A 288,358-nucleotide genomic window follows, 5' to 3' on the forward strand; every position below is an offset into this window, starting at 1 on the left:
AGACAGAGAGAGAGAGAGAGAGGGAGAGAGAGTAGAGATAGAGGGAGAGCAGGAGAGACATAGAGAGAGGGAGACAGAGAGAGGGAGAGATAGAGAGAGGGACAGAGGCAGAGAGAGGGAGAGAGGAAGACTGAGAGATGAGAGCAGGAGAGAGAAGGAGAGAGATTGAGAGATAGAGAGAGGGACAGAGGCAGAGAAAGAGAGGAAGACAGAGAGACAGAGAGCAGAGGGGGAGATGCAGAGATAGAGAGAGGGACAGAGGCAGAGAGAGGAAGACAGAGAGCAGGAGAGAGGGGGAGAGAGGGAGAGAGACAAAGAGAGTGGAGAGATAGAGAGAGAGGGAGATATATATATATATATAGATAGAGGGAGAGAGTATAGCTAGAGAGAGAGAGAGAGAGAGCAGGGGAGACATAGAGAGAGGAAGAGATAGATAGAGGCAGAGAGAGATAGTAGAGAGATGGAGAGAGAGACAGAGAGATAGAGGGAGAGGGGGAGAGGGGGAGAGTGAGAGAAAGACAAAGAGAGAAAGGAAGACAGAGTGACAGAGAGCAGGAGAGAGAGAGGGAGAGAGACAAAGAGAGAGGGAGAGATAGAGTAAGTAGAGATAGAGAGATTAGAGATAGAGAGAGAGAAAGACAGAGAGAGCAGGAGAGACAGAGCGTGAGGGAGACAGAGAGAGAGAAAGGGACAGAGGCAGAGAGAGAGAGGAAGACAGAGAGACAGAGAGCGGGAGAGAGGGAGAAATAGAGAGAGAGGGAGAGAGAGAGATAAAGAGAGAGGGAGAGAGTAGAGCTAGAGAGAGAGAAAGTCAGAGAAACAGAGAGCAGGAGAGACAGAGGGAGAGGGAGAGATAGAGGGACAGAGGCAGAGAGAGAGAGAGAGAGAGCCGAAGACAGAGAGACAAGAGAGCGGGAGAGGGAGGGGAGAGAGAGAGAGAGACAAAGAGAGAGGGAGAGATAGAGAGAGCAGGAGAGAGAGAGGAGAAAAACAAAGAGAAACAAATATGATTTTTACACAGAAATTTAAAAAATCTATAAAAAATGTGCATACTTACCTCTGGACTGATCATTTACACAGCACTTTTACTCTGCCTTCCTGTGTCAGAGGGTGAATGTTGTATTCATTAGCCCAGTTTCTCATGGAGTGTCTGCAACCTATTTACACTGCAGCCACTCCATAAAAATATGTAGGGGTCCTGGTGGAAAAAATCACGGGATGGAATTTTGCAAATGAATTCCGTTGGGACATTTTTATGTTGTCAGCGGAGCAGATAATTTGCGCAGATTTTCGGCTTCTCGGTGGCTGTTTTAAAGGGGAATGTAAAATGTGGATCAGTGCAGCTGCAGAGAACAGATACTGAATGGGGCAATGTTATCAATGGCCAGCAGTTCAGGAAGTGTGTGTGGAGGTAGAATTGCAGTTAATAACTGGCTAGTTCTGTTACAAAAAAAAATAATTTGTTATTTCATCCCGAAGGTTACAATTGTGCAGACGCAAGTTACCTTGCAGGAGACCAGAGGTAGAACGTAAATATAGGCTCTATTCTAATGCTGGAAACACAACGGGCAAGATCCCACAAAAAAAAACAGATACCCTATTTCAATGATGCTGAGTGATCAGAATCCCCCGTCCCTCCCACCCTGACCTCGCCCTTCCCTATGTGACTGAGTATATAGAAATGTTTTTGGGAGATAAATTGGGAAAGGTTTGTTAGAAACACTTTAAAACAGATCTTATTTGAAATACTGGAGACATAGTGGCTTCTCACACCTTTTTGCATGAGCTTTGAAGACCACACTAATGAATTATTGTTTATCAGGGCAACAGATGTAAGAGCAGGCTGGAGCTGCTATTGCCTGCAGGAGAGCTTGCTGTTGTAAGAGGGTCATGTGACTTTGCAAGCAGAGAGAGTCAAACAGGCTTTCTCTCAGTCTGAGAGAGAGAGAGAGAGAGAGAGAGAGAGAGAGAGAGAGAGAGAGAGAGAGTGAGAGAAAAGCAGAGATCACTTGACAGTGTTACAGCTAGCAAGAGCAACTGGGACTGAAACAGGACAAGCTGGCAAGCCTTTGGAAGACAGCCTGGTCAAAGCTCTTGTGGTTCATGCAAGAGGAGGAGACTGGCTCTCTAATGTTTCACTTGGAATAAGAGGAACTCTGTGGTGACCTGAAAGAAAGATGTTATCATCTGGAGAGCCCTGATGGGGCAAGTTTTGTCAGCAAGACACTGAGGTGACTGATGGAAATAAATCAGTTGTGGATGTCCTGGAACCACACATCTCTGTCTCTGAAAACCGACAAGAACCTTCTTGAGCAGTAACCAAAGCCTGGTGAACTTTATAAATGTTAAATTCTGTACACAGTATAAGAATTGCCTGCAACCAGTGAACTTGGAAGAGTGAGAAGTAAGATTGGACTGTCAACCAAATAACTTTTCTGAACTTATTACATACACTTGTGCTTAGAATTAGAAAGGGGTTAGTGAAGTTAATAGTGATAAGCTAAAGTGTGATTCTATTTTAAAGATAATGAAAAGCAACTTTTGTTTAAGTAACCATTTGTCTTGGTGAATATCTATTGCTACTGGGTTTTGGGGTCCTCTGGGCTCATAACACCTGTCAGATTTTACTCAATGTAGTGGTCAGAGAACAGATTCCCTTCTTGATGCCTCCTCTAAAGGAAAGCTCCTGCAATTACCCAGCAGTAACTCGGCCCTGCTCTCAAGTACAAGCTACCTCAGCTGAAAAGTCACTTCATCTGATAGAAATCCTCGATCACTTCCTCTGCTAAACATTTCTCTTTGTTCTTTCCACCCTGCGCTCTCTGTAACTTAAAAACGCAATGCTGGAGAAAATCTGCACCATGCTTTGGACCTGCTGGGCTTCTCCGTGCATTGTTTTTTTTTACTTCAATCGCGGCCATCTGCAGACTTTCATGTTAAAAGCACACTCATTTCCAGATTTCAGATTTATTGTCAGAGCACATACAAGACATCACATACAACCCAGAGATTCTTTATCCTGCAGGCGCGGCAGATTTACCACTAATTGGTCGTGCAAAAAATAAACTGTGCACAATGTGCACATATAAACAAATAAAGAAACGTAAACAACTGAAAAGAACAAAGAAACATATCGTGCCAAAGTAAGAGTCTTTAAATGAGTCCCTTGTGGTTTTTAGACTGCAGGAATGTAACGGCACAATCAAGGAATTTTGTTGGTACAAGGGCTGTCTTAAAAGGAATGGGCAGGAATTTTGAGTCGATTCCTGCCCCACGATTTATCCTGCAAGATCCCTTCATCCTTTTGGAGGAAGCCTGCGGTGTAAATCGTACTGGAGAAAATTGACCGTCACCCACACTACTCCACGCCCAACCCTTGGGACTGTTGCACTCAGGTACTTGCAGCCTAACGACCACACGGGCAGTAATTACGTCAATACTTTTCCGCATTTTCCCGACATTGCCATCTAAAAACCATGCCTGATTGAGTTTGTCATGGAGGAGTCTGATGGGGGAGGGATAATTGCTGTTCCTGAACCTGGTGGTGCAAGTCTTGCGACACCGATACCTCTTTCCTGATGGCAGCCGCGCGCCTTTTCCAGAGCTGTTTCTCTCTGCCCCAGTTGTCTGGTTCCAGCATTCCCTGTTTGGTTTTAATTCCACCACCTGAAGAATATTATGCCCCAGTAACTTATCAACAGGATGAGATGAAGCACTAATACATCTGAATGTGTATGCGGTGGGGGTAGGGGGTGGTTAACTGGTTTATGTAGTATCTTTCTCCAGGACGTGGCCTGTTAAGCATTCTTGTGTAATATTCCAGCCACCAAATGTCGAAGAGTGACAACACTTAAGAACATTTATTGCATTCTTCTTGTTGTAGAATCCAGCTGACTAACAGGAAAAAGGGAATGGAAGGTGTCTTTTATTGTTATTCAGTAGCTTATTGCCATTCTAGTTGGAATAAGGTTGGGATAAACTAAAACCTACAGGTCCCAAGAAGTTTCTTTAAATCTGTAGTTTGCTGAGGCCTTATACTCAACTTTGACCTTCACAGAAGGTCGTAAAAACACACAGTAAATGCTGGAGGTACCCAGCAGGTCTCAAGGCATTCACAGGAGGGAGAGATATATTGTGTAATCATCGATATTGTGTAAAAGTCGACTCCTTTTGTAGGCACATAAAAAATCTCGTGTTTTCATATGACCTGTGTAAAAGTCGACTTCCCTTTTTCTTTTGCCCCTGATCGCCAGTCCATCTGAGCTCCCTACGCCCCACTTGCCCACTTATCCTAGCTCCCGACACCCCACCCTCCCACCTACCGGAGCTCCTGAGACCCCGACTGCGTATTCTCGCCCTGACCACAAGCCCAGTGAAGCTCCCAATGCCCCGACTGCCCACCTACCAGAGCTCCCGATGGCCTGACTACAGGTCCTTGCCCGCAGCTGCCCATCCACCAGAGCTCATGATGCCCCAGCCTCAATGGATCCTTGATGACATCAGAGCGCGTGTGGCACATTGACGGGAAGTTTGAGTGTGGAGAGCGAACAGCTTGGGGGGGGGGGGGGCTCTGCGATAATCACTACATGTTCCATAAAGTGAATATAGGTCAGTTTTAGCGACTTCCTGCACCGGTGACTTCGTCACGCACCCACCTCACCAAAGGAGCGGAATCGCCCTTAAGTTGGCCGGTCGACCATCCAATTTAGAGCCCAGTGTGTAAGGGGCTGAAGGGACCCACTCTACGGGCAGGAAACGTGGGCCCTGAGCAGCCCCAGTAGATGTTCCGAGATCTATTCAGATGGAAGGAAAAATCCTTGCTGCTTGTGAATGGCTCTTCGAAGATCATTATTTGTCTCACCGTGATTTTCAACCACTTGTTTACTGAGAATTTTCCCTAATTGTGGTGAGTTGAGACCCACTCATGTTCTCCTGTACGTGAGTGCATTGGAATGGGGGAGGAATGGTGATGAGAAAATAACTAGCCCACCTCGAACAGCTACACCTCATTATCGTTAAGGTACAATTAAGATTACTGCACCTATTTTGGAGATGATTTAATTACTAGTGAAAATCCCTCAGCACAATTTGATGCCACTCATTACTTGACAAGGAATACATTCCAAACATACTTTGCATTTGATTACTGACATAATTTAATTATGATGGTTTCCTACATTGAAGAGTTGCTGTAGCATCTTCTATATATCCAAAGAAAGTCTGTGGTTTACTTTTTTTGAGCACCTCAGCCTCTGCTGTCCCAGTGGCCACCCATTTCAGTTACCAGGCCTATCCCCTCGTCAATATGTCTGTCCGTGGGTCTCAAGCACTGGCGATCTGAGACCACCAGCAAATTGAAGGAACAGCACCTCATATTCCAACAACCAACCGAATGGCATTAACATCAACTCCTCTGGTTTCAGTTCCCATGTCTCTTTTCCTCTCTCTCTTTCTCTCCCCCCCCCACTTTTTCCCCATCTCCTTTCACAGAGCCAAAAACAACTCCATCTCCTCCTATCAATTATCACCTTCCCTCTCTCCTCTTTTATCATATCCAATTAGCACCTTTTGTCTGTGGTCTGGACCCCTCCCCCTCTCATTTGTCCCTTTCCCAAGGCTTTTAATATAGGCTTTTCACTCACACTCTAAGGAAAGGCTCAGGCCCGAAACGTCAGTTACACATCTTTACCTTCTATGGATGAGACCGGCTGAGTTCCTCCAGCATTTGCTGTGTTTTTATTGTAGATGGTTGAATGTCTGGCTTAAAGCATTCCAGAAGCAAAATGGGTTGATAAGAGTGAATCGGTTCGAAAGGCGAAACCGAACTGAGGGAATGAATGGCTTACAGGAATGGAAACCTCCCTGAAATGATGAAGTTCCAGCCACTACCCTCTCCCCACCCCGCCCCACCCTGACCACCCCCACCCCCCCCCCCCCCACCTTTCTCATTCCTGTTCCAAATGGCCCAGTCTGGATTTAAGAGTGTCTTTAATTGAAGGCCATTTCATGTCAGGTCTCCACCTTGAGGCCAGCTGCAAGAGCGGATGGAAAACTAAGAACTTACCTTTCAGAGAGAAGCCCTAAAAGGCTCCAGCATCCCATTCATATCCAGAGGTGCCTCGTGGAGTCCTCTGGAGCCAATGGAGGCAGGGTGACTGGTGCTGCAGCGTCACCCATCATAAATATACGGCATAGCAATGGTCATCTTCCCTACCCATAATCCCCCACACAGATGGAACCACTCAGTGTTTCCCAGAACAGTTCCAGCTGCATGGGGGATTATGGGTAGGGAAGACCGCCATTACTCTCCCGTGCTTTGAGCTGAAGAGAGCAACCCCGAAGACAGAAGTGCTCAGTGAGGTGCCCCCTGATGTCCCCTGCAGACCTCCCCTACTCTGGTGGCAGTCCCTGCCTCGCTGACCGCCCCAGCCCTGATGGCCACCCCTATCCAGGCGGCCCCCACCGACCACCCCCCTCCCCAGTGGAGTGGGAGCTGTCAGGTAGCAGGAAGTTGGGTTGTGGGCCTGCCCCTAAACAGCTGCTTAGCACGGCTATACATTCAGATCGATCGGTGGAGCACTGCGCTGATTATCCCTCTCCGAGAGGGGTTGGATTATGTGGCACGGTGGTGGCCACCGCACATTCAGAGATGTACATGGTTATGTGTTTTGGCAGAGATTCTCTGCCCTTACACTTGGACTTTTGCCCTATCTGAAAGGGCCTCGAGATTAACACTTTCTACTCTGGCCATTTTTAGCCTTACATAATATATACTGTGGACTGGGTCCATGGGTAAACTACAGTAACAACACCTGTATGAATTAGCTGATGTCTGAGTATTAAACTGGGACATTAGGGTTAGGGTTAGAGTGTACACACTTTTGGTAGATTCTGAAAAATGGGACATGGAGTGCAAAAGGTTAAAACATGCACCTCGGAGTTAAATCAGTCTGGGACATCAGTGTTCATTCCAGAGTGGGGTTCATATTGTTATAGCTTTGTTGTGGTGTTACTAACTAGAGGTCTGCAGAGAAATGGATCAGGGATCAATCCACAGGAGTGGCAGAGAGGTTCACTGGAGTTTCCCTTTCTCCCCTCCCCCCCAGCCTCACCCCTCCCATTGACGTGATCTACTAGGTTTGTTTGTCAGAAGAGGGTGTGCAAAATCATTGAGGACCCCTTCCACCCCGCACATAGCACCTTTCAACGGCTCCCGTCGGGGAAGAGATGCAGGAGGATCAGAGGCGGCCCCACCCATGGGCGGTGAGAATACTGAACGAACAAACAACTGCTCACACTAACCATCCGAAAACCCCATTTGTATATACTTGTCCTGGATTTGCATCGTTATGTCTGGTTGCGTGTCTGATTTTATTTTGCCTCGAGGACCGGAGAATGCTGTTTCATCAGGTGTACTTGTACAATAAACTTGACTTGACCTTACAGCAGGAGTTCTCCATTCTTTTCTGGCTGAGCTTATTCAGAATCTGGGCCAACATGCTAGCGTCAGACCAAAAGACTGTTGTACTGCTGCAGAGCGAGTCATTAAACTGAGACTCTACCGTTTCAGGCAGTCACAGAAGAGTCCAAGGTGGCCTTTTGCATCCAAAGTCAACATGGCTTTCACTCTCTGACCAATATTTACCTCAATGTTGCTTGAACAGACTATCCTGATATTATGACATTCTTATTTCTTGGAATCTTTATCTTTGCTACTACATTTAGACCATAAGACCATGGGACCAGAAATAGATCATTCAGCCCATTGCATTGATGCCCTGGCTAATCAAGAAACTATCAATCTCTGCCTTAAATGACCTGGTCCCAACAATCCGCTTGCGGCAACAATTTCCAAAGATTCACCACGCTCTGGCTGAAGAAATTCCTCCACATCTCTGTTTGAAATGGACGCCTTTCAATCCCTCTCATCTTACTCTCCCACCATGGGGAAGTAATCTTTCTGCTTCTACTCTGTCCGTGCCTTTTAACATTCAAAATGTTTCAATGGGATCCATCCCTCATTCTCCTAAATTCCAATGAGTACAGGCCAAGATCTGTCAAATGCTCTTCATATGATAACCCTTTTATCCTTGTGAACCTCCTCTGAACCGTCTCCAACATTTCCCACAGTACAAGTCACTTGCCAAATTTTTGGAAAAATGCGTCATATATGCAATTTTTAAAAATATATTTGACTGCAATCAGAAAATGCTGGAAGCCACAGCAAACCACACGGCATCTGTGGAGAGATAAACAGAGTTAATACTTCAGGGGTAAAATACAAAAGTGTGAGACACGATGATTGAAGTAAAAACACAAAGCTGGAGAAAATCAGCAGGTCAAACAGTGGACTTTATAGAACAATGAAAAAGATACATCACCAAGCTTTGGGTGTGAGCCCTTCATCAAGATATGAAAAATGTCAGCAGGTTCCTGAACAAAATGGTGGGGGTGGGGGAGGGGTAGGGGGAGGAAAACACTCCCACAGACAGGAGGTAACAGGTGGATAAGGGAGGGAGGGCACACCAGCAAACAGGGGGAGGGGCGGATGGCTCTGTGAATGGAGAGGGAATGAAATGGTGGAGAGCAGGAAAAAAGGAGATGGAGGGATGGGGGAGAACAGGGAGTGGGCTAGCAGAACCCAGAAAAGTCAATATTAGTATTAGGTTCCACAAACTCCATCTGGTTTCGTTCACAGCTTTTATTTTTTTTTCCTCTCTCTCTTAAAAGCTCCTCGTAAATTTGTCAGCGAGGTGACTCTGTCAGAATCAGAATAAGGTTTATTGTCATGAATATGTGCCATAAAATTTGTTGTTTTCCAGTAGCAGGGTGGCATATTGCAGGTGCCAAAAAAATGCTAGATATTGCAATTCCATAAATGCAAGATTTTAAGAAGGTAAGTGGTGCATAAAAGGGAGAAAGTGAGGTCGTGGCTGTGGTTCATTGTCCGTTCAGAAATCTGATGGCGGAGGGGATGAACCTGGTTTTGCATCATCGGGTGCTCATCTTCAGGCTCCTGTACCTTCTCCCCAGTAGTTGCAGTGAGAAGAGGGCATGGCCTGGGTGGTGGAGGTCCTGGAGGATAGAGGTTGATTTCTTGAGGTCCCGCCTCTTAAAGACATCCTTGCTGGAGTGAAGACTGATGCCCATGACGGCACTGAAGGACTTCACAGCTCTCTGTAGCCTGCACATTGGTACCTCCAAATGTCATGGGAACTCTGGTCTTACCCTCTCCAAGATATTCCTTCTCTTCTACTTATCCCTTCTCCATTCTCTGCAGGTTGAAATTTAACTTTTTTTTAAAAGCCAGTTCTGTTGGAGGGTACTCGTTTGAAACATTAACTGTTTTTCACTCTTGACAGATGTTCCCTGGCCTGACAGAGTTTTTCTGCAATTTCTAATTTCAGATTTCCAGTCCCTCTGTGTGTTTTTTTAAAATGTCCATGTAGGAAATTATTTTATTGTAAACAATGTCAACCTTGACAATCAACAATTCCTGAGCGTGGGCAGTGATGGTTGCTAAATATGCAACATTAGGCTGATGTACAAAGATTAAAGGGTTTACAATTGTTCCAAGGCTTGTAACTTAGAGTGATCGATAATTTGGCAGATTTTCCACTAAACCTTCAGAGGAGGGATGAGTTGGCTGCAACAGGTTGACCATAGAACACTGCAGCACTGAAAACGGCACTCAGCCCCTCTTCTGCTGACCACTATTTCACTAGTCCCATTGACCTGCTCCCATTCCATGACCAGACCTTTCCCATCTATCCAATTTATTCTTAAAACTTGAGTCCGCATTCACCATATCAGATGGCAGCTCATTCCACACTCCCACCACTCTCTGAGTGAAGAACTTTCCCCTTCAACACCTGAAGAACCAGCAACATCCTTGTAAATCTTCTCTGCACTCTTTAAATCTTATTAATATTCTTCCTGTCATTAGGTGCCCAGAACTGCACGCAATATTCCAAATTTGGCCTCATCAATGTTTTAAACAACTTCAACATAATATACCAACTCCCATACACAGAATTTTGATTTATCAAGGCTAAGCTGCCAAAAACTTTCTTTACAACCCTGTCCATCTGCGACACCACCTTCAGGGAATAATGTACCTGTATCCCCAGATCTCTCTGCTCCTCCGCATTCTTCAGTTCCCTACCATTTACTGTGTACGTCCTACCCTTGTTTGCCCTTCCAAAATACATCACCTCACACCTGTCTGCATTAAACTCCATCCGCCAATTTTTGGCCCATTCTCCCAATTGGTCCAGATCCCTCTGCCGCTTTGAAAATCTTCCTCACTTTCCACAACACCTCCAATCTTTGTGTTATCAGCAGACTTGCTGATCCAATTTCCCACATTATCATCCAGATCATTGATATAGACAACAAACAACAATGGTCCCCGCACCAATCCCCGAGGCACTCCACTAGTCACATGCCTCCAGTCTGAGAAGTAACCATCCACTACCACCCTCTGTTTTCTCCCACACAGCCAATTTTGAATCCAGTTTACAACTTCTCCATGGATACCTAGCTTCATAACCTTCTGAACTAACTTTCCATGTGGGACCTTGTCAAGACTTTACTAAAATTCATGTAGACAACATCCACAGCCTTGCCTTCATCTACCTTCTTGATAAACTCATTGAAAAATTCTTCAAGGTTTGTAAAACACGACCTATAATGCAAAAATCATTGGACCAAACAGATTATGAAAGTTGTGCATTCTGCTCTGAGCCTGCTGTCTTTGCTCAGTATCCCTGAGGTAAGGTATCAAGGAAATGTGGGGCTCTTAGTCCTGACATAGGTGTGGTCTGTAGAGGGGGAAGGGGGGGATTTTCAGTAAACAGTGAGGTGCAAGGATCAACTCAGTGGATCAGCCAGCAACCATGGTGAGAAATGGTCAATCAAAACTTTGGGTCAAGAGGCTTTCTGGAGCTGGTGTCCTGTCAGGTTTCACCATCGTGTGGGACAGAAATTGCAAAGCATCAAACCGAAAGTCAATACAAAGGATCGTCAAAATGGCCAAGAAGTTTTCTGGGGTTGGGGTTCATCCCTTGATGAAGGGCTCAAGCCCGAAACTTTGGTGATGTATCTTTACCTTTGTTGTATAAAGTACCCTGTTTGACCTGGTGAGTTTCTCCAGCACTGAGTTTTTACTTCAATCACGGTGTCTGCAGACTACTCTGTTTTACTTTTCAGATCACTGGGGTCACCTTTTCCTCTCTTGGCGACATTCTCTGGCTGTGTTGCTTAAATCAGGCTCAAAGAATTATTGAGGACCCTTTCCATCCATCACACAGTATCTTTGACCTACAACCATCAAAATCAGGATGGCCAGGCTGGGCAATAGCTTCTTCGGACAGGCTGTGAGATTGATTAACGGTATCCCGTAACCGAGTAAATCATCAAAAAATGTATATAGATAAGATTATTTTGTGTGTGTGTGTGTGTGTGTGTGTGTGTGTATGTGTATTTTGTGTATTTTTTGTGTGTGTGCATGCATGTGTGTATTTTGTGTGTGTGTATTTTGTGTGAATTTGTATGTGTATGTGTGTGTATTTTTTATGTGTGTGTGCATGTATATGTGTGTATTTTGTGTGTGTGCATGCATGTGTGTAGTCTGTGTGTGTGTGTGCATGCATGTATGTGTGTATGTGTGTGTGTGTGTGTGTGTGTGAGTGTGTGTATGTGTATGTGTATTTTGTGTATTTTTTGTGTGTGTATTTTGTGTGAATTTGTATGTGTATGTGTGTGTATTTTTTATGTGTGTGTGCATGTATATGTGTGTATTTTGTGTGTGTGCATGCATGTGTGTAGTCTGTGTGTGTGTGTGTGCATGCATGTATGTGTGTATGTGTGTGTGTGTGTGTGTGTGTGTGTGAGTGTGTGCATGCACTGTGGTCCAGAGAAATGGTGTTTTATCTGGTTCAAGAAAAGGCCAGGAGCTGTCAAATACTCCTCATATGATAACCCTTTCATTCCTAAAATCATCCTAATGAACTGTCTTCGAACCCTCTCCAATGTCAGCTCGTCCCTTCTTAAATGAGGAGCCCAAAACCCTTCGCAATCCTCGGTGAGGTCAAACCCAGTGCCTTACGAAGCTTTAACATCACAGTCGCGGAATCATTGTGTGAGATACACACATATCCAGTTTGGAGCAATGTCCAATATTTATCACTCACTAAACTTTACAAAATCAGGTTATCGGGTCATTATCACGTTGTAATTGGTGGGATTTAGCTGCGCAAATATTCGCGGCAATGTTCCCTGCAGTCACTTTTTAGCTCTGAAGCAAGTGCATGAGAATTCTCTGCCACACTAATGCAAGTCTTTCTTGCAAGGTGTTTAAACCAATGTGTGAGCAATGGGTCACCGGGCTAGTTAGAAGAACGTGCCACTAGGGTTGATTTTACTTTCAGAAAGTACAAAGCATTTTTAAATATAGGTGCCAAGGCTTGTCAGCCTCACTTCTGGGATCTGTGCTTTGCTCGAGTGAAATGCGCTCTCACAACAATGATGCGGTAACGTGGTAAATGATTATATCAGAGTGCCGCGGAAGAGTTATTATTGGCCCATTACTTCGGCTCCATCTATATTTGCAAGACCTCTTTGGCTTGAGTCACTGGTTACCAAGAAGCAAAAGTTAATATGCTGGTTTCACAAGGCTTGAATATTCACTGCATATATTTGCTTTAAGTGTGATGTATTCATCAGCATTTGTTTGTTGCTTTGACTCTGTCAGACGGCAGCAACTACTAAAAATATCTCTCCTGAAGAAATTATAATAAATGAAAAGATAATGGCTGACACCATCACCAGGCAATCAAAGCTCTCTCACAACCTGATGAGGTTGCTGCCTGTCACCGGGTGAGGAGGTTCGCTTGGAGAGATTTTGCCCTTCTGTTCCAAGGAGGTGGCTGCGCAGATGACCACCGCCTCTCAAGGGACCCTGGCACCTGAACAGTTAGGTCAATTAGAGGGGAAATGAGCTAAGCAGGAGAGATGTCCCTGGGGTGCCTCGACTTGAAGTGATGGGGAAGTTGCAATTTCTCACTTTGGCAATATAGATGTGTTCAAGGTGACTCAACTGGAGTCTTCTACACACCACGAGCTCTTTGCTAATGGTAGCAGTGAGCAGGCCCAGGGTGGTGTGAATCTTTCCCACCACATAGCTGTTCAAAAATAACCGAACTGTGGTCAAATCGGTGTTTTGTGCAACTGCGTAGATTGAGGGGAGAGGGGAAAGATTTTAAATGGCCACAAGGTTAGTCTAGCACTTACCACAACACTATTACAGTTGCCAGCGACCCAGGTGCTGTCTATCAGAAACTTGCACGACCCGATTGGGTTTCCTCCCGACGATCCGGTTTCCTCCCACCCTTCAAAAACGTTACAGGGTTGTAGTTTTATTGGACGCATGGGTGTATTTGGGCAGCAAGACCTTATGGACATGAAGGCAAATTGACGAGAGGTGGGGTTTTGGAGCGATGCGGTTGGGAAAGACATTATTCGGGGGATAGGACACGAGCAGAAAACTGCTGACCATTGGAAAAGGATCTGGATGGAATGTTACACATTGTGAGCTAGAATGTATTTTTTCGAAGGAAGGAGGTAGTGAGCTGTCATTCAGCACGAACCAGGCTCTATGGCCCAGCTCAATCAAGAATTCTTTATTGTCATGTAATAAAATTGTCTGCCATAGATTCACCATTAGCCTGGCCTGGTTCCCCTTCAAGTCAGAGAAAATAAAACAAAACAGAACTCCACCCCACCCCACCCCGAGTCACCAGGCATCCATGGATTCGCCTCCAGTTCTCCGCAATCACACAGACTCCGTTCCAAATGATCGGCAGCCTGAGCCTCAGATCCAAACCTCTGACATGATCAGGCAGCCCTTGGCGCCCTCTCGCATCCCGGTTTGGTTCTGATACCTACTACACCTTCAGCCAGTGTCAAACCAGTCCGCAACTTGGTGCAAGTCACCCAGTGGCAGATTAACCATTAGGCTGAATGGGGGTCCAGAAAGGAAGGAAGCCCGTCATAACTACTTGTCACTAGGGACTCATGCTAGTCCTGGGTCCGCCTGTCAATCAAGGCTTGAGGAAATACCACGTTCATCTGTCAATCAGTAGCTGTCCCATCTATAATTTTGGGCTCCGCAAGTCAATAGATGTTTGCATTTGTACGGGCGCGTGCGACTGAGGCCTGCCACCTGCAGCTCCGCTCACAGGAGGTTTAAAAGACTCTCCCTTCTCCTGTGTTATTTTGTATCAAAAAGTTTTATTTTAGAACTGATTTTATTTATCCTTTTGTAACAAACAGACATTGCAAATGATTCGGGGCTCACAGACGGCTTCTGTAAGCTAAAGTTTTGTTTGATTTTAATTAAGTTTTTCCTCCCCTCCTCCAATCAAACTCCAACTGGTGCCTTCGCAGCACATCCCCGGTGGATAAATTTAGAATATGTGAGGGCCTCACACCCAAAGGCTAATAAATAGAACAATTCTATTACATGAAGAGTGGGGGGCGTGGGGCAGCGGGGGAAAAGTCAGGGGGGCCTTAGTAAAGCTCAGCCTAAGGCCTGGGTGGTAGTTAATCTGACACTGCAGTCGCCAGCAACCTGTCATCTGTGTGTTCTCCAGTCTTCGAGCTCCTCGCTGGTCCACCGTTGTAGTCACCATCCCATGGGCCATCTTCTCTGCTTCTCTTTCTCAAACAGAGGGTAGCCTTCCAGTTTCCTGGTGCCCTGTGCCAGTCCTCTGAAACCCCACAGTTGCAGGATTTTAATGTCCTTTGGCCCCCTCTGCATCGGAGAGACTGGACATAGGCTGGGAGATGGCTTTGATGAACACCTTCTCTCTGTGCGCATCAGAGACATGTCTCTCACGCTGACATATCCGTCAATGGCCTTGTGTACCAAGGGCACCCATAAATTGGAGGAGCAACACCTGCTATTCTGTCTGGGCGCCCTCCAACCGAGACATCTGGTTTCTGCCAGCCCACTCTCTCTCTTCCCCAACACTCCTGTCTCCTTTCCTCTAGCTCTCCACCCCTTTCCCTCCCCATTCACAGAGCCAGCCCCCTCCCCCCACTGTTTGCTGCTGTCCCCTCCCTCCCTTATCCATCTATTACTTCCTGCTTGTGGGTCTGTGCTCCTCCCCCTGCCCCTCCCCCCTCTCCACCAACATTTTGTTCGGGTACCCTGCCAACATTTTGCTCAGAAAGGTGCCTTGATGAAGGGCTGAAGCCCAAAACATTAGTTATGCATGTTTCTTCTTTGGCTTGGCTTCGCGTCGAAGATTTATGGAGGGGGTAGAAAGTCCACGTCAGCTGCAGGCTCGTTTGTGGCTGACAAGTCCGATGCGGGACAGGCAGACATGGTTGCAGCGGTTGCAGGGGAAAATTGGTTGGTTGGGGTTGGGTGTTGGCTTTTTCCTCCTTTGCCTTTTGTCAGTGAGGTGGGCATGTTTATCTTTGCTCTATAAAGTGCATTCTGAAACTTGCAAGTTTCTCCAGCATCAGTGTTTTAATTGGCTCCTTTAATAGGCCGTTTAAAGTTTGTGTAGAGCTGAAATGAGTAAGTTTGGGTGGTTGGGTGGTTGGATCCTGCGGTGAAGCACTATGTCTCCACTTCCCGCTCTCCCTGGGTCCACAGTGCTGCCGTTACATCTGCTCTAAGGCTACCACATACTACCTATGACATGGCCGCTGTAACTGTTTGCAGTTCAAGATGATTTTTATTGTCAAGTCATAAAACAGAAAATGTGGTATTACACAGAATTTCCTTTAGTCTACCGCCAGGCAGCCAAAGGTTCACTATTGGCTAAAATTGTCCACCACACACCACCACCCCCCCACCTTAAAGAGAGAGAAAGAGAAGGAAAAGAGATCCCACCCAAGGTCACTAAATGTCCATCGCCTTGAGTGTTCCCACAGGCTCTGCAGCTACACGGCCTTCAGTCTGAACCACCCGAGCTCCAAGTTCACACCTCTGACACGATCAGTTCAGATCACGCTTCCATCCTGGTACCGATACCTGGTACCACTTAAGCCAGTCTTGAGCTGGACGCCAGCGGCCCCGCAGCCTGTGTGGGCTCCTCCCCTCGAGTCACTGACAGCCCGCTGCCTATGTGTTCTGCTGCCCCGGTTACCGTCCTGTGGGTCATCTTCTGCACTTTCCCTTCTCAAACGGAGGACATCCTCCCCATTTTATGGGGCCCCGTGCCAGTCCTCTGGTTCCCCTGAGTCTGCAACAACCCCTCGTGGATGCTGCCAAACACAGGAGCCACCATCTTGGAACCAGACCCCACGGACATGGGATTTTTCAATAAACCACCATCGGCTCCTTTAACAGGCCATTTAAAGCCTGTACTGAGCCAACAGCACAGTAATGGACCTTTCCGGCCCACGAGTCTGTGCTGCCGAAATACATCCATGTGACCAATTAAACTACAACCCCTGAACGTTTCGAACAGTGGGAGGAAATCCACGCAGACACGGGGAGAATCTTCAGACTCCTTACAAACAATGCTGGGTTTGAACCCAGGTCGATAGCGGTGTGTTAACTGCCATGCAGATCTTGTTACCACTTTTTGGCCCTCTCCGAAGCCCGCCCTCAACCAACCCCACTTTCCTGAACCTCTGTGCCTCTTCTCCACATTCGCTTCCTCACCCTTCCCCCCACCCCTCCATCCCACTCTTCCCACAGTCCTCTTGCAGGCCATTCCTTTGGACTAAGTCCTCTTGCAACTTGGGGTGGTGTGGTTGGCGCCACACCGTCGCAGCGCCAGCGACAGGGATCGGGGTTTTGAATCCCGTAAGGAGTTTGCACATCTTCCCTGTGGGTTCGGGCGGGGGGTCTCTGGTTTCTGCCCACTGTTCAAAAACATACCAAATGTTGTGGTCAACTGGGCTCGTGGACCGAAATGGCCTGTTACCAAGCTGTATGCCGAAAATTTAATTTAAAATTGAACTTAACAGCCAACGTTTGTGTAATAACTCCCTTGGAAAAAGTTCACTCCATCACAATTGCCGTGGAAATCCAATTTCTTGCAGAATCTGTGAATGTTTCACTGCACTAATTAATTGCGTCATTGTCAGTGTGAATTCTTTTTGTCTGATCTTTCTTTCAGATTTCTCCCAAAGTCCTCTAATTTTCCAGGTGATGTTTGCATATTTCCCATGTTCCTTCGCAGCCTTTATTTGATGGAGATTAAACCTACATTACTCTTTCACTCAATCACCTTTTTTTTTGCATTTACAAACCCATTAAGTTGCCACATATTGTGTTCGAAAGCAATGAATATTTCTTCAAGCCTATCTTCGCGTCTTATTTAATAACAGATCAGTGGAAATAGTTCGTCAAGCCAGGCTGACACTTTTCTTAATTATCTCTGTGCTGCGTGGAACATTTTATACTCTACAGTAATAAAGCATTCCTCCTTTTTTTTCTTCCTCTCTTCGCGAAGATCTATTGCATTTTCCACGCTTCAGTCCCGGCTCCCTTGAGACAAACAGTTTATGAAGTCTAAGAGGGGAAAGAGAAGATACAATTACTCGCACAGAGGCAGCTGAATGGAAGCAGTTGCAAGTGTATAAAGACAATGACACAGGAGTGCTTTCGAGACCCATTATTATTGCCTTCTGAGAGTTTAAATGTGTTTTTTTCTGTCCTCCACTTGCTGCTCTAAAAATATCTGTTTCTTGCCATCATTTCATCTGCACATTTTTTTCCTTGCCATTGATTGAAATCTTTATCAAGGGTCTGAGTGGGTACTTTTGGCTGCGCCCCAGAGAGCAGGAGCTGTGTACGTTCTAGTAGCTGTGTCTTGATTTTTATGAAGATCATCAACTAAGGAGATAGTTTAAACATGAAAAGACGTGGATTGTCAGCGCAGTGTATGACTACAGGCCTCGAGACCATCTCTAAGTCCTCTCCAGGGCATTATAATGATCCGAGGTGCTACTGAGTAGCCTCCCCACCCCCCATCCCACCCTGCCATACCATTGACAAAAAAGAGGTGTCACTCAACCCTGACGATGAACGGAACTGTGCTCTTCTTTGCAAAGAGATCAACGCACGCTCTGCAGGTACGTAACTGAAAGACTAGACAGCAAAGTCTTGTGAATTCGACCCCGGGCAGAGTTTGCAGTTCTGGAAGCATCAGCTCAGAGAGGTCATGGGGTTGGTTGTTACATTTTTTTCGTTGCTACATCCTGGGTCATCTTATAGCAGACTGCCCTACCTAGGGAGCCACGGTTAATGTAGCGTTTAGCGCAATGCTGTTACAGCGCCAGCAACTGGGGTTCAAATTCCGCGCTGTCTTAAAGAGTTTGAACATTCTCCCCATGTCTGCTCAGGTTTCCTCTGGTCACCATTCAAAACGTACTGGGGTTGGATTCAATTGGATGTAATTGGGCATCACAGGCTCATGGGCAGAAAGGGCTGTATGTCTAAATTTAAATTTAATGCAAGCTGTCAAATTCAGTAAAGGGTCTGTTGCCATGCTGAGCAGAAGTGCCATAATTAAGGACTTCATTGTTCCATCATTAATCATCCATAACTCTCGTGAACTGCAGCCCTGTTTCTCGCTGGGGGTACACAAACAGTGGGGGAAGAAGATGGCGCGAGCGTGAGGTACTACATTATGACCACCATGCTCCAGTGGGGCAAAAGTGCAGGCCTGAACGCAGACAGGCTCCCTGTGAAGGTTACCCAGAAGGACATCTTTAAGTCGCTGGACCTAAACACTCGCTAGTGATGCAGAAGCATCAAAGCGTATCCTTTCCCTCTTAAGGGGGACATGGTGGGTGTGGCAGCTAGCTCAATGCTGTTACAGCGCCAGTGATCGGGACAGGGATCCTGCGCTGTTCGAAAGGAATTTGTACGTTCTCCCCTCAACTGCGTAGTCTTTCTCCGGGGTGTGGAGGTCTCTGGTTTCCTCTCACCTTTCAAAAACATATGGGGGTGTAGGTTAATGGGGGGTAAAATGGGCGGCACGGACTCGTGGGCCGAAATGGCCTATTAGCGTGCTGTATGTCTGAATAAAATGAATAAATAAATGTCTGGCCAATGGCTTGTGCTCCACAGGGAATTCCAACTACCAAGTCTCGCCTTCTCTTGGCTCATATCTACACACCCTCCTGGGGCCCGTAATGATGTGGCTTCTCGCCAACTCAGTGACGGGTGGGACTGAGGCCAATTCTACCCCCATTATTGCTGGAAGCAGCTACTTACTTCAGTCAGAGAAGCCTGAACAACAGAGCTCAGGAAAAGGCCATTTGGCCCGTGATGCCTCATCAATCTGATGTTCGAACATGGCACGCATGCCTCTATTTTCTGTCTTGCTAGAAAGCTCAAATGCAGAGATCACACCTCATGCCACAGCTACCCCTGGCCAGCCATTCCAGGCACACACCACTTTCTGGGTAAAAAAGAACTCTCCCTCCACTCTCATTTTAAATGTATGCCCTCTAATTAGATGTCGAATTTTGTGGCTGCAGGTTGAATGTTCCTACACAAGGTCAACTGGAGGACACATACATGACTCGGAAGCCGTCATTTCCATCCTGCTGGTTATGATCTTGAAGTCTCAATGTGGACAAGATGAAGGAGCTGATCGATGGACCGGGAACGATGATGCATCAACCACTCTCTAGTGGAGAGCACCCAATTCCTTGGAGTTCACTTAACCAGTGACCTATCATTGACACCCATCTCCTCACTTGTCAGGAAGGTGCCACAGTGACTGTATTTCCTGAGAAGAATGAAGTGGGCTGTCACCCTTCTACAAGAGCTCCATTGAGAGCGTCCTGATCGAGTGGTACGGTTGCTACAGAGAAGTGGATCGGTGGTCAATCGACAGGACCAGAAGAGTAGCAGAGAGGGTCACTGGGGCCTCCCTCCCCACCATCAACGTGATCTACTAGGGTCGCTGTCTGAAGAGGGCACACAAAATCATTGAGAACCCCTTCCACCCCGCACCCAGCTGCTCCTGTCAGGGAAGAGATACGGGAGGATCAGAGCAGCACCACCAGGCTGAGGAACAGCTTCTTCCCAAAGCCAGCGAGAAACCTGAACGACCAAAGGAACTGCTCACACTCACCCTCTGAGACTTTCATATTCACAAAGCAATATTTAATTATTTATTTGTATATATGAATACAACATATGTATTGTTTGTCTGTATGTGCGCTACATCTGGTTGTGTATCTGCATGTTTTGCTCCGAGGACTGGAGAATGCTGTTTCCTTGGGTCGTACTTGTACAGTTAGATGACAATGAACTTCACTTGATATTGGGCACATCACAGAAGCGTTTCAGCTCAACGGGGGAAAGTTGATTGCTTCTTGACCTTTGAGAAGTGCAACACCAAGGGAACACTGCACTGTCGGAGAAATGGCACCACAGATTGAAGATCCTGTCCACTGGCCCAGCTAAAGGCAACTGACAACTGAATGCAGATTGCCAGCAGAGTGAATTGTATAAGAGACCTTGCCTTGAACAAATTGGCTGTTATGAATAGTCGTGGATGAAATGTATTCTGCCTGGAGGAAGAAGGATGGGTCAGTAAGTTTACAGATGATTCAAAGGTTGGAGTTGTGGATGGAGCTGAAGGTTGTCGGAGGTTACAAAAGGATATAGTCAGGATGCAGAGTTGGGCAGATAGAGTTCAATCCTGAGAAGTGTGAGGTGAAATCAGAAGGTTTAATACAGGGTTAATGGCTGGTTAATTGACAGTGTGGAGGAACAAAAAGACCTTGGGGTCCAAATCCATACATTTCCCAAGATTGCCACGGAGGTTGGTAAGATAGTTAAGAAGGCCTCTGGGATGTTGGGCTTCATTAATGAGGGGACTGAGTTCGAGAGCCAAGAGATCACGATCCAACTCTACAAATCTCCAGAGAGTATTGTGTTCAATTCTGGTCACATCATTATTGAAAGGATGTGGAAGCCATGGAGAAGATATAGAGAAGATTTACCAGTTGTTGCCTGGATTGGGAAATGTCTTATGAGGCAAGGTTAGCAGAGCTGGGACTTTTCTCTTTGGAGCGAACAAGGATGAGAGGAGACTTGATAGAGATCTACAAGATTCTGAGAGGCATAGATAAGGTGGACAGCCAGCACCATTTTTTTCTGGGGCTGAGGGGTGGAGGGGTCACAAACCCCAGAGGACATGTGTACAAAGTGAAGGAAGGGAAGTTTAGATATCAGGGTAAGGTTTTCACACAGAGAGATGTGGGTGCCTGGAATGCCTTGCCGGGGTGGTGGTGGAGGCTGGAACATTAGGGACATTTAAAAGGCTCTTAGACAGGCACCTGGACAGAAGAAAAATTGTCTTTCAAGGTAGGATGATTTTAGCTTTATTTTATTGCTGGAATATACAGGTCGCCTCAACATCAATGGCCATGGGACCTGTACTGTGCTGGAATGTTCTATGTTTTGTGTTCCTTCCATCCAGAAAGACTTGGTTGGCTGCATCATTCTCTGGGACAACTGGAGGTGCAAGCTCTTTCCTTCACTCACCCCGAGACTCATGGCGTGGACGGGAAGAGGACACAATAACTTCATAGCCTTTTCTGTGCATGCATGTGGGACCTGTGTGAATGGGGTGTGGGGGGGGGGTGGGGGTGGGGGAGAAGATCCAGCATTAACTGGCCACTCTCAGAACTGGCTACTACGTGGGTATCAGTCGAGGGACCGTACAAGATCCTACCAGAAACTGTAGGAGAAATGGGATGGAAAGGATTAAAAATAAAATTGGAGTGTGCACAGACCTTGTGTGTCAATGGGTATTGTTTTCCAAATCCTGTCAGGAACTTCCAGCCAAAATGATGGATGAGAAACAGCTCCCATCTGTGCCTGAAACCATGGCAACGGAGGAAGCAGCTGCTTTAAAGAAAATGTTTCATTTTCTTCTCCTTTTAACTCTGGAGATCCATAAGGGGGGAGGGGGAGGGGGTCAGTTTTGGTCCACATTGGTGGAGCATGAAAGGCAAACACTCACGTACCCCCAGCCAAAGTGGTCTTGGCATCCCATGAGACACCAAAGATGCTGACATAGAACCATGGTCACTGCCACACATAAGGCCATTCTTAAAGGTCATTTTCATGATCTGGGGGTGGCCGGAAAGACCTGCTTTTGCTGCTCAATCCATTCACCCTCGAGAGGGTGACCCATTGGAGGTCTGGGTCACTGAGTCCACACCAAATCATTATATGCCCATTTTCTATACAATGACCCCACATCCCCATCAAATCCCTCCACATTCCATCACTCACCTACTTAGGGGCAATTAACAGTGGCGAATTAACCGTCCAACCCACAACATGGATGGTATGGTTGAGTAGCTGTTAGTGCAGTGGTTCTCAACTGTTTTCTTTCCACTCACATACAGCTTTAAGTAATCCCTATGCCATCGGTGCTCTGTGATTAGTAAGGGATTGCTTAAGGTGGGATGTGAGTGGGAAGGAAAGTTTGAGAACCACTGTTCTAGCCCCAATTGTTACTGAAATATTTTGCTGGAGAAAAATTGTAATTGGCCCATTTCCTTTGGAGTTATGAAATGGTGCACAGAACGAGTCAATGAGGGACGATTAAAACAGTGGTTCTCAACCTTTTTCTTTCCACAGAGCACCGATTGCACTGGGATTACTTAAAGTGGGATGTGAGGGGAAAGAAAAAGGTTGAGAACCATTGGATTAGTGCAACGCCAATGATCGGGGCTGGGGCTCCAACCCTGCGCTGCCTGCAAGGTGTTTGTACATTCTCCCCGCGTCTGCATATGTTTCCGCCTGGGGGCTCTGGTTTCCTCCCACCTTTCAAAACATACTGGGGGTTTAGGTTAATGGGGAGTAAATTGAGCGTCAGGATTCAAATCTCCATAGTTTCCTTAAAAACTTTCTGACCTGTCAAAGGTTAAAGGTGAGATCATTGCCAATTGAATCGCGGGTAACACCTTAAATATATCAGTGCTATAAAAAGCGGTGAACTCTGTTTAAAGTCATCTCAGGGGGATTAATACTGCACTGGCTTAATTAAACATAATAGTCTTTTGGTCTAAGGATAATGAGCATTTTACTCAAACATAACTCTGCATGCAGTCTCCAGGGGGATCCAGCATTTTGGAAATTGATTAATGGTGTTATGCATTGATGGAAGAGAATATTTGATTAAATCTAATGTGTTCTGACACAATGTTATCAATGTGAAACCTTGACTCTGCTACTGTCCCCACAGGAGCTGTCTGACCAGTTGAATATTGACAACACTTTGGATCTGCGGGCGTGGCGCTCCCTCTCAATAACAGGGAAGAACCTGGTCACAAGGTACAAGGTGCTCGTGGGATTGCTACAGGTGGTGCAGGTGTAGCCAGCGCTGTTTTCCTTTTCATTTGGGGATCCAAGATGGAAAGTGCCCAAAGGGTCACCATGTACAGATCGCCAGGCAATGGGGACAAGGGCATACCCAACATAGTCTTTATCCTGCCGACCACGTTCCTGTGTGGCTGCATCAGGCTCTGCATGGAATCAAAGCATGAGGGCACCAATTGCTGAGGTTCTACCTGTTCCAAGTGTTGGGAAGGAGGTCTCAGTCAGCTGGAGTTTGCCACACCATCTCTCCTTTGTGGAAAAGTTTTTTCCAGGCAAACACCGTTGACCCCATGGCCACCTGGCATGTCCTGCTGACACTGAGGGATGAGGACTTGATGGCCACAGTGGGATGGATCCAGGTGGCGGACTGGTGCTTTCTTGTGGGCACTGGCTGGCAATGAGAGGAGCCTTTCAGGGTCAGATCCTTCCTGTATAACTGGAAGACCACCCACAACGTACGTTGTTCCCGAAAAGACTGCGGTGGAGTGGAGACAGCCACCCACCTCTTTGCAGAATGCAGATTGGCCCAGGGTGTATGGAGAAGGTTGCAAGGGTCCTTGTCAGAGTTCATCCCCGGCATCAGCTATTCCTGCTGTTCCTGGTGAAGCACAGAGAGTCGGACATCCAGAACAGCCAGAAGACCATTCACTCAGTGAAAGATGCCCTTGGGCCTGCCTGAAACCTGTTGGTCGGTGAGGTAATGATACTGACTGGCACATTTCAGAGTTCCAGGCAGACCCAAGGACATCTTTCACTGAGTGATTGGTCTTCCCGCAGTTCTGGCGGTCTGACTCTCTGTGCATCACCAGGAACAGCCGATAAATCAGGCTTGGTGCATCCCATGTGAGGGCACGGTGGGGGGGGGTGGGTGGGGGAAGACCACAGACTAGTGTTCTTCCATCACTGGGCATCGAGGGGCTGACACCAAGGGAAAGCTCCTCAAACAACAGAAGGGGGAATAATGACAAGGTCCTATAGTGTTATGGTGTAAATAGAAATGAATGGTATGATGTACAGTGATAGAAATAGAAACATAACTAAGGGTGGGAAGAGACTTCGAATGGCATTTCCTTTTTAAAGAAATGATTATGAATAAAGTTTACTTTTGGTAAAAATAATATTTCCACTAGTTTGGAAATACATCACCGTTCCTGCAACATTGTGGCATCTCAATCTTGGACTTTTGTCCTTAGAGGGCTGTGGGGAGGTAACAGCTTCAGCTGGACATGGGTATTCAAAAGATTGGCTTATCAGACTTTTGATCTGGAGGTCCAGGAATGTGACCATTGTGCTACCACGACCAAGGAGACCAAAGATGTGCCCAGTTTGATGTCCTTTCATAGAGGGTATTCTAATTAATTTAAATATATGTCCATTGGATAAACTGGAATCAGAGAAAATCAGAGAATTATTCAAGGAGTTGGCTTGAAACTATGAGGTCAGTGACATCAGCTCATGGTGTTAAATTTGGGAACATCTGGGAACTAGAGCATGCACCAATGTCCCCGACAAAAAATTGACCTACCCTGCATAACTTTGCATTCCGAATTGAAGATATCTGAATGCTAGCGTTCATGAAGAGTCACCCTCTGGACGTGGAGGGGTGGGCTCATTTCCGTTGGTTTTATGCAAGAGGGCTTATTCATGAAGGGGTTGCTCAGGTGGGTCAGTCCTGCTGAGGTATTTTAAAAGGGGTCATTTGAATGAGGGTCAACCACATAGATAACTTCTGCATTGCAGAAGAAACATCAGCAGATCTGTGATTTTGCATAATGCCATGATAACACAATGCCCTTCCTGATGTCCTGTTAATCTGTTGTGAAAAGCATTTTGTTCTAATAGATCTGCTTGCAATGTTGAGACAACAATGGATAAATTACTAAAATAATTGTCCACAGATTATTAAATATGGTGTTAATTGTCTTTCGACTTGTTCTGTTCCCAGGATATTTTACACACTCATTCCTAATGCAATGCCACTCCTTCGTTTCCGCCTCAGCTGTGAATGGGACAAGCTCTGTGTGTGGTTGCGGCTCAAGTTAAAAATGATAACTAACTTGTTCTGGCAAACATTTGACCAACAAATGTGGTGATGTAATGGCAGGGACATGAGCCTAAGTCTGCCAGACTACATTAATTGTACCATTTTGAATATTTGGAATTTGAATTCTGACAAGTATGAGATGTTGCAGTCTGGTAAGTCAAACCAGGGTAGAACTTGCATGGTGAATGACAGGACCTGTCAATTGTAGAGCAGAGAGGCCACAGGGAACAGGTGCATCACTCCTTGAAAGTGGCAACTCGGGTTAACAAGGTGGTGAAGAACATTAGCTCCCATGGGTGGAGTATTGAGTATAAAAGTTGGGACTTCATGATTCTGACTTGGAGTTTGAAAAGGCCTTCGACAAGGTGCCACACATAAGGCTGATAAACAAGACGAGAGCCCATGGAATTACAGGAGGAATACTAGCCTGGGTAGAGCATTGGGTGGTCGACAAGAAGAAGAGGGGAGGAACAAAGGGATCCTATGCTGGTTGGCGACCAGTTACCAGAGGTGGTCCGCAGGGGTCGGTGTTGGGGCTGCTTCTTTTTATGTTGTATATAAATGATTTGTGGTTAATTTACAAATGATAACAAAATAGGTGGTAGGGCAAGTGGCGCTGCAGAGAGACATGAATAGATTAGGACAGTTGTCCTCAACCATTTTCTTTCCACTCACATACCACTTTAAGTATTCCCTGTGGCTTGGGTGCACAGTGATTAATAAGGGATTGCTCAAGATGATATGTGGGTGGAAAGAAAAAGTTTGAAAAACACTGTTTTAATCATACTTCATTGACTCGTTATATGCATGGTTTCATAACTCCAAAGGAAATGGGCCAATGACTTTCTGAGGACTTTGAGGAGATTTGGTATGTCACCAAAGACTTGTGCAAATTTCTACAGGTGCACCATGGAGAGCATTCTGACTGGTTGAATAACTGTCTGGTCTGGAGGTGCCAATGTACAGGACAGGTAAAGGCTACAGAGAGTTGTGAACTCGGCCAGTGCCATCGTGGGCACCAGTCTCCACTCCATTGAGGACATCTACAAGAGTTAGTGAAGAAAACTAAGCTAATGGCACGTTGGCCTTCATAACAGGGGGAGTTGAGTATAGGATCAATGGTCCTTCTGCAGTTGTACAGGGCCCTGGTGGGAGGAACAGCCCCTTGTCTATGGTCTGGGCATTCTCCAGCCAAAGGGCATGGATGTTGATTTCCCTGCTTTCTGTTAAACACTTGTTTCCCCTCCCCTCCTCCAGATTTTCAGTTCTTCCCTCCCTTCCCCTTACCCACCCATCCATCCCTCCTCCCCCTCATTGTTGCTATTCCCCCCTTCCCATCCTCCTATCATGTCCTGCCTTTGCCACCCCCCTCCCCTTTAGTTCTGACGCCTGCCTGCATTCTCTCACACTTCGATGACAGGCTCAAGCCCGTAACGTCGCTCCTGCAATTCCACCTTTGCTACATAAAGGACCTGGTTTGACCAGCTGAGCTTCTCTAGATCTGTGTGTTTTTACTTTAACCACGGTGTCCGCAGATTTCCGTGACTTACTTTGAATATCCAGATGAATCTCCTCTGTACCATCTCCAGTCTTTCCAATAGGATGGTGACCAGAACATCAGGCAGTACAAGTGAGGTATGATCCCACCTGATGAAGACCAGCTTCCCACAGGCTTGGCTAATTTCTGTAGCAATCTGCATTGCTAACTTCAAAGATCCATGGGCATGTATTCATGGTTCATCTGTTCTGCAATGTGCCTTAAGACCCATGATGTATATCTGAGCCTCATTAATACTCTCAATGTAATGCTTGGTATTTGGATACAAATATATGAGCTGCTTTTATAGCCCATCTGCATCTATCCTGACTAAGCATACCCAGGCTAAGACAACATTTGCTTAGCACCTGCACTGAGTGCAGGCCCAGGAGTGCTTGGACTGACCAAAGCAGCTTGCTTTATCAGCAATATACGAGTAGACTTAAAACATGTCAGGAGATCACAAATATAGGTTATATCTAAAAGACGGTACTTGATAGGAACCTTTTAAGGTGATTTCCGTGATTGGCAGCTCAAACTCCATTACATGCTCCCAAAAGTGTTCAGGAAGCAAAATCTTCATTGTCCAGTGCGTTTACAGGACCCATATCTGAAATAGAAGAAATGGTTCAAGTTCATTCAGTGCATTTGGATTTAAAGTAGACCAGATATGGTCTCAGGCCAGAGTCTCAGCATCATTCGGGAAGGAAAGAGAATGTACCACAGATCCCATGCAAACAGAAGAAAGAGAACAGTACAGTTTTACAATAATCACCTTGCAATTCTCCTTAAACTTCCCCCTCTCACTTTAAAGGTATCAGAATCCTTCAGTATCAGAATCAGAATTTATTGTCATGAATGTGTCACAAAATTTGTTGGTTTTGCAGGAGTGTTACAGGTTTAAGGTATGACCTTGAGGACATGTCCCCACCAACATTTCAATGAGAGGGCTTCTTTGCTTCTTCCTTGAGGAAGGGTTCAGACCCAAAACGTCGTCAATATATCTTTGCCTCCCGCAGACGCTGCAAGACTGGGTGCGTTCCTCCAGCATTTTGGTGTGTTTTTACACCAATCGATCAGCCCTGATTTGACCTTTGCTTGCAGTGCGAAGCCTGATTTTCCACAAGGAATCTGCCTGGAGAGGATTTGCTTTCCTTCATGGGGGAGAAAAGCACATTCACAATTTGCACACTTTTGAAATAAGATCCTTATTTTGTTTGAGATTGAAATCTGTATTATTCTGACAAATTTTAGAAATATCTCGTTGCTCAAGTTTGAGTCTGTTTTATTATTGCATCTGTTCATGTGTAACCTTCTGCCAATATTAATCTGGTGAGGGATTCAGGGAAGATAGTCTCATTTGTAATTAATTGTCCGCTCACAAAGTAGGGAGCAAGCAATTTGCCTTGCAAACTCCAAGATGCTTCACTTTCCCTTGGTTCTTCTCATAACCGTGGCTTGACTTTTAATTATGATCCTTCCAGGGTAATCTGCTAAATGAAACCGACGGCCTCCTCCCGATACATTTTGAATGATGGGAGGAAACTGGAGCCCTCGGGGAAAACCCACACAGACACAGGGAGAGCGTACAGACGGTGCCAGGTTTGAACCCCAATCCTGATCGCTGGCGCTGACCACTACACAAACTGTGCTGCCCCATGCGAGCTGACTAACATGTTATCTCTAACATTCATACAGCTATGACAAATTACAGAGTAAGGATTGTAATAAGAAGATTAAAAACAGCACTAAACAAAGGCAGGGAGAATACACAGCCATTCATTCAGGGGATTGCAGGGAAGAAATTATCTTTAAGCTTGTTGCTGCATGCTTTCATGCTTTCTAGCCTTCTCTCCGATGGGAGGAAGGAGAGGAGAGCATATATTCAGTGTGACGGGTGCTTCAGTTTGCTGCCTTAACAATGGGAGGTGTAGGTGGAGTCCATGGATGGGAAGGGAGTTTGCGTTCAACAATAGTTTCGATGCAAAGTTAATTAGTAATTCTCAACATCCCACTTTAAGTAATCCCTATGTCATAGGGATTGCTTAAGGTGGTATGTGAGTGGAAAGAAAAAGTTTGAAAACCACTGTTTTATTTGTCCCCAAATGACTCATTATGTGCATGGGTTCATAACTCCAAAGGAAATGGGCCAATAATAATTTTTCTCTAGCAAAATATTTTTGTAACAATTGGGTCTAGAGCAGTGATTCTCAACCTTCCCTTCCCATCCACATGCCACCTTAAGCAATCCCTTATTAATCACAGAGCACCGATGGCATAGGGATTGCTTAAAGTGGTATGTGATTGGAAAGAAAAAGGTTGAGAACCACTGTTCTACATAATCCCGGCAAACATTCCTGGAAGTTATGTACAGAGTAAAGATATGTACAGGGTAAAGGTCCCTCACATGCAGATTGAAAAGAGGCACTTTAGCTCCCTGAGTTCATCGAATCATTGAGCATGTGCCAAATCTGAATCTACAGGCACAGAAGGAGGGATGTCATTGAGTCATACAGCACAGAATCAGACTCTTGATTTTACACCCACCATCCATTTAAACCAAGCCTATTGTATTCTTGCAAACTTTCCAAAGACTTCCGCCCTTGATTTTATCACATCATTCAAAGAACTCTCTATAAAGATGAACATACTCATTTATTTACATATTTGCAAATTAGGCATTTTTCTCAATCTCAGATTTCTGATTGATTTCAAACTCCTGATGTGAACTTTATGCATGAGTTTTTTTGGTTTACAGCCTTCTTGTGAAGTTTTAATATCTATTATTTATGATATGTTTAAGACACTCCCCGTTATTTAAAATTAAAAATGCTTGGGAATGGGATTTGAACCTTTCAATATCAGATTAAGTTTGGGATTTAATTTTTAAGTTGGTCATTTTTAAGTCATTGTTGTGTGCTCATCATTGCTTACTACAATTTAAAGTTGTACATAGGGCGCACATATCCAAAGTTAAATGATCTAGCTTTTATCCAGATATAAATTCTTGCTGTGATTGATGTTAAGAGAGAGGAGGCTTCTTTAATTCCGATGACCTAGTTTTAGGAATGCAAAGATGGCACGCTGAAATTAAATCCTGTATTCCTCGAGAAAAGATAATATATAATTTGAGAGATAAATATATATTTTTTAAATTATGGAGCCCGTATTTAAAAATTCTTGGTTTGAAGATTTTTCTCTCAACCTGCTCTGCTGGGTTTCCGCAGATAAGAAGTTGATTGTTGTTTTTAAGTGATGATCTCCTTTCTTTGTAGGTGGAAGGGGGAGGAGGGAGAATGTTAGTGGGGTGGATGTGGGAGGTTGAGGGGGGTTTACTTAATTATATAATATCTGTATGACTAACTTATAATAAATGTTATATGATTTAAAATTTATAAATAAAACATAAAAATAAATTCCTATGTTCTGGACTGGCCCTAGTCTGGAAAAATAATGGAGAGATGATTCTTTAATTCTTGACATAAATCTCGAGCTGAACCCTTTGGTTGCTCTTTTTGGGACAAGGGGAAAGGATGATGCTCTTTTGACTTCAAATTAATTCCGAACTCTATCCTTTCCTTTTCTTTTAGCCAGGTAAGCGATATTACTTAGATGGAAGGACTCTGCCCCGTCCACTCCTGCTCCATGGGCGAGAGACATTATGTCATATTCGAACTTAGAAAAGATTCGTTATTCAATTGATAATTTGGGTATAGGGTTTCAAATGTGGGGAGCCATTTTCTTAGTCTTTAATATAATACAGTACTTAATTTTTATTTGCTTTTTTTTCTCTGTTTCAGCGTGGTTAAAGTAAGGAGGGGGTTTGGATTTCTGCCTCATCGGGAAGAAAATTATTAATATGCTTGTGGAATTGTGGAAATGTCTTATGATTTCTCTATCTTATTTATTTTTAAATGATTTAATCTGTTATCTGCATTTAACACTCGACAATTCCTTTTTTTGGTTTAAAATCAAACTTGTAAAAATATTTGAACAAGAATGACTTTACCACAAGGTACTTTACTGTGGGTAATTAATTTCCTAACCCACTGCAGGGCTTCCTCCCCCTTCCCCCATCCCCACCTCCATGGATGCTGCCAGATCCAGTGAGTTCCTCCAGCAGTTTGTTTTGACCCACTTTATTCAAGATTCAATATTTCTTTATTGTCATGTACACAAAATTGACTTTAGTCGACTGGAAGGCAGGCAAACGGCCGCCATCAGCAGAAATTGCCGTGCTCTCCTTCCAGTCAGAGAAAGGGAGTTCTGCCCCTCCCCCACCAGGGAGTATAGAAGACTGGGGGTTGGAGGGGGGGGAATACTCACAGGGGCATTTTGAATGCTGAAAGGCATGGATAGAGTAGATGTAGCAAGGATGTTTACCCATGGGAGGGAATTCTAAGACAAAAGAGGGCATAACTTCAGGATAAAAGGGTGTCGATTTAAAATAGAGATTTGGAAAATTTTCTTTAGACCCTATTTTTAGGGTCATGAGTCTGTGGAACTTGTTGCCACTGGTGGCTGTGGAAGGGAGGTCATTGGGTGTATTTAAGGCAGAGATTGACAGGTATTTGATTAGTCAGGGCATCAAGGGTGGCATGGAGAAGGCCGGGGAGTGCGGTTGAGTAGGAGGATGGATCAGCTCATGGTTAGAATGCTGGAGTAGGCTTGATGGGCCTTCTATTGCATCTATATCTTGTGATTTTTGTGGGCCACTGAATGACCATGGCCGTGTCACCCAATTACACCCAATTAACCTACAATCCCCATTTGTTTTGAATGGCTGGAGGAAACCCACACAGACAGTGTGGGATTTGAACCTGGGTCGCTGGCATTGTAGTAGTGTTGCACTTTCTGCGCTAACCATGCCGCCCAGTAAAAGCAAACAGCAAATTTTACAGCTTTCTGGTTATTAATCAGTTGATCTCTCAACAGTAGTCGTTTCAAAAGTAATGAACGACTCGGAACTTTCCCAATCCTAACTTGGAACAAGAGTCCTTTGGGAATGGTTTATGAAATATTACATTGTGTTAAGCTGTCACCAGCCTCCAACTACCTGCACCAGGTCAAACTCATTGGAGGTTTAAGCTAAGAGATTGGCTTACACACCTTCGAATCCTTTGAAATCCAAGTTTATGACTAAAGAAACCAGCCATACATCACTCACTCTGAATCAAAGCAGACTCAATGTCAAACATTTTCTCCAGTGACAGATCCATCAATCAAATTAGTTCTTAACAGATAGCAAGGAGACAAGGAGCCCACCTTCATTGCAGAGTACAGGTTCATAGCTGATAGGCAAACCTTGATAGCAACATCAAATTCCATTTTCATAGAGCCCTCAGTGCTCCCAAAATACTTCACCAGAGTAATATCAAACACAGTTTGATACTGAATCACAAGAGGGGATCAAAGGTCAAGACGAGATGTATTGATCAAAAGGAGGGAGGGGCAAAGGGACAAAGATACAGAGAGACAGAGGGACTGAGGGAGAGAGAAATAACCAAAATAGGATGTATGCAGTGAAGGGGAGGGCACTGAGAAATGCAGAGGAACAGAGGGATCTTGGAATAATGGTTCAGCATTCCTTGAAGGTGGATTCCTATGTAGATAGGGTGGTGAAGAAGGCTTTGCTATGCTGATATATAAATCAAAGCATAGAATATAGGAGCTGGAAGGTGATGTTGAGACTGTTTAAGGCATTGATGAGGCCAAATTTGGAATATTGTGTGTAGTTTTGGTCTCCAAATTATAGGAAGGATATAAATAAGGTTGATAGAGTGCAGAGAAGGTTTACAAAAATGTTGACTGAATTGCAGTATCTTGAATACGGAGGAAGATTGAGTAGACAGGGTCTTTCTTCAAAGGGATTTGATAGAAGTATTTAAAATTATGAGGGGGATAGACAGAGTAGATCTGTATAGGCTCTTCCCCTTGAGGGTAGGTGAGATTGGAACGAGGGGTCATAAGTTAAGGCTTAGGGGGCAGAACTTTAGAAGTAATATAAGAGGAAGCTTCTTCACTCAGAGAGTGTTGGCTGAGTGGAATGACCTTCCGGAAGAGGTGGTTGCAGCAGGGTCAATTCTGTCATTTAAGAGGAGGTTGGATGAGTCCATGGATGTGAGGGGGTTGGAGGGCTATGGGCAAGGGAGCGGGTAGGTGGTACTAGTGGAGTTCACGTAAATTGGTGTGGACTAGAAAGGCTGAAATGGCCTCTTTCGGTACTGTAATTGTTATCTGGTTATAAAGGGACGGGTACAGAGAGACGGAGGGATGGAGAGAGGGATTCATGAAGGCTTCATATTTATATTTACAACACAGTAGAAGCCCATGCTATCCTATTACACCCAAATTGACCACCCAAACATCCGGACTTGTGGAAAACTCTTGGCTTTTGTGTTTGCGTGTGTATAAGCACCCCAGGATGCATAGCTGCAACAAGTGACCATGTGGAAGTCACGGAAATGTAAGAAAATTGTTTTATTCTTACTTTGTATTTATATGAAATAATGCTTTGTTAATAAATTCAAAACTTACCTGTTTATTCTCCTTAAATTTGAATTTTAAAAGTGCGGCCAGAGAATTTGGAAGATATGAAAATCTGGACCGACCCAATCCCCGAGGATTTTAGGACCTTTACTGTAGTCTTAGGGGAAAAGACTGGGTCTGATTGAATGGCGGAGCTGGCTGGATGGGCTGGATGGCTGACTCTTAATTCCTGCTTCTTGAGAGACCTGCATTGTTGGAATCTCTCACACGTGAGCTGTGACTTTGAGTTGCCTGGAACCTGTGTTGTGTATCAGCTGCCACAGATTTGGAGATGGAGAGTAAACGAGCTGCTGATATCTGTAAAACTGTGGTTGTAGAAAAAACACAAAACTACTGGAGGAACTCAGCCCATCTCGCAGCATCTGTAGGAGGCAAGGATCTAGTACCAAAGTTTCAGGCCTGAGCCCTGTTTCAAGGTCTAAGAAAAGGGCAGGAAGGCATCAGAGTAAAGACTGAAGACTGGCCAGGGGAGGATTCCAGGCCCACAAAAGGTGTTAATTGGAGATGATAAGAGGAGAGGTGAGAATTGATTTTGTCTCTGTGAAATGAGATAGAGGGAACACAGAGAGAGAGAGAGAGAGAGAGAGAGAGAGAGAGAGAGAGAGAGAGAGAGAGAGAGAGAGGAGAGAGAGAAAGAGAGAGAGAGATGGGGAAGGGGAGAAGGGGAAAGAAGAAAGGGCGGGGTAGGTGATGTTAAAGCCATCCGGTTGGAGGGAGCCCAGATGATGTGCTGTCCCTCCAATTTGTGGGTGGTCTCAGTCTGGCAGTGCATGACGCAGCCATGCCAGCAAGGGAATTGAAATGCATGGGTGGTCTCCAGACCCATGATAATCCCTGGGGTCTGGTCCCAGTCCACATCCATTGTAAAGTTTTCAAGTTCATTCATCTACTGCCTGATGGAAAGGGGGAGAAAAGAGTATGACCCACAGACCTCTGATGGAGTCCATGGTGATGCCATTTTACTCAGACCAAAGCAGCCCCCCAAGGCCACAGTTCTTGTTCCCGATCTGTTCGGCCTTCATTTGTTCTCCACCACTTCAGCAAACCTCTTGCATCCAGTGCCACACAACCGGTCCAGGCCCAGTGAGATCCTGACGCACAAGGCTCTGATGAAGAGTCATCAACCTAAAACATCACCTCTGTTCCTCTCTCCACAGATGCTGGCTGACCTGCTGAGTGTTTCTGGCAGTTTCCATTTTGACATCAGTGATCTTACCCGTCGGAGCCTGCAACTCTGATTCCTAATTAAGGAGGACAATTATCTCTCCCTTATCTCCTTCTCCTGGAAATGTTATGGCCAGGAATGTTTTGGTTAATTTTCACTGCAGAGATGAAGACAGTCATATCAAGGCTCAATATAATTTTTATCCCTTTTAATTCCTTTTAGTTAAATGATTTCATATTTGCATACATTTTCACTTCAACTCATTATGATTTGAAATTGGTTTCCAGTCTTCATTTATGCTTCATTGTCTGACCTACTCTTTCTTCCACTGGTTCTGGGCCACCGCTCTTCATGGATCCCTACATTTTTCATTGGATGCTACTTTCTTCCTACCAGTAGTGCCCCGACACCATCTATGGTCATCCAGCTTGCAGGCGCTCCCTACTGAAAGTATGTTGGTGGCTGGGATTTTGCTTTGAAGACCCCAACTTCAGAAAGACCGAAGAGACTCAACATCTGCCGAGAAACTGCACGGATCGACAGAACACTCCCAACCCCAGCTTGGGGTGCCTGTGTGGGGTGGAAAAAGTGCCCCGAGAGAAGAGAGAGAATTGTCTGGTGTTGTGTAGGAAGAGGAGCACAGGACGATCCCACATCAAGGTAACTACATTTTTTTTTTTAAAAATCATGCCATGCGACTTTGTAAATGTTAATTTTTTGCTTAAATCTCAGATGAAAGAGGGCACCATTATCAAGGTCACACTCCCTTGATGAAGGTCTGCAGTGCCAAGGTGGAAGGCAAGACATAGCCTAAGAGGTCAAAGTCAAAGTTCAGATTTACTGTCAGAGTTTAGAGAGTATATGACATTACAAATAACCCTGAAATACTTTTTTGTAAGGGCAAGCAGATAACCGTAAATTGTACTCAAAAAAAGAAAGGACTGCTTCTACAAATATAGATGTATAAATGTGCAGCTTTAAATAATGAGCATAGTACGAGCTCTTAAATAAGTCTCTGAATGAGCCTATTGCTCAGGTGTTTGACAGCTGTGGGGTAGCTGCTGTTCCTGAACATGGTGATGAGACTTGTGGCACCTGCACCTCTTTCCTGATGGCAGCAGTGAAAACAGAGCGCGTTCTGGATGGCATGGATCCTGGATGATTGCAGCTATCCTCCGACGTCAGCATTCCGTACAGATTTTCTCGATGGTGGGGAGAGTTTTGGGCGACCTTTGGCAGGGCTCTCTGTTCAGGGATACTGGCATCACTGTACCAGGCTCCGATGCAGCTGGTCAGCACACCTTCCATTGAACATCTGTAGATGTTTGCTAAGGTTTCGGATGAGAAGTGCTGATGTGCTTTCTTCATGATGGCATTAATATGATGGGTCCAAGAAAGATCTCCTGACGTAGTGACTCCCAGGAAGTTAAATTTATTCACCCTCTTCACTTCTCCATCTCCGATCCTCCTACGATCACTGGACCATACACCTCTGGTTTTCCCCTCCTAAAGTCTACACTCAGCTCCTTAGGTTTTGGTGACATTGAATGCGAGGTTGTTGTTAGTCCAACATTCGACCAAGTTTTCAATCTCCCTCCTGAAGGCTGATTCATTGCATCCTTTTATACACACCACTTCGATGATATCTTCAGTAAACTTGTACATGAATTATTGTTGTACCCAGCCACATAGTCATAGTTGTTAGGCAATGGCTTTCAAATTTTTTATTTCCACTTACATCCCACCTTAAGTAACCCCTTTGCCACAGACAGAGAGATCGTGTCGCTCAGCATCTCCTCTCTATCCTTCAACCTATGCCATTGGTGCTTTAAGGGATTGCTTAAGGTGGTGTGTGAGTGGGAAGGGAAGGTTGAGAAACATTGCTCTAGACCCAATTGTTGCTGAAATATTTTGCTTGAGAAAAATTGTATTTGGCCCATTTCCTTTGGTGATATGAAACAGTGCACATAACAAGTCAATTGGGTACAATTAAAACAGTGGTCTTCAAACTTTTTCTTTCCACCCACATACCACCTTACTAATCACAGAGCACCTATGGTATAGGGATTACTTACGTGGTATGGGAATGGAAAGAAAATGTTTGAAAGCCACCGGTGTAAAGCGAGTTGAGCAGGGGGCTACGAATGCAGCCCTGTGGTGCTCTGGAGCTGATGAAGATTTACATTGACTGGTCTGGAGGTAAGGAAATCCAAGATGCCATTGCACAGCGTGGTACTGAGGCTCAGGTCTTGGAGTTTCCTAATTAGTTTTGAGCAGGTGGAGAGTCCAACCAAGTTCGAACAGCTATCTTGTCTCCCTGGGAGTGGTTAATGGGGCAGAGTAGAGGGGGATTGACTCTCTTTCCTTTTTAATGTTGGCTTTCAGACATTGGTAATTGGACAGCACCCACTTGTTGCAAACAGCCCTCAATTGTACTGGTGCCCAAGAAGAGTGCTGAAACCTGCCTAAATGACTACTGACCAGAGGCACTCACGTCCACAGTGCTGGGGTTTTTGAGAGGCTGGTGTTGAAGCATATCAACTCCTGTCTGAGTAGCAACATGGATCTGTTCCAATTGCGGCAACAGGTCTATGGCAGATGCCCTCTTGCTAGCTTTAAACAATCCCTGGAATACCCAGACAGCAAAGATGCATAATATCAGGATAATATCAATGGCAGTTTGGCATTCTGCACCATCATCCCCTCAAAACTGATTGGCAAACTTCAAGACCTCAGACTCAATGTGCAGTTGGGACCTGGATTTCCTCACATCCAGACACCATTCAGTAAAAACACCTCCTCCACAATGTCCATCAATACCGGAGCAGCACAGGGCTGCGTTCTTAGCCCCCAGCTCTACTCATTTTACACCTATGACTGTGTGGCTCGGTATGACAATAACACCCTCGACAAATTTGCCGGCGATACCACAGTACTGGGTTGTATAAAGGAAGGGGATGAGTCTGCGTACAGGATGGAGATTGAAAACTTGGCTGAATGGTGCACGAACAACAACCTTGTATTCACCAAAATGATGGAGCTGATTGTAGACTTTAAGAGGGGAAAACCAGAGGTGAATGGTCCAGTGATCAATAGGGAGAGTGTGAGCAAATTAAAATTCTTGGCAGTCACTACCTTGGAGGACGTTGCCTGGACTCAACACATGAACATCGCCCTGAAGAAAGTAGATCAGCACCTCGACTTCCTCAAGAGTTTGCGGAGATTTGGAATGACTTTGAAATCCTTGGCAAACTTCTACATGTGTAGTGTAGTGGAAAGTGTGCTGACCATCTGCATCACAGCCTTGGGTGTGGGGGCACCTGGAAAAGGTAATGGACACGGCTCAGGAGATAAAGCACTCCCTGCCATCGAAAAAATCCAATGGAGCGACGCCGCTGGAGAGCAGCAACGATCATCAAGGATCCACTTCCCCCCCCCCACAGGAAAGAGGTACAGGTGCCCCAAGACTCGCACCACCAGGTTCAAGAACAGCTGCTCCCCCTCCACCATCAGACTCCTCAACGGCAAACTCAATCAGGGACTCATTTAAGGACTCTTACTTGTGCACTTTATTGATTATTGAATATTTATTTTATCTATTGAACAATTTGTTTGCATTGCTTTCTTTGTTTACATTTCTCTATTTTCTTGTACAGTTTTTTTTGCACTACCGATAAGTAGAAATTCTGCCTAGCCCGCAGGAAGAAGGATCTCAGGGTAGTATGTTCAAAATCTTTTATTTTATGGTAGAAGCCTATTCCAACAATTTAAACCTGATTAAACCCAAATTAACCAACAACCCCGCACATTTTGAAGGGTGGGAGAAAACCAGAGCATCCAGGGAAAACCCAGGTAGACATGGGGAGAACGTACAATCCCCTTCCAGACAGCGTGGGATTCGAATCTGGGTTGCAGGCACGGCAATAGAGTGGCATTATGTGATGTCATGTATGTCCATAAATTTGAGCTGTGTAGAGGGACTTTTCTCCTGTGCTATATCAGCAATGTCCTCCTCTTGGGACCACTTGAGATGTTAGTGCAGAAGCTATTTTTATGCACCCAAGCTAGGAAAATTCCTCAGTCCCAATATGAATACTTGTTTGGGCCTGTAGACTGGAGGAAGCGATTGGCCCTTTCATTGCAAAGAAAAAGCCCAACTGTAAAGGCGGGGGTTTTCCACCCTTATGTCGGGAGGCTTACCTTCTTGAATGCACCATAGCCGGCTACAAGGCAGTCCCTCTCGGGGAAGGATAATCGGCGGGGCGCTGCACTCCGCTGCCTCACATGAATGTTCAGCTGCTGCAAACAGTTGCTTGGGGGTTACTGATGATGCCGACAGCCCGCAACCCACTTCCCCAGTCACCCCTCTCCCTCCATGACCCCCTCAAGGCAGGGGCGGTCGGCAGGAGCAGTCAGGGCAGAGGGGGCTGGTGGGAGCCGTCAGACAGCTGGGGGCCTTCAGATCAAGAGCAGTCAGTGTGGGCCATCAGGGTGGGGCCGGTCGGCGGGGACCGTTGGGGCAGGGAGATTATGGGTAGGGAAGATGGCCATTCCTCTGCTGTGTATTTATGATGGTCGGCGCCGCTGCACCAGTCTCCTGGCCTCCATCGGCTCCGGAGGGCACTACGAGGCACCGCTCAACATGAATGCAATGCAGGAGAAGCCTTTCAGGACTGGTCCATGAAAGGTAAGTTTATATTTTCCCTCCACGCTCGTAGCCGGTCTCCAGACAGAGGCCTGGCATGAAAGGGTCTATTGACAACGTCAGCCTCATTCCAAAAAAAAATGTAAACACATTTGAAATTTGTGCCGAACAATTCTCCAACTACTTTCTAAAGGTATTTTATAAGCCTTGCAACAAATAGTAAATTATAAATCAAATGACTTCCCCTGGAGAATTGTGTTCTAACGGTTAAAGTTCTGATCGATGAAGTTCACACTGAACAAATTAACACCTGTGTTGAAATGGCAGAGACATCAGTGTGAGAGAGGCAAATTATCCATTCAGATGGGAAATTTGCTGATCAGAAATATTGCATTGTTTATTTTGAACGAGTTCAATAAAACATATCTGCACATGACAAATGAATGGCAGCCAGTTTTGTAATAATATATTGAACAACAGATCATTGCTGGCTTGTAACTCTCCCTTATTCTCTGCTTCTCTTGACTGGGTGAGTAATGGATGGATTGTTAGGGAATGTCACCAAATGTGGAACTGCTATGAACTAAGGGCACATATACAGATAGGTGCGCTATATCAACAAGGATTAATGCTGTTCTACCCAGTTGTGGATTATTCATTAGGATGAAGCCTAGGGGCCCGGAGATTAAGGGTGCCTGAGCAACCCGAGATATTTCAATATTACCACTAATGTAACCACTACTTGCACTGGTCCTGGGCCAATCAAGGCTCATAGAAGTACTGTGGTCACCTGTCAAGCAGCAGCGGGGTCACGGTCCCATCTATCAATTTGGGCTCCGTCGGTCCCAATGCTACCTATCAATCAATGCCCACGTTTGTATGGGCGAGTGAGACTGAGGTCCCCCTCCTGCAGCGTCGCCCATGGGAGGTTTATCTCCCTTTTCCTGTGTTATTTTGTAATCAGACTTTTTTTTTTAAGAACTGATTTTATTTATCCTTTTGTAACTATCATACCTGTGGTGATATGTTTCCTCCATTGTATATAGTTATTGTTGACTGCTGTATGTATGGAGCTGGCCCACCCACTGATCACTCATGCCCTATGACTCCTCCCCCGTAGTCTTGGGCCATAAAGGTCGAGCCACCTCTCCCTTCCCACCATTCCTTTACCTGGATCCGGGCCGGCAAGGTTCTTTTGTTTATTAAAGCCTATCGTTCCCTTAGCCTAGTCTTGGTGGTTACTGATAGTGCCCTACACAGATGTTGCAAATGATTCGGGGCTCACAGACAGCTTCTGTAAGGTCAAGTTTTGTTTGATTTTAATGAAGCGTTTCCTCCCCCCCTCCAATCAAACACTAACTGGTGTCTTCCCAGCACATCTTGGGTGGATAAATTTAGAATATGTGAGGGCCTCATGCCCAAAGGCTAATAAATGGAACAGGAGGGGCAGGAGGGGCAAGGTCAGGTGGTGGGGGCCTTACCAAAGCTCAGCCTAGGGCCTGAGGGTAATTAATCCACCATTGGTTCCTCCGCCAGTTGTGAGTCTATGGCGACAGAAGAGTTGAATGGTCTTGATGCTTCAACTAGGTCCTGGATGTCATGCAGCACATACACTTCCTTGGGAGGTTGAGGAGGTTAACGCAACTGACTACCATTCTTACAACTTTCCACAGGAGCACAGTAGGGAGTGAAACACGAAAAGTCAGGAGACTCTGTGTCTGAAGTAAAAGCACATACTGAAATGCTGGAGCAACTCAGCCGGTCTTTTCAGACTCCATAAAAAAACCAAAGATATGTTGCTGATGTTTTGGGCCTGAGGTCTTCTTCACTGAATAAGCCGAATGAGCTAGAAGCAGGAAATTCAGACAGTGCTGGCTGGGGGAAGAATCCAGGCCAACAACAGGTGTTGATAAGGGACCAGGTAACAATTTATCATGTCCGTGCGAAAGGAGCTGGGGGAAGGTGATAATGGAAAAACTCTTTGGGGGGGGGGGGTTTAACAAAAGCCAGAGTAGTCGATATTAATGTCATCTGATTGGAGGGTTCCCTGGCAGAAGATGAGGTGTTGTTCTTCCAATTTGCGGGTGGTCTCAGTCTGGCAGTTCATGAGACCACGGATGGATGGGTCAGTAAGGGAATGGGATGGGGAATTGAAACGGGTGGCCACTGGGAGATCCATATTATTATAGTAGCAGAGCCAAGGTGCTCAACAAAGCGATCTCCCAGTATGCATCCAGATGCTTCGATGTAGAGGAGACCACAGTGGGAGCACCGGATAAAGTACATGACCACTGCAGATTCACAAGTGAAATGTTGCTTCATTGGAAGGACTGTTTGGGGCCCCAAAAGGCAATGAGGGAGGAAGTGAGGGTGCAAGTGGGAACTTCTCAACATCCACCCTGCCACTCATAGTTCAAAATTCCAATGAACACAGAACTAAACTGACTTCAGTATGTATCTTGGTCAATATGGTTTATAGTGTGAAAAATAAAAAAAAAAGAATCAAGAACCAGACTTTACTGCCGTGAACATGCCATGAAATTCGTTGTTTTGCATCACAGCGCTATAAATTACATTTCTAAAATAAATCAATAGTGCAAAGTGATAAAGTGAGGTAACGTCACTTTATTGCCCACAGTCTGATGGCGGAGGGGAAGAAGCTGCCCTTGTGCCGCTGAGAGCTTGTCTTCAGGCTCCTGTACCTTTTCCCCGATGGTAGCAGAGTGAAAAGGGCATGGCCAGGGTGGTGGGGGATCCTTGAGGATAGAGGCTGCTTTCTTAAGATGTCCTAAATGGAGTGAAGACTGATGACCATGAGTAAGCAATTCTCTGGAGCCTTTGGCACTGGCACCTCCATACCAGAGAGTGATGCTCTCTATGGTACACCTGTAGACATTTTCAAGAATCTTTGGTGACATACCGAATCTCCTCAAACTCCGCATGAAACCTTGCTGCTGGTGATCCTCCGCCATTGGTCTACTCATGCCTCGACCTCATCTGGTACATGAAGAAATTTTCCATATCCTCAATGTCCCTCAACGACTTCCACTATTGCGAGCATCCTGACAGGGCGCATCAAGCCCAAGGCCAGAGGAGCTGTGAATGCCGCTTAGATCTTGGCACAAGCTTCCCTCACCACCTTCCCCCCACCCCCCACCCCAATCGTGTCCACCGACACCTCCCGACGACTCGGCAAAGTAGCCGACATTTTAAAGGACTCATCACGTTCTCCTCTCCCTCCACCCATCAGGACGATGATCCGGCAGTGGGGGGATTGCACACCACCAGATTCAAGGCTGTATTCTCCCACTTCTATCAGAACCTCTCATCCATGGGCCTGCTTGCTTTATGTTCATACCTTGACGAAGGGCTCAGGCCCGAAACATTGGTTATCAATACCCTTGCTTCCCCTGGATGCTGCGTGACCTGTTGAGTTTCCCCAGCATTTTTACACATTGAATTAGAATCGCAGTGTGCGCAGACTTGCTTGTTTAATTCCATTCAGCTGCTTCACCCTGTTCTCCTCCTCTCTGCGGCGGTTCTCTCTCACCACTCCCCCTCCGCACTCCCTACTGCTCTCAAGCTCTACGACCATGTACTCACAGAGACCTCCCCCGATCACTTCCTAGCATTTTTCTCTTCTGTCTCCCCCCGCCTCCCACCCCACCTCCCACTCATCCATATTTAGGGCAGTAGATTTAGGGACAGAGATGAGGAGGGACTGCTTTTCCCAGAGGGTGGTGGAATTCGCTGCCCATTGAAGCCTTGGAGGTGACCTCAGTAAATGTATTTAAGACAAGGTTGGATAGATTTTTGCCTCGTAGGGGAATTAAGGGATATGGGGAAGAGGCAGGTCGATGGAGATGAGCCCATCATCAGATCAGATCAGTGGGGCAGGCCTGATTGGCCAAATGGCCAACCTGCTCCTATCTTTTATTGTATTTATGTTGATATCCACCTATGACCTGTGGGTCTAGGCACCTCCCCCCTCCATTTAATTCAGGCACCTGCCTGCTACTTGCTCAGACCTTGATAAAGGACTCAGGCCCGTAATGCTAATTATATATGTTTGTGACATAGAGAACATTGCTGAGTTTGTTACCTTTACTCCGTCCCAACTAATCATTCATTGTAACCCCACTCCCTGTACTTTCCTCTGCTCTCTGGATAGATTTGCTGGCAAATCCTCAACACATGACAATTAATGCAAACTTGAAGCTTTATAACAATTAATGCAAACTTGAAGCTTTATAACAGTAACCCTCTTACCCAGATTTAGCGGGTTGAGTCTCCATCATGAGCATCAGTTTTCACTCCATTAAGAATATCTACACCAGATGGGATTAAGAAAGCAGCCTCTTTCCTCGAGAACCCCCACCACCCAGGCCATGTCCGCTTCACGCTGCTACCATCGTGAAGGAGGTACAGGAGTCTGAAGATGACACAAGGCCAGCTTCTTCCCCTCCGCCGTCAGATTTCTGCCTCGCTTTCAGCATGGTTCATGCAGCCGTTAGCGCAACGCTGTTATAGTGCCAGCGACTTGGGGTCAAATCCAGTGCCTGTCTGCAAGGCGTTTGTACGGCTTCCTCTGTGGGTTTCCTCTGGGTGCTCCGAGTTCCTCCCACCCTCCAAATGTACCAGGTCAATTGGGTGTAATTGGGCAGCACGGGCTCGTGGGCTGAGAGGGCCTGTTACTGTGGCTGTATGTCTAAATTTAAAAATTTCTTTGGCACAAATTTCTTTTTATTAAAAATGTAATTTAGAGCAATATTTGCATCTCTAACGCTGCTGCAAAACAATGAATTTCGTGACACGTTCTTGAATTCTGATTCTGAGGCAATGTCTGGTTGCACCCCTGTGCAACATCCTGTAACCATTGTGGTGGAAAGGTCCCAATGGATCTTACTGTCGATCTCACTACATGAGCAATGGAGCAACCTTGCCTCCGTCCTTTTCAATGCCCCCTCATCCTATATTGCCTGCAACTGAGCTGCGCTGGTCTCCACATCAACCACTGCCCTTGAGAGAGGAGGCAGAGATAATTCCAGGCATCAGAACTTAATTAAAAGGAAAGGAGATTGGGAGAGAGGTCATCAAAAGAAGCAGAGACTTTGAAGGATTCAAGGGTACAGAAATCACTGTCAGGATTAATTCAGTCAAATTGGTGGTGATGGTTAAAGATTTGAACCTCAAAAGACTTGAGAGCAAGTTAGAAAGAAAGGATTCGATTCTCGAAAGTACTGGAGTTATCTGTACAAAGTGAAGGGAGGAAACGTTAGCGGAGCATGCCTTGATGGGGTAGTGGTGGGGACTGAAACTCTTCAATAGGCACATGGGTGAGGGTAGAGGGAGGGTCTAGTTTTGAAATCAGCACAACACTGTGGACCAAAGGGCCTGTATTGTGATATCGTGTTCTATGTTCTATGAAACTCGGTGTTATTTATGTGGTAACCAACGTTTCTGGTCTGGACTTATCTCTGCAGCATAAAGAATGGTGCATGACCTGCTGAGTTCCTCTGCTCTCTTGTGTATTTAAGTTTAATCGGAGTGTCTACAGAATGAGGAAGAAGGAAAAACGTTTTTATCCGTAGTGTTCAGCCATAGGGAAGCATGGTCGGCATAGCGGTTTGCGCAACACCTTTCCAGCGCTAGCGATCAGAACCGGGGTTCAAATCCCACTCTGTCCATAAGCATGTTCTCCCCACGTTTCTCTGACGGCTCCGGTTTCCTCCCACCTTTTGAAACGTACCTGGGGTGTAGGTCAATGGGCTGCAAATTGGGTGGCGTGGGGTCGTGGCCAAAATGGCTTGTTACCGTGTTGTGCACCTACCTTTAAAATTTAAAATAAATTCTTTAAATATCAGCCTCATTATGAGAGTGCCCAAAAGATGAAGGTTACAGTGGGCAAATAGATATCAGCCAGGGAACAATCGGAAGCATTTACGGGCAGCACGTTTAGCGTAGCAGTTAACGCTACGCTATTACAGCGCCCATGAGCAGAGTTCCAATCCGGCGTGGTCTGTAAGGAGTTTGTGCGTTCTCCAGTCTCCTCCCACTGTTCAAACCATACAGTGTTGGAGGTCAATTGGGTGTATACGGGCTCATGGGCCGAAAGGGCTTGATAATGAGCTAAACTTAAATTGAATAATTAAATTTATGGAGTGAGAGGGAATTGATGGAGATGGTGGGAGAGGATGGGGGGGGGGGAAGGAGAGGTGAATTTTGCCAAAAATTATTAATTTTAATGCTTTTACAACCTGTTCCTGTTCTGATTAGAGCAAAGCCATTTTAGACTGGAGCTCAAGTGTTCATTGGAGAGGTAACCAATGATTGCCCTGAAATGCAGCCCAGGTTCAAGCCTGATCTCCGGTGCTGCCCATGTGGAGTTTGCATGTTTTCTCTCTGACACTCACAGTCTCCTGGGTATTCCTCATCCCAAAGACATGCAGATCGGTAGGTCAACTGGCCACTCTAGTTTGCCCTTTGTGGTATAGGTGAGGGGTAGAATCTGAGAAAGTTGATAGAAAGTGGAGACACTTTTAAATTGCCTTGTAAAATGGGGTTAACCAGGCAATTTACTAGGTTGAATACCCATGTACAGGCCTACTTGAAAGGGCTGAAGCCGGTCAAAATCTACCCAGGTCCCAGACCTACCTATAAAACTTACCTGCGTGTCCTGCTCTGCCCATTTGAAAGGGGAAATGGCTCACCCGGTTACTCTAATCAGAAAGGGAATGGAAAGAACACAGGGAACAGGGGATTCCCAGTGGCTGCGTGACGCATCACTCACCACAGCAATGCAGGCCCCCCCCCCCTTAAATTGCCAGGTTGGCAATTTAACAGGTAGGTTTGGCTGCTATTTGAAAGGTACTGGAGGCCCACACAACCCAGTAATCTCACCTGGGGTCTCAGGAGAGCTACCAGAGTGCTGCATTTTGAAAGCATCTAATTGAGTTATAACGAGAGGTTAAACTGGATAGAACTTTATTCCCTGGCATGTAGAATGAGGGGAGATTTGATAAAGCGATTTAAAATTATGAGGAGGATAGATAGAGTAAATGCTTTTTGCTCTGAGATTAGGTGAGATACAAATCAGAGGACATGGGTTAAGAGTGAAAGGAGGAACGTTTAAGGGAACATTAGGGGGAGCTTCTTCACACAGAGAGTTGGCGGGCATGAGGAATAAGTGGTGAATGCAGTCTCAATTTTGACAGTTAAAAAAGAGTTGGACAGATATGTGGATGGGAGGGGTATGGAGGGATTTGGAACGGGTGCAGGTCAGTGGAACTAGGCAGAATAAACATCTCTGATTTTTCCCTAATGGTTGGACTGGGCCTACTTTGGATAAATGATATTTTTGGGCAACTGGTCATTTTAAAAAAAAACAGCCCAGTAGCAACAGAAAATCACTTGCAAACGGTGTTTAAACAACAACAAACAACAAGGGAGGGCTTTTAAATAATGTTTAATTCTCACCAAAAAAAAACCCAACCTGAACAAAATAAGATGAATCCAACAACAAAAACTTGAAATTCTACCCAGAGATTTTTCCAAAATTCCAAACTAATTTCCAACCTGTGTCATCAGTTCGGCTCTGAAAAAAATTTCTGATAGCTGAAGATTTCAGCTATCCTAACTTATCTGAAATTTTTTGGAAGCGTTGTTTCGGCTTCGAAGTTTTGGCGGGGAAATGTGGATTTCTGGTTTTTCTGAAATCCTCAATTCTCCGAAACAAATTCTTGGAGCCGAATGGACGTTACTTCTCGGGTCCAAAAAGGACTTTCGGATAACAGAGGATTTCGGGTGATCCGAGTTGCTCGGCACACAAGCTCGAAGGGCTGAAGGGCTTGCTTTCTATGCTGTGATGTTCCATGGCTCTAAAATCCTGTGCGAGATAAGTTGACAGGAAATCTGGGGTGAATCCAATTTAATTAAATAAGAAATGAATAGTGAAACAAAATGCACGAAGAGGACATCTGCTGCTTAATCAAAAGATGAAGTTGGGCAGTAGTTGTTGCATTTTGAAGTAATGAAACATGGATATTTGAGCATGGATGATGCCAACATTATATAGAGATGAAGTTAATTAATTCAAAATTAATTTATAAATTCCCTTTATGATCTTAAATCAATTACTCAGTTCATTCGTCAATACAGAGTCTAATTCAATATGATATCAGATTAGTTTCAGAAATTGAAGTATTGGAATCGATGTGCTTCTCCTGACTGGGGATATATTGAAGTTAACCTTCAAGAGGTACTTTGGTATAGAGCTCAAGGGTAAAATGGAGCTGGCTCAGATAACTGATGAAATCAAGGTGTTTCAAGTCTGTCAGACAAAAGGAAAACTTCGAGCAGGGGAAAGGATCTGAACTCAAACTTTTTTCAATTAAATCTGGATATCCATATTAATGAAATGCATTAATTCATGGATTTATTCCCAGATTGAGAGATTTATGAGGAATTGGACTGAAGCTGGTTAATCTCAATAGACTTGGGGGGGTCAGGAGACGTTCCTCAGTTTTTAAATTCAATTTGAAATTGACTCTTACTTTGAGGCAGTGACCTCTTGCACCCCCTCCTTCTAGACGTCCCTTTCCACCCTTCCCCATGTACTGCGTTGATGAGTTTATTGTCGTATATGGGGCAGATGCACTGAAATTCTGATTGCGCTTTCACAGGTACATGGACGAGATCCATTCCTCGGTCTGTCTTTAAGTCAAATTTGTATGTAAGTCAGAACAGGTACATTTAGCCTCATTTAGTCAAATGTTTGTCTCAATATATATTTTTAAATTTAAGCCAAATGCAACATTACACACTCAACACAGATCAAACGGCAACGTGATAAAATTGCAGGGTGGCGTTCTCCTTCCTTGAGCCGACGGACCGCTGAAGTCGCGTGTAGTCCGTTCGTAAGTATGACTTGTTTGTACGTCGAACATTCGCAACCAGGGGACTGCCTGTGCATAAGGTTGTACAAAATAGGAGCAGGAGTCAGCCATCTGGCCCATCGAGCCTGCATCTCCATTGAACGAGATCAAGGCTCATCTCCACCGACCTGCTCTTTCCCCATATCCCTTAATTCCCTTACTATGTAAAAATCTATCCACCCCTATATTTATGGAGGTCACCTCCACTGGGCAGTGAATTCCATAGATTGACCTCCATTTGTGAAAAGCAGTTCCTCCTCATCTCCATCCTGAATCTTGAGGCTCTGTCCCCTAGTCTGGTCTCTCCCACCAATGCATACAACTTATTCTCTCTATCTTAACTATGGCTGCAATCAACCTGGTGACCCTCCTCTACACAGCCTCCAAGTAAGGAGACCAGAACTACACACAGTCCTCCAGATGTGGCCTCACCAGTTCTCAAAGTAAATACACCAAAGTATGAATTAATAGAAAAAAATATAAAATATAAAAATACAAAAAATATAAATACAAGGATAGTAATCTTTTTCAGTTATTGTGCAAAAGGTGATGCTAAAATAGGGCAGACAATACGTTAATGACCCCACAAAGAATTTTGCTCACTTCAATGAGGTTATCTCTCCTTCTTCTGAATTCCACCATCGAGGGCATCTACAGGGAACGCTGCCATCAGAGAGAAGCAACCCTCATCGCCACCTAGTGCGTGCTCTGTTCTCACTGTTTCTCACGAAAAAGGTGTTGATGTTGGCGCCATAGGACTCGCACCCACCAGGTTCAGGAACAGCTGCTCCCCCTCCACCATCAGACTCCTCAATGACAAACTCAATCAGGGTCTCATTGAAGGACTCTGACGTGTGCACTTTATTCTTTTTTTCCCCCCTCTCTGTATTGCACAGTCAGTTTGTTTATATTTCTTTATTTGTTTACATGTGGACATTTTGCACGACCAATAAGTGGTAATTCTGCCTGTCTAGCAGGGAAAGGAATCTTAGGGTTGTATGCGATGTCATGTATTTACTCCGACAATAAATCTGAAATCTGAATGCTCGAGAACAGAGACCTTGCTTACTTGAGCACTTCTCATGTGATCCATGATCACAGGAACTACCTGAGTAAAATCCACAAGTCTGCAGAGGCCCTGACTGAAGTAAAAACACAATGGCAGAGAAAATGGGCAGGTCAAATGGCGAACTTTATATAGCAAAATTACATTTCGGACTTAAGCCCTTCATCAAGATAATTTTGCCTGAGGTCTCCTTCAGATATTATCTCTCCAAAAGTCCTATAGAATTGTGATGAGACGTCGTAAACCTTTTGCTCAAATCCTCTTGCATTAAAATGGTCTATTGCACCTTTTAGTTTGTTCCATTGTCATGTTCCAATTCAGAGCAGCACCCAGATCCTTTTTTTACATTTAGTTAATGTTGTAAGATGGTTATATATGAACCTTTGCACTATGACGCTGCCACAAAACACTGAATTTCCATGACTAGTTCATGACAATAAATCCTGATTCTGAGGCCTTTGGATGGTGGGTGGTGGGGTGGTGCGGGGGGGAGAGAGAATTAACATTATCCAATCTCTCACCACTTTAAAAAAAATGCTTTATTTTCTTCTAAAGTTTTAAACGCCACATTGTATTTGTTTGTCGGGACCTCATTAAAGCTATTCTGCTTTCTCATCCACGTTCCCACTGAGATTTCTCTCATCACCAGGAAACTCTGAAGAATTCCAATTGATTAATGCACCATGTCAATGGCCGATACCTTGGCCCGAAAATTTGGTATTTTCCATATATTGCATGTAAATGTCGACCCCTTTTTTATTGGCCCTGACTGCCCACCCACTGGTACATCCTTACACCCCGACCGACATTGCTTGCCCAGGCCCCGAATGTCCACCCTCCGGTGCTCCCGATACCCTAAACACCATTTGTCATTCAGACCCTGACTGCCCGCCCTCCAGTGCTCCTGACACCATGATAATCATCTCTCTCCTAGGCCCCAGCTGCCTGTCCAGTGGAGCTCCTGACGTCCTGAACGATGCAGGTACTAACCTCAGTCAAAAGTAGTATCCATGTAATAGTCAACCGCATAAATTTTGCCCAAATTATTGGTCCACAAAATTTGAGTATTATATGCATCTATGTTGTGAATGGTTAGGTTCAGGGTACCAGCCATCGTTGGGGTCAGGGTGCCAGTCCTCAGTGGGGTAAGGTCACTGGTCCTTATTGATGTCAGGGCCCCAGTCCTCAGTGGTCAGGGCACCAGGACAAGGAGGTGACATCTGCTTGGTCAACCTAGATCAGAAGAAAGCTATAAACTGGATATCACACATGTTCATGATGGACGTGCTCTCTAAAATGGGCTTGGGGAGGGAATCAGGAATTGAATCAAACTGCTCTACATGGACAGCTGTAGCACAATCCAAATCAATAGGTTAGAAACAGATAGTGTCCGCATCAAGTGTGGAGTCAGGCAGGGTTGCCTGTTCCCTCCAGTCTGTCTGCTGCATAGAGCCCCTTGTTGCGGAAGACAAGGGCATAAAAGAAGTGGCATTCCCAGACAGTGGAGGCACCCAGGTCAAGGCCTCTCTTCACATGGACGTCATTGCTGTCTTCTGTTCAGACACACTATTGTTCCACGGACTGATCGACGTCTGAGGCCATTTTGATTCTGTATCAGGCGCCAGGGTAAACTGGCAGAAGAGCGAGGTAATGCTCTCTTCCAACTGGTCAACTGTCTCCCTTCACAGTCAGATTTGACTACCTGAAGTGGTTTGAGAACTAGTTTGGAGGGGCTGAGGTGTGCAGCATAAATTGGTTGGAGCAGATTGCAAAGGTCCACCAGAAATTGGGTCTGTGGCTGCAGTGCTCCCTCCTAGTATCAGGGGAGAACCTAGCCATCAGGTGAGCTGCTCCCGGTTCTGCAAGTGTGGCCTATTCCCCACGCCTCCTGCAGTTCTTGTCGGGATCAGTCTTTATGGTCACCCAGTGAATTCCTCACCTCTGCCCTCTCATGCGCCCCATCCATATACAATGAACACCTTTAGTCTGTACTCCTCCCCCTGCCCATTCTTCCCTTCTCCGCTTGAAGAAGGGCTCTACCTTCTGTGGATGCTGCAAGACCCGTTGAGGTCCTCCAGCATTTACTGTGCATTTTTACTTCTATAATACTGCACGGTTAGACTTTATTATCCCTTGTGATCAAAATCTGCCCCTTCTGATCACCTTTCCACGATTGGGCAAGCTAAACCTCTTCAAGTTTCCACGTGGCACTCGCACTGACCCATGCCAATTTTAGTGGATAATGACCAGCCCTCGTTGGGGTCAGGGTGTGATAGTACAGATTCTATCACCAATGAGTATATGTATATATTGTAGTGTAGGATGACTGTGATTGGCTGAGAGTGTAGCCACACCTACTGGCAGGTCTTAAAGGATTACTCCTAGCCAGACCAGGTCATTCTGCACTGGTCGACCTACTTGTGATATGCTCCAGTCTTTTAGTTAATAAAAGCCTTGGTTTGGATCAACAAGCCTTTGGTTCTTTCGACGCGCTCTACATAGGGTACCCTGGAGTTCGGAATGGTAAAGCAGTCTGGACAGCAGAAGGACCAGGTTTCTCTTTTTCTTCTCAATTTCTCTCTCACTCTCTCTCTCTCTCTCTCTCTCTCTCTCTCTCTCTCTCTCTCTCTCTCTCTCTCTCTCTCTCTCTCTCTCTCTCTCTCTCTCTCTCTCTCTCTCTTTCTCTCTCTATTTCTCACTCCAACAAAATCCTGAACCAATCACATCACCCTCCTCAATTAACCTCTTATTACCAGCTGGGCCAATGTACTTACAGTAATGACATGCAATGGAATGGTAATGGCCCACTTTGCAGTACCTGCCACATTATGCCTTAATTTCAACACAAGAATGTTTTGAACAAAAATGTTATTTTAACTGCACTACCTTCATTACATCAATTACATCTAAGATACTACTTGAATAAAGAATAGTAACTAAAGGATCAATTTTAACTACTAAACTTTGATTGAAAACTGCTTTCCTAAAATAAGAATCTGAAACACCTGATCCCCTCAAAACCAAATTTGAATTAACCTCTAAAATGGGATTTCTTAATATTTCTTGGGGTAAAAAAAAACCACAAAAGCTATTTGCTCCTAATGATTAAAAAAAAATTGGACACAGCACGAGTCTGTGATGCCCAGTTACACCTAAATTAAGGGTGGGAGGAAGCTGGACCCCCCATTGTTGGGGGGGGGGGGGGAAGCCCCGCAGACACGGGGAGAACACACAAATTCCTTGCAGGCAGTGTGGGATTCGAACCCCTGTCGCTGGCGCTGTAACGGTGCTGCACCGACCGTGCCTCCCTCGCAATGGTAAAGCATTAAAAATTCATGTGATCAACACAAAGCGCTTGACTGGGGTGGCCTTCACATCAGCTCCTCTGCACCTCACAGACCTCCGCACAAGGCACAACACTGAGGCTGCAAGCTGGAAACATTTGGGCCACACTCAGCTGTGGGTGCTGCCGAGGCTATGACCAGGGCACCCCTCCTCCCCCCAGCTCCGTGGTCTATGTTTGTGCAAAGAACCCCCCTCCCCCCCCATGAGTTCCTTCTCTTTCTCTGGTTGCGTTAACCCTCAGTACTTTCGACATGAACCAATGAGCTTGTTCTTTCCTTGATAAAAATATCTTTATTGAGGTTAATTTTAAAAAATCCAATATATGGGATGAAATATATGAAATAACAGATCATTTGTACTTCTCAAGTAATACCTTAATCATACATGGTATAATAGTGTGTCCCCTTCCTGTATCAAACTCATTTTCGAAACACTTCAGAATTAAAAACAGAGACCACCACCCCCCGCCCCCTCACTATTAATCAAACCACTCCCTCCAAGCAAGGTTAACTTGCATAATTTAAAAAAAAAATTGGATTTCATATATATATATATATATATATATATACACAACAGAAAGAAAAATTTCCTGTGCAGGTACAGAGTAATTTCAGTGTATTATAGAATAAAAATTAATATCGCAACTAAAGATAAACAAACAGACAGAATATTTTGAGGTCACAAGGTTATAGCTCTCGGTTATACCTCTCAGGCTGCAGCTCGAGTGTGCAGCAGAAGAAACACACACACACACACCCACACACACACACACACCCACACACACCCACACACACACACCCACACACACACACCCACACACACACACACACCCACACACACCCACACACACCCACACACACACACACCCACACACACACACCCACACACACACACCCACACACACACACACACCCACACACACCCACACACACACACACACCCACACACACACACACACACACACACACCCACACACACACACACACACACACACTCACACCCACACACACACACCCTCGTCTAGTGATCAATGAGATAAATGCTAAAAAGTCAGTTCTATTACCTCTTCTTGAGATGAACCAAATCGAGCAACTAAGGGACATGGTTCTCATTGACATGGTTCAATGGTTGATAAAGATTGAAAGCAATTTTTCCAAAAATCTTCTAGACCAGAACATGACGCCTCAAAAATTTTACATTTATCACATAATGGATCAAGATAGTTGAAGTTTTGAAATATGTGCTCTATGCCCCACTTTGAACTGCAACAAACAAGGTCACACTAAAGTGAGCTCGTTCACGGACCCACCCATGGATGTTGGTGAATGCAAGATGCATGAAGTGAAGTTCGTTTTGGTGGGGGGATGGTTGTCTGAGGTGCAAGGAATGCCTTATCACAGGGAGGGGTGAATCTCTCAGGGAATGCGAAGGGAAGATGACTGAAGAATTTTGTAAACGAGGTGGTAATAAAAAAGAAATGAAATTTTACATTTCCTCTAGTTTGCCATATAACAGGCAAATAAAATCGCCATTAGCACGAGCATTGCCTGGAACCCCTTACAGTCAGAGAAAGTAAAGGAAAAGAGAGACCCTTTAGAGTCACTGAGAGTCTGTGGATTTGTTTCCAGCGCTTCCGCAACTTCTGTGGCTGTGTAGACTTCAGTTCAGTTCAAACCATCGGCGACCCGAGCTCAGATCCAAACCTGTGACGTGAGGAAAACTGCAGCGGCCAGAGCCCTTCCTTGTCCTCAGCATCCTCTCATGAGTTGGTCTCCAGCAGCCCGCAGCCTCATGCGAGCCCTTTGACCTCATGTTGCCAGCAGCCCGCAGCCTGTGTGGGTTCCACGCCCTTAGGTCGCCAACAGCTCGCCGCCTGTGTGAGTCCTTCAGCCACACAGCTAGTCACTGGCCTTTGGGTCAACTCCTCTGCTTCTCATTCTCAACAGGGTGCGTTCTCCCCAGTTCTACTGCCCTGACCAGTCCCCTGGAGTGTACAACATCTCGAGGCCACTGCTGAACACTGGTGCTGTAATATTGGGCCCAGACCCTGTGGTCGCAGGATTTTGAATAAAACACCCTCAGCTCCATCAACTTAAAGTCTATACAAAGCCTGGTTAGTAGAACCCCATGTGGGAGCATTGTTTCCATGCTCCCTAGGTCCACACCATTGCCAGTGTTGTCTTTACAATCGTTCTGGATAAATCACCATTTTTGTTTGATGAGATCGGAGAATTGAGGGGAATGGGGAAATGGTGCAGATGAGAAGTTGAGTTTTTAATTTTACAATCATAAATTCCTGTCTATAGAACCTGCTTGTAAAAACCATCCACCATCTGCAATCCACGGTTTCATGTGACCCTGATTGGGAGGATAAACAGGTCCTACGCCTTGCCCAAGGGTGACCTGTAGGCTGTCAGACAGAAGTCCTGTATTTAATGATTTGTCTTGTGTCCTGTATTGACTTTGATAACAGGGTCTTGAACCTGATTAAATTTTTAATTTAATCCAGATGACCAGGTTATCGATATTTTTTAGAATGTTTTTCCCATGTAGTAATATTATTTTACCTCAATGTACATATGCGCAAGTACTCCCCGACATACATCCGTGTTCCGTTCTGGATGACTGGTTATATCTTGGAATGGACGGATGTTGGGGAATTGCCCCAACTTTAATATGGTCCAATTGGAATTTTAAATCTGAGGGGGGACTTTACCTCTGATGAAAGAAGTCAGTACTGCCCACCAGCGAGCCACCTTGCCAGCCCTGTCGCTTCCAACGAAGGCCATCTTAGAGAGCTGGAGTATTACCGGCACTCATGGCGTTAAGGCATTAAACTGGGTAAACTGATTGTGTAGCTCAGATAATTTGTTTCACTTGACATGGAGAAGATTCATCACTTTCGACATGAAGTGATGAGGTTTATTAATTGACTGTCCCCGAACTGTAGGTGTTTTCATAAGATGATTTTTCCAGAAGATGAGGAATCAATAATTCATTGGTTTCTCTCATGCAGTGTACTAAACATTACCCCTTTCATCTTAGTTTTGCAGCAGATAAAAGAACATTCATGAATTACTGTCCTCTCTTGGAGCCAGAGCTGGAGATTCTCTCGATGAGTTGTGTGGTGGTGCACCATCAGCCTACTGCAGGGGGCAACCTCTGTACCTGCAGGAGTGTAAGGGGACAGGACAACATCTGGCCGGCTATCAATCAGTCGGCCTGAATGGATCAAGCCCCACCCGGTCAGGTGTCAATCACCCTCTAGGCCATAAGCCAGCACCGGCCTCCCAAGGCCTCACACTGAGTTGCTGCAGCCACAGCCAGCCTGGCTGTTTGGAGGTTTTTGTGGATTAAGGCCTGTTGTTCAGTTTTTACCTTGTGTGTGTCTGATTCTGTCTAACAGTCCACCACAAGTTGGACATTGAGTGTATGTGTGTGAGAGAGAGAGAGAGAGAGAGAGAGAAGGGAGGGAAACAAACCAGAGGACATGGGTTAAGGGTGAAAGGGGAAAGTTTAAGGGGAACACAAGGGGGATCTTCACACACACTTAGAGCGGTGGGAGTGTGGAACGAGCTGCCATTTGAAGTGGTGCATGCGGTATCAATTTTAACAGTTAAGAAGAATTTGGACAGGTACATGGATGGGAAGGATATGGACTGGGTGCAGGTCAGTGGGACTAGGAAAAAAAATGGCTCAGCACAGACTAGAGAGGCCAGAGTGGCCTGTTTCTGTAATTGTTCGATGGTTCAATGGTTGAAGAGGAAGAGAGAGAGAAAGAGCAAGAGAGAGAGAGAGAGAAAGAAAGAGAAGGAACCATTTTTTTTTCTTGGTGGTGAGACTGTTTCTGGTTGGTGGCATGCCATGCTGGGACACCAGTTGTTTACAATCTACATTGCTGAGTTAGATGATGGAATCAAGTGTTGGTGATGATACAAGGTTATGGGTTGTGGGGAGACTTCTGAGGGGTTCAGTGATTGGGCAAGTTCATAGCAGCTGGAATATAAAGTGGACCATGTGTGTGAGCATTCAGGCTGCATCACCCCTGTTTACTGGTCATGCTCTGGTATGTAGTCACAGTTTTTGCTTGTCCACCCCACAGCAATAAGATCATAAATGTTAAATAATTCCCAGTGCCCCAGAAAGTCGTCCTTGACAGAAAAAGGCCAAGGTAGCAGATGTTGGAACTTGGGACAAAAATGTTGCTGGAGGAACCGACAGGGTCGGAGAGCATCCATTGGATCAAAAGAGTCAGTCAATGTCTTAGGCCTGGACCCTTTCTGAAATGTTGACTAAGCATTTCTTCCCATGGATGTCGTTTGGACCAGCAGAGTCCATGTGTATGCCGAAGTCATCCTCAATTCACCCCATTTGGTGCCTATAATGGTAATTCTGACTGCTTACTTGACATTACTCTGCAGCCCTGAGATGCACTTTATGCAATTAGATATTCTCACACAAAGTACATCCACCTCTCTCCTCCCTCTAAGGACGGAGTCTGTACGATTTTTAACAGTGGGTATAAATGACCCAGTTAGAATCCAATTCATTCCTGAACAAGACATTGTCATCTTGGAGCCTGTCACGTGTTAATTCATGCCACTTAAATATCCATCATCATTCAGGAATCTGATGGCAGTGGGGAGGAAGCTGTCCTCGTGCTGCTGAGAGTTCCATCATCTTCAAAAGAGGCTGTGCCCAGGTGGGATGACACCAAGGTCCAAGATTATTTTATTGGCAGTGTAAATAGAACAGAAAATGTGATACTGCATGAAATTTCCTTTAGTCCACAGTAAGGCAGACAAAGATTCATTCTCAGCAAAAATTCCCCAGTGCCCCCTTTGCAGTCAGAGAAAGAGAAGGAAAAGGGAGATAACCCCCACCACTGGGTCACCGAATGTCCGTGGTTTCGCTTCCAGAGCTTCCTTGGACTCTGTAGCCGTACAGTCTACAGTCAGAATGATCAGCTGCTGAGATCCAGATACGAACATCCCTATGCCATTGGTGCTCTGTGATTAGTAAGGGATTGCTTAAGGTGGGATGTAGGTGGGAAAGGAAGGTTGAGAATAACTGCTCTAGACCCAATTATTACTGAAATATTTTGCTTGAGAAAAATTGTCATTGGCCCATTTCCTTTGGAGCTATGAAACCGTGCACATAATGAGTCAAACTTTTTCTTTCCACCCACCTACCACCTGAAGCAATCCCTTAGTAATCACAGAGCACTTATAGCATAAGGAATACTTCAGGAGGTACGTTGAGTGGAAAGAAACAGCTTGCAAAACACGATCAGGAAGCCTCCAGCACCCCCTAGCACCCCAGTTACTCGGTACCCCTTCAACCAGTCTCCAGCAGCCGGCAGCCTGGTGTGAATTCTTTGACCGCTGTCACCAGCGGCCCACGTCCTATGCGGTTACCTTGCCTCAAGTCACCAACAGGCCGCCTACTATGTATTCTTCAGCCTCAGAACCCTCCCACTGGTCTGCCGCCGAGGCCATCGCCTCAGCTTCTTGGACAGGCTTGGGTTAAGATTTCGGGAGTCAAGGCAGGAGTCAGCGCTGATATCTCCATCAGGACCTCTGGCTCTAAGATAACGGGGAATAAAGCAACTTGCAGGCTGCATTGTTATATCAGACAATTGATTTGTCAGTGAGGTAGACATTTGTTTGGATTAATATTGATGATTCAGCATTCCTTTGCTCTTGATGGAACTTAATCGTACATTTTAATCATTATCAGATGGTTTGGTCTGACCCATTTTGAGAAGTGCTTCTTGTAGTTTTAATCTTTGAATCCTTTATAGAATGACGTAAAGTCAATGCTTTGGAATGTTCTTGTCAGGGACTGGCTGGGCAGTCAATCACAATTTTATTTTGAACTCCAACATGCAGTGATCAGTAACAAAACTCTTTCTAATGAGGTTCATTCACTTCATCGCAACTCATTCAGCTCACATTCATCACGAGAGTGACAGGAGGCCCTCTGCAGCGTTCCACACGCTGCCAGTCTGATCAATGCTCCCACTCAGCCTGACAAAAGGGGCCAATCAATAGCAGCACCTGACTGCCAGAGATCTTCATCTACATGGCAAAACAGGGAGGCAGCCGTGGTTGGGGCCAACACCACTGATGTTGGGGGTGCTGGCGAAGAGGGTAGGCAACAGCTGCTCAGAAGGGAGTCTTTTAATCTCTGCTGGCTTGGGAAAAGAACACTCCAGCTCAGCTTTTCAAAACGAGCAAGATTGCTTCTCCATTTAAAATCAGCATAGCAGGAGAATACTAATTATAACCCACGGTACTTACAGCAGTAGTTACCAAGACTGATTGAAATCATCTCAGCTCTGGCTATTTAAACCTCTCCGTTCTCCTCTGACTCAAACCATCAACAACACAGGGCCACCAAAGATCTGTCCGCGCATCTTTATTTTCTTACACTAACTACAACTCTGGATATTTATTTATCAATATTTTGCTATTTAGTATTTTTTTTAAACGATTGTAGTTGATTGTATCTTATGCTTGGCCGCAGGAAGTAGAACTTTCAGTGCATCTGTACAATGTACTCATGGCTATGACAAACTCCCATTGAAAATCTGTGGTATCAGACAGAACCATAGCAGGCTCTCCCGGCTCATGCTGCCCAAATACCCACTTTTTTTTGAAAAGTGGGTGGGAACTGGAGCTCCTGAAGAAATCCACACAGACATGGGGAGAACATATAAACTCCTTACAAACAGCAACAGATTTGATCCTACATCATTGATGCTGTAGGCATGGATCTGACTGTCACACTAACTGTGTTACCTCATACCAATTCACACACTTTCGTTATTACATGCTAAACACATTTGATTTTTGAATGGACAGGGTGCTATATACAAAATCATTCAACATGGTGGGAGTGTGGGTATTGGGATATTCAAGGGCAACCTTTTAATTTAGACATTCAGCATGGTAACAGGGGGTGTAGGTTAATTGGACACCACGGACTCGTGGCTGGTATTTCTTAATTAAAAATTAAAAGGTTGGCCACCCCTGCATCGACATCAGTGGTTCTCAACCATTTTCTTTCACTTTTTCTTTTTTAAGTAATCCCTAGGCCATCGGTGCTCTGTGATTAGTAAGGGTTTGCTTAAGGTGGGAAGGTTGAGAATCACTCCTCTAGACCTAAATGTTACTGAAATATTTTACTTGAGAAAGATTGTCATTGGCCCATTTCTTTTGGAGTTTTGAACCCGCGCACATAACGAGTCAATTAGGGATGATTAAAACAGTGGTTTCCACTCACATCCCACCTTGACGAATCACAGAGCACCAATGGCATAGTGGTATATGAGTGGAACGGAAAAGGTTGAGAACCACTGGGTAAACAGAAACTGGAGAAGATGAGGTTAATGCTGTTTGGCTGGAGGGGGCCCAGATGGAAAATGAAGTGTTGTTCCTAAAATTTGCAGGTATCCTCGGTTTGGAATTGCATGAGACCATTGGCAGACACGTTGGTGTGGGAATGTTGTGTGCAATTGAAATGGTTGTCCACAGGGAGATCCTCGCTATTGCAGCAGACAGAGTGAAGATGCTCATCGAAATGATCTACTCCTCAGTGCCCAGTCTCCCCGATGTAGAGGAGACCACAGCAGGAGCACCGGATGCAATCGATCTCCCCAAAAGGTTCACAAGTGAAATGTTGCTTCACTTGGAAGGCCTGCTTGGGGCCCCGAACAGTAGTGAGGGAGGAGGTGTGAATGCGAGTGTCAGAGGGGAAGGTGCCAAGAATTGGTGAGGAGGAATGAGTGGAAGAGGAAGTCATGGAGGGAGTGGACCCTGTGGAAGATGGAAAGGAAAGGGAAGAGGAAGATGTGTCTGCTAGTGGGATCACGTAGTAGGTAATGGTGGAGGCTGATGGGGCGGTAGGTGAGGACAAGGGAAGCCTGATCATTGTTGCATCTCTGAGCGGAGGGAGCAAGCGAAGGTTGAAGCCCAGAGTTCAAGGACAAAGTCACCAGGAAAATAATATGTGATGCTGAGGCTTTATAAGATCTCACCTGGAGTATAGTGAGCAGTTTTGGACTCCTTGTTAAAGAAAGGATGTGCTGACTTTGGAGAGGGTTCAAAGGAGGTTCATTAGGATGATTCCAGGAATGAAAGGATTGCCATACGAGGAGTGTTTGACAGCTCTTGGCCTGTATTCATCAGAATTTAGGAGAATTCAGAGAATAAACTCCGGAGCGTTATTAACTTGGCCTGCGATATCACAGGCATCAGACTCCACTCCTTCGAGAACGTCGACATGAGGGGGTGTCTTATGAAAACAGCCTCTATCCTCAAGGATCCCCCACCACCCAGGTCATGCCCTCTTCACTCTGTTACCATCGGGGAAAAGGTACAGGAGTCTAAAGTCGAACTCTCAGCAGCACGAGGACAGCTTCCTCCCCACTGCCATCAGATTCCTGAATGATCAATGAACCAAAGACACTCCCTGACTTTTCATGCTCTATTATATTTTTATATATTATTGCTGTAAGATGATTCATAATATGAATGTTTACACTAAGACGCTGCTGCAAACACCGAATTTCATGGCTTGTTCATGACAATAAATCCCAATTCTGATTCTGGATCTCACTGAAACATTTCGAGTGTCGAGAGGAGTGGACAGAGTAGATGTAAAAAGGTTGTTTCCCATGGTGGGAGAGTGGAGGGCACATCCTCAGGTTTCAAGGAATGCGGAGGAACTTCCTCAGCCAGAGGGGCGGTGTATCTATGGAATTTGTCGCCACAGGCGGTTGTTGAGCCCGAGTCACTGGGTGCATTTAAGGCAGAGATTCTTGATTAGCCAGGGCATCATAGGTTCTGGAGAGATAGCCGGGCAGTTGGGCTGAGTGGGGAAAATGGATCAGCTCATGGTTAAATTGCGGAAAAGACTCGATGGGCCAAATAGCCTATGTCTTCTCCAGAAACATGGAGTCAATATCCACTTTGCTGCCCCCCCCTTCCCCCTCACTCAGATCCCTCCCATCTTATGGCCTATAACTTGGACCCTGCTTTAACATTTTCATTGGTATTCAGTGACATCTTTCACCTTGCTAAAGCATGAAAGAAGCATTTTAAGAACAAACCGGTCTCATGAAGCAGGGAATGAGGAAATGCAGAGTGTTAGTGATGCAATACAGGTGATTACCATTCCCAGTCTTTGTATTTAATATTTTATTTAGAGTTTTGATGACATGTTAAAGTTCATCAATATAGATAGAATAATTCAGAGATTAACAACTGATTAGATTCTGAATGTGAGAAAACATAATTTTAATTTGGAGGTGATAAATATTTTATAACCTAAAACTGGATTCTCAGTACATTTTTAAAAGTTGAATTTAAGAGCTTAAGATAAAGGTCAGTGCAAATCATTGATATAACCCAGAAATATCTGGGAAAAGGTCACAGTGTGGCTCGTGTCTTTATCCTCTGGAGTCTTCCGGGTCTGAGACAGTGACAAAGTTGGAGATTATGAAAAGCTCCGATGTCCATTCCCAATAATCGATGGGGGTGGGGGGGGGTGGGGGGGGTCGGGTGGGGTGGGGAGTAGGAGTGAAAGAAAGCAGTGACTGCTCTGAAAGGAGCAAGTTGGAGCAGCAGCGGAGAATTGGAGTGTGTGTAATCAATGAGTGACCTTTACAGTGTGCAGCACCAGGGAATCAGTCGATAACCACTCCGGCCTTTGATGCCCCCTCGCACTCATTTCCCTCGCATCACCCCCCCCCCCCCCCGCTCTCTGTGGTTGGCCTCACAGTTGTCTTTCCTTCCCCATTATACTCCATATTTCCTACCCATCTTTTCATCACCATCCTCCCCTCATTAGATTGAGGGGTAGGGATCGGGCCCATAGCATCCTGTACTCAATAAGAACAAAAACAATCAGACATTCGTCTGATCCCCTTCAATTTGGTGGCCATAGAGCTCTGTCATCCATCTCATTCCGGAATAAATTAAGTGGCTCAACATCTTGGTTACACAACATCTCCTCACTTGTCAGGAAGGCGCCACAGGGACTGCACTTCCTGAGAGGACTTAGGCGGGCAAGGCGACCGGCCGCCATCATGCCAACCTTCTGCAGGGGCTCTATAGAAAACGTTCTGCATCACAGGCTGGTGTGGTGGCTGCAGTGAAATGGAGCAGAGGTCAATCCACAGGACCAAAAAGCGGCAGAGAAGATCACGGGAGTCTCCCTCCAACCCCCATCGACGTGATCCACAGGGATCGTTTTTGAAGGTGGTGCACAAAATCAATGAAGACCCCTTCCACCCCCGCACAGTAGCCTTCAGCTGCCCCCGTCAAGAAGGAGATCCAGGAGCAGCAGAACCAGAACCTCCAGGCTGAGAAACAGCTTTTTCCACCGGCAGTGAGACTGCGGAACAACTTAAAAGAAGTTCTCCCATTTCCATGTTGCAAATATTTATTATATTTTCATATATACGTCCTGCAAATGTATGATTTGCTTGGATGTGTGTTATGTCTGGATGTGTGCCAGCAAGTTTTGCACCGAGGACTGGAGAACGGTGTTTTGTCAGGTGGTACTGTACAATCGGATGATAAAGAACTTGAACTGGAAGCTGCACTTCCTCTAAATTTCAATTAGATACAGTGCGGTAACTGGCCATTTCGGCCCATGAGTGCATGCCGACTAATTTTCACCCTACAACCCCCCCACCCCCGTACATATCGAATGGTGGGAGAAAACTGGAGCACCCGGGGAAAGGCCCCGCAGACACGGGGAGAACGCACAAACAGACAGCACGGAATTCGAATCCCAGTACTGAATGCTGGCGCTGTAAAGGACATTACGCCAACCGCACCGCCCTACTCCAGTCCTCCTGCAGGAAGGAATTCTTCCAGACTCCAATCTGTCTTTATTCCATGATTTTCTCATCAGTGCAGCCGTTGTCCCGTTCCTGGCACCCATGGATGAAAAATATTGTCCCTCGAACGTTTATCTTTACTTCTCTCCATACCTTGTACTTTGATCTTTGCAGCACTCTCCCCTGAACTTTATTTTATTACTGCAATATCTGTGATCATTAAAATATTTTAAAGTAATTCTATTTTAATTTTAACGATACAGCATGGTGGAAGCTGATTCTAGCCCATGAAACCCGCGTTTCAATGTCAGATCATCAGAGATGTCCTCCTTCTTCAATCAATCTGGCTTTCCCTTTACCACCATCAACTCGGCCCTCACCCGCATATCCTCCATTACCCACACACCTGTCCTGGCCCCCCCTCCCTCACACGCAACAAGGGCAGGATTCTCCTTGTCCTCACCGACCACCCCACCAGCCTCCATAGTCCAACATATTCTCTACTGCCAAAACCATCAGCTCCATTCGTCATGGTTTCCACGTTGGTTGAATTGTGAAGTATCGTGTGCTTTTTGGAGTGCAACATCAAGTTCACATTAAACAAATTCATGTACAGGTGCCTTTGCTCTGTGGGTCAATGGAACGAAGGCCATTCTCCTTGACTTTGAAGGACAACCATGACTAAGATAAAAATTTGACTAAACTGACCCTAAATAAGGACTTGTTCTGACTTAAATACAAATTTGAGCCTGGAGGTTCTGGTTCTGCTGCTCCTGGATCTCCTTCTTGACGGGGGCAGCTGAAGGCTACTGTGCGGGGGTGGAAGGGGTCTTCATTGATTTTGTGCACCACCTTCAAAAACGATCCCGGTGGATCACGTTGATGGGGGTTGGAGGGAGACTCCCGTGATCTTCTCTGCCGCTTTTTTGGTCCTGTGGATTGACCTCTCCTCCATTTCGCTGCAGCCACCACACCAGCCTGTGATGCAGACCTAGGTGAAAGAACTCACTGTTAACCCAGGGACTGCCTTTATACCCAATTAACCTCCAAACCAGGTGAGAAGAAACTGGACCTCTTGGGGAAAACCCTTGCAGGTCACAGAGAGAACATATAAGCTCCTTACATAAAGCTCCCAATTCAAACCCACGTCACTTGCACTGTAATTAGTGTGGCGCTATCTGCTACACTAAATGTGTCGCCAATTATATAGGTTGACTTGCCGGGATAGCATAAAAAAGGCTATTCACTATATTGCAGTGAATACACGAAAAGACATTTCAGTTCTATCTTACAGGAGAGAGCCTGCATTTCACAGGTGGTGACTGCAGGAGGTCTCATGCATTCCAGATTAAGACCACCCACAAATTGGAGAAACAACACCTCATCTTCTGACAGGGCACCCTCCAACCGGATGGCATTAACATCGACTTCTCTGGGTTTTGTTAAACCCCCCCCTTTGCCACTTCTCCCCCCAGCTCTGCCTCTCCCTTCCCCATCTCCTTTCACATGGACATGATAAATTCTCCTCTCCTCTTCTCACGTCCAATTAACACCTTTTGTTGGTCTGGACTCCTCCCTCAGCCAGGACTGTCTGATTTCTGGGACTTTCTGAGATTTCCTGCTTCTAGTTCATTCTTGAAGAAGGACTCAGGCCCGAATTGTTGGCAATATATCTTTTTTACAGGCTGGTTGAGTTCCTCCAGCATTCTGCTGTATTTTGACCGCTAGAGGAGGTGACTGAGCTGGTAAAGACGCCCTGCCTCCAAGCCCTGTGGGTTGCAGTTCCACAAGTACACATCCAAGAACTGGTTAAATGTGGTGAAGATTGTCTGGCTCCCCCAGGCAGCCAATGGACTCACAGATCAACCACAAAATAAAAACAGGCCCTTCAGCCCATCAAACATTGAGCACCCACAGGATCGGTGTAAATGCTGCACCTCTCTACCCCAACACTCCCTGTCACTGTTCTCTGTCCTGACGCTGTCAGGGAGGAAATTTCCCTTGATAAGCGTTTCCTTTGCTTCCCCGGAGGCTTTGTGGAATGGGATAGGGTGATGTGGGAGAAGGGCAGAGAGTAAGAGATACAAGGAACAGCATTCACTTTCTCCTCACTATTTCACGTTAAAAGATTTTGTAATTCATCCTCCTTAGAAACAGATTTTCAGATTTCAGATTTATTGTCAGATCATACAATCCTGAGATTCTTTTTCCAGCAGGTGTGGCAGAATTACCACTTATTAGTAGAACTGACTCAATGTACCTGTAAAGAAATATAAGCAAACTGTGTAATGCAGAGAGAAAAAATATATAAATAAAAGTCTGAGTCCTTAAATGATTGAGGAGTCTAACGGTGGAGGGGTAGCAGCGGTGGTGTGCGTCCATATCTCTTTCCTGATGGTAGCAGTGAGAATAAAGGGTGTGCTGGGTGGTGTGGATCGTTGATGATTGTTGCCGCTCTCCAAACGGCAGCGTTCTCGGTGGTGGCAAAGGGTTTTTTGCCTGGGATGCCCTGGGCTGCGTCCACAGGGCTTTACACTCGGGGTTGGTGGGGGGGGGGTGTATGGGAATCCCCATACCAGATCGTGATGCAGTCAATCAGCACGCTTTCCATCACACCTCTGTGGAAATTTGCTAGGATTTCCAGTGCATTTCTAATGGCAAGGCAAAGATTATACACGAAAATGGACCCGCATTTTACTTCCAGTGGATGGTGCATGACCTGCTGAGTTTGTGCACTGCACTGGACAACAGCATCTGCAGATTTTCTGGTTTGAAAAGAAAATTGGAATTGGAGCTATGTATATTTTACACCAGGCATCCTAAGCTGGTAACCTCCTCTGACATAACACTTCAAGGGATTTGATCTTATCTTCTTGTGCACTGTGCCAACTAATGTATTGCTGACGGCAGCTCTAAAATTGAGACACTAGCTTTAATTTAATGTGAGATTTGATATTTACTCACAGGGTAGGGCTGTGTGGTACATGTCCTTTTGATGACTTTGGTTCAAGAGGGATCTCAGGCAGATTGAGACGTCAGTGCGGAGATATTGGACACTTTCCATGTCAGAGAACTACTGCTCGATCTGTAGTTTCACTGAGTTGGTGCTGCTTTCAGCAATCCCTTCCACAATGCCCACCTCAGCTGTTCCTGGTGGGTTAATCGCTGACTCGAAATTGCCCCCTGTGTGGGTAAAATCATCAAAAGGAAATTGGAGGGAGCATGAGAGAGAGAACAGGTGGCAGGGGAGGGAAAAACACTGTTGGAGCCTGTGGTGATATGTAATTACACCATTAGGTCACCAGGGGTCACCCCGGTGACCTTGTATATAAAGCAGTCCAGAGCTACAGTCTCGCCTTCCAGGTTCGTCTTGCAGAGAGACAAGACCTCTTAGTGCACATATTAGTTTATTAAAGCTGTCTTATACTCGCACTATTGGTGTGGTTATTGTCAGTACAGAGCCAGCATGGACTCAAAGGGTTGAATGGGCTTTTCTGTGCCTTCTGGTCACGCTACTGACCTATGACTACATTGCCAGATCCAGCTCTAACAGTGTCATCAAGTCAGCAACAATGATGAGCCGCGCTGTGGAGAAGGGGTGGAAAATCTCACGATATGGTGCGAGAATAACAACACTCTCAGCATGGACAGGATGAAGGAGATGATCGTGGACCTCAGGAGGGCCGGGAAAGACACTACACCTCAACAGCTCCGTAGTAGAGAGAGTGGAGAGCACCAAGTTCCTTGGAGTTCGCTTAACTAGTGACCTATTGTGGACACTCAACATCTCCTCACTTGTCAGGAAGGTGCAACAGCGACTGCACTTCCTGAGAAGACTGAAGTGGGCAAGGTGACCGGCCACCATCATGCCAACCTTCTACAGGAGCTCTATCGAGAACATCCTGTTCGGCTGCATCACAGTGTGGTGCTGCAGAGAAATGGATCAGAGGTCAATTCTCAGGATCATAGGAGTGGAAAAGAGGATCCCTGGAGTCTCTACCCCTCCCCCCGTCGATATGATCGACCTTTTGCAGGGCTTTATACTCAAGGGTACTGGTATCCCCATACCAGACCATGACGCAGCCAGTCAGAATACTTTCCACCACACATCTGTAGACATTTGTCAGGGATTCTGATGTCATATCAAACCTCCGCACACTCCTGACGTGCTTTCTTTATGATGCCATTGGTGTGTTGGGTCCAGGAAAGGTCCTCCGAGATAGTGACTCCAAAGAACTTAAATTTGCTCACCCTCTCCACCTCTTCTCCCCCAATGATCACTGGATTGTACACCTCTGGTTTACCCTTCATGAAATCAATAATCAGTTTTGGTGACATTGAGTGCGAGGTTGTTGCTGGTGCCAGGTTTTCAATCTCCTCCTGTTTGTAGAGTCTTCGCCCCTTTTCATGCAATGCACTACCATGATATCATCAACAAATTTGTAAATGGTGCTATTGCCATAGGTGTAAACCGAGTAGAGCAGGGGGCTAAGAATGTAGACCCATGGTGTTCCAGTTCTGATGGCACTGACTTACAGGGGAACCTGCATTGGTGCAGTTCACCTACACTAGTTTTCCCTTTTGGAGGTGACTTTCACAAATTTGGGAGGTGCTGCAGGCCGAACCTGCACAGGTTAACTTGGTGCATTTTACATCTGGTACACACCATAGACACTGCCAATGGCAGAAAGAGGGATCCCTTCTCAATGAGTGATGAACAATGATCGGTGACTTAATTAAGGTGCTAAGGTAATGTGGGATCTCGGTAGGGTGGAAAGCCAGCACCTTTATCAGAGGTGACAATAGCAAATTCCAGAGGGCAACTGTTTGAGGTGAGAGGAGGAACGTTCAGGGGAGAAGTAAGATTTTTACACAGAGACTGGTGGGTGTCTGGAATGCATTGCTGGGAGCTGCAACAGTAGGAACATTTAGAAGACTCTTTGGACAGGCATCTGGAGAGTTATGGGAAAAAATATATAGCTGTGGAGTAGATTTACATTGGTCAGCACAACATCGTGGGCTGAAGGGCCTGTACTGTGCTGTAATATTCGATGTTCTATGAGCAATGGCAAAGCACGACTGGAATAATTTTCACCATCTGTGTGATTTTTCACCACCTTCACTCAGAGCATTAAGTACACTAAAATCCCCACTATTCAAGCAATCAACAGCCTTAAGCAACCGGCAAAAAACGTTGTGGAAAATAAATCGGTTAAAAAATACTAAAGTTTAAAATTGGCACCCTAGTGCTTAGTTCACCAATCACTTTACACGCAGTATCAAGCAAATAGAAAATTTTGCTGGGTGTCCCCCATAGGTGCCAGAAACCGAGTTTTTTTTTACTGTATTAACGTAGTCAACCCATTGCATATACAAACGAAAGGGGCTCACAATTCTCCAGATCTGGTCTCATCAGAGTTTAATCCAGCTGTTGGGAAACACAAAACCTGCAGATGTTGGAATCTTGTGCAAACAGCGAGAAGCTGGAGGGAATCAGCAGGTAAGGCCACATCCATGGAGAGAAATGGTTTGTCAACATTTCAGGTCTGGTCTCTTGATCAAGACCAAAGTAGGAAGATATGTTGTCAAGTGTACAAGAGGGGAAACGAAGAAGGTAGCGATCATTGGGGAGGGACTAACAAGTGATAAGATATTAGAGAGAAATGTGATAGGTAGATTCTCCTCCCAGTGTTCTCTCCCTCTCCTGATCTCTGTGCGTGAAGGAGGCATGGCCTCTCTGCCTATTGCTGGTGGTCATGAGGCCTCCCTCTGCCTGAAACTCATTTGGAAGTCACATCAACTGACAGATTGTGGTGTAATTTTTGTTTCACTCTAAGTTACAAAGTTGTAGACAAAGTTATGATTTGGAGGTGGAATGTCAGTTACGATTGGGCTCCGACCACTGGTCAGTGCACACCTTTCCATTGGCTGGTTCAAATCACCTAGCGTCCTTACTGGCTAGAGCCCTGTATTTAGCACTAGCACAAAGGACATTCACTTTCTCTGCCTTGTGACTAGCCCCAGACACCATTCCAGGCCAGGTCGCTACTGCACACATTATTCAAAAATGTTGTGGGTAAGGTGTGAACGGCACTAAAGTTGAACCATGGTACTGCTTTAGTACAGATTGTTATAGATCTATACTGGCAGTAGAGCCGTCACTCTCAACTGTATACCTCTGTGGGTACAGTAGTACCAGATTCACTTCCTCTAATTCAGGGGTATGTCAGGGTATGTGTAGCCCCTGTTTATTGTGTGAGAATGTCTGCACCACTAGTGTGTATTAATAATTATGTATAGTTTAACATTCTCCCCTATTTGTTTCCTGTTACAATCTCTTCCCACGCTCATTTATAAATTGTGTGCGCATGCTCCCACACTCCCTTATTAATTAACCCTCTTATTAATTGTTATATTAATTAAGTTACCTTTGATTGCAAACCTTTGTCTCCAGACGTCTCTCTTAGAACCCACTGAACCTAATACTTTCTCAACAAAACACCAACTCTCGCACATTCTGCCCAATCCCCTCTCACCTTCCTCCCCTCGCTTTCCCCCTTTAATATCACCCCTTCCTACTCCGAGGTCCTGACCCGAGGTGTGGACTCACCATTTCTACTCAACCCTCTGACGTCCACCAGCATTTCTCTGCTTAATGGAGCTGGAGCAGGCATACCAGCCTCCATCTGTTCCTGTTTCCAAACAGTTTAATGATTCACACAAACTGTCCTGTCTCGCCACAAACACACGGAAGTAGGCAACATGTTTGCCTACACTAAAATCTTCCTGCCATACTGCTGTCCATCAGCTACATCTTGAATGATTCTACTGAAATTGTTTACAATGGGTCGATCTATATATCATTGGCAAACCTGTGGCATTCCCTTCCGTTATCTGATCAGCTAATAAATACAATGAATAGTGAGGACCCCAGTGTAAATCTGCTTATCCCCTCCAGCCCATTAGAGTGCTTACTTGTTAGAATCTGTCTTTGCCTATTTCCCAGCCTGGCCTATCATAAGCCTTCAGTTCTGGTGAGCTCTGAGATTGTCTACAGGCACTTATGAGGAACTTTATTGAACGCTTTCTGATTCCGAGGGCTTTTGTTGTTTGGAACAACCCTTCTCTCGTAACCCATTGGGTACATTTAAAGCGAAGTTCAATAGCTTCCTGATTAATAAGGGCCCCAAAGGTTATGGGAAGAAGGCGGCAGAATGAAGTTGAGAGGAAAAATACATTAGCCATGATTTGAATGACTTGATGGGCCTAATTCTTCTCCTATAGGACCATAGAACAGCACCGCAAGGAAAACAAGCCTTTTGGCCTTTCTAGTCTGCATCGAACTGTTCTTCTGGCTTGCCCCACCGATCTGCACTTAGTCCACAGCCCTCCCTCCCCCTTCCCATCCATTCATCACTTCAGCTCGCAGCTCGTTCCCCACTCTCTGTGTCGAATTTCCCCCAAATGTGCCCCCTAAACTTTCACGTCCTCCGGTTTGCCTCTCAGTGTAAAAAAAAGGCCTAGTCCCTCAGCGGATAAAACCTTCGTCTTATGAGTGGGCATGGAATTGCCGGAGTCAGTGAGGATTCTGGGTTTTATCAGAATGGATCTGAGCACATGCTTGAATCTTTTCCTAACTTGGAAATACTCAGCGCCTCGGGTAGAATCGGAGGGGGTAGGAACAAAGCAAATGCTTCAGGACCACTGTAATCTTCTGTTTTTTCAGCCGATACCCCTTTTCTTTTTTTCAAAAAATATTTTTATTGATTTTAGTAAGAAACTTAAACAATCAAAAAAGGTACAATTCAATAAGATGATATGGACAGTTACACAAACTAAATAAGACTTTCTGTATATCACGTACATACATGAATTGTAAAGCATATCCATAATTCATATTCCAAATAGTAAATACCTTTTTAAGAGAAATAAACCTCTAATAATGCATAAAAAAAAGTAATGAAATGAGAAATTAGTAGAGGAGGAAAACTCCAACACTGCACTGAACCATGTTTCCAGATGTGATACATGACTAGTCTTAAAAGAAAAATGAAGGTTGTAGCAGGAGCTACAATGACTGAAACACACCACAAGTCAGTACATATTTCAGTTGAACTGATTTATTTGAATATTCGTGCCCGCCCCGCGCTGACGGTGATGTCACCACGCTGCCTAGAGGCGCGCGCTGTGGCCTAAACCATGAGATGCTGTTGAACACCCGACAGCGCCACCTTCACGCAACTGCTCTGCTCGCGTGGCGTTACACGTGGAACCGGATCACCAGCGATCGATGTGTGCCGCCACAAGGCAAAAATAAAATTGGACAAGGGACGTTGGAAAAGATGCGTCAGACAATTTATTTACATTGGAGTAAAATTCTGAAGTAAGAGAGTGAGTCATAAATGACCTCCATAACTTCTGGAATCTTATTAATTGAATAATTAATCTTTTCCCTGTTCAAACAGGACCTGATGTCATGCAACCCCCGTGAGTAGGCAGGGTCTCATCCTTCCATCTAAGTAAATTTGCATGCCTCACCATGAGAGAGGCCGAAGAAACAGTACAACTCTGAACCCGAGATAAAGAAGAATCATTGATAATCCCTTCCAAGCCTGGAATGCCTTGCCGGGGATGGTGGTGGAGGCCGAAACACTGGGGGCATTTAAGAGACTGAATGAAAGGAAAATGAAGGGTTGTGGGGTAAGGAGGGGATTGTACTTTTGTTTTAGGAAGGGATATATGGGATGGCACCACATTGAGGGCCGAAGGGCCTTTACTGCACTGTATTGTTCTATGTTCAAATGAGAACTGGACGTGTGAGTAACATGGCCTGGAAATTGAGGTAATTAGGGTTGTTGGGGTGGGTGTTAGTTCCCTACAGCCAGTGGATCTGAAACATTTCTTGGCGATGTCTCTTCGGAGACCTTGGGGTAAGGTAGCTCAGATCTCAGCCGCATCCAGAAGGCCTGTTCTGTTATCAGATTGTCCAGGTAATGTCCGATTGGTTGTCATTTATTTGTGTCTGGGGCAGTAGAGACTCTGAGAGGTGGGATCAGTATCCATCCCATTTATCGCACAGGGCCTCCTGTTTGCCACTTTCACCCGACTGAATCCTTTTACATGAACATCCTTGATTCCCATAACCAATGAAGAGGACCACCACAAATGAAACGTGAATGGCTTGCACTAAAATGCTGGAGAAACCCATGCGACATTCCTTATGCAGATTCATAACCATTCATTCGGGCCTGAACCTTTTATCAAGGTACAAGCAGGCAAATACCTGAACAAAGTGGTGAGGTTGGGAGGGCCAGGGGGAGGAACCGTCCCACCAGCAAAAGGTCTTCAGAGGATATCGGATGGGGGGGTGGGGGGGAGATCACAAGAGCAAAGAAGTTAGACACCCAGCAGGATCTCAGGTAGTTTGGCCCCCAGCAGGATCTCAAGTTCTGACACTTTATTGGGTCCTTCTGTTCCCCCCAACCCCCCCCCCCCCCCCCAATGAATAAATCTGTCCAGAGCTGTGCTCAGAACCAGATCTCCTGCACTCAGGCTCTGACTCCGTCTCTCAGCCTTGTTCCGGCAGGTTGAGTCAGAGGCCTAAATTTGGCACCTGAGGTTGATCTCCTGGTGCCCGAGCTTCCAGGATTGTCCCCGTTTGATTTTGCTCCAGATGATTTTTGGACGGGATCAGAGACATCACCAGAAAAGAGATGTAGATGTGGGTTTCGATGACACGTGCAATTTGTAAGACTTGGATTGTGGTTTGGTTGTTGTTTCTGATTTTCAGTCTCATGCTTTGATTACAGATGAGTGTAAGCAATTTGGTCGTGCACCTGAGGTAATAAAACTGTCCTTCAAAATCAGACAAGCTGTTGTCAGTTAAACAGGCTGCACCATTTCAAAGCTACGCCTCATTTCTTCCCTGACATTACAAGAATTAGCATTTCTTCAATAGTTAAGCAGGTATCAAAGCACCTGAGGGGTGCAAATGAGTGTTGCTGTGAGTGAATTGCAATTGGTCTGTTTCCCTGCTGGTGAGATAGAACAAATCCATTTGTCGTGCTGGAATATAATGCAGGCAGTGGAAAAGGAAGAGATGGCTGGGGCGTTGGCAATGATCCTTGCATCCCCCATAGCCAAAGGGGAGGTACTGGAGGATTGGAGAATGGCAGATGTGGTCCACTTGTTTAAAAAAGGCAATAGGGAGAATCCTGGGGAATTATAGACCAATGAATCATGTGTTAGTGGTGTGCAAACTGTTGGAGGGGATTTTTATGAACATTTACAAAAGCATGGATTTCTTAGGGGCCGTCAGCTTTACAAGGGGTGGGTTGTTCCTCATGAACCTAACCTCAATTTTTTGAGGAAATGACAAAAGAGATTGATGAAGGCAGGGTGGTTGATGTGGTCTACTGTATACGGATTTTAGATGAACATTTGACAAGGTTGACTCATTCAGAAAGTCATGAGGAAAGGGATCCATGGAATCTTGGCTGTGTCGATTCAGAATTGGCTTGCCTGTAGAGACCAGAGGGTCACGGTAGATGGGATGTTTCATGCCTGAGAAACATCAGTGATATGTCTTCCCCCCCCCAACCCCCCCCATCACCCCTCCATGGATGCTATTGGACCTGCTGAGTTCCTCCAGCATTTCTGTGAGCACCATCAATGACTGCCCAGAGGCATGAAGCAAGCAGTCAAAAGCTTTATCAGAAAACCCAGGCATGCCTCTACACGCTGCTAGCTCACGGACGAGGGGGGAGACACGGGCTCTTGGCCTTTGTTAGGGAATCTTATGGGGAGGGTCTACAGGGACAAAAGGTGGGCCAGCTGGCCCAGGTCAGTGAGGACATGCCGGGACATGGCCGCAGGACCGTGTTCCACCACAATACAGTCAGATGATGCGAAGCTTGAACTTGGCTAAGAGAATTGAGAACTCAAAAAAGCAGGGCATTTGCTCCAGAAAAATACTGTGAGTGGGGGATGGCAACATAATAGTTATGTTTTGTTTGCACTCTCTGCCTGGCATTAGGAATGGCAGGAATCCATTTGAAATTTATGCAGTCAGTAAAGCCCATGGGATCATAGAGGCAGAAGGTGGGCTATTACGTTGCATCAGTGTGAAGCATCCCAGACCACAACTGTGGTTCCGCCCCAATTCTGCTCTGCCACCTTCGGAGAGGACAAGAAAGCTGCAGGGAGATTTGGGAGAGGCTTGCTGCAGTGATGAGGGAGGGTGGCGAAAGACTGACTCCTGGGATTGTAGGATTGACACGTAAAGAAAGATCGGTTAGACCAAGGTTACACTTTTGGGAATTTAGAAGAATTAGACAGGATATCATCGATCTAAAAATTAGCTGATGGTACCACGGTCGTCAGCTGAAACATAGATGGCAATGACGATGCATACAGGAAGGCTAGCTGAGTGGTGTCCCAACAGCAACCATGTGCTCAATGTTAGGAATGTGAAGGACCTGATTGTGGACTTCAGGAGGGAGAAATCAGGGGAACAGACCCCATTGCAGGTTCAGTAGTGGGATTGGGTTAAGCACTTAAAGTTCCTGGGTGTCAACATCTGTGAAGAACTGTCCTGGGGCCTTCATGTCAATGCAATTAAGGAAGAAGGCTCGCCAGCGACTATACTTCATGGGGGGTTTGAGGAGATTTGGTATGACACCAAAGACTCTTGCAAATTTCCATGGAGGACCTTCTGACTGGCTGCATCACTGCCTGGTCTGGAGGTGCTAATGCACAGGGCAGGAAAAAAACTAAAGAGAGTTGTGAACTCGGCCAGCGGCATCAGGGGCATCAGTCTCCACTCTATTAATGACATCTTCAATGATCCTCTGTCCTCAAGGACTCCCACCACCCAGGCCATCCCCTCTTCACACTGCTACCATCAGGAAGGAGGTGCAGGAGCCAGAAGATGAGCACCCAATGTGGCTAAATTATTTATTTAAAAAATCAATTTTTTAGTAATATTTGCACCTGAAATGTTACTGCAAAACAACGAATATTATGAAATGTTCTTTTTAAAAAAAATTTAATTAAAAAAAATTCAACACACTGGCCATTTCGGCCCACAAGTCTGTGCCGTCCAATTTACACCCCATTAACTGACAGGTCCGGTGCATTTTAAATGGTAGGAAGAAACTGAACCCCCCCCCCCCCCCTCCCCAGAGTAGACACGGGGAGAACAAATTCCTTACAGAAAGCATGGGATTTGAACTCTGGTCTGGTTCCAATCGCCGGCGCTGGAAGTTCACGACATCAAATTCTGATTCTGATGTTAAAATTCTGAGACATATACAATTCTGACAAGACCAGACAAGTTAGTTGCAGAGAAAATGTTCCCGATGTTGGGAGAAGTCCAGAGCAAGTAGTCATGGCCAGAGGAGAAGATGGAAGCTATTTAGAACCCTGATAAGCAAACCTTTCTTCTAAACATTAAGAGAAATGGCGGCTTGGCTTTACCTAATTTTCGATTTTACAACTGGGCAGCTAATATCAGGCGCGTTATTTTTTAGATTCATCATAAGCTTGTTTCAAGTGCTTCAGGTTGGATTAATTTAGGAATTAAATCTTCTAAAAACTTCTCCCTTATTTCAATACTTGAAGTTCCTTTACCTTTCTCTACTTCTAGTTTTATCAGGTAATTTTGTTGTCAGACAAACATTAAAATTTTGGCTTCAATTCAGGAAACGTTGGATACCATAGATTCTTATTAGTCAGTCCTATCTTAGTTTATTCCTCCCTTGTTTCAAGATATGGGTTTTTAACAACTTGGGCATCCAATCTCACTTGAACCTTTTTATCGACCTTAAATCTTGCCTCTTTTGAACAACGATCTGTTAAGTTTTATATACACAACACTTTCTTTCATTATTTACAGGTTAGGAATTTTTTGAACTTATTACCTTTGAGACTTCCTCAGGACTTAATGTTATATAATATTCAACCGGATCATAAACGCCTGTTGTCTGCCCTGTATGACCTACTTTTACTATCTAATCCCCTGGATGGAATTTAAAGACGATGGGAACAAGATTTCCAACAATTTTTTTTCTGCGAGGACATGGGATTCTATTCTGAGAAGTGTTCATTCATTTTCTCACTGAGTTACACTTGCAATTGTAATTTAGTCAAAAACCCGACTGGTTAAATTCTATCCAAACTTATCTTCTAAATGCGATAAATGTTCATTGTATCGTATGTTCTGGTCATCTCCATCTCTTCCCAATTATTGGGAAGGCATATTTTGCACTTAATATTAGTTCTTAATATTAATTTGGCCCCATCTCCTTCGACCACCGTGTTTAGAATATGTGGGTCCAATGATCCAATATTGAATTCTTCACCATCCCACGTAGAATAGCTTTTGCCTCCCTGATGAGATGGAAAGATGTCGCCCCTCCCACTCACTCTAAATGGCTGATACGATGGCTTTTTTGTCATTAGAAAAAAATGAGATGCTTCACTACTGTAATGAATGTAAATTTTACTTCTTTATGGGGTTCTTTCCCAAATTTGTAAGGTTAACTAATTTTTGATTCTTGTCCTCTATTATTTTCATTATCAGATAGTGGACGATGTATTTTGCCAACAGGGGCTCGAATTTCTGTCTTTTTTCTTTTGCATGTACTTTATGAAATGTTATGTAGGTTTTGCCATTACTGATATTATTAACTTCTAAATCTGATTATTGTTCTATTCATGGTTATTTGCCGATGTATCATTTGCTAAATGAAATTAATAAAAAGAGCTGTGATTAGAAGAAACTTTTTCACTCAAAGTTGTGAACGTGGATCTCCCATGTGGACAAAGAGCGAACAGACGGATCAAACCCAGATCGCGAGCGTTAAACACTACACCGCATTTTGAGCAGATTTAAAATCCATCTCTAAATTCTCTTTGCTGATCTAGAACAATGGTCCTCAACCTTTTTCTTTCCACTCATGTACCACGTTAAGTAATCCTTATGCCATCGGTGCTCTGTGATTAGAAGGGATTGCTTATGGTGGGGTGTGGGTCGGATGGGAAGGTTGAGAACTACTGCTCTAGACCCAATTGTACTGAAGTATTTTGTTGAGAAAAAATGTCATTGGCCCACTTCCTTTGGAGTTATGAAACTGTGAACATAACAAGTCAATGAGATACGATTAAAACAGTGGTTTTCAAACTTTTTCTTTTCACCCATGTCCCACCTTAAATAATCCCTGACTAATCACAGAGAGTAGGGATTACTTAAAGTGGGATGAAAGTAGAAAGAAAATGATTGAGAACTACTGATCTAGAACATAATCTGATGATATTACAAATATGTTCTATTCATTCAACACTTCCTGATGAAAGGCAACGATTCAACTCATTACTTCTTACTTGCCAGCAGAGGCTTGCAGAATTAAGCAATCCAGCCCATTATATTCCCCAGCAGACTGGTACTGCGATCTCTGTGATAATTACTGATCATAAAGAAAAGGTGAAACATGCTCACCGACCATAATTATCGCAAATTTCTGGTATAATTGGCCTTTTGGCTGATGTAGGTTTGGTGGAGTTTTCAATCCAACCCATTCATTCCTTTCCAGGGATAATAGCAGCCAAAACCTGGGAGTGAACTGGAAGAGAAAAGAAAGGGAATCCATGGGTTGCCACAAAAGGCTGGGCACCACTGGATCCCTGCGCATAGGGATTGGCTAAGTCAACAAACACCTAGAGCTGTTCAGTGGGTTGGGAAGCATCCATGGCTGAACGGGGTATGAACGACAACCTCACATTCAATGTCACCAAAGAGCTGACTGTGGGCTTCAGGAGTGGACCTGTGTAAAATCCAGTGATACCTGGGGGATCAGAGGTGGAGAGGATAAGCCTATTTAAATTCCTGGGATCCACTCACTTGGACGACCTCTCTTGGATCTGATGCATGCAGGACATCGTGAAGAAAGCACGTCAGTGCCTCTACTTTCTTGGGAGTTTGTGGAGGTTTGACATCGCTGCCTGTTTTAGGGGCACCCATACCTTTGAGAGAAAAGCCCTGCTAAAGGTAATGGATGCAGCCCAGGGCATCGCAGGGAAAACCATGAAATGCTGCCAGCAGAAATCAGTAGCATTCGTCGAGGATCCATGCCGCCAAGGGCACGCTCTGCTCTCGCTGTTCAGGAAAGGGGTATTGGTACCACAAGACTCGATCCGGAACAGCTGCTGCCCCTCCAACACTAGACTCCTCAAGGACACATTCAATCAGGGACTTTGACTTGTGCACTTCATTTATTATTGAATATTTATTTTCTGTTGTTGTCTCTCCAAGTTCATCCCACTGGCTTGTGTTGGGCCACATTCCTCTCAACCTTTTCTCTCCTGTCCAAATGTCTTTTAAGCATTACAATTTAACTCCACCGCTTCCTCTGCAGGTTCATTCTGTCTGAAGAAGATATCTCTCCCATCTTCAATTTATGCCCCCTTAATTTTAGATTCCCTCGACCAGGAAAATGACTGTGACTATTTACCTTCACAACATTATTACAGCGTCAGGTTCGAATTCTGTGCTTGTCAGCAAGGAAGTAAAAACAAAATGCTAGAGAGGCTCAGTAGGTCAAACCCTGTACCTTATCATCAAAGATAAATGTACATAAGTAATGATAAAGATATACTTTATATAGCTGTTGGTAAGGACATTCTTGCATTGTCTGCGTGGGTTTCCTCCATGTGCTCTGGTTTAACACCCACTCTTTAAAAATGCATGGGTGCTGTAGATTAATTGGTGTACTTAGGTGGCTTGGGTTGGTGGGCTGTAAGGGCCTGTTACCATCTAAATTTAAAAAAAAAAAATTAAATTCAAACCTTGATCAGCTCCTACGCTCCAGGGAGAAACGTCCCAGCCTATTCAGCCTCTCCTTAGAATTGAACCCTCCCTCATCTCGGTAATATCCTCAGGAATCTTTTCTAGCTTAATGACATCTTTCCCAGAGGCGGGTGACCACTGATGAGCCAGTTTTGTGGTTTAATCCAGGAATTCCCCAGCCACCCTATCTGTTTGCTACAACTCTCTGATCTTTGTGAATGAATCCAGTGGTCGGATGACTCCAGTTAAGCTGTGGGACATGCTGGAATGAATTAGCCCTGTCCCAACCATCAAATAGCCTCCCAGTAAAGGAGGCTAAGGGAGGAAGGTTTAGGGGAGACATCGGGGGTATTTTTTTTATGCAGAGAGTTGTGGAGGCTGGAACAATAGGGGGCATTTAGACAGACACATGGATGGAAGAAAAATAGAGGGTTACAGGGCAGGGAGGTTTTAGAACATTTTTTTAAAGAGGGAATATATAGGTCAGCACAACATTGAGGCTGAAGGTCTATGTTCTATGTTGAGAAATTGGGCTCCAGAGGGGGATGTGGTTAAGGTCTGACCAAGAAGACACACAGGATGGCACATTTAGTGTAGCAGTTAACATCAGGCTGTTGCAGCGCCAGCGACCCGAGTTCAAATCTGGCACTGTCTGTAGGATGTTTGTACCTTCTCCCATGTCTGCGTGGGTTTCCTCTGGATGACGAGGTTTCATCCCATCCTTCTGGGAGGGGTAATTGGGCACCATGAGCAAGTGGGCTGAAAGGGCCTGTTACCATGCTGGATGTCTAAATTTTAAAAAAAAGTAAAACAATTACTTGACTCTCTGTAGATATTTGAACGATTATAACATTAACTGCACCCTATCAAACAAACTCTCCCAGTCAGAGCAAAGTGGTCAACTTTCATTTGAGTTATGGGGTTGTACAATAAAGACTTGCCTCCCTTTCCTGTGGCTTGTTGGTCATGAGCAGGCTTGGTCTCTGGGCCCAGGGCGGCGGGCTAAGATGCTTCAGTTTGACTTTGGGATACTGAGGATGGAAGATATCACATGATGCCATCAAGCCTGAACTAGAATTGGGAGCAATCAATCATGTCACATCAAGCCAAGTTCCAGTTTATTGTCATCTGATTACCTGACAAAACAGTGTTCTCTGGTCCTCGATGCAAAACCTGCAGACATACAACCCGACATTACACACATACTGACATACAATACATAGGCAGGACAAATATTAATATATTCCAATAAATAAATAAATATTGCTTTGTGAATATGAGAGTCTCGGAGGGTGAGTGTGAGCAGTTCCTTCGGTCATTCATCATTCTCACTGCCCGTGGGAAGGAGCAGGTCCTCAGCCTGGTGGTGGCGGCTCTGATATCCCTGTATTTCTACCTGACGAGAGCAACTGAAAGATGCTGTGTGCAGGGTGGAAGGGGGTACTCGATGATTTTGCGCATCCTCTTCAGACAAAGATACTGGTAGATATTGTCGATTGGGAGGAGGGAGACTCCTTTGATCCTCTCTGGCACTTTTATGGTCCTGTGGATTGACCTCTGATCCATTTCTGTGCAGCAATCATATCACACTGTCATGCAGCCAGCTAGGACACTAATGCAATGTGTCGGCATCTTTATATGATTAAACATATGGTATGTTTCCGATAGCCCAAAACGTTTGGGACCAGACGTGTATTCAGATAACTGAGAAATGGCTTTAAGCAGCCCAGTAGCATCAGCTTAGGATTCAACATCGGGTTCACATAAGTCCGAAATTATTCCTTCGCAATGGCCAAGCGTAGTCTCCACCACCATCTCCGGTCCCCACTGCCATCGTCGGTCCCTGACACCTCCCCACTGCCACTGCCACCACCACCGTTGCTGGTCCCTGACCACCCAGAAATTTTACAATTGTATAGCCAGAGATCCCCAAGTGTGATTTTTATATTTACATATAATTTTTCTTAATTTTTTTTTCATTTGTACATATGGATGGCCGCAAGTCTCATAGTTTGAAAATCTGAGACGTAGGCAGATCCATTCAAGGCTCCAGATTTGCAACATTCCATTCCTTGTCATTTTTTCTACATACAGCATGATAACAGACCCGTCCTGTCCACCCAGTAACACCTAATTAACCTACAACCCTGGTATGTTTTGGAGGATGGGTGGAAACCGGAGCCCCCGGAGGAAATCCATGCAGACACGGGGAAAATGTACAAACACCTTACAGACAGCACTGATTCGAACCCCAGTAAGAACATTGCACTAGCCTCTATGAAAATGCACAAAAAAATTCCTTTGCTTCATAAAGGCAGAGAGATGTTATTGATGCATATCTATGAACAAGAGAACCAAAAGAGCGTCCCTTCACTCTCGAGACCCAGTTCCCTCCAGCCATCTCCAGCAGCTTTTGCGTGAGTCCAATGACCCTCGCTAGTCTGCTGCTGTGATCTCCGATTGCTGGCTTCTCCATCTTGGGGTTGGGATTGGGGAAGGAATGTTCTCTCACTCTGGAGCCCCGCGCCAGTCCGCTGCTCTCCCAGGGCTTGCACCTCATGCTCCGGGCTGGAGAGACTGGGCGCGGCCATCTTGGACACATCACCCCCTCCCATCCTGCCTCCCCTCACTTTATAATTTTATTCTTCACTCCCACGCATAAACATGGCGATGAGACCTTCTCTTTGACCTTTCACAGAATTGGAGCTTAAGGACTGATTCCCAAATGTAATATCTTGGTCTGTTCCTTGAGCCAGTTTATGGGCATCAGTGTTTTAACAGAGATAAGAGTAATGCTTGCAATTATACATAGTGAACCAACATCAAGTCAGGGCTTGTCAGCTGCCTGCTGAAAGCCAACACATTCAGAAAACCACGGATATTTCAGTCTAAATCCTCAGAGATTTTGTCTCCAAAATCTGCAGGAATCCTCAGCTCTGTGGAGAGACCTGGGAGGTGGTGGGGGTGGTGGGGGGAGGCGGTCAAGTGAAACACAGACAGGGTTTTACAGCAACCACTCTTGTATAATTATCACAGACCAGGGATAGCTGAATTATTCCAGGCCTGGGATGTGACAGATTATCCCAGGTATCAGCCCTGTCATAATTATTTTTCTTTTTGGTTCAGATATATTCCTTGCTGTGCATTTTTCTTATTTCCAAAAGTTTAGTTTAATGCATGAGGTTTGGACACAATTTCAAGTTCAAGGTTATTGTCTCGGGCATGTACTATGTGGTGATGGAGATTGTTTTGTGGCTGGACCAGTCCTCATCTTATGCACGGTACACGAAGTTAGGTGCAGTCCAAATGTGCACCGTTAAAGAGAGAGATCAGCTAGTTTAGAGTAGCTTTTGGATCTGGGGGTTCATTCAATAGCCTGATAATGCTGGCCAACAATTTTGCTTTGTGAAAAGAAATTGGGGATTATGACTGACAACTTCAAGCCGAACACAAAGATAGTTTCAGGTTTGCTGTGTCACGTAGTAAGTGGGAGAAACACTGAAATAGTTTATATTGAAATTAGTACAGTACGGATCCGATTATCCAAAAACTATTTAACCAAAATTCTCAGTTATTCAAAAACGTTTTAGGCGGCAACATGACGTCTCAAGTTGAAAAAGATTTCACCCAATGTGGGGAGCTCTGATGCATTGTTAGCGCCAGTTTGGTAGCATCAGTGAGTGACTGGAGGATGTCGGCAGATCAGGCAGTGCCTGGGGAGTTTGTCCTTGTTTTAGGTAACACCCTCCCCTCTCAGTTTCCATTTCTTCTTTCCTCTCCATTGCATTTGGTTCTCTGCTGTCCCCAAAGTCGGTATCAGAACAAATCTAATCGTGGGGCATTTGGGTAACCGCTGGGAGGCACTAATTTTTCCGCAGTTGAACCAGGTGAAGTGATGGCGGCAGTGTTGGGCTGGGGGGGAGGTGGTGATGGCAGAAATGTCAGACTGGGGGGATGGTGACAGCAGCATTGGACCGGGGGGGGGGGCAAGGGGGATTTGTGGTGATGGTGGGATAAGTCTGGGATTGAAGCAGCGACCTCAGGCTCCTGGGCAGGTTCGGCGACAGTGGGTGGGGAGGTGACTGGGATCAGAACGGGGACCTTGAGCTCTCAGACAGCTTCAGTGATGGCGATGGGAAGGTGTCCAGGACTGGAGAGTGGATGTCGGCCACCTGGGCTGGTTCAGTGATGGCGGTGGGGAGGTGCCGGGGACCGGCGACGGTGGTGGAGATTACACTTGGCCATTGGGAGTGAATAACCTCAGACAAATGTGAACCCGATCCTGAATGGGAATGACTACTTATTCCAATGCCTGCACTTAAAAATGGCTTTACATTAGAGAAATGGATGAACAACAAACAGACAAAGTAAATTTCTGACTTACGTCCATTTTGAAGTACGACCGGTTGGTCAGAACAGAAGACTGTTGTCAGTTGAGGACCACCGGTACAGGTGAAATGACAGAACACACATCCACCATCCCATCAACAGGACAGCAGCACAGAGAGACCGGAGGTGTACACGGATAAGACAGGAAGGACTCAAGGTCCTGAAGCACAGCTCCCCATAAGTGTTGGAACAAGCCATCTCATCATCTGGTCCCATGCCCAGGAACTTCCAGTGGTGTTTTATATTCATTCCTTCTTGGGCCATGCGGTGGTTAGTCTTTCGAGCCTCTTCGTCCAGGTTGATTCTTCAGCAAATGTACCGTAAGGAATGAAGGACCAACTTTGTTTCCTGGTACCTCCTTTATGTCACAACCTTGGCGGAGGTCCATCAACCCAGATGAGGATTGAGGAGCTCCTCAATCATGGGTTTGTATACCCCGCCGTGTTCCCTATGGGACAAGAATGACCCTATCGGCATTAAGCTACACACTGTTCAGATTTATTGTCAAAGTACATAGATGGCATCACAAACAATCCTGAGATTCCTTTTGCTGCAGGCCAGGCAGAATTACCACTACCTGGTAGTGCAAAAAAAAACTGTACACAGCGTACAAATGTAGACAGACAAAGAAATGTAATGCAGAGAGCAAATAAAAATCAACAAAATGCAAAAGTCCTTAAATGAGTTTGTCGTTGAGGTGAAGGGAGGGCTAGCAGCTGTCCCTGAACCTAGGGGTGCGAGTCTTGTGGCACTGATACCTTGTTTCCGGATGGGTAACGGTGAGAACAGAGCGTGTGCTGGGCGGCATGGATCCTTGATGATTGCTGCTGTTCTCTCCGACGGCAGTGCTCCTGGTAGATGTGATCCATTGGCATCACTAAAGTCGGGGCGGGTGGACGGGTGGGGGGGGGGGGTGCAGACCACACAGGGCGACACTATCGGGGGGGAAAACACCAAAATGACTGTCTATAAAAATTTTTGTGCAGTGTTTCAGCAGAAATTTATTATCCCTGTAGTTCGTTAGAACAACAAAAATATCAATAAATCTACAAGGCTAAAACTCGATGCTCCTTTGTGTTTTGAACCTTCTACTGTGCTCTGGTCAGAGCTGTCATTATTCCCCAATGACAATGACATTTTGAATCATCTGGTTTCGTCTGGCCGCGCTACAAGCAGGTGCTGTTGTTTTCGTTGCTGCTGGTGTTCGTATAGTCGCTGCTTTTGTCAAATTTTCTGGTGTTTTAGCTACAATATTGTGGTCATTAGAATTTGTAAATACATTTAAGCTGAGCGTATGATACTGTAATTTAAAGGTATAATTTTAATTTTGCTAGTTGTTTATCTCACTACCATCGCTGTTACATTCAGCGATCTTTGGGTATTATGATCTATGAGTGACATTAGTATAAATAACATCACTAATGATTCTGTAGGGTCTGGTACATGGGGATGGGGGTTGGTGACACCATGAGTTACCACACCAGGTGACACCACTGCGGTACTCCCGCAGTTATCCAGCCCTGCAGTGGAAACTGATGGGGCAGGGGTGGGGGGAATGCGAGGGGGGCTGGAGGGAGGATGATCATGGGGGGAACCGAGAGAGGAAGAGGGAACAAACCATCGACTCCTTGTCAGACTCCTGAGGCAGTAAAGTTGAAGCCACCTACCTCGGGACCCTAGGCCTGTCGGCAAACCCGCTGGTGTCTATTTCATCCTCAAATTACTTCCACTGAACTGAAATGTAACAAGGGACCTGCATCGACTTCAGACCTAAGCTCCTCCATGCCAGGTTAAGGCAAAAGTTCCTAGCAAAACAAACTCTTGCTGCTTGCAAGGTCTCATCACATGACCACAGGCTCACTCGATCGGGCAGCCCTTTCTTTAACCCTTTGCAAACCTCACATAAATCAAATAAAAAGCACTGTTATTTTAACTGCCTGAGTTACCCTCTCCCCAGTGTTTCTGTCCAGGAGAACTCTAGGGAGTCCATAAGACATAGGAGCAGAAATAGGCTATTCAGCCCATCGAGTTTGCCCCGCCATTTAATCATGAGCTGATCCATTTTCACACTCAGCCCAACCGCCCGGCCTTCTCTGTATAACCTTTGATGCCCTGGCCAATCAAGAACCTGTTAATCTCTGTCTTAAATACATCCAATGACCTGGCCTCTGGGGCAACAAATTCTACAAATTAACCACCATGCTGAGGTAAATTCTCTGCATCTCTGATCTAAGCGGACACTTCTATCCTGAGAGTTGGCAACTTTTCCTCTCAACCTCTCCCCTTCCTCCCCCCCCTGCCCCCCACCACATCATCTGTGCTGGCCGCTATGCCAAAACCTTGAAGAGTGAAACTACACAGCGGCAAAAGAGAGAGGGCAGAAGAGACTCACCAGGAAGTTGCCTGGAATGATAGATAAGGAGAGATAGTGTTACCTGGGAGGATGATGTGTGATCTTATAGTAGAGGTTCATAAAATGAATAAGAGCGTAGAAAGAATTGATAACCAGAATCTTTCTTCAACAGCAGAGGTGTAAAACTGAAGCTACTCAGTTTGTAAAAGAGAGGTGATATTTCAATGGAGATCTGAGAAGTTAGGCCTTCAATAGGTACATATATTTGGCCTTTGCCCCTCTTTGCCTTTTATAGAAACATAGAACATTACAGCATAGAAACAGGCCCTTCAGCCCTTCTAGTGTGTGCTGAACTATAATTCAGCCTCGTCCCACTGACATGCATTCGGACCATATCCCATCAACTACCATTTCCCACCAACTAACATATCCCTCCCGTACATGTATTTATTCAAATTTTTCTTGAATGTGCTTTCTAAATGGCACTCCAAAGCTTTTTTAAATGTTTCCGTATCTGCATCTACTGCCTCAGATTTAGATTCAGATTATAGTCAGAGTACATACATGACATCACCTACAACCCTGAGATTCTTTCTCCTGCTGGCCAGACAGAATGACCTCTGACACTCAATGAGCATGTGTAAGCAAATAAAGAAATGTAAACAAACTGACTGTACAAAGCAGAGAAAAAGAATCAAAAAAGTTCTCAAGTAAAAGTCCTTAAATGAGTTCTGATTGAGTTTATCGTTGAGGAGTCTGATGGTGGAGGGGTAGCAGCTGTTCCTGAACCTGGGGGTGCGAGTCTTGTGGCACCGATACCTCTTTCCTCTTTCCTAATGGCAGCAGCGAGAACAGAGCGTGGGCTGGGTTGGGTGGATCCTTGATGATTGCTGCTGCTCTCCGACGGCAGTGATGGTGGGGAGCACTTTGCCCATGATGTCCTGGGCTGGGCTTTCTGCTCATACCAGACCGTAAAGCAGCCCATCACCACACGTCTAGAGAAATTTGCCAGCATTTCCACTGTCATGTCAAACTTCCTGAGGAAGTAGAGATGCCAGGAAAGATCCTCCAAGATAGTGACTCCAAGGAACTTAAATCTGATCCCCCAGTGATCACTGGGTCGTACACCTCTGGTTTTCCCTTCCTGAAGCCAACAATTAGCTCCTTGGTTTTGCTCACATTGACTGTGAGGTTGTGGTTGGTGCATCAGTCAACCAAGTCCCTCCTGTATGCTGACTATACAACCCACTACCGTAGATACATTGTAGATGGTGTTGTTGTTGTACCGAGTCATACAGTCATAGGTGTAAAGTGAGTAGAGTGAGTAGGGGGCAAAGAACACAGCCCTGAGGTGTGCTGGTACTGACGGAGCTTCTTACAGATAACTCCCCACTCTTTGTTGAAGAAATTGCCCTGCACAGTAATTTTTCCATTCATACAAATGTAGGCTTGAGACACAGAAGTAGGCCACTCACCTCCTCAGTACTGCCCTACCATTCAATGATTTAATCCTCACCTGCTTCCCCACACTACCCACTATAGTGGTGAAGAATCTGCCTATCTTTGTCTTAAAAGTCTTCAAAGTCTCTGCTCTCTTCCACTGGTTGGAGAAGAACATTCCATTGAGGCCTAGCATTCTGTCTTGAGTGGTTGACCCTTTATTTTTAAACACTGATCCCCCTCCCCACCTCATTCTAGATTCTCCCACAAGAGAAAACATCCTCTCCACAGTCGCCCTGTCAAGACCCCTCAATATCTTGTCTGTCTCCACCAAATCACCTCTCACCTTCTAAACTCCAGCGGATACAAGCATAACCTGTCCAACCTCATCACAGAAGACAGCTTTTATCTGGCTGCTCACAAAAATAGAACATATATTCCCACATTATAGCACTTGAAAGAGGCTGCAGAGCATTTTGGAAGGTTTCAGGGTCATGGCCGGCGCTACAGAAATGCAAATCTTTCTTCCCATTGAATGACAGCTGATTCTGAGGCTGTGTCCAGGGTCAGGATTTGGCTGTCCTGCTCTGTGACAGACAACTGGTGTTTATGGGTCATTTTACGGAATTAATTTGACCGTGCAAAGCAGCTTTGATTGAACGGAGCTCACAGCTAGCAGCCAGAGAGCTGTTTTCTGAGATTACTGTACTACACAGAAGGGGAGGGATAAATTCTGCCTTTGGCATGCCCCAGGAAACTATTGAATCTTGGATGGGAAGGAGCAAAAGTAATAGCAGCCATTTAGCTTTCAGGTCTTCATCCTGATCTGCTTTTCAGACGCTCAGGTACCCTGAATTCTTACAGTGCTGAATGAAGCCATTCAGCCCATAGATTCCATGTTGGCTCATTGCATGAGCTGGTACCACTCCCCTGCCCTTCCCAGAATGGCAATGATTTTCCTTTCGGACATTTGCCAAGCTCCCTTTTAAACCACGATTGAACCTGCTTCAGTTCTTGTCCTGTAATCTGGATCCGCCCATTCTCATCCTGCAACCTTTGCCAATCACCTTCACCCTCGCTCCCGCCCCATGGGTTCTCTTTCACAATCTGCGTGGTTTACAAAATCGCACAGATCCTCTCACAGACCCCTCTGATCCAGGGACGGCAGTCTCTCCAGTCGACTGACATTTGCGAGACTCTTATCTTTGAGCAGGGTGGCAAGGCCAGTGTAGCGGTTAGCCCAACGCTGTTCCAACAGCAGCGACCGGGGTTCGAATCCAGCGCCGTCTGTAAAGAGTTAGTCTGCATGGGGTTTCCTCCTGGTGCTCTGATTTCACCCCACCCTTCAAAATATACGGGGATTGTAGGGTAATTGGATCTATTTGGGTGACACAGACTCATGGGCCTGTTACCATATTGCATGTCTAAATTTTTAAAAATGTAAATTGAAAAAATTTAAAACTTTCTATCTCTTTTTGAACATGTACATCATTTGTAACGTGCTGCACTGGACACAACACTCCAGCTGTGGTCAAACCAGCTTTTGGCTCAAACACCTTAGATCTTCATTACTCCCGAACCAATGCTTCCATTTAGAAAGTTCAAGATCCCATTCCTGTTACCCTGCCACGCCGCTTAATACCCCGAGTTCTCTCTGTTCCTTTTCCTCTGGTTCATACGACATCGAATCAAACGGAGGCTCCGATAGCTCAGTGGTCAGAGCACTGGCCTTGTAAACCAGGGGTCGGTAGTTCCAGCCCCATTTCTGTGAGGGGCATTTGCCTACTCGCTGTCTACCTTACAGTGGACAAAGTTTAAAAACTTTCATATATGTTACATTCTAAATAATGGAATAATAACGGAACCTTTACATCTTGGAAGCAGGTCATTCTGCTGAACATCAGTCCCCCATTGAGACAAATTCCATTTACCCTCACTCGATCCACACCTTCTCTGCCTGGGTGATTCGAATACTCACCTAGATACTTTATAAATATCACGAAAGCCTCTGCTCCCATCACCCCTCTCGCCAGCGCATTCCAGATTTCCGCCAAGTTGACTATCATCCAACTCTACATATACAACCAAACGGAACAATGTTTCTCCAGAACATGATGCACATACTTAATATGCAGCGCATAATAATCACCTATATACACACCGTTAAAATAAATATACGGAATGATTTACTCAGTTACAGGATATTGTTCATCAATCTCACCACCTGGGGGTGAGGAAACTATTTCCCAGCCTGATGGAAGTGGATCTTACTAAATTCTTTGAGGCCTGTTTGATAATGTTCTTGGTAAATGTGTCAGTAGAAGAAAGGGAAACCCCAGAGAACTTCTCAGCCATGTGGATTGACTTCATATCCGAAGCTACCATCTAGCACAATGATGCAGCCAGACAGGATGAGAAGGATGAGGGGAGATATGATTAAGGTATTTAGGATTATCAAAGGGCTTGACAGGGTGAAATCAGAGCACATGTTCCCAATGATGAGAGAGTCTAGGACGAGAGGGCATACTTTAAGAATACAGGGAAGGCCATTTAAAACAGAAATGAGAATTTTTTTCACCTTAAGAGTTGTGGGTCTGTGGAATCCATTGCCACAGAGCGTAGTGGGGGCGGATGCGCTGGATAGATTTGAGAGAGTTGGATAAGGCTCTTGTTGGCAGGGGAGTTAAGAGTTATGGAGATAAGGCTGGGATTAGTTATTGAAAGAGAAAGATAAGCTATGATCCGATAAATTGCGGTGCTGGCTCGACGGGCCAATTGGCCTACTCCAGCATCTATTGTCTATTGTCTATTTTCTATTGACATTTGGAATAAAAGTGACCACCCTTTGGATAAAAGAAATCTTACTCAAGTCCTTCCAAATCTGTAGTTTCTTTGATGCCCTAGCTAATGAGGAACCCATTAATCACTGCCTTAAAGGGTGGCACAGTTAACATGGCGGTTAGTGCAAGACTTTTACAGCGCCAGTGACTGGGGCTTGAATCCGGCGCGGATCGTAGGAGTGTCTGCATTCTACCTGGGTCTGTGTGAGTTTCTTCCGTTTCCGCCTTTCAAGAAAACATACCGTGTTTAGGTCGATTGGGTGTAATTGGGCGGCAAGGCCTTAAGGGCTGAAAGGGCCTGTTACTGTGCTGCCTGTCTAAATTTAAATATAAATTGACTTCTACAACAGCCCATGGCAACAAATTCCCCAGATTTGTCACCTGCTGGCTAAAGAGAATCCTCCAATCCTGAAGTTGGCCTCTCTTGATCTGGACTCTCCCACCAGGGGAAACTCTCTTTCTACATTGACTCTTCCTACGACTTTCAACATTTGAAATGTTTCAATGAGATTCCACCCACCATCCCCCCCCCCCCCCCCCACACCCACCCACATTCTCCTAAATTCCAATAAGTTAAGTGCAGGCCAAGAGCTGTCACACACTCCTTGTACGATAACCCTAACATTCTGGGAATGATCCTTGTGAACCTCCTCTAACCAAAAAGGAGAGAGAGGGTTTGGGTTAGAGGGAGAAGGAGAGCGAGAAAGGGAGGGAGATGGAGGTGGAGAAGAGAGGGAGGAGGAAGTAGGAGGAGGAGAAGTAGGAGGAGGAGAAGTAGGAGGAGGGAGGAGAGAGGAGGAGGAGGAGGGAGGAGAAGGAGGAGGAGAAGAGACAGAGGAGGAGGAGGGAGGAGAAGGAGGAGGAGGAGGAGGCAGAAAGGAAGGAAAAGGAATAGGAGGATGAGAAGGAGGAAGAAGAAAGAAAAGAAAGAAGAAAAAGTAGAAGTGATTGAAGAAGTGGGCATGGTTGGAATCCTGCCGTTCCCCCAGCCCTGATGGCCAGTTGGCCCGGGAAACCTCTCACCGTTTCTCCCTCCACTGTTGCTGCTCCTTGCTTCAATAATCCAGCAGGATTATTGGGGGTCTGGAAGAAGACTGATATCCCATTGATTCCTTTCTGTTTTTTGTCATCTTGAACTAGCATGTGCACTCAGGGTGATTACAAAGCATCAGGAGATCTTGCTCTTGGTTTCCATTGATCAGCCATTATTCCTGGTTCAAAAAATGCTTTTAGGGGTTGAGACAAAGTCCCCCAGCAATTACGAGGAGAGATAAGGCTTAGTGGCGACTGCAGACTTGCGTCAGATCATTATAGAGAGATGCATCTTGATCTTTTTAACAAATGTATCTTGAATTGAGAGAAATTGCTGTTCCTGGCCAGCTGCCCCTTGGAGAGATTTATGGCTGTCTCCAGGTCTTGGAAACCATTAAGACGCCACTAACTCTAGGATAAAGGGCTTTATTAAGTTAACACACAACTGTATGTACAAAGTAATGACTCACTTGGTTGAAACTATATGGAGACAGATTGTGGGGCAAGTAGAGTGTCCAGCCAATTTGTTGTGGGTAATTAGACGGGGGCTGGATGCATTTTATTATTATAGACATGACGGAGAGATAAGACTCTGTTGCCTCAGCTAACCTCTGGCCAATCAGTCACTTGACACTGCTCCCCAGAGGTCAAATCTTTGAACTAAGTCTCTGAAATACCTGTTTGCTTTCCCCGACCAAAGGCTCTGCAGTGGAGAGGATCAAGAACTTCAAATTCCTGGGTATCAACATCTCCGAGGATCTGACCTGGAGCCTCCACGTTGATGGCCGTTTGAGGAGGTTCAGTATGTCACTGAAGATACTTGCAAACTTCTACAGGTGGACCGTGGAGAGCATCCTGGCTGGTTGCATCACTGCCTGGTATGGAGGTGCCAACTCTCAGGACAAGAATAAACTCCAGAGGGTTGTTAACTCGTCCTGCGACATCTCAGGCACCAGACTTCACTCCATCGAGGATATTGACATGAGGCGGAACCTTAAAAAAGCAGCCTCTATCCTCAAAGACCCCACCACCCAAGCCCTGCCCTCTTCACTCTGCTTCCATCGGGGAAAAGGTACAGGAGCCAAAAGACGAGCTCTCAGTGGCAAAAGGATAGCTTCTTCCCCGCTGCCATCAGATTCTGGAATGACCAATGAACTACAGACGCGGCCCGACTTTTCGTGAGGTATTATTGTTATTTTTTTTTACACTAATGTTGTAAGATGGTTATAATATGAATGTTGAGACTACGACGTTGCCGCAAAAACTGAACTTCATGACAATAAATCCTGATTCTGATTCTGATTCTGACTCCCAATGCAAGCAAGAGGCATCAGAGGGATGGAGAGGTGGAGATTCAGTGGGCCCTGGCTGAGAATCACATCTTGTCTAAATATTTTCGTGTGCTATGTAAAGGACACTGCTGAGTTTCTCCAGCATCGTCAGAATCAGATTCTAAATTTATTGTCAGGAACAAGTCATGAAATTCGATGTTTTGTAGCAGCATCATAGGGCAAACGTTCATCTTCTCACCATCTTACTATAAATACTTCAACCACAGTGTCTACAGATTTTCCTTCATGCCTTGCAATCTCGACACAGTCTTGGATAACTCGCGCTCGGCATCGATAAGATGCAAACAAGCAGGCAGTGTGACTTTCTCTCACCTGTTTATATCCCTTGGGCAGCAGTGCAGAAAAGGAAGAAATTAAATAAGTTCTCTGCAATTGGTTGGGACTACTTAAACAATGAGAAATACGATATATTCTATTTTCAGCATTCATCTACAGAACTTTGTACATAGGCCACAACAGAGTCCCATCAAACACTCCCAGGTCAGGAACAGCACACATTAGATACAGACTTAAGCTCCTACTAGATGCTCGATGCAGGTGGTTCAAGGGCAAGTAGAAATTCTGGAAAACAACCCTGGAAAGCTACCTCTCTCTGTACCAGTCAAACTTTCCCACGGCATGGACAGCACCGGAGGTTGACAAGCTCAGGCTATCATTCTTGCAGTCTAGTGGCATCTGTGTTCTATTTGAGGTTGTAGCCCCTTGTTAAGTATCTGAAGGAGTTGCTCCTCAAGTTCTGGGAATACTTCAGCACCCCCTTCGGGGGTCATAATGATGACCCTCTGAACGTTCCTCTTGTCAGCTGTCAAGCAGCTGACGAACCACGTTGGCCAGCACATTCTCGATGGAGCAGCGATAGAAGGACACCAGAAATTACTCCTCCAGTTTGACCTCCTTAAGAATCCTCAAGGCACGGACTCGTCATTGTGCCCTTTTAACTATTGCGATGCTGTTGCAAGTCCAAGAGAGATCTTCAGCAAAGTGTATGCCCTGAATCCCGAAAACACTGACCCTTTCCACACAGTATAACAGGTCTGGAGTTATACTGTTCCTCCTAAAGTTTATTATGTTCTTTTGTTTATGAGGAGTTCAAGATGAGATTGTTCTCTGAACACCACGCTTTGGACTTCATCCCTGAAGGCTGTCTCGTCTCCACTTGAAACAAGTCAACCACAGTTATGTCTCCCCCAAACTTGACGATGGTGTTGATAGAATATGTGGAGGCAAGTCATGGGCCTAAAGGAGTAAAGGGTGGGAATCAATACACACACTTGTGCGAGGCTGTTATTGAGCAAAAGGATAGAGGAGAGAAGGGTGCCAATTTTAACAGTCTGGGAGTGGTTTTTAAGAAAGTCCTTAATCCAGAGATGAATAGATTTGGAAAACCCTAATTCAGCAAGCTTTGGATGATGGTGTTCAAGGAAGAACTGAAGTCTATAAAAAGCATCCTCATATAGCTTCTCTGGTATTCAAGGTGGGTTAGTGCAGTGTGAAGAGCAGTGGCGATGACTTTCACTGTCGATCCATTTGCCCTATAGGCAAACAGATATGGATCAAAGGTGGGCAGGAGGCTGGCTTTTATATGTTGCAAGACCAGCTCTTCAAGCCCTTCATGATGACCGATGTAAGTGCTACTGGAGGTTGGTCAATGAGTCTGCTAATGACATTCATCTTTGGCAGAGGGACGATAGTGGCAGATTTCAGGCAAGGTGGGACGATGGATTTAGACAGGGATGGGTTGACGATCTTTGTAGAGACCTCGGTAAGTAGGCTTGCACACGCCTCCAACACCCTTCCCGCCACACTGGCAGCTTTCCTTGGACTCACCTCACTGTGCGCCTGTCTCACAGCATACTCCTGCACAGTGAGGGTGTGGCTGTCAGATGCCGAGGTGGGTGTCACATCCATTTCTGCTGCCTTCACCTCAAATCGAGTGAAGAAATTATTAAGCTCCTCGGCCAACTTGATGTCTCCACCGACAGTCATTCTGCTACTGGTTTTGTGATTTGTGAGATGATGGATGCCCTGCCACACTCACCGTGGATCGCTATTGATAAAGTGCTCCTCAACCCTCCTTTTATAGGCTACTTTAGCATCTCTGACGCCTCCCTTCAAGTTGGCTCTGGCAGCACTATATCACCAAACCTGAAGGTCCTCATGATCCTTGAGAAGAGTTTGTTATCCAGGGTTTTTGGTTGGAATACACTCGAATATGTCTGTTGGCGGTGACATTGTGAACACAGTTCTGTACATAACAGACTACAGCTGATGCATACACCTTCATACCCTGATCTTCAAAAATGTCCCTTTCGAACTTATCCTGTCACTGTAAAAAAGCTCCTACTGGCCATGTCTTAACAGTCTTTATAGAGGGTTGAATTTTTCTTCTAAGGGGAGTGTATGCTGGGATTAAAAATATGGATAAGTGATCTGAATGGCCCAGGTGTGGTAGTGGTATTGACCTAAAGCCATTTTTATTATTGGAATAGGCTTTATCTAGTCTGTTCCCCACCTCCACCCCCAACCCCAGTAGCACATTTAATATGCTGTTCAAATTTCGGGAGGACTGCCTTTAAATCTGCGTGATTAAAGTCTCCAGCTATAATGTGAGTTGCTTTGGGGTAGGAGTTCTGTTGTAAATTTATAGCGTTGAGAAGAATGCCTAAAGTTATGTGCTCATTACCATCCAGTGGAATGTGAACAGCTGTAACTATGACAGTAGTAAGCTCCGGTGGAAGCTCTCATCAAATTAAAGTGTTTTAATTCGAACTCTCATAATTTTTATAATTTGATGAAAATGATATAGATTTTTAAATTTTGAAATTTAAACTTACAGCACGGTAACAGGCCCTTCCGACCCACAAGCCCATGCTGCCCAATTAAACCAATTAACCTACATGCCCCGATAACATTTTGAAGGGCCGGAGGAAACCGGGGCACCCAGAGGAAGCCCACGCAGACACGGGGAGAACATGCAAACTCCCCACAGGCAGTGTGGGATCTGAACCCCGGTGCAGTATCAGTATTGCACTAACCATGCTGGAAACCTCTTTAAAAAAATGCAGGTTTCAAAAATGAGCAAAGCTCCAAGTACAGTATTCCAGCAAAGTTCTCCGGGGCAGAAACAAGCATGAATTAGATGCTGAATGAAGTTTGCCTACACCATCACAGACCAGCTATAAAATGGATTAGAATCATCCAATTATATGAAATTACATGTTACTATGGATTTATCCCATCACATCAGCTGAGAGAGAACTGTATGTAGCCTTACTTTATGTCTTGGCTCATAACTTTGTCGTTTCAGATTTAATCAAGAAAATCTGCAGGTCCTGGGATCAAGGGAAATTCACAAATGTGTATCGGATTTGAATGGTACAATGCAGAGGGGAAAGGCATCTTCAGCCTCCTTCTCCGAAGTTCCTTGTCCATGCCCATAAGTGAGTGGGACGTTGAGCGTAGTGGTCAGCGCAAAACTGTTACAGTGCCAGTGACGTAGGTTCGAATCTGGTGCTGTCTGTGAGGAGCTTATACGTTCTCCCTGTATCTGTGTGGGTTTCCTCCCACTCTTCAAAACACACAGGGGCTGTTGGCGAATTGTGTGGGGCATGGGCTCGTGCTGTTTGTCCAAATTAAAATTTAAAATCGCTTTTGGAATGTTGCCTTTCTGTTTGCTCTTTCTCCAGCTCCTGCATCAAGGCACCGTTATCGCGCTGGCGTGTTGTCCAGGGAACGGCACTGATCTTAGCTGAAACTCTCCTCACGACTGGCCAGTTCTAACCCTGGCATCATCTTTGCAGCTCTCTTCTACGTCCACTCAAGCAACATTGCACCCTCCATGTCCAGAACCAGAGGCAGTGATTCATCCAACGTTAGCAATAGTTTTAAGATAAATTCTCAGCTCTTATAATCAGCAACATTGCTTAAAGGAAACTAAATCACAGACCCTTCTTGAGTAAAACACAAAAGTCCGCAGACACCGTGACTGAAGTAAAAACACAATGATGGAGAAACCCAGCAGGTCAAACACTTGAAACAGCAAAGATAAAGATATATAATCAACATTTCGGGCTTGAGTCCTTCATAAGGTCTGAACAAAAGGCAGTTATCTATTGACCTTGATTCTGTGGACATTCTCTTCCACATCACTCTGTTCTTTATGCATCCTGGTGTCTCATTATATTCAGAATCAGAATTTATGGTTATGAAGAAGTCATGAAATTCGGTGTTTTGCGGCAGCGTCATAGAGCAAACATTCATATTATGACCATCTTTCAACATTACTATATAAAAAAATAGCAGTGCACGAAAAGTAAGGCAAAGGTTCATTGATCATTCAGGAATCTGATGGCAGCAGGGAAGAAGCTGTCCATGTGCCGGTGAGTGCTCGTCTTTAGGCTCATGTACCTTTTCCTCGATGGTAACACAGAGAAGAGGGCATGGCCTGGGTGGTGGGGGTCGTTGAGAATAGAGGATACTTTTTTAAGACTCCGCCTCATGTCAATGTCCTCGAGGGATTTTAGGCCGAGTTCGCAACCCTCTGGAGATTATTCTTGTCCTGAGGATTGGCACATCCATACCAACCAACCAGAATGCTCTCCACGGTCCACCTGTAGAAGTTTATGAGAGTTTTCGGTGACATTCCGAATCTCCTCAGACACAAAGTATTTCCACTGGAGAGTCTTCTTTGTGATTGCATCAACGTGGAGGCTCCAGGACATATCCTCGGAGATGTTGACACCCAGGAATTTGAAGTTCTTGGCCGTCTCCACTACTGAGCTCTCGATGAGGACTGGGTCGTGTTCCCCTGACTTCCTCCTGAAATCCACAGTCATCTCCTTGGTTTTGCTGACATTGAGCAGAATGTTGTTGTCGTTGCACCATTCATTTCCTTCGCCCCGTTTGCCCTCCCCTTGTCTTTTCATTTTGAATTTTATTTTATTATTTTCCTGTGTTACAAACAGTCCATCATTTCTTTTTGCAGTCTGTCACTTCCTCCCTCATAATCATCGACTAAGATAATTTATCTGTAAACTTCTTATATAATCCCAATATTTAAATTAAAAAATGGAAACGCAAGTAAGAATTTTGGTGCACATGCACATTGTACAACGTGTATGACAATAAACCTCTGTTCTTATCCTGAAGTTTCGGACAGTCACCAAGTCTCTCAGGACCACACATTGAACATTCGTACGAGACACTGCCTCACCACGCCAGAGACTCAGGTTCAATCCTCCTGACCTTGGGTACTGTCTGAGAGGAGTTTGCATGTTCGCCCTGGTCCCTCCACCCCTCCCCCCAACAGTGCCCTGCTTTCCTCCCACATTAGCGGTTGGCCACTGTAAATGTTCCAGTTAGAATCTAGGGGTGAGTTGACTCTGTGGAGGATAAAATGAAATTAATTTATTTCAAATTTGGACAAACAACATGGTAACGGGACCTTCTGGCCCATGAGCCCATTCTGCCCAATTACACCCAGGTATATTTTGAATGGTGGGAGTGTCTGGAAGAAACCCACCTAGACACAGAGAAAAGCGACAGCGCCGGATTTGATCCCCGGTCACTAGCGCTGTACAAGGTGGCACGTACTGTTATGCTAATCATGCATTAGTGAAGATGGGAGGTTAATAAGTGGTCTGAGTGGACGAAGGCTGCAGATGTAATGATTGTAGTAAATACACCCAAATGCTGAAGGAATTTGAACGGTCTTTTCTGTTTCCGTAGGAGACAAAAGGCCCTTTCATGCAGTCAAAAAGCCCGAGTGTAAAGGGGGAGATTGTCCACCCTTACATCGGGAGACTAAGCTCCATGAATGCCCCCAAGCCAGCTCCAAGGGGCTGACTGCAATCCCTCTCAGGGGAGGGGTCAATGGTGGAGCGCAGCATTCCACCACCCAGCATGAATGTACTGCCGCTGAAAGCGGGTGGCTAGGGGTGGGCTGATAATGTTGCAATGACATCGTCATCCCATCTTCCCATCTCCCCTCTCTCTTCCACTCACTCACCCCTCTCCTTCCGTGACCCCCTCAGGGGGCAGTCAGGAAAGGGGCAGCTGGAGGGAGCTGACAGGGCAGGGGTATCTTGGCAGGGGCGCCAGGGCAGGGGCAGCCACTGGGCGCTGTCAGGTGGCAGCCGGTGGGGGGTGTGACAGCCCCACCAGCTGTTCTGGCACCTCATTGGGCCGCTTCGGCCTTCGGGGCCGCTCGTCAGCGCCAGCAGCTGGAAGCATTCTGGAAAATGCAGTGGTTTCAGCTGCATGGGGAATTATGGGTAGGGAAGATGTTCATTGCTCTGCCGCATATTTATGACAGGTGGCACCACAGTATCAGTTGCCTTGCCTCCATCGGATCCAGAGGGCACTATGAGGCACCGCGCAATGTAAATGTGAGCAGAAGCAGCCTTTTATGGCTGTTCTAAGAAAGGCAAGTTTATATTTTTCCTTCTGCACTTATAGCCAGCCTCCAGGCAGAGGCCTGGCATGAAAGGGCCCACGGATATATTGCCAACCTTTCAGGCCTGAGCCCTTCTTCAAGGAAAATTCAGGAAAGGCAGAATCAGGATATATCGGAAAGCTTCAGAATTCAAACAATGGGGATGGAATCCAGACCAACAAAAGGTGTTATTTGGATGTGATAAGGGAGTAGGTGAGAAATGATCATGTCTTTGCGAAAGGAGACAGAGAAAGGAGTGGGGGGGTGGGGTTTAACAAAAGCCAGAGAAGTCGATATTAATGCCATCTGGTTGGAAGATGAGGGGCTGAACCTCCAATTTATGGATAGTCTCAGTCTGGCAGTTGTTACATCACAGACCAGCAGCAATAGAAATTCACCAAGACAATGTTATATTTTTCTTTTAAAATACAACTAATTATTAATATCTAATAATATATCACATTTGTGTGTGTGTGTGTGTGTGTGTGAGACTGAGTGTGTGTGCATGTGTGTGTGAGAGATTATGTGTGTGAGGGAGTGTGTGTGTTACAGTGTGTGTGTGTGAGTGTGTATGTGAGTGAGTGTGTGAGAGTGTGTGTGTGCATGTCTGTGTGTGTGTGTGTGTGTGTGTGTGTGTGTGTGTGTGTGTGTGTGTGTGTGTGTGTGTGTGAGTGTTTGTGTGTGTGTTTGTGAGTGTGTGAGTGTGTGTGCGTTTGAGTGAGATCCCAAACCATTACAGCTTAGGAACAATTCTGGAAGGCCATTCCAAAGTTCAATCTTAGAAATCCCTTGTTGAATCCCAGACTTTTAAACTGATGCCCAGAAGTAATCACGATGGAGGTGGGAGAGACTGAGAGATTTGACTGCCAAAAACTCACAAATCCTTGTCGAGTTTCCTCCAGAGAAGAGATGCTTTCATACAAACAGTTGTCACAACTCTCATTTTCCTTGAGTAGTGGAAACAAAACAAGTGACTTCCATGATGTGTCCAAAATCCAGGTTCAGATCAATCAAAGTGACCTTTCCTTTGGCCATGGTGAAGTTCAATAATTCCCCTGACAGGGAGAATCAATTGAATTGTCCATTTCACACAGAGTCACTCTACCTCAGTGACCCATGAGATGGCTGGTGCTCAATATTGAATGCTCTTTCCTCCATTATCCCATTCACAGGCCTCTCTCACCATCTGTATCCATAGAAAAAGCCACAAATGTTCCTTCTCCTCTTCAAAGTAGCAAATTTGGGTCCAGTCTGTACTAGTTGTTGCCATCAAGTCTCTCCACAGCTGTGAATCATTGCAGCTTGTACTAGCCCTTAAAATGATATATCAAATGAAACGTGAACTCGTAATACGAGACCACGGATGGACGTGTCAGTAAGGGAATGGGATAGAGAATTGAAATGGGCAGCCACTGGGAGATCCACAGTATTGCAGCACACAGAACCGAGGAGCTCAACAGAGCGAACTTCCAATCTGGGTCCAGTCTCTTCAATGTAGAGGAGACCACAGCAGGAGCATTGGATACAGTTGATGACCCCTGCAGGTTCACAAGTCGTTTCCCTTGGAAGGACTGTTTGGGGCCATGAATGATGCTATGGGCGCAGTGGTCACAGGGTTAGGTCCCAAGGGGATGATTGGTAGGGAGGGAGGAGTGGACGGAGGAGTGGACAAGAGAGTCACAGGGGGAGTGGTCCCTGCGGAAGGCAGAGAGAGGAATATGTGTCTAGTGGTGGGATCACGTGGTAGGTGGCGGAAATGGTGGAGGATGTGTTGGAATACGGAGGCTGCTGTGGTGGTCGGTGAGGTTAAGGGTCTCAGTGAGCTGAATGGCCTCTTTCTGTGAATACCTCCAATACCCAGTCACTGACACACCCATTCTGTCATCACTGATCCAACTTTCCCCATACTCAGAGGTCCCACGGTTTTAATTTCGCTGACAGGATTGCCAAAATCCACATGGACCACATCAGGTCATGGTCAGAGGGTTTATAACACAACGACCACTGATTTTGTTAATATCAGCAAGAACCATCCTTCAAACTATTCCAATTGTAATTTACCAGCATTTGAAATTTCAAGGACGGCCTTGCTGTCTGTGAAGCGGACAAGTTACCGGCCCACAGCGAGAGGCCACTCAACAATCATGTATCCAAAACTGACAAGACAATACTTGGTCTCTTAACAGAAAGATGATCTATTAAATATTGTGACAAAGTGAACAAGACAGGCTCATATGCATTTGCAAAAAGTACAGGTTAATTGAATCACATTTCAACCCTGCCAACCCTGCAGTGAGAGGATCCGTTGATTCTAAGAAGTACTCGATGAGGGTCTGGGCCTCAGGAGTGAGTCATTTATTTTGCACAATTTCAGGATTGATGGGTGTCTGCTTAGAACAGAGATGAAGAGGAATTTCTTCAGCCGAGGGTGGCAAATCTGTTGCCTCAGGCAGTTGGCAGATCATTAGGTGTACATAAGGCAGGATTTAATGGGTTCTTGATTAGCCAGGGCATCAAAGGTTAAAAGGCCTGGCAGTGGGGCTGAGTGGAGAAATGGATCAGCTCATGAATAAATGGCAGGGCAGACTTGATGGGCTGAATGGCCTATTTCTGCTCCTATGTCATGGTCTTACTGCACAACAATCAAGAAACATTTAGACTTGAATGACAAGGCATGGAAGGTTGCAGACCAGTGCTGGGGGTGGGACCAGTATGGGTAAGTGCATCAGAATGATGCTGTGATTGCAGTGAATACATAACAATGCTGGAGGAACTCAGCAAGCCCCACACCGTCCATGGGAGGTAAAGATATGTAGCTAACATATCAGGCCTGAGTTCTTCTTCAAGACATGAGGCAAAAGAAGGCAGGATCTGAATCCAAAGGTTGGGGAGGGAGTGAAGAAAGGAGGAGCACAGGCCAACAGGAAAAAAAGTGATCATCGGTCATGGATAATGAGAACAGGATCTGTTCTAATCTGCTCAGCCCAGCAACTGGTCTATGGTAGATGCCATCTCACTGACTCGACTCAAAACACTGGAACAAAATAAACCTGGCCGGTAAACCTGACGTCAGTAGTAGGTAAATTATTGGAAGGAGTTCTGAGAGATAGGATATATAGGTATTTGGATAGTCATGGGCTGATTAAGGACAGTCAGCTTGGCTTTGTGTGAGGTCGGTCATGTTTAACGAATTGTAGAGTTTTTCAAGGAGGTTACTCAGAAGATAGATGAAGGAAACGCTGTGGGTGTTGTCCACGTGGACTTTAAAGCCTTTGACAAGGTCCCAAATGGGAGGTTAGTTCACACAGTTATGACAATATGTGTCCATGGAGAGGTTGTAAACTGGATTTGAAATTGGCTGTGTGGGAGAAGACAGAGAGTGGAGATGGATGGTTGCTTCTCAGACTGGAGGCCTGTGATCCGTGTTGGGACCATTGTTGTTTGTTGTCTATACCAATGATCTGGATGATAATGTGGGAAGTTGGATCAGCAAGTTTGCTGATGGCACAAAGATTGGAGGCATTGTGGACAGTGAGGAAGATTTTCAAAGCTTATAGAGGGATCAGGACCAACTGGGAGAATTGGGAAAAAATGGCAGATGGAGCTTAATGCAGACAGATGTGAGCTGATGCATTTTGGAAGGACAAACCAAGGTAGGACACTGAGGAGTGCAGAGGAGCAGAGAGATCTGGGGATATAGATATATTGTTCCTTGAAGGTGGTGTCGCAGGTGGACAGGGTTGTATAGAAAGCTTTTGGCATCTTAGCCTTTATAAATCAAAGTATTGAGTATAGCAGTTGGGATGTTATGTGGAAGTTGTTTAAGATATTGGTGTATTCAAATGTGCAGTTCTGGGTGCCTACTACAGGAAAGATATCAATAAGATTGAAAGAGTGCAGAGAAGATTTACTGTGATATGGCCGGGGCTTCAGGAGTTGAGTTACAGGGAAAGATTAACAGGTTAAGTCTTTAATCCTTGGAGTGAAGAAGAATGGGGGGAGATTTGATCAAGGTTTACAAGATTATGAGGGGCATAGACAGAGTAGATGTGAGTCGGCTCTTTTCACTTAGATTGGGGGAGGTAAATCTGAGAGGCCATAGTTTTGAGCTGAAAAGGGCAAGGTTTAGGGGGAACATTAGGGGAAAGTTATTCACTCAGAGAGTGGTGGGATTGTGGAGCGAGCTGCCAATTGATGTGGTGAATGCAGACTTGGATTTTAAAAATAAATTGGATAGATACATTGATGGGAGAGGTTTGGAGGGTTATGGAATGGGAGCAGGTCAATGGGACTAGTGAAATAATGGTCAGCACAAACTAGAGGGGCCAAGTGGCCTGTTTTTGGTGCTGCAGCATTCCCATAGTGACTGCATGTGTTTCCCACCACCCCCCCCCCCCCCATCCCCTTCCCATGGGTTTCTTCCAATGTCCCAAAGACATTGGATTAATTGGGTGATGTAAATTATCCCACAGTGTGATAGAATCTGCAAAATCACCAGAATCTGGTAGAACTGTTGCAGTTGGTGCTGTCTGCAGACAGGGCAGTGGTGAGAGTGGGAGTGAGGGTTGTCCATATAACAATTACAGTATGGAAACAGGCCATCTCGGCCACTAGTCCGCACTGATTTAAGTGAACTCCACTGCTCCCTGTCCATAACCCTTCAATCTGCTCACATCCATGCACTCACCCAACCTTCTCTTAAATGACCTCTGGGCTGTGGATGTTGTTTTGTTGGTTCGGCAAAGACCATGGGTGCCACAGGAGTTTTGTCTTTCAGGTTGTATTTCCTTTCACTTTCAAAGCTCCAGCATTGAACAAGGAAAGGTCACATTTTATAAAGGGGACTGGGTTGGATGCAGGGGACGGAGGAGATGTGGCTAATGCTAGGGGAAGGAGTTACCATTACATGCCAACACCAATGACAGTAAATTTTATTTCCTGCTTATTAAAGATTCAAAAGGCAACGTTGGAGTGTGAAGATTACCTACACAAAACGAAGAACAACGTTAGCTTGTCACTTCAACGACCACAAAGGAATCGGTCCCATTACAAGAAAAACAAGACATAAGAGCAGGAAGTCCATTTATCCCATCGAGTCCACTCTGCCATTCCATCGATCTCCCACCCAGCCCCACTCTCCTTAGATATCCTGACTACTCAATCTCTGTCTTAAATACATCCAACCACAGGGCCAGCACAGCCATCTATGGCAGCAAATTCACCGCTCTCTGGCCCTTCAGCCCTGAAGTTGTGCCATCTTGTCCTAGACTCCCTTACCGTGGAAAACAACTTTGCCATATCTACTCTGTCCAAGCCTTTCAACGTTTGAAATCCACCTCAGGGGGCAGCTTCAGGCATTTCATGGTGGCACCAGCACTGCTTTTGTCAAGCTCTGGCATAGAAAATCAGCCCTGTACCCTGGAATCTTCCTCAATGCCACCACATCCTTCCTATATAAGGTAAAGGCCCCACTATTTTCATGTAATACAACATTTAGAATGTAATGCACTTGAAATTCTTTGACTTTTGTCCACTGTAAGGCAGACAGAGAATTGCCTCTTGGTCCAGTGCCCCTCACAGAGATGAGGCCCCAGTGAGGAATGAACTTGCAACCCGTGGTTTCCAAGGCCAGTGTTCTAACCACTAAGCTTTCAGAGCTCAAACCTGTACCCTATACCCCCAAGAGAAGCCTCATTAGTGCCTTGGTGCACTTCAGGTGACCTTTGTAAAATTGGGTGCCGTATCAGTGGGGACAATCTTTGCTTGTTGTTAACTGCGTTTTTGGAATAATTCTGTTCATGCAGATTAAAGCATGATCTGCCCTCCTTTATAACCAGCTTCTTCTCATGCAGAATACAGAGACCCTAGGTTACTGCAGGAGTGTGGGGGTAGGCTGACTTGGTGGAGAAGGGCCGAATGGCCTCCTCTACGCATCTTAACCTGGGCCTAAAATCACCCTGGACCAGACTCGTACATAAAAGACCCACGGTAGCCTGTTGGCAAGATGCAGGCGGTGACGCAAGGCAGCCCAGGCCGCGGGGGCTTGTGGGCTACAGGGGAGCAGCAGAGCGGCTTTGTTGGGGACGTCAGATTCACTTGGGGCTGCCTGTGCCAAAGGCACACACACACTTAATATTCTACACCATTAAGCATAACTACAAGCGAACAGATAAAAATATCATGCACAATTGAGGTGAAGTTGAGTAAGAGCCTTGTGGGCTTAATTAAGAATAGTGTGCTTTGGTGGACTGTTTTCCTACCTAAAGTGCTTCCACAGTCGAAATGAAGCTTATTGTTAAAGTATGAATGCTGTAATTGAAAGAGCTCCCATTCCCTGATTAGACATTACCATATTAAACTTCAGAAACAGGCAGTATCTCCGTCTGTTAGGCAGTAATGTGCTGTGTTATTTCAAATGCATTGGATTGCACGAACCTTTTCCTCGGCAGTGTAGCCTAGTGAGCTGTGCAGAACTTGAGTGGAATCTGAACCTTTGAATTAATCCTGAAATTATTTTTAGATGGAAATTAATGGAAGCTTATTAAGGCTGGAGCTGGGAGACATGCCAAATCCAACTGATAGCGGAGTGCACACTCTTCATTCAGATGAGGCGTGGTCTCCGTGATAGAATGTGGGCATTCTGGCTGAATGGATCACTCCCTGGTCTTGTGGAGTGGGACAGATTGTCTCTCTGCTCTTGTGAAGCTTGGCCAGTGTTAGAACCTTGCAGCCCTTCAGCCCATGATGTTGTGACTACCCCTAAACAATCACTTTTTTCTGTACCTCATACCCATCATCATCATGGCCCATCCCTTTGCGAACGAGGATGAACATGATGCCTGGTAGCTCTTCTGCCCTCGCAGAACTTTATTGTAGTCATTGGCACATTGTGATGTGCCGCTGAAAATCGCGGAATGCCAGGCAGTGCAATTTTTTGCGAGTCCCTCCCAGTCAGTATGGTTGACATGGAGTGACTGGAGATCGCGCTTGATTATGTCCTTGGCAGCGAAGACGTGGTCGGCCAACAGAGTGGGGAGCATCTGGTAGCCTACTGTAGAGGACATCTTTGGGCAATTGGCCGTCCTCCATACGGACAATGTGGCCAGCCCACCGCAGGCAGTGAGCGTGGATGATTGAGTAGAGGTCCGTACTTCCAGTCTTCTCCAGGACTTGGATGTTTGTGACTCTGTCATGTCATGAGTAGCCTGGGATGGATCTGAGGTAGTGTAAATGGAATGCGTTAAGGCGGTGAGCTTGCTTCCTGTGCATGACCCAGGATTCACAGTCAAGGAGAAGAGTACTCAGCACGCAGGCCTCATAGATTCAGATCTTCAACTTGGTGGAGAGGTGGCAGTTATCCCACATGCGGGCACGGAGGTATCTGAAGGTAATGGATGCTTTTCCCAGGCGTGTGTCAAGTTCTGCGTCGAGTGAGTTCGTTGCTGTCATGGTGGAGCCCAAGTAGCAGAGTTTCTGTTGTTGAGCGAGCATCAGGCCAAGACCAAGACCTCACACCCAGGCCCCTCTTATTTTTCTTGCATCTTGGGGTGCTTCAGTTAGTACTGTTACAGCACCAGCGATTGGGACTGGGGTTCAAATTCTGTATTGCATATCCTCCTTGTGTCCGAATGGGTTTTCCCCAGGAGCTCCAGTTTCCTCCCACACCGTTCAAAATGAACTGGGGTTTGGAGGGTAATTGGGGAGCACGGGCTCATGGGTCAAAAGGGCTTGTCATATGAGCCAGGCCAGGGTGGGGGCAGGAAAAATGCCCTCCTAAATTTGGACAAAACAGTGTGGCAAATTTGGGCAAAACCTGGGAGACCTGAATCTCCTCTTTACAGTTGCAGGATGATCCGCTCTCTGCTTCCAGAGTCCCCGGACCCCGGCCCAACTGGAAGAGAATTTGAAAACGGACGTTACCGAATGGAGGTTGCTCTGCTGTGGACACATGCTGTCTGAGAACTTGCTCCAGGCAGCGGAACGGATGAGCACGTGGTTTGTGGCGAGGGTCAGCCAGAGCGGTCCAAGCATGTGCACGCTCTGGTTTTGGATTAGAGCTAACTGTGATTGATGAAAAAAAAATGTTTTTAATTAGAAATTGGTACTTGTGTTTTTATCTAGGTAAAATTTCAGGCAACTCAACCCCTTGACCAGAATCCCACAGAGCTTTGCTACTGAGCTGTACGTTTAAATTTAATCTGTGAGAGTCCCTATTGTAGCAGCTTCCACCCCCGCCCAGCCAATGCATTCCAGACACCCACCACTCTGTTTTAAAAACTGACCTTGATGCCTCCCCAAACGTTTCCTCCTTTCACCTTAAACAGACACCCTCTGGCATTTACTACTGGCACTCCAGGAAAGGGGTGGCGCCTGTCCGCCCTGTTGAAGCCCTTTGTAAACTTAAGTACTTCTATGCCTTATCCTTCTTGAGGAAAGACCTGGCTTTCTCAACTCTGATGTGTGGACGCTTGAGCAGAGGGTCATGAAGCAGTCGTGGGCAGAAATGGGACTCTATTAAAACTTTAGTAGGGTAAGATTCACAGTCCCGACTTGAAATGTTCACTGATTATTTCTCTCCATGGATACAGTCTGATTCCTCTCCAACTTAATTGTTTGTTCATTTAGCGGTTAGCGCAGATGCTGCTACAGCACCGGCGAGCCTGGTTCGAATCCCATGCTGTTTGGAAAGAGCTTGTACATTCTCCTCGTGTCTGCGTGGGCTTCCTCCGGATGCTCCGGTCTTCTCCAAAACATGTAGGGAATAAACATAGGTCAATTGGCGGTAATCGGGCCCTTGGGGGAAAGTTACTGGGCTGTTGGTCCAAAATTATTTTTCTTTTTAAATATATAAAATTCCAACATCCATGCTCTTGTGTATCGCCCTTGTGTATCTCTCTTGTGTGGAGAATCAGAATCAGAATTTATAGTCATTAACATATCACAAAATTCATCAATGCAGGTGCAACTATTGCCGGAAATTACATATAAAAATAGATAAATTAGTGTAAAAGGAAGAGAAAGTGAGGCTGTCCCTGGGGTTCATTGTCCAGGAATCTGATGGCGGGGGTGGGGGGGGGGGGAAGGAGTTGTCCTTGTGCTGATGGGTGTGCATCTTCAGGCCCCTACACCTCCTTCCTGATCGTAGCAGTAAGACGAGGGCTTGGCCTGGACTGTGAGGGTCCTTGAGGATAGAGGCTGCTTACTTGAGACACCACCTCTTGTAGGTGCCCTTGATGCCCATGATGGTGCTGGCTGAGTACACAAACCTCTATCCCGTGCATTGATACCCCCGTAACAGACAGTGGTCAACCAGTCCGAATGTTCTCCATGGTGCATCTGTAGAAATTTGCAAGTCTTTGGAGACATTCCAAATCTCAAACTCCTTATGAAGTATCATAGTTGGTGAGTCTTCTTTTACCTCCTCGGTTATTTGTAGAATACTACTTTTAATGATGGAACTTTTATTTAAATGAATGTCCAGATGAGCACAGGAGGCAGGATAAAAGGGAGTCATGGGGCCTGTTCCTGCGATGAAAGGGTTGTCCGCTCACCAGCAGCTGAAAAAATTGGAACCCCCTCCTTCCTTTGAACAATGAGGGATGATCTTATGGAAACATTGAAGATTCTTGAGGGGGCATTACAAGGTGGAGGTTGAAATGCTCCCAAGATTGGACAAAAGCAGTAGAAGTAGACAAGGAATGGCACGGTTAGTGTAGGGGAGATGGCTAGTGTAGAGGAGGACATGGTTAGTGTAGGGGGACATGGTTAGTGTAGAGGGGGCATTGTTAATGAAGGGGACACAGTTAGTGTAGGGGACATGGTTAGTGTAGAGGAGGACACGGAGTGTAGGGGGAAATTGTTAGTTTAGGGGAGACGGTTAGTGTAGGGGGACATGGTTAGTGTAGTGGAGACGGTTAGTGTAGGGGGACATGGTTAGTGTAGTGGAGACGGTTAGTGTAGGGGGACACAGTTACTGTAGAGGAGGATACGGTTAGTGTAGGGCATACAGTTAGTGTAGGGGGGCACTGTTAGTGTAGGGGACACAGTGTAGGGGACATGGTTAATGTAGAGGATGACATGGTTAGTGTAGGGGGGCATGGTTAGTGTAGTGGAGACGGTTAGTGTAGGGGACACAGTTAGTGTAGGGGACATGGTTAATGTAGAGGATGACATAGTTAGTGTAGAGGGGACATGGTTAGAGTAGGGGACACTGTTAGCGTAGGTGGTGCACAGTTAGTGTAGGAGACACTATTAGTGTAGAGGAGGGCACAGTTAACGTAGGGGGCACGGTTAGTGTAGGGGACATAGTGTAAAGGAGGACATGGTTAGTGTAGGGGAAATGGTTAGTGTAGGGAAGACGGTTAGTGTAGGGGACACGGTTAGTGTAGAGGAGGACATGGTTGGTTGTAGGGGGCATGATTAGTGTAGGGGATACTGTTAATGTAGAGGGGACATGGTTAGCATAGTGGACACTGTTAGTGTAGAGGGGACACGATTAGTGTACAGATGCACAGGTTAGCGTAGAGGTTAGATCAATGCTATTACAACATCTGTGACCCAGGTTCGAATCCCATGCTGTCTGTAAGGAGTTTGTGCATTCTCTCGGTGTCTGTGTGGGTTTGCTCTGTGTGCTCCGGTTTCCTCCCACCATTTAAAAATGTATGGGGGTTGTAGGTTAATCAGGGTACTTGGGCGGCATGGCCTTGTGTGCCGGAAGGGCCTGTTACTGGGGTCTATGACTGATATAAAATATCATAACTGGAAACAAGGTATGTTGGGGACTTTTTAGAGCAAAATAAGCAGCAATAAAAGTCCATGCCTTGCGTCCTTACAGCAGGCTCTTGTGCGGATAAAATACAGATATTTCGCCCTCCTGGCACTACCAAAGTTGGGTCTTTAAAAGAGGGATTTACAAAAGGAGAACTTTCTGATCAGTGAGAGAAGGTGGGGAAAGGGATGAATTGGATCGGCCTGTCGCAAATCTAGCACCACGAAGATCGGCCAAATGGTTGCCTTCTGTGTTCTATGGTTCTGTGACTTCTAAGTGTGGCACCAAGTAACCATGGCAGGAAGGTTTCCTCTTATGTTGACATGCTGTAAACAGTTTCTTACTGGAATTGGCCAACACAGGAAGCTTTCCTGTGACATTACTAACACAGCATAATAAGGAGTCTAGCTCCTGCATTGGCACCTTCCTCTTCATTATCAGACATCAAAAAAAGCAACTGCGAATAATGCTCTTTTACTCTAGCTAGTTACTATGCGTTCACCAACATCCCATCAACTCTCCACCTTATCTCAACCATCACTCAAATCCTTATCCGAGGTCTTGTTACTCTAAACTCAACCTGATCTAGGAGCAGAAATAGGTTATTCATCCCATTGAATCTGCCCCGCTATTTAATTAAGAGCTGATCCATTTTCCACATTCAGCCCCTTCTCCCCTTTGATGCCCTGGCCAGTCAAGAACCTACCAATCTCTGCCCAATGATCTGGTCTCCACAACCGCCTGTGGCAACATATTCCAGAGATTTACCTCCCCCTGGCTGAAGGACTTCCGCTGTTCTAAGCAGACGCCATTCAATCCTGAAGTTGTGCCCTCTTGTCCTAGACCAATGGTTCTCAACCTTTTATTCTCACTTACATACTACCATAAGTAACCCTTACTAACCACTTACGGTGAGTGGAATTGAAAGGGCAGGTTGAGAACCTCTATCCTAGGCTCTTCTGGCATGGGGAACAACACGAATGCATAGCGTCTTTATAGCGCCAGTGATTGGGACTGGGGTTCGAATCCCACGCCCTCTGTAAAGAGTTTGTACGTTCTCTCGTGTCTGCGTGGCTTTTCCCCAGGGACTCTCATTTACCCCTACCATTCAAAATGTACCGGGGTTGTAGGTCAAATAGGTGTAATTGGGCGGCACAGGCTCGTGGGCCGAAAGGGCCTGTTACCGTGCTGTATGCCTAAATTTAAAAAAAAAATTCTGCACCTGATTTTCGACATTCAAAGGGTTTCATTCTCCTAAATTCCCCAGAATGATATCCCTTTCATTTCAGGAATCATCCTCACGAACCTCCTCTAAACCCTCTCCAGCGTCAGCACATCCTTTCTTAAATGAGAAGGCCAAACTTGTTCATAATCCTCCAAGTAAAGTCTCACCAGTACCCTATAAAACCTCAACATCACATCCCTGCTCTTGTGTTCTGTTCCTCTTGAAATGAACGCCTTCTTCACCACCGACTCAACCTGTAGGTTTACCTTCAGGCCATCCTGCATGAGGACTTATTTGCATCTGGGCAATTTCAATTTTCTCATCTTAAAAATTTATTTTTTCAACCAAAGTGTATGACCGTACACTTTCCGACACCTCTATTCCTCTCGACTGTGATTTGCATCTCTTCCAATGAGTTGGTTCCTAATCTCCATTGCCACTCATGGACCTGAAAGATCTTTAGGCCTCAGGTCTAAAATTCTGCCCCCTACGCTAACCGTGTCACCTCTCTACGCTCACTGTGTCACCCCGCTACACTCACCGTGCTGCCCCCTATGCGAACCGTGTCACCTCTCTACGCTCACTGTGTCACCCCGCTACACTCACCGTGCTGCCCCCTACGCTAACCGTGTCACCTCTCTACGCTCACTGTGTCACCCCGCTACACTCACCGTGCTGCCCCCTACGCTAACCGTGTCACCTCTCTACGCTCACTGTGTCACCCCGCTACACTCACCGTGCTGCCCCCTACGCTAACCGTGTCACCTCTCTACGCTCACTGTGTCACCCCGCTACACTCACCTTGCTGCCCCCTACGCTAACCGTGTCACCTCTCTATGCTCACTGTGTCACCCCACTACACTCACCGTGCTGCCCCCTACGCTAACCATGACATCTCTCAACGCTCACCATGTCTCCCCTCCACACTCAACGTGTCACCCCTCTACATTCACCGTGTCACCTCTCTACACTCACCGTGTCACCTCTCTACACTCACCGTGTCACCTCTCTACACTAACCATGTCTCCCCTCTATGCTCACTGTGTCACACCTCTACGCTCACTGTGTCTCCTCTCTACGCTCACTGTGCCATCCCTCCATACTCACCGTGTCACCACTCAACGCTCACTGTGTCTCACATCTATGCTCACGTGTCACCTCTTGACACCAACCATACTGTCTCTCTACACTCACTTTGTTACCTTTCTACGGTAACCATGATGTCTCTTTGTGCTCATTGGGTCTCCTCTCTACATTCACCGTCTCTCCCCTCTAAACTAACCGTGTCTCCCCTCTGCGCACACCGTGTCACCCTTCTACGCTCACCGTGTCTCCCCTCTATGCTCACTGTATCTCTCCTCTACACTAACCGTGCCATCCCTCTACACTAACCGTGTCTCCCCTCTATGCTCACCGTGCCATTCCTCTATGCTCACCCTGTCACTCTCTACACTAACCGTGTCTCTCCTCTGCGCTCACCGTGTCACCCTTCTACGCTCACTGTGTCTCCCCTCTACCCTCACTGTATCTCTCCTCTACACTAACCGTGCCATCCCTCTACACTAACCGTGTCTCCCCTCTATGCTCACTGTGCCATCCCTCTACGCTCACCCTGTCACCTCTCTACACTAACCATGTCTCCCCTCTACGCTCTCCGTGTCACCTCTTTATGCTCACAGTGTCACCTCTCAACACTAACCATACCGCTCCTAATTTTACCAATGTTTGCACGGGGAAGATCTCGTTAAGAACCTTGACATGTTTCAGAATATTAAAGACACGCTATGAAGCAAAGTTATTGTTCACATGTCTTCTGAAATAACGTATCACACAGTATAAAAATTATCCCAAGTATGGTGCGAAGAGGTTTATGTTGCTGCCTTGCAGTTCCAGAAACCTCGGTTCAGACCTGACCTTGTGTACCACCTGTGTAAAGTTTGCATATCACCCCAGATATATTATTATGTTTAAGGTGCTCTGCAAGTTTTGCCTTGATCCCTGCCAGCGTGAACTGCAAATAGTGTTCGCAGTTTGCAAGACTCAAATTCAGATTGGCAGCATCCCACAGGCAAGATATGAAATCCTGTCTCTTTCAATCCCTTTGAACAGGAGTACTTCTCAAGGAGATTGAGGTCTTTCTGGCTTCTGTTTCCCATCTGCCAACTGCTGATTCAATTTTACCTTCCATTCAAATGCCATCAGCGGAATTTAATCTAGATTGAATATTCCACATGATTGGCACATCAATTGCTATCGAGAGGATTCACTAAGAGGCAAACATGTGGACGGAGCTTTAATGCCAAGTGTGCTCTCTCCTCTCTAATGATTGTTCACAAACTGTTTTCTTCTCTAACTTCATGGGACGCTGACGTGGGCCCTGGGCTATCTGACACTCCTTGATCACCTGGAGGCAATCTTGAACACCCGATGGCAAAGTTGACTAGTCCTCACCCTGCCAACGTTTGACTTGTGCGTAACACGGAAGTCGGCAGGCACTGTGATTGTAGTAAAAACATACAGGAATGCTGGAGATCTCAGCCGGTCTTGCATTGTCCATAAGAGGTAAAGATATGTAAGTTTGACTGGTACCTCTAACTCAGTGGTTTACAAACTTTTTCTTTCCACTTACATAGAGGTGCTGTTCGCTGCCCTCAGTGATGGGCCCGGCTTGGCGTTCTGGGTGTCGTAGGTCGTGGGGGGAAGGATGGTTATTTCGGTGCCAGTGTCCACGAGGAACTGTCTTCCTGACAGAGAAATCCCACATGTGGAGGAGGCTGTAACGATGGTTGGCCATGGCGTTTCTGGGAAATGCGCGTGGGGTGGGTGATATTGACGGACCCCACACCCCATCGTTGATGGTAATAGCAATATGGCTGCATAGGGGAGTCCACTTGCCTCTCTGTCTGCTGTGGCCTTGTTGCTGGCCATGTTCAGAGCCTGGCAATCTGTTTCACCGTGGCTCCATTTACTTTCTTTGCTCTCCAGAGCACGTCTGCCCGGGCTGAGACTTTCCTCGGGTCACTGAAGTCCTCGTCGGCGAGCAAGAGTTGGATATCCTCCGACAGCTGCTCCAGGAAGATCTGCTCAAAGACCAGACAAGGCTTGTGCCCCTCAGCGATTGTGAGCATCTTGCCCATGAAGGTTGATTGGGGGGGGGGCCCTGTTCCCTAAACCATCCAAGTACAGCAGATGAGTGGCACGCTCGCATAGTGATAGCCTGAAAGTGAGGGTTAGTAGTTCTTTGAGGGCCCCGTATTTTCATTGCTTCAGAGGTTGCTGTAGGAAATTGGCCACCCTCGCTGCGAGCTCACGACGCAGCAGTAGCGGGTGTCGGCGGCGTCGATCTGTCGAAGGTGGAACTGGGCCTCGGCCTGTTCGAACCACATGTGGTTGCGACACCAAGAACACTGGCAGCTTTAATGAGACTGTGTGAAGAGTTGCTTGGTCCATCATCTTCGGTTCCAACTGCCGGTTGGACTTATCAGGGTCACCAATGTAGCATGGGCACTACCATGGAGTGTGGAGTAAGAACGACACGCACACAGTTGAGTCGATGGCGAAGGTTGATTGATTGCTCTGCCAGCTCTGTGGACAATGGAAGTGACGTCATCGTAGTGCTGACCTCCGACTGGCCCTGCGTTCCCGCTGTTGCCCGCTGTTACCTGCCGTGCGGGAAGTCATGCGGGACAATGGCCGTTGGTTGCTGCGGGGCCCTCGCGATCTCTGGGTTCGCCGGCCATTTTGTGAGCCGGGTCATGACTTGGTTGGCGGGCAGCTGCAGAATATTTATTTCTGTATCACACAGACAGTTTGATTGCCAGTCCTTCTTGTCTCTTCTTTTCTCGAGAGTAGATTTTTACACTATCAATACGTAAAACCTCCGCCCAGCCCGCAGGACAAAGGAATCCCAGGGTTGTATGTTATGTCATGTATGTACTCAGAAAATAAATCTGAACTTTGAACTTTGAAATAAGTCATCAACATCCCGAGGGAATGAACAAGAAGAACTGTACCTGCGATAACAGTGAACATTTTGAGAGTTTTTATGGCTGTTCTGACTGCTTTGTGTTTCCTAATTATCATTTAAGTGGATTCAGCAATATAATTAGGTCATTACTTCAATCAATGCTGTAAGGGCCATACTGATGACACAATAATGGTGCAATAAGGCAGCTCCAGATATTCACAGTGGAGAATAGTGAGTAATGAGAATATAAATAGATCTGTATATGGGAGCAATTAACAAATTAATGATCACAATGTTGGGACTCTTTTGAATGAAACGTGCTTAAATGTTACTCCATGCAGCAGCCAGCTTTCCCCCTTCCCCCCTCCGCCCCTACCCCCAGCCTTCTTCCTAGACTCTGCTTCGTCTGTCAGCCCTCTCTTTAGGCCCTTTCGTGCCAAGCCTCCGCCCGGAGGCCAGCTACAAGCACGGAGGCTTGTCAGGAGCCACCCTGAAAGGCTGTTTATGTGTCGCCCTCACGGCAAGCGGCACCTCGTAGCGCCCTCTGGAGCTGATGCAGGTGGGGCGACGCGCATCTTGGCATCTCCCCAGTTCGAAGTAATCGGTTCCGCACTGCAATCCTAAGCCCTCCCTGCTATTCTAAAGTGGGAACATAGTGGTGGCAATGCTTGCTGCTGTGCATGCTTACGGCCTCTGGCCTCCCAAGCTGACGACATCAGCCCACTTGGAGCAGCATTACATTCACGTCAGGCGGCGGTGTGCTGCGCTCCGCTACTGACCCTTCACCCCCCCCCCGAGAGGCACAGCCACTGGCACCTTGTAGCCGGACACAGTACATTCATGGAGGTAAGTCCCCCACATAAGGGTGGAGAATCTCCACCTTTACTCTTGGGGTTTTTCACTGCATGAAAGTGCCTATACTCCGTTCTGCACATAATCTATGCAGCAACAATGCCCAAACGGGTTAACACCTACCACAAATACACAACAGGATTGAATTGAATACAAGTGATTTGAATTGGTTCCTATCATGAAAAGCTTTGCTCTGCATGCTACCCAGGCATGCTAACCCATAATGAAGTAATAAAACACTGTAGGGCCACAGTACGTCGGATGCAGCAGACCAAGTGGATGGAAAAGGACAATGATAAGGACACCATGTTTTACCAAATTCCCCCCAATAATTGATTCCATTCGCAACAATCACCATAAGATAAAACGGCAGTGGACCTGGGGATAGCAGGGAGAGGAGACGCAGCAGTCCTACCGCCCAATCCCCACTGCCAATGGCTACTGTGCAGCCTTTAAGTGGCCTGTTAAAGAAGCCGATGGTGCTTTATTTAAGATCCTGCGAGCGTGGGATGGTGGCGCCTGCTTTCGGCAGCAGCCGTGAGGGGATTGCAGAGTCCTGGGGAGCAGCAATCCTGTGCAGGGCACCAGCAACGGGGAGAACACCCCCGGTTGAGAAGGAGAAGTGGAGGATGGTGACCCTTGTGGTGGACCAGCGAGGTGATTTGCAGCTGAAGGACCACACCAGCTGTTGGCAACTTGCGGGCGAGGAATTCACACAGGCTGTGAGAGACCAGAGGCCAAAAGGTTCGCAGCAGGCTGGGGGCTTCTGGAGACTGGCTCGGGGAGCCAGGAGAGGAACATGGAAACTGTCGATGCTATGATTGCACTCAGAAGACGGATGCAGGAGGAACTCAGCCAGTCTCACAGCATCCAGATGAGGTAAAGATATACACTGAAACCTCATCAGAACACGATTCGTTAATCTGCGGAATCACTTATAGCGTAGATGTCTGTGGACCCCAAACTTTGCAAATAAGTTGATTAAAATTCAGAATCCCAATATTAAAAGAATGTGCTTGTTTTCTTTCAATGAAATTGTTAGTTATAGATCATGGATCCTTTGAAAACTGGTAATATTTGGGTTTGATTATCTGTGGGCACTCTGACATATGTGCATTTGTTCCGCGACTAGGCTGTAACACGGTATGAAATCTTGGACCCCAACTATCATGTTCTAACGAGGTTTTACTGTATTATTGACGTTTTGAGAGTGACCCCAAAATGCTCAGGCCTGAAGTGTCAGCATTTCTGTGTCATGAGAACCAGGTATCGACAAGTTACTGAGGGCAAGGAAGGTTCCCGAAGGTCCCTGGACGCTGAAGGCTTCCTCATCATGATGGAAGCACATGCTGCCCAATTGACCTCCGACCCTGGATGTGAGGAAGCCAGAGCGCCCAAAGGAAACCCGCACAGACACGGGGAGAACATACAAACTCCTTACAGACAGTGTAGGATTCAAACCCTGGGCGCTGGTGATGTAACAGCGTTGAGCTAACCGCAGCTCTTTGATACTTGTGTGGAATCAGCCTACATCAAGGGGTACATTACAATGGCCAATCAACTAGCCATCATGACTTTGGGCCATGGGAGGAAACCAGAATACTCGAAGGGAATCTGGACTCAGGCTGCCGATGGTTTGAACTGAACTGAATTCTGCGCGACTGCAGAGGTAGCAGGAACACTGGAGGCAAATCCACAGACACTCAGTGACTCTGATGCGACGCCCTTTTGCTTCTCTTTTCCTGAACTCAAGGACCACTGGGGCAATGCTCACGATGAACCTTTATCTGCCATATGATGGGACGTTTTACGTAGTGATTAGCCCAATGCTGTCAGAGACAGGGGTTCAAATCCCGTGCTGTCTTTATGGAGTTTGTATGTTCTCATCGTGTCTGTGTGGGTTTTCTCCAGGGGCTCTGGTTTCCTCCCACCATTCAAAATGTACCGGGATTGTAGGTCAGCTGACATCATGTGCCATGGGTTGGTGGGCTGAACCGGGCCTGTACTGAGTTGAATGTCTAATTTTAAATTTAAAATTTAAAGGAAATTTGTGTGATATTTTGTTTACTTCCCAATGGATCAGGGCTCATGGCAGCACTACTGTGGGTTCAAAGCAAGATCAGAATGATAGGAGAAATGCCTGGATGGTTGGAGGAAGGTTATCTCCTGCTGCTTGTGTGAAGAACCAGTTCCCGACTCACTCAGTGACCATCTTTTCTAAAATTGAAACCAATGAATCTCAACCTTTTTCTTTCTACTCACATTCCACTTTAAGTAATCCCTAGGCCATCGGTGCTTAGTAAGGGATTGTTTAAAGTGGGATGTGAGTGGGAAGGGAAGGTTGAGAATCACTGCTCTAGACCCAATTGTTACTGAAATATTTTGCTGGAGATAAATTGTCATTGACCCATTTCCTTTGGAGTTGTGAAACCATGCACATAACGAGTCAATTAAGCAGCAAGGGCTCATGGGCCGAATGTGCCTTTGACCGTATATCTAAATCAGTCATTTTCAACCTTTTTCTTTCTACGTACAGACCACCTTAAGCAATTCCTTACTAATCACAGAGCATCTATGACTCAGGGATTACTTAAGGTGGTCTGTGCGTGGAAAGAAAATGGTTGAGAATGACTGATTTAGACATACAGCACGGTCAAAGGTGCATTCGGCCCATGATCCCGTGCTGCCAAATTGACCTCAGACCCCGGATTCAAGGAAGCCGGAGCGCCCAGAGGAAAACCACACAGACACGGAGAGAACATACAAACTCCTTACAGACAGTGTGGGATTTGAACCCAGGGCGCTGATGCTGTAACAGCGTTGACCTAATTGTGGCGCTTTGATACGTGCGGAATCAGCCTGCGACAAGGGAATGTACAGCGGCCAATCAACTAGCTAGCATGGCTCTGGGTCGTGGGAGGACACCGGAACACCTGAAGGGAACCTGCGAGGCCACAGGGTGAATGGGCAAACTCCACACAGACAGAGGTCAGGATCGAAGCTTGGAAAACCAATCTTTAGAAAAAGAGTGTATTTTTTATAGTGCTTTTCAAGACTAAAGGAAATTTCATGTAATATTACATTTTCAGTTTTATTACATGACAATCAAAAAAATCTTAAATCTTAAGCATGTTGGTGGGCGCTTTCACACTCTCCCCAATATGAAGAGGGGAGACAAGAGTCTGTCTGGCCCCTTCAGTATGTTGGCTGTCTTTCCTGGATGAAGATGGAGGGGAGAGAAGCCTGCTTGATGTTCTGAACCACATTCACAAGCTACTGCAGCCACATCAATGAAACCACGAGAAGGCTCGCCAGTGGCTACACTTTGTGAGGTGTCTGAGGAGGTTCAGTATGTCAATGAAGATTTTCAAAAACTCCTACAGCGTGGAGAGCATTCTGGCTGGTTGCATCGCTGCCTGGTATGGAGGCGCCAATTCTCAGGACTGATTTTCGCTTGTACTCAGCGTCCAATGCCTCTCGTGTCAGTGTCCAACAATCGTAGGCTGGTGTTGATGGATTCCAGTTGCCCTGATACCCCTTTCGTGGTCACAATGTTCCGGCAAAACCGTGTCCGTCACTGACTGCAGCAAGATCAGCAGGAAAGATGTCCAAGTGCGAATGCAGAAAACAAATTTTCAATGGCATTTTTCACTTCATGGTATGCTTAAAATATGACAGGAAATCACAAAATAGGTTATATTGAAAAAACAGTATGTAATAGGGAAATTTTAAGGTGATTTGTTTTTTGATCAACCACCCAAAATTCATAAAATACACCCAGAAGTGTTTGGGAAGTAAAATCTTCATTGTCCTGTGTATTAATAGTGACTCTTTGTCTTATGGTCGACGAAAGGAAATTTTGTGTTACATTGTCTGCTTTATTACATGAGGGTGCAGAGGGGGTTTACCAGGATGTACTCATTGGAGTTTAGGAGAGTGAGGGGGGATCTCATTGAGACATTTTGAATATTGGAAGGTTTTGACAGAGTCAAGGTGGATAAGATGTTTCCCTTGATGGGCGAGTTGAGGAAAAGGGGCCATAGTCTTAAAATTAGAAGTTGTCCAATCAAAACAGAGAGGAGGAAAAACTTATTTAGTCAGAGGGTCGTGGATCTGTGGAATTCACTGACGCAGTGGAGGCCAGATAACTGGGAGTATTTAAACAGGAAATGGGCGAGTATCTCATTAGTATGGGTATCAAGGGATATGGGGAAAAGACTGGTAATTGGAACTAGGGATGAATTTAGTTTAGCTTAGTGTAGAGTCACAGAACAGACCCGATGGGCCTAGTGGCCTGCTTCTGTTCCATTATCTTGTGATCTTGTGAATGAAATCAGCTTGAATTTTGAAATGAAATAATTTTGCTGCCCGTGCTCTTGTGGGTTAACATCAACAGCTTCAGTTTGAAACACGTCTTCATTTTTTCCACCAGATTTCATTTAATTAGATTAAGTCAAACCTGAAGCTCAACATCTGACCCCAAATCACCTCAGTGCTTATTTTCACTCGCTGGTGGTTTCTGTCCAATGACTTGAGTTAATTTAGCTTAATTTAAATTCTCACACACCCCAAAGATCTTTGTGTTAATGTTTTTATTGTTGGCACTGTTGTGGCTTCTCTTGCAATCAATAAATAAGAAAAAAAATTCAAGAGGAAGTTTGAGGACAGTTCTTTATTTCTGTCTGTTCCTCTACATCCCATCTAAGCTTCTGGTTGGCACGGTGAACGCAATCAAATGTCCAACCCCCAGGAGATGGCATTTTGAAAAAGAAATTAAATTCTAGCATGGTAACAGGCCCTTTCGTCCCATGAGTCTGTGCTGCCCAGATTACACCCAATTGAACTACAACCCTTGGTAGGCATTGAATGGTTGGAAGAAACCTGATCACCTGGAGGAAACCCACACATGCACGGGGAGAATGTATAAACTTCTTACAGACAGAGTGGGTGTTACGAGCCCAGAGGACCCCAAAATCCAGCAGCAATAGAAATTCACCAAGACAGTAGTTACTTAAACAAAAGTTGCCTTTAATTTTATTTAAACATAAAAAATGGGGTCAAACTTTAACTTATTACTATTAACTTATCTTAACCTAACTTAATCCCCTTCTAATTCTAAGTGCATGAGTATATAAGGTGTGTATGTTCAGGAAAGTTCTTTGTTTCACAGTCCAATCTCACTTCTCACTCCTCCAAGTGAATTCTTATACCGTTCACAGAATTGAACTTTTATGGATTTCCACCAGGCTCTGGTGCTTAAAGTTAAACGGTTACCACTCAGGAAAATTCTTGTTGGTATCAGAGAGATATTTGTTGCTCATTGGACACATACAAACTGAATTCCTCCAATCAGTCACCTCAGTGTCTTTCCAAAGAAACTTGCCCCATCGTGGGTTTTCCAAATAATAACATCTTATTCCCAGTCACCAAAGAGTTCCTCTTATTTCCCTTATTTCAAGAGAAGCACTCTATCCAGCCATTTCCTCTTGTAAAGACTACAAGGGTTTTGAACAGGCTGAACTCAGAACTCACAACCCATCTTCAAAATGGGGTCTTTCAACAAACCTGCCAGATTGCCATTTTGCAACCTCAACTGCTGCTGTAGAACTGACTTTTCTAACTCTCTCTCTCTCTCTCTCTCTCTCTCTCTCTCTCTCTCTCTCTCTCTCTCTCTCTCTCTCTCTCTCTCTCTCTCTCTGTGACAATCCTGTTTGTTTTTTTCCTCTCTAAGCTTATAGAAACCAAAACCAAAACCAAATAAGGCTCCAAACCCAATCTTTGAAACATCTTATCAGTACTTGAGCCTGGACTCTGTTCCATTTGTACCTCCTTTTTAAGTTCTTTCCAAATCAGTTCCATTGTCTCTACAAAATCAGAACTGGGAATGGGCACATGACTGACGCGAAACAAAATCACAGAGAAACACAAAAGCTGCAGGTGCTCAAATCAGTTCATTCATTGGAGAGAATAGGGCAAGGAAACAGACCCCAGTATTGCCATCCTAAGAAACTGGGTGCTTGTTCCTCCAATAAATAGAGTGAGTGGAGGATAGTTACGTATTAATTACGTGGATGAAGCCAGTCTCACGGCACTCCACAGTGTCAGCACCAAACCTGACTCACAGGAAAGTGACCCCATCATCTTCCCCCTCATCAGCTTCAGCAACCTTAAGAATCATTGCTCTTAACCGACTGTAGAACTTGTAGTGCTATCTGAAGGTCACAGGTGTTGTGTTGTGTGTCACTATACAGGCCCTTGGGCCCCCAATGTTGTGCCAACCTATATACCTGCAAACCTTAAACCCCCCCTACCCCATAATGCTCTAATTTTCCATTTGTCTAAGATTCTCTTAAATGCCCCGAATGTTCCAGCCTCCACCACCATCCCCATCAAGGCATTCCAGGCACCCACAACTCTCTGTGTAAAAAGCATACCCCTGAAGTCTCCCCTAAACTTCCCTCCCTTCACTTTGTATGGAACATAGAATATTACAGCACAGTACAGGTTGTTCGACCCTCAATGCTGTGCTGACCTACATATTCCAAGCAAAACCAATACTAAATCCTTCCTACCTCATGATTCTCTATTTTCCTTTTGTTTTTTTTTAATTTTTTCTTTTTAATTTCACTTTCACTCCCTTTTTCAATTTCTCTCTCTTGCTTTTGCTCTCCACCTGTCACTCTCACTCTTCCTCCCCTTTCTCTCTCACTCTCTCTCCACCTCCTTTCTTTCTCTCTTTCCTTTCCACCTGTCACACTCTCCTCTTTTTCTCTCTCTTCATTTCTCTCTCTCTCTCTCTCTCTCTCTCTCTCTCTCTTTCTCTCTCTCTCTCTCTCTCTCTCACATTCTTCCATTTCTTTACCCCCCCCCCACTTCTTTCTCTCTCTCTCTCCCTTCTCTCCGGCCCCTTGGTGACTACCCAGCCCTCTCTATGCCAAGGAGACAGCTGAGCTCGCTGACAACCAATCACTCCCACCTTCCTTCATTACCATCCGCCACCTCAACACCTCCGCTTCCTCCTCAACCTTTCACCTTTCTCTCCCGTCAAATAGATGGGGAGGTTGGTGCATTTGAGGATAAAAGAAAAGGATTTAATGCAGCCCCTCCCCTGAGTGACAGCACCTTTCATACAGAAACAATTCAGCTCAAATTGGTTCAATTCCAGAAAAACTGTGTCGATGCAATTGAGTGAGACCATTGCAGCAGATTAAACTTCTTTGTGTGATATACATCTTAGCTGCTAATCTGACCAACTCATTACCTCAACTCCTAAAACCTCCAAAAAAAAACTAATTTATTCATTTATTTTCATTTTGGTGGAATATAATTAAAAGTGAATGCACAACTTGTTTCTCTGAGCTGCCATCAGTTCAATAGCCCGTTGCTCAATTGAGATGTCATGCAATTAGAAAAGGTGAAATTAGCTGTAAAATCAAACGGCGTCGCTCGTAGGGGGGCAGCGCAGCCTCGGGACAGCGGGGGGTGGGGGTGGGAGGGTGTTGGGGAGAGGGTGCTGCAGTCAGTGGGAATGAACACACCTCTAAGTCACACTCATTAACCTGTGTCCACCTTCCTCTGGAGCGCTGAGAGGATCTGTCTGGGCCACTCGACCTGAGCCAAGAGATACTCAGAACTTGTTCCGGCAGTGAGCCTGCGATGTGATCACACACCATGGCTCGAAGTCCTTTTTTTTCATTTCTGTGGGCCTCATTTTAATAGTCTGGGACATTGTTCGGCACAAACATTCTTGACAACACAGCGTTCAAATCGCTCTTTGCAGCACTTCATTTCAAGGTCAGGTTATTTGGAGTATCTGCAAATTGGTTTCCAGTCACTCAGCCTTTGTTTTTTTTGACGGAACCCATTTGATCAGTAAATACACCAAAGCACAATCTTACTGGATCTGAGAATGATACCAAGAATGCTTTGTTTGTGCTCTAATGTGTGTGTGTGTGTGTGTGTGTGTGTGTGTGTGTGTGTGTGTGTGTGTGTGTGTGTGTGTGTGTGTGTGTGTGTGTGTGTGTGTGTCTGTGTGTGTGTGTGTATTTATTTGTGATTGTGTTTGTGTGTGGGTTTTGCATGTGTGTGTTTACACATGTGTGTGTCGGTCTCTGAGTGTGTGCATGTGTATGTCTTTGCGTGTGTGTATCTCTGTGTGTCTTTGTGTGTGTGTGTGTGTCTGTGTGTGTGTGTGTGTGTGTGTGTATTTATTTGTGATTGTGTTTGTGTGTGGGTTTTGCATGTGTGTGTTTACACATGTATGTGTCGGTCTCTGAGTGTGTGCATGTGTATGTCTTTGCATGTGTGTATCTCTGTGTGTCTTTGTGTGTGTGTGTCTGTGTGTGTGTGTCTGTGTGCGCATGCGTATGTGTCTTTGGAGCAAGAGAGAGAGATGAAATTGTTCTTCAGTTTTGTTTCATGTACTAAACATGTTCGAAATGATAACAGTTGTTGTGAACCCCCAGTCCCACACAAACACCCTACAGGAGGACCTGGCGGGGTCGCTCAGCGTCACTGGGCAACATTTTGGGCCAGAGCCCTTCACCAATACTGATCAGGTGATGGACTCCAGCCTGCAATGGTGACTATACTTGTGCCCCCACTGAAACAGAATATGGGAAGTTGGAGGGACTCTCTCTTGAGACTCCCGACCCAAACATTCTCTCCACGGATGCTGCCTGAGCGTCCCCAGCTTCACATTCCCTGCTCAGACTCAGAGGGTCTTCATTTCCTGATGTCTCCACCGCTGCAAGACTTTGTTACAAGGAGTCAGCATTAACTGTCATGAACATGCCGCAGAAATCCTTGCTTTGTGGCTGGATTACGGGTTCAAAATCCCCCCAATTAGAGCAAAAAGTCAAGGAAGTCAGGTCGTGTCTGTGGTTCATTGTCCATTCAGGAATCTGATGGCGGAGGGGGAAAGGCTGTCCTTGTGCCGCTGGGTGCTCGTCTTCAGGTTTCTGAACCTCCTCCCCGATGGTAGCCGAGTGACGAGGGTACGGCCTGGGTCCTTGAGGATAGAGGTCTTTCACGGGCCGCCAAGCATAGTTTAATCACACTGATATGTTGAAAAAATACTTCTTGCAGCAACAAAGAAAAAATAGATGCTGATTATGTCCCACTGGTGCCCCAAATTGAAAACTATTCGCAGATAAATAGGGGTTCAAGATCAAGATTAGTTGTCATCCAATTGTACAACTGCAACCCGATGAAATAGCGTTCTCCGGTCCTCAGTGCAGCACTCTGCAAACACACACACAGACATAACGCACATACAGGCAAACAATACATATGTACAGATTTATACATAAATATTAAAATAACATGATTACATAAATAGATGAGTCACAGAAGGTTTGTATGAGCAGTTCAGAAGTCGTTCTGTGTTCTCACTGCCTGATAGTTCTGGCTCTGATCCTCCTGTATCTCGTCCCCGACATATATTTTTCTTCAGGCACTGAGGAGAATAAAAGGCTTCATTGGTTTTGCACTGAAAGAAGCAACAAGTAAATCGAGTGGAAACAGCCCTTCAACCTGACTTGTCCACACTGACCGAAACGACCCACCCACCAGGAGTACAGTGGTAAATTTTTAGGTGCCGGAGCTCATCAAAACAGCAACAAGGAGGTCTCGTGAGATCTGGCCTTGGTGGCCGCCATTTTGTATTTGGCGCTGTTTAATTTAAAGTGACCTGTAGGACTACGAAGTAGACTGACCGGTCATGAAAGAATCAGGGTTGTCAAGTCTTGAGAACAGGGGAGGGGGGAGGTGCTGCTGGAGTGGGGGGGGGGGGGGTTTCCTGGGGTGGGGAGTGCTGCTGTGGGGGTGTGTGTGCTGCCAAGAACAGGGTGGGAGGGTGCTGCCGGATGGGGGGGCTTTTCCAGGAGTGGGGGTTGTTGCCGAACGGGGTGGGGCAAGCTGCCGGGGGGGATGTTTCCGATGGGGGGGTGTGCTGCCAAGAACAGGGTGGGAGGGTGCTACTGGGTGGGGGGAGGTGTTGCCAGGGGGGGATGCTGCTGAGAAAGGGGTGTGGGGGGTGTTGGCTGCTGTAAACGGGTGTGGTAGCCATGAATGGGAGGAGGGGTTGCTGCCTCTGCCCCTGCTGTCGCAACGTGCTGGATCGTTTCCGTAGCAGTCCTGGAGTGGTCCGGTGAGGTGCCAGAGCAGCAGTCCAGTAATCTCCGTCAGCGCTGCACCCCTGCCACCCAGACTAGTCCTGCCTGCCTGCATTTTGCCCCATCTCCCTCTGAACCCATCCCATCCATGTATCCGTTCTTGAACATTGCAATAGCTTCTGCCTCAACCACTCCTCCGGCACCTGTTCAACACACCCACCAGCCCCCTGTGAGTGCCATTTTGATGGTGAGACAACAGGCTGCAGGCGACCTGAGGTCAAAGTGCTCACACCAGGCTGCATGCGACTGGCTCAGGAGGACTGGGATTCGAGGCGACGCTGAAGACAAGGGGGGCTTCTGAAGGGCCCTGGGTGCTAAGGGTTTTCTCATTGAGTTGGAGATTTGGATCTGGGCTCGGGTTGAACTAGAGTTTCTGGGCAACTGCAGAGGCCGTGGGAGTGCTAGAAGTGAATCCACAGACACTCAAGTGCCTCTGAGAGGACTTTGGTTGCTTCTCTTTCTCTGTCTGTAGGGGGGCACTGGGCAATGCTAGTGGTATTGGCGCCACAAGCCTCATACCACCAGGTTCAGGAACAGCTGCTACCCCTCCACCATCAGACTCCTCAACGACAAACTCAATCAGGGACTCGTTTAAGAACTCTGTGCACTTTATTGATTTTTTGTTCTCTCCGTATTGCACAGTCAATTTATCTACATTTCTTTACCTGTTTACATGTGCACATTGTGTTCCGTTTTTTTGCACTATCTATAAGTGGTAATTCTGCCTCAACCGCAGGAAAAAAGAATCTCAGGGATGCATGTGATGTTATTTTTTAGACATACAGCACGGTAACAGGCCCTCGAGCCCCTGCCGCCCAATTGACCTATAACTCCCCTACATTTTGAATGGTGGGAGGAAACCGGACCCCCTGGAGGAAACCGATGTAGACATGGGGAGAACGTACACACTCCTTACAGACAGCGCAGGATTCTAACCCCCGGTCCCAGCAGCATACGTGCCGAACTGTCAATACGCCAACCGTGCCCCTCGTCAGGTATGTACTCCTACAAATAACTCTGAAATCAGAAATCTGAAGCCTCATGGCAGACTAAAGGCAATGTCTGTTTTATTACGTGAACATTAATAATGATCTGGTCTGTCACCTGGCCCATTAAAACCAATTTCCAACTCCTTAAGCTGTGTGTGTGACAGTGAGTTAAGGAAAAGGAAGTTATGTTTGTAATGTGTCAGAGCTATAAGCGACGACAATCACTGTGTCTGCATTGATCTGTGATATTTCTGATCTGCCATGAGCTCTGGTTCTTCAGACGTGCTCCTTACTTTGTATTTTCATCTAAATTACACCCCTCCCTGATCTGACAGTGTTGTTTGTGCGAGCACTGTTGTATTCTGCTGATACTGTATCATCCCAGCGGGATAATTCCTGAGCGAACTATTAAATATCCTTCACACACTTGATGTTGCCTGTTTTTTGATGGATTGGTACAAAATTAAATCAGTGGGGTTTTCAGACAAGGGTGTTGATGTTAACGTGAATTACTTCTAACAGTTGGGTATTGATGGGATCTAGCTCTTTCCTGTTAATGTCGGTATTTGCCACTGTGGCCACATGGCTTAGAGATAGAGGCAAAAGGAATTTATTTTCTCCACAGGCCATCTCCGCCATTGCAGCTGCTTGGGGTTACAGAATTGGCAACTCACTCCCCATAATTTTGACAAAGCAGAACAGAAATGTGCTCTTCGGGAAATTGTGTGAAATAAACAAAATAAATCCGCACAAATTTTTGCTCGTTTTAGGGAAGGAATTGCGGAAGCCCCGGCTGAGATACGCACGTCGTCTTTGGCCTCGGGTGGTGCCAGATGACTGGAGGGGGAGGGTGGTGGGGGACGGCTCATGTTGTGCCTTCCCACATAGCAGCGTGGACAGTCCAGCCCTTCCATAGCTACTCTGGTTTCCACCCATGTGCGAGATGGTAGGTTAATCAGCTGCTTTAAGTTACCCTCCAACCATATAACAGTTACAGGCCAGTTCGGCCCTTGATGCACCATCAATCACTTGAAAGATGATTGTAGAGAAACCAACAGGATTTTATTCATTTAATAACACAAGTACATCCCCACTGTTCGACTGACCTGTACTGAGCTGCCGGGCACTATGGAATAGTCACCTTTATACAGGAACCTGTGGGGGAGGGCTCCACAATGGTTCACCACATCCCATGCTGAACACTTTCTCCCACCTTGTCCCATTAACCCACACCAAGCCCATAACCTTCCACATTTCTCTCGTCCCTATCATCCAACTTTTCCTTAAATATTAAAATCGAGCCCACATCTACCACTGTGGCAGGAAGCTCATTCCACACTCCCACTGAACTCTGAGTGCAGAAATTCCCCCTCATGTTTCCGCTATACTTTTCCCCCTTCAATCTTAATCCTCTTGTTTGAATCTCCCCCACTCTGAATGGAAAAAGCCTATCCATATTTACTCTATCTATCCTCCTCATAATTTTAAATACCTCTATCAAATCACCCTCAATCTTCTACGCTCCCGGGAATAAAGTCCTGGCCTGTTTAACCTTTCCCTGTAACTTAAGCCCTGAAAACCAGGCATCACTAACATACCCTGACTGTGAAATTTCTACAGTTGTACCGTGGAGATCATTCTGAATAGTTGCATCTGTCTGGTACGGAGGTGCCAGTGCACAGGACAGGAAAAGGCGAGAGTTTATGAAATCAGCCAGCGCCATAATGGGCATCAGACTTCACTCCATCAAGGATATCTACAAGAGGTGGTGTCTTAAGAAAACAATCTCTGTCCTCAAGGACCCCCACCACCCAGACCATTCCCTCTTCTCACTGCTACCATCAGGAAAGAGGTACAGGAGCTTGAAGACGAACACCCAACAGTACAAGGACAGCTTCTCCCCCTCCTCCGTCAGATTTCTGAATTGAAAACGACCACACTTTCTCTTCCATTATTTTAAAAAATGTAATTTAGAGGAATCTTTTTCACCTGTAATGGTTCAGCAAAGCAATGAAAGTCGTGACATGATCGTGACAATAAATTCTGATTACGAATCCGGTTCTGATGTAAAAATGCCTTCTTTGATCACGCTGCTGACCTACGACTGTGCAGCTAAACGCAGCTCGAACCACGTCTTCAAGTTCACTGATAACACACAGCTCGAACCATATCTTCAAGTTCGCTCATGACACGACTGTGATGGGCCTGATCAGTAAGAATGACGAGTCAGCGTACAGAGATGAGGCACATTTGCTAACGGACTGGTGCGGAGCAAACAAGCTGTATCTGAACATTAATAAAACAAAAGAGATGGTTGTCAACTTCAGGAGGGCCAGGCATGGGGTGGCGGGGGGGCGGTGGGGGGGGGTGGAATCATGCTCTATTGACCACTGATGTTTCTACTGCTGAGGTCATCTCGAGTATCAAGTTCCTTGGAGTGCACTTGGTTGAGAATCTCACCTGGTCCCTTAACACCAGCTCCATAGCCAAGAAAACCCAGCAGTGCCTCGACTTCCTGCGAAGGCTGAGGAAAGTCCATCTCCCCCCCTCCCATCCTCGCTACACTCTACAGAGGATCTATCAAGAGCATCCTGTGCAAATGGTTTGGAAGCTGTACCACCTTGGGCCACAAGACCCTGCAGAGGATAGTGAAGTCAGCAGAAAAGATCATTGGGGGCTCTCGTCCTACCATGAAGGACGTCTATAAACACTCGATGCAGGAGAAAGGCAATAAACATTGTGAAGGGCTCCCTTATGTGAATTGTTCTCCCTTCTTCCATCTGGTAGGAGGTACCGAGGCACTCAGGTCCTCACGCCCAGATTGGGCAACAGATTCTCCCCTCAAGCCATCAGGCTCCTGAATTCCCAGAACATTTAAGAATAGAGTACCTTACTACCGGGCACCCTTATAGTATCTTTATCTTTGGCTTGGCTTCGCGGACAAAGATTTATGGAGGGGGTAAAAGTCCACGTCAGCTGCAGGCTCGTTTGTGGCTGACAAGTCCGATGCGGGACAGGCAGACACAGTTGCAGCGGCTGCAGGGGAAAATTGGTTGGTTGGGGTTGGGTGTTGGGTTTTTCCTCCTTTGCCTTTTGTCAGTGAGGTGGGCTCTGTGGTCTTCTTCAAAGGAGGTTGCTGCCCGCCAAACTGTGAGGCGCCAAGATGCACGGTTTGAGGCGATATCAGCCCACTGGCGGTGGTCAATGTGGCAGGCACCAAGAGATTTCTTTAGGCAGTCCTTGTACCTTTTCTTTGGTGCACCTCTGTCACGGTGGCCAGTGGAGAGCTCGCCATATAACATGATCTTGGGAAGGCGATGGTCCTCCATTCTGGAGACGTGACCCATCCAGCGCAGCTGGATCTTCAGCAGCGTGGACTCGATGCTGTCGACCTCTGCCATCTCGAGTACTTCGACGTTAGGGATGAAAGCGCTCCAATGGATGTTGAGGATGGAGCGGAGACAACGCTGGTGGAAGCGTTCTAGGAGCCGTAGGTGATGCCGGTAGAGGACCCATGATTCGGAGCCGAACAGGAGTGTGGGTATGACAACGGCTCTGTATACGCTTATCTTTGTGAGGTTTTTCAGTTGGTTGTTTTTCCAGACTCTTTTGTGTAGTCTTCCAAAGGCGCTATTTGCCTTGGCGAGTCTGTTGTCTATCTCATTGTCGATCCTTGCATCTGATGAAATGGTGCAGCCGAGATAGATAAACTGGTTGACCGTTTTGAGTTTTGTGTGCCCGATGGAGATGTGGGGGGGCTGGTAGTCTACCGGGCACCCTTATAGTATACATCTTTAATATTTAACATTATTAATGTGTTTCACTTCTAACATATATTTATGTAAATATGCTCCATGGATCTGGAGAAACTCTATCACTTCTTTACTGAGTTGGTATGCACAATAAATAAAGTTGACTTGATTTGACTTGGAATGTACTTTGTGGGTCCAAGTGCCAATTGATCAATGGCTAAACAAATCCCCGTGACTCCACTATTTATTAATAATACTCATTTTTATATCTGTACATAGGTTCTATTTAAATGTATCTCTTGTCTGTACGAGTGTTTGCAGTGTTTTGTAGATTAGAGAATAGTGTTTCATCAGGTTGCACTGGTTCAACTGGATGACAAATGAGCTTGAACTTGAACAATGATCCTCTGATTCATGAGAGGAATAGATCAGGTGAACGCAGCGAGTTTTTTTGCCCAGAGTATGGGCATCAGTAACCATAGGATAATGATTTAGGGTGAGGGGGAGGGGGGGAATGGATCCTGAGTGGGAAATTTTTTTACAAAGAAGGTGATGGGAATTTGGCTCCTGGAGGAGGTGATTGAGACAGGTACTATTGCAATGTTTAAGTGCAGATACATGGAAAGGTGTAGAGGGTTAGAGGCCAAATGCAGGCAGGTGGGACGAGTGTGGGCAGGACATTTTGGTTCCATGGGCAAGTTGGGCCGAAATCGTTAAGGACCCCTTCCACTCCGCACTCAGCATCCTCCAGTGGCTCCCCTCAGGGAAGAGATCCAGGAGGATCAGAGCCAGCACCACCAGGCTGAGGAACAGCTTCTTCCCTTGGACAGTGAGAATGCTGAACGACCAAAGGAACTGCTCACACAAACCCTCCTTGACTCAACTATTTATGTTGCTCAATATTTATTAATTTTAATATTTGTGTATAGGTACTGTGCAAATGTATCATTTGTCTGTGTGTGTGTGTGAGTGTGTGTGTGTGTGTGTGTGTGTGAGTGTGTGTGTGTGTGAGTGTGTGTGTGTGTGTGTGTGTGTGTGTGTGTGTGTGTGTGTGTGTGTGTGTGAGTGTGTGTGTGTGTGTCTTTTTACCGAAGACCGGAGAATGTCATTTTGTCAGTTGGTACTTGGTCAATTGGTTGATAATAACCTTCAACTCGAACCCTGATTTATCTGTGAATAATTTTCAGGTTGGGGCATGAGGGGAAAATAATCACCAGCTATTTTTCATTGCTGCTGCAGGAAGTACTTTGACAGAGTATATAGATATGTTTTTTGGGAGATAAATTGGGAAAGGTTTGTTAGAGTAGGTCACATACAAACACTTTAACACAGGTCTTATTTGAAATACTGGAGCTCTGCTCCATACTAGACATATCAGCTTCACAGCTTTTGCAAGAGCTTTGAAGAGTGCTCAAGAGACTTCACTAATGGATTGTTGTTTACAAAAAGTCAACAGATGAAAGAGCTTGTTGGAACTGCATATTGTCTGGAGGAAAGCTTGCTGTTCTAAGAGGGTCATGTGGTTTTGCAAGCAGAGAGAGTCAAACAGACTTTCTCTCAGAGAGAGAGAGACACACACACACACACACCCCCACAAGAGATCACTTGTTCAGTGTTACAGCCACAGAAGTAGCTGGGACTGGAACAGGATAAGCTGGCAAGCCCATTTGTAAGATGGCCTGGTCAAAGCCCTTGTGGTTCATGCAAGAGGAGAGGACTGGCTGTCTAATATTTCATTTGGAATAAGTGAAACAGAAAGGAACTCTGTGGTACCTGAAAAAAGAGTTATCATCTGGAGAACCTTGAGGGGGGTAAGTTTCTTCAGCAAGACATTGAAGTGGCTGATTAAAAAGGAATCAGTTGTGGGTGACCCGGAACAGCAAATCTCCCTCTGAAAACCCTCAAGCACTTTCCAGAGCAGTAACCATTTACCTTTCAAGCACCAAAGCCTGATGAATGTTATAAATGTTAATTTCTGTGCACAATATAAGAATTGCCTGCAACCAGTGAACTTGGAGGAATGGGAAGTGAGATTGGACTGTGAACCAAGGAACTTTTCTGAACTTACACACACACATTACACATACGTGCGCTTAGAATTAGAAGGGGATTAAGTTAGGTTTAGTAAGTTAATAGATAGGTTAAAGTTTGATTCTATTTTCATGTTTAAAGATAATTAAAAGCAACTTTTGTTTAAGTAACCATTTGTCTTGCTGCTGGGTTTTGGGGTCCTCTGGGCTTGTAACATTATTTTTTGAGCATCTCAGGCAGCCAAAGTGTGATTAAACTATGCCTGGCAGCCCATGAAAGGTGAAGGCACTGTGCCGGGGATCTTTGCAGGAACCGTTCCTTGGTGGAGTGGAAGGGAGAGCTGGGGAGGTGTAATATCTTATCCCTTCTGCCTCGAGGCGCTAACTGTGTTGCCCCTCTACTCCATATCTGTGCCTTCCCTGCGAGACCGCATAAGGACAGAGTAAAAGGGGGGCTTTACTCTGCTGGCAACCGTCTCGTTGATACACCAAGAGTTCGTGATGGGATAACGTGGATAGAGGATTGTTCTGCATCTGAACTGAGCAATCCTTGTATGGGATCGCTTCCATTAAAGGGCTCCCTCCATCAAAGCCATTCCATTTCCTGGTATCAACATCCTTCTCCTTGAACAGAAATAAGTTAAAGTTCGTTTATGATTATCATACAATTGCATATATGGACGAAATAGCATTCTTCGGTCCTCAGTGTGAAAACATGCAAATACATATATAGGCACAGCACACATATTTACAAGCAATTTTAATGTGGTACATATATAAAAATAAATAAATATTGCAATGTAACTGACTGCTACAAAGAAACACACACACACACACACACACACACACACACACACACACACACACACACACACACACACACACACACACACACACACACACACACAAGTGTGGCAGGTTAAGCTCACTTCTTCATTAGGGCTGGAAAGGCTGCTTTTATACTGTTCAAGTTCCCGCCCTTTTTGCTGATTGACTGAGTCATCCGTATGAATAACAATAGCTGGCGGGAACGTCCACGCGTATGAATGTCCTTCTTCCCCAGCCTGTTTCTGCTGAGTTAGCTGGGCAGCTTGACCAACGCCATTTTAGGGCTGTTGGTCTGTTGCTTCCCCAGCTCCTACCCTCGCCGGTTCGTTGTCCTGGGAGTCACTTTAGCAATCTCTGTCCGCGTCTGCTGCCACGCAATGTGCCGGCCCGATCTCCACAATTGTGGGCCGCCACAGTAAAATAAATACAAGTAAAACCTCGTTAGAACATGGTAGTTGGGGTCTAAGATTTCATACTGTGTAACAGCCGAGTCGCAGAACAGATGCATATAGGTCATGGTTCAGGAAGCAGGAAAACAAAATACTGTGACTCAAACCCTATAATAAGACCCTATAATAAGACCCATATTAACACACACATCTTGTAAATGACTCATAAGAGTCCATTTTTGAGTTTGTAGCTGTTAGCCACTGTTAGCCTGGCATCCTAAAATCAATGTTTGGGGTCCACAGACACTCGTGCTATAAGCAATTCCGCGGATTAACGTATCGCGTTCTAATGAGGTTTCACTGAGGTAGCATCATGGAGACTTTGTATGAGAAGTTCATCCATTGTTCATTGGTCTCACTGCCTATGGCTGTTTCTGATTCTGACCCTGATACTCCTGTATCTCTTTCCATTGGTCTCACTGCCTATGGCTGTTTCTGATTCTGACCCTGATACTCCTGTATCTCTTTCCTGACGGGAGTAGCTGGAAGAAGCTGCGTGCAGGGTGGTAAAGGGCTTAATGATTTGCATGCCCCCTTCAGATGATGATCCCGGTAGATCACGTTGATGGGGAAGAGAAAGCTCTGTGGTCACCTCTGCCACTTTTACGGTCCTGTGGATTGATTTCCGATCCCATGCGGTGTAGCAAATTTACAGCACTATGGTGTTCACACCAGCGGATCAATGGGACACCTTCCAGCCCTCGAAGCGTTAACTGCATTTGATGGCCTTCGGGTTGCCTGTGGCATTAGCTCCCTGAGTTCACACATCATTCAGAATGGATATTATTTTTTAAGTGATGATTTCCTCTTTCTGGAGGTTTCCTGCATTAATGATGCTGAACTGAGGCTTTAGCAGAGCTCATTTGCAGAGCTGACCCACCACAAGTAAGTGTAGATTTACTCTTCTCACCACCCACCAGGCTAATGAGAGAAGAGCTGTTAAAACTGGCTGGTCTGGGCAGCAAAATCTACCGAGCTTCCTCAACGCAGGGAAGGGTCAGGAATCTGAAGCATCACAATGTTTAAGGAGTACCGAGGCCAGCATCTGGATCACCAGTACGTGGAAGGCTTGTAAATAGGATTAGCATGGATGAACCGGGTGGGCTGAATGGCCTGCTGTGTGCCCTAATACCGATGATGAGAATTTATTGCCATACACGTAAATACAGTAAGACTCCTGGTGTTCAGAATTCAAGCTACCGCCAACCTCAAGCAACAGGATAAAAAAATCAAGGAAATAAATTTTAAAAATTAAAATAAATAAGCAGAAGATAATAGGTAAAAAATGTGTTTTAAAATTGTTAAAAGTAATAGTTTTCTAAAGTGATACATAAACCTTTGGTGAAGATGGGAGCAAATATTCAGCCAGTGGAGAGCCTTGGCCGGGCTTTGTTCGTAGCAGCTGTTTGAATAATGTTGTGTGAAACAGCGACGGCGTCACCCAGGATGAAGAGCTGGTTGATGCCGCTCACCGTTGGGGTGACTCTTTTAAAGTGTCTCCTTATCCCTGTTTAGTAATGGTCGCCCCGTCAAAGGTTTTATCTGTAAACTAGGTTGGTGGGGGAGAGGGAGGCGTTTAATTATCTACAATGTTATTGCTTGTCTTTTGGGGGGCTCTGTGGAGGGGAGGTACCTGCAGATGCAGCGAAGGTTAAATGTTTTCAAAGAAAGAGATTGAAAATAAAGTAAAATGCTTTAAGGTTTATATATTCATGTAAGTCAAGTTTGTTCAATGTAAATATAGTATTTTTGTCTTTTAAACTGTTTATTCTTAATGCAGGTGTATTAGTCAGGCATTGTGAGAGTAAATCTCAATCAACTGGTATAGACTTATCCGACATCTACCAATCCCCATAGGTGCCAGATACCAGGGGTTTTACTCTACATCGTGCAGGTGGACTAAAATTCTTGTGTGCTGCAGGCACACATTTAGCCATGGCTATCTCACGTGGTCAAGGATGATGGCCTTTGTTCCGTTGACTCACAGATCAAAGATGGCTATGTGTGTATTTTTTTAACATGTACTGGATGTTTCACTCCAAGAAGCGCACAATCCTTCACAAATCAACCAACTAATTCCAATGGGATGGAAACGACGACGATTGGAGCTGATGGATTTGTGACAGCCTTCATCCGCCTTCACAGTCGTTCAGTTCAAAGTAACTTCGGCCGCCTGTTCCACCGTTAAGAACTTGGTTTGATTGATATTTGTCAGCGACCTCGGCCTTGACCTTACCACCATGGGCGACCCTACCAGGAGCACAGTTCCAGACAACATTGCTCTTGGGATCAGAGAACCACACAAACCTCTCCACCGCGACAAGGTGACAATCCACAGAGAAGAGCCACACATTAGTGTTAGGGGCATAGGATAAACAGTAATATAAATGAAATTATCATACAAAAGCAAAAAAAAACCCAGATAATAAATATAAAGGGATAGAAAAATATTCACAGCAGTTGCAATGAGTGCAAAAATATCTCCAGCCCAGATGGGGAACAGTGAATGAAAATCACAAAATAATTTACAGATACATAAAATCAGAGGTAAAATTGCTGGAATATGCAGAAGAAACGCTTCATCAGAACAGGTGGCAATTATTTTCATCTTTCAGGATCTGAGGGTCACTGGCAAGATCGCCATTTATTGCCCCAATCCCCCCCCATCACCCTTGTTTCTCAGATCCTGCCGACAGGTGTGCCCTCCATGAGTGCGAGGAAGACGGACAAACACGTTTGGGCCTCTCAGGTCTTTCCAGAATAGATATTTCTGCTACACAGACACAGCTTGCTTGCGGAGACTTGTGTGGTGTGACCCTGGATCAATCACACACATCAAAGCCTTGTATGGACCAATTAGTCTGCTGCTATCTTAACTTCTTGACATTACTGAGATCTGGCTCAAGTTTCAAGTTTACTTTCATTGTCATGTGTGCTGAGAAACAATAAGAAAAAGTTTGTTTTGTGTGTTATCCAGCAAGTCTACCCATACATAAGTACAGCCAAGTAAGACACATGACAGAGAGTAGGTTTACAGCATTGATCTGGTCATCAGAAATTGCTGGGCGCCTCCTGAAGTTCAAGAAAGCGAAGTAAAAGAGAGCCCCTCTGGAGTGGATTTGTCCCTAGTCCTTGCATAGCTTCCACAGCCAAGCATCAGCAATCTGAGCTTCAGATCCAAATCTCTGACATGATCAGGAAGCCTTCAGTGGCCTTGGCACCCTCTCGTGTCTCAGTTCCAACACCTAGTTTTGAGCCAGTCTCCATTCAAATTCTGATAAGAACAGGAAAGGAACTGGCTCTTGATCTCATACCCTTGAATCTTCTTCCTAATGGGGTAGGAGGGGTTCTTTGGTACGTTGGCTGAACTTCCCAAAGTGTCGGGAGGTATGGACAGGATTGGCGGGAAGAGGTGAGGTTTGTTCAATGGTCTGAGCTGTGTTCTAATCCTCAGCAGTTTCTTGCATTCTTGGGATGAGCCAGCAAGTTGGTACATGGCTGGATAAAGGGTTGGTAACCAAATTGTTGGCTGAGCGCCTCTCTCCGTGGATGCTGCTTCACCCATTGAGTCCCTCCAGCCTCCCTTTGTTCACTCACATTCCAGGTTGGACAGTTATTGTGTTTCAGAGCTTTGTTGGACAAAGACATCAAGAATGTGGAACAAAGACAGATACAGTAAACCCCCCCCCCCCTCCCCACCGGTATCTTTCACCTATGGGGATTGGTAGATGCCGGATAAGTGAATTTCCAGTTGCTTAAGGCTGAACGTTGCATGGATTGGCGAACTGACCACTAGGGAGGGCATGCCAATTTTAAACTTTCATATTTTTTTATATTTATATTCTGCAATTTGTTTTAATTTTGCTGGTTTCTTGAATTACAGATAATGGGGATATTTCTGTAAATGGATCTGAGGCCCAGATCAGCCATAAATCAATGATGACAGAGCGACCAAAAATTGGAGGAGCAACACCTGATTTTCCCCTCTGGATACTCTCCACCCAGATGGCATTAACACAACCTCTCTGGTTTCTGCTAACCTGCTCTCCTCTTCCCCCTTCCCTTCCCCTTTCCATTTCTCTACCCCCTTTTCCCCTCCAGCCATCCCTCCTCCCCTGGATGGCTGCTGTCTCTTCCCTCCCTTCTCCACCTACCACCTCCTGCCTTTGTGAACACCCCTCCTCCCCACTCTCTTTTGTTTGGATGCCTGCTGACATTTTTCCATACATTGATGAAGGCGTCAAGCCTGAAATGTTGATTATGCATTTTTCCCTTTGCGACATAAAGGACATGGTTTGACCTGCTGAGTATGTCCAGCTTTGATTTTTTTTTAAATTTTCGATCAACGTGGAGTTACAAAACAAATAAAATCAAAGGAATATTCCAGATCTATACAATAAAATATCAGATCCGAACTCCACGTTGATGCACAAAGAAGCATCAACCCACGAACACAATGATCCAATTCTGTACAAAATCCTTCAAAGAAAAGTAGGAAACAGAAAAAAGAAAAGAGGAAAAGAAAAAGAGAAAGACCTCCTCCCCCAAAGGCAAAGCAAAAAAAAACAAAATAAGGGGTAATTCTCTCATATAATGTGACAAAATCATCTGTTTACCAAGAGCATTAATCACTAACCGATGAAACATTACGTGATTCATCCAGAGCTATTTCCTCCCCTAGGGGATAAATGTCTTGACATAGACATCGCTTGGGATACTAGAGATAGTGGTGTTGTAGACAAGAGGGGGAACCATCATGTACCTTAAACATGGGTTCCGTATCCTTAAAAAACATGTTGTAACAATTTCTGAGGTCATAAGTAATCTTCTCCAGGGGAACACAACTCTGCATTTCTGATTTCAAGTGGGTCAGACTCAGTAGGGAAACAAATTTCCAAGTAATGGCTATACATTTCCTGGCCACCGCTAAAGCAAGTTTAACAAATTTCAATTGATATTTTGACAGCTTCATTTTAGGTCCTATATCTGCTACTTACCCCAATAACAACAATTCTGGTGCCTGAGCGTATTGAATTGTACTAATTCATTCCAGGAAATTCCTCAAATCTTCCCAAAGGATCTCACCTTAGAGCATGACCAGGTCAAATGCAAAAAGGTCCCTAACATAAATTGGATAATTCAGATTTCAATGTATTTAATTTTGGGGGAGTAAAGAACAAATGTATTTAATTTTTGTGGAGTTAAGATGCAAACAATTCTATTGCACCAGCCTTGTCCTGACATTAATTGTATTGCTCAAGCTGTCCCGACACAGGTCAGACCAGCAAAATGGATCAATTTCTCTCCCCAAACCTGATTCCCATCTCTCTCTCGACTTATCTAACCCTTGCTTAGGGGTGTCCTCCTGTACTAAGAAATACATTTTGGAGATCATTTTCTTTGTGATCCCTTTTTGAACCAGAGTCTCTATTTCAGTGCATTGCGGTAAGGCCAGTGCTGGACCTAATGTTTCCCTTAAATAAGATCTTAACTGAAGAGAGCAGAAAAAGGATGCATTTAAAACTCCAAATTTATTCCTGATTTGTTCCAATCTCATAAATTGTCCCTGCTCAAAACAATGTCCCACTCTGGGACCAAGTTTCTAGAATGTTATCATCAATTGTTAACGGAATTAATTTATTTTGAGTTAGGGGTATTTGGCTTCCCCTAACACCAATTTGACCATTGAGTTTTTTTCCAAATTGTAATAATATGTTTGGTAAGGGGGCATCCTTAGAACCAGATAGAAATTTAGAATTCCATTTATATATAAAATGATCTGCTATCTTCTCACCAAACTTTTGCAATTCCAACTATACCCAAGATGACTTGTCTCTTCCATCAATGCGGGACATGAGTTTCTCCAGCTTTGTGCTTTAACTTCAACCACAGTGAATCCAGACTTTCACCTCAATAAAATACTTGTCTGTACGTATGTATTGTCTGGTTGTGTTTTGCACTAAGGACCAGAGAACACAGTTTCCTCGGGTTGTACTTGTACAATCGGGTGACAAAAAATTTGTCTTGACTCTTGAACCTCCCCTGAATTAATCCTGGTCTGCTCTAACACCACAAAAGTGGACAGTCTGCACTATTGTAACCCAACTATTTTTTTTTGCAATATGGAAACTGTGAATATTTATTATCTACCTCTTTTGTATTTAGGATCTATTTTAAATTTAACTTTTGTTTCTTTATAAAGTACAGTAAAATCAAGGAAATGCATAAACGTTAAATAAAATAAATAAGAATAAATAAAAGTTTAAAATGTTAAAAATAAATGTTCTCTGCAGTAACATATAAACCTTTGAAGATGGGATCAAATATTTAGCCAGTGGAGAGTCAAGTTTTGCTGTTTGAATAAAATTGTGTGAAACAGCGATGGGATCGCCCAGGGTGAAGAGCTGGTTGATGCCGCTCACCGTCAGGGTGACTCTCATAAAGTATCTTCATATCGCTGCTTAGAAAGAATTTTTATCTTTATTAATGTATTATTAACTCTACTAGTAAGGCTTTATCTGTAAACTTGGGGGAGGGGGGGTTAATTATCTATAATGTTATTGTTTGTCTTTCGGGTGGTTCTGTGGAGATGCAGGAATGGTTAAATGTTTTCAAAGAATGCTTTAAGGTTTCTAAGTGAAGTTTGTTCAGTATAATTACAGTATGGAATTTTTGTCTTGAAAACTGTTTATTCTTAATACTGGTTAGGCATTGTAAGAATGAGTCTCAGGTAACAAGAACATTTACATAACTGACTCCTGGAGGTGTCCGGGTACCAGGGGGTTTCACTACACCTGTTTAGCTCCAGCAAGTAAGAATTTCGGTACATATGCAGATTGTACAATGTGTATAACAGCAAACATAAATGTGGTTTTCATTCAGTTGGATCAGAGACGGACATCTAAATTTCCAGTACAGACATGGAGAGCCGAAGATCCTGTGACTCTGCTCTGAATCTGCCACTGTCCTCACTGCCTGATGAAGCATCCTGCCTTCACCAGTTCAGCCATGCATGGGTCTGATTTTTTCAAGAACAGTTGACCGCATTTACCATGATGAATTAAACAGCGTCTGATGCCATTAGAGACGAGAGGCCACAGAGAAGCGTAGAGTGGATAGGAATGGAATGAATATTAATATTACATGCTGCCAGTTCTCTCTAAGTTCCAACAACCTGATTAAGTATGAATAGCATGAATGAAATGGATCTAATCAGCGAGTTACCTCAGATTCCTTCCAGAGATCCATAACCTTAACGCGAGGGAGTGATTAATAACGTTGGGTTGCTCTGCTGACAAAGTCCTTGGGTTTCTACCCCAAACATCTGCTCTGCTCACCAATACCCCTGAGTGTAAAGCCCTGCAAAAGATAGTTGACATCACAGGCAAAACCCTTCCCACCATCAAGAACAACTGCGGGGAATTGCTGTCGTAGGGCAGCAGCGATCATCAAGGATCCACACCCACCCAGCACAGGCTCTGTTCTTGCTGCTGCCATCAGAAAAGAGGTGTAGGCATCACAAGACTCGCACCACCAGGTTCTGGAACAGCTGCTCCCCATCCACCATCAGGCACCTCAATAACAGAATCAATCAGGGACTCGTTTAAGGACTCTGACTTGTGCACTTTTTTGGCATTTTTTCCCTCTCTGCGTTGCACAATTTGCTGACATTTTAGATTTAGACATACAGCACAGTAACAGGGTCTTAAGGCCCATGAGCCCAAGCTGCCCTATTACACCTAACTAACCCACAATCCCGTATGTTTTGAACAGTGGGAGGAAACCAGAGCATCCGGGAGACACCCACATAGAAACAGTGAGAACGTACAAACTTCTTACAGACAGGCAGTAGCCTGCCTTGTCCCTGTTGGGAGGCCAAGGTGGCACTGGGTAATGCGGGGCAGCAGCGTCACCTCGCAACCTACGATGTGATTTGGAACATATGCTCAGATTTCTATCACTCTCTCTCTCTCTCTCTCTCTCTCTCTCTCCCTCTTCAATCTCTCTCTCCCCAGTGATAGCAATCTGTGTCCCAAATCACCTTTTTAAAAAAAACCCACGATATTGAGTCTGCTAAAGCACGTTCCCTTGAAGTCACTACAAGAGGATGATGATGTTTAGGGGGGGAGGGGGCGGTGGTGGGAAAGCGATCTGTGCACCCTGATTGGAAGGAAACATTTCCATCAGAGAAGGAAAATCAACCTCGTTGATACAGGTCGACCTCAACTTCCCTTTATTCAAAACGGATTCTGATCGTCGTAACTTCGAAATATCGTAAAGTTGGAACATCACAAGTCGGGGTCTTTCTGTATAAGTAAAGAACCAGATGGTGCCAGAATAAAACCTGAAGGCTGGCAGGAGGAAGAATCCAGACCAACATCATATGTTCATTGGATATGGTAACAGGAGAGGTGAGAATTGATTTTGTGAAAGGAGACAGGGGAAAAAGAGAAGAGAGAGTGGGGGGGGGGGGGGAGAGACAGAGTTGGGGGAAAGAAGGGGTTTAACAGAAACCAGAGATGTTCATGCCATCTGGTTGGAGGGAGTCCAATTGGAAGATGAAGCGTTGTTCCAGCAATTTGTGGGTGGTATCAGTCTGGCCATGTATGAGACCCTCACACGCATGAACATTCGAAATAAGAGCAGGAGTAGGCCTATGGTCTAGAGGTTAGTGGGATGCCATCATAGCGCCATTGACCAGGATTCAGAGTCTTGGGTCCGAATCCCATGCAGTCCACAAGGAGTCTGCACGTTCACCTCGTGTCTGTTTGGGTTTTGCCCAGGGGCTTCGCTTTCCTCCCCCTGTTCAAAACATACTGGGGTGTAGGTTAATGAGGTGTAAAATGGGCCGCACCAACTCATGGGCCAAATTGGCCTGTAACAGTGCTGCATGTCTAAATTTTTTTAAAACTAAAAGACAATTTACCCCTCTCACACCATTCTGTAAGCTGATCTGACAGTTGGGAGGTCAAATGAGGACAGTAAGACATAGATCAATGTTGCTTTGTTTGGAAACAGCTGTGAAATCTGTAACGAGTAGGATTGGTGTCTGGGGCTCCTACTTTCCTCAATCCATATTAATGACTTGGATGAAGGAGAGGGAACACTATATGATACTGATACAAGGATAGACAGGCTAGCACTTTGAGGGAGGACATGGAGAACCTGCAAGGGGATCCAGTTCAATTATATGAATGGGGAAGAAGTTAGCAGGTGGACTATAACATTGATTATATCGCTACCTATTTTGGAAGGATGGGTGAGAAAGCAAATGATTCTTCAATGGACTGAGCACACAAAACGTCTTTGTACCAAGGGATGGGTTGCGTCAATGCACACAACGTACAAACAGTGGACCATAGGATGGGTTGGGACCACACACAAGGCACAAATCATGGACCAAAGGAAGGGTTGGGTCCACACACACGAGGCACAAACCATGGACCAAAGGATGGGTTAGGTCCACGCACACGAGGTACAAAAGATGGGTTAGGTCCACACACACGAGGCACAAACCATGGACCAAAGGATGGGTTGGGTCCACGCACACGAGGCACAAACCATGGACCAAAGGATGGGTTGGGTCCACGCACACGAGTCACAAACTATGTACCAAAGGAAGGGTTGGGTCCACGCACACGAGGTACAAAAGATGGGTTAGGTCCACACACACGAGGCACAAACCATGGACCAAAGGATGGGTTGGACCCACGCACACGAGGCACAAACCATGGACCAAAGGATGGGTTGGGTCCACGCACATGAGGCACAAATAATAGACCAAAGGATGGGTTAGGTCCACGCACACGAGGCACAAACCATGGACCAAATGATGGGTTGGGTCCACGCACACGAGGCACAAACCATGCACCAAAGGAAGGGTTGGGTCCATGCACATGAGGCACAAATAATAGACCAAAGGATGGGTTGGGCCCACGCACACGAGGCACAAACCATGCACCAAAGGAAGGGTTGGGTCCACGCACATGAGGCACAAGCGATGAACACAATCTTCTGGGGGATTTCAATGGGTTCAGCACCAAAGGATGGCTGACATTTCAAGATGAAACTATTTATCGAGAGACTCTCAGTAAAGGCTTCAGCTCGAAACATAATCCCTCGAAGGATTTCAGCTGTTCACAAGAGTGCCAGAGGAACTCATCAGAATCAGAATCAGAATTTATTGTCATGAACATGTGTCATGAAATTTGTTGGTTTGTTGCAGTTTGCTGTAAAATTACATTTATAAATTAGTGCAAAAGAAGAGGAAGTGAGGTGGTGCTTGCGGTTCACTGTCCATTCAGAAATCTGATGGTGGAGGGGAAGAAGCTGCTTTTGTACCTTTAGGCTCCTGTATCTCCTTCCTGGTAGTAGCAGAGTAAAGATGGCAGGGCCTGGGGAGCAGGGTTACAATGATAAATGCTGCTTTCTTGAGACACCATCTCTTGCAGATGTCCTGAATGGAGTGAATAGTGATGCCCAGGACAGCGCTGGCCGAGCTCATGGCTTCCTGACCTGTGCACTGGCACTTCTGTAACAGTCAAGCAGCCAAAATTCTCTCCATTGTACACCTGCAGAAATTAATCTTTTGTGACATTCCAAATCTCTTCAAACTCCTGATAAGGGCCATGCAGCATCCATTGGAAGTAAAAAGTGTCAATCTTTCAGAGTCTGAGTTTCGACAGCACTTTTGGATGCTGCATAAGGCACCAGCAGATTTTCTTGTAACAAAACCTGTCACTTATGCCTGATTCTGCGACCATTTGCCATTTGACATAGTTTCGGGAATTCAATGGAGCCGTGGTTCCAATCTCTGAAGCAGCGTAACACAGAAATTCTTCGAATTATGGATGCTCGACGCAACATCACTTACTCTATGCCTGACGGACTGTGTTTTTCCCAGCGTTTGTTTCAGATTTCTGCAGGGTGTTTTTTTTTAAATGATCATTTCTCATCATGTCATTTGGTCTTTGGAGATATGTTTTGGCTCAACGAAAACAGGCGGCCCAGTTATGTAACACTATTGCACCGCCAGCGACCCGGGTTCGAATCTGAAAGGAGTTTGTGCATTCTCCCCGTGTCTGCGTGGGTTTCGCCTGGTTGCTCCGGTTTTCTCCCACCCTTCAACACGTACTAGGGGCTGTAGGTTAATTGGGATATTTTGGCAGCATGGACTTGTGGGCTGGAAGGGCCTGCTACAGAGCTGTAGGTCTAAATTTAAAAAAAAAGCTCTCCTCTGGGAGTAAACAAAACCAAAGTGCATTGATTTATGAAGCTTTTCTAAATTAAGGAAACAGGATTGGATGGAGGGGCCGAATAATCTCGCCCTGACCTTGCCATCAGCATGCAGTTCAGCAAGATGACCACTGGGTGGTTCTCTGAAGCTACCAACTGTGATTGCTCTCTCTTGCAAAGGATCAGGCTGTGTTCTTGGTGTGAGCTCTACCTGCTTCGCTTACAGGCATAAGGCCTTCTTATAGTTAAAAAAAAAGCAAATGCAAAGATGGCAAGATAAAGGAACAGAAGCAGGCCACTCGGTCCATCGTCTGCTCCCTGTGATTCGACACTAAGCTGACCTATGCACACCCCTAGTTCCAATTTCCAGCTTTTTCCCCATATCCCTTGATACCCTCACTAATGAGATACTTATCCATTTCCTGTTTAAATACTCCCATTGCTTTGTGTGGCAGTGAGTTCCACATATCCACGACCCTCTAGCTAAAGAAGTTCTTCCTCTTCTCTGTTCTAATTGGATAATTTTAAGACTATGACCTCTTGACCTCGACTTTCCCATCAAGGAAAACATCTTATCTTCATTCACTCTGTCAAAACCTCTGCCTTTACTTCGCTTCACTTAACTCGTTGAAAGCACTGAGGGCGGATTCAGGAGGCGGACTCCTATACACCTGGATGGGGGTAGAGTCAGAGGTGGAGTGAATCTCTCCACCTCATCCCTGAAGGCAAGGCCGCTGAAAGCAGCTGCGAAGGGGCGGGGACTGATGATGTCGCGCTGACATTATCAGTCCGTGACCCAGGAGCGGGATTTATAAAATCCTCCATGCTGTAATATAGCTAATTACGTTGCGCAGGCAATCTGCCTGAGTCGTCAGACTCCTTGAACAGATCTCCACCAGCGCCCTTACCTTCTCTTCGGGTGTAGGCCACTTTCCCTTCTTGGCCCGTACATTTGACGTCATAGCAATGGCCGGAGCTACTGCACCACTACTGGCCCTGCCTCTCTCAGCTCCGGAAGACGGTTCCCAACGCTGCTCAGTGAGAAAGCAGCACTGGGATTCGCCGCACAAGGCCTGCACTTGGATAGGAGATCAGCTGGGAATGCCAAATCCTACAGGATCAATGGCCCCAAGCAAGAAATGTATATTCATGCTGCCTATGCTAATATACGTTCTCCACATGTCTGAGCGGCTTTCCTCCCACCCTTCGAAATGTATCAGGGCTGTAGGTCAATTGGGTATAATTGGGTGGCCTGGGTTCGGGGGCCAGAAGGGCCTGTTACCAAGCTATATGTCTACATTTAAAATTTAAACTTAATAAAAACCTTCAATCAAAACCATTGACAAACTGATCTACAGATGCGAATCTCCGACACGATCAGGGAGTCATCAGTGCCCTTGGTGCCCTCTCGCATCGTGGGCTCCAAAACCTGGCAGCCCTTCAGCCAGTCTGGAGCCAGTGTCCAGAAGTCCGCAGCCCAATGTTAATCCTTTGACCGCAGTCCCCAGCAGCCCACAGCCTGTGTAGATACCTTGCCTCAAGTCATCTGTTCTTATCAAAGAAATGCTGCTCATGCTTTGGCCCTAGAAAATTGATGCTGGACCTCCAGGCAACCATTGCTTCCTCCTTGTGAGTCCACAAAGAGTCTGTATCCAAGGTGTGGGCCTCTGCTAAACATTAACGAATGTGGAGCACATGGTCCCTGCCGCTGCTCTGGACCAACTGCCCAGCCATATCTGTGTGCAGAGCTCTGAAATCAATTCCAGTCATGTTGATACAATACCTTGCCAAGGCCCTGAGGCCACTTCAGACAATCGTCCTCATCTTGGACCGTGCTTGTTCAGATTTTCCAGATTTCAGATTTATTGTCAGAGAACATAAATGACAACACATACAACCCTGAGATTCTTTTTTTTCCTGTGGGCGTGGCAGAATTACCACTTATTGGTAGTGCAAAAAAATACTGTACATAGCATAAAGAAAGAACTGTAAACAGATAATAAATGTAATCAAACTGATTCTGCAATATAGAAGATAAAAAAGAAAATGAATAAAGTGCACAGGTAAGAGTCCTTAAATGAGTCCCTGATTGAGTTTGTCGTTGAGGAGTCCGATGGTGGAGGGGTAGCAGCTGTTCTTGAACTTGGTGGTGTGAGTCCTGTGGCACTGGTACCTCTATCCTGATGGCAACAGCGAAAACAGAGTGTGTACTGGGTGTGGATCCTTGATGATTGCTGCTGCTCTCCAATGGCAGTGTTCCGTGTAACTGTTCTCTCTAGTGGGGAGGGTATACGTGCAATGTCCTGAGCTGTTTCCATTACATTTTGGAGGGCTTTACATTCAGGGGTATTGGTGTCCCTATACCAGACCATAATGCAGCCAGCGGTCAGCACACTTTCCACCACACCTCTGTAGAAATCTGCCAGGGTTTTTGGTGTCATTCCAAACCTCCGCAAACTCCTGAGGAAGTAGAGGCGCTGATGTGCTTTCTTCAGGATGCCATTGGTGTGTTAAGTCCAGGAAAGATCCTCCAAGATAGTGATTCCCAGGGACTTCAATTTTCTCACCCTCCCCACCTCTGATCCCCCATTGATCACTGGATCGTACACCTCTAAAGTCAACAATCAGCTTGTCTTTTAGTGCTGGTGTGATCTGTAGAATTCTTTGTCCAAGGAAGCAGTCACGGCTGCCTATACAATAGATTTAGGCATGGTTAGATCAGTTTTGCATGGTCAGGGAATTGTTATGGAGAAAAGGCAGGTAGTGGGAACTGTCCACGGAGAGAGCAGCGATGATCTAATTAAATTTGGACAGGTACATGGATGGGAGAGATATGGAGGGTTAGGTCAATGAGACCAGGCATAATTATAGTTTGGGGCAGACTGACTAGAGATCGACAAGATGATGAAGGGCTTAGACAGGGTGCACAACCAGCATGTTTTTCACGGGGTGACAATAGGAAATACCAAAGGACATCCATTTAAACTGGGGGAAGGATGTTTATGGGAGACATCAGGGATTTTTTACACAGAGGGTGGCGGGTGCCTGGAGTGCGTTGCCAGGAGTGGTGGTGGAGGCTGGTACAATAGGGAAGTTTAAACGACTTGTAGGCAGGTACATGGATGCAATAAAAATAGAGGATTATGTGCATGAGGTAGAGATGGGTTAGATTGTTGAGTAGGTTTATATAGGTCAGCACAAGATTGCAGGCTGAACTGCCTGTAAATTTACATTTTTAATGTAGACGAACAGCAAGGTGACAGGTTTCTTCTGTCCATGAATCCGTGCCACCCAATTACACCCATTTAACCTACATCCCTCGCATGTTTTGAGCGATGGAGGCCCCGGGGAAAACCCATGCAGACACGGTGAGAATGTATAATCTCCTTCCAGAGACCGTGGGATCCAAACTCCTGGTCCCCATCACTGGCACTGTAAAAGCATTGCCCCAGCTGTGCTGCCCTGTTGATGTAATGTTCCATTATCTATATAGATGGGCCGAAGAATGTGCCCGACTTGTCGTGTCAGATGGCTCAATGATAAAAAAAGGAGTAGCCCACGACCTCTCAATCCTGTCCCACAATCATTATGACTATGGTTGATTGCATTCAAGTAATCTGATTGTACAACTGCAACCTGATGAAACAGAGTTCTCCGGACCTTAGTGCAACATACAGTAGACACATCTAACAACATGACATACATACAGACAAGCGATACCTATGTATAGTACTTGTATACAAATATTAAAATAACTAAATAATATTCTTAAATAAATCTTTGAGCTATGGAGTGTTTGTGTGAGCAGCTCATTGGTCTCATGGCCTGTGGGAAGAACCTGCTCATCAGCCTGGTGGTCCCGCCTCTGATCTTCCTGTATCTCTTTCCTGATGGGAGTAGCTGGAAGGAGCTGTGGGCGCTAGGGGTTCTCACTGATTTTGCGAGCCCTCTTTAGACAATGATCAATGCTGTCTTCATCTCCTCTTCTGTGCAAGTGACCCAATTCCTCAGACTTTAAAAAAAAATCATTTCGTGACTGATTGATCATATCTTCCTGGCGCAGAGAAATCTAAAGTTTTATCGCTTTCCGTGACGAGAGATTTCTATATCCCTTAGGTTTAAATGATCCACCTCTTATATTTGCACTACATCTCCTACCACATTGGCTTATCTCCTACACCCCCTAGTCTCAGTAAAGGGCTTTTGGTTGAAACATCGACCATTCTTTTCCTCATACTAATTCCGCTCGACCCACCAGGTTCCTCAGCATCCTGTCTGTCCTTGATTTGGATTCATGATTTGAATCAAGATCCAAAATTCAAGGTTCAATATTTGAGATTCGAGATTCAAGATTGTTACGAACCCAGAGGACCCCAGCACCCAGCAGCAATAGAAATTCACCAGGACAAATGGTTACTTAAACAAAAGTTGCTTTTAATTATCTTTAAACATGAAAAGAGAATCACACTTTAACCTATCACTATTGACTTAACTAACCCCTTTTACTTCTAAGGGCACGTGTGTGTAAGTTCAGAAAAGTTCTTTGAATCATGGTCCAATCTCACTTCTCATTCCTCCTGTTCACTGGTTCACTGGTTGCAGGCAATTCTTATACTGTGCACAGAATTTAACATTTATAATGTTCACAGGCTTTGGTGCTTTAAAGGTAAATGGTTACTGCTCAGGAAGGTGCTTGTCAGTTTTCAGAGAGAGATGTGTTGTTCCAGGACACCCACAATTGATTCCTTTTTAATCAACCACTTCAGTGTCTTGCTGATGAAACTTGCCCCCTCAGGGTTCTCCAGATGATAACCTCTTCCTTTCAGATTACCACAGAGTTCCTTTTTGTTTCACTTATTCCAAGTGAAACATTAGACAGCCTGTCCTCTCCTCTTGCATAAACCACAAGGGCTTTGACCAGGCTGAACTAAGCACTCACAACCCGTCTTCCAAATGAGGTTTCCACAAGTTTGCCAGCTTGTCCTGTTCCAGTCTCAGCTGCTGTATCACTGTAGAACTGATCTCTCCCTTTCTCTCTCTCTCTCTCTCTCTCTCTCTCTCTCTCTCAGGGGAAAGCCTGCTTGACTCTCACTGCTTGCAAAACCACATGACCCTCCTAGAACTGCAAGCAAGTTCAACTCCAGACAGAATGGAGCTCCGACAAGTTCTTTCATCTGTTGCTTTTTTGTAAACAACAATCAATTAGTGAAGTTTCATGGGCACTCTCCAAAGCTTTTGCAAAGGCTCTTGGGCCGACATGACTAGCATTAGCAGAGCTCCATTATTTTAAACAAAATCTGTTTTAATGTGCTTGTATGTAACCTACACCTGTCCCAATTTATCTCTCAAAAGCTTATCTATATTCTGTCACAAGATTCAAGATTCGAGATTCGAGATTTTTTAGATTTGATATTTGAGATTCGAGATTTGAGATTTGAGATTTGAGATTCAAGCTTTGAGAATTAAGATTCTTTCATTGTGATGTGATAATAAAGATATCACACAAAATTGCATTTAGTCTGCTGTAAGGCAGACAAAAATAGATTCACCATTAGGAGAAACTGCCTGGCACCCATTACCGTCAGAGAAAGAGAAACAAAGGAGAGTTCCATCCAGAGTTACTGAGTGCCCATGGATTCGCCTCCAGCGCTCGCACATCCTCGACAGCCCCGCAGGCTCCAGTCTAAACATTCAGCATCTCAATCTCCTGATTCGAACTTCCAACACAATCAGGAAGCCTTTAGCGCCCTCAGTGCCCTCGGACATTGCGGTTCCAACACCTGGTACCCCCTTCAGCCAGTCTTGAGCGAGTCTCCAGCAGTCGGAGGCCTGGTGTCAGTCTTTTGTTTGTGGCAGCCTGCAGCCTGCATGGAATCCTCGCCTCAAGTTGCTGACAGCCTACCGTCAGAGTGTCATATAGCCTTAGTGCCCCTTGCTGGTCCCATAGGGCCATCTCCTCTTCTTCTCCTTCTCAAAGAGGGATTGGTCTCCCTGTGTTATGGTGCCCTGCTCCAGTTCTCTGCTCCCCCCTGGTGTCTGTAACCCCTTGAGGCCGCAGCTGAACATAGGAGGCACCATCTTCTGCCCAGGCACAGTTCCGCCATTTATTTTATGTACCATTGGTGAAAGCATCTTGACACCTCCCCTTAGGACTTGATAAGATCACCTCTCATAAACTCCTGTATAAATTTAATTTAATTTAATTTAGACATACAGCTCAGTAACAGACCATTTCAGCCCACATTTCCATGCTGCCCAATTTACACCCAATTAATCGACAACTCCCGGTACATTTCAAACAGTGGGAGGAAACCAGAGCCCTCGGGGAAAGCCCACTCAGACACTGGGAGAAGGTACTAACTCCTTATAGTCAGTCCGAGAGTCGAAACCTGGTCCCGATCGCTGGCGCTCTAAAGGCGATGCGCTAATCGTACTGCCCCAAATATGAAGGGACAGCCTCCAGTAATGGTTTTGCCTGCAGCAGAGTGATTGGACCTGAAATGGTTAATAGAATTTGCACTGTTGGGAAAAATAAGCATACTGCCACCTGCAGAACTACTTCTGCAATCCTACTAATCCCAGCCAGGCAGCAGTGAATTATTTCCAGGGCGTATTTATTATTTATAATACTTGTAACGATTTTAATGCTTTTGTTGATCTGTTGGACAGTGGCCTGTTGGTGAACTGCAGCTGATGAATATGTATGAACCCTTTTCAGACAAGGATAATAGGCTCAAATCCTGGCCTTGATGGAAAGTGGGAGAGAGAGAGAGAGAGAGAGAAATGGAGAGCCATTGAAAGTGTGTGTGAGAGAGAGAAATGGAGAGAACGAGTGAGAGAGAGAGAAAGAGAGTGAGTGCGTGAGTGAGAGAAAGAAAGTGGTAATAGCGAGAGAGTGAGAAATGGAGAGAAAGTGTCAGAGAAAGTGTGTGAGAAGGAATGTGTGAGTGAATGGGAGAAAGAAAGAGAGAGAATGATGATGAGGTTGAAGAGGTTCTGAAGGTTTTCAAAAAGGTTCAAAATCCTGAGATAAAACATGGCAGAGCCTCACAGAGTCGGAAGGGTGACTAATACTGACAAAAGCAGCAGATCCCGGAACCCTGGGCCGGAGGCATTGAGTGAGTCAGATGGCGGCCATAGGTAGAAGCAGACAGTTAACATTCTCAAGTCAAGCCAAATTTATTGTCATCTGATAAGCACAATTACAACCCTACGGAGCAGTGTTAAATTTAACTTTAAATTTAGGCATGCAGCACGGTAACAGGCCATTGCGGCCCTCGAGCCTGTGACGCCCAATTAACCTACACTCCCGGTATGTTTCGAACAGTGGGAGGAAACCAGAGCCCCCGGGGAAAACACACGCCGACACAGGGAGAATGTGCAAACTCCTTACAGACAGCGTGGGATTCAAACCCCTGGGCCCGATCGCTGGTGCTGTAAAGTCATTGCGCAGACCGCTACGCCATCCGTGTTCTCTGGTCCTCGGTGCAAAACACGCTGAAACACAACCAAATGTGACACACATACAATACATATGCAGGTAAATTAATTATCGGTACAAATAAATAAATAATTATTGTTTCATGAATACCAGAGTCTCGGAGGGTCAGTGTGAGCAGTTCCTTTGGTTGTTCAACATTCTCACTGCCCCTGGGAAGAAGCTGTTCCTCTGCCTGGTGGTGCTGGCTCTGATCCTCCCGTATCTCTTCCCCAACAGGAGGAGCTGAAAGATGCCGTGTGCGGGTGGAAGGAGTCCTTAATGATATTGTGAGCCCTCTTCAGAAAACGATTCTGGTAGATCACATTGATGGAGGGGTGGGGAGACTCCAGTGATCCTCTTTGCCACTCTTGTGGTCCTGTGGATTGACCTTGAGTATTAAGTAAAAACACAATGCTCAAGAAACTCACCAGGTCAAACCATGTCCTTCATCCGATCCATTTCTCTGAAGCAACCGTACCCACACTGTGATGTGGATGGCCAGGACATTCTCGATAGAGATCCTGTAGAAGGTTGACTTGATGGTGCCCAGTAGCCTTGCCCGCTTCAGACTTCTCAGGAAGAGCAGTCCCTGTTACACTTTCTGACAAGTGAGACGATGTTGAGTGTTCACTAGTTAAGTGATCTCCAAGGAACTTGGTGCCCTCCACTCTCTCTACGACAGAATTGTTGATGTTTAGTGGAGGATGGTCATTTCTTGTGCCCCTGAAGTCCACAATCATCTCCTTCATCTTGCCACGATGATACTCAGGTTGAAAACAAAATTCTGCAGACACCATGGTTGATGTAAAAAAAATGCTGGAGAAACTCAGCAGGTCAAACAATGTCCTTTATATAATAAAGATAAAGGTACATTATAGCGTTCGTGCTACACGAGCGTAATGAAGAAGAACACGCATTCCAAAGCTTTGGAGTCGAGACTGGTTTATTGTACTGGCCGCCGCGCTCATATGGGCCCCAGGCACTGACCCCAGGGCCCCACGCCGTCGGAACGCCAGCCTGGGATTGGCCAGTGTACCTGCCACCGTTCCCCATCTTCCCACCGTACGGGAGGCCTCCTGGGACGACAGCCGGGGTGAGCCCCAGGTCAGCGCGGTCTCTGCATTCATTGGTCATTTTGTGCCCTGGACCGCATCTCCATGCACGGGCCACTAGAACAGACTCAGGCTCCACTGTCAGTATGTACCTTTATCTTTGCTAATGAAGGACAAGGTTTGACCCGGTGAGTTTCTCCAGCATTGTGTTTTTACTTAATACTCAAGGTTGTTCCTCTAGCACCATTTCATGAGGTTTTCCATCTCTTCTCCATAGTGCGACTCCTCGTTGTTGCTGATGAGGCCGACGACCGTTGTGCCAACTGCCGACTTGATGACTCGGTTGGAGCTGGATCTGGTGATGAGGTTGTGGGCCCAGTAGCGCGAATAGGAGCGGGCTGCACTTGCAGCCCTGATTTAGACTCGATAAAAGGTCCCGAGCTGAAACGCTGGCTGACCATTTCCACCCACGGTTGCTCTATGACCCGCAGAGCACCTCCGACAATGCTTTGTCTGCTTAGGGTCAACGTTCTCAACTTAACCAGTCTCAGAGATAAACCTGAAACCAAAAGGCGAAGCCATCATAAATAAAACAAAGCCAATAAAAATGTGCAGAATTTAATTTGATATTTTCCTTTCGCTCTCGATAGAAACCTCTGCAACACCCTATGAAAACAGCAGCCACTCTTCTTACTAACTATAATCATAGATTGCATGTTGCTGACCTGTTGACCATATAATCCATAAATACTTTATGCGTGTGTCTTTAATTCAACTGTCTTGCTGTGAACTTCACAAAACCCAATGTTCTCAACTTATGTGCCTCAACTCACAATTCTGAGTTAATATTTAACAGTTTTTAAATTATTCATAATCTGTCCACAGGTTTGACAGACTGGGGAATCAGAGCTCGTATTTTCCAGGCTAATCTTGAGCAGAGTTTAATTTGTCTGGGCTGTGGAAACAGTTTTCCTTCTTGTTTGGTCTGTCTTCGGCCGCAGATTCCTCCCAGGGGCCTACGCATGTGGCCAGGGCTGTTGGTTCTCTCCTCACTCCACACTCCCTCATCCCCCACCTCCCCCCACCGCCCCATTCATTCTTTTCTTTATAACACAGGATTGCATTAGAATTAGCTAGCAGTCAGTTTAATCACCTTTACTGGGATCAGGACCGCAGCCCACCACTGGGGTACAATGACTCTCCAGGGGCGAAGATTGGAGATGAAAGGGCCAGTTAGATGTGTTTCTTGCACCCTGACCCCCAGCCAGGTCAATTCTGAAGGGTATGAAGTAGTTCTTGGATTCAGTTTTAGTCATGCAGTAGAGATTTAATTCCAGATTTCAGATTTATTGTCAGAGTACATACACGACATCACATATAACCCTAAGATTCCTTTTCCTGCGGGCATGGCAGAATTACCGCAGTGTAAAAAATAAACTGTACACAACGTAAACATGTAAACAAATAAAATAACTGTAAACATAACAAATACAAACAAAATGACTGTGATATACAGAGAGAACAAAAAGAAAATAAAGTGCACAAGGAAGAGTCCTTAAAAGAATCTCTGCTTGAGTTTGTTGTTGAGGAGTCTGATGGTGGAGGGGGAGCAGCCATTCCTGAACTTGGGGGTGCGCGTCTTGTGGCACCGATACCTCTTTCCTGATAGCAGCAGCGAGAAAAGAGCATGCACTGGGTGGTGTAGGTCTTTGATGATTGCTGCTGCCCTCCGACAGCAGCGTTCCCTGCTGATGTTCTCAATAGTGGGGAGATCTTTGCCTGTGATGCTCTGGGCTGGAGGGCTTTATGCTCAGGGGTATTGGTGTCCCTATACCAGACTGTGATGCAGCCAGTCAGCTTATTTTTTACCACACCTCTGTAGAAATTTGCCAGGGTTTTTGATGTCATACCAAACCTCCACAAGGAAGTAGAGGTGTTGATGTGCTTTCTTCATGATGCCATTAGTGCGTCGGGTCCAGGAAAGATCTTCCGAGATAATGACACCCAAGAACCCTAAATTTGCTACATTCTCCACTTCTGATCCCCCAATGATCGCTGGATCATAAACCTCTGACTTCCCTTTCCTGAAGTTGAGTGTGAGGTTGTTGTTGGTGCACCATTCAGCCAAGTTTTCATGGACTCATCCCCTTCCTTGATACAACCCACTACCATGGTATCATCGGCAAATTTGTAGATGGTGTTATTGTTGTAGTGAGCCACACACTTATATGTGTAAAGTGAGTAGAGCAGGGGACTAAGAACGCAGCCTCATGGTGCTCCGGTACTGATGGAAATGTTGGAGGAGAAATTCTTCCTAATCCTCACTGATCATGGTCTGGAGGTGAGGAAATCCATGATCCAATTACACCGTAGGGTGTTGACTCCCAGGTCTTGGAATTTGCTGATCAGTTTTGAGGGGATGAGGGTGTTAAGTACCGAACTGTTGTCAATAAAGAGCATCCTGATGTATGCATCTTTAATCTGGCATCATGTCTTGGTGAAGGCATTGAGGACCAGAGATGCTTTTCTTTTCAATTTGGTGGTCAAAACTGCAGTCCAAGGCACATCAACTGTCTGAACCTGGTGCCTGGAAAAACTCAGACCTGAAGTCCAGGTGGTACAGATGAGGTTGATTCCAGAGATGAGATTGAGTCGCCTGGGACTGTACTCATTAGAATTCAGAGAAATGAGAGGGAATCTTATAGAAACACATCAAAATATTAAAGGGATAAATTGAGACATGAAAGTTAGTCTCCAATCATGCTCCCTTTTCTTCCCTTCAGCTCGCTACCCCCTTCCCTCTCCATTCACAGAGTCATCCCTCCCCTCTCCCTGTTTGCTGCTGTGCCCTCCCTCCCTTATTCCACCTATTACTTCCTGCCTGTGGGACCGTGCTCCTCCCCCTACCCCTCCCCCTCACCATTTTGTTCAGGCGCCTGCTGACATTTGATGAAGCCCGAAATGTTGGTTATGAATCTTTACCTTTGGACACTGTTGGACCTGCCAAGTTTCTCCAGCATTGTGTTTTTACATCTACCACAGTGTCTGCAGACTTGAGTGTTTTACTACCATGAAAGTTACTTTCACTGGTAGTTGACAGTGGAACTATTTGAGAGACAGAAGGAGATTCAGGACGGAGATGAAGAAAAATTGCTTCCTCCAGGGAGTCGCGAATCTGTGGAATTCTCCACCCATGGAAGCCTCATTAAGACACAGTTGGACAGATTTTTGCATAGGGGAGTTAAGGGTTATGAGGAAAGGGTGGGTAAGTGGAGCCAAGTCCGTGGCCAGATGAGCCATTGAATGGCTCGACTCCTTCTGTTTTTGGGGCCTAGGCAGGATCAATGTTCGTAGCTGAAGCCCAAGAAGGGCCAGTTCTGAATTTAGACATACACGAGGTCATGACCCCTAAAAACACCAAATAACCTAAAATCCTCTATGTATATTTTGGAGAAAACCACAGCGCCTGGAGGAAACCACACGCAAACATAGGGAGAACTTGCAAACTACCTACAGGCAACACTGGATCTGAACTTGGGACACTAGTGCTGTAATGGCGTCCCGCTAACCATCCTTCCCTGGGTCTGGACGAGGTTTGGATTCAGGTTTCAGGCCTGGACGACACCCATAACAGGTGCTGCATGGGTTTCTCTACACCCCACGTCCAACCCTGGGCACACCGGTTTAATCCCATGTCCCACGACATGTGGGTTAGTTGGTGGGTTAGTCAGTGAGTGCATCATGGTCGGGAGAAATACTGTTTTGTCTGGTTGTGTGTGTAGTCAGATGATAACAAACTTGAACTTGACCTTGTTCTGAATTGCCCTCTGATGTGTAAGTGAGTGGTAAAATTAGGGAAGTTGACGGGCTTGTGAGAGAGAATAGGTTACAGCAAAATAAATTGTGGAATTGGATTGATAGGATTGCTCTGAGATCTGGCACAGACTCAATGGACTGAAAGGTCTTGTCTTACAATGTTGATTATCTGTGACCTATTCAGTCCAACACGCACCATTCCTACTGACTGTAGAATAGAGAGAACTGGCATTTATTACTGACTTATTACACCTTGCAGAAAAACTATCTCTGATGGATTTCCATCCAATTAAATTACCATTGAGTCGTGTTTATAGTAACTTGGTTAAATGCAGTAATGATGTTGTATACAGAATGGTCCACATGAAGATTTACCAAGTGGCTTGCTTTTCTCTCCAGGTAACTCTGCTTGTGTGCATTAATCTCCCTTCGTCCTCCATGTGAAACCTCCCCTGGAGGTTGGAAACATTAAACAGCACAGCCCTCCCTCGTAGGAACATTGCATGTCGGCTCAAGTCTGAACGAAGGAAACAGTTCACAGATTGGAGGCTGAATTTCCCATCCTGTTGACTATGGGAGGGGAAAACTAGAGGTGTAAGTATCCAGTGATCTTTGGGGGAAATCAGAGGTGGAGAGGGTGAGCAAATTTAAGTTCTTGGGAGTTACTATCTTGGAGGGTCTTCATTGGACACCAATGGTGTCATGAAGAAAGGACATCAGAGCCTTTAATTCACCAGGAGTTTGCAGAGTATGACTCCGGAAATCCTGTTAAAATTCTACAGATGTGTGGTGGATAATGTGTGGACTGGGTGAATCATGGTCTTACACTAATTCCCCTGAGTGAAAAGCCCAGGACATCACAGGTAAAACCCACCCCACCAGCAAGAACATTGACAGGGAACACTGCTACCAGTGGGCAGCAACGATTATCAAGGATCCACACCACCCAACACACGCTCTGTCCTCGCTGCTACCATCAGGAAAGAGGTATTGGCACCACCAGGTTCAGGAACAGCTGCTCCCCATCCACCATCAAACTCTTCAACGACAAACTCAATCAAGGACTCATTTAAGGACTCTGACTTGTGCACTTTATCGATTTTCTTTTGTTTTCTCCGCATTGCACAGTCAATTTGTTTACATTCATTATCTGTTTACAGTTCTTTCTTTGTTTACATGTTCATGCTGTGTACAGTTTATTGTTTGCACTACCAGTAAGTGGTAATTCTGCCGCGCCCACAGGAAAAAAATAATCTCAGGGTTGTATGTGATGTCATGTATGTTCTCAGACAATAAATCTGAAATCTGAAAATGAGAAAAATATAGGGTTCAGATCCAGGAGTGGGCCTTTCCACCCCTCATGTCCAAACTCCCATTTGTAGTGAAGAGAAACAGGCAGCTGAAGATGAGTCACCAGGTAACAAATGTCTGTTGCGTTAGCGGAGTCTGAACTTTGCAATGGCAGAGGCATGTAAGATGGAAGGCATAGATGTAAGGAGATACATCAAAGTATCAGGGAACTCAACAGGTCCTGCAGTGTCCATAGGAGGACAAGATTCAGGTCTGGGCACTTCATCAAGCGCGGGAGGAAAAGCAAAGGGCAACAGCCAAGAGGCCGCATGTGAATGTGGGTCAGAGAAGGAAAAAAAAGCTGAGAATTGATCGGGGAAGGGAGTAGGTCTGTTAATGAAGGGCTGAAGGTAAAGAGAAAGAGTGATACAATGGGAGGAGAGAAGGAGGGAAGGAGACACAAGGAAATGGAATTAGAGAGATGGGGTGGGTGGGTGGGAGCTAATGGAAATCGGAGAAGTTGATGCCATCTGGTTGGAGGGTCCAGATGGAATTGGAGGTGTTGTTCCTCCAATGTGTGGGTGGTCTCTGTTGGATAAGACCATGGCCAGATGTGTTGGCATGGTAATAGGGCAGGGAATTGAAATGGGTTGTCATTAGGAGATTAAGATCGGATTATGAAGGATATTCAGGTACAAATGTTTCCTTCCAGAGTGCGGTTGAAATCTGTAGATACCCGTGCAACATTCAAGAAGAATCTGCATCAGTAGGAAGGTAGCAATCAAATGTGGGTGAATGGGATTAGAACATAAGGGCATCATGGGCCAAAGGGCCTGTTTCTGAGTAGGTAACTTAATTTGCAGTTTTTTGTCATTACGACTGGCTGGGTGTAGCAAGGTTCTGAACTCCACATCGATGCAATCGTGAGGTATCACCGTGGAGAGCATTCTGTCTGCTTGCATCACTGTCTGATGTGGAAGTGCCAAGGAACATGGCAGGAAACGTCAACAGAGAGTTGTGAACTCAGCCAGTGTAACCAAGTCTTCACTCCATGAGGCGGTGCCTCAAGAAAGCAGCCTCTATCCTCAAGGACCCTCACCACCCAGAACATGCCCTCGTCACACAGCTACCATCAGGAAGGGGTTGCAGAAATCTGAAGACAACCACCCAACCGTACAAAAACAGTTTCTTCCCTTTTGCAATCAGATTTTGGAATGGACGATGACCCATAGACACGGCCCCACTTCCTCTCTTTTCAATGAATTAATTTATTTTTTGAATGTAACATAGCAATATATACACCTGTGAAGCAGCCACACATATTTCTGACAATAAATGATCTCCCATGGACTTTTCAAAATCATCAAAGAATATTGGATATGCTTCAAATCAGTTAAGGAGATATTGGTCTGCAATCGTGAGATGTCAAATGGCTGTTTCAAAAGCTCTTGATTAGAAATTGGACTCTGCTTGTAATTGAGGGACTCCTTCTTTCTCCATGATCCAGGCCAAGTGGGAGGCACTCATGATCTGAGAAGCAGGGATAGGTGGGCTTTTGATTATCGGTCCAGGGGTCCACTGGTGGGACCTGGAATCATGTGTGGGACTATGGGCCATGGGAGGGAGGACATGAGAACCAGTGGAGGAGGTCAAGGAAACAGAGGAATTCATGATTTAAGATACCTTTATTGTCATACAAGAAAACAGGTCTAATATCACACAAAGTCAGTTTTAGGCTACAGTAAGGCAGATAGATTCGCCATCAGCAGAAATTGCCTGATGTATCTTACAATCAGAAAAAGGCTCCCCCATCAGAGTCACTGAGAGTCTGTGGATTCATCTCCAGTGCTCCTGAAGCCTCTACAGCCCATACAGACCCCAGTTCAGATAATCAGCAACCAATCAGGTCCTCTGGTGCAATCAGAAGACCCTCGGCACCTTCTGCACCCTTGCGCCCCTCAGCTCCGATCCCTGGCACCCCTTCGGCTAGTCTCAAGCCTGTCTCCAGCGGATCTCAGCTCCGATATCTGGCTCCCCTTTGGCTAGTCTCGAGCCTGTCTCCAGCGGATCTCAGCTCCGATACCTGGCACCTCCAGCCAGTCTTGAGTGTGTCTGTAGTGGACCTCAGCTCCGATACCTGGCACCCCTTCGGCTAGTCTCGAGCCTGTCTCCAGCGGATCTCAGCTCCGATACCTGGCACCTCCAGCCAGTCTTGAGTGTGTCTGTAGTGGACCTCAGCTCCGATACCTGGCACCCCTTCGGCTAGTCTCGAGCCTGTCTCCAGCGGATCTCAGCTCCGATACCTAGCACCTCCAGCCAGTCTCCTGTGGATCTCAGCTCCAATACTTGGCACCCCTTCACCTAGTCTCCTGCGAATCTCAGCTCCAATACCTGGCACCCCTTCAGCCAGTCTCATGTGTGTCTACAGTGGACCTCAGCTCTGTTACCTGGCACCCCTTTAGTCAGCCTTGAGCCTGCCTCCACCGGATCACATCTCCGATCCCTGGCAGCCCTTCAGCCAGCCTTGAGTCTGTCTTCAGCGGATCTCAACTCCGATACCTGGCACCTCCAGCCAGTCTTAAGTGTATCTGCAGTGGACCTTAGCTCCGATACCTGGCACCCCTTCAGCCAGCCTTGACCCAGTCTCCAGCGGATCACATCTCCGATCCCTGGCATCCCTTCAGCCAGTCTCGAGCCTGTCTTCAACGGATCTCAGCTCTGATACCTGGCACCCCTTCAACCAGCCTTGAGCATGTCTGCAGCAGTCTGCAGCCTGGTGTGGATCCTTTGATCACAGCCTGTGTGGGCTCCTCGCCTTGAGTCACCGACAAGCCTGCCACCTGTGTGTTCATTGGCCTTGGAGTCCCTCACTAGTTCAGAGGTGAAACTGGATGAACGTTGGTGTCCAAATGCATTGAACACAAAGAATCAGACAGAGGCCGCTTGCTGTGGTAGTTCGTTAGAAAAAGCCATCCAATTCCTTTTATTTGCCTGACCTTCTGGAAGTCGTTAAAATGATTCCTGAACATGTCCCCTCCAGACCTTTGGACACTCCATGGTGAACCACAGGAAGAGTGCGTCTGGAGAAATTCTCCACTCCTCCCATCTCATTTGTTATCCGACTTTCCTGACCCTCCTGGGAGCAGTGGCTGCTTATTTACTCTTATCAGAAGCCTTTACGATTTCGGACGCCTCTTTTCAATCTCCCCTTCAACTTCTTAGTCGAAAGGAGGCCATGCCCGGCTCTGCCAGCCCCTTCACGTGTGATTAATAGCAAGCGGTAGCTGGGGAATGTCATCTCAGCTCCGTGCCACCATGACCGCTGTGACTGGTCGTCTCACCAAGGGGCTATGCTTCGTAAAAGACTCCAGATTGAGGCTTGCCTCACTGGACCCAGCGACCTCTGCCTGACCCAGAGGAGATTTGCTACGTCAACATTAACATCCCTCCCTCAGCTCCCTTTGCCTGAGCACCTTGATAAGAATGGAGAGTGACTTGCAAAGCTGCTTTGGACTCTGCCACCCTGTCTCGGTGTGTGATCTAATGCTCCTTTCTCCCTGCCACTGGGTCATCAATAAAAGACACCATACACAGGGGAAGCAATGCAAGCAAATAGACGCAGGATAAACTGTGCCTCATGAATTTCTTATTGACTGGTGTTTGAAAGGAGGTGAAGCTGAGTGCACGACTGCTGGTTCCTGCTGTTCCACAGCACTTAACTGTTTCAACATAAGACGGATCAGTTTTTCTTTCTTGTCCCTTCCAGGTGGTGTGGAGATGCAGGCATGTCCTTGAGCTGAGGGAAGGGAGGTCCATCTTAATATTGAAATTACTGTATTAAACACCTTCACAACTGTCTCATGTTCACACACACACACACACACACACACACACACACACACACACACACACACACACACACACACACACACACACACACACACACACACACACACACACACACACACATCATTGTGAACACCCACAGAAACACCTAACATGTCAGCCAGCATTTGTGGACAGAGAAACAGGATTGTTTCTCCTTATACCAGTCAGTTTAGGTCGTTTTACAAGACACGAATGGTTTACTGGATGTCTTCTTTCTTTGGCTTGGCTTCGCGGACGAAGATTTATGGAGGGGGTAAAAAGTCCACGTCAGCTGCAGGCTCGTTTGTGGCTGACCAGTCCAATGCGGGACAGGCAGACACGATTGCAGCAGTTGCAAGGGAAAATTGGTGGGTTGGGGTTGGGTGTTGGGTTTTTCCTCCTTTGCCTTTTGTCAGTGAGGTGGGCTCTGCGGTCTTCTTCAAAGGAGGCTGCTGCCCGCCAAACTGTGAGGCGCCAAGATGCACGGTTTGAGGCGTTATCAGCCCACTGGCGGTGGTCAATGTGGCAGGCACCAAGAGATTTCTTTAGGCAGTCCTTGTACCTTTTCTTTGGTGCACCTCTGTCACGGTGGCCAGTGGAGAGCTCGCCATATAATACGATCTTGGGAAGGCGATGGTCCTCCATTCTGGAGACGTGACCCATCCAGCGCAGCTGGATCTTCAGCAGCGTGGACTCGATGCTGTCGACCTCTGCCATCTCGAGTACCTCGACGTTAGGGGTGTGAGCGCTCCAATGGATGTTGAGGATGGAGCGGAGACAACGCTGGTGGAAGCGTTCTAGGAGCCGTAGGTGGTGCCGGTAGAGGACCCATGATTCGGAGCCGAACAGGAGTGTGGGTATGACAACGGCTCTGTATACGCTTATCTTTGTGAGGTTTTTCAGTTGGTTGTTTTTCCAGACTCTTTTGTGTAGTCTTCCAAATGCGCTATTTGCCTTGGCGAGTCTGTTGTCTATCTCATTGTCGATCCTTGCATCTGATGAAATGGTGCAGCCGAGATAGGTAAACTGGTTGACCGTTTTGAGTTTTGTGTGCCCGATGGAGATGTGGGGGGGCTGGTAGTCATGGTGGGGAGCTGGCTGATGGAGGACCTCAGTTTTCTTCAGGCTGACTTCCAGTTGCTTACTGGATGTAAACCGGGTGTAAAAACATAATATTCCCTACCCATGTGTTTGTCACCCAATTTTTAACCATTATCACCTTGCTGGACCCAGGGTTAGTTTGAAGCTCGAGGCCTGGAGACTAACTACCAATTGGGTAGTTACTGACAGACCCCATTAAGGGATTCCATTCAAGTAGCAGCTAACCCCTCCTCCCAATGAATCCCTGTCTGCGGAATTGGCCCATAGTGATCGGCCCTTTTCTATGTACAGGGTTCCACGCCCGTAACCTTGGTCCAGAGGCTGCTGACCTACTTAGTGTTTTTCTTTCAGATTTTCGGCACCTGCAGTTTTCTCTCTTTCCTCACCCCCACCACCACCCCTTCCCCCCTCCCCATGGGCCGTTGACTAAAGGCAATAATGCAAAAGCTCATGGGGTCTTATGTCTGTGAAGAGTTCAGGTGCAGTTTATGGTTGTGTATATCGAGATGCTTGGTTCCAGGCATTACAGAGGCAAATCAGATTCATTCACCGTGGTTTCCTTCCCCTGCAGGGGCCAATCAGTCTTCAGCGGGTGGTTTTTAACCTGAGAATAAACAGTCTCTCCTTGTTGTCAGTCGCAGCCCCGGTAACAGCAACCTCCGTGGCTGCAGTGGAATGAAGCAATGGGACAGAGGGATAGAACACTTCGATGGGGGAGAAGAGACTCCAATGATCCTCTCTTATGGTCCTTTGGAATGATCCACTTCTCCCCACCAAACAGCCAGACACACTCGATCTACTGGGATCATTGTCAGAAGAGGGTGGCAAAATCACCGAGGACCCCCTTCCACCCCACAAGCAACATCTTTCAGCTGCTCCCGTCAGGGAAGAGAAACAGGAGGATCAGAGCCAGCACCACCAGGTTGAGGAACAGCTTCTTCCCACGGGCAATGAGAACACTGAAGCTTCCCCACTGCCCATCTAAGTCTCTTCATATTCACAAATCATTATTCATTTATTTATTTGTATATATGAATTCTTGTCCTGCATATGTACAGTTTGTCTGTGTTATATCTGGTTATGTGTCTGTGTGTTTTGCATTGAGGACCAGAGAACGCTGTTTCTTCATGTTGTACTTGTACAATCGGATGAAAATAAATTTGACTTAAATATATTTGATGAAGCAGCCTCAACTGCTTCTTTGGACAGAGATTTCCACAGATGATTTTATTAACTTTAGAGCAAAATGCTGCCATCTTTGACATTAATTCAAACCCCTGGAGTGTTCACTCATTCATGCGATGGTTGAACAGCACCTGTAATATCACAGCAAACTGTTGGCACCATGTGGTCCTCTTTTTCCTTCTCTGATCAGACAGGAAGAATTCATCCTTAAAGATACTCCTGTTGCGTAAGCCACGCTGAGAGTCATACACCACGGAGACCAGCTCTTCAACCCATTGTGTTGATGCCAGTCATGAAATACACTAATCCCATTTCCCAAAGGGATTGCTCACACTAACTCTCTGAGACTCTCATATTCACAATTTTATATGAGAACTTGTCCTGCATATGTAGTGTGTGTGTGTGTGTGTGTGTGTGTGTGTGTGTGTGTGTGTGTGTGTGTGTGTGAGTGTGTGTGAGTGTGTGTGTGTGTGTGTGTGTGTGTGTGTGTGTGTGTGTGTGTGTGTGTGTCTACACCAACGACTGCACAACACTGCTTCATTGGCTTGTACTTGTGCAACCTGATGATAATAAACTTGAACTTGAATTTCATGGTTATGGAGAGAGAACAGGGGAATGGGATTGGGCAGGTTGTCCTGACATTGAGCTAGGGCTGAATGGCCTCTTTCTGCTCTGTGACCATTGAATGATGCAATCAGATGATAATAAACTTGACTTGACTCTACTTTTCATCAAATTACTTGGGAGAGTAATTTGCCACCTACCCAGGCAGTGCGTCCCACATTCCAATGATCCTCTGAGTGAAATAATTCCTTCTCAGTTTTCCTATTCAATTTCCAAGCCTCCAGCCTTAAACTGGATTAAAAACAACCCATTAAATTATTAAAGCCAAAATATCAGGCTTAGCCTATGTTCATTGAGAGTCTAAAAGAGGCTAGGGTTCTGTTTTCTGGTAATCAATGCACTACCTATAACGTAGCCAGATGAACGTATTGATCAAGAGTTAATGCAATTGGATATTCCTGGCTCATTTAAGATGACCGATCATCTGTTTCTTTTGCTCTGCTGAGCTTCCAGTCAGTCCTTTCCTAATCACAATGGGCAGGTCACACCAGATTCCAAGGTGCCAGGATCTGAGCATTGAAAGGTGCTCCCAGTTACACGGTTCTCCCAGATACAGTGAGTGGTTGGGCAGTTGAGAAGTTGATTTGCCTCACTGATCTCCTCACCGACCTTTTGAGAACTTTCTGAGTTTTGACTTATGAGAGATAATGTTCACTTCGATGAAAGAGCAGATGGAACAAGAGGACAGTGAACAGTACGAAGCCAGCGATTTTCAAAAACTAACCTGTGAGGCATGGTGGAAAGAGGTGATAGGTCTTTTTCTCCTACAGACTAGATCAGATCAGATACCATTTATTGTCACATAATAAAACGGAAATGTAATATCACACAAAGTTTGCCATAAGGCAGATAAAAATTTGAAATTGGCATTGCCTGACATCCTTTACAGTCACAGAAAGCGAAGCAAGGAGATTTCCCCACAGAGGGTCCATGGATTTGCCTTCAGCTCTCCCTCAGCCTCTCCAGTCCAAATCATCGGCGAACGGAGCCCAGATCCGTACCCCTGATGCAATGGTGGTCCAGGCCCTTTGGGAGCCCTCCTTGCCCTCTCAAGTCCCGGTTCTTGATACCTGCTTCTCATGAGTCAGTCTCCAGCTTGGTGTGAGTCTCTTGACCTCAAGTCGCCAGCAGCCTACAGCCCGTGTGTGTCAACAAGGGTTGGTTCTCTGCCGTGGTCACTGCCCTAAGGATGGTCTCCTCTGCCTTTCCTCTCAACCAGGGAATGTTCTCCCTGTGGCTTCTGCTGAAGACAGGCGTCGCCATCTTGGGCCCACATTTACAGTATTTTAAACCAGTCATTTAAAGCCTGTATGGAGTTGGTGGCAGTACCGGGCAGTTGGACCCTGTGGGGGAGTACTGTATCTCTGCTCCTTGTTCACCCTGGGTCTGCACCAGAGGCAGCTGGCTGCATGGACTTCCTCCAGCAGATTGTTTGCTCCTCAAGATGCCATAAAGAATGTGAGAAATGAATAGATATAAAGTGTAATGGAATATATATTTTGGAAATAATTGGTAAAATTAGAGTAGGTTATTTACACACACACATTTTAAAACAGATCTTATTTGAAATACTAAAGAATTCATATTTAGTGGACTTTATAGAAACTATGGAGAATGCTATGCACATTTCACAAGTAGGTGCTAATTGAAATGACATCATCAAATGAATAGACCATTGTTTTGGAATGGAGACACTCTGGCTGTTTGCAAGTATCTACAGAGTGCTCACAGAAAGGTCACTCCTGGGTTTTGTTTACCTAAAGACAACAGCTTGACCAAGAAGACTAACTCCTATTGTTTGCTGGAGAAGGTCAGGGGTTTTGCAAGTGAGAGAGCCACATGGGGTTTCTGGCATTCTCAGTTGGAGAGAGAGAGGGGGGTGGTGGAGGTGAAACAAGCTCTCTCAGCTAGTGTGGGTGACACAGAAAGTAGCTGAACAGTGCAAGCCGGGAAGAGCTGGTTGAAACTGAAGAAAAGCTCCAGAACGGCAGATGGCTGGAAGTGCTATCTGTATGATGTTTCTCTTGGAATAAGTGGAACAGAAAGGAACTCTGTGATGGCCTAAGAAAAAGAGGTTACCATCTGGAGAACCCTGATGGGGCAAGTTTCATCAGCAAGATATTGAAGTCCATGGATTTTCCTTCAGCTCTCCTTCAGCCTCTCCAGTCCAAACCATCGGTGAACGGAGCCCAGATCCATATGTCCTGGAAAAACAAATCTCTCTCTGCAAACCTCCAAAGGACCTTCTTGAGCGGTAAACATTTACCTTTTGAGTACCAAAACCTGGTGTTAAATTCTGTCCACAATATAAGAATTGTCTGCATCCAGAGAACTTGGAAGAAGGAGAAGCAAGATTGAACTGTGAAACAAAGAATTTTTCTTAAATTTACACACACATTACATTCACGTGCGCTAGAATTAGAAGGGGGTTAAGGTTAGTTAAGTTAATAGTTAAGTTAAAGTTTGATTCTGTTTTCATGTTTAAAGATAATTAAAAACAATTTTTGTTTAAGTAACTACTTGGTAAATGTCTGTTGCTGCTGGGTTTTGGGGTCCTTTGGGCTTGTAACAAAAGAAATACATAATAAATATTAATGATTGGTTGGTCAATGAAGCAAAAAGTGTTCTGTTTGTACGACTGATAATAGTAGAGTTATCTGAGAGAGGGCCAAGATCCTGATAATGATGAATAGAAAGATTAAAAGAGAACATTGAATAGAACAGCACAGGAAAAGGCCATTCAGCCCACATCCAAATGAAACTAAGAATCTTCTGCTTGCATCTGGTAGATACGCCACCTTCCCCTTCATATTCACGTATTAGAAACCTCTTACAAGCTCCATCTGCATCTACTTCCACCACTACACTTGCCAGCCCACACATTTCCAAATTGGCTGACAGTCAAATCAAGGTTAATTGCCACGTGCTCCAAAGAAAGAAACATTGTATAATGAGCAATGCAGCTAGTCAACCCATACGTAGTACACCAGTAAAGTCTCAGTACAGAGTTAAAGGGGGAAAGGCCACATTATTTTACTGGTGTGAGATTCACCATGCATCTTAAAATTAAAATTCATCAAATTCAAATCTGTCACGTACAAACCTGAGATTCTTTTTCCTACTTATCGGTGGAACAAAAATCATTGAAGGAAAGATATGTATACCAAAAAGAGAAATGTAAACAAAGCAGGAAATGAAAACTAACCGACTGGACAATACAGAAAATAAATATTCAATCATAAAAATGTGGAAAGTAAGAGTCCTTAAATGAGTCCCTGATTGAGTTTATTGTTGAGGAGTCTGATGGTGGAGGGGAGCAGCTGTTCCTGAACCTGGTGATGAGTCTTGTGGCACCTGCACCCCTTTCCTGATGGTAGCAGTGAGAACAGAGTGTGTGCTGGGTGGTGTGGATCCCTGATGATTGCTGCTGCCCTCCGACGGCTGTGTTGCCTGTAGATGTCCTCAATGGTTGGGGAGGGTTTTGTCTGTGATGTCCTGGGCTATGTCCACTACCTTGTGCTGGGCTTTCTGCTTAGGGGCATTGGTCTCCCTGTAGCAGGTGGGAAAGACACTGCCCTTTAATGTGCGGAGGTGGCATCTTGCGCTTGTAAATCTTCTTCCTGACCAGGTTTTGTGGGGGGCGGGGGTGTTGGGCGAGGTGAATGGAGGGTGGTCATGGTGGGAGGAGTAGATAAGCAAGGCAGTGGGAACTTTCGTGGAATTGACGGAGTTGAGGAATGGAGGGGAATTTGTGTGCTGGTCAGAATACTGATGAATTACAAAAAAAAATCAAAAGCTGATAATTATGAAATTACAAACACATGAAAAACAGTCAGCCGAGCATGAATATTCAGCAAAAGATACATAACTCATAAAAGCTTTAATTTTATTTACTTTTACTCCCATTAGTTTACTAATCCCCTCGGGGTAAAAAAATATTTCCCTATAAAAATTCAATTTAATTAAAAAATATTTTTCATAGCACAGAAAATGTGCAAGAAAGAAAATCTGGGACACTGCCAAATTTTTAAGTGGAATATTTATATTGTTCAATGAGGTCTAAAAAGTTTTATAACCTCTTCACGAAGTAAAGTATCTCAACATCCTAAAGCACTTTATAACCAATGAAATATTCCTTTGTGCTTGACCGTGTGGCATAGAAAAGGCAATGATTTGCGAACAGTGAGCTCCCACAATTAAGAATGTGATAATTACTAAATTATTGTCTGGAACAGTGTCTGGGATCTGGAAGGAATCAGTACAGCTAAATCTCTCCTATTCCCCGCCAAGAGAACAGCGGAAGGACGAGGTGAGGTCTTCCTGGAAGGAACATTGTTTGAATGCCACTTCAGAAGGAATCTGTGGGAGGAGAAACAGATTGACCACTTCAGGTCCCTTTGTCAGAACTGGAGATGAAAGAAGATTGCTAATTCTTAAACTTTATCTTTAAATTTAAAATTTTAGATTTAAACATACAGCATGGTAACAGGCCATTTCAACCCATTGGCTTGTGCCACCCAATTACATCCAACTGACCTGCAACCCATGGTATGTTTTAAGGGTGGGAGGAAACTGAAGCCCCCAGGGAAAACCCACACAGACACGAGGAGAATGTACAAACTCCTTACAGACAGCGCAGGATTCTCACTCTGGACCCGATGGCTGGCGTGTTGCGGTATTGTATTAACCGCTACGCTAACCATGACACCCCTAAGTTGGAGAGGGGGTGATGTCTCTGAAAGGGGCGACAAGGGTGATAAGCTGGCCATCTCTACAATGGGTGAAGGGGGCAGTTAGAGAGTTAGAATGTAGATTAAAAAAAAGGCACCATGAGGTGCCATGAGGATAGGAATAGTGCTTAAAAGGTTGAAGTGGACCAGAGGTGCTCCAATACAAACATGAATACAGCTGTTTAAACAAACTTGTAATCACTTTGCAAAGTTAAAACCCTGGTTACAGCAAGAAGCACTGCCACAAGCTTACCATAAAGGAGTTTACCTCATGGCTGGTAAAATCACAATTTATTGTTTCTAATCTCTAGTTTACTGGAACATTCGAATGGAGTGCTCCATATAAATGCATATTCCTTAAAATTCTCTCGCTATTCGTCAATGAGTCTCACACTACCAATTAAGGAGCTTCTTATCAGCTCCCAAGCTGATAACAGAAGAAGGAATGCAGCCTAAAAATGTATCCCATCTCCCTTTCCCTTCCAGTTACCATTTCAAAACTTCCAGTTACATTTTTATTATATTGTAAAATCTACTTTCTCGGCAAGTGGCAGTCAATATGTGCACTGGGAACGTGGTCCTTCTGCGAAGAAGATGGAATACTCTCCATCTTCCTGGATTGCTGCAAGTCCAGCTGCACTCAGGGAAACTCGATGCCACCCAAGATGTAGCAGGCTGCTGGATTGGCATCGAATCATCCCTATCACACTTCCTCCCCACCACCACCAAAATTATTCAGCCCCTCCATGAGCAGTGCACTGTGGTTCTAGGCTGTTCCATCTCCACAATGCACTAAATGTTCACCGACACAATATCCCAACCACTCAGAATTTGAGACAATATTCCAATCAATCCAGAACGTCTACCAATGATATACATAAAAGATCTGGAAAAGGGGACAGTGTGCAGGGTATCTAAGTTTGCTGAGGACACTGAGTGGAAAAGCAAATTGTTCAGAGGATTCAGAGAGTCAGCAGAGAGATATAGATAGGTTAAATGAATGGGCAAGGGTCTGACAGATGGAGTACAAAGATGGAAAATGTGAGGTTATCCACTTAGATAGGAAAAAATGGAAGATCAGAATATTATCTAAATGACAAGTGATTGCAGCATGCTGCCGTGCAGAAGGACTTGGGAGTGCTTGTGCATGAATCGCAAAAGGGTGGTTTGCAGGTGCAGCAGACTATTGAGAAGGCAAATGTAATGCTGGCTTTTATTGCTAGAGGGAGAGGATTTAGGAGCAGGGAGGTTCTGTTGCACCTGTACAAGGTCCTGGTGAGGCCGCATCTGTAGAACAGTGTGCAGTCCTGGTCTCCACAGTTGAGGAAGGATGGACTGGCTTTGGAGGCGGTGCAGAGGAGGTTCACCAGGTTGAGTCCTGAGATTAGGGGATTGGTTTATGAGGAGATATTGAGTCGTCTGGGACTGTACTTACTGGAATTTAGAAGAATGAGAGGAGATCTTAGAGAAACATGTAAAATTATGAGAGGCATAGATAAGATAGAGGTAGGTGTTTACATCAGTGGGGGAGACCAGAATGGTCTTAATATCCAGGGCAGTAAATTTAAGACAGAGATTAGGAGGAACTAGTTTCCCAGAAGGTGGAGAATCTGTTGAATTTGCTTCCCATTGAAGCAGTGTAGGTGAGCTCAGTAAATATATTTAAGACAGGGTTGGATAGATTTTTACATAGTGGAGGAATTAAGGGATATGGGGAAAAGGCAGGGAGGTGAAGATGAGCTGATTATCAGATCAGCCGTGATCTCGTTGAAAGGAAGATCAGGCTCGACGGGCCGGACGGCCGACTCTTGCTCGTATTATTTACTTTAAATTTAAATTTTTAATTTAGACATACAGCGCAGTTACAGGCCATTTCAAGTCAGTGCTGCCCAATTCACACCCCATTAAGCTACATCCCTGGTACGCTTTCAACGGTGGGAGGAAATCAGGGCCCCTGGGGAAAACCTATGCAGACACGGTGAGAACGTACAAACTCCTTACAGACTCGAGCACCAGTCTGGACCCGATCGCTGGCCCTGTAAAGACGTTGTGCTGACCTCTACACCCACCGTGCCTCCCCATATGCTCTAATGTGAGAGGGGCAAGTTTTTACGGCCACGGGTCCACCACCGTCTGTGGGTTCTCCTCGGCCATGAGCACACCCTGACTTGGAAATATACGACCGGTCCTTCATTGTGACATCCCCCACTTGCAGCCTTCCATCAAATGGATTGGAAAGGCAGTTCACCACCACTTTTTCAGGGGTAATTTTGGATGGGCATTAACTCCTGGCTTCACCATTGTTGTTGAGGCATAAATAAAGAAACAAAACCATGTGGGTCATGGAATGGATCAGCCACACATATAACAAGAGTAATAAAATAGTCATCAGGACTTCAACATATCGATGGACTGGAGAAGCCAAATTAACAGCAATAATGTAGATTGAGAGTCTATAAAGGATATAGAGTCTATAGGGGATGGTTTACTAGATTAAGGAACTATCAAGACTATATGAAAATTGGTGATGAATGAGAGAGGTTTTCAAATCTTGCAATGGGATATAGGTCAGTTGGAGTGGGCTGAAAGATAGCAGATGGAGTTTAATACTGTATAATGTGAGGTGCTACATTTAGGTAGAAATAATCATATACATTAAATGGTACACAATTAAGGAGTACAGTAGGGCAAAGGGATTTAGGAATTCTGGTACACATGTAGATAGGGTGATGAAGAAAGCTTTTGATATGTGGGCCTTCATATATCAGAGAATACAGAAGTTTGGATGTCATGGAGGGCATTGTGAGGCCAAATTTGGAATATTATGTGCAGTTTTGGTCGCCGAATGAGAAGTAGGATATTAACAGAATAGAGAGAGTGCAGAGGAGATTTACAAGTATGTTGCTGGGGTTTCAGGGTTTGAGTTACAGGGATAGGTTAAACAGGCTTGGACATGGAGCATGAAAAACTGAGGGGCAATTTGATAGAGGTTTTCAAAGTTATGAGGGGGACAGATAGAGTAAATGTGGACACTTTTTTTTTCCATTGAGTGTGGGGGAGATTCAAACAAGAGGATATGGATTGAGATTGAAGGGAGATAAGTTTAGGGAAAACATGAGGGGGAATTTCTTCACTCAGAGTGTGGAATGAGCTTCCGGCCAAAGTGGTAGATGTGAGCTCGATTTTATTATTTAAGGAAAAGTTGCATAGATCTATGGGCAAGAGAGGTGTGGAAGGTTATGGGCCGGGTGTGGGTCAATAGGACAAGGTGGGAGAAGGTGTTTGGCATGGACTGCTTCTGTGCCGTATGGTTACATCAAGAGGCCAAGCTCTTTCAGATCCAACGCCATAGAGGATTTATTAATAATCTTGTAGCTTCAGAGGGTGACCCTAAAAGAAGAGCATTTTCAGATAAAAATTGAAATTCAGCTCAGTCTCAAACCTGGTATGAGTGCTCAAGGCGTGAACTGGATATGGTATCTGAGAAATGACATTGGAGAGAACTGACAGCATGCAAGCAATAGGTAACTTTTAAGGCATTAATAAGCTGTTTACAACAGTTATTTATCCCCTTAGGCGCAAATACAGAACAGGTGTTCCTACCTTGGAGAACAAAGACACTTATCAGATCAAAAGAAAAAGTATGATGCTGTTAGGAAGAGCAGAGCGCCTGAGGATTGGAATTATTTCAGGCAGAGTAGGAATGAGGTGTTAATCACGAACACAAACGACAAAGGGGAATGTGGAACAACAGATGGAGAAGGGCTGTAAAATGCACAGAAAAAAAACGATAACTAGGAACTTAACGCCAGTCCCTTCCGGGCTGTGACGACTGGAATTTACGGTGGGGTGAAGGAGGGGAATTCTGCAAAGCCTTCCTGTATCTCTGCACGGAAGAAGACACAAATAAAAGCCGATGAGGGGCTGAAGGAAATTAACGAAAGGGCGCCAGGTTTAGCATAGTGCCACCCTAATACAGCACCAGTGGCCCACGTTCAAATCCGCTGCCATCTGTCAGGAATTTGTGCGTTCTTCCCGTGTCTGCGTGGGTTTTCTCCGGGGGCCAGTTTCCTCTCACCCTTGAAAATGTACTGGGCCGGAAGGGCCTGTAACACCGTGGGCCGGAAGCGTCTGTTACTGTGGGTTGGAAGGCCTGTTACTGTGTATGTCTACATTTAATTTTAAAAATCTAATTTAGCTTCACTGACAGAAAGAATAAGTGGTTCAGGACTCTGAGTGAAGGAAGCTCTCTGGCTTTCATTATCAAATTGCTATTTTATAATTTAATTGAAAAATAATTTTAAATTTTATTTTTATTTATTTACAATTCTGTGCCGCCCAATTAACCTTCAACACCCGCTCATTTTGAAGGGTTGGAGAAAAGCAGACCCCCCGTGGAAAACCCACGCAGAGACATGGAGTGTGTATTAACTCCTAATAGACAGCGTGGGATTCGAACCCTGGCACTGTAACACGCTAACTGTGCTGCCTGTGACTCCCTGAATCTGACCCTTGAACCGGGGATCTCTCTATTCTTTCCCAAGCTCTTTTAACCTTTCACAATCTTCACCTTCTCCTTTAAGTCATAAGGCTTAAGAGGTAGGCCAGTCAGCCCATTGAGACTGCCCCACTATTTAATCGTGAGCTGAGCTATTTTCCCACTCAGCCCCAGTGCCCGCCCTTCTTCCCTTCACCTTTGATGCCTTGGCTAATCAAGAACCTACCAATCTCTGCCTTAAATACACCTAATGATTTGGCCTCCACAACTGCCTGTAGCAACAAATTCCCAGATTCACCACCCTCTGCAGACAAAGATCTTCCACATCTGTTCTAAGAGGTTGCCCTTCAATCTTGAAATTGCGACTCTTGTCCTAGACTCTCCCACCATGGGAAACAACCTTTCTACATCTACTCTGTCCATGGCTTTCAACATTTGAAATGTTTCAATGAGGAACCCCCACCCCCCCACTCATTCTCCTAAATTCCAATGAGTACAGACCACGAGTTGTCAATCACCCCTCATAACTCTTTCATTCCCGGAATTACCCTCATGAACCTCCTCTGAACCCTCTCCTTTATTGTGAACCCAAAACTGCTCACAATTCTCCATATGAATATGTCCATTTGAATATTTCCAAGTAATCCGAATGACTTAATGATTGATGACATGTGGGCATTGCTGATGTTTATTTCCATCCCTCATTGCCCAGATCTGAGGGCCAGTTCAATCTAGTAAGGATTACGAGAACAAGAAATAGGCAGAAATCCTGGAGGATCTCAGCCAGTCTCGCAGCATCCATAGGAGGTAAAGATGATTTGCTGAGGTTTTGGGCTGAGCCCTTCTTCAAGGTATGATCAAAAAGCAGGAAGGCACCCTAATTAAAGACTAGAGATTAAGGGGGATGACTGGGGGTTGGGGAGGAAGGAGTCGAGACCAACAGTTAAAAAAGATACACTGAGGCATCTGCTGTAGCAGGTGGCACTAAATCAATGCACCAGACGTAGTAGTTGGTCAACAATACTGTTTATTCAGTCTTGCTTCTCTTTTAAGTAATTTCCAGCCTGGACACCCGGGACTGAAAATGACATCATCGCGTCCTTGAGACGCTCACTGAGAGCGCAGGGCTTAAAGTGGAGACGACGGGAGCCCCCCGCCATCTTATGGGTACGTACCTAACTGCCCTGTGCGCTGCGATTCGGCGCACAGCGCCGCACAAACAGTGATCGGGCCCATGACAGTGTGCGGCCACTCGGCCAGATGCACGGGCAGTGGTTTGGCCAGCTACGTAATGCAGCCACTCAGCCCGCTACACCACTATCAATAACACCAGTTGACTGGAATTACTAGCTGACAGGCTTTGTTGCCATAAGACTGGGGGACACGCTTTTGTTGCTGGCCCGATTCCAGGTTTTGCACAGAGGGAGGGACTTGGGGCGCAATCGCCTTTATTGGGGAATTCCAGGGGAAGAAGTTACCAAGAGGAAGGGGGCCAATGGGATGATAGCATCACATAGATTTTGCACAAAAAGAAGTCTGCCTGCGTTTTGCTCACTCCTCAGTAGTAAATAAATTGGAAAGTAAGAGTTCTTAACTGAGGCTCTGATTGAGTCTGATGTTCAGGAGTCTGACGGTGAAGGGGATAGGAACGGTTACTGCACATGGTGGTAGGAGTGGTGTGGCACCGATACCTCTTTCCTGATGGTAGCAGTGAGAACAGAGTGTGGGGTGGGTGGTCCAAATCCTCTGATGATCGCAACAGCTCTCCGGCCGCAGCATTCCACGTAGATTAGCTCGATGGCGGGGAGGGTTTTGCCTGTGATGTCCTGGGCTGTGTCCACTAACTTTATGCTCAAGGGTATTGCTGCACACTCCCTCCTCAATACTAGGCTGTCAGCACACTTTCCACCACACATTTGCCATACAGAACCTCCGCATACTCCCAAGGAAGTAGAGACGGGGATGTGCTATCTTCACAATAACAACAGTGTGGTGGAACCAGGAAAATTCATCAGAAATAGTGACGCCCAGGAATTTAAATTTGGTAAAGGTAAAAGTTCCGTTATTCTCATTTAGAATGTAACAGAGATGAAAATCTTTAACTTTCCCACTGTAAGGAAGTCAGAGGGTCACCACTTTGTCCAGTGCCCCTCACAGATATGAGACCTCAGCAAAGAATGAACTCACAACCCCTGGTTTACAAGACCAGGGCTTTCCACTGAACTATCGGAGCTTAGTGGTTAGAGCTCACCCTCTCCCCCTCTGATCCCCCAAATGATGAAAACCTCCAGTTTTCCTTTACTGAAGCCTGGGTTTGATGACATTGAATGCAAGGTTGAGCGTTAGTGCATCATTCAGCCACGTTTGCGATCAAAGGTGACCTTGTAATTAATACCTGTCTGTGAGAGCTCTAATGGTAAGTAAAGGTGTATAGACTTCAGAGCCACAAAAGACCACAGATGTCAGAATCTGCATATAAAAACGAGCTGCTGAGAAATTTGGAGGGGGTGGGGGTGGGGTAGGGCATCAAGCAGCAGCCTTGAGGAGGGAGGAATAGTGTGAAACACAAAAGGCTACAGGCGCTGTGATTGTCACCAAAACACAGAAATGCTGGAGGAACTCAGCTGGTCTCGCAGCGTTCAATGGAGGTAAAGATATGTTACCGATGTTACAGGCCTGACCACTTCTTCAAATACAGTGTCTGAATTAAAGGCTGGGGAGAGAAAGGGGGAAGAATGGGAGGGGGGAGGAGTCCAGACCAACAGACAAAAGGTGTTAATTGGATAGGATAAGGTGAGAATTGTATTTGGATCCTGAAGAGAGAGAAAGAGGCAGAACTGGAAGCAAAGTAACAGGAAGACGATGGAGGGGAGGGGGTTCGGAAACCGGAGAAAGTCAATGTTAATGCCATCCAGTTGGAGGGTGCCCAGTTGAGGTGTTGTTCCTCCAATTTGTGGGAGTGTCAAGGACAGACATGTCAGCAAGCAAATGGGATGGGGAATTGAAATGGTTGGACACTGGGAGATTCTCGCTCTTGCGGAGGACAGAACCGAGGTCCTTCATGAAGTGATCTCCCAGCCTGCGGCCAGTCTCTCCAATGTAGAGGAGACCACAACGGGAGCACCAGATGCAGTGAATGACCTCTGTAGTTTCACAAGTGAAGTGTTGCTTCACTTGAAATGACCTTTTGGGGTCCCAAATGGGGGCAAGGGAGGAGGTGTGGGCACAAGCGGAGCATCTCCTGCGGTCACAGGGTAGGTGCCAAAGGGCTGTGAGGGAATTATGGAGGAAGCTGCGGAAGGCGGAGAGGGGAGGAGAGGGGAGACCCTTTGTGGAGAGGCGAGATGGCCAGTTTCAGATAATTTGTACAAGGGAAGTGGGGGCGCAGCAGGGGAGTGGAGAAGAGTGGTGGACAGATGAAGTGGTGGGGGGAGGTGGTTGGATGCAGCAGGAAGACTTCCTCCAGTTGGAAGCAGCGGCTGCTTGTCTCTTGACTGGCCCAAGCCAGAAAGTTGCAGAGGGCTCAGGGCCACTTCACTGGGTAAAGGAATGGGATGGTGTGCAATTATCCGCAAACTTCCCCCACTTCTGACTTGAGATGGAAGCCGGGCAGGTGAAATGGAACACTGCCCCGGCAGCTCCTGCAGTGACCTCGAACAACTTTCTTTGTGTCAAGTGTGAAGTCCAAGCAGTGTTGCCTCTCCGTTTATTTCCAGTGAGTTACATTTTATTTTGGCCTCGTTGATACCACATTGCCCAATGCTGCAGTAGAAAGCTAATGACCACGTTCAGCTCGTTTAAATCTGCAGAGTGTGACATTTAATTAGAGTGTCTGGCTTTATTTCCACCCGTAGGTTTTAAAGTAGAGATAGATTTTTACAAAGTCATGTTCAATTAAAGGTTTTCCTCTTGAAAGACCAAAATCATTATTTTAATTGTCATAAGTGGCAAGACATTGAAATCTGTAAAGAAAAATACAATCGGCTGGTCTTAGAACATTCTGAATATTAAGAGCAAAGAAGGGGCTGCTAAATTGGGAACGAATGGCTCATTGCGGGAAGGGGGGGAGCTGGTGGCGCGTAGTTACTGCTTCACTGGTTGTGTGTAGAATCTGATGCAACAGAGGGTGCTCTTGCCTAGTGACTGTGAAGGCCATGTGGGTTGGAATCAACAGCTGATTTGTCAGTCTTCAGGCCTGAAATGTTGGTTAGCCTTTACTTCCGATGAATGGTGAGTGACCTGCGGAGATTCTCCGTCACCTTTGTGTACTGCACAGTCAACCCCCCCCCCCCCAACCCCAGCGTCTGTAGACTTTCTTGCTTACGTTCATTCCGGCTGGAGAAAAGCCGGAATGATTAGGTCCTTAGCCAAAAAAAAGGCCAAAATGTTTGGAGGAACTCAGCCGGTCTCGTGTCGTCTTTCGGAGATAAAGATCTATTGCTGATGCTTTCGGGCTTGAGCCCTTCCTCAGGTATGGGTGAATGATGTTAGCGTAGCTGTTAGTGCAATGTTGCTACCGTGCTAGTGTTCGGGATCGGTGGTTCGAATCCTGTGCTCTCCGTAAGGACATGTCCTCCCCGTGTCTGTGTGGGGTTTCCCCTGGGTGTTCCAGTTCCCTCCCACCCTTCAAAATGTGTCAGGAATTGTAAGTCAATTGGGTGTAATTGGGTAGCATGGATTGAAAGGGCCTGTTACCCATGCTGTGTGTCTAGATTAACAAAATATATAAAAAGAAGATAGGCGTCTAAATTAAAGGCTGGGTAAGGAAACGGGGAGAATAGGAGGGGGAGGAATCCAGACCAACAGACAAAAGGTGTTAATTGGATATGATGAGAGGAAAAATTTATTTTGGTTCTGTGAAAAAAGACAGAGGGGAAAGGGAAGAGAGAGAGAGAGAGAGAGAGAGAGAGAGAGAGAGAGAGAGAGAACTATACCAGTGGTTCTCAATCTTTTTCTTTCCACTCACATCCCACTTTAAGTAATCCCTATGCCATCGGTGCTCTGTGATTAGTCAGGGATTGTTTAAGGTGGGATGTGAGTGGGAAGAAAATGTTTGAAAACCACTGCTTTAATCGTACCTCATTGACTCGTTATATGTACAGTTTCAGAACTCCAAGGAAATTTTTCTCAAGCAAAATAGTTCAGTAACAATTGGGTCTAGAGCAGTGATTCTCAACCTTCCCTTCCCACTTACCTTAAACAATCCCTGACTAATCACAGAGCACCGATGCCATAGAGATTACTTAAAGTGGTATGTGGGTGGAAAGAAAAAGGTTGGAAGCCACTAAGGAAAGGTGGTGGGTGGGGGAGTGGGTGTGGTTTAGCCGCCAGGGAGAATGCAGCAGTGTCCTTCCTACTGCCGCACCAAATTGCCCCATTGTCCTGTCCGTGCGGTTTCAGCCAAGTTTTCGGTGCCCCTTCATCAAATAAAGAAATGGTATTTGCATTCTTTCTCGATTTAAACTGCAATCAACTGTGCTTCATAGAATTCATCTCAAGATCTGAGCCCTCCATTGAATTTAAGCGCCTCCTGTTTGAATGTCCCTGTCTAGCTGTATGGAAATGTGATGGGGATTGTCCTTGAGAGTTCACCAGGAGAAGGTGAGGAATATAGATGAGAAAATTCTCATTAGACAATAAAGGGGGTCACCCCTTCAGGATCAGGAGTTGCTGCTAACCCTCAGACTCCTCAACAAGAAACTCAACCAGGAGTCGTTGCAAACACCTGCAGACACCTTGGTTGAAGTGAAAACACAATGCTGGAGAAACTCAGCAGGTCAAACAGTGGACTTGATGTAGCAAATATTGTGATGGTACACCACCGGCCTACTGCAGGGGGCAACCTCTATACCTGCAGGAGAGTAAGGGGTCAGGACAGCAACTGGTTGGCTGCCAATCAGTCAGCCTGAATGGATCAAACCCCACCCGGTCGGGTGTCAATCACCCTCCGGGATACAAGCCTGCGCCGGCCTCCCGAGGCCTCACACAGATTTGCTGCAGCCACAGCCAGCCTGGCTCCGTGGAAGTCTTTGTGGATTAAAGCCTGTTGTTCAGTCTTTACCTTGTGAGTGTCTGATTCTGTCTAACAGCGCATCACAATTTAATCCACAAAATTTTCCCATGGCTGCCATGGAAAAACTCCTGAGCGCAGGGTGTCTTGAGGTCAACCCATGCTATCCGGAAGCCCAGACACGCTTCGAGATCTGGCAACATGAGGTTGAGGCAATCATCGAGGCACACAAGGGCGACATCCTGGACTCTAATCAGAAGAGGTTGGTCCTATTCCGGTCAAAGCTGGGTCCCCGTGCCTTCCAGGTAACCAAAGGCTGCTCCATGTACAAGAGTTCAATGGACACTCTCGAGAACTTGTACAAGCCCCCCATGAATGTGGTCTGTGCAAGGAACCTCCTCAACACCCGAGCCTAGCAACCCGGGGACCCTTGTGAGAGTTGGCCTGACCGTGTCTGGCTGAACTCAGGTTGGGTGTCGAGGAGGTCGAGAGGTTGATCTGGGATGCCTTTGTCTGAGGGCTATGCTCGAGGGCCATCTGGCAGAAGCTGCTGGAAGACAACATCTATGCCCTATCCAGGACTGTGGAAGTGATCCAAACCCTAGAAGCAGCAGCCCTGCATGTCAAAGCCTTCGATTCCAGGTTCCCTCAGGATCCCTCATGGCCCTCTCACACTGCAGGTGCAGCCCCAGGCCAAGCTTGGGAGGACAACGTCGCTGTGGCAGGCGCCCGGTGCCCCTGTAAGTACTGTGGGTCATGGTGTAAGTCAGATTGATGACTGTGCCAAAACTGCCCAGCTAGGAACCAGTATTGTTCCCGATGTGGCAAGAAAGGCCACTTTGCAAAAGTGTGCCTCTCTAAACCTGCCGGTAGCTCAGCGACCCTGTTTGACCTCCCTACCTCTCCCGCGAACACCCCCCACATGCGCGTGCCAGGCTGCACCATTGTCTCCGCGACGACTTCCCCGTTCCCGGACTTCGACCACGCAACATCCGGCCCTGCCAGTGACCTTCACAGCGTGTGCCACGAGCATCTGCACCACCCCCCGACCTCGCTGGTGCTGCTCATTGAGAACTACAGTGACATCACTTCCGGCTCATGGCGTGACGTCACTTCCGGCTGATGTAATGACGTCACTGCCACCAGCTGTGATATCATCACTTCCCCCGGTGCAACGGATACGGCTGGGGAAGGAGGCCAGCCACACAGTGGCTCCCCACATGCCACCGCCATCTTGGGCCAGGCAGCATCCGATATGGAGGGCCCCCACGACGTTGAGAACGACGTGGTCAATACAGGTGATGACCAGGCCGCCCTACCAACGCTCCCCATGGCTCCAGATGCCATGCCACACACAGTGACCGACGGCAACGTGGTCAACACGGCCCACTCCCTAAGGTTAAAGGTCCACTCACCACCTGCTCGATCATCCTCGCCACCAAGGATAAGACTGTTTGTACCCTCGGGCGCTGCTCGGTCGATATAACGGTGGGAGGGGAGACTTACACAGGATTCAGACTCCTGGTCATGCCCAAACACTGAGCACCACTCCTCCTGGGCCTGGATTTCCAGTGCCACCTGCAGAGTGTCACCCTTGCCTTTGGGAGGCCCCAATCTAACAGGCCCGGCCAACCTGCGGCCTCTCCACACAGCGCATCACCCCACCGGCGCTCTTTCCATATCTTGCGCTAGGCTGCAAGCTGATCGCCACCAGAAGTAGGCACTATTGCACTGCAGACAGGGACTTCATCAAGGTGGAAGGCGTTATAGAGCCCAGTAACAGCCCTTGGTGAGCCCAAGTCCTGGTGGTCAAAGGGGGAAGTAAGCCAAGGATGGTCGTGGATTACAGCCAGACCATTAATCAGTAGATCCAGCTGGATGCCTACCTCCTGCTGAGGATCGCCGAGATGGTCAATGAGATAGCCCACTACCGGGTTTTCTCCATGATTGACCTGAAGTCGGTGTATCACCAAATCCCTATCCACCCGAAGGACAAGCCCTACACCGCCTTTGAGGCAGACAGGCCCCTGTACCAGTTCTGCCGGGTTATTTTGGGGTCATGAACAGGGTCTCCGTCTTCCAGTGGGAGATGGATCGCATGGTAGACCAGCACAAGCCCGTAATCGAGGTATGGAAAAATGTCAGGAGGCATCTGAACAAGATGGGGGGAAGAGAGGGCAAAGGCAAGAGATGATAGGTGGAGAAGGGAGGGGATGGGACAGCAGTGATCGGGGGGAGGAGGGATGGCCGGGTGGGAAGAGGGGGGAAAGGAAGGGAGAACTAGACAAACCGCGAAGGTTGAGGGGAAATAAAGGGCAAGCAGGTTAGTGGAGGGCAGAGAAGCCATCTGGCTGGAGGGCGCCCAGACGGAAAATAAGATGCTGTTCCTCCAAACTGTGGTTGGTCTCGGGAGGGGGGTGGGGAGGGGAGATTCAGTATATAAGGCCAAGGACTGGCATGTGAGTATGTAAGTGTGATGCAGAATTGAAATGGCTGGATACTGGGAGATCTCCATTGTGGTGCAGGGAGCTAAGTGAATTCCCAATTTGCAACTGGTCTCTCTGATGTAGAGAAGGACACAAAGGGAGAACCAGATGAAATAAATTTAGTCCTGTAGATATACAAATGGCTTCACTTGAAAAGCCTGCTTTGGGCCCTGGTCCATGGTGAGAGAGGAGGTGTGGGCACGGGTGTGGCATCTGTTGTAGCCACAGGGGGTGCTGGGACAGTGGTGGGGGGGCTGTCGATAGGTGAGGAGGGATGAGTGCACAAGGGAATTATGGAGGGAGCTGATCCTACAGAAGGTAGAGAAGGCTGCTGTGTCCGTCCTCTCTTCTCCACCTTTGCCCCCCACCCCTTCCCCACCTCGATTGTTTAGTTCGGATACCTACCAACATTTTCTCACAAGTTGATGAAGGGCTCAAGCCTGAAACATCGGGCTACATATGGAACACTGACCTGCTGAGTTTCTTTGGCATTTTGTGTTTATATTTTGATTTCTCAGTTTGGTCCAAATTAAACTCCACCTGCTAATTTTCCATCTAAACGGTCCATATCCTCCTTTGGCAATCTACAGTAGTGCACTGAGCACACAGCCCTGAGCGGCAGCTAGTGATGGGACGAGGTTTTGCTGCCAACCCAGACAGACTGTGGTCTTTCCAACAAGAAGTCCAGGATCCAGTTGCAGAGAGGGGTGTTGAACCCCCCTCCCCCAGCGAGGGCAGTTTATCCGCAGGGTAGAATTGTGTTGAACGCCACCCTAAAGTTAACGTGGAGCGTCCTGGCATGTGAGGCATTGTTTTCCAGCTGGGTCAGGGCGGAGTAGAGAGTCAGGGCTATTGCATTGTTTGTGGATCGATTTGGCCGATAGGCAAACTGGATTGGGTCTATTGTCACTGGTAGGTGCGTTTTGATGAGTTCCATTACCAGTTGCTCAAGGCACTTCATGACCATGAAGGTCAGTGTCACTGGAATTGTACATAATGGTCAAGTAAATCATTGGGTCAACTGTTTTAGCAACTGCCTTTACAGTAACTTTCTATCGCTGGCACACCTCATTTGTAGGGCTGGAGCAGAGGTTGGAAGAACAGGAGAAAATTTAGATTAGATTTTGATTTCAGATTTATTTGTCAGATACATACATGACTTCACATACATCCCTGAGATTCCTTTCTCCTGCATGCGTGGCAGAATTGGCAGTGCAAAATAAATATTGACTCAATGTACATATTGTAAGGTAAAAACATCATGAGTTGGGACCGGAGAAGGAGTCACCCAGTACTAAGGAGTAACAGGATGCAGGTGTGACCTTGTACGCTCAAGATAAGTGTGGCAATAACAAGATGATGTGCAGCAGACTAACAGAGAAGGGTAGCAACAGCTTATTCATTGGACAATGTAATGGAATGATAATTTACTAAGTCCGTGTCCTGAGGTATAAAAAAAACACCACTTGCTGATATCGGGAGAATATGCTGACACTGTTAGTTGCAAGTGTTAAAATCCGGAAATAAAGAACCTTGATTTCGACTCAGTCTGGTGTCTGACTCACTCATTCTCGAACAAAGCAGACCTAACAATTTGTAAACAAATAAAGAAATGTAAACAAACTGACTGTTCAAGACAGAGAGAACAAAAATCATTAATGTGCAAAAGTAAGGGTCCTTAAACGAGTCCCTGGTTGAGTTTATCATTGAGGAGTCCGATGGTTGAGGGGGAGCAGCTGTTCCTGAACCTGGTGGTGCGAGTTTTGTGGCACCCATACCTCTCTCCTGAAGGCAGCAGCGAGAACTGAGCGTGTGCTGGGTGGGGTGGACCCTTGATGATCGCTGCTGCTCTCCAATGTCAGCGTTCCCTGTAGATGTTCTTGATGGTGGGGAGGGTTTTGCCCGTAACATCCTGGGCTGTGTCCACAACCTTTTGCAGGGCTTTATATTTCAGGATATTTGTGTCACCGTACCAGACCGTGATGCAGCCAGTCAGCACATTTTCCACCACACCTCTGTAGATATTTGCCAGGGTTTCCGATGTCATACTAAACCTCCGCAAACTCCTGCCCACTTTACAAGAAACACCTTGTTGTTTGGAGTCGCAGTCGTACAGCACAGATCAGGCTTTTTGGCCCAACTCATCCATTCCATTAAGTTGGCATTTTGGGCGAATCCCATTTACCTGTAATTGGTCCATATCCTCAGCCCTTCCTACCCAGAAATCTGTCCAAATGCCTATAGAATGTCAAAGTTGGGCCCATCTCTACAGTTTCCCCTGGCAGTTTGTTCTAGATCACACATGTCAAACTCTGGCCCGCGGGCCAAATTTGGCCCGCGATATAATTATATTTGGCCCGCAAGATCATTTCAAAAATGTATTAGAGGTGGCCCGCTGGCCGCCGCGCCAGTATAGCGCATGCACAGTAATACAACAAATCCCAGAATGCATTGGCGTCAGCCTGCTAATTGCCCCCACCTTCTCTGTTTGCGTTGCAGGGTCTCACCGTGGACTCTGGTTTTGGGGCCTGGCCGGTGTCAGGGGAAGCCAAGGCCACTTCCCAGCGCCCGGAACCGGAGGCCTCGGGCCTGACCTCGCCAGGACCGTTGCCCACTCCCCCTCCCTGCCGCAGGCTGATCCGCGACTCACGGTGATGGGGCCGTTGATCCGCCGAGATGCCGCCCTTCAGCGAGAGCCGATGCCCCCGCACTGTCGTTGTCCAACCCAATCGCCCGCAAACCCCGCCCTCCTGCACACAGGCCTGAGTAAGGATTATGAACTTTAATCTCAGGATAAAACGATCTTCCAATAGTTTCATGTCACAATGATAAATATATTCCTGGTTAAAAATGGTCCTGCACCTGTATACAAGCTCATTAGGCATAAAACTTGAAAAGTGTGTAAATCAAAGGATATCTGTACCAATGGAAAAAGGGCATGACAAATAACCCTGCTAGAGTTCATGCCCACAATCAGTCACCCATTTGATTGTTTCAGGAATCATGTTATTCTCCCACATTCTCAATAGCCCTCAGATTTTACTATTCGACAGCACACTAGCAACATTTGACAAATCCTCTATAGAGAAATATTATTAATTGAATATTTTATTTCTCATTTGTTAATGCTTCTGGAAAGAGTTTATCCAAAACTATTATTAAACATTTATTTTAATAAGAAAAAGTTTAACATTACATATGTTGAAAGAAGAGAAAACATGCAGATGTTGTTGAAAATTTTCAATAAATATTTAGTTCGGCCCTCGACTTGGTCCAAGTTTTTAATTTTAGCCCTCCGTGAATTTGAGTTTGACACCCCTGTTCTAGATACACACCACCAAATAATGGCCCCCCAGTTCCCTCCTAATCTCTGCCCTCTTGTTCGATGATCAATTTCTTGTGGGAAACAATGATACAAGAAGTGTCGTTGATGCATTTTCATAAATGCTTTTTCTTCTTCAGACAGTCACCGATCCCAGCTGGAGGAACTGACTGAATGCTGAGCAACACTTAATGGAGACTGCCCGTCTCCCCACTCTTTACCTTTGTCTCCCACTCCCTCCCCTTTCCCCTCTCTGTCCCTCTTCCCCCTCCCTTCTCTCCCTCCCCCTCTTTCTCTCTCACCCCTTCTCTCCCCCTCTTTCCCCCTCTCTCTCTCCCCCTCCCCCTTCTCTCTCTCCCCTCTCTCTCCCCCTCCCCCTCTGTCCCCCTCCCCTCTTCTCTCTCCCCCTCTCTCTTCCCCTCTCTCTCCCCCTCTCTCTGCACCTCTCTCTCTCCACCTCTCTCTCTCTCCACCTTTCTCTCCACCTCTCTCTCCACCTCTCTCTCTCCACCCCTCTCTCTCCACCTCTCTCTCCACCTCTCTCTCTCCACCTCTCTCTCTCCACCTCTCTCTCCCCCTCTCTCTCCCTCCCCTCTCTCCTCACATTTCTTCATTTCCATTTCCTTAACTCCCCTCTCCCTTTACCCCATTTATCTCCCTCTCCCTTCTTCTTTCCTTCCTTCTACCACTCCCCACTCTCTCACCACCCCCTCTCCCATTCATTCACTCCATCCATGCCTCTCTCCTCCTCCACTCCCTTCCCTCCCTCCTCTCCACCTCACCCCTCTCATACTCCATCTATGCCTCCCTCTCCTCTCCCTACCACTCCACTCCCTTCCCTCTCCTTCTCACCCCTCCCTCTCCCCACACCTCTCAACCTCTGCGTTCCCAACACCTTCCCCTCCCTGCTCTCCCCATCTCCAACTCCTCATTCCCTCTCTCTCACCCCATCCCCATTTCCCTCCTACTCTCACACTCCCTCTTCCTCTTTCCTTCTCTCCTTCTCCCTCCCTCTCCTGCTCACCTCACTCACTCCCCTCCCTCCTCCTCTTTTTTCTCCCTCTCTCCCACTCCTCCTTTTTCTCCCCCTCTCTCCTTTTCTTCCTCTACCTCCCCCTCTCTCCCTCCCTTCGTCCATCTCTCTCTCACTCCCAAAATGGAAGGGATCTCTCATATCCAAGACCAAAACCAAACCTGGTGGTCTGTACTCCTCCCTCTGCCCTTTCTCTCATCTTTTTCATTCAGCTGCCTGCCTGCTTTTGGCTTGTACCTTGATGAAGGCCTAAAATGTCAGCAATAGATCTTTACCTCTGATGGACATTACAAAACTTGCTGAGGCCCTCAGGCACTACAATCACAGTGCCTGCAGACTTTCCTGTTTCACAATATATGAGCACAGTTGTCAACCAAGGTCCTGTTAAACCATCGTTATCTTAATTGGCCATTTAGTTGCACTATTCTTACATTGGAACATCATTAATATCCTGGAATCTTCTCCCTATTACCATCCCAGGAGTGCCATTGAGCAAAGAATGGACTTCTTAGCAGAGGAAGACAGGGTAGGGTAAAATAAATGTTCCAGGGAGTAACCCCTGTAATCGTTAGAGCTGCCTGGCATCGAGAATGGCAGGCAAGGAAACAAGCTAATGGCTATAGCCTAATCTATGTTCCAATATTGTGAATCCAACAGGGAACTTGCAACTGGCTTTCAGAGTCAAGATGACTTTAGCTTCCACCTGCCCCTGTCCATCCCCTCCCCCCACCTCAGACCCCTTCCTATCCTTGGGGAAAGCTACCCCATTATAGTGTTGCATTTGGCACGACGTTATTACAGCACTGGCAACCCGGGTTCGAATAGGGCACAGTCTGTACGGTCTCCTGGCAACCTGTGTGAGTTTCCTCCAAGGTGCAGCGGTTCCCTAATATGGGAGTTTGTAGGTTAATTGGTACATTTAGGTGGTGCGAGCTCATGGGCCAGAAGAGCCTATTACCATGCTGTACCTCTTAAAAAGAACACAGCGAATTAGTGACTGATGTCAGAATTTCATCAGCGATATCGTTTACAGTGATTCAGTGAACAATGCAAATGAAAATCTCATTTCCAACACAATCACCCAGGACTGATTTGCAGTTGAGATCTGAGGTGAAATCAATATGAAATTGAATATGTTTTGTGTGAGGTCACTTGCTTGGCTCAGGACAAGGTGTACACAGCGTTACCTGAAATAAATTTGTGCGCGCATTGATTTTATCATTTAATTAAATAGGATCATGACAAAAAAAATAATTGTTTTTATTAAATTACATTGTGATTTTGGTGGTTTGCTAGTAAGTTCAACTAGTCAGCTAGAAGCTAAATATATTTTCCACTTATTACTTTGCACCAAAACATGGGATTAATTAAAATCGATATTCAGAATGTTATTCTCTAGATTTTCAAATTATTCATGGTTGGCAAAATGAGCTTGTTCTTAGTTACTCCTTGGCATTGAATTAATAGCTCAATTACAACTCCCAATCCGACCTTACATCTAACCTTCTACCCAGAAAGCCAAGCCATCAATAATAGTTTTCCATTTTCCCATTGCTTATTTTCACACAGTATAAGAGGAGCCGTTTACCCTCACCCCCCACTTCTCTTCCCTGTCCTGTCCTCAAGTCAAGTCACATTGTTCATACCATGCTCACCCAGTAAAGACAAGATAGTCGTTCTCCATGTAAATATAAGTTAGAATAGAAGTTAAAACCATTGAAATATTAAGTTGTAGACAGTGAAAATCCACTATCCACATCTGTTCTGGGAATTCAGGGGCCTTGGGGGTGGGGGGGGTGGGGAAACTGTTGCCCAATCTGGACATCAGGGTCCGAGTGCCTCGGTACTTCCTACCAGATGGCAGAAAGGAGAAGAGTTTACGTGAGGGGTGTGTGGAGTCCTTCACGATGTTTATTGCTTTCTGTCTGCATTGAGTGTTATCGATGTCCTTCATGGTAGGTAGAGAGCCCACAATGATCTTTTCCACTGACTTTTCTGTGGGGTCTTGCGGTCTGAGGTGTTGTAGCTACCAAACCAGCCGGTGATGCTCTTGAAACATCCTCTGTAAATGTAGTGAGGATGGAGGGTTCCCCCTGCCCCAGCTCAGCTACCCTCCCATCCTCCTTTCCTGTTAACCTGTGCTCCACCCTCTGTCCCTTCCTCCCTCCTCTCCTCTCCTGCCCCCTTCCCTTCACCTTGTTTTTAATCAAGGCACCTGCCTGCTTTGGCTGATACCTGAGTCAGGCCCGAATCGTTGGTCACCTTTCACTTCCCACAGATGCTGCGTGACTTGTTGAGTTTCTCCTGCACGTTTGCTGCGTTGAATCTGTGCCAGCCCTTACAGTAGTCACACTGCTTCACTTGTTTCCCTTGTTCACTCATTCCCTCTCACAGGTCCATGAGTTCTTCCTCGATTGTCCTGCCACCCACCTGGGGTAGCACAGGGCAGTTAACCTACCCAGCAGGATGTCTCAGGATGTGGGGGGAGGGAAGTGGAGCACCCGGCGGTCACGGGGAGAATGTCCGTTCGCTACACATCACCCAAGCTCAGAGGAGATGCCAGAACCCTACCTGTGGCTCCACCGCACCACGTTCCCCCTCCCTGCTCCCACCTCCTTGCTCTCAGCTCGTGCCTCGATCTCCAAAAGAATGAATACATAATGAAGAAGCAACTTCAGCCCATTACGCCAAGGTTCCATCTGGCCTCAGCATCTTGCTTAGTCTCAGTGTGTACACGGTGAATCCATGGACTTCTCCCCAAGGACACTTGTTTACTGAGTTTTTTTAGCCCTGAGATGGAGAGATTTTTTGACATAATGTTTTGGAGATTGTTGGAAGGAGAGTTGATATGTTGGGGATCAATAATGATGGAGATAAATATGCCGATAACACCATGGTCATCTGTAGAATCACAGACGGCACTGGAGTAAGATAGAGCAGCTGGTTGAATGGTGTCACAACAACTACTGAACATTAGCAAAACTAAGGAACTAATTGTCAACTTCAGGTGGTGGAAATCAGGAGAAAATTAACCAGTCCTCATCAAGATGTTAACATTGGAAAGAGTTAAAACTTCAAATTCCTGGGTATTAACATCACTAAAGATCTGTCCTGGAGCCTCCATGTCGATACAATCACAAAGAAGGCTTGACAGCGGCTATACTTTGTGAGGAGTTTGTGGAGATTGGGTAGGTCACCGAAGACTCTTGCAAATTTCTACAAGTGCACTGCTGAGGGGATTCTGACTGGTTCCATCACCTGATATGGAGGTGCCAATGCACAGGACAGAAACTCAGTCAGCACCATCACGGGCACCAGTCTCCACTTCATCAAAGATATCTACCAAGAGGCCATGTATTAAGAAAGTAGGGCCCCCACCACCCTCTTCTCATTGCAGGACAAAACACCTCCCTCTGGGTCCCACGCCACTGAGACTGGCAGAGTTCGAGGATTGCCCGGCAGTGGTCTGTTCCAAGACTGTGCTCGTTGGCCATTGACCTTACGGATCCTTTGCCCACTGAGTTTGCTGCTGCAGACCGCTATGGAAACTTTCCCGCGCTCTGTTACAGCTGCCAGCCCCTGCTGTCAGACTGACATGTGCCCATGGCTGGGTGAGCCGAGCCCAGGGATTTGAAGTCGGAGTTGCCTTGTCCTAGCCTTTGTCTAAAGAAATTACCAAAGGAAAAAAAATGTAACATATTATAAAGTATAATCCTCCGACATCTGTGCTCTGCACCAGGCTTAGTTTTAACCCTTAATTGTAGCCTGGGGCACAAACTCACGTGTGCTCCCTCTGACAGTGAATAGGTTATCAGCAGCTCCCTTGCAAGCCTCTTTTAAAAATCATTCACTCTTCGGTTAGCATGGTGCTGTTACAGCACCAGTGACCCGGGTTTGAAGCTGGCGCCGTCTGCAAGGGATTTGCCCCTTCTTCCCGTGACTGTGTGGACTACGTCCGGGGGGGCTCCGGTTTCCTCCCGCATCCCAAAACCATGTGGGGTCAGTAGGTTAATTGCTTGCATGGGTACATTTGGGTGGCGCGGGCCCGTGGGCCAGATGGACCTGTTACTGCACTGTACCTCTAATCTATAGGGGTGGCACGGTCGGCGTTGTTGTTAGCGCGACGCCTTTACCATGCCAGCTATTGGGACCATGGTTCGAATCCCACAGAGGTTGCACGTTCTACCCCTGACTGCGTGGGTTTTCCCCACTGTTTGAAATGTACCTGGAGTGTAGGTCATTGGGGTATAATTGGGCAACATGGACTCGTGGTCCAAAATGGCCTGTTACCGTGGTGTATATATGTATAAATATAAATTTTTAAATTTAATCTAATCTAATCCAACACCCTGCAAGCAAAAATCCCCTATTAGATTCCTTGCAATTTCCCAAATGTTGTGTTCCTTACAATATAATCATAAAATTGCATCGTTGAAGATTTGATTGACACAGCCCTCCCTTTGGTCTGCACTCCCTGAAGCTGCAGTGAATTATCTGATAAATTAAAAAAAATGTATGCTGTCCAACCATTTGAACAAAAAAGCTGTTAACTCACACTCTAAAAGGTTGTAACAGAGTGTTCCCCCCCACCCCCCCACGACCTTCGCAGAGACAGCAAGGCCAAAGCCAGTTTACTGTTCCTGAAGTGACTGTGGCGGGTGTCCTGGAGAAAAGATCGTGTTTGAAGAAGTGAATACTTCAGCAAATTCCTTTCAGTCTTCATTCCTTTTGAAAAGTTCAGTGCTGCCACTTGTTCCCGGCAGCAGCTCGGGGGTGGGAAATGCAGTTCGCCGCGAATTACGCATTCTTGCCGAAGGCATTTGAGTGAGATGTTTAATTGCTGAGATGTTATCTCTCAGCTCATTCTCCCTGCCTTGCGGTTCCCCTGATCCTATTGGTCTGTCACCAGTACCTATCATCCCTTTCCTTGTCTTCCACCCTCACTTGTGCGAGCTGCGTCACACTCCACCGAATAAGTTGTACGAAAACTCTGAATGTTCGTCCTCCGCACTGACACTGTTACAAAACATTGTATTTCCATAGGACTCTTGACTTCCTTAAAAAACTCCTAAGGCTGCAAATTAGTTAAAGAGCTCAGAAACAGGCTCTTCGGCCCATCAAGTCCATGCCATCCATTAAAATGATGAAGTTAATTGCTATCTGATTGTACAAGTACAACCTGACGAAACAGCGTTCTCTGGTCCTAGGTGTAAAACATGCAGACACACAACCAGACATAACACACATAATGATGAACAATGCATATACAAGTATTCATATTAAAATAATTTTTCTTGTGTGAACGCGAGAGACTTGGATGGTTATTTTGAGCAGTTCCTTTGGTCGTTCAGCCCGTGGGAAGAAACTGTTCCTCAGCCTGGTGGTGCTGGCTCCGATTCTCCTACATCTCTTTCCTAACAGGAGTAGCTGATAGATGCTGTGTGCAGGGCGCAACAATTTTGCACACCTTCTTCGGATAACGATCCTGGTAGATTACATTGAAGGAGAGTGCTGGGGGGGGGGGGGGAGAGGCGAGACAGAGAGAAACTCCATGAATTCTCTGCTGCTTTTATGGTCCTGTGGATTGACTTGAATCCATTTGTCTGCAGCAATCATATCACACTGCGATGTAGCTGGCCTGGGTGCTCTCGGTGGAGCTCTTGTAGAAGGATGACATGACTCCAGGCTTCTCAGCAAGTGCAGTCGCTGTTGCACCTTCTTGACAAGTGAGGAGATGTTGAGGATCCACCATAGGTCACTGGTTAAGTGAACACAACGGAACTTGGTGCTCTCCACTCTCTCCACTGCAGAGTTACTGATGTGTAGAGAAGGGTGGTCATTCCTGGTCTTGAAGTCCACGATCATTTCCTTCATCTTGTCCACACTGAGACGCAGGTAGATACTATATCACAAGATATAGTTTGTACTTATATCACGTGATTTTCCACCTCTTCTCTGTTGTGCATCTCATCATTGTTGCTGATGAGGCCAATGACTGTTGTGTCATCTGCCAACTTAATGAGGCTGTTGGAGATTGATCTGATGATGCAGTCATGGGTCAGTAGTATGGAACAGGAGTGGGCAGAACATGCATTCGCCCCAAATCATGTGCCCCTCTCTGTATCCCTGCAACTCATTCCCTCTCTCAAGTGCTCACCAACTCCCCCCCAGACATTTTTGCAACTTCCCTCTACCGGGGCAAGTGGCCCCAGTTCACCAATCACTGGGATGTGGGAGAAAACTGGACCTGTTAGCAGAAACCCAGAGGCACCTGGATGGGGGTGAGGTGGGGGCTGGATTCCTGAGATGGCACTATGTCTCTGTCCTCCCTTTACCGAGAAACAGAGAGGATAATAAGTGCATTTAGTGAGTCAACCATCGCTCTACCAGCTCCATGGCCAAGAAAGCCCAGCAGCGCCTCTACTTCCTGCGAAGGCTGAGGAAGCTCCATCTCCCACCCTCCATCCTCACTTCATTCTACAGAGGATGTATCGAGAGCATCCTGTGCAACTGCATCACCGCCTGGTTTGGAAGCCGTACCTCCCCGGACCGCAAGACCCTGCAGAGGATAATGAAATCAGCGGAAAAGCGGGAGCTCGAGTTCTAACATGAAGGACATAGATAACACTTGATGAAGGCTAAAGTCAATAAACATTGTGAAGGGCTCCACACATCCCGCACATAAACTGTTCTCAATGCTGCCATCTGGGAGGAGGTGCTGCAGCGCTTGGGCCCTTATGTCGAGATTGGGCAACAGTTTTTTCCCGCAAAGCCATCAGGCTCCTGAATTCCCAGAACAGATGTGGATAGTGTATCATGGAATTTTACTGTATGTCTTCATATTTTAATGTGTTCAACCTATTGTAACATAATTATGAAAGTCAGCTCTGTGGTCCTGGAGAAATGCTATCGCGTCTTTACCATGCGAGTATGTTATGAACGACAAAGAAAGGTGACTTGGTTACCGTGCCTGTGAAGCAAAGGCACCTGATCAGAGGGAAGATGCACTTCCCATGATCAACCGACTGCCAATACTTGGCCCTTCATAGCAGCTTGCATATTCCAAGCAACTTGTGTCTGTCACTCTCTTGCAGACCACAAGATTATTGATCCCTTTTGTTTCACAATTTTGTGTGGTTGTTCCGATTGAAGCTAACATCTGACATCTGTTCCAACCAAATCAGTGTGAGGAGGTGAGTCTCTTGACATATACAGGATTAGAATCCAAATTTATTGCCATGAACATGTCATGAAATTTGCTGCTTAGCAGCATCATTGCAGGCATAAATATCACTATAAATTATCGGTTAAAATGAATAGATCAATGCAAAAAGAGAGGAAGTGAGGCTGTGTCTGTGGTTCAGGGATCTGATGGCGGAGGGGAAGAAGCTGTCCTTGTGCTGCTGTGTGCTCATCTTCAGGCTCCTGTACCTCCTTCTTGTTAGTAGCAGAATGAAGGGGGCATGGCCTGGGTGGTGAGGGTTCCTTGAGGATAGAGGCTCCTTTCTTAAGACACCACTTCATGTTGATGTCCTCGATGGAAGGAGATTGATGCTCGCGATGGCGCTGGCCGAGTTCACAACTCTTTTCCTGGCCTGGGCATTGGCACCTCCATTACCAGGCAGCGATGCAACTGGTCAGAATGCTCTCTGTGGTACCCCTGCAGAAATTTGCAAGAGTATGTGGTGACGTACCCCATCACAAAGTATATCCTCGGGCGAGGCTTCTTCATCATTTCATGGACATGAAGGCCCCAGGGCAAATCATCCGACACCCAGGAACTTGAAGTTTTCAACCCTTCCCACTGCTGACGCCTTGATGAGGACTGGTTCGTGTACACCTCATTTCCCCTTCCTGAAGTCCATAAGTACAATGCACAAATGCACCAAAATTCTTACTTACTGTAGCCAACCAGGTACAGAAGATACTCCAACAGTAATGTAAAACCTTATAAAAGATACTGTTTTTGCCGAAAAGGTATATTTCTATATGTCAGAGAAGTTGTTCTGGAGTATTTAAGGCTTATAAGGACGTTTAAGAGTACAATAGCAGTTAGGTTAAAACCATTCTTGAAGTAAATGAAATCTGCAGATACCAGGGTCTTGAGCAGTACACAAAATTTCTTCAGCACTCTGTGTACAAAACCATTCTATGAACCTAGAGGTTCAGGCTTCGGCACCTTCTTCCTGAAGGTAGAAGTAAGAAGAGGTTGTGATCAGGGTGATGGAGGTCCTTTGTGATGTTGGCAGTCTTCTTATGGCAGCACCTCACTCAGATGTCTGCAATATCTCAGCTAGTCTGTCAGTCCATGATGGTAAGAACATTCGGGGTGCATTCTGGACATTAGCTACATCGAACATAGAGTCAGGGTCAGGAGATACTGGAATGTGAAGCTAAAAACAACCTGCTGGGAGAAATGGTCCAGCTTACCTGTGCCGAACAGCGCATCCTCCAACTTTAGGCTTCCCTGCCCACCTTAGGCCTAGACCCCTCTGTTATGTTTCTGTGTTACTGGGGAGGCTTCTTAAATAACTTAGAGATGCAAGATTCAAATAACAGAAGAGACTTTACTTACTGATGCCTTCCACCATCTCATATATACATATACATACCCCCCACAGTGGTGCACTACAGTGAGAAGGGCATGTTCTTACACGGTTACAAAATAGTTCACATTATCCTGACCCTCCAATCCCCTCCCATCCATGAACATCCACACTTTATAAAAGAACCTGAGGCCTGCTTCCACCCTTTTGCCTGGCAGCTTGTTCTGTGTGCCATAGTCCCCTGAGTGAATACTGTCCCCCCTCACATGAAGAACATTACATTTCTGGGTGTCAACATCTTGAAAGATCTACCCGATGATACAATCACAAAGAAGGCTCATCAGTGACTATATTTTGTGAGGTGTTTGAGGAGATTCGGTACACCGAAGACTCTCGCAAACTTCTACAGGTGTTCTGTGGAGAGCATTCTGGCTGGTTGCATCGCTGCCTGGTATGGAGTCGCCAACACTCAGAACATCAAAAAAAAATCTCCAGAGAGTTGTTAACTCGGCCTGTGACATCACTCCACTCCACGGAGGACATCTACATGAGGCAATGTAGCAGCCTCTAACCTCAAGGACCCCCCCCCCCCCCCCACTACCCAGGCCATGCCATCTTCACTCTGCTACCATTGGAGAAAAAGGTGCAGGACCCTGAAGACGAGCTCTCAGAAGCACAAGGGCAGCTTCTTCCCCGCTACCATCAGATTCCTGAATAATTAATGGACCACAGACTCTGCCTGACTTTAACTTTTTATTTTTCTTGCTCTATTTTTATTTATTTTGTAAGGAGGTTTATATATATTGTTTGCACTGTGTGATGCCACCACAAAACAACAAATTTCGTGACACGCTCATGACAATAAATTCTGATTCTGTCCTATCTAAATCCCACCCACTCACCTTCTAATTATGCCCTCTCATCTTAGATTCTCCTCCTCTGGAACACAGGCTATTACTTCTCACCTTATCAATGCCCAGATGATTTTATCGACCTCAGTAAGATTCTCTCTCAACCTTGCATGCGCTAGGGAATAGACTTTCACTGTCATAGACAAGCAGCAGGGAAATTGGCCTCTTGGCCCCTTCAATTTGTACCAAGCACCAACTTGATATGTTATTCTTCCTATAATTCTATTAACTCCTAGTTTGCTAGCATTTATCTTTCCAAATTAAAGTGGCCAGTTAACTGACCAATCTGCATATGGGCGTAAACTGGAGCAGCCAGAGGAAATCCACGGGGTCATGGGGAGATGTGCAAACTCCTCGAAGACAGTGCTGGAAGTTGGGATTGAAGTCAAGGACACAGCAGCTGTGAGCTAGGGGGATGAGGGAGAGTTTGCTCTTGCCATTCTTGCCATTGGGAGAGGCGAATGAACATTAACATCGACTTCTCAGTTTTTGTTAAACCCCTCCCCCTCTTCTTCTTCCCCTTGTTGCCTTTCCCCCTGCTCTCTCTCTCTCTCTCTCTCTCTCTCTCTCTCTCTCTCTCTCTCTCTCTCTCTTTCTCTCTCTCTCTTTTCCCTTTTCCCTCTGTTTCCTTTCACAGAGCCAAAATCAAATCTCACCTTTCTTCTTATCATATCCAATTAACACCTTTTGTTGGTCTGGACTCCTCCCCCAGCCAGTCTTCACTCTTTATTCTGACACCTTCCTGTTCTTCATTTATTCCTTGAAAAAGGGCTCAGGCCCTAAAAGTCATTAATATATATATATATATAACCATATAACAATTACAGTATGGAAACAGGCCATCTCAGCCCCTCTAGTCCACATTGATTTAAGTGAACTCCACTAGTTCCACCTACCTGCTCCCTGCCCATAACTCTCCAAACCCCTCACATCCATGCACTGATCCAACAATCTCTTAAATGACAAAATTGATCCTGCTGCGACCACCTCTCCGGACGGTCATCCACTCAACCACCACTTCCCCTCCTGTTACTTCTAAATTTTTTCCCCCTAACTCTTAACTTATAACCCCTTGTTCCAATCTCACCTACCCTCAAAGGGAAGAGCTTATTCACATCTACTCTGTCTATCCCCCTCATAATTTTATATACCTCTATCAGAACCCCCCCCCCCCAACCTTCTATGCTCCTTTACCACTAATGGATGCTGTGAGACCGGTTGAGTTTCTTCAGCAATTACTCCAATCACAGCACCTGCAGATGTCCGTGTTTCACCCGGTTAGCAGATGTTTCAGTCTTCTTGAGCGCTGAGGGTACCCAGTCCCACTCTTTGCTGACTGCCTCACAGGGGCCAGGTGTGTCCAGGGATTCTGGAGGAGGACGCCGCTACTTTGGGAGGGTGGCTTGACTCTCTGAGTATGGTCACGCCAGACTCTCCTTTCATCAGCCTCAAATCCTCGTCTCCCGTTATAGACTGACTTGACCTCTGCTCCGTCAACATCCAGCAGACTGGGAGATGTGGGATGGTGTTTCCAGGTTCATTTCCCAAGATTTTGTAGCGAATTTCACAGAAGAGATTCAGAGGGAAGCCAATCTATCTCACAGATGTCACATTAAACAGTATCTGACAGGTCAGCTTCCTGCACTAGGAAATGGTTGATATCTGGAACACGTTGCCAGAGGAGGTGATGTGATCAGATACCATTACTATGTTGACAGTCATTTAGACAGACATTTAAATAGGCAAAACATTGAAGTCTTTGATACTAATGTAGTCAAATGGACAAAAAAGATCCCCATGGACTTGGTGGGCTAAAAGGTTTATTTCGACACTGTATATCTAATAATATCACCAAACTAGACTGCTTTCTCTGACACAGGTTTTCCTTACTGAGACCAGCTTTTAATTAATTTTCTGACCAATTTCCAGACTAACAGGAAGGATTCTTCAAGACACAGCATGGTTGGCGTTGCGATTAGCGCAACACCCTAACAGCACCAGCGACCCCCGTTCGAATCCGGTGCTGCACGGTTGGAGTTTGTATGTCTGCGTGGGTTGCCTCCCACCTTTTAAAACATATGGGGGGTGTTTGTTGGGGTACTTGGGTGGCACGGGCTCTTGGGCCGGAAGGACTGCTTGTCTAAATATAATTTTTTTAAAAATACTAGCACATTCATAAATGACTGAATGGCCTCTTGATAAGCTATTGGATTCTATGTAAGAATCTGATGCAAAGAGACACCATCAGGTTGATGCTGTGTCCCCACCTCTTATGCCTTCTGCAAATATCTCACTGGACCCACAGAGGAGAGAGTGAAAGTCCGTTCCAAGGAGCAAAGGTTCCAGGGACATGGGGCAAATTCAATTTTTTTTAAATCATCTGACTGTTCAGGTACAACCAGATGAAACAGTGTTCCTGCGGACCACTGCGCACACATAAACACACACAACACATCACGATCACAGAAACACATACAGACATAACATCGAATAAATATATTTAAAATGTTTTAGAATAATTTAATTGTTTCATTTATAAGAGACCCAAGCTTACAAGATACAACCTTCGGGAAGAAGCTATTTCATAGAACATAGAACAATACAGCACATTACAGGCCCTTCAGATCTCGATGTTGTGTCGACCAGTATACCCCTTCCTATTGATAAAAGTACAAAACCCTACCTACCCCGTCCATGTGTCCATCTAAGAGTCTCTTAAATGCCCCCAGTGTTTCAGCCTCCACCACCATCCGCAGGAAGGCATTCCAGGCCCCTACAACTCTCTATGTAAAAAACATACCCCTGATGTCTCCCCTAAACTTCCCTCCCTTCACTTTGTACACGCGTCCTCAGGTGTTTGCTGATCCTGCCCTGGGAAACAGATGCTGGCTGCCCACCCAATCTATGCCTCTCATAATCTTGTAGAACTCTAACAAGTCTCCGCTCATCCTTCAACATTCCAAAGAGAAAAGTCCCAGCTCTGCTAACCTTCCCTCATAAAACTTGTTTCCCAATCCAGGAAACATCCTGGTAAATCTCCTCTGCACCCTCTCCATAGCTTCCACATCCTTCCTATAATGAGGTGACCAGAACTGAACAAAATACTCTGAGTGTGGTCTTACCAAAGATTTGTAGAGTTGTAACATAGACTATTTACTCCTGAATTCAATCCCTCTATTAATAAATCCCAGCATCCCCTAGGCCTTCTTTACTATCCTATTAACCTTAGCGGCGACCTTGAAGGATGTGTGGATTTGCGCCCCAAGGTCCCTCTGTTCATCCACACTCTTAAGTAACCAACTATTAACCCTGTACTCAGCCGTCTGACAATCCTGATTTTGATGTTCCCGTACCACCATCCTATTGGTAGTGGGTCAAAGATGCTGTGGGCTGGATGGAAAGTGTCCTTAATATTTCTTTGAGCCCTATTTAAACAACACAGCTGGAGAATGTTATCAGTAGATGAAAGGGAGACCCCAGTGATCTTCTCGGCTGTTTTGACGATCCTCTGTATTGGCGCCCGGTCCGATGCTTTGCAGCTACACAATGATGCAGCCAGACAAGACCCTCTCAATGCCTGCTCCTGTAAAATGTTAAGATGAGGACCGGTAGGTAACCTTGCCCTCCTCAACTTCTTTAGGAAGTGCAGGCGCTGCTGTGCTTTCCTGTCTAATGAGGAGGTGTGGTGGGTCCATAATACGAAAGCCAAGGAACCCTGTGCTCTCTACTCTTCACCAACTGAGCCATTGATGTGTAATGGAGAATGGTCAACCTTCATCCTCCTGAAATCCACAATCATCCCCTTTGTCTTGCCCATGATGAATAGCAGGTTGACATTCTCACCTCATTTGACCTTCCTCCCAGACTCCCCCTCTGTAAGCCGACTCACCGCTGTTGCCAATGCGGCGGGCAACTGTTGCATCATGATTGAGGCATCTTGATATACTTCTTATATTACTTAGAAGAAAGATCTCTGGATTTTTTGGTATGTTGCTTTTTGTGATTTTATTAAATACCTGATTTAGATCTTCCCAAAACTTTCCACTTTCTCACATGCCCAAATTGCATGTACTGTTGTTCCCGTTTCCTTCTTACAGCAAAAACATCTGTCTGATACTGTTGGGTCCCATTTATTTAAATTTTGGGGCGTGGTGACCAATTATATTGTATCATCGTGTTTGTTGTATTTCTCATAGTTTCGGAGCATAGCTTTTCCCATGTTTCATTCTTTATCTTTATGTTTAGATTTTGTTCCCATTTTTGTTTGGGTTTACAGCTTGTTTCCTCATTCTCTTTCTCTTGCAGTTTGATGTACATGTTTGTTATAAATCTTTTAATTATCATTGTGTCGGTAATAACATATTCAAAACTGCTTCCTTCTGGTAATCTCAGCCGGCTTTCCAATTTGTCCTTCAAGTAGGTTTTCAGTTGGTGGTATGCAAAAATTGTACCATGAGTTATACCATATTTGTACTTAATTTGTTCAAAAGATAATAATTTATTTCCTGAAAAACAATTTTCTATTTTTTTGATCCCTTTTCTCTCCCATTCTCTAAAGGAAAGGTTATCTATTGTGAAAGGGATTAGTTGATTTTGCGTCAATATTAATTTTGGTAGTTGATCATTTGTTTTTTTCCTTTCTACGTGAATCTTCTTTCAAATGTTGAGCAGATGGTGCAGTACTGGTGAATTCCTATGTTGCACCAGCTTTTCATTCCACTTATATAGTATATGTTCAGGTATTAAATAAAATCACAAAAAGCAACATACCAAAAAATCCAGAGATCTTTCTTCTAAGTAATATAAGAAGTAAAGAACTTGGACTCGATTTGGATGGAGCACAAAAAAGATTTATTATGATAGCCTTAGCTGTAGCAAAAAAATGTATTATGTCAACCTGGGAATTAGAAGATAGCCTGAGAATACAGCAATGGTACATAGAAATGAATAAATGTATTCCATTGGAAAAAAAACCCATATAATTTAAGAAATAACATCACAGTATTCAAACAAATTTGGGAACCGTACATGGAACACAACAGAGAAGGCCTACCGTGGACCTCCACCACCTAAAATGACTGAAGGAGAAGAAGACAAAATGAACTGACCCAGTGTGTAAAAGTAGATGACACAAATTTCTTGTTTATTTTCATTGTGTGATGACATTGTTTAATGGGTTTAATGTATTGTATATGTTGAACGTTTCGTGGGTGGGGAGGGGGCTGGGAAGGAGGGAGGGATTGGAGGGGGGAAAAAGGGGAGAAAATGACACTGTGTATATTCAAGAGGGAAATGTTTGTGTGTATTTTGGTCAGAATGCTTCATAGTGTGAAAAATTTTAAAAAAATTAAAAAAAGATGGGGGCACTGAGGGCAAACCAGCCACAAGTGTGTTGAATGAGACAGGAGACAGCTTACTCTTCTATGTCTTGTTCCAATCCAGGTTAACCATCCTGTGCAGCATTGGGGATATTTCACGTTGCAAAGGACACAATTGTTCAGTGAAACCTGGAATCGTATGCACAAATATCAGTTTCCAGATCATGTTTATCAACACCCCTTTGCAATTTATTGAACTTGAATAGCACCCATTGGCTGCCATGTCCTTGTATGATTGCCGATGGATATCCTTCAAGTGCATTTCATTGGTTGGAAAATGCCTTGATATCATAAACTCAGGAGTTTCTCTCTTAACTTTTCCATAGTTACCATCCGCTTGGGATAAATGGATTGAAAATCCTTTGCATGCAGATAATATAATAATGTTTCTGGAAAAGTGTACTTAACCCAATCCCCCAATGCTCCCAAAAACCATGAAGGGTTATTTATTACAATCATTGAAAAATTAATTGGAGAAAATCAGAATTTTTCCATTAAATGAATAATGCAGGCAGCAGTTAGCTGCAAATCTCTCTCTGCAGCAAGCTGCAGGAAATATTAAATATTTAGATGTTAGACTTTCACAGGAGCTGAACGGTAATGAGAATTAACAGATTCCTGACTCAGGTGTGACTTAATGTATTGTTCCACTGTTAAGGTCGGTGTCAGTTCTGGCTCAGTGGGTAACTCTTGCAGTTCTGAGCTGTAGGCATGCCAGGGTTCCCGTTCCGAGACTTCGACTGATGCTCAGAGGGCAGAGCTGAGGAGGTGTTGCGCGGCCAGAGGTTCTGTCTTTCAGCTGAGATCTGTCCTCCTGGGGAAGAGATGGAGAAGGTGGAATACTGCAGCACTTTGCAGGCCCTTTGGCTCACGATGTCATGCTGGCCTTTGTAAACCTGTTCCACAAGCTAATCCCTCTCTACCTCACACCTTCTATTTTTCATACACCCATCTAAGATTATTTTAAATGTCGCAATTGTTCCGGAGGATTATCCAACAGGTTGGACAAGAATTCTGGCTCCTGGAGGGTCATCTGATCAGGCAGGTCAAAAGTCATTCCCTCATGCCAATCAATGTTAGCCCACCCACATGTGATGGGATACCTCTTGAACAAGTGGCCTCATTTGGGCAAACCTGAGTCGGCCCCTCCAGCCGGCTGCAGAATAAAACCCACCAATGTGGAGCAGCTCTCTCTCATTTTTTCCTCTGGGAATGAAACCTAGCTCCACTCCAGATTACAGGATGTGGGTGACGCTGGGGAGCCAATTGTAAGTAGTGTGCCGAATGGGGTGGGGGTGCTGTTGTGGTCCATTCTTGGAAAGGACTGTTATGCCTTGTTCTTGTTATCCAGTGTGATTAGATTCTGAAGTGGGCTACTGTGACTGTGGGTGGTGGGTACTGGTTGTTTAACCCTTGTTTAACAATCGGGAGTTTTTTTATCAGTGATTTATTGGGAGGTGCGATTATCAGTGATTTGCCTGATGCACATGAATTGTGTATACTTTCTTTATATGATTCCTCTTGCGATAAAGATCCATGTTTGTTATTGAACTGTGTTCAGACTTGTCACCTCCCGCATCCTCCAAACTTATTCCCCATATCACTGGGACCTACTAAAGTCTGGATTTAAAAAAATCTTACTCCTGACATCTCCCCAAAACGTTCGTCCACTCACCTAAAATATTTCTCGCAGATTTCCTAGTTACAGTTGATTAATGAACGACTGGTCGTACTTTTTAATTTTTTTTTAGAGATACAGCATGGTAACAGGCCATTCCGGCCCACGAGCTCGTGCTGCCCACATACCCCAATTAACCTGAAAACCCCGTGCCTCTTTGGAATGTGGGAAGAAACCAGAGCGCACAGAGGAAATCCACGTGGTCATGGGGAGAACATACAAACTCTTTGCGGATAGCGCCGGATTCGAACTCTGGTTGCTTTCACAGTAATGGTTCCATATAAACTGCTACACTAACTGTGCCACCCTCTTCTGAAGGTGGTTTTATTTACTCTGTATCGGTGGTTATCTCTAAACCATTATAGCGCCAGAAATCGGGACTGGGGTTCAAATCCCACACTGTCTGTAAGGAGTTTGTACATTCTCCCCATGTCTGGGTGGATTTCCTCTGGAGTGTCCAGTTTCCTTCCCACCGTTCGTGACATAACAGGAGATATAGGTCAATTGGGTGCAATTATGTGACCCAGGCTCGTGGGCTGAAACGGCTTGTTACCATGCTGTAGGTCTAAATTTAAACGGTTACATAATGATTATCACTCTCCACAATTGTCACCATCGCTCCACAGAAGATGCAATATTGCTGGCTCTCCACTCAGCTCTGAATCACCTCGGAAACAGCAACTCATACATACGGCTGCTCTTCATCGACTACAACTTGGCCTTCAATACCATTATTCCCTCAGTGCTGGTCAAGAAGCTACAAACTCGAGGCCTCTGTACGCCCCCCCCCCCCCCCTTGCAACTGGATCCTTGACTTTCTCATCGGAAGACCACAGTCAGTACGAATTGGAAACAACATCTCCTCCTCACTGATTATCAACACAGGCACACCCCAAGGATGCATGCTTAGCCCACTGGTCTACCCATTATACACCCATGACTGTGTGGCCAGGCACAATTCCAATGCCATCTACAAGTTTGCCGATGACACCACAGTTGTTGACAGAATCACAAACAGCAATGAGGAAGCGTACAGGGGGGAGATAGACCAGCTCGTTGAATGGTAACAATAACAACCTTGCACGCAATGTTAGCAAAACTAAGGAGACTTCAGGAGGGAGTCAGGGTAACACGACCCAGTCCTCATCGAGGGCTCAGTAGTGGAGAGGGTCAAAAACTTCAAATTCCTGGGCAGCAACATCACCGAGGATCTGTCCTGGAGACTTCAGGTTGATCCAATCACAAAGAAGGCTCGCCGGCGGCTATACTTTGTGAAGTGTCTGAGGAGATTTGATATATCACTGAAGACTCTCATAAATTTCTACAGATGTTCCGTGGAGAACATTCTGGCAGATTGCATCACTGTCTGGTATGGAGGCACCAACTCTCAGGACAAGAATAAACTCCAGTGGGTTGTTAACTCGGCCTGCGACATCTCACCAGACTTCACTCCATCGAGGACATCGACATGAGGTGGTGTCTTAAAAAAGCTGCCTCTGTCCTCAAGGACCCTACCACCCAGGCCATGATCTCTTCATTCTTCTACCATCGGGGTAAAGGTACAGGAGCCTAAAGACGAGCACTCAGTGGCACAAGGACAGCTTCTTCCCCGCTGCCATCAGATTCCTGAAGAATCAATTAACCAAAGACACTGCCTGACTTTTCGTACACTATTTTTATTTTCAATATTATTGTTATAAGATGATTATAATATCAACGTTTGCACTGTGACGCTGCCACAAAACACCAAAATTCGTGACTTGTTCTTGACAATGAATCCTGATTCTGATTGTCTTTAGTTCACTCAACTTATAATGGCCCGTAACTCTGGGACGTGGGGGGTGGGGAGGGGTAACCCACGCAGTCACGGGGAGATTGTGTAAAGTCCACGAAGACAACTCCTGACGTCAGGATTATGGTTGAGTCACTAGATCAGATGGCACTTAACTACCATCCTCTCCCTGTTTTTTTCTTTAAAACGTAGAGCAGCATATCTCTGCAGCTCTCTCTGGTCATGAATTCCTCACATTTCTTCTCAGTTTCTTTCCCTGCAACCTGAATCCTGACTCATTGATCTTCACCCATCATCGCTGGAGGTGACAGAGGCTGAATCAAGGTGCAAATTTGTCTTCAGTAGCTAAACATGCACAGCGAACTCCCCTTGGAAAATTCAGCTCACTGAATCTTGGCAGCTGAACTTCACAGGCAAGTGAACAAACGGGGATGAGAGCAGTGAATTTGGAGGGGCTCAGTGAGGTGAGGCAGCATCTAAGTGGTCCGATTCAGGCTGGGAGAATTAATCGAATAAATTCCTACAGCACGGAAGCTGCCCCACGGAATACTGACCACAAACACCTATTCAGGCTAATCCTTTCTTCGCCCCCTGCTCACTCGTGCTGACTGCCACACCATCTTTTGCCTCGTGCCCACACATGAGGAGTAAATTGTCAAGCTACCTACCCACACGGCTTTGGATATGGGGAGGATGCCAGAGGGTGCAGCAGATAGCACCACGTGGTCATAGCGCCAGCTGCCCGGGTTGGAATCTGCCACTGCCTTTAAGGAGTTTGACCAAACACACAAAGCTGGAGAAACTCTGCAGGTCAAACAGTGTCTTTTATGTAGCAAAGGTACAGATACAAAACCGAAGTTTCGGGCTGGAGCCCTTCATCAAGGTGTGGAAAACTGTCGACAGGCGTTTTTCTATTCCTTGATCAATGTTGTAATGACTTTGCACATTCTCTCCGTGACCTATGCGGGTGATCTTCAGGTGCTCCGGCTTCCTCCCACCCTCCAAAAACATACAGGGGTTTGTAGGTTAATTGGTGCACTTGGGCTTCACGTGTATCGTGGACCGGAAGAGTCTATTACTGTGCTGGATTGTTAAAATGTTGGTGTCAGCAAAAAAGGTCATGCATAAATACTACAAACTGTTCCACATTTTTTCTTTTTAGAATATTTTCATTGAATTTAACATATAAATCTTACATTCAAAGTCTTCTAATATAAAAAAAAGGCCATATTATATACATATCATTAATTAATATAAATGGAATTCAAAAACACCTGCTTATTTAACATTATTGGTGGGTGAGTCCGAGACAAGGGGACATGGTCTTAGAATTAGAAGGTACCCATTTCAAACAGAGAGGAGGAGAAATTTCTTTAGCCAGAGGGGTGCGGATTTGTGTCATCCATTGCCATGTACGGCTGTGGACGGTCGATCATTGGGGGAATTTAAGACAGGTCAGGATTTCAAGGGAAATGGGGAAAAGGGTGGAACTTGGAACTAGAGGTGAGAGCGGTTCAGCTCGGGGCAGAGTTGCAGATCTGACTCGATGGGCCGAATGGCCCACTTCTCTTCCTTTATCTTGCGAGCTTGGGAAAAATAATTCTGGATAGAACCAAGTAAACCACAATAGACAATCCCCTGGTATAAACAAGGGGTGAACTTTGTCTAATCTAATGATAAGACAATCATAATCAAACCCATATTTCCAAGTTAATCTAAAGAAAAGAATATAAAGAAAGAAAAAAGAAACAAACAAAAAACATTTTAGCTTTTTATCACGTTGATAGCCAGACGAACAATTTTAATGAAATGGAAAGATGACTCTTCACTTACTCAGAAACAGAGGTTAACATGATGTAATATCCTAGTTAAGCTTGGAGAAATTTAGATACAACATTAAAGATAGAGAGTTTCAATTTGACAAGACATGGGGCCCATTCATAGAATACGATCATGATTGGAAGAATTAAGAAGTTTGGATGCTTCGATGTCTCTCTATCTGTTTTCTGAAGGTCGCTCTATGATCCATAACTTTGCATCCTTTTCTATAAAAGCTCCCTGTATTTTTGAGCTTATATATTTATCTACGCTCCTGTTCGGCTCTGAATTATGGGTCCTCTACCGGCATCCCCTACGGCTCCTAGAACACTTCCATCATCGCTGTCTCCGCTCCATCCTCAACATTCATTGGAATGACTTCATCACCAACATCGAAGTACTTGAGCTGGCAGAGTCCGCAAGCATCGAATCCAAGCACTGAAGACCCAACTGCACTGGGTGGGACACATCTCCAGAATGGAGGACCATCGCCTTCCCAAGATCGTGTTCTATGGCGAGCTGTCCACTGGCCACCGAGACAAAGGTGCACCAAAGAAGAGGTACAAGGACTGCTTAAAGAAATCTCTTGGTGCCTGCCACATTGACCACCGCCAGTGGACTGATATCGCCTCCAACTGTGCATCTTGGCGCCTCAGTTTGGTGGGCAGCAACCTCCTTTGAAGAAGACCACAGAGCCCACCTCACTGACAAAAGACAATGGAGGAAAAACCCAACACCCAACCCCAACCAACAAATTTTCCCTTGCAACCGCTGCAACCGTGCCTGCCTGTCCTGCATCGGACTTGTCAGTCACCAACGAGCCTGCAGCAGATGTGGACATACCCCTCCATAAATCTTCATCCGCGAAGCCAAGCCAAAGAAGGAAAGAAAAATTTTACAGTTACAGTGCTCTCCTTTCCTGTATTTTTCTTGCATGAATGTAGATTTTTAAAAATGTTTATTGTCTTATGCCTAAGCACAATATCCAGATTCACCAAAATCTTACTTGCCGCACATGGAGTAAGATACACCTACTACAATATTATAAATAAAATCACAATATCCCAAGCCAGTGAAAGAAATAATAAATATAAATAGATAGATAAATAAAGATTCAGTTAAATTTTATTTAATTTACAGCATGGTAGAAGTGGATTCCGGCCATTTAAACCCATACCACCCAATTACACCCAAATGAACCTACAACCATGTATGTTTTGGGATGGTAAGAGGAAACTGGAACACTTGGACATGAGGAGAATGTACAAATGCCTTACAGACAGCGCAGGATTCAATCCTGGTCGCTGGCACTGTAAAGGATTTGCATGTCCAACTATACCAACTGTGCTGCCCTTAATGTTCTACTCTAAGGAGTACTCTGTTTGGAAATTCAGGTCGGGAGGGACAGGTGATATGCAGTGGATGTGAATCATGACACACTCGTCCATGTTCTAATCACCTCCAGGGTCAGCCGGACAGATCATTGAACTTTCAGATAAACCAGAACACTCTGCAGGTGGGATCTCCACCTCCCCTGTAACCAACGTAGCCACAGCCATGGCAACAACTACTCATTCTTGTTGCTCCCACATGCTGAACGACCAAAGGAACTGCTCGCCCCAACCATCTGAGACTGTCATATTCGTGAAACAATGCTTATTTATATGTATAAATGGAATACAAGTCCTGCATATATATTTTGTATGTGTGTTATGTCTTTTTGTTTGAAGAATGCGGTTTCATCGGGTTGTACTTGTACAATCAGATGACAATAAATTTGACTTGCTGGTGTCGATGGGGTAGCCGGGGTCTCTGTGGTCCCAGAACTGAAGCCCCCACCACCAACTGCCTGCTGTTCATCACGCCTCATTGAACCCTGGTCCTGACACCCTGGGGACTGTCGGAACTGTTGATTTGGTATTTCCACTTGACTTAGTCAGTTCCTTTAAACTGGTTACATTTAACATTTGGTTCAATTAATCAATGGGACTGCGTTGAGAAAGAACATATTTGCAGCAATAGATTTATCCAAAGTGAAGCTGGTAGCATATTCAATCAGTTTGTAATGAAACTGCACATTGTTTGCATTTTCATCAGGCCTTCAGTCAGCGTAGCGGTTAGCGCAAGACTACTACAGCACCAGTGACCCGGGTTTGAATTCACCGCTGTCTGTAAGAAGTGGATACGTTCTCCCCGTGCCAGTGTGGGTTTCCTCCGGTCGCTCCGGTTTCCTCCCACATTCCAAAGATAAACGGAGGTGAACTGGACACATGGACATATTTGGGCAGCATGGACTCGAGGGCCAGAAGGGCCTGTTATTCTGCTGTATCTCTGAATTATCCTCAGTCCTTTCCAGCCCACAGGCATTGATTGAAAGCAGAGGGACTACAAGGTTCACCTTGGCCCAGGGTAACTCCATCCTGACGCCAGCCTCGTCGGGGGACGTTCATACCCCCTCCTGCATCATGGAAGGGGCAGGAGCACACGTTCACTGGCCCAGTTTCGAGCAGATTCATTGCTCCTACTTAATCAGCTTCCAGGGAAACAGATCTTCCTCATCCGGTGTTTTTTGGGCCATCTAAGTCTAGTTTGTGTGCGTATTCTCTCTGGTCTGCTGCATTTCATTCTGTTTTTAATCTATGTTGTGGCTCCTTATAGTTTGCTGACTCTCAGATGCATTTTTTTCCAAAATATATTCATTGAGCAAACATTAAACCAATATTTATTGTGCCCCCTATTTTTTCTACAGTAAAACCAACACACATATATAGATATTCACATACACATTCAGATACATGCACAGAACCTCCTCTCTCCTTGGCACTTTTGCTGACAATATCATCTGAATATTATCATTTATACTGGTAGAAACCGTCTCATAGTTAGACATTTACTTTGCAATTCAGAGAAATAACACATAAAGGAAAAATGTTATGGATCCTCTTAGTTTGTCTTTGATTTTCTCTAGTTTATTAAAGAAACTTGGGTGTGTGGTGATATATTTCCTCCATTGTATATAGTTATCATTGTCGGTTGTATATATGGAGCTGGTCCACCCATGGATGACTCATACCCTATGACTCCTTCCCCATGGTCCTGGGCCATAAAGGTTGAGCCACATTTCCGTTGCCACCATTCCTATCCTGGGGTCTGGGCTAGCAAGGTTCTTCTGTGTATTAAAGCCTATTGTTTCCTCAGCTTGTCTCTGTGGTTACTGGTAGTGTCCTGCAGGGTGGCACGGTTGGCAGAGCGATTGGCGCAGCACTAGCGATCAAGACCTGGGTTCGAATCCCGTGCAGTCTGTAAGGAGTTTGTACACTCTCGTTTCTGTGTGAGTTTTCCCCAGGGGAACTCCGATTTCCTCCCGCTGTTGGAAATGTACTGGGGGTTGTTGGTTAACTGGGTGTAATTGGGCGGCATAGGTTCATGGGCCAAAAGGGCATGTTATCACGCTGTGTGTCTAAATTGATGCCTTAATCCAGTATGCTATAGAGGGACCCCTATCGGACTTCCAGGGCGCTTGACTCACATGCATTTTAGCAGAGCCTCGCACTGTTTTGCTATGACTCGAGAAAGTTCCAGGCTTTTCAGCTTGTGTTATGAAGTGGCTTAGCCCTTGCTTTTAACAGTCCCAACCCCGCAGCCACCCCATGTACCCAGCTCCTCAAGCTACACAGCGGGAGAGCAAAGTGGCGGAGCCCCTGGCTCTCAGCCCCAGGGATCCTGGTTCAATCCTGACTCCGACTGCTGTCTGTGTAGAGTTTGCACGCTTGCTGCATGGGATTTAACTTCCACAACCCCTCGCCCCAGCTCCCCCAAACCCCCAGGCACTCTGGTTTCCTCCCACTCCCCCCCGCAAAACTGCAGGTCGGGGTGGGGGGGGGGGGTGATCCGGCCTCTGCAAATTGCCTTCAGAGTGAAGCTGGGTGGTAGAATTTGGGAGAAGGTGATGGGGATGTGTGGAGAACAACAGGTCAGCATGTTTAGCGATCGGGACACGGGTTCGAATCCCGCGCTGTCTTTTCTCCCTGTGGGTTTCCTCCAGGTGATCCGGTTTCCTCCCAGCCTTAAATAAAATGTATGGGGTTTGTAGGATAATTAGGTGGCATCCGTTCTTGGGCTAGAAGAGCCTGTTTCCATGCTGTATGCCTAAATTAAAAATTAAATTAACGAAAGGGTTGATGGCTGGCCCAGGCCTGATGCACTGAAAGGCTAGCTTTCACCCTCCCTATTTCCTGACTCTCATGAATATATCCTGTCTTCATTGCTCCTCAAACAAAGGGAAAGGTGAGGCTGCCCTTCATGTCTTGACCATTCCTGGTTGGCCAATCAAGCCAGTTCTCAGACCTCCTTTTACATACATTTCGAGATACAGTATTGTAAACAGGCCCTTCTGGCCAATGAGCCTGTGCTACCCAATGTGACCAATTAAACAACTTTCTCCACACGTCTTTGGAATGTGGGAAGAAACCAGGAAGAAACGTATAAAGTCCTTACTGACAGACCGGATTCGAACTCAGTTCACTGGCGCCGTAATAGCGATAATAAATTTACTAAGACCCTAACTGAAATGTTTTCACACCGCTTGACATAACATTACCAGTTTCGCTTGCTGAAAGTTCTCATGATTCAAAATTATTTTGTTGTCATGTAATAAAACACGGTTGGCACAACGTTGTTACAGCGCCAGTGATCAGGACCCGGGTTCGAATCCTGCAGTGTCTTTATGGAATTTGTATGTCGCGTGGGCTTTCCCCCCCCCGGGCCTCCGGTTTCCTCCCACCACTCGAAACATGCCGTGGTTTGTAGGTTAATTGGGTGTAAATTGGGCGGCACAGGCCTGGTGCCCCTTATAGGCAGAGACAGAGAGGCCTTCAGAGTCAATGAGAGCCCATGGATTGGCGTCCAGCACTTCTGCAGCCTCTGCAGCCACACAGCCTTCAGTCCAAATCACTGACCATCTTAAATCCAGATCCAAACTTCCGCCACAGCCTGGGAACCTTCAGTACCCCCGAACTCTCTCACATCTTGTTTCTGGTGCCTAGTACCCCCTCAGCCAGTCTCGAGTTTCCAGCAGTCGAGTCAAATTTGTTGTCATCTGATTGTACAAGTGCAACTCGATAAAACAGCACTCTCCGGTCCTTGGAGCTAAAACACGCAGACACACAACCAGTCATGACACACATACAGACAAATAATATATGTAAGTATTCATGTATACAAATAAATAAATATTGTTTTGTGAATATAAGCGTCTCGGAGGGTGAGTGTGAGTAGTTCCTTTGGTCGTTCAGCATTCTTACTGTCTTTTGGAAGAAGCTTTTCCTCGGCCTGGTGGCACTGGCTCTGATCCTCCTGTATCTCCTTCCTCGACCAGAGCAGCTGAGAGATGCTGTATGCGGGGTGGTAGGGGTTCTCAGTGATTTTACGTGCCCTCTTCAGACAACATTCCCAGTAGATCACACCGATGGGGTGGAGGGAGGCTCCAATGGTCCTCTCTGCCCCTTTCTGGATTGTCCTCTGATCGGTTTCTCTTCAGCATTCATACCTCACTGTGATGCAGCCGGCCAGAATGCTCTCGGTAGAAGCTACCAGAGAGCACAGGTTTAAAATGAGAGGGGGAAGGTTTAAAGGTGATGTGCGATAGAAGTAGTTTTATATGGAGTGTGGTTGGAGAGGTGATAAAAGCAGAATTGATGAACAAGAAGGAATGGAGGGATGGTGTAGCACAATCAATGACTACCCGCAGACCTGAAACAAATAGTCAAAGGATTTATTAACCAGAAAACCTTGTCATGAATCTACATGCTGCTGGTTCACGTCCAAGGCAGGTGTGGATGCAGGAGACTCGGGCTATCAGCCTTTATTAGGGATTTTAAGGGGAGGAACTACAGGGATGGAAGGCAGGCCAGCCTGCCCAGTCCAGTGAGGTAATGCCTGCAATACTGTGTCACACCACAGATGGATCATACACAGGCAGATGGGATTAGTTTAAATTGGGTCCGTGTTTGGCACAGACGTGGGAAGCTGAAGGGTACTGTCCCTGCTCTTGTTCTGTTCAATATTCTCTTGCCCACTGACTCCTTGGCCCAGAACCACTCAACATGAAGAAGGAGCATTCAGGGTGTCAGTGAGAATCTCAAGCCCAGAGTAAACAGTGGAAGGAATGTGTCTCCTCACAAATCACCCGGCTGCTCTCCCCAGCAGCCTCATCCTGCCCACACTAGGGGCTTCTGCATTGGCTGATCATCCAGCCCTGAACCCATTCATCCTGAGGGACTTCTTGAGAACAAGTTAAAGAAGATCTTGAGGATCAGGGAGATCTGGACACTTTGCAACCTGCAGGATTATAAAGATTGAATTATCACCATAGAATTACATAGCACCTCAGCAGAGAAACAGGCCCTTCAGCCCATCTAGCCTGTGTCAAATTATCATTATGCTTAGTTCAACTGAATTGCACGAACAGAACTATAGAACACTATAGACCAATGGACACGACAGACCGTAGAACATGAAAGACCGTAGATCATGACAGACCATAGAACACTACAGTCCATAGAACACTTCAGACCATTGAACACAACAGATCATAGAACACAACAGACCATAGAAATGACAGACTGTAAAATACTACAGACTGTCGAACACGACAGACTCGTAGAAAAGGACAAACCTGTGGAAAACTACAAACCATAGAACACGACAGACTACAGAAACGCTATGAATTCAGAAAATTTGCTTTCTCTCTGTTTGTATGAGAAACAGCCAAATTTTCCTGCCTTGCATTCTCTCTTTTTTTTTGGTAAAGCAGACATAAAAACATAACCTCATTCAGACAGTCGCTGGAGGAACTCAGTGGACAAACAGTGTCAGTGGAAGTAAAAGAATGGTCGACATTTCGTGCCAAAACCCTCTCTTCAATGTCTCATTATATCACTATATCAAGGAAATTCCCTGTACCACTCATTGGTGCCCGAACCTGGACTAACTTGTTTCTTTCCCCCAGTTCTGATGAGGGAACCCCAGAACTGAAACATTAACTGTTCTCTTCTCCGGAGGAGCAGCCGGACGTTGAGTATTTTCCTAATTTTCTCTTTATCTTACCTCAGATTTTGACCCTCTACGGTTTTGTCTTTACAGTAAAACTCCTGGAATCCGGACCATATGGAGAATGGTAGATGCCAGCTAAGTAAATTTTACATTTGTTTGAGGCTCTGTATTGCATGATTGGAGAACGAACAGCATCAATTTTAAACATGTATTTTTACCTATTTTTTTTTGCTGGTTGGTTGAGGCTGTGGGTGGCTTAAATTCTGGATAATGGGGCTTCACTGTATTTTCATATGCTCCTGGTTGCCCCTCAACTATTCAGAATAAGAGCATAAGAAATAGGAGCGGAATTAGACCATTCGGCCCATTGAGTCTTCCCTACCATCCTCCTGCCTTTTCTCCTTGACCTTTGATTCCCTTCCTGATCAAGAACCTAACATCTTAAATGTACACAGTGACTTAGCCTCCATAGCCATCCACGGCAATGATTTGCGATGATGCACCACCCACTTGTTTCCCATGGTAGGGGAGTCTCAGACAAGAGGGCACAACTTCAGGAAGAAAAGGCGCCAATTTAAAACAGATATGCGGAGGAATTTCTTCAGCCAGAGGATTGTGAGTCAGTGGAATTGTCACCTCTAATGTGGAAGCAAGGTCATTGCATGCATTTAAGACAGTCAGGGCATCAAGGGTTACGGGGAGAGAGAGAGAGAGAGAGAGAGAGAGAGAGAGAGAGAGAGAGAGAGAGATGGGAGATGGGGAGTTGGGCTGAGGGGCAAGATAAGCTCAAGATTAGAATGACAGAACAGACTCAATGGGCCGATTGGCCTACTTCCGATCTGTGAGTAAAGACATTCCTACTCATTAAGGCCCTCTAACAGTCCACACAGCATTGCCAGAGACATTTAGATATTTAAAAGTACATCTGCTGTTGAGCAGACCAGCCTCATTAAGGACCAAGACAATGTCAAATTGAAATATAAAAATATCGCTGATGCTTGTACATTGTTCCTCTCTTCCCACACAGGGATCTATTTTCATGAAAAGCATATCAACATGTTGAAATCTTATTTCCGGAGTTTATATCATTGACGTGCTGGAACTTTAAATAACTAATCCAGCAGTTCACCTTTTTACATCCTGTAATATTATCACTTAAATGATTACCTGAAATTGCAAGCAACCCCTCATCTAGTAAAACGACTCAGAACCTGACAATGAGGAACGTCTCGTTGTTTATATTACATTGTGGGAGTCGAATTAAAGCCTATACTTTCCATTCTGTAAATCCTGGCCCATCTATCACTGCTCATTAGACTTGTCAGTCTTAATTGAACCTTTTTAACTTTATCTCGAATAGTGCTGGGTGCTCCGTTCCACGACTTCTTCAAAATCGCCTTCTCACTTTGAAAGCCGCATTGTCTGCAAGAACCTGGGTTTTTTTTTTCGCTGCCAGTAGTGATTTATTCCTGACGATTACACTGCAAGGGCTTCCTTTTCGGTTTCTGCTCAGTCAGCAGTTGACGGTGACTGGGAGGCAGGTTTATTTTTTTTCCAGCGATATTCTCACCACCCTTCTAACATATTCAATTAGAGCAATTCCTCTTTGCGTCGGGATAAACCTGCCTCCTTGAGCTGGCTCTGTCACATGTTTAGGGTTCAAGAGGTGAAGGAGATGATTAGAGATTGAGGAAGGACCCACATTCACCCCGGAATGGGGCTGTGGTGCTGGTAGTAAAGTACCTCGAGGGTATCTTCTGGGAGCACCGTTCCCCCACTCTGCACAGTGTCCCTAAAGGTAAATTGGCCACAGTACCTTGATGAAGGGTTCAAGGCTGGAACATTGATCTTTGCTGTGTAAAGGACACCGTTTGACCTGCTGAGTTTCTCCAGCATTGTTTTCTCGCTACAATCTATGCGTCCGCAGACTTTTGTGTTCTACTGCTGTTGTACTGCGCTGTTACGGCGCCAGCGATTTGGGTTAGAATCCCACCGCTGTCTGTAAGTGGTTTGTACGTTCTCCCTGTGTCTGCGTGGGTTTCCTCCCTGGGCTCTGTGTCCCCCCCCACTGTTTGGGGGGGGTGGGTTTGTAGGTCAATTGGACGTAATTGGACGGCTTGGGCTCATGGGCTGGAAGTGCCTTGTTATCGTGGTGTGTATCCAGCCAAGTGGGCAGGATCTGAGGGAGGTGCGGGGAGGAAGAGAGCGTGGAACCTTACCGCCCTCCTTACACTGCTACCATTGGGAAGAAGGGCCTGAAGACGAGGATTTCTGGGCAAAGAATAAAACACAAGCACCACCTCGCCTCCTCTTCTTTTGCACTAATTAATTTATTTTTAAATGTAATTTAGAGCAATATTTGCGCTGCAGTGCTGTTGCAAAACAAACATTTTTGTTACAAATGAATTCTGAACTGATGAGAAAGTGGAGTGAGATTGGTGTCAGTGGGAGGCATGAGGCATTGGGAGTGCTTTTGTGTTGCATGTAAGCCTCTGTCATGTGGAAGGAGGCTGTGACTAATTCGCAGCCGCGTCCTCTGCCTTCCAGCAGGTGACAGGGAAGAGTGGGGGGTGGGGGGGAAGATGGTTCAGCTGAGGCTGCTCTGTTGAATTCGCCTATCTCAGGTAACTGGCCTCTGCCCCTTCCTCTCTCCTCCTGATCGACACAGCCCCTCCCATTCACCCTTCTTCTGTCGGCCCCTACCGTTTCTTTCCATCGTGGTTCACAATGTGCTTGGCGTAGCACCATTACAGCGCCACCAACCTGGGGTTTGAGGCTGGCACCATCATGTCTGCGTGAGTTTCCTCCGGGTGCTCTGCTTTCCTCCCATCATTCAAAATGTGCCAGTTAATGAGGTACAATTTGGCGGCACGGGCAGAAAGGTCTGTTACCGTGCTGTCCGTCTAAATTATATCAAATCACCCAGGAACTCCTCCCATCCCTTCCTGATCCAGTTCCCCCAATTGCTTGCTGGCTCTTGCCCCATCCCTCCCCCTCACCTCCTCACTCTCCTACCCTTCTCTCAAAGGAAGAACATAAGAAACAGGAGCAGGAATTGACCATTCGGCCCATCATGCTTGCTCTGCCATTCGATGAGCTGATAGGCTCATCTCCACCCACCTGCCTTTTCCCCATATCCCTTACAACTGACTTTGTCTTAAACACATTTACCGAGGTTGCCTCCACTGCTTAAATGGGCAGCGAATTCACCACCCTCTGGGAAAAGCAGTTCCCACTCATCCCTGAATCTCCAGACTATGTCCCCAAGTTCTGGAGTCCCCTACCAATGCAAGAAAGTTACTGTATTTGATGGCATATAGGACTTTCCCCTCCCCCACACCCCAATTTTAGTGTGAAATTTCAGGAAAAAATAATTTTCGTGTATTCATCTTCATTGCCTCGATGGAAACACTCCAGCTTTGCATTCCTGAGATGCTAAAGCCTCCTCACGTACAAGCAATAGCAGAAACATGGCCTCCTGACCGCCACACACCGAGGCTCAGACTGCTTCTCCCCTCACTGTGAAAATGCCGATTGATTGACAGGCGTGCAAGGGCCCGCCAGGGCAGAAGGGAGAGAGGCCAGGGCCCAGAGAGCAAATGATAGATTGCTTACTTTGAGGGGACCACTGGGCCTTGGTGATTAGGCTCCACACTGAATGTTCAATTAACACGGCTCCTCTAACAGATTGAATGAGGCGCGGAGTGGGTCGGCAGTGATCGAGTGGCTTGTTGAGCAGAAATCGCTCATTGCTGCCCACCCCTCATTCAATTTGCAGATCACCGAGGTCTAGTGCTCCTTTCAAAGCACTGTGAGAGAGAGCGAGTGAGCAGAAGGGAGGGAGAGCGCGAGCGAGCGAATGGGACTTCTCACCAGTGGAAGGGAGTGGAGCCAGTGACTCCAGAAAGCACTGGCCATCTAAGAGACGATGGTCTGCGAAACAGTGGGCCCGCTTCCTGGACAGCTGCAGCCTCTCTGTGGGGCATCTTGAAGCTGGATGAGTATTTTCAGTGCCTCCACTATGAGGTAGTGTTTGTGGTTCATTGTCCATTCAGAAATCTAATGGCGGAGTGGATGAAGCTGGTTTTGTATCGTTGGGTGACTGTCTTCAGGATTCTTCCCTGATCGTAGCCGTGTGAATAGGGCTTGGTGGTGAGGTCCCCACACACCTCCGCAAAATGGCAGCACTAAAATATCGCCTTCACTATAGGACTAGGGTAGGTTTTTGAGGCAATTTTTTGGGGAAAAAGGGGATCCTATATGCCATAAAATACTGTGCCTACCTCTATCTTACCTGTGCTTTTCATAATTTTATATGTTTCTATAAAATTCCCTCTGAGTACAGTCCCAGACAACTCAATCCCTCATCATAGGCCAACGGCCCATCTCTGGAATCAATCTGGTGACCCTCCTCTGCACCGCCTCCATAGCCAGTAGATCCTTCTTCAAGTAAGGAGGCCAGAACTGCATACAGTGCTCCAGATGTGGCCTCATCAGTACCTTGTACAGTTGCAGGTAACCTCCCTGCTCCTAAATTTAATCCCTCCTGCATTGAAGGCCAACGTTCCATTTGCCTTCTTGATTGCTGGCTGCACCTGCAAACCAACTTTTTGCGATTCATGCATGAGCACTCCCAAGTCCTTCTGCGTGGCTGCAATCACCTGCCATTTAAATAATATTCTGATCTTCTATTTTTCCTCACACATTGTAATCCATCTGCCAGACTCTTGCCCACTCACTTAACCTATCTATATCCCTCTCTTTATCCTCTACAGCAGGGGTGTCAAACTCAAATTCACAGAGGGCCAAAATTAAAAACTTGGACTAAGTCGTGGGCCAAAATAAATATTTATTGAAAATTTTCAACAACATCTGCATGTTTTCTCTTCTTTCAACATATGTATGTTAAACTTTTAAATGTTTAATAATAGTTTTGGTTAAACTCTTTCCAGAAGAAGCATTAACAAATGAGAAATAAAATATTCAATAAATAATATTTCTCTATAGCCTTTAAGTTCCTTTTAAATGCATTTTTTTTCACAAGCCAACAAGTCAAAAAAATAACAACTTGCTTCAATGACAAACAGGTTTGTCTTTTAAAATGATGAACATATAGTCTGCCTCCCACCTGTCTTGAAAGGTCCTGTTTTCTGTCTTTCGTTTGGCCATTTTTTGTAAGGGGTTTATTACATGTGAGTTAGGCGACAGGTCGCAGATGTTAATGAAAGTAAAGAGAGGAGGTGGGGGCGATTAGCGGACTGATGGGCCGGCGCCAACGCATTTGCAAACCATTCTGGGATTTGTAGTATTAGCTGTGCATGCGCTATACTGGCGTGGCGGCCAGCGGGCCAGCTCTAATACATATTTGATATGATCTTGAGGGCCAAATATAATTATATCACGGGCCAAATTTGGCCCGTGGGCCTGAGTTTGACATGTGTGCTCTACAGTATTATCTTTTCCACTCAACGTTGTGTCATCAGCACGTTACACTCTGTCTCCTCTTCCAGATTGTTAATGTATATTGTGAACAGTTGTGGGGCACACCGCTCACCACAAATTGCCAAAATGATGAGAGAAATTCTGAGCTCCAAGTCAAACATTGCGTTGCATTAGCAAGGGCGGACGTTCACAATTTTAACGAAGGGAGCTTTTTTCCCCCACAGTAGACATCAGCACTTGGCTCTTGAAAACAAACTAAGGTTGGCGCGTTACTGAAGGTGCAGAGTCAAGGACACAACGTATGAGAAAGGTTCGGGCAGCACAGAGGAAGGATCGCATGAGAATACATAATCCAAGCTTTAAAAATGACGAGAACAAAGCAATCAACCTGAAGACTGAGGATGAACGCACAAATTAACAAGCCTTAAACAAAATGTGAGAGTGTATTAAATGCGATTAGTGAATATGTGGAATAGGATTCAGTCTGGAGCAGTATTATTTAACTTGTTAAAAGACAAATTCTTGGAGATAAAGGTTGGGAGTGGGAATGGGGGTGGGGAATAGGGAGGTTCTCTGGCCTAGCTACATTTAAATTTATAAATTTTAAATTTAAATTTAGACACACAGTATGGAAACGGGCCATTTTAGCCCACGAGTCCGTGCCACCCAGTTATCCTACATCCCCGGTATGTTTCAAACAATGGGAGGAAACCAGAGCCCCCCGGAGGAAAACCCATGCAGACACGGGGTGAACGCACAAAGTCCTTACAGATAGTGCAGGATTCGAACCCCTGGTCCTGATCGCTGGCGTTGTAAAAGCGGGGACCATCCTGAATGAAGCCCATAACAGTGCTCTCGTCTGCTAATTGATCTTCCTTTTCATTGCAGTCCAGTTCGTTGTAAGATGTGCTCCTTGCATGGATGTATAAATGTTAGAGCTCAGCTCTTAGACTGTTCACAGAAGAATCATTCTCACAGTGTGAGGTACTTCGATGGCAGCAACAATCAACAGGCATCCACGCCACCAAGACACATTCTGTTCTCGGTGCTGCCATCAGGAAAGAGGTCGAGGAGCCACAAGACTTGCACCATCAGGTTCAGGAACAGTTGATGTAGGAGTTTCGGAGCCATCACCACCAGGCTGAGGAACAGCTTCTTCCCACGGACAGTGAGAATGCTGAACGACCAAAGGAACTGGTCACACTCACCGTCCGAGACTCTCATATTCACGAAACAATACTTATTTATTTATTTGCAATTATGAATACTTCTTGGTGTCGGGGCTGCTGTATTTCTCAGCAAAAGGAGGGGTAAGTCTCCCCTTCTGTCCGATATCCACCCTTGGGCAAGGTGTAGGACCTGTTTAGCCTCCCAACCAGCATCACGTGAAGCCATGGATTGCAGATGGTGGCTGAATCTATCAATTGGAAGTTATGGCAGTAAAACTAAAAATGCTGAATCTGCTGTTCGGTGGCCAGGATTTACCCATCCACGGACACTGCAACTGAAGAAGGCAACAAGAAACCACTTCAGTATTTTTCCCTCGTATAATCACGAACTCAACATCGACCACAGTCTCAGCTCAAAGCTGGAGCCTTCACCAAAGGAGAAGAGGCAACAATGACCATTCAGAGGGTTAGAGATCAAGACAGATGGAGAGACATGATCCTCCTCACCGAATAGCAGGGCACCAGAATGATGAATATTTGTCTTGCAAATATATTGTTTGCCTCTACGAGTATTATGTCTGGTGTTGTGTCTACATGTTTTGCACTGAGGACTGGAGAATGCTGTTTTGCCATGTTGCCATGCTCCACAATTAGATTCCTAAACAACAAACTCAATCAGAGACTTTGCACAATATTTATTACATAAAATGTATTTTCTGTATTGCACAGTCAGTTTGTTCGCCTTTCCTTTTTTGTTTGCATTTTTCTCTTTTGTAAACACATTTTTTCTTCAGCACAATTTTTTTTGTACCGATAAGTAGAAATTCTGCCTGGCCCACAGGTAGAAGAATCTCGGGGTTGTATGGGATGTCAGGTATGCACTCTGACAAGAAATTTGGACTTTGAATGTTGTAGAAAATAAACTTCAGCCTCCTGCTTTGATGGTGTAAATCCCTGGATCTGGACTCCTGAGCCAGGGAAATCATTCATGTGCATGCAGGCTGTCGAGTCCAATTTGGCAAGACGGCAACGTCGACAAATGGTGGTCTGGAGATTGATGGGATTAGGACCAAGGGAAGTCCTCCGGGTCTATCTGAGGGGAGAGAGCAGAAGTGTAGGAGGTACCAGTGTGGTCTCCGTCAACGTCGGTGGAGAGGAAACCACATTTCTCGAAGGAAGGGTCATTTCAGGTGCCTGGGCGTGTTAGATTTGCTTTATTTGCTTATTTCCTTTCTATGAAATTCAGAAGCAAGAAAAGACATAAAAATAATATTTTTTAAGGGAAAATACTTGAGGCTGTTAAATAAATTGTTTTCTTTTAGTTGCGCACCCACGTGACGTGAGAACCAATGCCGCGCCGTTCTCGAAACTTGTGCTAGATGTTGGTCATTTAAATAGTCACAAACAGGCTGTAGAATGGGGAGGTAAACCATATAACTAGGCTTGCACCCATCTGCTTTGGGGCTGTCTTGCAGAAAGACCCTGTTGTAGGTTACAACAGGTCTTCTGCTGTAACAGATCACCCACTTTGCAAGTTGTGCTGTACTCGCAGTAGTTGTCAGGCGTACAACTCTTCATCTCAGGAAAAGATGCAGCAGCAAGGGAGAGAGAGCCATCCCCTCCCCACTCTGTTTGCTGGTGTGCCCTTCCTCCTTCATCCACCTATTATCTCCTGCCTGTGCTCCTCCCCTTCCCTGACATTTTGTTCGGGCGCCTGATGACATTTTGTTCACACCTTGATGAAGGGCTCAAGCTCGAATCATTGGTCATGTATCTTTATCTTTACTATAAAAAGTCGGCTGTCTGACCTCCTGGATTTCACCAGCGTTGCACTCTTACTTCAATCGCGGCGTCTGCAGACTCTCGCAGAATGCGAGTGAATGGCAAACAGGATCGGGCACGCGCCTCCTGCTCTGCCACGGGACTCCCAGTGGAAGCATGCTGGTCGTCGGGGAGCGGAAGGGAGGAATCGCAGGGGGCCACGGAGGAATGGGGGTTGGCTGTGATGACCAGGGACAGAGCTGGTGTGGACGTGACGAGATAATTCTTTGACACAAGGCTGACAGGGAAGTGCGGCGTAGCAGATTCCAAGGGGAGGGGTTGACCCCAGTGCATTTGGAAAATATTTTACTCTGCCGCGTGGAAAAGATTATTTATCTCGAAGCTGTTTGTGGAGATTGCACCCCTGATTTGTTTCCTACATGTTAATAATATCTAAAACTCCTACATTAATAATATTTATATCTCCTACATTAATATCTTAATCATATCTATAGTTTCAAATTAATAATATGAAGACCTCCTGCAATACGTCCTATCTCTGATGTTTCTGTACCTCCTGCATAACACCTACACCTTCTGTATTAACTCTATCTCCACCTTTTATGTTAATAATGCCTTTATCTCCCATATTAATAAAACCAAGACATGCAACAATCTCCTGCTTTACCTTCTCATATTGTTTTGCACCTGCGATCTTGATAATATTTAGACCTCTTTGGCTATGGACAGAATGAAAAGTGCTGCAAAATGCAAATTGGCCTCTAGACCTTTGGCGGAAGGTTCGATCGACTGGCATTTCCTCTGTTTCTCGTGGCCGCTTGGAGCACCTGCTCTATGGGAGGCTCTCTGCCCCTTCCAGGGCAACCCAAAAGCCCTCTGGCATCAGGACTCCCTTAACCTGTGCGGGCTCTGACTTCACAATAACGTGGAGCTGTCCAGCTGAAGATACAATAGTTTTCAACCGCCGTCATATCAAGGTTCTCACCACTTAGCTAAGGCCTGTTATCTCCAAACTGCAGATAAATGTCACAATTTCAGAACGCAGGCCACATAATTAACCAGCAGCACAGAACAAAAGCTATTCAGATTCCACACAGCATGGAGAGCATTATCCAGGCCCCTAATCATAATATTAAATGCACGCTTTGCTCCATTGGTAGCCATGCTTGGTGTTATTAGTGTTAATGAGTACCAGAATGTGGATTCAAATAAAATCCAGTCGTTGGCAAGGCAATATTGCAGAGGTGGTCTCTATTGACGCCAATAAAGGCAGTGCCAGCACTTGTGGTCAATGTGCCTCTGTCCACGTTTCATTTCGTTCTGGAGCTCCCCCCCCCACCCCACTTTGCACGAGGGTTTCAGGCATTCAAGATTCCTTGATTGTCATGTAATAGTACAGATTATGTAATATTACAGAAAATTGACCTGCCTGCCATAATGCCGTGTCAGCATTAGTATTACATGGTGCCCAGTCTTGGTGTCATGGGGGGCATATGTGGGCCATATGTTATTGTGCCCCCCCACCCACCCGCAGCACTGGCATCATGTGGTTTCGTCTCCACGCACTAGAAGCATGTGCGTTTGTCTGTTAAGTCGGAGGGAGGGGAAACGTAATGGCAGCACATGAGGAGGTTCATGACTGGTAGGCACCGGTTTCCCCTCCCTCCTCCCTGCTCCCCACTGCAGTTACCCAAATGCTCTCCGATTAGACTTGTTTTGACGCCGACTCTGCCAGTGGGCGGAAGGGCTCGTCCCTGTCCTTTTTAACTCTGCGACGAACGTTCTGCAAAACCAACAAAATCTCCAGATCAGGTCACCAACCCACTGGCATCTGTGCCTTGGATTCTTCAGGATCTCCCCCCCCCCCCACTATCTCTCTCTCTCTCTCTCTCTCTCTCTCTCTCTCTCTCTCTCTCCCTCTCTCTCTCCCTCTCTCTCTCTCCCTCTCTCTCTCTCTCTTTCAATTTCTCTTTCTCTCTTTCACACAGACCCACTCAATTGTACATACTTTCTCTCTCACATTCACACACAGACTATTTTCTGCTCTCTTTTTTTCACACAAACACAAACACTCTCTCTCACACACACAAAAACACACACATAAACACACTCAAACACACACAAACTCCTGCGTACACACACACTCCTTCTCTCATACACACACATATACACACACTCAAACCCACACACACTCACATTCTCACACACACACACTCTCACACACACTTCCACAAACACACACACACACACATACACACACACTCACCCACACCCACTCACACATTCTCACACACACACATTCACACACACTCCCACACACACACTCACTCATGCACAGACAAACACATATATACACACTCAAACACACACACTCACACACACTCCCACACACTCTCCCTCACACACACCCCTACAAACAAAATCACACATACACAAACACACAATTAAAAACACACTCCCCCACACACACACTCCCACACACACTCACACACACTCTCTCTTTCTTTCCTTTGCTCTTTCTCCCTCTCACACACACTCTTACATGCTCACTCATCCTCTCTCTCTCTCTCTCTCTCTCTCTCTCTCTCTCTCTGTCTCTCTCTCTGTCTCTGTCTCTCTCTCTCTGTCTCCGTCTCTCTCTGCCCCTGTAGGTTCGTGCTTCTCCTTCTCTCCCTGTTTCTGATGCGAGGAAGGAGTTGTGCCAGGAGCATGGAGAGGCTGGGCTTGTTTTCTGGGTGAGGTGAACAAAATGGGCAGTACAGTCAGCGCGACACTACCACAGCACCCGTTTAGAAGCCGCTGATGTCTGTAAGGAGTTTGCACGTTCTCCCTGTGTCCAGCGTGGGTTTCCTCCAGCTGCTCCTGTTTCCTCCCACGTTAGAATCACAGAACATTACAGCACAGAAACAGGCCCCTTCAGCCCTTCTAGTTTGTGCTGATCTTTTTTTTGCCTGGTCCCATTGACTTGCACCCAGTCCAGAATCGGACGTTTTGGAGCCCTCAGTTTGGTGTCGGATATTTTGGCCTGGATCCCCGCTCCACTCATTGTCTGCTGGCTAAGGTCCTGCAGCACTGCCTGAAGCCCCGGCGTTTCAGATACTCCCTCCTCCCAGGAAACTGCTCCCCTGGCAAACATGGCTCTTCATAGCTTATAGTGATAGATTTAAATTATAAGAAACATTCGGTGAGCTATCAAAAACAAGGGCTTTTGGTCAGTCAGATCTATTGTTATACTTAATATGCAAATAATAATTTATTATACAAATGCAGTTTTCATATGCATTAGTGAGAGAAACTTTATACCATACGCATGGTGTCTGTGCCTCCTAGCAACAACCCAAACTTTGTTACAACATTCCAGTTGCCAAATAACAAATCTGTAAGGACTCAGACTTGTGCCTGAGTGAGGCTAACATCACCACGAGTTTTCCAACTTAAAGGTCATGAAACTGAAAAGGGTGCAGGTAAGGTTCACGAGTGTGTTTCCGGGACAGGTGACCTTGAATTAAAAGAAGAGGCTGAATGGCATGGATTTTTCTCCCCGGACCACAGAGTGGATGTTATAGGGCTTTATAAAGACTTCACTATGACAGCCGGCTCAGTATTGCCGATGAGACCAACTACCAATGTATCATCTGCAAGATCTGCAAGAGGTGGTTAAGCTTGAACTGAATATCGGTCTGAGTCAGCAGCGTGACGAGTTAACGGGCTGAGCACCCAGCCCTCAGGTGCACCAGTGCTGAATGGGATGAGATTTGAGGTTCTGCTGCCAATCAGGACCAACTGTGGTCTTTCGCTCAAGGACGCAGATGCAGAAAGGGGTGCTGAGTGCCAGCAAGGACAGTTTATCCACTCAGCCTCTGGGGTAAGGCCTGCTGAATGGCGAGCTGAACTCAATGGATGGCAGAGTGAAACGTGGACACTTGAAGATGTTGTGACTGTCGTTAAAAAAACAGTTAATGTCTACAGGAACTCAGCTGGTCGCCCACCATCCATAGGAGGTAAAAATATATCATCAACATTTTGGGGCCTTAGTCCTCATTCAAGGTATGAGCAAAAAGCAGGATAGACATGTCAGCAAGGGCAGAGAACTAAAATGGGTGACCACCAGGAGATCCACGCTATCCGCTTATAATAAACTTCAGAAGTGTGGCCGTCATTGCAATCATCCACCCATCCAAAGTGAGGCGCTGCCTCAGGAAGGCAGCCGAGATCAGAAAAGATCACCATCATCTCTTCTCGCTGCTACCTTTGGGCTGAAGGTACAGAAGGGTGAAGACCAGCCCCTCTTATGTTTGAGGTGAATTGTCACAGTCTGCAGATTGTAGGAATGCTGGAGGAACTCAGCCGGTCTTGCAGTATCCATCCCGACGTTTCTGGCCTGAGCCCTTCCTCGAGGTGCCAGCAAAAGGTATATGATTAAAGACTAGAGAGAAAAAAAATGGTGAAGACTGGTCAGGGGAGGAGGCCTCACCAACAAAAGGTGTTAATTGGATAGGATAAGGTGAGAATTGATTTTGGCTCTGTGAAAGGGGATAGAGGGAAAAGGGAAGAGAGAGAGAGAGAGAGAGAGAGAGAGAGAGAGAGAGAGAGAGAGGGAAAAAGGAAGGGGTGGGCTTTAACGGAAACTGGAGAAGTTGATGTTAATGGCGTCCTGTTGGTGGGAGCCCAGACAGAAGGTGACTGTTGCTCCTTTATCTTGCAGGTGGTCTCAGTCCGGCAGACCATGGACAGACATGGGAATGGGATGGGGAATTGAAATGATGGCCACTGGGAGATCCAACGAATCACAGTCTGGTGTATGAGTCATTGGGGCAGGAAAGTATTGGGGGGTGGGGTGGGGTGGGTGGCTATTTCTCCCTGTCATTGTTTTGAGGTCCAGCCACGAGTTGTCCTCACTGCCTTGAGGGAAGAATATCAGGAAATGGGAAAAGGGGGACTACTGTAACGAACCTGAAAGGCAGCTGGGAAGTCTATCTAATCATCACTGGGAGACTCTCACAGGAGTACTTGATGTTGCTGTTAGACTGCCCTGAGGTACACTGTCTCTTTAAGCTGTTCCTCCAGTCCTTCTGCAGTGCAGCTAAGATGCCAGATTTACAGTGAGAGCTATCAGTAATTAACTGACAGGGGAAAATGAAAGCAATTCACATTACACACCAAACGAGTAGATTATCCATAATCCCTAATTAGGATATTAAATGTAGATTTTACTCCATCATTATCATACCTAAATATTATTACAGTTAATGAGTTATCAGAATGTAAATTCAAATTAGAGCCCTGACTCATTCTGTTGGGGAGGGCTCAGGGAGGGAGGAGGGGGGTGGGTGGAAGGGTTGCGGGTGGGGGTGGGGGGGTGGGGTTGTGCGTTAGACAGTGCTCATGCGAATCTGAGTTTGGGTCTGTCGGATAGCAAGTCCGGTGTGCCCTAAAAGGATAGACCCTAATTGTTACATCAGCCCATTGGCTGGGTGGGGAAGGTTGGATGGTGGATTCCACTCTGACCCTGCAGGGCGAAGTTCAACGGCTGCAAGGAGGGAGAGCTTTCTCTCTTTACAGATGCTACCTTGCTGAATTTTCTGTTTTTATTTCAGATTTCTAGCAACTGCAGTACAGTAAAACCCCTGGTATCTGAAACCAATCAAGATTGATCGATGCCGGATAAGTGTATTTTCCGGTTGCTTGAGATCTACTCTTACTATGTCTAACTAAATATAACTGCTTTAACAATAAACAGTTTAAAAGACAAATTTATAATTCTGTACTTACACTGAACAAACTTCACTTACATGAATATATAAACCTTAAAAGATTTTATTCTATCTTCAGTCACATTCTTTGAAAATATTTAACCATCGCTGCATCTGCAGGTTCCTCCCCCTCCACGGAGCCGTCCGAAAAACAAACATTAACATCATAGATAATTAACCCCTCCCCAAGCTTACAGATAAAACCTCTGACCAGGGTGACTCTTACTAAGTAGGGATAAGGAGACACATTAAGGGAGTCGCCTCAACACCTAGCGGCATCAACCAGCTCTTCATCCTGGGTGATGCCATTATTGTTTCACACAACTTTATTGAAACAACTGCTATGAGCAAAGCCCGACCAAGGCTCTCCGCGAGCTGAATATTTGCTCCCATCTTCACCAAACGTTTATAATTTTACTTCAGAGAACATTCATGTTTACAATTTTAAACTTTTATTTACATTTTTATTTATTCTTATTAATCTTTTGCTGGTTGCTGGAATTCCAGGTAACAGGGGTTTTATTGTATAATGGAAACAATTGGGTAGAATGAGTAGGAGGCTTTACTCTTTGTCCCATCCTGGGATTGTGTGATTGGACGGTTCAGACGGAGTTTCACTCTGTGTCCCACCCAAGGAGTGTGAGATGGGACAGGATGGAGGGAGTTTCACTCTGTGACTCACCCCAGAAGTGTGTGTGTGATGGGACAGTGTGGAGCGAGCTTCTCTCTGTGTCCCACCTGAAATGGTGGCCTGGATGCTGCAGGAACAGCTGAGCCCCTCCAGCACTTTCATGTATTTATTACAATCGCAGCAAAAGCAGACATATTCCCTGAAGCACCTCATTTCAGACCTCGTTTAAGTGGGTTTGAGTTGCAACTGACTTCAATCGAGATTCTGCCTGAACTTAGCATTAAATGTCCAGTCTCTGTCCGGTGCCAGACTCCATGGTGTGATGCTTGAAGTTAATCCTTCGGGTTCACAGGGAGGCATTTGAAAAACAATGGCAGTGCTGCTGCAATGCAGGGCTTCAGCCAGTACGGACCTAGGAGCGCGGGATAGTGGAGACACAGTGCTCTTCTGCAGGATCCAACAACCTGGTCTCACTGCTGACAGTGTTAAATGGCTTCTTAAAGGAGCCCATGGTGTTTTTATTTGAAATCCTGCCACCACGGGGTTTATGCTCAAGGTGTTGGTGCCACGAGGGGTGGCAGACTTCAGTGACCAGCGCAGGCCACTAGCAATAGGGAGAATACCCATCTTCTTATTAAAAAGCATAGGGGATCGCCCTGCTGGACAGTGACTACAGCGGCAGACCATCAAGGGGCTCAGTATGAGTCTGCCAGGCTGTGGGCGGCTGCAGACTCGATCATGGGAACCAGGTCTTGGAGCCGGAATTCAAGTAGGTGTTTAGGGTAAGAAGGCCTCCTGAGGGGCTTTGGGTTTCCTGAGGTTTGGATCTGGAGTTCAGGTTGTCAATGAATAAAAAAGGAGTTTGTGTGGATGCAGAGATAGTGGGAACACTGGGGGAAAATTCATGGAAATTCAGCGACTCTGAAGGGGCCCCGGGCAATACCTTATGGCAGACAAAATGACATTTTGTGTAATATTGCATTTTCTGTTTTATTGCATGACAATAAAATAATTTGGAATTGCAAACATCTTGATCCAGCTCTCTCCCAATTTAAGTGGATCCACAAGGAGCCATGCAGTGATGTAGGGCCTTGCCACTGCAGCAACTGCAATCTGCCTGCAGCGAGAACAAACCCTCCAATGTCCGAGGGAGATGGAGAAGTGACATTTGATCATTGGATCAGGTTCACACACCCCAGGTTTTGTCTGTTCTTTCCAATCCCTGACACAACTGTTGAAGTGTCTTGCGGATGGCACAGGATGCTCTTTATCGACTAAAGTTTGGAATTTAACACCTTCATCCCCTCAAAACTGATCAGCAAACTTCAAGATCTGGGAGTTAACACCCCACTTATAACTGGATCGTGGATTTCCTCACCTCCAGACCACAATCAGTGAGGATCGGTATGAACTTTTCCTCCATAATCTCCATCAGTACCGGACCACCACAGGGCTGTGTTCTTAGCCCCCTGCTCTACTCACTTTACACCTAATGGCTGTGTAGCTCGGTACGACAATAACACCATCTCCAAATTCGCTGATGATACCACAGTAGTGGGCTGTATAAAAAGGGATGTTGAGTCAGCGTACGGGAGGGACATTGAAAACTTAGCTGAATGGGGCACCAACAACAACCTCGCACTCAATGTCGCCAAAGCCAAGGAGCTGATTGTTGACTTCAGGAAGGGAAAACCAGAGGCGTACGATCCAGTGATCATTAAGGGATCAGTGGTGGAGAGGGTGAGTAAATGTAAGTTCTTGGGAGTCACTATCTCAGAGAATCTCTCCTGGACCCAACATGCTAATAGTATCGTGAAGAAAGCACATCAGTGCCTCTACTCCCTCAGGAATTGGCAGAGGTTGGATATGACACCAGAAACCATGGCAAATTTTTACAGAGGTGTGGTGGAAAGTGTGCTGACCGGCTGCATCATGGTCAGGTATGGGGACCCCAATACCCCTAAATGCAAATCCCTGCAAAAGGTAGTGGACACAGCCAAGACATCACAAGTAAAACCCTCCCCACTAGTGAGTGCATCTACAGTCAAAGAGCAGCAGCAATCATCAAAGACCCTCACCACCCAGCACACGCTCTGTTCTCGCTGCTGCCATCAGGAAAGAGGAGTAGGTGCTGATTCAGAGAGGTGGAGGGTCAGTAAGGATAGAGAGCAGTGTCAGGGTCAGGAATGCAGAACGTGGATTCACACCACCAGGTTGAGGAACAGCTGCTACCCGTCTTCCATCAGGCTTCTCAATGACAAATTCAATCAGGGGCTCATTTAAGGATACTTTTGCACTTTATTGATTTTTTTCTCTCTATATTGCCCAGTCAGTTTGTTTACATTTCTTTATTTGTTTACATGTGTACTGCAGGAAAAAAGGAGCTTATGTGATGTCACATACATTCTCCGATAATAAAATTGAAATCTGAAAAGAAGTGTTGCAAAAGTCTGCGAAGAGACTTGGACTGATAAGTGAGTGGGTAAAGGCAATGTGAGGTTGTCCATTTTGGTGGCAATAACAGGAAGAGAGATTATCATCTAAACAGTGATACATTTGGAAAAGGATTGATTCAAGGAGACCTGGGGGTAAGGGTGCATCAGTCCTTGAAATGCAGACACAACAGGGGGGAAGAAAGGAAATGGCACATTGGCCTTTATTGCAAGAGGTTTAGAATATCGAAGCAGGGACACCTTGTTGCAGTTGTATTGAGCCTTGCTGAGGCCTCACCTTGAACATTGGGTGAAATTCTGGTCTCCTAATCTGAGGAAGTCCATTTTCACTATTGAGGGGATGCAATGTGGGTTCACCAGCCTGATCCCTGGGATGGCAGGGCTGACGGATGAAGAAAGTCTAGATGAAGCAGGGTTACACCCATTGGAATTTAGAAGAGTGAGAGGGGATCTCATTGAGATGTTAACAATTCTGACAGGACCGGTCTAATTAGATGCATGAGGAATGTTCCTGATGTTGGGGAAGTCCAGAACAAGGGATCACAGTCACAGAAGAGGGGAGAAGACATTTAGGACTGAGATGAGGAAAAACGTCTTCACACAAAGAGCTGTGCACTTGTGGAACTCCCTGCCACAGATCAGTGTTGAGGTGAGTTCGCTAGATATATGCAAGGATCGTATTGAATGGTGGTGCATGCTTGAAGGGCTGGATGGCCTTTTCCTGAATCTATTTTGTGTTGGCAGAAGCTGACAGCAGTGGATAATGGCTGAAAGCACAGTTGCTTTGGGATTAAATTTGGGAGCATGGAGATTCTGCTGCCAATGTACAAGATACTGGAGAACTGTGTGCAGTTCTGGTCCTTTTACTTGAGGAAGGATGTACTGGCTTTGGAGGTGGTGCAGAAGAGGGTCACCAGGTTGATCCGAGAGATGGGTTAGCCTATGAGGAGAGATTGAGTTGGGTGGAACTGTACTTGTTGGAATTTAGAAGAACGAGGGATCTCATAGAAACATATAAAATTATGAAAAATAAGATAGAGGTAGGTAGGTTGTTTCCATTGGTGGGGGAGACCAGAACTAGGGGACATGGCCTCAAGATTCAAGGTAATAAATTTAGGATGGAGATGAGGAGAAACTGCTTTTCCAAGAGGGTGGAGAATCTGCGGAATTCGCTGCCCTTTGAAGTCCAGCAGCGTTTCTACTTCCTGCGAAGGCCGAGGAAAGTTCATCTCCCACCCTCCATCCTCACTACATTTTACAGAGGATGTATCGAGAGCATCCTGTGTAACTGCATCACCACCTGGTTGGGAAGCTGGACCACCTCAAGCCGCAAGACCCTGCAAAGAACAGTGAAGTCAGCGGAAAAGATCAGGGTGTGGGGGGGAGGGCGTCCTCTTCTTACCATGAAGGACATCTAGAACATTCAATGAAGGGAAAAGGCAATAAACATTGTGAAGGACTCCACACACCCCTCACGTAAATTGTTCTCCCTTCTGTCATCTGGTAGGAGGTACCAAGGCACTCAGGCCCTAACATCCAGATTGGGCAACAGTTTTTGTCCCCAAGCCATCAGACTCCTGAATTTTCAGAACATATGTGGACCATGAACTATTACCGTATACGCCTTAAAATATCAATATTTTAATGTTTAACTTCTATTCAACTTATATTTATGTAAATATGCTTCCCCCACCACTGAGCGAGTTTACGACCATCGAACTGTGCCCCATCCGGTTACCCTAACATCATTCTGGTGCCAAGCCTGGCCCGTGCGAGGATAGTATAAATGATAAATAAAGGTGACGACTTTGATGAAATATATTTAAGACAAGGTTAGATGGATTTTTACATGCATGGGAATTAAGGGATTATGGGGAAAAGGCAGGCAGGTGGAGATGATCTTACTGAATGGCAGACCAGGTTCGATGGGCCGAATAGCTCATTGTCCTAATTTCTTGAATTTTTATGTCCTTTCCTGCTGGAATCAGACTTTGATAGAAACTTTCCTTGTTGGAAAGATGATGCCCTTGCATGTTGAATAAATCAGGAACAGGTGAGGAATATCTGCAATAAGCCACATTATTGCACTGGGATACAATAAATATTTACTACATTTAATCATTTGTCTTTTTCTTTAACAAAGTACCTATCTAGCTGAAAGAAGAATTTAGGTTCATATGTATGTTATACAATATGTATGACAATAAATTAGTTAAATTACTGTAATTAAAATTATTAATTAAATTAAATTAAAATATTTAATTGAAATAATTAAAATATAATTACTACAAATTAAATTAAATTTCTACAGGTGTACCGTGCAGCGAGCATTCTGACTGGCTGCATCACTGTCTGGTAAGGAGGTGTCGATGCGCAGGAGAGTTGCGAACTCTCGTGGGCGCCAGTCATCACTCCATCGAGTACGTCTCCCAAGAGACAGTGTCTTAGCTTTTATCCTCGAGGACCCCCACCACCCAGTCCACACCCTCTTCTCGCTGTTGCCCTCAGGAAGGAGATGGAGGAGCCTGACCACCCAACAGCTTCTTCCCCTCCGCTGCCAGATTCCTCAACGGACGATGAACCACAGACACGGCCTCGCACTCTCATCTTTTTGCACTGATTTATTTATTTTTTTAAAAATTTAGAGCAATTTTGTGCTTGTAACATTGCCACAGAACAACAAATTTTGTGATGCGTCCATGGGAATAAATTCTGATTCTGAATCATTAACCTTGTTCCCTGCTCTCTTGAACTTACTGTATCAGTGCACTTTCTTTTCCTGTTGTACATGGGTTGACTTGCTTGCATGGCATGCTAAAAAAAGCTTTAAACATTTTGGTATATATGACAATAAATATGGTAAGTCAATTCATTCATACCAAGGTACCTTCCCTTCAAGAATCCTAATTTGTCCCTGCTCCATTCCATTATCCGCTGCTTCATGACCTTGCAGCCCTTCAATTTTATCATCTGATTTGTAAAGAATAACACTGGACAACTAAGATTTTGCTTCCTGAACACTTTTGGGTGTATTTTATGGATTTTGGGCTACTGATCATGAAAATAACATTTTCCTATCATGTACCTCTTTTTTAGATATAATCTACTTTTCTTGTCATTTCCTGTCATATTTTAAGTCAACTTGAAATCTTCAAAACCATGAAGCACAGCATGTCATTGAAATTTTATTTTTTGCCTTCGCACTTGGACTTCTTCTTTGGTGATCTTGGTGAGGTCAGTGATAAATGTGGTGAAAGGTATCACCAGGGCATTGCGTTAGTCCTACTGACCGAAAAAATATTTTTGCCGCTGATTTTCGTTTGTACTCAGCATTTGATGCCTCTCAGGTCAGTGTCCAAAAATAGTTGGCCAGCATTGGTGGATTCCGGTTGCCCTGACACCACTTTTCCATGGTCACAAAATGTCTGCATCCTCATGTGATTAAACATGCTAAATTCAATAAAAGTGAATTTAATATTACTCCAACATGATGCAGAAAATCTGTAATTGTCTGTGTTCAGCTTGAAGTTGTCTATCATAATTCTCAATTTCTTTTCAGGAAGCCAACCTTTTGAGAAAACATCATTGTCCAGGGTAAGACATTCTTGTTGTCTCCCATTTCTAATTTTTTGGGAGTCCCAAGAAAGACCCATCTTGCTTTCCTGCATTTCAAGGAAGAGAGACATCCAAACATCTTCGGTTTTCAGTTCCCAGAAACCTGGGATTCTCATAGGGTGCAATGCCAAGCTGGTCTGTGTTGTGTGTGGAGGAAACCTGGCCTGTCTGAAATATGTGTATTGTGTATTGTGAGTGGTCACATGTCCTTCCTGTCTGAAACTTATTTGGAAGTCGCATCTTCTGTCAATCAAGGTTGGACTCCGCCCATCTATTAGTGCACACCTTGCCAATGGATAATTTACATCACCTAGTATCATATTGGCTTGAAGCACAGATTAGCGCTGTATATAGTATCTACACACACACACACACTCTGCCTCATGGTCCAAACCTGAACATCGGTCCACACCAGGTCACTACTGTGGACGTTAAGGTGTGAACAACATTGAAGCTGAACTGTAGTATTGCGATAGATCTATATTTGCAGGGAGCTTACACCCCCGTTGGTCAGGGAACCGAGTGTGCGTAAGAGTTCCTGCTTGTAGTGTGTGTGTACTTAAGTGTGTGAGCATGTCGAACATAGGTTCACTATTGCCAGTGTCCAACCTAGGTCCGAAGTGAATGTCTATATCGTCGATTGAGTACCGTTTAATGGTCTCCCCTGTTTGTTTCCCATGTGTTAATTAAAGTTACGTGTGATTGTAACATTTGTGTCCAGACTCGTCTCTCTGTGAACTGGCCGAACCTGATACACTACCCAGCATGACAATCAGATACAAACAGCTCAGCTCCCCTGGGGTCAGCAGAGAACTGATGATGTACGCCTTGCAAGCTAATCAATGCCTTTATTAACTGTGTCAGACATTAACAGAGGCCTCAAACAGCTGCTGTCTACAATTAGCATTTCAATATTAATAAACAGGAGGATTAACAAGTATGTTGCAGTACTAACAAGTTTAATCACAGGGACATCGCTGTAATTGTAAAAGGAGAGAGTTTGCAGGCAGGTTTCTGCTCACTAAAAAAATAAGATACACAAGAGGGTGCTGGGATATTCTGAATAAGAATGTCCTTCAGGAACTTAGGAGATGGTCCACCACATGACAAGCATAGTGCAAAGCCATTACAGTGCCAGTGATCGAGACCAGGGTTCGAAACCCGCGTTGTAAGGACTTTGCACGTTCTCCCCATATCTGCATGGATTTTACCAAGGTCTCCGGTTTCCCCCACTGCTCGAAACATATGGGGACTGTAGGTCAATTGGATGCCACAGGCTCATAGGCCTACATTTAAAAAAAATTCAAATTAAAAATTTGCTGTGGTGTTTCAAATGGCTCCACCAGTGGTTGAAGGCGAGCTGGAATCATCCCCAAGTGCCAGGACATCACAAGCATGGAACACTTGTCTAGTTGGTGGGAATGGAGGTTGTTGGATTGTTCTGATAGGAGAAGATTTATCAGGAACATATTGGAATTCCATTCAATGTGTCTTGGATTACAACTATCTAAAGAATCAGACATCAGATCTGATGCTATTATTGTCATGTTAAATGAACTCATGTCAGCAGAATCACAAATGGAATAATGGAGAGAGATAGACCAGCTCGTTTAATACCTTGCCCTCAATGTCAGAAAAACCAAGGAGCTGACTGTGGTCTTCAGAAGGGAATCAGGGGAACAAGACCCAGTCCTCATCAAGCGCTCAGTAGGGTCAACAACTTCAAATTCTTGGGAGTCAACACCTCTGAGGATCTGTCCTGGAGCCTTCATGTTGATGCAATCATGAAGAAAGCTCGCTAGCGGCTATACTTTGTGAGGTGTCTGAGGAGATTCGGTATGTCATTGTAAGCTCTCGAAAACTTCTACAGGTAGTCTGTGGAGAGCATTCTGACTGCCTGATAAAGAGGTGCTAACTCTCAGAACAAGAATAAACTACAGAGGGTGCTAACTCGGCCTGCGACATCACAGGCACCAGACCACTCCATCGAGGACATCGACATGTGGTGGTGTCTTAAAAAAGCAGCCTCTATCCTCAAAGACCTTCTCCACCTAGGCCATGCCCTCTTCACTCTGCTACCATCAGGGAAAAGGTACAGGAGCCTAAAGACGGGCACTCAGTGGCACAAGAACAGCTTCTTCCCCGCTGCCATCAGATTCCTGAATGATCAATGAACCAAAGACATTGCCTGACTTTTCGTGCAATATTACCTCATAACCCTCCATTTTTCTTTCATTCTTGTGCCTTTCTAAGAGTCTTTTGACCTATTGATCCAGCTTCCAGCACCACCATAGACAAGGCATTCCAGGCACCTACAACTCTCTGTGTAAATAAAACTTCCCCGGAAGTCTCCCCTAAACTTTGCTCCCTTCACTTTGTACAGATGTCTTCTGGGGTTTGCTACTCGCACCCTGGGAAACAGGTGCTGGCCATCCACCTTATCCATACCTCTCATGAACTCTGGCCCTCTTACCCAAAACAGATTTGGTCATAATGGATGCAGTCCAAAGGTGATTCAGCAGGGATGAGAGTTATAACCAGTTTGGGCCTGTAAAGTTGTGAAGAACAAGGGGTGGATTCTTTGAAATATATAACAGATTGAACGGGGATTACAGGGTAGATGAGGTATTTTCACGAGTGGGGGTCTCAAACGAGAAGGTAGCATTACAAGATTGGAGTCTAGTCAATAAAAACTGAGGTGCAGAGAAACTTTCCTTCAAAGTGGGCTGTGACTTTTGAATTCTGAAGCCCCGGAGGGCTGTGTATGCTGGATCATAGCAAGCATTTCAGTGAAAGGTTGATAAGGTTTTGTGAGGTCGAGGTATGGAGAGTTATGGAGAATTACATTTAAATTATCCGTATTTAAATTATCCTGCATTTAACCTGTTCATGAATTACATTAACCTGGATTTCATGTGTATTTAATTTAATTTAATTTTAATTTGTAAATTTAAGCATGGTAACAGGATCTTCTGACCCATGATCTTGCGCTGTCCAAATACACTCAATTAACCCAAGGGTGGGAGGAAAACGGAACACCCGGAGGAAACCCATGCGAATGGGAAGAAAGTAGAAGGTGTGTGTGTGTGTGTGTGAGCAATGGGACAGTATAGTGGGAGTGTTAGCCTATCGTCCCAGCTGTGTGTGCGTGTGTGCGCATGTGTTCATGTGTGCGCATGCGTGTGTGAATGTGTATGTGAGCATGTGTTAGCATGTGTGCATGCGTGAACGTGCGTGCGTGTGCATGTGTGCCTGTGATAGGACAGTGTAGTGGGAGTGCTACCCTATACATGTTGTCACAGCCCAGTGTGTCTGTGATGGACACTTCCATTTGAACATTCCTCTAGCCCAACATGTCCCACCGCTAGATGAAGATCCATCCATCTAATGATTTTGGTTACCTGATGTGTCAAAGTTGAATTGTTCATCCTTGCATCACTGAAACCCCCCACTCCTACTGTTCACAAAATAGAAGATTTACAAAACAGAACAATCCTCGGGGACTTCAGCTGCAAGGAGAGAAAGAAAAGGACACAATTTCTTAGGATGTTCCGGCTTTAACAAGCAGTTCTAAATATACTTTGTTAGATGCGTTGTGACAGATTGTAAGAGGAAACCATCCGGTCTCATTATAAACAGTCAGCGGGCCAGCATATTACACTTTGTGGGTTTACGCTTCGCTGTGCAAAAATTTTGATGAGATGTTAGAGGTGGCATCAGTTAGTAGAGAGCAGGACGCGGAGAGGCTGCCACCTCTGCCCATTCTGTGGCACTGGCATCTCCCGCTGGTGCCAACCATTGGCAGCAGCAAGGCCCATTCTCTCTCAGAGTGACACTGGCCCACTGCGCCAACTCCGGGGTCCGTCTGATCCTTGGGAGATCGTTAGCCTTTAACTGCTATTGTGATTACTGGAGTAACACATCCAGTTGACCGAGAAACCAAATGAGCTCAGCAGAAAACAGGTGTTATTTGAGCAATAAAAATGTGAGTAGTCTTTGACAGAGAATTTCCTTTTGGCAGTTGTTTGAATGTTCCAAAGGGGGTGGAAAGCAATGATTCCCCTCCACAAAGGGTGAACAATCAGTGGAAGACTGACATGCATCGGGAATCATTGCCGAATAAAAGTCCTTGTTAATCGTTGCTGACAAACTAATGATACCTCTCATTTAGACAGCGCGTTCTGGCTTCTCACAAGAATTAGTCCCCAAGGGGGTAGATATTCTGCAGGGACCCTGACCCCAGATTGACAGGTGAGGTCTTCACCGGGCCTGTTGAATTCAGAATTTATTTTTAATTACATGCCTTTCTCTTTCATGCTTAGTGTAAAATCAGCCCCAATTCTGGGCTGTGGAAATTGGAATTAGAAAGAATGATTTTATATCGATGCTTCACTTTTCAAGACATCTGGATTCCAAAAACGCTTCACATCTTATTAAAGCATCACTGTTTTTTGTTACATACACAGGTGTGCAAGGGAAGATCCCACACACAAGGTGATGTTGAGCAGGCACTCAGCACTTGCAATGATGTTGGTTTGGATTTACATGTGACTTGGGGAAAACTCTCCTTGGAAAACAGCAAAGAAGCTGGTCAGGCAGTATCCGTGGAAAGAAGTGTGGTCCGTCATCATGTTAACCTGAGACCGCTTGAGGTGCGAGAGCACATATGGGAAGGAGGGAGTGTAGGGCCGGTGAGGAACCGAGAGGTGGATCGATATGGGATGGGAGAAGGTGGGGAAAGGAAGAGACAGACAAATGAATGTGACCTTCTGAACGGTAATGTTTTGGGGCTTGAGATTAGAAGGCACACTCCCTCAGTCCCACTGTGACTACCATTCACTTACAGCTTAGAAAGAAGATAATCTACACTGGCTCTCAGAGCTATGCCAGACAGTACGATAGAAATTAGCCAAGACCATTTAAAATAATATTTTTAATTATTAATTAACAACAATATAACACCTTATCTATACTTATTTATTTAATCCACAACTACGTGCGAATATACATGTGTGTGTGTGTGTGTGTGTGAGAGAGAGAGAGAGAGAGAGAGAGAGAGAGAGAGAGAGAGAGAGAGAGAGAGAGAGAGAGAGAGAGAGAGAGAGAGAGAGGGGACAGTATAGTAGGAGTTTTAGCCAGCTCAGGCATGACTCTGGAACATCAGTTCAAAGTTCCCTCTCAGAAAATCTAGTGTTGACATGCAGGCTATAAATTGATGCAAAGAAGTGAGTGGGCGAGACCGGGGTGACAGATTGTTTATAAACGCACCAAATCCTTGTTGAGATGCTTCCTGAGAGGTGTCCTTTTCAGATGAGTGGCGATCAAAACTCCCCTTTTATTTGCGTAGGGGACATGAATCAGAATCAATGTCAGAATCAGAACTTATTGTCATGAACAAGTCATGAAATTTGGTGTTTGCGACAGCGTCACAGGGCAAACATTCATATTATAACCATCTTACAACATTACTATAAAAATAAAATAAAATAATAATAATAACAGTGGATGAAAAGTCGGGCCATGTCTGTGGTTCATTGGTCATTCAGGAATCAGATGGCAGTGGGGAAGAAGCTGTCCTTGTGCCACTGAGTGCTCGTCTTTAGGCTCCTGTACCTTTTCCCCCAATGGTAGCAGAGTGGAGGGTAGGGCTTGGGTGACAGGGGTCCTTGAGGATAGAGGCTGCTTTTTTAAATCTACTAAGCCCTCGATGAGGACTGGGTCATCTTCCTCCTGAAGCGAGTGATCCTCACCAAGCTTTCAGAGCCCTTTTGTGGGCCAGTTGTTCCAAGTTCCTTTTGGTTTCAGAGGGGTAGACTCATTCCCCTATAACGGAGAAATCAGATAAATTGTCTATCATCACATGAGGCCCTTCAGCACTGTATCTTGAAAATAGCCCCTCCCTATTTCCCTATAACACAGAGAAATCAGCAAAATTGTCTATGATCACAGAAGGCCACCTCAGCACAATATTACTTACAAGAGGTTTTGCTCCTGTGGTGTCTCCTTAAAATGGCCCCTGAGCAAACAATGCATTGTCTTCAACACACTGGTCACATGGTCTTTGCCCTGTGCCTTCAGGCTCTCTCTCTCTCTTCAGAAGTATCCAATTAGAGAACATGGAGTCCTAGTCTGTCAGCTCACAGTCTCCCAAACCTGCTGCTTGATTTGTTCGCTTAAAGGTACAATCTCTCTCAAATGAAAACGAACTGAAAATGGGAGCTCATCATCATTCCCATCCCCCACCCTTTTCCCAGTCACCTGTTTCCTCTCTCAGGGTAAAAACACACAGAGATACTGGAGGAAATCAGGCAGTTTCACAGTGTCTGTAGGGAGGCAAAGATATATTACTGAAGTTTTGGCTCTGAGCCCTGTGGTGATACGTCCACCAGCCTATTGCAGGGGTTGATCTCTGTACCTGCAAAGGGCTGACTCTACCTACCCGGCTGTCAATCAGCCGACCCGAATATAGACCTGAGCCAGCCCCTCCTGAGCCAGTCACACGGGAGCCACTGAAGCATGAACTGGTGTTCAGACTTTTACCTGAATAAAGTCTGTTGTACTGTCTCTCGAGTTTTGTGCTTGCTCGCTGATACCTCAGTGCACCACAAGCCCTTCCTCAAGAAAAGAAGGATCACGCAGCATCTGTTTTATGGATCATCAGTGGCCATGGCGGGGGATGGGGGGGTGAAGCACAAAAGTCTGCAGATTGTGGTAAAAATGCAAAGTTGAGCGCTGGTTTCTCAACAAGTTGTGGGCCATTGTGGCTTGACCAAGTTTTAAGAAAAGTGGACTGTAACTTCTTTGCTTTAGATCAATCTCCGCTGAGACATTTAACAGGACATTGAAGGCACAGTGGGTAAATCAGATTAATAGAGGTAGATGTTTGATGGCCAGCACCTAATGTGAAGGGCTGAAGGGCCTACTTGTGCATGATTCATGACCTCATATGTTAATAGGTTGTCGTCTCCTCCACTCTCTGAATGAATGACTGGGGTGGTTTAGTTTAAATGAGAAAGACTGCATCTACTGTGGGGGGGTGGGGGGGATATCGAGTGAATAATGTAAACAGAAACTCAGCAGGTCACGCAGCCTCCATAGGAAGAGAAGGGTAACTGATGTCTCGGGCCGGAGCCCTTCGCAGGTATTGCAGAATGAGAATCAGAGACAGGTTCATTGTCACGAACATGTGTCACAAAATGTGTTGTTTTGCAGCCGCAGTGTTGTGCATTACAGATGCCAAAATTGCTTAAAATTGCATTTCCATAAATACACTATTTAAATATAAATACATTAATGGAAAAGAAGAGGTAGCAAGAAATTCTGGCAGCAGATGCAATACTAGCATTCATTTCAAGAGCAGGGATGTGATGTTGAGGCTCAATAAGGCTCCGGTGAGATCTCACGTGGAGGATTGTTAGCAGTTCTGGGCTCCTCATTTAAGAAAGGATGTACTAACATTAGGGAACATTCAGAGGAGGTGAAAGGGTTATCAACATGAGGAATATTTGACAGCTCTTTGTCTGTATGAGAATGTGGGAGCGGATCTAATTGCAATATTTCGAAAGTTGAAAGGTGCAGACAGAGTAGATGTTGAAAAGTTGTTTCCCATGGTGGGAGAGTCCAGGACAAGAGGGCACAACTTCAGGTCTGAAGGGCATCCATTCGGATCAGATATGTCTTTAGCCAGAGGGTGGTAAATCTGTGGAATTGGTTGCCACCTGCAATTGTCCAGGCCAGGTCATTGTGTGATTTAAGGCAGAGATTTATAGGTTCTTGATTAGAGAGGACATCAACGGTCATGGGGAAAAGGCCGGGCAGAGGGCCTGAGTGAGACGATGGATCAGCTCATGCTGAATGGCGGGTCGACTTGATGGGCTGAATAGCCTGTGTAGGCTCTCACGCCTTCAAAGCAGAACCAGGCAGGTGGGGGAGGGGGAAGGAGGAAAGAAGAGATAAAAGGGCAGGGGGAGGAGCATAAAACACTCACTGTCCCATTAAAGACACAATGGATGAGATGCAGGCTAAATCCATTAAATACAGGTAAGATGTCAGAGGTAGATAAATGTGAGAGGGGAAGGAGAGGGATAAGGAAAGAGAGGGGCTCGGGGGAGGGGTTTAATAGAAACTGGAGATGTCGATGTTAAAGCCGTTCAGGTTGGTGAATGACCCGATGGAATATAACATAAAGCATAGATTACACCTCTTCATTTCATGTCCCCTGTAAAGATTATATTCCCTTCTTTTATTTCCTCTGTGCCCACCACATCTGCTCCCAGGACGAGGACTTCCATACCAAATTTTTAGAGATGTCTTTCACAGAAAGTCCAAGAGCCAAAATCAATTCTCTCCTTTTTTAAAAATATTAGCATGGTAACAGGCCATTTCAGCCCACGGACCCACACCTACGTCCCTGGTACGTTTGGAATGGTGGGAGGAATCTGGAGAACTCAGAGAAAATGCACACGGACAGGGGGAGAATGTAGAAACTCCTTACAGACGGCACAGGATTCGAACACCAGTCCTGAATAATGGTGCAGTAAAGGCGTTGTGCTAACCGCCACACGAACCTGTGCCGCTTCTCTAATCATACTCAATCAACACCTTGTGTTGGTCTGGACCCCTTCCTCCCCCTAGCTAGCCTTGTCTTTACTCTGACACCTTCCTGTTACTTGCTTATTCCTTGAAGAAGGGCTCAGGCCAGAAACCTCGATAATATATCGTTACCCCATGGACGCTGCGAGACCGGCTGGGTTCCTCCAGCTTTTCTGTGTGTTTTTACTGCAATCACAGCATTTGCAGACTTTTATGTTTCAAAAAGAATAACACAACTTAGTACAGGCCCTTCAGTCCTCGATGTTGTGCTGACCTATATGTCCCTATCGAAATAAAACTAAATTATCCCTACCATGTAATCTTCTAGTTTTTTTCTATCCATATGCCTGAGTCTCTTAAATGACCCAAAAGTGTCAGCCTCCACCATCATCCCTGGCAATGTATTCCAGGCTCCCTCAAATCTCTGCGTAAAAACATTATTCCTGACATCGCCCCTAAACTTTGTGCAGAGGTCTTCTGGTGTTTGCTATTTGCACTCTGGGAGAACGATACTGGCTGTCCGCTTCCCATAATCTTGTCGACCTCTATTAAGACTCCTCTCCTCCATCTTCGCTTAAAAGAAAAGTTCTAACTCTCCCCCATAAGACTTATTTTCCAATTCAAGCAACATCCTGGTAAATCTCCCTCTGCGCCCTTCTCCATAGTTTCCACCTCTTTCCCGTCATGAGGTGACCAGAACTGAACATAATACTCCAAGTGGGGTCTCACCAAAGATTTGTTGACTTCATGACTCCTGAACTCAATCTTACGATTAATGTTATCCCTCTCATTTACGGGTAGTTTGGCAGTGCACAGACATGCTGGTGTGGGGACGGGGTGTGGAATGAGAAAGGATGACAACTGGGAAGTTCCTGTTATTACAGTGGGCAGAGGGAAGTTGCTCAATGAAACGATCTCCCAGTCTGCATCCAATCCCCACTATGGTCATATAATACAGGCGCATATGTTTACCAAATCTTCTACTGTCTGCAGCTTCCCAGGGACATGAAACATACTGAGGACAACGAAATTCCAATTAATATATAAGTAGAGAAAAAAAAGACAACAAATATAAAAGGAAGAGAAAAAAATTAACATAAATATTCACAGATTGTTTAACAACACGTTGTTTTTAATTAAAGCTTATGGGTGTAAGAGGTGATGGCTAAAATAATCAGTACATTGGGCTGTTGTCACGTGATTATAATAAATCTTCGTCCGCGAAGCCAAGCCAAAGAAAGAAAGAAAAAGAAAGAAAGAATAATGGTCCGTGGTGAGAATGCACAACTAGATTAACCCCTCGCCTAAAGTAAAACCCCTGTTATCCGGAATCCAATCAACCAGCAAAAAAAAAATTGAGGAAAAAATAAATACATAGATAGAGAGAGATAGATATAGGGAGGGGGAGAGAGAGAGAGAGAGAGAGAGAGAGAGAGAGAGAGAGAGAAAGATAGAGATAGATGGAGAGATAGGGAGAGATAGAAATATAGAGAGACAGAGAGATAAAATAAGAATAAAAATAAATAAAAGTTTAAAATTGTTAAAATAAATGATGAAGATGGGAGCAAATATCCAGCCAGCGGAGAGCCTTGGTCGGGCTTTGCTCATAGCAGCTGTTTGAATAAAGTTGTGTGAAACAGCGATGGTGTCGCCCAGGTTGATGCCGCTCACCATTGAGGTGACTCTCTTAATGTGTCTCCTTAATAAGAGTTTTTATCTTTACTAGTATAGTATTATTTTTAGTAAGGATTTATCTGTAAACTTGGGTGAGGTGGTTTGTTTTCGATAAGAGCAATGGTTAGCACAATGCTGTTGCAGTGCCAGAGACCAGGTTCAAATTTAAACTAAAATTTTGTAAGTTATAGGAATTAGCCGATTCAAGTGAACTTTACATAATTAAGGATTACAATGTTGATTTTTTTTTCAAATTACATTTTGCCCTGTCTTTTGAATTTGGAACTGATTATCCTTTATGCTGGTGGATTAATTAGGCAATGTAAGAGTGAATCCAAAGCAACCGGAAAATGCACGTATCCGGCATCTACCCATTCCTGTGGATAGTGAAGATATGAAATTTTGGCCCATGATGGGGATGCAGCATGAAGGTAGTGGGACACACTCACTCTGTTCCTTGATGTGCATATAAGGGGCAACCTATCCCAGACCCACAACACCTCCTCAACAGTGGCTACACTTCCTCAGGAGGCAGAGGAGGGCAAGGCTACCGGCCTCCATCTTGACATTTTAAAGGAGCCCAATTGAGAGCGGCCAGTCTGGCTGCGTCATTGGGTGGGATGATAGCTGGAAAGCATCTGACCGGAAGTCAACACAGAGGATCATGAAAACTGCCGAGAAGATCTCAAATTTGTTGATGACATTTACAAAGAGCGTTGCTTAAATAGGGCTCAAAGAATTGTTGAGGACCCCTTCCATCCAGTGCACAGTATCTTTGACCCACCACCATCGAGAAGGAGGTCCAGGAGCATCGAAATCAGGACGGCCAGGCTGGGGAACAGCTTCTTCCAGCAAATTGTGATTGATGAATGGTATCCTGTAATTGAGTAAATCCTGCCAAAATATTTAAATATATTTATTTTAAATCATATTGTTATGTATATGTGTGATTATTATCTGCTGTCTATTTTGTGTGTACAGAGAAACACTGTTTTGTTGGGTTGTATATGTACAGACGAATGATAATAAACATGAACTTGACTCCCAAGTTCAGAAAAAGAGACCTCGTTGAAACTGATAGAGTACTATCCAGACTTTGGTGGGGAAGATACTTCCCCAAGATCAGGAGTCTATACATCGGGGTTAGAATCTCAGCATGAAGGGTTAGCTGTTTGAATTGAGAGGAGGAGGGGGGGTTGAATCTTTGGGGTTCTAGCCCCCAGGGGGTTGCAGAGTGTAATTCCTTGGTTTATTTGATGCAGCAATTGATTTCTGGGTATTAGGGAGATGTGGAGAAAGGGCACAAAATTGGAATTGTGGGGTAATATCTGTGAAGATCTCGATCAAATTTCAGAGCAGATTTGAAGGGCTGAATGGTCTCTCCCTGGTGCTATATTTATAACATTCTTCTATTCTAACTAGAATCTCCAAACACACCAAAATATAACACAAGCAGAGTAGGTTTAGTATCGCAGTTAGTGCAGCGCTGTTACAGAGCTAGTGACCGGGGTTCACACTATCTGTAAGTAGTTTGTATGTTCTTCCCGTGTCTGCATGGGTTTCCTCCAGGTTCTCCAGTTTCTTCCCACCCTTCAAAATGTAGCAGGGGTTGCAAGTCTCATGGGCTAGAAGATTCTGTTACCGTGCTGCATGTCTAAATTTAACAAAACTTAAATTGAATATGTGGGCCAAAGGGCCTGTGCTGCACTGTGATGTTCTATGTTCTGGAGGCAAAAATGTGTGCATGAGAAGCAGCAAAGTTGTCGCTGGGCTGACCCCTCCCTCCCCACACCCCTGAGCAAGTCAACACACTGTGACTGCTCTGATTTGCAATTGCATTGGGATGAGATGAGCACTGATGAGTCTTCATTAAATTACTCCTATTAATGAGACCCGTTCTTACGCAAATTACATTTGCTGTAAAATAGCTTTCACATGTGCCTCAAAATTTATCTTTAACAAGCCTGAAGAGGTCTGTCACTTCACTATTCCAGATAAGAGGATCACAATTATGCTAATCTAACTCAATTTACATATGCAAATACAATTAATTATCATCTCCTGATGTTCCTCAGCACCTCATGACACACAACTCATACATTATAAGCAATGAATGATGCACGCATGGATCTGTCTTGTGCATTTTCACACGACACTGCAGAATTGTGAATATCTGAAGGTGACGGGGAAGAGAGGGTAGATTCAATCTGAGCCAAAATGCCACCTACTGCATCCGGTGCCCCCTTTGTAGTCTCCTCTACATTGGGGACTCTGGGCGCAGATTGGAAGATCGCTTTGTTGAGTGCCTTGGCTCGGGCTGCCACAGAAGAGTGGGCCACCCATTCCAATTCCCTGACCCTTTCCCTTGCTAAGACAACGAGAAACTATCCTGCTTGACCAGTTGAGTGTCTTGCAATGACACATGGGTCTTTCCAATCATGGGTCAGATGACAGGGCATGTTAGAAGAATGACAGAACCACAGACCAGCTATGTGATGGCAAACATGTACACTTGCATCCCAGCAAATCAGCCATTCATTGTCCCGGGATAGGAATGGGGGGTTTGGCTTGTCACACCAGACCGCTCCTAACCAGGACACTGAACACTTTCACACTTACAAGAGTTAATCCCTAGCGTTTGGTCTGTTCTAACTTTAATTGGAAGGGCCTGCAATGCAATTGGCTGTTTCACACTTGCCTGATCTCAATGCCGGTGTCTGCAGATGCCGGGGATTGTGCTAGGGTTTGAGGCCAGCGTTGAGCAGATTTTGCTTTCACACTTGCCACTTTAAAGGTCGCTGGGCGTTCGATTCCTGGGATCACTGGCAAGTATAAAAGGGGCTAGAAAAAGTTGTTCAAGGACTTTCTTCAACCATCCCCACGTAGTTTCAATATTAAACACCAAGTTTTTATTAGCACAATTACATCAAATCAATATCAAATAGTGCAACGCTGTTCCAGCACCAGTGACCAAGGTTTGAATCCCGCATTGATTGTAAGGAGTTTGTGCATTCTCCCCATGTCTGAGCGAGTTTCCTCTAGGGGCTTCGGTTTCCTCCTTCCATTCAAAACGTATTGGGGTTGTAGGTCAATTGAGTATAATCGAGTAGCACAGGCCATGGGCTGGAAGTGTCTGCTACTGTATGTCTAAATTTAAAAAAATTAAATCAAATCAATTGATAGCATTAATTATAAGATAACTAGAGGAGACAATAGAAGCTCTTCACGATTATGAGAAGCATAGATAAGATGGAGAGCCAGAGCATTTTTCACAGGGAGGGAGTAGCAAACACCAGAGGCCATCTGTGCAAAGCGAAGGGAGGGAAGTTTAGGGGAGATATCAGGTGAGAGAGTTGTTGGTGCCTGGGATGCCTTGTCAGGGGTGGTGGTGGAAAGTTGAAATATTAGGGGCATTTAAGAGACTCTTGGATGAAAGAAAATAGTGGGTTATGAGGTAGGAAGGGATTAGTATTTTTTGGTGGGAATATATAGGTCAGCACAGGATTGAGGGCCGAGAGCCTGTACTGTGTTGTAATGTTCTGCGTGAAAAATGTACCTCTTACATCTCTCTTTACTTACTCATAAACACCTTAAAGCAATGGCCCCTTGTGTTAGCCATTTCAGCTTTGGGAGAAAGCCTCTGGCCTTGGCTCACATCATCTTCTTCACCTCTCTCAGGACACCCCTCATCTTCCGTGGCTCCAAGGAGAGTTCAGTCAACCTATCCTCACAAGGCATGCTCTCCAATCTGGGAAGGATCCTTGTCGGTCTCCTCTGCACCCTCTCTATATATCCTTCTTGCGGTAAGGTGAGTAGAACTGAACACAATATTCCCACAAAGTTCTTGTATAGCTGCAACATTATCTCATGACTCTTGAACTTGATACCACAGTTAATGAGGGCCAGCATAACTTACACCTTGTTAACACTATCAACCTGTGCAACAGCTTGGAGGGTTCTACGGATTCAAACCCCAAGAGCTTTCAGTCTTCCACGCTGCTCAGAGTACTCCCATTAACATTGTAGTCTGCCTATTAATTAGACCAACTGAAATGAGCCACCACACATCTCTGACTTAAACTCCATCTGCCACTTAGCCCAGCTCTGCATCCTATAAATGTCCCTTTATAACCTCTGACAGCCCTCCAGACTCTCCACAACACCAGCAACCTTAGGTAATCCAAACACACATTCACCCATCCTCCCACTTCCTCAACCTGTTTATAAGAAAATGACCAAGAGGAGGAGCCCCTGAACATATCTTCAGGGCGGCATGGTTGGCGTAATATCCTTACAGCGCCAGCGATTGGGGACTGGACCGGGATTCAAATCCCATGCCGTTTGTAAGGACTTTGTATGGTCTCCCCATGGGGGTTCCGGTTTCCTCCCACTGTTAAAAACGTACCAGGGGATGTAAGTTAATGGGGAGTAAATTGGACGGCATGGACGTGTGGGCCAAAATAGGCTGTTACCATGCTGGAGGTCTAAAAAAAAACTACCAGTGGTCACCGAACTCCATGCAGAATGCGAACCTTCTACAACCATCCTCTACTTTCTGTGGGCAAGGCAATTCTGTACCCACAAAGCAGAACCTCGTTGGATTCCATATCTCCTTACTTTCTGAAGGGGTCTTGCATGGGAACTTTATCAAATTCCATACTGAAATCCATATTCATTACATCCACCACTCTACCCTCATCAATGTTCCATCTCAGATAATTTAATCTGGGAAATTAAATTGAGTTATTTAAAATCTACATTTGAACTGGCATCTGGAAGACAGTACGACAATAGGTTTTTCCTGGTCCTGATTATGCCTCTGACTGGTCACTGACATGGGAATTGTGGGAACTTGTCTGCCGGTGCCTTTTCCATGAGAACAGCCATGCACCAATTCTTTGCAAAGGGGTGAGAATGAGATGGTGGTATTGTCACTGGGGCGGATGTAGGGAGAGTAGGGAGTGGGGTTTAGGATACCTGTTGAATGGAGGGTGCGGCAAACATTACAACGAGGATCCTAGTATGCCCTGGACCAAGATGGTGGCACTCATGGTTAGCAGCCCAGACCTTGACGAGTGTGGGCTCCAGTGAAGCGGTGGGCCAGTGTAGGGCACTGGTAGAACACTCTCTTCCATGCTAAGGTGGAGAAGCCTGGGCAAGGAGCAGGCTCCAGATCGGGGCTCAGCGGATGAAGGCCTCACACCAGTCACAGGTCGCTGGGGATTGGAGCCTGGGGGTGGGGGGGAGTGGGTCCTGGTACTGGGCCCAGATTTCCTGGAAGATGACTAGGTCTCTGGAATGGCTTTGGGACAGGGGACTGTGTGGCTATGGAAGTTGGGGGAACTGGGCAGGAGGCAGAGAGTTCCAGGGGCATTCAGTGTCTCTGAAGCAACTCTCATTTGCCTCTTCTTGCTGGGGCTGGAATAATAGCTGCTCTTTATATGCCTTTACACAGGCAAACAAAAGAAAGAGTCGTGCCCATGACAATAAACAGAACCGTGAATCATGTAACTAAAAGTTTGTCGTTTACTGTCCTGTCATTAATCAACAGACAGGGCTCTGACAGCTGAAGACTCTGGGGTCCTCACTAGATGTCGGGAACACAGACAGATATTTGCAGGGAGAAGCCCCCTGTGCCTTTAGCTGGGAGCCCCATAATAAAGTCCACGGTCACCAACAGATCCATAATGAAATCTTGCCAGCAGGCCTACCCAACCTCCCAGTTCCCTATCCAACATCAGCTGAATGCGAAGATGAAGAAATCACCGTCCTCCACAAACAAAAGTCTGCCTGACTTCATTGTCTGATGGATCAAATATACAGAACACTCTTTGGAATGATGTTAAAAAGAAATCTGTCTGGGGCTACTTACCAGATATCACAACCCTGTCAAAAGCCAATTGAATACCATTTCCTCTGCCTCTCATTGCAAGTGTCGTCCTTTGAACTGACAGAGATGGAACATGAAGAATGAGATTATGTGCAACGTCTGCATCAAACCAGTGACACGTTCTCAGACAATTGCTGCCATTGTATTTTGCAGATCAGTCAAATGTCTCCGGAGACGAAGTGGCTGCCAGACGTGAAATTCCCGATTGTGGGTCTGCATTTTGACGAGGTTCTACAAAGACACCCTTGTGGGGAATTTGGATAAGCCTGTAGGATTTCTGGGACTGCTTTCCGTGCTGGCAATATCCTCCTGTGTCAACTTTGGCCAGGTGCTTGGGTGAGTTCAAGCAAATTGTTTTGGTCCATGAGCCTTCAGAGCAGAAAATGTCCTTGCATTTTGCCCCAAGGTTGATTGTTGCCTTCAGCAGAAACATGCTGCAAGACTGGAAAGATAGTCATGCATCATGAAGGCAGAACCTTCATCCCAGTGGAACCACACTGACCTGAGAAGAATGAAGTAGACAGGACTACCGACCATCATGCCAACTTTCTACAGGAGCTCTATCAAGAGTGTGCTGGCCAGCTGCATCGCCATGTGGTATGGTTGCTGCAGAGAAATGGATCGGAGGTCAATCCACAGGATCAAAAGAGTGGCAGAGTGGATCACCACCCCCCTCCCCACACCCCCCAATCGAAGTGATTGACTGGGCATGCAAAATTGTTGAGGACCCCTTCCACACAGCACCTTTCAGCAGCTTCCTTCGGAAAAGTGATACAGGATGATCAGAGCCAGCACCACCAAGCTGAGAAACAACTTCTTTCCATGGGCAGTGAGATTGCAGAATGACTGAAGGAAACTGCTTGCACTAACCATCCAAGACTCTCATATTCATGGAACAAAATTTACTTTTTTATTTGTTTATATGAATATTTATCCTACATATGTATATTCTCTCTGAATGTGTGTTAAGTCTGGTTCTTTGTCTGTGTGTTTTGCACTGAGGACCGGAGAACGTTGTTTTGTCAACGTTGTACTTGTACAATCAGATGACAATAAATGACTTGCACTTGGCCCAGCAAGTCCATCAACTCCTCCTCGATGCATTACAGCAGAGCGGAGGGTCAGTGTAGGATTGGCGTCAATGATCAGCCTGGACGTGTTGGGCCAGATGGCCCATTACGGACTTGGATCTCTTGAATGACAACGTTGAAAACACTTGGCAGGTCAGCCAGTGCCTGTGGGTGGAGAAACAGAGTTAATGTTTCAGTCCCAGGCGCTTTAGCAAAACTGTTGGATGATCGCTGAGCTGAATCATTAACTTTGCATCAACGAATGGTCACGGAGCTGAGGGAGGCATTACAGTCTCCCCTAACTCAATGTCAAGTAACCCATTCCCAATCCCAATCCCATTCCCCTGAACTCTTTCTGAATCTTAAACAACTCCCTGCTGAATCAGCCACAACCCTTTCTTCAGCTTTTATTATTACTCCCATTTAGTGATGAATTTGTCGTTGAATATTACACACAGTAGAGGCCCTTCAGCCCATGATGTTGTACTGACCTATATATGTTTACTCAGGACCTCATCACCCTCTAGATTTTTGTCAATGAATAGTCGTTGATCTCTCGCTGTTACTTTCTCCATTGCGTAACCCTACTGAGTTTTTCCAGCATTTTCTGCTTTTATTTCAGATTTCAAGCATCTGCAGTCTTTTAAAAACATTTTCTTGTATTGCTATCTCAACCTTTCTCTTTCCACTCACATACCACTTTAAGTAATCCCTATGCCATCGGTGGTCTGTGATTAGTAAGAGATTGCTTAAGGTGGGATGTGAGTGAGAAGGGAAGGTTGTGAATCAGTTTCAGACCCATTTGTTCCTGAAATATTTTGCTTGAGAAAAATTATCATTAACCTATTTCCTTTGGATCTAGGAAACAATGCACATAACGAGTCAATTAGGGATGATGGTAGCAGAGTGAAGATAGCACAGCCTGGGTGGTGAGGTTCCTTGAGGATAGAGGCTGCTTTATTCAAACACCATCTCTTGCAGACATTCTCGATGAGGTGGAGACTCATATCCGTGAAAGGTTCTGCAGTGGTCCCATCACCTTCACTTCACCCCCATCTCCCTCCACCCCATCATCCCCACCACCCCCTTCAACCCCATTACCCTTGTTCTAATCACCCTGGTTCTCATCACCCTCCCCACTCCCTCCACCCCCACCATCTTCCACTCCCCAACCCAATCATCCTCCATTCCCAATCACCCTGCCATCACCCTCCTCTCCATCACCTCCTATTTCACTCCCCTGCCCCCTCCCACACTGGAGAATCAAAATCCCACCTCTTGTTCTAGTATTGACGTACATTCTTTCCTTTCTTCCCCGGACGTCCTCTGCAGTTCCTGCAAAACATCTCATTACATCCAACAGCCCGGCACATGCTCACCAAGGCACAGGCACCATGAGGTTCAGATGCAAGCCCAGTGTCCACAATGACAAGCTTGGATTGACAATAAATAATAAGAAGAAACACATTGCTGATGCACTGACAGGTGCCGCATCAATCAATGCAACATAGAGACAAGAGAGACTCAACAAAACAGGCAATTAGGCCTTTTGAAGCAGGTTTCAATTGGCAAACAGCTGAGCCAGGCAACTTGAACAGAGCACTCTGATCCATGTGAGCTCCCATCTCCAGATGTTGACAAGCCAAGTGTCTGTTCCACATCCACACATCACTGAATGTTGCACTTTTGTTTTGTGTGTTTAAAGAATGTTTTACTTTGTTGCAAAATCAGTTGCTACCATATATACATACATGTGCAACAGTCAAATTTTGTGGAGCTAATTCTTAGGGTGAAATTTAGGAAGTTAACTATTACACACCTACTACTCTAGACAGTGGTAAGTACCTGCATTGTTCAAAGCGTCGGGACCTCAGATGGTGGGCGACAGGGCTCTGGGAGGTCAGTTGGGAGGGTGGACATGGTGTCGGAAGCTCAGGTGAGTGGGTGGGCAGGGCATCGGGAGCTTGGATGAGCAGAATGGATGGGGTGTTGGGAGTTCAGATGGGAGGGTGGATGGGGCATTGGGGGCTCAGATGGGCAAGTGAACGGGATTGTGGGGAGCTCGGATGGGAGGGTAGTCGGGGTGTTGGTAGCTCAGATGGGAGGGTGGACAGGGCATCAGGAGCTCGGATGGGTGAGAGGCCTGGGTCAAAAATAGGGGGAGTGGGGGTCAACTTTTACACGCGATATATGGAAAATACGAGATTTTTGAGCCAAAAATAGCAGGGTCAACCTTTACATGGTATCAACCTGTAATTATGGCAGAAACTCAGAAATGCTGAAGGAAGTCAGCTGGCCTTGCAGCCTCCATAGGAAGCAAACATCCGTATCTTATCGTCGTTTTGGGCCTGAGCCCTTAGTCAAGGTATAAGCAAAATGCAGGCAGGCATATGAATTATCAGGCAGGGGGTGGGGGGAGGGGAGAGAAGGGAAAAAAAATGGAAGGGGGAGGAGTACAGACCGACAGTGTTTTTCACTCTGAGACTCATACAGTAGTTTTTTATTGCAAAGGTTTCAGGGATGAGAGCTCCCTTCCTCTCCAGGATTTTTGGGGAGAGGGGGAGAGGGAGGGGGAGGTGATTACAGTATATATTAGTCTTCCATGGACACTGTGAGACCAACTGAATTCCTCCAGGATTTCTGTGTGTTTTAATTGGAGCCTCTTATGCGCTAGTCTGAGGAAGGGCTGCCGATTTAGCCCCACTACCTCTCCACGGAGGATCAGTGACGCATTCATGGGGTGGCGATGTGTGAAGACAAACTGCGTCTCTGAACAAGGAATCTCAAAACAAGGCAATGAAGAACTTCGATGGCAGGGAGTTTCTATGCCAGGCCCTGCGTCCAGTTATTAATTTCTGATCCATCCATAAGTGTCAATCATCTCTTGGTTGAAACCGCTCCTCAAGGTCATTGATATTCTCACTGAGTTATCAAATCAGATCTTGGTTCCTCTAGTAATTGCAGAGGGAGTGATTCAGCAGTACAAATTAGTTGTGGTTATATTTGTGGCCGAGAGAACAAAGAATTCCTGATTTGACCGCTGAGTTAATGTGTCTGTTCTGCTCACCTTTCTTCACCAGTGTCAATCAGGAAGATGCAGGGTTTTCCCAGCCCAGTTCAACCCAATTCAATCTAGTCCAGTCCAATGTAATCACTCCACCCAAACTCAATCCAACAGCCCAGATCAATCCAACTCAGCCTAAAGCAATCCAACCCAGACTAATCAAATTTAACCCCATCCAACTCAGCTTCTGAACCCAATACAATACAATCCACCTTATCTCAACCCAATCCAAATCAACCTAAACTAATTCAATTCACTCCAAACCAATCCAACTCAGCCCAAACCAATCTAACCCAGCCTAACCAATCCAACTCAACCTCAACCAAATGAACAACCCAAACCAATCCAATTCAGCCCAATCCAATCCAACTCAGACCAAACCAATCCAACTCAGCCCATGCCAATCCAAATCAGACCTAACCAATCCACCCACCAAAACTAATCCATCTCAGAACAAAGCAATCCAACTCAGCCTAATCTGATCTAACCCAATCTAATTCAGCCCCTGAACCTAATACAATGCAATCCACCTCACCCCAACCCAATCCAAACCAGACCAAACTGATCAAAATCAGCCCAAACTAATCCAATTCAGTCAAAACCAATCCAACTCTATCCAAACCAGTCCAACTCAGCACACAGCAAACTGAAGAGGGCAAGTTACTGGCCACCATTATGTCAACCTTCTACAGGAGCAATATCGAGAGCGTTCTGGCCAGTTGCATCACAGTGTGGCATGGTTGCTGCAGAGAAATAGATTGGAGGTCAATCTTCAGGGACCATAAGCATGGCAGGGAGGATCACTAGAATCTCCTTCTCCCCCATTTATGTGATCTACTGGGATCATTGTCTGAAGATGGTGGGCAAAATTATTAAGGACTCCTTCCACTCCGCACAGAACATCAGGGAAGAGATACAGGAGTATCAGAGCTGAAGAACAACTTCTTCCCACAGGCAGTGAGAACGTTGAATGACCAAAGGAACTGCTCACGCTCATCCTCCGAATGTGAATACTTGTCCTACATATGCATTGCTTGTCTGTACGTACGTGTGCTATGCCTGGTTGTGTGCCTGCGTGTTTTGTACTGAGGACTGGAGAATGCTATTTTGTCAGGTTGTACTTATGCAATCAGATGATTTGAATTGACTATTAAGCATATTGGGGTGGGTGGGGGGGATTTAATTATGATGGTGGCACAGTTAGCGTAGCAGTTACACAACGCTGTTACAGCAGCAGTGAGCGGGCTCTGAATTTAAATTTAAGTTTGTACGTTACAGGAATTACCTGACTAAAGTGAACTTTGCACAATTAAGGACTATAATACTGATCTTTTACTTTAAATTTTGTACTGCCTTTTGTCTTTTAAACTGTTTATTTATTTTTTTTAAAACTATTCATTCAAAAAACAAATAATATATGATAAAAACAGCAATTAAACATGAATATATATATATAAATAAAAGAAAAGACCCCCCCCTTCAGCCAACTCCCCTAAGGAGAGCCATAAAAAAAGAAAAAAAGAAAGAATATTTAAAAAAAAAGTTAAATATACATATTAAAATCTAATCAATATAAATTGAAATGTAAATATTCTGAGTATAACAACCACTTATTAATTAAAAAAATATAATTATAAGGTGAAACATACGTAATTTGTCCATTATGAAACAATATTTCATCTCATTATGCCATCTGTTAATATCAATCATATTTGTATATTTCCATGTACTAGCAATACAATTTTTTGCTACGGATAAAATTAAAACTATATTAATCTTATACAGATATTCTAAAAACAATTGAATTTTCTTCCAAAAAGATTGTATATGTATACATGAGCAAATAGCATGAAAAAAAATTCCAACCATATCACCACATCTAAAACACAAATCTGATTCATTAAAACCATATTTTTAAAAATGTTTTAGGTGTCAAATATAATTGATGTAAAAATTGTAATTAATCATTGCATAACGTGCATTTATCAATTTAGTTACGCTATCATGACAGATATATAAACAATCCTCTTCAGAAAAAGTAAAACCAATATCCACTTCCCATTTAATTTTAGATCTATCCCAACCCTTTTTATCCATACCATCCTGTAATATTTCATACATAAATGAAATATAACCCTTCTCTGGTACCTTCATAAGGGAAGTCTCAAATTTAGTCATTTTAGGTAAAATCATATCTCTACCAAAAATACATTTTACCAAAGATCGAATTTGATTATAAAGAAATAAAGAATTCTTATCAATACCAAAATCTTCCCTCATCTGACTAAAAGATAAAAACTTACCCTCTTTAAAACAATCTCCTAAATTTTCCACACATTTAAATCTCCAGTGCAATAAACTTTGATTATGTATTGAAAAAGAAATAAGTTGTTTATTATACAACAGAGTCAAAGCCAATAATTTACCCCTAGAACCTATCATTTTATTTTTCTTTATCCATAACTTCATTAAATGTTTTAATATAGGCACATTATATTGTTGTAACTAATTTATATTCCACCTAAACAAAAATTGATGTATTTCGAATTCAGAAATACTTGCCATCTCAATTTTTTCCCAACTAGGAGGCCGTACCAAATCCATCAATGAACTAATCAATTTAAGTTGGGCTGCCTCATAATAATTTTGAAAATGTGGTGAACATAATCCCCCTAACTCATATTTCCAAGTTAATATATTCAAAACTACTCTCAAAAATTTACCCCTCCATAAAAACTCCCTAACCATTTTATTTAAATCTCGAAAAAAAATGTTATCAAGTAAATACAGAATAGATTGAAACAAATATTGTATATGCTGAAAGATATTCATCTTAATTGTATTTATCCTTCCCATTACATTAATAGGTAAATCTTTCCATTTCATCAAATCAGTATTAATTTTTTTTCATTAACGGAGCATAATTTAATTTATATAAATATTGATAATTAACATTCAAAATTATACCCAGATATTTAATTCGATCAGTCCACTTCAAATTAATAATATTCTTATAAAATGAATAATATCTCCTTCACTTACTGGAAATATTTCACTTTTTTCCTAATTAATTTTCTATCCATTTCTTAATATACGCCAAAACTCGCTTACGTTTAATCATACTATTTAATCCTCGAACATTAAAAGTAGCAAACCTCAACTTCGACATATCTACTATTATTACTAAATACCAATAATATATTTATATAAAATCTCCAATCAATGTATTTTTGGCCCTCCAATAAAAAAAAAATCACAAATTAAAAACTAAGAAAAAAAGTAAAAAAAAATAAAAAACAAACTACCAAAAAGTAGTAATCCCAAAACAAAAATTGGGTGTGGGTCACCCACCAGTGGCTGATGACGAGTAAAGAACTTAGTTCGAATCTCCCCCTCCCCAGCCAAGCAGTCAGTAACATCCAAGTATCATAATAACAAAAGAAAAAAATAATATAAGAAAATTCTTCTTTTCATCCAAAAGACTCCAGTCTCGAAAATCCCATTTCGAAAGGAGGTAGACTCTTCCATTCCCATTTTTCCCATTTCCTGCCATTTCTTCCATTTCCAGAACTACCAAATTTTTCTTTAGGAGATAATGGTGGGCTACGTCTTTGTCCTCTTATATCTGGCAATGAATCAGCAAAAATCATTGCTTCACAATCAGTTTCAAAAAACCGAAATTGATAGTGTCCGTAAAAGTCCTTCAACACTGCAGGGCAATGAAAAGTGGACTTATAACCTTTACGTCACAAAACTTCTTTAACTGGATTAAATCGACGTCGACGTTGAATAACATCTTGACTCAGATCAGGATAAAAAAAACTCTACTATTCTGAATCAATAATGGGGTTTGTCGTTGTCTCGCATTTTGTACTGCAAGACGAAGCATTGCTTCTCTATCCAAATAACTCAAACATCGAATTATTACCGGTCTCGGTGGTTGACCAGCTGAGGGTATTCTTCTTAAAGCAATCCCCCAGAGAAAAATTCTTGCCCTAATATTTGCGGAATCTAGTCTTTAAAGAAACAAAGAGGGTCTTGTCCTTCTATACCTTCTGGCAAACCAACAATTTTCACATTATTCCTTTTGCTTTGATTTTCCAAATAATCTATTTTTCTTTCTAGCTCCATCTCATGATCTCTTAATTCTCTGACCGATTTTTCCACCTTCAACACTTTTTCTGTGTCAGAAGTCACTTGTTGTTTACAGTCCAAAAAAGCAGTCTGAATTTTTAAAAAATTCTTCAAAAGATGCATCCACACGTGTCTTAACCATATTTAATTCTGAACTTATACCAGCATTCATCTGAACCATCTCATTCATTAGAGATGTCAACATAGGTTGAATAACTGCATTCAATTGCATACATTGTGAATCCGTAAATCTCAGCTCTGCTCTCTCTGACATGGTGGCAGAACAAGGTAACTGCAGCTCCTGCTGTAATTCAACAAAAGGCGTTTTAAAAGATTTACTGTGGGTCTGGACTCCCAGCGACGGCATCCCGACTTCTTCAGGGGGTCGCCCCTGGTCTCCCCCCTCGCATCTTGTTGTCTTCTCATCCATTCACGAAGAAAAACAATTTTAGATTGTAATGCTGCCTGATACATTTCCTTTTCAGCCTCCACAGGCGGTCCTTGGGATTTAGGCAATGAAGAAATTGAGTCTGGGGCTGCTTCAAGTCGTCTAGGCCTCAGATCTTCAGCACTTCGAAAATGTATTTTCATTTGAACTTGAGATTTAGTCTTTTTACCATTAATGGCCATAATAATTCCTTAATACTTTAAACTAAAATTTAAAAAGTTTAAACTTGAAAACAAAGGGTTAAAAAACAGGTACTTAAAAGTCTGGCCAGAGAGGTCGAGATTGCACGTCTAGACTCTATGCCATCTTGCCACGCCCCCCAAACTGTTTATTTTTTAATGGAAGCCTACGAGTTTGGCATTGTAATAGTGAGTCTCAGGCAACCGTAAAATTTGGAAACCCCTCATCCGCAATCCCCATAGGTGCCAGAGATACCAGGGGTTTCACTGTACTGGGACAATTAGATTGGAATTCCACTGAGGTATGATGATACTATTAAGCCTCTGGGTTCCTCCTTTCCCCAACCTGCCCCCCCCACCCAGTCTTCCACTTCCCTGTCCCTGCCCCTGATCAGGTGAAACCCCCACTCTACCTACCCCCACCATCTAGACAACAAACATTCTTCAGCTATTCTCTGTGGGTGATGGGGGTTTCACCAACCACCAACGCTCCCCTCCCCATCCTGCCGCCACCTTCCTCCCTGGTCTCAGCATGCAAACATCACCCCGTTGTTCATCCTGATCACCGAGCCAACCTGACCGTAGGCAGAACTAGGTGGCAGTTTGGTGTATTGGTTAGCACAGCGCCTTTATAGCTTCAGCGATCAGGATCGAACCAGGGTTTGAATCCCATACTGTCTGTAAGGAGTTTGTACATTCTCCCCGTGTCTGCGTGGGTTTTTTCCGGGGGCTCAGGTTTCCTCTCACTGTTCAAAAACGTGCAGGTTAATGGGGTGTAAATTGGGCGGCATGGACTCGTGGGCCAAAATGGCCTGTTACTGTGTTGTATGTCTAAATTTTAACAATTTAAATGACCTCAATTTGTTAGCCTTCAGATACACAAGAGTGTCATACAATATCTGGGCGGGGAGATTTCAGGGTTTTATGTTGAGTGAAATGAAGCTCTGACATAAAAATATGTCACGAGAAACAAAATCTAGCAGACAGAAAGAAGTTGTCTGTTCTTTCCTTCAATGAACACTGTGGGCTTCTTGTAGCAATATTGATCTAGCAGCTACCTTCTCCTCCCCTTTGACCTTAGTCAATACGTCCTGTTCTCTTGATAGATTAAAGGCTATTGCTTTCTTGTAAACATGACCTGCTGGTCCACAGATTCTCATCACTTCTGTGCTGTTTCTGTTCCAACTGTATCATTGGTCCCCTCATTTTCAGTAGCCATGTCCACAGAGTTCTGATCAATCTCTTGTGGAAGCAGGAAGAGATTCCAATTGGACATCACTGACAGAGCGCTGCTCGATTGCATGACTGTGCAAGAAGGGTGTTTTGAGTGAATGTGTGTGTGTTTGTGTACATATGTCCGTGCATGCATATGTAAGTGTGGGTTTGTCTATGTGTGCGCACATGTGTGTATGCGCATGAGTACATGTGTACATGAGTACATGTGTACATGAGTACATGTGTACATGAGTACACGATGCCGCTTTAGTTGCCCATTCAGAGCCAGCTCTCCAGCGCTTGACGTCCTGTTTTGCGGAAACTGCCAAAATGTTTGGCCTGGAAGTCAGCCTGAAGAAAACTGAGGTCCTCCATCAGCCAGCTCCCCACCATGACTACCAGCCCCCCCACATCTCCATTGGGCACACAAAACTCAAAATGGTCAACCAGTTTACCTATCTCGGCTGCACCATTTCATCAGATGCAAGGATCGACAACGAGACAGACAACAGACTCGACAAGGCAAATAGTGCCTTTGGAAGACTACACAAAAGAGTCTGGAAAAACAACCAACTGAAAAACCTCACAAAGATAAGCGTATACAGAGCCGTTGTCATTCCCACACTCCTGTTCGGCTCCGAATCATGGGTCCTCTACCGGCATCACCTACGGCTCCTAGAACGCTTCCACCAGCGTTGTCTCCGCTCCATCCTCAAAATTCATTGGAGCGACTTCATCCCTAACATCGAAGTACTCGAGATGGCAGAGGCTGACAGCATCGAGTCCACGCTGCTGAAGATCCAGCTGCACTGGGTGGGTCACGTCTCCAGAATGGAGGACCATCGCCTTCCCAAGATCGTGTTATATGGCGAGCTCTCCACTGGCCACCGTGACAGAGGTGCACCAAAGAAGAGGTACAAGGACTGCCTAAAGAAATCTCTTGGTGCCTGCCACATTGACCACCGCCAGTGGGCTGATCTCGCCTCAAACCGTGCATCTTGGCGCCTCACAGTTCGGCGGGCAGCAACCTCCTTTGAAGAAGACCGCAGACAAAAGACAAAGGAGGGAAAATCCAACACCCAACCCCTGCAACCGCTGCAACCGTGTCTGCCTGTCCCGCATCGGACTTGTCAGCCACAATCGAGCCTGCAGCTGACGTGGACTTTTACCCCCTCCATAAATCTTCGTCCGCGAAGCCAAGCCAAAGAAAGAAGACATGTGTGTCTATGTGTATGTGTACATGTATGTACGTATGTGCAGGTGTGTACGGGTATGTGTCTGTGTGTCTTTACATGTGTGTACATTTGTGTGTGTCTACGTGTATGTGTACATTTGTACATGTATGTGTATGTGTCTGCCTGAATGGTGATTCAATTTTTGAATATTTTTACATAAGTAACATTTGATTAAATTTAAAATTACAATGGTTTAACCTGATGGTTTAACCTCCCCTCCCCAACTTACCCTCCCCTCCCTCCCTTTTACACCCCACCACTAAAAAAAGGTAGTAACAGAAATACATATAATATATAATTATATGAAAACATTAGAATGAAAAAGAGCATGTTAATGTGGATTGCACAAAGGTTCGGCTCACACACTGGGATCTTACAGTATTTAAATACCAGCTTCAGGTTAGAAAATTATTTAGAGATTTTAAGAGGCCAGAAGTACATTTTGACATATTTATCCCTAAACTTTGCATATACAGGCTCCAAATTTGTAAAAAAGAATAGAGATTTATTTCTTAAATGTGGTTATTTTCTCCAAAGGTACACAACTTTGAATTTCTGCATTCCAGATTTCCAAACCTATATGTCTATCTGATTTCCAAGTCACTGCAGTACATTTCCATGTCACAGCTAAAGGTATTTTATTACATTTCAGTTGATAAGATGATCATTTTAATTTAGGTCTCGTTCCTTCTATGTTCCACAATAAAAAATAAATATGGAGTTTGTGGAAACACACCACCAGTAATCTCTTCTAAAAAACTTTCCTAAATCCACCCAGAAGTTTCTAACTTTGGAACATGACGAAGTAGAATGTAAAAAACTTCCTATCTCTTCACCACCACTAATACTTTTACCTTAAAAATCCAATTTCATTGTATGCAGTGTTAAATATAATTGATGTAAATAATTATATTGAACTAAACTATAGCAAACATTTTTGTCATACAATCTTGACAGAGATCTGCCCATCTTTTCATGAGGGGAGATTCATTGAGAGCCAATTAAAACTTTATTCACCTGAAACCATAAAAACTATGACAACTATACTCCAAATACGTAACTTCCCAGTCCTGGAATATTAGGCGTTATTCCGAAAATATCCCCGGACTCGCACTGAAGAGGGAACAGCAACGCAGATTTTGGAAGCAGGCGCCAAAAATATCCAATAGAAAGGTGTCCTCATGATTAATACATATAGATGCAAATATGTTTAGTGTTTATTTTGACCGTATGAATAGAGTGGCTGAGTTTAGAAAAAAAAATGATAAAGTTTGAATGCTGTCATGATAAATTAAAAGCAAAAAATAATGACTGATGGAAAATTTGAAGTAAAAATTAGAATCAGAATCATATTTTTGTCATGCACACGTCACTAAATTCATTGTTTTGCGGCAGAATTTGCTAGTTATCCTATTTTAAAAAAAATACAGACATTAGGGCAAAAAAGAGAAAGTGAGGTAGTGTCTGTGGGTCATTGTCTGGGCAGGAATCTGATGACAGAGGGGAAGACGCTGCCCTCGTGCCGCTGGGTGCTCATCTTCAGGCTCCTGCACCTCCTTCCTGATGGTAGCAGTGTGAAAAAGGTACGGCCTGGGTGGTGGGGGTCCTTGAGGATAGCGCCTGCATTCTTGAGACACCGCCTCTTCTGAATGTCCTCGATGGAGTGTAGACTGGTGGCCATAATAGGGCTGGCTGAGTTCACCATCCTCTGTAGTCTTTTCCTGTCCTGTGTATTGGCACCTCTGTACCATACAGTGATGCAACTGGTCAGAATGCTCACCACAGTACAACTCTAGAAACTCGCAAGAGATCTTTGATAACATACCAAATCTCCTGAATTCCTATTTAAATATGACCAATGGCAAGCCTTCTTCATGATTGCCTTAACATGGAGGCCAAAGAATCGATCTTCAGAGATGTTGACACCCAGGAATTTGAATACAAAAGACAATAGGTGCTGGAGTAGGCCATTTGGCCCACTGAGCCAGCACCACCATTCATTTAGATCATGGCTGATCTTCCACTATCAGTACCCTGATCTTGCCTTCTCCCCATAATCCTTAATTCCCCTGTCCACAGAACCTTATCTAACTCCCTCTTGAACTTATCCCGAGAACCCACCTCTACCACTCTCTGTGGCAAAGCATTCCTCAGACCAACAACTCTCTGGGTAAAAAAAAAAAAATTCTCATCTCTTTCCTAAAGAGCCTTCCCTGTATTCTTAACCTATGGCCTCTATTCCAAGTCTCCCCCAATATCAGGAACATGTAATCAGTTTCTATTGTGTCCAATCCCTTAATAATCTTACATACCTCGATCATATCCCCCCACCCCCCCCAACCTTCTAAATTCCAATGTATACAACCTTTTGGCATACGTCAATCCTGCCATCCCCGGAACTAACCTTGCGAATCTATGCTGCAATCCCTCAATAGCGAGAATGTCCTCCTTCAAATCAGGAGGCCAGAACTGGACACAATACTCCAGGTGTGGTCTCACCAGGGCCCTGTACAACTGCAGAAGGACATTGTTACTCCTCCACTCTATTCCCCTGTTTATGAAGGCCAACATGCCATTTGACTTTATAACAGTTTGTTGAACCTGTTGCTAGCTTTTAGTGTCTGATGTACAAGTACACCTAGATCGTATTGCACTTCCCCACTCCCTAACTTGACTCCGTTTAAATAATAATCTGTTTTCCTGTTCCTGCCACTGAAGTGGATAACCTCACATTAATTCACATTAAACTGCATCTTCCATGCATCCACCCATTCACCCAACCTGTCCAAGTCCCCCTCCATTTTCCTGACATCCTCCTCACACTTCACACTGCCACCCAGTTTCGTGTCATCTGCAAATTTGCTGAAGTTATTTATAATCTCCTTATCTAAATCATTAATATGTATGATAAACAACTGAGGACCCAGCACTGAGCCCTGCGGGGCTCAACTTGTCACATCCTCCCATCCCGAATGTGACCTGTTAATCCAATCTCTTTGTTTCTTGTCTGTCAACGAATTTTCTATCCATGTCAGCATCCTACCCCCAATACCATACTCTCTGATTTTGCCAACTAATTTCATCATTGTTGATACTCAGGTCAGGTAGTGTCTATGGAGAGAGGAATATTAGCCCTGGAGACATGAGACGCTGCCGATTGGCTTCACTGTGGCCAATCATACAGCCTGATAAACAGGAACTGAGGGAAATAAAAGGCCAATCAAAATGGAAAATGCTTGAAAGACTAGACAGGACAGTTATCATCTGTGGAGAGAGAAGCAGTAAACATTTTAGGTGGAAGACTTCTTAAAACTGAGCAGGATAGTCGAAGTAATGGGGAAAGGGGGAGGGGAGTGGAATGCAGCACGATTCAAGATTTTTTTTATTGTTAGTTGTTAAAACAGAAAATGAGATATTACTTGAAATTTCCTTTAGTCTACCATAAGGCAGCACGATTGGTGCAGGAGTTAGTGCAAAACCTTTACTGCGCCAGTGATCGGGATCAGGGTTTGAATCCCGCACTGTTTGTAAGGAGTTTGTACGTTTAGTGCAGGTCAACCTCCAGGTTGAGTTGGTGGTGAAGAAAGCAAATTCAATGCTGGCATTAATTTCTTGAGGGATAGGACACAAGAGCAGGGATGTGATGTTGAGACTCTATAAAGCACTGGTGAGACCTCACTTGGAACACTGTGGACAATTTTGGGCATCGTGTTTGAGAAAAAACCTGTGGTGTTGGAGAGGGTTCAGAGAAGATTTACTTGAATGATAGCAAGAACGAAAGGGTTAGCACATGAGGAATGATTGTAAGATCTTGGACTGAACTCAGTAGAGTACAGAAAGATGAGGGGGAGTCCTCATAGTGGCATTACAAATGCTGAAAGGCCTGGACAGAGTAGAAGTGGCATGAATGTAGGGAAGTCTATGACAAGAGGTGCATAACTTCAGGATAAAAGGTCGCCAATTTAAAACAGAGATGCGTAAACATTTCTTTAGTCATAGGGTTGTGAGTCTGTGGAACTTGGTGCCACAGGCAGCTGTGGAAGTGAGGTTGCTGAGTGTATTTAAGGCAGAGATTGACAGGTATTTGTAAAAACATAATGTTGGAGAAACTCAGCAGGTCAAACTATGTCCTTTATATAGCAAATACATAACCGACCTTTTGGGCTTGAGCCTTTCAAGTTATGGAAAAATGACGGCAGGCATCCGAATAAAAAGGTAAAGGGGGAAACTTGGGGGGAGGAGCACGGTCGCAGAGGTAGGAGGTGGTTAAGGGAGGGAGGGCACAGCAGCAAGAAATGGGAGGAGAGATGGCCAGATGAATAGAGCGGGGAGGGGGTGGAGAGCTGAGGGAAAGAAGAGAGGGGGAAGGAAAGGGAGGGGGAGAGAAAATTAGCAGAAACTGGAGAAGTCAAGGTTAATAGCATCTGGTGTTGCTCCTCCAATTCACAGGTGGTCTTGCTCCTTTGCAGAATTTCGTGTTTTACTATTGCCAGTTATTCGATTAGTCAGGACATCAAAGGTTACAGGGAGAAGGATGGGGTGTGGGGCTGAGTGGGTGGATGGATTAGAATGGTGGAGCCAATAGGCCTCCTTCTGCTTTTATATCTTGTGACTGATAGGAATAGGAAGTATGAAACTTTGATTTGGCTGGTAGGTTGGAAAATATCCTTCCCTCCGTTATATCTAAAGATCAGACTGGATTTATTAATGGTTGTTATTTACATTTTAACAGCCGTACATTATGAACATTATTTATTCCCTTTTGGACATAATTCCAGAATGTATAGTTTCTCCAGATGCTGAAAAGGCTTTTGACAGAGTGGAGTGGAACTATTTATTTGAAACAATAGAAGATTTAATTTTGCTATGGGTTTTATATAATGGATTAAATTGATTTATAGTACCCCCTTAGCCATGGTGGTTACTAATAATAACAAATCCTCTTTACTTAGGCTGTTTAGGGGGACTAGACATGCATGTCCCCTTAGACCCTTGCTATTTGATCTAGCTTTAGAACCTCTGGCAATAGCCCTTAGAGACACTCATGAGGTTCAAGAGATTATCAGAATGGGTAAGTCATAATATGTCTTTTTTGCAGATAACCTATTAGCTTATATTTTAGATCCCAAAAGATCTATCCCAGCTATGTTATCTGTGCTTTCTCAATTCAGCTCTTTCTCTGGATATAAAAGTGAACGTTTTCTGATTAATATGCAGGGCCCTATCTACATTCAAGTTCCATTAAAGATTGTCAGAGATAATTTCACATACTTAGGGGTTAAAATTACTAAATGATTTAAAGACTTATATAAACTCGAGTGCATGAGTATGTCCCTTTCTAGATGGTCTCCTTTATCATTATCTTTAAAAGGTCGCATTCATGCAGTTAAGATGATATATGACCTAAGTTTTTATATCTATTTCAAGCAATTCCAATTTTCATCCCAAAGTCCATTTTTCTGATAATATTTACTCAACAGATTCTTGCTTTATTTGGAAGATCAAAAATTCTAGAATTAGTAAATTTCATTTATAAAATTTGAGAAAAGGTGGAGGTCTGGCCCTATCTAATTTTAGATTTTATTACTGGCCTGTTAATATTTGTTATCTAACTCTTTGGATAATTTATTCTGACAAATTGGATCATCCATTATGGACAGATTTAGAATTGAAAACTCTACAGCAGTATTCAGTGGCCTCTTTGCTGGCCTCTCTTCCATTTAGTTTTTCCAAGATCAATATGAATATATCTAATCTAATACTCAAACATACATTGCAAATCTGGTTCCAATTTTGGATTTTTTTAAATTTAAAAAGAATTTTGTTTTATCTAGTGCTATCTCTCATAATTATTTTTTTTCGATCATCATAATTGATCAATCCTTCTCTATATAGAAAGTCAAAGGGATTATTTCTTTTGCAAATTTATTGAAGGAAGGTTGCTTAATGTCTTTTGAACAGTTTGCAAATAAATATTACTTACCAAATATTCATTTTTAAAAGATATTTACAGATTAGAAATATATTAAATTCAATATTACCAGACTTCCCATTTGAATATCCACGAGTTCTAGTAGATAATTTTTTTTTCAATTGGATCCTTCTCAGAAGGATTAATTGGAATTATATATGATAGATTATTGAAATTATGTCCAGTACTTCACAGTAAGATTAAAAAGGCTTGGAAATTGGAACTTGGAAAACCCTCACTGGAGGATCTATGGGACAAGATTCTTAAACTGGTGAAAACATCTTCAATATATGCCCGACATTTATTAATCCAATTCAACATGTCCAAAGATATTTTGGCTTTTATCTTTTCTAATATTTACCCGACTTGTGACAGATGTAAATCTGATATTGCTACATTGACATATATGTTTTGGTCTTGTCCATCCTCAGAAATCTATTGGAAATTAAAAAAAATATATCTTTTCAACTGTATTTTAGGTGGCCCTACGACCCCATCAATAGCTGCTCTTTTGGAGATACTGAATTAGACAGAGGGAGTTATTCTATACCTGCACAACAGTTGTGACCTTCTGTACAGTGTGGCTAGAAAACCCATCTTATTAAAATGGAAAGACTCTAGACGTCCAATGGTGCTTAAATTCAGAAGAAAAAATATCATGCATTTGATTCATCGATAAGATTCGAAGATACATGGCGACCTTTTATGTCTTATTTTCATTTGATGTAAATGTTTTCACTGTGATTAGATGTACTCACTCTTCCAGATGAGATATCGTCTTACCTTTGCATTTTTATTCACGGTATCAAAAGTACAAAATAAATGGAACTAAATAAGGTGCTCAGATGTTTTTTTTAAAAAAAAATAGAGAATATTAGGGTTTTTCTAATATATATATATATTTTTTTTTTGATGTCTTTTCTGTCTTCACCCAGTGCAGTGGAGGGGGACCGAGTTTATGCTGTTTGACGTTTTATCTTGATATATATAAAAACAAGTGATATTGTATTTTTAGTTTTGTTCCCTTCATTGTACTGTATTTATTATTAAAAACCAATAAAAAGATTTAAAAAGAAACTTTTGAGAGAGAAGCATATTTAGATTGAGAAACCAAGGTGGGGAGTAGTGATTAAGTCACAGAACAGGCACAATCTGTTGGATCCTACAAAAGGGGGTGAACAACTTTATCAGCTGTCACAGGGAGGGGCAGCAGTTTGAAATGTCAGAACCAATTGCAAGAACGTTGCTTCAATAGTGTGTTGTAACAGCTTCATTCTGGTCAGAAATTCACAGTTACATCTGCTATGGTTTTCCTGAAGAGGCCTTTCTTCTCAGACCAAGGGGACTCATCAGAAAACTGTTTTGCAGGAAAGAACTGGTATCATTATTAAGTGACAGGAGAGGGTTTCGACCGACTCATTACTGGGGAAATGTTCAGTGAATGCAGCCCTTCACATCGTTCCAGTCCCAGCAATCGAAAATTGCTTTCTAATTCCTGTCACTGTATAAATTATTTGAAACCAAATGCGCTTATTTCTAATTTACACATTGACATTTCAACTACACCAAGGAACAGAGATTTTACAAAGGTTTGGGTAAGTAATCTGGGTGAAACAGCATCTAAAACTGATAGAAAGTATGCACCAACCATAATAATAAACAAGGAGCCCACACCTTTTTTCTGTGTTTCTGATACACCTCACATCTCACAGTGACACTGAAGCACCATAGAACCATTACAGCACAGAAACAGGCCAGTTTGGTCCTTCTAGACCATGCTGAACACCTTCTCCTTCCTAATGCCATTGACCCACCCCCGGCCCATACCTATCCAACTTGCCCATAAATATCTCCCACTGACCTCTGAGTGAAGAAATTCCCCCTCATGTTTCCCCTAAAATTTATCCCCTTCAATCTCAATTCATGTCCTCTTGTGTGAATCTCCCCCACTCTCAATGGAAAAAGAGCCTATCTGTCTCCCTCATAATTTTAAATACTATCAAATTACCCCTCAATCTTCTACGCTCCAGGGCCTGTTTAACCTTTCCCTGCAACTCCAACCCTGAAACCCGGTCAACATTCTTGTAAACCCCCTCTACACTCACTCAATTCTGTTTATCCATTTCCCCCCCACCCCCATCCATAGAAACATAGAAAATAGGTGTTGGAGTAGGCCATTTGGCCCTTCAAGCCTATACCGCCATTCATTTTGATCATGGCTGATCATCCATTCAGTACCCTGTTCCAGCTCTCTCTCCATACCCCCTGATCCCCTAGTCACAATACTAAATCTAACTCTCTCTTAAATATAGCTATGGAACCAGCCTCAATCACTTTCTGTGGCAGAGAATTCCATAAATTCACCACCCTCTGAGTGAAAAAATTCTTCATCATCTTAGTCCTAAAGGAGACTTGCCCTTTATCCTTAAACTGTGACCCCTGGTTCGAGACTTGTTCAACATTGGGAACAATCTTCCTGCATCTAGTCTGTCAAATCCTTAAGAATTTTGAACATTTCTATAAAATCTCCTCTTAATCGTCTAAACTCCAGTGAGTTCAAGCCAGTCGTTCTAGCCTTTCTTCATATGTAAAATCCCGCCATCCCTGGTATCAATCTGGTAAACCTTTTCTGCACTCTCTCCTTGGCAATGATGTCCTTCCTCAGATAAGGAGACCAAAACTGAACACAATACTCCAGGTGAGGTCTCACCAAGGCCCTAGACAACTGCATCAATACCTCTCTGCTCCTGTACTTAAATCCTCTTGATATAAACGCCAACATACCATTCACCTTTTTTACTGCTTGCAGCACTTGCTTGCTCACTTTTAATGACTGATGCACAGTGACACCCAGGTCTCTTTGCATCTTCCCTTTTCCTAATTGTATATCATTAAGATAGTACTCAGCCTCCCATTCTTTCATCCAAAGTGGTTAACCAAACACTTATCCACATTATATAGCATCTGCCATGCATTTGCCCATTCACCCAACCTGTCCAAGTCACCCTGCACACTCTTAACATCCTCTACACAGCTTACAATGCCACCCAGCGTCATGTCGTCTGCAAACTTGGAAATACTGTTTTCTATTTCCTCATCTAAATCATTAATATATATTGTAAATAACTGGGGTCCAAGCACTGAGCCTTGTGGTACCCCACTAGTAACTGACTGCCATTCCAAAAAGTACCCGCTTATGTTACATCCTTCCCAGAAAATAAACTCTCCCAATCCACACCTTCTAAATCCTTGTACATCTCCTCTAAGTTAGCTTTGTTCCAATCAAGAATCTCAATGTTAGACTCAGCCCCATCCTTCTCCATAACTAACTTAAAACTAATAGTATTATGATCATAGACCCAAAGTGTTCCCTACACAAACCTCTGTCTCGTTCCCTAATAGGAATCCCAATACTGCCCCCACTCTAGTCGGTTCTTCAATGTACTGAACTTTCATGAACACATTGTCCAACTCTAAGACATCCAGCCCTTTTACAGTATGGGTGTCCCAGTCAATGTGTGCAAAGTTAAAATCTTCTACAATCACCACCTTATGTTTACTACATATATGCTATCTCCTTACACATTTACTCCTCTAATTCCCTTTGCCCATTTGATGGTCTGTAATACATCTCCATTAGTGTCTTAATGCCTTTCCCGTTCCTCACTTCCACTCAAATCGCCTCACTGGATCAGTCCTCCAATCTATCCTCCCATCACTAGTCACTAGGGACAACTAGACTGTCCCCGATTTCCCACATCCCAAGCAAACCACAGCCCTGGGTGACTCAATTATACAACTTTAATTAAAGGTTTTAAACAAACTCACCTGGCCTAAACAAGCTGGGACCCTGCTCACTGAGCTATTTCTTTTGTTACCCCTCCTTTTATTGAATCCTAACCAATGAACTCAATTATCAAAATAATCAACATTCAACACAAACCAAAACTCAGCTTCACCTCTTTTTAAACCTTTTTTTCAACTGTCCTCTAACTATTCATTACTCACCAGCACCCCTCACCTCACTGTGACACTAATATACCCCTCACCTCACTGTGACACTAATATACCCCTCACCTCACTGTGACTCTAATATACCCCTCACCTCACTGTGACACTAATATACCCCTCACCTCACTGTGACTCTAATATACCCCACACCTCACTGTGACTCTAATATACCCCTCACCTCACTGTGACTCTAATATCCCTCACCTCACTGTGACACTAATATATCCCACACCTCACTGTGACTCTAATATAACCCACACCTCACTGTGACTCTAATATACCCCACACCTCACTGTGACTCTAATATATCCCTCACCTCACTGTGACTCTAATATACCCCACACCTCACTGTGACTCTAATATACCCCTCACCTCACTGTGACTCTAATATACCCCACACCTCACTGTGACTCTAATATACCCCTCACCTCACTGTGACACTAATATACCCCTCACCTCACTGTGACTCTAATATATCCCTCACCTCACTGTGACACTAATATACCCCTCACCTCACTGTGACTCTAATATACCCCTCACCTCACTGTGACTCTAATATATCCCTCACCTCACTGTGACACTAATATATCCCACACCTCACTGTGACTCTAATATACCCCACACCTCACTGTGACACTAATATACCCCTCACCTCACTGTGACTCTAATATACCCCACACCTCACTGTGACTCTAATATACCCCACACCTCACTGTGACTCTAATATACCCCACACCTCACTGTGACTCTAATATACCCCTCACCTCACTGTGACTCTAATATACCCCTCACCTCACTGTGACACTAATATACCCCTCACCTCACTGTGACTCTAATATATCCCTCACCTCACTGTGACACTAATATACCCCTCACCTCACTGTGACTCTAATATACCCCTCACCTCACTGTGACTCTAATATAACCCTCACCTCACTGTGACACTAATATACCCCTCACCTCACTGTGACTCTAATATATCCCTCACTCACTGTGACACTAATAAACCCCTCACCTCACTGTGACTCTAATATACCCCTCACCTCACTGTGACTCTAATATATCCCTCACCTCACTGTGACACTAATATATCCCACACCTCACTGTGACTCTAATATACCCCTCACCTCACTGTGACTCTAATATAACCCTCACCTCACTGTGACTCTAATATATCCCTCACCTCACTGTGACACTAATATATCCCACACCTCACTGTGACTCTAATATACCCCTCACCTCACTGTGACACTAATATACCCCTCACCTCACTGTGACTCTAATATATCCCTCACCTCACTGTGACACTAATAAACCCCTCACCTCACTGTGACTCTAATATACCCCTCACCTCACTGTGACTCTAATATATCCCTCACCTCACTGTGACACTAATATATCCCACACCTCACTGTGACTCTAATATACCCCACACCTCACTGTGACTCTAATATAACCCTCACCTCACTGTGACTCTAATATACCCCACACCTCACTGTGACTCTAATATATCCCTCACCTCACTGTGACACTAATATACCCCTCACCTCACTGTGACTCTAATATACCCCACACCTCACTGTGACTCTAATATACCCCTCACCTCACTGTGACTCTAATATACCCCCACACCTCACTGTGACACTAATATACCCCTCACCTCACTGTGACTCTAATATATCCCTCACCTCACTGTGACACTAATATACCCCTCACCTCACTGTGACTCTAATATACCCCTCACCTCACTGTGACTCTAATATACCCCTCACCTCACTGTGACTCTAATATACCCCTCACCTCACTGTGACACTAATATACCCCTCACCTCACTGTGACTCTAATATACCCCTCACCTCACTGTGACTCTAATATACCCCACACCTCACTGTGACTCTAATATACCCCTCACCTCACTGTGACTCTAATATACCCCACACCTCACTGTGACACTAATATACCCCTCACCTCACTGTGACTCTAATATATCCCTCACCTCACTGTGACACTAATATACCCCTCACCTCACTGTGACTCTAATATACCCCTCACCTCACTGTGACTCTAATATACCCCACACCTCACTGTGACTCTAATATACCCCTCACCTCACTGTGACTCTAATATACCCCTCACCTCACTGTGACTCTAATATACCCCACACCTCACTGTGACTCTAATATACCCCTCACCTCACTGTGACTCTAATATACCCCACACCTCACTGTGACACTAATATACCCCTCACCTCACTGTGACTCTAATATATCCCTCACCTCACTGTGACACTAATATATCCCACACCTCACTGTGACTCTAATATACCCCACACCTCACTGTGACACTAATATACCCCTCACCTCACTGTGACTCTAATATATCCCTCACCTCACTGTGACACTAATATACCCCTCACCTCACTGTGACTCTAATATACCCCTCACCTCACTGTGACTCTAATATATCCCTCACCTCACTGTGACACTAATATACCCCACACCTCACTGTGACACTAATATACCCCTCACCTCACTGTGACTCTAATATATCCTCACCTCACTGTTACACTAATATACCCCTCACCTCACTGTGACTCTAATATACCCCTCACCTCACTGTGACTCTAATATATCCCTCACCTCACTGTGACTCTAATATACCCCTCACCTCACTGTGACTCTAATATACCCCACACCTCACTGTGACTCTAATATACCCCTCACCTCACTGTGACACTAATATACCCCTCACCTCACTGTGACTCTAATATAACCCTCACCTCACTGTGACTCTAATATACCCCTCACCTCACTGTGACTCTAATATAACCCTCACCTCACTGTGACTCTAATATAACCCTCACCTCACTGTGACTCTAATATATCCCTCACCTCACTGTGACTCTAATATACCCCTCACCTCACTGTGACTCTAATATATCCCTCACCTCACTGTGACTCTAATATATCCCTCACCTCACTGTGACTCTAATATACCCCTCACCTCACTGTGACTCTAATATACCCCACACCTCACTGTGACCTAATATACCCCTCACCTCACTGTGACTTTAATATATCCCTCACCTCACTGTGACTCTAATATACCCCTCACCTCACTGTGACTCTAATATACCCCACACCTCACTGTGACTCTAATATACCCCACACCTCACTGTGACTCTAATATACCCCACACCTCACTGTGACTCTAATATACCCCTCACCTCACTGTGACTCTAATATACCCCACACCTCACTGTGACTCTAATATATCCCACACCTCACTGTGACTTTAATATACCCCACACCTCACTGTGACTCTAATATACCCCTCACCTCACTGTTGACTCTAATATATCCCACACCTCACTGTGACTCTAATATACCCCTCACCTCACTGTGACTCTAATATACCCCACACCTCACTGTGACTCTAATATATCCCACACCTCACTGTGACTTTAATATACCCCACACCTCACTGTGACTCTAATATATCCCACACCTTCACTGTGACTCTAATATACCCCTCACCTCACTGTGACTCTAATATACCCCTCACCTCACTGTGACTCTAATATAACCCACACCTCACTGTGACTCTAATATACCCCACACCTCACTGTGACTCTAATATACCCCTCACCTCACTGTGACTCTAATATACCCACACCTCACTGTGACTCTAATATAACCCTCACCTCACTGTGACTTTAATATACCCCACACCTCACTGTGACTCTAATATACCCCTCACCTCACTGTGACTCTAATATACCCCACACCTCACTGTGACTTTAATATACCCCACACCTCACTGTGACTCTAATATACCCCTCACCTCACTGTGACTCTAATATATCCACACCTCACTGTGACTTAATATACCCCACACCTCACTGTGACTCTAATATACCCCTCACCTCACTGTGACTTCTAATATACCCCCACACCTCACTGTGACTCTAATATACCCCTCACCTCACTGTGACTCTAATATATCCCACACCTCACTGTGACTTAATATACCCCACACCTCACTGTGACTCTAATATACCCCTCACCTCACTGTGACTTCTAATATACCCCCTCACCTCACTGTGACTCTAATATACCCCACACCTCACTGTGACTCTAATATATCCCACACCTCACTGTGACTCTAATATCCCCACACCTCACTGTGACTCTAATATACCCCTCACCTCACTGTGACTCTAATATATCCCACACCTCACTGTGACTCTAATATACCCCACACCTCACTGTGACTCTAATATACCCCACAACCTCACTGTGACTCTAATATACCCTCACCTCACTGTGACTCTAATATACCCCTCACCTCACTGTGACTCTAATATATCCCCTCACCTCACTGTGACTCTAATATACCCCTCACCTCACTGTGACTCTAATATACCCTCACCTCACTGTGACTCTAATATACCCCTCACCTCACTGTGACTCTAATATATCCCACACCTCACTGTGACTCTAATATCCCTCACCTCACTGTGACTCTAATATACCCACACCTCACTGTGACTCTAATATACCCCTCACCTCACTGTGACTCTAATATATCCCACACCTCACTGTGACTCTAATATATCCCTCACCTCACTGTGACTCTAATATACCCCACACCTCACTGTGACTCTAATATATCCCACACCTCACTGTGACTCTAATATACCCCTCACCTCACTGTGACTCTAATATACCCCACACCTCACTGTGACTCTAATATACCCCTCACCTCACTGTGACTCTAATATACCCCTCACCTCACTGTGACTCTAATATATCCCTCACCTCACTGTGACTCTAATATACCCCACACCTCACTGTGACTCTAATATACCCCACACCTCACTGTGACTCTAATATACCCCTCACCTCACTGTGACTCTAATATATCCCACACCTCACTGTGACTCTAATATATCCCACACCTCACTGTGACTCTAATATATCCCTCACCTCACTGTGGACTCTAATATACCCTCACCTCACTGTGACTCTAATATACCCCACAACTCACTGTGACTCTAATATACCCCACACCTCACTGTGACTCTAATATATCCCCACACCTCACTGTGACTCTAATATACCCCACACCTCACTGTGACTCTAATATATCCCCACACCTCACTGTGACTCTAATATACCCCACACCTCACTGTGACTCTAATATATCCCTCACCTCACTGTGACTCTAATATACCCCTCACCTCACTGTGACTCTAATATACCCCACACCTCACTGTGACTCTAATATATCCCACACCTCACTGTGACTCTAATATATCCCACACCTCACTGTGACTCTAATATATCCCTCACCTCACTGTGACTCTAATATACCCCTCACCTCACTGTGACTCTAATATACCCCACACCTCACTGTGACTCTAATATACCCACACCTCACTGTGACTCTAATATATCCCACACCTCACTGTGACTCTAATATATCCCTCACCTCACTGTGACTCTAATATACCCTCACCTCACTGTGACTCTAATATATCCCACACCTCACTGTGACTCTAATATACCCCTCACCTCACTGTGACTCTAATAACCCCACACCTCACTGTGACTCTAATATACCCTCACCTCACTGTGACTCTAATATATCCCACACCTCACTGTGACTCTAATATACCCCACACCTCACTGTGACTCTAATATACCCCACACCTCACTGTGACTCTAATATACCCCTCACCTCACTGTGACTCTAATATATCCCACACCTCACTGTGACTCTAATATATCCCACACCTCACTGTGACTCTAATAATCCCTCACCTCACTGTGACTCTAATATACCCCTCACCTCACTGTGACTCTAATATACCCCACACCTCACTGTGACTCTAATATACCCTCACCTCACTGTGACTCTAATATATCCCACACCTCACTGTGACTCTAATATATCCCACACCTCACTGTGACTCTAATATATCCCACACCTCACTGTGACTCTAATATATCCCACACCTCACTGTGACTCTAATATATCCCAACACCTCACTGTGACTCTAATATACCCCACACCTCACTGTGACTCTAATATATCCCCACACCTCACTGTGACTCTAATATATCCCCACACCTCACTGTGACACTAATATACCCCTCACCTCACTGTGACTCTAATATACCCCACACCTCACTGTGACTCTAATATACCCCACACCTCACTGTGACTCTAATATACCCCACACCTCACTGTGACTCTAATATACCCCTCACCTCACTGTGACTCTAATATACCCCTCACCTCACTGTGACACTAATATACCCCTCACCTCACTGTGACTCTAATATATCCCTCACCTCACTGTGACACTAATATACCCCTCACCTCACTGTGACTCTAATATACCCTCACCTCACTGTGACTCTAATATACCCTCACCTCACTGTGACACTAATATACCCCTCACCTCACTGTGACTCTAATATATCCCTCACCTCACTGTGACACTAATAAACCCCTACCTCACTGTGACTCTAATATACCCCTCACCTCACTGTGACTCTAATATATCCCTCACCTCACTGTGACACTAATATACCCCACACCTCACTGTGACTCTAATATACCCCTCACCTCACTGTGACTCTAATATACCCCACACCTCACTGTGACTCCTAATATACCCCACACCTCACTGTGACTCTAATATACCCCTCACCTCACTGTGACTCTAATATACCCCTCACCTCACTGTGACTCTAATATACCCCACACCTCACTGTGACTCTAATATACCCCTCACCTCACTGTGACTCTATATACCCACACCTCACTGTGACACTAATATACCCCTCACCTCACTGTGACTCTAATATACCCCTCACCTCACTGGACACTAATATACCCTCACCTCACTGTGACTCTAATATATCCCTCACCTCACTGTGACACTAATATACCCCTCACCTCACTGTGACTCTAATATACCCCTCACCTCACTGTGACTCTAATATACCCCTCACCTCACTGTGACTCTAATATACCCCTCACCTCACTGTGACACTAATATACCCCTCACCTCACTGTGACTCTAATATACCCCTCACCTCACTGTGACTCTAATATACCCCACACCTCACTGTGACTCTAATATACCCTCACCTCACTGTGACTCTAATATACCCACACCTCCTGTGACACTAATATACCCCTCACCTCACTGTGACTCTAATATATCCCTCACCTCACTGTGACACTAATATACCCCTCACCTCACTGTGACTCTAATATACCCTCACCTCACTGTGACTCTAATATACCCCACACCTCACTGTGACTCTAAATATACCCCTCACCTCACTGTGACTCTAATATACCCTCACCTCACTGTGACTCTAATATACCCCACACCTCACTGTGCTCTAATCTACCCTCACCTCACTGTGACTCTAATATACCCCACACCTCACTGTGACACTAATATACCCCTCACCTCACTGTGACTCTAATATATCCCTCACCTCACTGTGACACTAATATATCCCACACCTCACTGTGACTCTAATATACCCCACACCTCACTGTGACACTAATATACCCCCTCACCTCACTGTGACTCTAATATATCCCTCACCTCACTGTGACACTAATATACCCCTCACCTCACTGTGACTCTAATATACCCCTCACCTCACTGTGACTCTAATATATCCCTCACCTCACTGTGACACTAATATACCCCACACCTCACTGTGACACTAATATACCCCTCACCTCACTGTGACTCTAATATATCCCTCACCTCACTGTGACACTAATATACCCCTCACCTCACTGTGACTCTAATATACCCCTCACCTCACTGTGACTCTAATATATCCCTCACCTCACTGTGACTCTAATATACCCCTCACCTCACTGTGACTCTAATATACCCCACACCTCACTGTGACTCTAATATACCCCTCACCTCACTGTGACACTAATATACCCCTCACCTCACTGTGACTCTAATATAACCCTCACCTCACTGTGACTCTAATATACCCCTCACCTCACTGTGACTCTAATATAACCCTCACCTCACTGTGACTCTAATATAACCCTCACCTCACTGTGACTCTAATATATCCCCTCACCTCACTGTGACTCTAATATATCCCTCACCTCACTGTGACTCTAATATATCCCCTCACCTCACTGTGACTCTAATATACCCCTCACCTCACTGTGACTCTAATATACCCCACACCTCACTGTGACCCTAATATACCCCTCACCTCACTGTGACTCTAATATACCCCTCACCTCACTGTGACTTTAATATATCCCTCACCTCACTGTGACTCTAATATACCCCTCACCTCACTGTGACTCTAATATACCCCACACCTCACTGTGACTCTAATATACCCCACACCTCACTGTGACTCTAATATACCCCACACCTCACTGTGACTCTAATATACCCCTCACCTCACTGTGACTCTAATATACCCCACACCTCACTGTGACTCTAATATACCCCACACCTCACTGTGACTCTAATATACCCCACACCTCACTGTGACTCTAATATACCCCACACCTCACTGTGACTCTAATATACCCCTCACCTCACTGTGACTCTAATATACCCCACACCTCACTGTGACTCTAATATACCCCACACCTCACTGTGACTCTAATATACCCCTCACCTCACTGTGACTCTAATATACCCCTCACCTCACTGTGACTTCTAATATATCCCTCACCTCACTGTGACTCTAATATACCCCTCACCTCACTGTGACTCTAATATACCCCACACCTCACTGTGACTCTAATATACCCCCACACCTCACTGTGACTCTAATATACCCCACACCTCACTGTGACTCTAATATACCCCTCACCTCACTGTGACTCTAATATACCCCACACCTCACTGTGACTCTAATATATCCCACACCTCACTGTGACTTTAATATACCCCACACCTCACTGTGACTCTAATATACCCCTCACCTCACTGTGACTCTAATATACCCCACACCTCACTGTGACCCTAATATACCCCTCACCTCACTGTGACTCTAATATACCCCTCACCTCACTGTGACTTTAATATATCCCCTCACCTCACTGTGACTCTAATATACCCCTCACCTCACTGTGACTCTAATATACCCCACACCTCACTGTGACTCTAATATACCCCACACCTCACTGTGACTCTAATATACCCCACACCTCACTGTGACTCTAATATACCCCTCACCTCACTGTGACTCTAATATACCCCACACCTCACTGTGACTCTAATATATCCCACACCTCACTGTGACTTTAATATACCCCACACCTCACTGTGACTCTAATATACCCTCACCTCACTGTGACTCTAATATATCCCACACCTCACTGTGACTCTAATATACCCCTCACCTCACTGTGACTCTAATATACCCCACACCTCACTGTGACTCTAATATATCCCACACCTCACTGTGACTTTAATATACCCCACACCTCACTGTGACTCTAATATATCCCACACCTCACTGTGACTCTAATATACCCTCACCTCACTGTGACTCTAATATACCCCTCACCTCACTGTGACTCTAATATAACCCACACCTCACTGTGACTCTAATATACCCCACACCTCACTGTGACTCTAATATACCCCTCACCTCACTGTGACTCTAATATACCCCACACCTCACTGTGACTCTAATATAACCCTCACCTCACTGTGACTTTAATATACCCCACACCTCACTGTGACTCTAATATACCCCTCACCTCACTGTGACTCTAATATACCCACACCTCACTGTGACTTTAATATACCCCACACCTCACTGTGACTCTAATATACCCCTCACCTCACTGTGACTCTAATATATCCCACACCTCACTGTGACTTTAATATACCCCACACCTCACTGTGACTCTAATATACCCCTCACCTCACTGTGACTTAATATACCCCACACCTCACTGTGACTCTAATATACCCCACACCTCACTGTGACTCTAATATATCCCACACCTCACTGTGACTTTAATATACCCCACACCTCACTGTGACTCTAATATACCCCTCACCTCACTGTGACTTTATATACCCCACCTCACTGTGACTCTAATATACCCCACACCTCACTGTGACTCTAATATATCCCACACCTCACTGTGACTCTAATATACCCCACACCTCACTGTGACTCTAATATACCCTCACCTCACTGTGACTCTAATATATCCCACACCTCACTGTGACACTAATATATCCCACAACCTCACTGTGACTCTAATATACCCCTCACCTCACTGTGACACTAATATATCCACACCTCACTGTGACTCTAATATACCCCTCACCTCACTGTGACTCTAATATATCCCTCACCTCACTGTGACTCTAATATACCCTCACCTCACTGTGACTCTAATATACCCCTCACCTCACTGTGACTCTAATATACCCCTCACCTCACTGTGACTCTAATATATCCCTCACCTCACTGTGACTCTAATATACCCCTCACCTCACTGTGACTCTAATATACCCACACCTCACTGTGACTCTAATATACCCCTCACCTCACTGTGACTCTAATATATCCCACACCTCACTGTGACTCTAATATACCCCTCACCTCACTGTGACTCTAATATACCCCACACCTCACTGTGACTCTAATATATCCCTCACCTCACTGTGACTCTAATATACCCCTCACCTCACTGTGACTCTAATATACCCCACACCTCACTGTGACTCTAATATACCCCTCACCTCACTGTGACTCTAATATACCCCTCACCTCACTGTGACTCTAATATATCCCACACCTCACTGTGACTCTAATATACCCCTCACCTCACTGTGACTCTAATATACCCACACCTCACTGTGACTCTAATATACCCCACACCTCACTGTGACTCTAATATATCCCCACACCTCACTGTGACTCTAATATATCCACACCTCACTGTGACTCTAATATATCCCTCACCTCACTGTGACTCTAATATACCCCTCACCTCACTGTGACTCTAATATACCCCACACCTCACTGTGACTCTAATATACCCCTCACCTCACTGTGACTCTAATATATCCCACACCTCACTGTGACTCTAATATACCCCACACCTCACTGTGACTCTAATATACCCCACACCTCACTGTGACTCTAATATACCCACACCTCACTGTGACTCTAATATATCCCTCACCTCACTGTGACTCTAATATACCCTCACCTCACTGTGACTCTAATATACCCCTCACCTCACTGTGACTCTAATATATCCCACACCTCACTGTGACTCTAATATATCCCCACACCTCACTGTGACTCTAATATATCCCTCACCTCACTGTGACTCTAATATACCCCTCACCTCACTGTGACTCTAATATACCCCACACCTCACTGTGACTCTAATATACCCACACCTCACTGTGACTCTAATATATCCCACACCTCACTGTGACTCTAATATATCCCCTCACCTCACTGTGACTCTAATATACCCCTCACCTCACTGTGACTCTAATATATCCCACACCTCACTGTGACTCTAATATACCCTCACCTCACTGTGACTCTAATATACCCACACCTCACTGTGACTCTAATATACCCCTCACCTCACTGTGACTCTAATATATCCCACACCTCACTGTGACTCTAATATACCCCACACCTCACTGTGACTCTAATATACCCCACACCTCACTGTGACTCTAATATATCCCACACCTCACTGTGACTCTAATATATCCCACACCTCACTGTGACTCTAATATATCCACACCTCACTGTGACTCTAATATATCCCTCACCTCACTGTGACTCTAATATACCCCTCACCTCACTGTGACTCTAATATACCCACACCTCACTGTGACTCTAATATACCCCTCACCTCACTGTGACTCTAATATATCCCACACCTCACTGTGACTCTAATATATCCCACACCTCACTGTGACTCTAATATATCCCACACCTCACTGTGACTCTAATAATATCCCACACCTCACTGTGACTCTAATATATCCCACACCTCACTGTGACTCTAATATACCCCACACCTCACTGTGACTCTAATATACCCACACCTCACTGTGACTCTAATATATCCCACACCTCACTGTGACTCTAATATATCCCACACCTCACTGTGACTCTAATATACCCCACACCTCACTGTGACTCTAATATATCCCACACCTCACTGTGACTCTAATATATCCCCACACCTCACTGTGACACTAATATATCCCACACCTCACTGTGACTCTAATATATCCCACACCTCACTGTGACTCTAATATACCCACACCTCACTGTGACTCTAATATATCCCACACCTCACTGTGACTCTAATATATCCCACACCTCACTGTGACTCTAATATATCCACACCTCACTGTGACTCTAATATACCCCTCACCTCACTGTGACACTAATATATCCCACACCTCACTGTGACTCTAATATAACCCTCACCTCACTGTGACTCTAATATACCCCTCACCTCACTGTGACTCTAATATAACCCTCACCTCACTGTGACTCTAATATACCCCTCACCTCACTGTGACTCTAATATACCCCTCACCTCACTGTGACACTAATATACCCCTCACCTCACTGTGACTCTAATATATCCCACACCTCACTGTGACTCTAATATAACCCTCACCTCACTGTGACTCTAATATACCCCTCACCTCACTGTGACTCTAATATACCCCTCACCTCACTGTGACTCTAATATACCCTCACCTCACTGTGACTCTAATATACCCCTCACCTCACTGTGACACTAATATACCCCTCACCTCACTGTGACTCTAATATACCCACACCTCACTGTGACTCTAATATACCCCACCTCACTGTGACTCTAATATACCCACACCTCACTGTGACTCTAATATACCCCTCACCTCACTGTGACTCTAATATACCCTCACCTCACTGTGACTCTAATATACCCCTCACCTCACTGTGACTCTAATATACCCCACACCTCACTGTGACTCTAATATATCCCACACCTCACTGTGACTCTAATATATCCCACACCTCACTGTGACTCTAATATATCCCTCACCTCACTGTGACTCTAATTACCCCTCACCTCACTGTGACTCTAATATACCCCACACCTCACTGTGACTCTAATATACCTCACCTCACTGTGACTCTAATATATCCCACACCTCACTGTGACTCTAATATATCCCACACCTCACTGTGACTCTAATATATCCCCACACCTCACTGTGACTCTAATATATCCCACACCTCACTGTGACTCTAATATATCCCACACCTCACTGTGACTCTAATATACCCCACACCTCACTGTGACTCTAATATATCCCACACCTCACTGTGACTCTAATATACCCACACCTCACTGTGACTCTAATATATCCCACACCTCACTGTGACTCTAATATATCCCACACCTCACTGTGACTCTAATATATCCCACACCTCACTGTGACTCTAATATATCCCACACCTCACTGTGACTCTAATATATCCCACACCTCACTGTGACTCTAATATATCCCACACCTCACTGTGACTCTAATTACCCACACCTCACTGTGACTCTAATATATCCCTCACCTCACTGTGACTCTAATATACCCTCACCTCACTGTGACTCTAATATATCCCACACCTCACTGTGACTCTAATATACCCCTCACCTCACTGTGACTCTAATATACCCCTCACCTCACTGTGACTCTAATATACCCTCACCTCACTGTGACTCTAATATATCCCCTCACCTCACTGTGACTCTAATATTAACCCTCACCTCACTGTGACTCTAATATACCCTCACCTCACTGTGACTCTAATATACCCTCACCTCACTGTGACACTAATATACCCCTCACCTCACTGTGACTCTAATATATCCCCTCACTCACTGTGACTCTAATATAACCCTCACCTCACTGTGACTCTAATATACCCTCACCTCACTGTGACTCTAATATACCCCTCACCTCACTGTGACTCTAATATACCCCTCACCTCACTGTGACACTAATATACCCCTCACCTCACTGTGACACTAATATACCCCTCACCTCACTGTGACACTAATATACCCCTCACCTCACTGTGACACTAATATACCCCTCACCTCACTGTGACACTAATATACCCCACACCTCACTGTGACACTAATATACCCCTCACCTCACTGTGACTCTAATATACCCCTCACCTCACTGTGACACTAATATACCCCTCACCTCACTGTGACTCTAATATACCCCTCACCTCACTGTGACTCTAATATACCCCTCACCTCACTGTGACTCTAATATATCCCACACCTCACTGTGACTCTAATATATCCCTCACTCACTGTGACTCTAATATACCCACACCTCACTGTGACTCTAATATATCCACACCTCACTGTGACTCTAATATATCCCACACCTCACTGTGACTCTAATATATCCCACACCTCACTGTGACTCTAATATACCCACACCTCACTGTGACTCTAATATACCCCACACTCACTGTGACTCTAATATACCCCACACCTCACTGTGACTCTAATATACCCCACACCTCACTGTGACTCTAATATACCCCACACCTCACTGTGACTCTAATATACCCACACCTCACTGTGACACTAATATACCCACACCTCACTGTGACTCTAATATACCCCTCACCTCACTGTGACTCTAATATACCCCTCACCTCACTGTGACTCTAATATATCCCACACCTCACTGTGACTCTAATATACCCCTCACCTCACTGTGACTCTAATATACCCCACACCTCACTGTGACTCTAATATACCCCACACCT

The sequence above is a fragment of the Narcine bancroftii genome, chromosome 3 (assembly GCF_036971445.1).
Source record: "Narcine bancroftii isolate sNarBan1 chromosome 3, sNarBan1.hap1, whole genome shotgun sequence".
NCBI classification, from domain to species: Eukaryota; Metazoa; Chordata; class Chondrichthyes; order Torpediniformes; family Narcinidae; genus Narcine; species Narcine bancroftii.